The following is a 211,629-nucleotide window of genomic DNA, read 5'->3' on the forward strand; positions in this document are numbered from 1 at the left end:
GAGATTTGAGTGTCCCCTTGGTATCTTTCGCTTCATTTCCCTTATTTGATGAAAGAAAAACGTGGCGATTTTTTTCTATATTTGTAATGCCTCTCTCCAAATTAACCTTTATTACACACGTTTATGTCTGTACAAAGTCGGGAATATGGCAGTTGTTTATCACTTGTTCCGTTGATTGATAGAGTTTGATTTTATCAGTTTCTATGGACTTCTCCTTTTTCTGATTTACCTTAGAGTTCGGTACTTTTGTTATACAGTTACAAATTAAGGTGGTACCCAACACCTTGACTAATATTAATTTGGCTCGTTTAATTTTCCTAAAATTTTGACAAAATGTTTATTTTGACCCTTTGACAAAAATATAAAAATTTCGAATAATTTGAATCAACCACTTTAACAGAAAAATTTCACTGGTTATATAGCAGTTTGACAAACACTAATTTTGATCATTGAGAAGCTTAATATTTCTTTAACAATACAACGTGATTAAAACGTTTAGTTGATTTTTACAGAGTTATCTCCCTGTAGTGTTAGGTACCACCTTAAAAGTATGAAAAGCCTTATTTAAAAAAAACCACAACAGACAATAGAATCATAGGGCATTAGAGGTTTTTCTATAAATATACTATTGATTGACTATTGTTAATTCAAAATATTATTAGCTCTTACCAAAAATCATCTTAAGGTGGCACATAACACTACACGGAGATAACTCTGTAAAAATCAGCTAAACGTATTGTTAAGGAAGTATTAAGCTTCTCAATTTTTTAAAATTTTTATATTATTGTCAAAAGGTCAAAGTAAATATTTTGTTAAAATTTTATGAAAATTAAACGAGCCAAACTAATTTTAGTCAAGGTGTTTGGTACCACCTTAATTTAAAAAAAACAATCGACAATCAATGGGAAACAATCGATTGTCTCCCAATATTTTGTCTTTTATTAATGATATCAAAATTATTTGATTACAATATGTGCTGTTTTGTTTAGAGACTTTTTTATGTAGATAATGAAAAATAAGAACGCCAAGAATCTTGTAAATGTTATATTTCATTTTGTCACATTAGATCTGTTCTATGTGGTCATGTCCATTTTGAATAGTTTATGTGGACACGAATATAATTATTGTCTCATAAAAATAAAAGCTTCTACTTTAACAAGATATATATTGTATTTAGCTTTAGGTGGATTATAAAATATATAGTGAAAGATATTAATTTTACTACTAATTTGTCATTTGTAACAACTTTGGAATGTTTTGTAATTATTACACTGTTGTATATTTAGAGAATGCTGATCTCCGAATATTTGCTTCTTTTAAATGGACTACCAATTTAATAATAATAAATTCAAATTACGTTTTGTTATTCAATGATCTTTTCATATTGCTAATTAATATTATTGTTTGAAATGACCTCGTCATAAAGATAAAATACATGAAAATATTGATGGCCAGTATTCTGCTTTGTATATATATTTAAATATGGAAATATTCATATATATATAAATACAGAATAAAATACTAACACAATCTAACCAAGGAGGTTATATCTCATACAACCTCCTTGATCTAGCCATTTGGTTATACGAAGACGAAAATAAATGTACTGAAACATCAAAGGAATGAAGCGTTTTGCATGATATTATACTTTGTAAATCTGTTTAAATTCGGAATATTTAAAAAGAAAAAAAAGGTAAATGAGTGCAGTACTACCCTTGAAGATCATGAAATTAGTTATACGGCGATGTGAACTAAATCTGATAATGATACCCTGGAACATCACTGGGGTATACAAAGTTAGCAGAGCCTTCTAGGGTTTCATTTTAATTATTTAATTACATCATATATAATAGTATGGTATAATTACGTGGTTATTTTAAAATTAGCTCCATCTTAAATAAATCTTCACACAAAGCAATGCATTGCACTAGTTTGTTCATAAGTGTTAAAAAAAGCGTGTCTGGATGGTGGTTCCAGAATAGAGAATAATAGACCAAAAAATAGAAAATAAAAAAAAATTGGCCGAAAATAAAGAATAGAAAATAAAGAGTGCTAAATAATAGAGAATAGAGAATGAAGGGGAAGGAAAATAAAGAATAGAGAATAGAGAAAAATAAGCTACAAATTAGGGAAACAGAAATTAAAGCCTCCCCCATCCCCCAGACCATCCGTCTCATCCTCCTACAGGCGTCTTTAGAGGAATCCCCCTAATCCAGACCCTCCGTCTCAGCCTCCTACATTCGTCTTTAGAGGAATTCCCCATTCCCCTAATCCAGCACCTCCGTCTCACCCTCATACATTCGTCTTTAGAGGAATCCCCCATCCCCCTAATCCAGACCCCTGTCTCACCCTCCTACATTCGTCTTTAGAGGAATTCCCCATTCCCCTAATCCAGACCCCCCCCCCCGTCTCACCCTCCTACATTCGTCTTTAGGGGAATCCCCTACCCCCTAATCCAGACCCCCCGTCTCACCCTCCTACATTCGTCTTTAGGGGAATCCCCCATCCCCCTAATCCAGACCCCCCGTCTCACCCTCCTACATTCGTCTTTAGGGGAATCCCCCATCCCCCTACTCCAGACCCCCCGTCTCACCCTCCTACATTCGTCTTTAGGGGAATCCCCCATCCCCCTAATCCAGACCCCCCGTCTCACCCTCCTACATTCGTCTTTAGGGGAATCCCCCATCCCCCTACTCCAAACCCCCCGTCTCACCCTCCTACATTCGTCTTTAGGGGAATCCCCTATCCCCCTAATCCAGACCCCCCGTCTCACCCTCCTACATTCGTCTTTAGGGGAATCCCCCATCACCCTACTCCAGACCCCCCCCCCCCCCCCCCCCCCCCCCCCGTCTCATCCTCCTACATTCGTCTTTAGGGGAAGATACAAACATGTAATTTTTTACATTATTTGACTTTAAAATCTTACCCGATAAACGGACATAGCAAACTCATAGTACAATAGGACATTTGTCCGTCATAGATAATACCTCAGTTCCTGTCCTTTTTTCTTTCGTTTTATTTATTTAGTTTTTTTTGGGGGGAGGGGTGTCTGTTTCTTTTTATTTTATTTTTCTGGCTCGAGCATTAGATTATTTCCATTTCATAACAGTATTTCAGTTTTATTTATTAAGTTCCAAGTATGGTAAAAAAATCCTACCGAATATGCTTTAGGCTTGTGTTTATTTAAAAATAAAATAAAACACACTTTAAAATAATCAGGCGTGTAATATAAATGTATAAAATCATTACATAAGACATGCGTTACTGGGATAATTTCATAAACGTGCTTATGTCGTGATTTAGACAGTAAAAAACAATATGACTCCGCAAAGACGCCCAATAATTATTTCATACCCAAACTTGTGATATGTTTACTTGTATCAGCGTATTAAAACATATATGCGTTGTAAACAAAATTGCCATGTATAATTACATTTGATACCCTGAAATTTTTTTTAAACTTAATTTCTTGAAAAAAATAATTTGTTTCAGATAGGAAGGGGAGAAATAGTTCGTTTCCTTTGAAAATTAAAGAAAAAAGTAAATACACAATATTGAGTTTTAAAATAATACAATCTTATTCATCTACTTGTTTATCTAGTTTACCATTCATGTAAAAGTTTTTAAAAGTCGTGTTTAGAGGTCCTTATATTCATAATTATATGCCTTTTTCTTTAATCAATTTATTTCTTCAATAGTGTCACATACTCATGGAGGTTTTATAGTCATTTAGGATGAAGGATTCCATGTAAAATGTTTCTGTGATTTGTGGTAAAGAATTTCCCTTGAATGAATCCTTTTCTAGTTCTAGTTGTTTACGATTTAACTGCAGTAAATTATCAGTTTGAATTTGATTAACTTAAAATATGTATTTTATAGAAATATGACAAGACAAAGTGTTTCAGTCAGATAATCAAGTAAATTTACAGAAACAATATATCTACAAAATTGCAGATGCCATATTTCATTAAAATTTACAAGCATGATGGATACTGATAATAGTCATGAAAAATTATTAAAAATACTAGATAAGTAGTGCATATCATCATTTAAACAGGTATGCGGGAAATTAATCATACCTCAGTCAACACCTGTAGAAAATACAAAATATATTACAATAATAAATATTTAGTACTCAATTTTTCACTCTATAATGGTAATTTCCTTCCGTGAAATATTGTTATAGCTATATTTAATTTCTCTAATTCAACTTCTTTTAAGTATTGTTGTTTTTGTAAGATGGATTGCAGATGATTTTATCAAATTTTTAAATGAGAAGTTAACAACTTTAAGACATTTGATATAACTGTCTTTTATGTTATACAAATAATAAAAATATTTTATTGTCATATAAAACTTAGAGATTTGTTACGAAATGAACATGGTACACATTAAACAGAGAATTAAAATCACCCCAAAACATAGGGAATTATATCCCTAAAAAGAAGGAAAGCAAAACATATATTCAGGTATAATATCACTGGGCTCATTTCTAATACCTGTTTAACAAATCACCCTTGCCTTCTACTTCTTTAGAGGTTGATGGGCGCGGTAGATAAATAAATTCATTTTCTCATTTTCTTGCCAAGTATAAAATCTGTTATATGTTATATTTCTATAATATTTTCCCCAAAAAATCAACTCCAAAATAAAACGAGTTTCATCACCCACTGTACAACAGGACGAACGTTTTCGGGTTTCTCTATGAAAAATATGTGTATTCTATTCACCATGATATCTTATGTCAATGCTACTACAAACGTATGATATGCCGCTTGTTTTAACGATGGATGGATGGTTAGATGGATGGATGGTGGATGGATGGATGGTGGATGGATGAACGTCCAGTTGCAAATTGAATGCATATTCAGAACGAGAACATGTTAATGTGATATGAGTTTGATCCCTGCTTCGTACTAGACAGACACCCTGCGCCGGATTTTTATTGTGCTTGTTCAAGAGATACCAGTCTGCATGAAGACATGTCACCTTACCCGGACACATTATTCTGACTCCGGGCCTACCAATCTTTGCTAAATGCCGCGTGCAAGCGGAGAAGAAGCAAATACCAATTTTAAATTATTTGATTTGACCTGGCCGGGGTTGGAACCCACGACCTCCCGCACTTGAGGCGAGCACGCTACCAAAATACCATCGAGGCGGTTACTTCTTGTTTTAACGATGATAATTGTATAAATGAAACCAATTCCCAACATTGATTGTCTAATAAAATTTATCTATACAGATATTACATAGAGATCTTTTATAACTTTCTAGGGCACCCTATTTAGTGGTGTATCCATTATTTTCAAAAAGGGATGCGGAATGAAAAAAAGGACAGGGCGGCAGTCAAAAATATTAGAAAAGTACATAAATTCACCAATTTACAACCATAAGAAGGGGCCCCTGTCCTCCCCCGATCAACTCCCCCTGTGATTTTACTTCCTAAGCGTTCTTTACAAGCACATCTATGTTATTTAGAATGTCCTAATACCGAGAATGAAAAGAAATATAGAGCATATGTCAATGAGACAACGACACAATGACAAAAAAAAATCTTGACAGTAAGATAAAGTCTTTCTCAATCGATAGGTGTATCTTCAGTTTTTCAGAAGCGTTATAAAAATGGTAATAAAAGTTGTGAATTACTTCTCCATCATTAAAAAAATTACAATATGACATATAAAAGAGAGGCGAAAGATACTAAAAAGGGACATTCAAACTCATAAGTCGAAAATAAACTGGCAACCCATTTACAAGAAAACCAAACGATAAACAATTGTATACAAAACACAACATAAAAAACTAAAGACAAGACTGAGCAGCACGAACCCCAACAAAAACCGGGGATGATGTCAGGTGGTCCGGAAGGGTAAGCAGGCCCTGCTCTTCATGTGGCACCCGTCGTGTTGCTCATGTAAGTACAAACCGGGTGATACGTCTAATTCGGTAGGTCACTTTACGGGGAATAGGAGACCAGGATTGTGGTTACGACGATTGGAACATATCCGTCGTCATCTGTAAAAAAGGATTTCAAAACGGTAAACCAACTCGTGATGGCGTACGTAAAATTTCCGAAGGGATGGTTTCAACTTCACCACTTCGAACTCTTGGTTTAATAGCTTTATAATGAGCAGCAACCCTATATCAAGGAAATCACGACAGGAAAAGCAAGCCCTGGCATATCGTATCAACTGGGAAAAATATACTCAATATGCAAGGCGCTGCTAGTATGTTGCTACATAGACATGGAAAGTTCACAATTGGAAATATGAAATCGTCTCTTTTGTCGTTGAGTTTTGTTCTGAATCGACCCTCATTATCAATTTCTAGATGTAAGTCAAGATAAGGGGCAGATTTAACTGTATCTGTTGTATCCTTTATTTCAAGTTCGATGGGATAGATTTGTTCAACATTGTCACCAAACTTTGATTTATTTAGTCGTACGATAACACCATCTCTGAAGCAACGATATAATAGAAATCAAAGTACAAACAAATGCAATTAAAAATCGTATATTGTACAAACCACCAACTCTAAAACAACGATATAATAGTGATAAAAAGTAGTTAACAATTGTAAACTTGTTCGATTCGCTCGTGTATGTAACAACGTATTTGATTTTAACGAAAGAAATCTCTGTTACTGAAAAATTATTGCACCAGGGTTTTCGATATCACAAACTAGTCAAAACATTTACTACATTTTATCATCGGTACAAGGACATCATTCGTAAATATAAATCAACATGCAGACATCTTATACGTTCAGGTAATTCACATCCAATCTTTCATGGTAATAATCTATACAAAGCACAAAAATGTCGTCATTCACCTCAAAAGCTAACCAAACCTTTAAACAGACTTATTCGGAAAGGATATAGTTACGATACTGTTGTCAAGTCATTATAAGGATTGTATATTTTGGTATTAATATTGATTCACTCATAGGGTTTTTGCATCGGAAATAAACACATTTATTCTAAAACCACTTGTTGGTATGATACGGGTTATGTTCTTCTCATATATTTTATGATGGTATGATACTAAACCCCTAACGGGAGATTGTCATATGATGAAGACATAATCTTTCTATCAGTTTTATTGAGGTCTGGAGCTGGCATGTCAGTAACTGCTAGTAGTCATTTGTTAATTTATGTATCATTGTCATTTTGCTTAGTTTCTTCTGTTACTTATTCTGACATTGGACTCGGACACTACGTATTGCTGTGTGTTTGTTTATTCTACATTGACTATAGGTAAATGGGGAGGGTTGAGATCTCACAAAACATGTTTAACCCCGCCGGAATTTTGCGCCTGTCCCAAGTCAGGAGCCTCTGGCCTTTGTTAGTCATGTATGTTTTTTTTTTAAATTTTAGTTCATTTATATGTTTCGGAGTTTAGTGGGACGTCCATTTTCAATAAACTAGTACACTTTTTTGTTTAGGGGCCAGCTGAAGCCCTCCTCCGGGTGCAGGATTTTCTAGATGTGTTGAAGACCCATTGGTGGCCTTAGGCTGTTTTCTGCTCTTTGGTCGGGTTGTTGTCTCTTTGACACATTCCCCATTTCCATTCTCAATTTCATATCGTACGAAAACACAGCTATCTTTTTAGATTGTACTTCGAAATGAAAACAATGCTTTTCTGGATTAACCATTGTTTTTTATATCTGTTCCTTCATCAGGAACGCTTAATCCTAAATACTTGAAAACATCAAGAGCTATATGACCAAATGGCAAAAGAGCCACAAAACAATAGCCAAATTCATCTGAGGTCAAATTTAAACAACAAAAAAGTTGCGTCCGCTTAGTTATACGAAGTATGAGGAAATGAAAACAATGTGAATCTGGCATTGATTAACTAGGTAAATATTACTCTTGTGCCTTCGCAGTTAGGATAGAGTCACTTGTAAGAGAGCATTGATTAACTAGGTAAATATTACTCTTGTGCCTTCACAGTTAGGATACAGTCACTTGTAAGAGAGCATTTATTTTATGTTATTGGTGTTCCCATCAATTGTTTATCGATTCTATAAAAGACAGCTTAATTTGTCGTCTTAAGCATTCTGTGAAATGATTTATCTGCAGTATATATTATAAATATTCAATAATAGTACTCACATCGTTTTAGTCAGTTAATAGATATTGCGGTTAGCCACAAAAGTATAAATTATTATGAAATATGATAATGTGGTCAAAGAAACAGAAGTATGTCTCAAGGCTCGAATGTTTACAAAATGTCCCCCAAATAAACAAATTATTTTCTTACTGATAAAATTATTCGAATTTCTTCTCTGTTGTGGTTTCTATAATATGTATTATGTTTATTTATGTTTTACTGTGCATTGCTATTGATATGACACGACTCAAAAATTGGCTGTTAGCATTAGGAAAGACACATTGACGTGTTTGTAAAATTTTGAATGATTGTTGGTTGCTAAACCTCCAGTGGCAAATATTTCATGCATGTTCAGGACGAGTGTTTGTTATAGATCTTAGTTTTGATTATAGTCAATCTGTGCAACTTTTTATAGAAGATATATCATAGTAGCATTAAACATATAAAAAAAATCGTAAAGTCCGCGGGACCCTGTGTCTCGACTGAAAATATTGCTGCTGTTAGTGTAATAATGTAATGTTGACTTAAAGAGTGAGTTCATTTATCAGTAAAATACAGAATTTAAAAACAATCAAATCTTTTTTTTAGATCTTTTTTCGTGGTCTTGAAAATTAGCTTCTGTCCAAGCTTCATAACAATTCATGAAGGTTAACAAATTTATCATGTCGAAACGTTTAATCCTAGACTGTCTGTAAATGTTAACTGTAAAATACTAAGTCCATCCATCAGAAAAATCTAACTTTAACCCCAGACTGTATCTACTTGTTAAATGAAAAAAAAACTAAGTCCATTTATCTTAAATACGGAAAAATGAAAATATATATTTTCAAAATTTTGCTCTTGATACTGTATTTTGATCATAAACAAGCTTCTGTCTATGATGGTTTTACACCGCCGACGCCGACGACGAAATCTAGGATCGCTATGTCTCATAAATGTCGTCATATCCAGAAATCAACGCCACTTTGGTTATTTTAATATTATACTAAAGAAATCGGATACGGGTTACGGAAATTATATTGAAATGATAGGGAATTTTGAAAAAAAATGTCTGTTTTAACTTTAAATTAAGTGATAGACAGGTTGCGGGGACAGAAAATAAATAGACACAACAATATACACCATTTGGATGAAAAATTTTGTCCTGCCTTTTTCTTTTTCACTCTATTCGGTCCTGCCTTTTTCTTTTTCACTCTATTCGGTCCTGCCTTTTTTTTTTATTAGTTTATCCTGACTTTTTTTTACATAAATTGTCATCCTGCCTCTTTTTTTTTGCCAAGTTGCTCATCCCCCCCCCCCACCCCCCCCCCCCAGAAAAATCAAATGGTAGCTCCCTTACAAAAACAGGTTGCGTGGATGAAACTTGAAACTTGAATGTCCAAAAAATAAGAAAGTCCAAACCTTGTATGTGTAGTCGTTGAACTCTAGGTTCCCACGTAAAGTTAAAATGCCCCTATTTCAAATAAAATAAACTCACGAAAACACGAAAAATTCACTAAATTCGCGTTCATTGTTTTGATTTTGACCGCCTGACAACTTTACGAAAATATCAGAGTGATTATAAACAAGGACTCTGTGGCGGGCACAATTCTCATTTACATATTATGAATATTAATTACTAGTAGCAAAAGTACTACTAATTTCTGGCTATGTAAATGTCGCAGGCTCGACAAAAAGGAGACGTTGTTTGATCGAATTGAGACAACTGTTCACCAGAAATCAAATTTTGTTTTCCTCTTCAAGTATGATTTATGAGTAAACACTGATTTAGAATTTAAAGAACATCATCAATACATTTGGAAATGAGGAAAGAAGTTTCCTATATGTTTAATAAAAGGATTTCGCTATTCTATGTTTTCTTCTTGCTTTTGGACATTTTCGTTAAAAAAAAATCACCAAGGAGAGTAACTCAAATCTTTAGTTCTGGAAAGTCGATAAGGTGAGTCGTTTATTACTTATGGAAAAGTGGGCATTGTGAGTCGCTCCATCATTACTTATGGAAAAGTCGACAAGGTAAGTCGCTCAATCATTACTTATGGAAAAGTCGACAAGGTGAGTCACTCAATCATTACTTTTGGAAAAGTCGACAAGGTGAGTCGCTCAATCATTACTTATGGAAAAGTCGACAAGGTGAGTCACTCAATCATTACTTATGGAAACGTCGACAAGGTGAGCCGCTCAATCATTACTAATGGAAAAGTCGAAAAGGTGAGTCGCTCCATCATTACGTATGGAAAAGTCGACAAGGTGAGTCACTCAAGCATTACTTATGGAAAAGTCGACAAGGTGAGTCACTCAATCATTACTTATGGAAACGTCGACAAGGTGAGTCGCTCCATCATTACGTATGGAAAAGTCGACGAGGTGAGTCGCTCCATCATTAATTATGGGAAAGTCGATAAGGTGAGTCATTCCATCATTACTTTCGGAAAAGCCGACAAGGTGAGTCGCTCCATCATCACGTATGGAAAAGTCGACAAGGTGAGTCACTCAATCATTACTTATGGAAAGGTCGACAAGGTGAGTCACTCAATCATTACTTATGGAAAAGTCGACAAGGTGAGTCACTCAATCATTACTTATAGAAAATTCGATAAGGTGAGTCACTCCATCATTACTTATAGAAAATCGACAATATTTGTTGGTTATATAAAAGATCAAAACTGAACAAATATCTTGGGTCCAAAAACCTCAAAGTTGGTATATATATTATTAGATTGTGTCTGTAAGTTAGCATGTTTTGACAATCTTTTTTTTATTTTCATATGTTCATGAATAAAATTGAGACAAGGACTATAATAAACTTATATAATGAAATCATAAGATATTTTACAGGTGCCAAATAAAACCTCAATTTTACAAAATATGTTAAAATATGGTAATTTTCCTTCAAAACTTCAGAAGTCATTAAATCGCATTTGTAGTACAAATTGAAGGTTTCAGTTTCACACAGAACAATTTAAACCTGTTATCTGACAATAAAATTACGTAGATGCATAAACGTTTTACTGACAACGAATTAAAACCATAAAGAGGCAAAAATAAATCTTCCCGTTACAAAAGGTGGTACAAACACTCGACATAGATTGTTGTAGTTAGTATCAGTTTTCAATAATTATCTATAATTAGATCAGAAATAAGATTAGACATTTTTTTGAGAAATGTGATACAACAATAAGTTTATTGATTGTTAAACATGCAACACAGGATATGGTATTACATACTGTGAAACCAATCAAAAGTTACGAAAGCATATAAAATATTGTATCTGACGTTCACTTTGGTATGCAGGGGCGGATCCAGCCATTTTTAAAAGGAGGATCCCAACCCAGGATAAAGAGAGGGGGGGGGGGGGTTCCAACTATATGTTCCCATTCAAATGCATTGATCGTCAAAAAAGGGGGGTTCCAACCCCCGGAAACGCCCCCCACCCCCCCTGGATCCGCCACTGGGTATGTGGTAAATTATTACCGATCTGGCCATCAGATTGGGTGCATTAATTAATGGTTAACTTCAGATTGGATGCATTAATTAATGGTTAACTTCAGATTGGGTGCATTAATTAATGGTTAACTTCAGATTGGGTGCATTAATTAATGGTTAACTTCAGATTGGGTGCATTAATTAATGGTTAACTTCAGATTGGATGCATTAATTAAAGGCTAACTTTAGCCTAAGATATTTATGTTAAAGCTTATAAACTGTGGACACAGAGATATGTCTCGCTGTTTGGTAATTTTGATAGTAAAATATGTATATGTTGAAATTGAAATGGCAATATTTAACCATGTAAACTATGCAAAACATACAAAGAACATTAACCATGACGGAAGGTGCAGAGCCAAATTGCCTCCATGGAAACAAGAAATGTCAATGCTTATAAAACTGAATACCAAATACCATTGACTTATCATAAGTGGTTTCCTTTAAACTAACACAAACTTTTTAAAACTTGTAAACTATGCAAAACATTCAAATTCAATAGACCATGACTAAGGGGCGGAGTCAAATAATCTCTATGGAAATGAGATCTGCCAATGCTAATACATCTACATACCAAATATCAATCTGATTAAAATTCAGATCTATCAAACCTCGCGTGCTCGTATAAAATTTAGTTATAGATTGAGTACACCCATGAGTCAAATGCACCCTGAATTTCACTATTCGAGATTTACGACAATTTACGGCTCGTATAATTTGCCAAGGTTAGCAATCTTTGTGAAATGCAGGCCTGACAAACAATCAATCTAGAACAGGCGTAATACAAACAAGTATAAGAAAACACGTATACAAACAAGAATAAACTTAAATCTACTACTTAGGGTAACTATAATATATTACTTGGGTGTTATCAGGTGCTCCGGAAGGTGAAACATATCCTGCTGTAGATTCTACACACATGATTTGAAAGTTGTTTTTCTAAATAAATAATAAACTCATGTTTACTTAGAAGTAACACTTTTAAAATTTAAATTCAAATAAACTTATTGAAACAGAGTATCTCAATTAATGCCTTGTTTAATATTCTAGTTCATATTTGACCTTTTTATCTTTTCTCTACTCTATATCTTCTTACCGTAATTCTAAATTTGTTTCACCAACCTTGCCTTCGCGGTATATAGATTTAAGAGATTTAAGAGAATGTATTTATGATCTGAAACTCGTGCTGCTTCCTACCATGGAAGTGTTATATTTCATTTTACTTCCATGTTCCTACCAACACGCGAGTCAACATGGTCAAAGGGTACCAGGTAACTTCAACCTTAACCCCTTTCTATTAACTTCACAAAGTTTATACATCAAAATATGACTACATATCCTATGTATATCATGATCAGATATTATTTATTGTATGTGACCCTGTTCAAAGATCCTACATATCCTATGTATATCAGATATCATTTATTGTATGTGACCCTGTTCAAAGATCCAACATATCCTATGTATATCATGATCAGATATTATTTATTGTATACGACCCTGTTCAAAGATCCAAATTTAAAAGTTAGATTGATTGATAGTTGCTTGCTTAACGTTTTGTGGCCAATCGCTGGAAAGACACATGGTTGTTCTTCTGGATATCAGGGCCTCGGTGGAAAGACACATGGTTGTTCTTCTGGGTATCAGGGCCTCGGTGGAAAGACACATGGTAGTTCTTCTAGGTATCAAGGCCTCGGTGGAAAGACACATGTTTGTTCTTTTGGGTATCAGGGCCTCGGTGGAAAGACACATGGTTGTTCTTCTGGGTATCAGGGCCTCGTTGGCAAGACACATGGTTGTTCTTCTGGGCATCAGGGCCTTGGTGGACGAGTGGTCTAAGTAGTCTAAACTACTGTATCACTAGCCAGTCAACACTGAGGTTGTGAGTTCGAATCCCGCACACGGCAGGTGCACTCGACTCTAATCTTAATTGACTAGGATTGTCAGTTTTCATTCCGAAGGTCGGTGGTTCTCTCCGGGCACTCCGGCTTCCTCCACCAATAAAAACTGACGACTACGAAATAGCAGAATAGTGTTGAAAGTGGCGTTAAACACCAATCAATCGTTTATCTGTATTGGATGTTTTACTTCCTCTTTTTTATTTTAAACTCCACAATGGCTTTCATAGTACTTATAAAACTCTTGATCAGCAGGTAAAGAAAGATAATTTTGATTTGATCTCTCTCTACCTGGTCTGTTAAATTACGTGTCCGACACAGAAGATGGATTAAATCTTGACAATTTTTTTTTATATATATATGTGTACAATTTGGAGATATATAATAATAGTTGAGTGAGCCTGGGTTAGTATAATAGTAGCTGATTGGGTCTGGGTTAGTATAATAGTAGTTGATAGGGTGTTGGCTAGTATAATAGTAGTTGATTGGGCCTGGGTTAGTATAATAGTAATTGATATGGTCTGGGCTAGTAAAATAGTAGTTGATTGGGCCTGCGTTAGTATAATAGTAGTTGATTGGGCCTGGGTTAGTATAATAGTAGTTTATTGGGTCTGGGTTAGTATAATAGTAGCTGATTGGGTCTAGGTTAGTATAATAGTAGTTGATTGGGCCTGGGTTAGTATAATAGTAGTTGATTGGGCCTGAGTTAGTATAATAGTCCCAGATTGAGCCAGTCATTCAAAAACATTAAATAAAAATGAAATCAATTTTCCGAGATCCTGTTTCCGATTTGTCGCATTTAAAGCACATTTTGAATGCTCAAAGCTTGGTATCTTCAAACGTGTCGATAGCTGACTTCTATACCTACTGGGTAGGATTGACATATCGAAGGTAATAACTGATATCTATACCTACTGGGTAGGATTGACATATCGAAGGTAATAGCTGACTTCTACAACTACTGGGTAGGATTGACATATCGAGGTAATAGCTGACTTCTATAACTACTGGGTAGGATTGACATATCGAGGTAATAGCTGACTTCTATAACTACTGGGTAGGATTGACATATCGAGGTAATAGCTGACTTCTATAACTACTGGATAGGATTGACATATCGAAGGTAGTAACTGATATCAATACCTACTGGATAGGATTGACATATCGAAGGTAATAACTGATATCTATACCTACTGGGTAGGATTGACATATCGAAGGTAATAGCCGACTTCTATAATTACTGGGTAGGATTGACATATCGAGGTAATAGATATTTGACCATGGTATAAATCTAGACCTTATACAAGAAATATGTAAGTGATCCAAAGAAGATGTGTATCACATGTAGTCTCTAAAAATGATGAAAGCAGAAGAGGCGAAGTCTGTATTTTGGTATAGGAACACCACAGGGACTCGGTGAGAAGATTAAACTATTGTTAATCAATGGTTTTCAATTTTTTTCGTATTTCCTATCTATTTGTATTACATTATTAACATATTTTACGTTGGCATCACTATTTATGTGCCTTCTAGCAATGTGCAGTTGACTATCCATATCCATATACAAAAATCCTAAGGAAAATTTAAATCTGCTAACCAAGTTTTTGTGAACGAAGCAAATGGCCTACACGTTAAAATTCTAGTCTCATATCTTCATTGTCTTGTACATTAAAAGAAAAGGTTTTTTTTTTTTTTATTTTTTACGATAATTACATAGCAACTACACAGCAATTTTGACAATGTTCTCTTAGTTGTTTTTTTTCTGCGTTCCCCCTTTTAAAGTCCAAAATAAGAACACCTTATTTTATCAAAACTTACATAGTTTTCCTCCGTCTAAACTTTAAAAGAGCTTGAAAGAATTAGTATAATTTATTTCATAAACTATAATGTAATTTAGCAAATTAAGATATGATCCATGTAAACTTTGGCTAATTGATCCTTAGAATAAACTTATTTCTGAATGTCACCAATTTAACACAGTAGTGAAATTTTTAAATATCGTTTTTATTTGTATTAACATTGATTTTGTTAAAGAACTAAACAAGCATTCTGAGAGTATTGCATGGCAATACATAGTCCCCTACCGGATAAAAATTCATTATACTGGAACAAAATTCTAACTTGTTCTATAACTTGTCATGGTGTTAACAAAAAAGAAAATATCAAGTCAATATCTTTAAGCATGACTAAAAACAGTGTGGAAAACTGATTATATGAGTGAATTTTTCAAGTCCAAGGACCATAACTCTGCACAAAATTATCAGACCGAAACAAAAATTTGAAAAGAGGGACGAAAGATACCAGAGGGACAGTCAAACTCATAGATCGAAAACAAACTGACAACGACATGGCCAAAAACAAAAAGACAAACAATAGTACAGATGACACAACACAGAAAACCAAAGACTAAGCAACACGAACCCCACCAAAAACCGGGGGTGATCTCAGGTGCTCCGGAAGGGTAAGCAGAATAAGTCTGATCCTGCTCCACATGTGGCACCCGTCGTGTTGCTTATGTTATTACAAATCCGGTAAATAGTCTAATTCGGTAGGTCACATTCGTGAAAAGGGAAGGGTATTGTAGTTACGACTTGAACTTGATCTGTAACTTGTCATGATAAAACTACAATGTATATACCAATTATCAATCAATATCTTCAAGCATGATGAAAAAAAAGTGTGGAAACACTCTAACATTAGATATGATTAATAGTTCTCTAAAATTAGATATGATGTAATACTATGTATATTTATTTTCAAGTTATAATCAAATATAATTAATAGTTCCAAATATTTCTTCTTTCATTTGTCACAAACTAATATAGATTTGTAACTTATCTATAAAATGTCAACAACTTTTATCTATTCACAATGTAATGTAATGAAATATATACCTTAATAAAAATAGATTGTTATCTTTCACTTCATATTTTTTTTTTATGTATATAGCATTCAGAAAATTAGTTTATACAAAATAAAAAACACTTCAAACAATTAACCAAAGAATGTCTTTAAATAAATGTGGATAGTGTCCACATGTGGACACAGATGATGCCCCCGCTTGCATATCATATAGTTATAAAGGGACATAACTGAAGAACGGTAAAAGTGACGCTACCCAAATTTGAACTTGATCTGAGTTTTGTGGTAATAAGCATTGTGTGTAAGTCTCATAACATTTGGTTGAGGCTAACTTAAGTAGAGAACAGACACTAAAAATTCAGCAATTTTTCTATTTGTAAACACGCATAACTCTAGAACGGTTGTGTATAAGTTTTACAACATTTGGTTGAGACAAACTAAAAAATTCAGCAATTTTTATGTTTATAAAGGGACATAGCTCTAGAATGGTAAAAGTGTTGCCACCTAATTTCATACTTAATCTGTATTATGTAGTAATAAGCATTGTGTATAAGTTTCATAACATTTGGTTGAGGCAAACTCAAGTTAGAGAACTGAAACAAAAAAAATGTACTTGATCCTTACTGAGTTTTGTGGTAATGAATATTGTGTATAGGTTTCATAATGTTTGGCTGGGGAAAACTTCAGTTACAGAATGGAAACTAAAAATTTTTGCAATCTTTCGATTTATAAAGGGGCATAACTCAATAATGGTTAAAGTGACACTACCCAAATTCAACTTGATCTGTGTTTTATCAGTGGAAGTCAAAATTAAACATTGCATTGTGTAAAGCATTGATTGTAGTTGATTCAACTATAATCATGGTCAAAGGAAGATAACTCCAATTTTAAAAATATATTATATAAACTTGATATTTAGAAGAAAATAAAAATTTTGCAATTTTTCCTTTCATAAAGGGGCATAACTCTAGATCGGTTAAAGTGACACCACCAAAATTCAAACTTGATCTGTGTTTTGTGGTAATAAGCATTGTGTATAAGTTTCATAACATTTGGTTGAGGCAAACTTAAGTTAGAGAACGGAAACTAAAAATTTTGCAATATTTCCTTTTATAAAGGGGCATAACTCTAGATCGGTTAAAGTGACGCCACCAAAATTCAAACTTGATCTGTGTTTTGTGGTAATAAGCATTGTGTTTAAGTTTCATAACATTTGGTTGAGGCAAACTCAAGTTAGAGAACGGAAACCAATTTCGGGACGTACGGACGGATGTACGTACGTACGTACGTACGTACAGACGGAATAGGGTAAAACTTAATGCCCCCTCCGCTACGGCGGGGGCATAAAAAATGAGTTATCTCTCTTTATATAGAAATATGGTTTAACATACAAAATGTAGTACTCTAACATTAGATATGGACCATGATAACTCTGGACTAAATCATCAGACCGGAACAAAATTTGAACTTGATCTACAACTTATCATGATAAAACTATATACCAAATATCAAATCAATATCTTCAAAAATGAAGAAAAAAAGTGTGGAAAGCTGATTTGCCAGACTGACGGATGGACAGACGGACGGACAGACAGACGGACGTAGTGCAAACCTAAAGTCCCCTTCGACTTCGTCGGTAGGGGACTAATTAATGATCCTACATCCTGTCCATACTGTTTACTTATATTTTGGCATTGCACAGGGTCATGTTTCTGTCCTTACACATCCTTGGCTTTCAACTATTCAGCTTTGAGCGTTCTTGATGAAGGTAAATCCAGAAAAGGGCTTTGGACGCCTGAAATTTAGAACGTGTTGTTTTCATTTTTTTCTCAGACTGTTTATGATGTCTTTACACTAAATTCCTTAGATGTGTAATGATTGATACTTAGTCTGGGAGAACATGATTTATTTATTTGTTGTAATTGGCTTTGAACAAGCTTTCAGTAAATGTGAGTACTATTTTGGTGCTTTGTGTCTATAGTTTTAAGGTTAGTTCTGTTTGTGCCTCATACCAATTTTTTATGTTATGCCCATTGCAAGTGATTTTTACAGTTTGTTTTTATGTTGTGCTGTAACACAACTGTCCCAGGTTAGGTGGAGGGTTGAGCAGTAACAAAAATGTTTAAACCCCACCACATCCTTTATGTCCCAAGTCAGAAGCCTGTAGTTCAGAAATTGTTGTTGGTTCATGTCTGTCATATGTTTTTGAAAATTGTTTTGTTATAAATTAGGCCATTAGTTTTCTCAATTGAATTGTTTCACATTTTTCATGTCTGTGTCATTTTTAACCGACTATACGGTTTGGGTTTTTCTCAGTGTTGAAGGCAGTACGGTTGCTTGTAATTGCTTACATCCACTTCATTTGAACTTTGGTGGATATTTGTTTCATTGGCAGTCATATCACATCTTATTTTTTATTTATTTCACTCCATAAATAACATGACTTTGTCTTCAACTAATTAAGACAACAATGGTAAAGAATAGGTAAAGAAGACCATTCACTGTCATAAGTTACAAAATAAATAAGTATAACATTTATATACATTTTAACAAATAATTGTCAATAGCTCCATCTTGAACTTCATTTACAGGTAAAGACAAAAGGAAGTATTCCTTGATCAATATGGTACAGTTACAGTATGAAAACACGAATTTCCTCTTAAGCAGTCAGGGGCGTTACTTAAACAAGTTATTTTTTTTAGTTACTTGTATAGGTAATTTTTGTTTTTAAAAATGATTAAATTACTCAATAAAGTTATTTTAAATTTCAATCGAAGCATCAACTAAATGTAGTTTTATGAATTTATTAAATCTGAGATGAGTATAGAGATAAAATGTTACTTTAAAGATAATGACAAAAATATTATTCAATGACTCCACTCAAGCATAACTGGAAAATCCTCTCACGGTTGTGTAGATTATCAGCCGTGTTACTTGTATAAGTTATTTTATACATCTTTAAAACAAGAATGTGTCCATAGTACACGGATGCCCCACTCGCACTATCATTTTCTATGTTCAGTGGACCGTGAAATTGGGGTCAAAACTCTAATTTGGCATTAAAATTAGAAAGATCATATCATAGGGAACATGTGTACTAAGTTTCAAGTTGATTGGACTTCAACTTCATCAAAAACTACCTTGACCAAAATCTTTAACCAAAAACTTTAACCCGAAGCGGGACAGAAGGACGAACGGACGAACGGACAGACAAAACGAACGAACGGACGCACAGACCGAAAAACATAATGCCCATAAATTGGGCATAAAAATTAGTAATTACAATTTTTTAAGGAACATATGTAATTGTTTTTGGTTACAAATTATAAACAATTTTAAGTCTTACTGAATCACAAGTTTCCAGCTATCCATATCTGTCTGCCTTTAAGATTTTCAAGGAAAATAGTATTTTAATAGTCCCAAGAGACCAATCTTTGACCCAGAAGCGTGGATATGAAATATAAGTGAGTCAGAAAGGAAATTAGTGCTTCAGGAGGATTAGTTTTTATATTTCATGGGAAAAATAACCAGATGTCTGCAAAAATTTGTTAAAGCTAGTAAAATCTGTATGAATAGACACCTATAAAAATAATATTTACAAAAGTTACTTATATAAGTAAGATTTAAAATAGCCTCGTTTTCAACATAACTTGTATAGATAATTTTGAAAGTTACTTGTTTAAGTAATACCCCTGACTGTTAAACGAAAATTTGATCAAAAGTATTCGACCATACATTTCCCTTGTATGGAAAGAGGCATTGGTTAATATTTTAAGTTAAGAACAATGGTGACAAAAATAAATATATAGGTACATATTTATTTATAGATTTGCTTACAGTGTTCTTTTAACACTTTTTAGTATAAATATTTACAATGCTATAAATAGTAAACACAATATTTTGCTAGCCAAACTTAGCTTCATTGGGTTTGCATCTATCCAGGTAAAATTTGGATGCAGATAAGAAGCTTTTGCAGCCCATTGTACAGATTGATCAATCAGATCTAATTTTGCTGCATAAAAATATTGTATGAAGTCAAGTTTTTTAGATTGACATATGAAATCCATTGTTGTAGTAAGGTTAGTTTGCAAAATTCATTGGCCAATATTACAAGGATATTAAGGATGATGTCAGGAAATGAACTTTATCTTTAACCTTGTGGTACCTTTTTCATGTTTTTTATTCAAACCATCTGGTTCTAAAGTTTGAAACTAATGTGAACCCAAAAGTTTTTCTTCTCCTTCTTGCTGCAGTGCCATTTCATTGTAAACCTAGCTTAACGCTTAAGGGACATAACTTTTACAAATCACAGGTTCTTTATCTCAATCATTTACAGAAGTATATTATAAGCTTCTAAGCAACACAAAATATTTAATTCTATTTCACATGAGTGCTTAAAGAGCATTGATGAAACTGATTATCACAAACACATCACTGATGAAAGGAGTAAGCTCCAAAAACCTGGACTTCTGCTTAATATCTCAAAAAAGTCACATTTGTAATAAGCGTCACATTTGTAATAATAAGCGTCACATCCTCCTCTGAAGAATGAGATTTGATGATTGTGTAATTGCTGTTAACTGTTTTTATTAAAAATTAAAATTAAGGATGGATATGTCCTGTACAATCTCAATAAGCTATTATACCAATACATATCATAAAGTCATTGTAATATTACACAGATAATTCCACCATGTCCGTCTCTCATGTAGAGCCTCATTCCTGCCTTCCCATGATCAGAATCACTGAAGTCATGTCCACTGTTGTCAGGTAAATAAACTGTAAGAAATGACCGTGGTCCATGTCCTAAACACAGGAGAACCTGTTTAAGCTGACCATCATGGAGGTAGTGATACAAGTTTTCTCTGTAATTGTGGTTTGTTTGAAAGTGTTGGGTTACTGTCAGTAAAAATCCAACTACAAATAAAGAGAGAAAGTAATTATATTGTGAGACTTATTTTGAGACAAACGAAAGCAACAAAGGAAATAAATACATATAGAAATTTACTCTCAATACTATTCCATTTTTTTATGATTCTTAAGGAATTCTTCTCATATTTCTTTCAAGCTTTCTTTACTCCCAGTCAATCAGTAATATTGCATTATTTGAACAAATTTTAAAATATTTCTTGTTGTACAATATCTCACTAGAAGTAAGACCTATATATACCTGTTTCATTGAAAAAGTGTATTTCTTTAGGATATCCCGCCAGTAGTTAAGACTTGTATGTGTTCCTCTTATAGTTGATGTGTTTCCCTCGGTTTTAGTTTGTGACCCGGATTTGTTTTCTCTCAATCGATTTATGACTTTTGAACACCGGTATACTACTGTTGCCTTTATTTATATATACCTGTTTCATTGACAAAGTGTATTTCTTTAGGAAATCCTGCCAGTGTTATTGACTGTGTTATAGTGACTACTGCATCAGAATCTATTGTCTCCCTGTAAATAAGATAGCATCTTCATGCATTGTTACTGAACATGCAGAAAATAGTGCATACTGGATGTTAAGCAAGCAGCAATCAATCATTCAATCATCTTGATGCATTTAATATTAAATCATAAACAGTTATTTAATAAAAAAACTCCCATGTAATCTATTTTATATCTTTTGCCATTTATCATAATATAATTATTTTCAAAATCAAATTCATATTGTTTGACAATATTGCTGTTTAAGAGTCAAAATATGAATTTTAAAAATGAAATGTAGAGAATACGTCAATGAGACAGAAACTCAAGGACACATAAAACTGACCAAAGGCTTATTTCAATATGATTGCATGTAGCCATTCTTTTTTTAATTTCATATTTTACAAAAGTAGAGAAAAATGGTGGAGTGATAAGATTGTGGATGTATCACTAATATTGGTGGAATCCAAGGTTCTTGAAAAGAATCATATTTGTAAGTCATGACTGATTGTACAAATGTCTGTAATAAAAGCTATGTTTGTTTTCAGTAACAACTGATGTATCTAAGTGCAATAATAATCCTCAAAAAGTTGATTGAAACCACATGGAATAATTTCCTGACCCTTTGGCAAAATTATTTGCTTTTGACTGTATCATAAAATGTATATAGGTGGAATCACAAGATTTGAAAGTATCACAAAGATTGGTGGAACTGGAGCATTTTGTATATATCATAAATCTATGTATTGACCTTTGGCGAACCTGAAGAAAAAATAGTACAACTTTGAAACTGGAATAATAATGTACCTGTGAATCATTAAAATAAGCAGAAGATTATCCACAGCAATGGCAGCTCTCGTAAATGTCTTGCCAATGTCATCAGTGAAACTCGCTTCCCCAACAACTTTGAATGTTGTGAATTTTATTTTGTCTTTAACTTTTAAGTCGTCTTTCTCCCAAAAGTTACTATCAAGAGGCCTAAAATGTAAAGTAAGATATTTTAAAAATAAGAATTTTTTGAGGCTACTAACTAATATTTCGAAAAAAGATTTAAGATTATCCATCTGAAGACCAGTCTTGTCCTCTGACAGAGAGGTCAAATATCAGTCCTTTGAAGAAAACAAATCTGCCTTTTCCCCCTCTTTCATCAATATGCAGCTGTTTAAACTATTAACTATAGCTCATCACATTAAACTGCACCAGATACACAATTTTATATGAGAATTTTCGATAAAATTGATTTATTTTATTCGTCATACCATTGACATTAAAACTTTTAAAGTGACTTATAGACTCAAAGGGTCGGGTGTTCTAATTATTGTTTTTATATTTCACTGTATTATATACTATTTTGTGAAAAACACATGTCACTATAATAAATAATTTACTTACTTACTGTACAATTAATGTCTCTTTAGTGATGCCCAAGGTCAGATTTTATTGGTGGAGGAAGCCGGAGTGCCCGTAAAAAAACCACTGACCTTCGGTAGGAAAACTGACAATCCCAATCAATTAAGATTGGAGTGGAGTGCACCTGCTCCGTGCGGGATTGGAACTCACAACCTCAAGGTTGACTGGATAGTGATACAGTAGTTCGACTACTTAGACCACTTGGCCACCGAGGCCTCTACAGAATGTAGGAATCTTTTAAAATGTGTGAGTCTCCCAAGAAAGACATGTGTCCCCTTCTTTCTCCACATACAGTAGTACAGAATGTAGGAATCTTTTAAAATTAAAGAATTTTCTAAGGAATTTGTGTGTCCCCGGTTATCTCTAAATAATATACATTGTAAGCAGTAATGATGAAATCTTTTTATCATTTAAATATCTCAGTGAGGTCTTCAAAACAGAATTCAAATAGGAAAATACTTATTTGTTGCATTCAGGATCTAATGGTTAAATCATCCTATAAAATACTCACTTGTTCAGTATAGGACTTAATGGTAGTAACGAGGGAAGATCAACAAATTTAACCTCTCCTGAGGTTGTAAGGAGAACCAATATATCTGCCACAGATCCCATGCTGAACATTTCTCCTAAGTAATCTGCTTCATTTCGGACACCATTGCAAGAACTTAACAACCTATGAATAAATCACAACACTTAAAATATATGCTGTTGTGTAGTATATAAGTCAGGGCCTCAATTTTTTGTGTGTTGTGTAGTATATAAGTCAGGGTCTCAATGTTTTTGTGTGTTGTGAAGTATAGAAGTCAGGGCCTCAACGTTTTTGTGTGTTGTGCAGTATAGAAGTCAGGGCCTCAACGTTTTTGTGTGTTGTGTAGTATAGAAGTCAGGGCCTCAATGTTTTTGTGTGTTGTGTAGTATAGAAGTCAGGGCCTCAATGTTTTTGTGTGTTGTGTAGTATATAAGTCAGGGCCTCAATGTTTTTGTGTGTTGTGTAGTATATAAGTAAGGGTCTCAATATTTTTGTGTGTTGTGTAGTATAGAAGTCAGGGCCTCAATGTTTTTGTGTGTTGTGTAGTATATAAGTCAGAGGGCCTCAATGTTTTTTGTGTGTTGTGTAGTATAGAAGTCCGGGCCTCAATGTTTTTGTGTGTTGTGTAGTATATAAGTCAGGGTCTCAATGTTTTTGTGTGTTGTGTAGTATATAAGTCAGGGCCTCAATGTTTTTGTGTGTTGTGTAGTATAGAAGTCAGGGCCTCAATGTTTTTTGTGTGTTTTGTAGTAAATAAGTCAGAGGGCCTCAATGTTTTTGTGTTGTGTAGTATAGAAGTCAGGGCCTCAATGTTTTTGTGTGTTGTGTAGTATATAAGTCAGGGCCTCAATGTTTTTGTGTGTTGTGTAGTATATAAGTCAGGGCCTCAATGTTTTTGTGTGTTGTGTAGTATATAAGTCAGGGCCTCAATGTTTTTGTGTGTTGTGTAGTATATAAGTCAGGGCCTCAATGTTTTTGTGTGTTGTGTAGTACATAAGTCAGGGCCTCAATGTTTTTGTGTGTTGTGTGGTATATAAGTCAGGGCCTCAATGTTTTTGTGTGTTGTGTAGTATATAAGTCAGGGTCTCAATGTTTTTGTGTGTTGTCTAGTATATAAGTCAGGGCCTTTTGTGTGTTGTGTAGTATATAAGTCAGGGTCTCAATGTTTATGTGTGTTGTCTAGTATATAAGTCAGGGCCTTTTGTGTGTTGTGTAGTATATAAGTCAGGGCCTCAATGTTTTTGTGTGTTGTGTAGTATATAAGCCAACCAGTATTCGTTTCACAACTGATAAACTGATAACATGCAGACTCTTTGTTTTCTTTATATGTAAATCAATGGAGTTTTGGAGATAGAATTTCTACTTGTGGGTACAGTTTTTTGGATTGAATTTATGTGGGACTTGATTTGTAATTTTACAAGCTAAAAAGAAATTAACCAGTACATTGATGAAAATAAATCTTCTACAAATAATCCAAAGTAGTATCTCTCATTGACCATGTGACTGTACATTGTAATAGTACACAATGTACGTCTGTTAATTGATAAGATTAAAATTCTCTATCAAAAACAAAGTACTGGCATACTGTTGACGACGCCAACGTCATACCAATATACGACCACAAAAATCTTTTTGCGGTCGTATAAAAAAAGTACTTTTTTTTTCTTTTAAAACTATTTATAAATATCTTAGAGAAATGAAGGCTTCAGAGCAAATGCAAAGTGATTTCCGTTATAATTAATTTTTCCAAGGAGCATAACTCGTTAAAATATTTGATCAGCACTTATTTCGAAATTGTCAGACATTACTGATATAAACCTATGATATAAGTTTCATAAAAATTCTGACAAGAATTTAACACATGAGAGCGCTAACAATGCAATTTTCCATATAATCGATATTTCCAAGGAACATAACTCTTTAAAAAATAATTGATCAGCACCAATTTTCAATTTTGTCTGAGACATTGATGATATAAACCTATAATATTAATTTCATAAAAATCTGGCAAGAATTGTACAAATGAGAGTGCTAACAATGCAATTTTCCATATAATCAATATTTCCAAGGTGCATAACTCTTTTAAAAATTATTGATCTGCACTGATTTTCGAACTCATCAAAAACATTGATGATATAAACCTATAATATAAATTTCATAAAAATCTGGCAAGAATTGTACACATGAGAGCACTAACAATGCAATTTTCCATATAATCAAAATTTCCAAGGGGCATAACTTTTTTAAAAATAATTGCGCGTTTATGGGGGGGGGGGGGGGGTGGGGGGGGGGGGGGGGGGTGGGGTGGTGGGGGGAGGGGGGACAACAAATTAACAATGAGATTTGTATTAACTGATTAGATCAGTATTCTAATATGACGTGCTTCTTTCGCTTTGTAAACAGTGTGATAAAATTCTTGATATATCTATACTTAGCGCAGACTCAGAGATGTATATATGAATGGCTGTTACTATTCACCTCCCACGTAAATCCACATGTATCATAAAATTGAGAATGGAAATGGGGAATGTGTCAAAGAGACAACAACTCGACCATATAGCAGATAACAGCCGAAGGCCACCAATGGGTCTTCAATGCAGCGAGAAACTCCCGCACCCAGAGTCGTCCTTCAGCTGGCCCCTAAACAAATATGTATACTAGTTCAGTGATAATGGACGTCATACTAAACTCCAAATTATACACAAGAAACTAAAATTAAAAATGATACAAGACTAACAAAGGCCAGAGGCTCCTGACTTGGGACAGGCGCAAAAATGCGGAGGGGTTAATCATGTTTTTTGAGATCTCAACCCTCCCCCTATACCTCTAGCCAATGTAGAAAAAACAAACGTACAACAGTATGCACAGTAAAACTCAGTTTAAGAGAAGTCCGAGTCTGATGTCAGAATAGGAAACAAAAGAAAATAAACAAAATGACAATAATACATAAATGAACAAAGGACTACTAGCAGTTACTGACATGCCAGCATCATAACCTTTGTCCAAACACTAAGTGGATTTTGTTGTGTTTGAATTGAAATTAAAAAAGAAACTACAGAACTGTTATTCTAATGCATAACAAAAAGAATTAATGCATAAGATTTAAAAAAATGTATAAACTGTTGACACAGAGATATGTCTCGTCTATCCGCATAAAATTCAGAAAAATACAATCTGATGGACAGCAACATTGCTTATTAATTCAGCCACTGGACCATGATCTAGTGTGCAGGGCCTGAAAATAGTCTTCAAACTGATATGTACTGATAGTAACTCAACTTCATACAAAATATCATTGATCTATCACAAGTAGATCCTATCAAACTAACTTAAGCAGAAAATTTAACATTGAAAATTGCTAATTAATTCAAAGTCACTGGACCATATCCTAGGGGGCAGGGCCTCAAAACAGTCGTTAAACTGATATGTACTGATAGTAATGCAACTATATATTGAATATCAATGACCTATCACAAGTAGTTCCTATCAAACTAACTTAAGCAGAAAACTTAACAATTGTTGACGCCGTCACCGTCACCATCAGCATCGCCGGAAAGGCTATCCCTATGCCTCGCTTTCTGCCACTTTCGTTGCAGGCGAGACAATAAAAATAAAATTAAATTCCGTGAAATTTCATGAATGATCTTGGCACATTAACGTCTTGTCAAAACATGACGTCATACGAATGAAAACTCTCAAGCTGAAGATTGTTCCGTTACGTGTATGCTCTAAATTCAGATAATATTGCATTTAAATGGAGTTTTGAGGTAGGTTTCTATTTCATCATTTGCAAATTCATGGATTTCAGCAAGTCAACATGGCGGCTCACTCCTTAGTTAAGACATGTCAACTGTGGATTTGACAGTAAATAGTAGCCAACGAAAAAAAATATTTGGGTTAAGAATTATAAGGATTGAACACATTTTTTCTAGTGGTTATTTAAGAAATAATTCATGCAAGCCTTCGATTTATTTGAAATTTGTAGCTTTTATCTTACAGGGGTAAAATAGAACAGCCATACACTCGGCAATCTTACCTTCGCTTCGGTTTTTCAAATTACTGTATTTGTCCTATTAGAATCGAAATAATTCATGCAAGCCATAGATTTGTTATCATTTTCACATGGATAATGCCCGAGATAAATTCAAATATAACGGCCCAGGCCATGTGAAAATTTCCAACAAATCTATGGCTTGCATGAATTATTTCTTAACTAATATTCTGTTTACTCTGATGATCAGTAGACAGTGAGATTTGTATTTTATTCATTTCAAAGAAATCACATACTGCTTAATCAGACGACCAGTAGACAGAAAGATTTGTGTGTATTTGGGATCTAAATTAAAGTACTGACACACTGTTTACTCAGTAGACAGTGAGGTTTGTGTGTATTTGTGATCTAAATTAAAGTACTGACACACTGTTTACTCAGTAGACAGTGAGATTTTCTTTTCAAAGAAACCAAACTTACATATTACTCATGGTCAGACTATACACTTTACTCTCGTGAGTTATAGGGTCCATCTGAAGGATATCAGTAAGAAGTTTAGTACGTAACCGATCATTTATCATTTCACCGTGTCTGTCATATGTCAGGAAATCCCTGTAAATAATATCAAGCTTGCAATACAATTAACAATTATACATTTTAAAAGAACAGTACAAAAGATTTCCTAGTTTTAAGAATAAGCAGACTTTTTCAGAAATTAACTCAATTCCAAAATTATCAGCCAATCTTTCAATGACTCATTACAATAAATATATACATAGAAATTTTATGCCATACTTTGACAACAGCCAAAGAGTGGATTTAAAGTCTTATAGGACTGTAAGTATGCTTTATTTTATCACTTTGCACTTTGATGACTTGACTTATGAGTTTGACTGTCCCTCTTTTACACTTTGATGACTTTACTTTGCAGTTGGTTAAAATTTCTGACCAGTTTAACAGTTTGATTTGATTTTGGTCAAAATTTTGAATGGAATTTTGAATGAACTGCAACAGGAATAAAATGCTCCGCTGGGTGCAGCTTGATACGACCACAGAGGTCGAACCCTGAACAGTTGGGGCAAGTATGGACACAACATTCAAGCTTGGTACAGCACTGAATTTGGATTGTGATTAAATATTTGACACAGCATAGGTTTCTCACACAGAATGTATGTGGTCTAAGAACTTAAAATTTTTTAATTTACCTATTCAAACCATATCATTATTATTTGCTTTTATATATAAATCAGAAATAACCAATTTAAAATGGAAAATTTTAAAGAAAAAAAAAGGAAAAAAAGGAAAAAAAAATCCCCCCCCCCCCAATTTTTTGAACCCCCTTATGATTCATCACCCCAAAACTCAATCCCAGCCTTCCCTTTGTGGTATGGTACCTTGCAGTACAATTTCAGAGAGATCCATACACTTAAACACAAGTTATTGTCTGGAAACTAGAAAAATGCTTGTTTTTTGGCCCCGAATTCCTAAATGTTTAGGGCAATTACCCCCAAACTCAAACCCAGCTTTCCCTTTGTGATATGGAACCTTGTAGTATAATTTCATAAAGATCCATACACTTACACACAAGTTATTGTCATGAAACTAGAAAAATGCTTGTTTTTTGCCCCTTTTTGGCCCCTAATTCCTATAATTTTGAGGCAATTACCCCGAAAATCAATCCCAGCCTTCCCTTTGTGGTATGGTACCTTGCAGTACAATTTCAGAGAGATCCATACACTTGAACACAAGTTACTGTCTGGAAACTAGAAAAATGCTTATTTTTGGCCCCTTATTCCTAAACGTTTTGAGTAATTACCCCTAAACTCAATTCCAGCTTTTCCTTTGTGACATGGAACCTTGTAGTACAATTTCAGAAAGATCCATACACTTACACACAAGTTATTGTCATGAAACTAGAAAAATGCTTGTTTTTGCCCCCTTTTTGGCCCCTAATTCCTTAAATTTTGAGGCAATTACCCCCAAAATCAATCCCAGCATTCCCTTTGTGATATGGAACCTTGTAGTACAATGTCAGAGAGATCCATACACTAACACACAAGTTATGTCTGGAAGTTACAAAAATGCTTACTTTTGGCCCCTAATTCCTTAACTTTTGGTACCATAACCCCCAAAATCAATCCCAACCTTCCTTTTGTGGTATTGAACCTTATGGTAAAATTTCATAGAGATCCATTCACTTAAACTCAAGTTAGAGTGCGAAAACCAATGCGTCTTCGGACGACGACGACGACGCCGCCAACGTCATACCAATATACGATTTTTGCGGTCGTATTAAAACTCGTAATAAATGTCCTGCGGCTCTTTTCACAAAAAATCGTAAGAGTAAAAATACTCATAAGTCATACACATTTCAGTATAACTTACGATCAATTTTAATCGTAAGATTTTTTGTGAAAAGAGTCGCTGAACGGTAGGTTTAACATAAATTTCAATCATTTTTTATAAATAAACACCTAATTGGCAAAAACAATAATGTTAAAAAAAAAATCTAATAAGATACTTAATAAATAAAAGAACAGAGTTCCAATGTCCCCCGCCACATATTTTATCTATCCAAGGTACAAGGGCAATAACTAAAAAAACGCACTCTTTTTTTTTGTTCTTTAGAACTTTTATTAATATCTTAGAGAAATAAAGGCTTAAGACAGATGCAATATGATTTCCATTTTAATTAATATTTCCAAGGGGCATAACTCTTTAAAAATATTTGATCAGAACTTATTTTTGAAATTGTCAAAGACATTGCTGATATAAACCTATGATATAAGTTTCATAAAATTCTGACAAGAATTGAACACATGAGAGTGCTAACAATGCAATTTTCCATATAAATCAATATTTCCAAGGGGCATAACTCTTTAAAAAATAATTGATCGGCACTGATTTTTGAACTCGTCAGAGACATTGATAGTATAGACCTATAATATAAATTTCATAAAAATCTGGGAATAATGGTACACATTAGAGCGCTCATAAGGCAATTTTCCATATAATTAATATTTCCAAGGGGCATAACTCTTTTAAAAATTTTTAATCGGCACTGATTTTCGAACTCGTCAAAGACATTACTGATATAAACCTATCATCAAAGTTTCATAAAAATCTGGCAAGAATTGTACACATGAGAGCACTAACAAGATCAGACGGACGGACGCCCGGTATTTCTATGTATTGTGCGGGGGACAATAAAGTGTTATACAGAATACATCATGATATGACTGCAACAAGATAAAACAGAAGTATGATCTGACTGTAACAAGATAAAACAGAAGTATGATCTGACTGTAACAAGATAAAACAGAAGTATGATCTAACTGTAACAAGATAAAACAGAAGTATGATATGACTGTAACAAGATAAAACAGAAGTATGATCTGACTGTAACAAGATAAAACAGAAGTATGATCTGACTGTAACAAGATAAAACAGAAGTATGATCTGACTGTAACAAGATAAAACAGAAGTATGATCTGACTGTAACAAGATAAAACAGAAGTATGATCTGACTGTAACAAGATAAAACAGAAGTATGATCTGACTGTAACAAGATAAAACAGAAGTATGATCTGACTGTAACAAGATAAAACAGAAGTATGATCTGACTGTAACAAGATAAAACAGAAGTATGATCTGACTGTAACAAGATAAAACAGAAGTATGATCTGACTGTAACAAGATAAAACAGAAGTATGATCTGACTGTAACAAGATAAAACAGAAGTATGATATGACTGTAACAAGATAAAACAGAAGTATGATCTGACTGTAACAAGATAAAACAGAAGTATGATCTGACTGTAACAAGATAAAACAGAAGTATGATATGACTGTAACAAGATAAAACAGAAGTATGATCTGACTGTAACAAGATAAAACAGAATCATGCTCATTGCAATAATAAAAGTGATTATAATTCTGGTAAAACATATTTTTCAGTAAATGTGAGTACTCTTGTCTGTAAATTTGTCCTTTCATTTGTTGTTTGTGCTTAGTACAGATCTGATAAGTCCAGCTCCTTTTCAAATGATTTTTACAGTTTCCTTCTATTTTTGTATTGTAACACTACTGTCCTAGGCTTAGAAGAGGGATAAGTGTTCACAGACATGTGGTGATCCCCCCATATTCATTCTAATCATGGAGTCTATAATCCTCTGGTTGTTGTTGTTTGCTGTCTGTCATTATTGTTAAAAGCATAGTTTTTAATGTTTTTCTGCACTGGGTAGATACCTCTGCTGGTGGACTATCGGTTCCCGAGGGTATCATCAGCTCAGTAGTCAGTACTTCTGAACGACATGATTTATAACAAACTTTACTAAAATTGTCTGTTTATAAATTTTGAAATTATAAAGAAACTAAGGTTTCAACTCCCTCAGGCAAAGTTGACCTTAGATGGATTTGGCTATTTTTTTAAAGTCTTTTTTGGTTATATAGCTCTTCAACTGTTTTGGTTCTTATACATCCTTGGCTTTTAAATATTCCGCTGTGAGCATTCCTGATATAGGTAAATCCAGAAAAGCGCTTCGGACACATGAAATGAATAAAATGTTGTTTTCTTTTTTTAAGTTATAAGTGTTCTCTTTTGAATTGCTTTAAATTCATTCATCCAGTGACGTTTTATAGCTTTCTTTGCAAGATAGGTTTTGCTTATTGCCACAACTGGTGATACTATAGACACAAAAACTTACTTAACCATTGATAGCTCCAGCACAGGAGGTACTATAGACACAAAAACTAACTTAACCATCGATAGCCCCAGCACTGGAGGTACTATAGACACAAAAACTTACTTAACCAATGATAGCCCCAGCACCAGAGGTACTATAGACACAAAACTTACTTAACCATCGATAGCCCCAGCACCAGATATACTATATATATATACAGAAACATACTAACCCATTTGCAGACAAAGCACCGTTGGCACTATAGATACAGACACATACTAACCCATCTGTAGACAAAGCACCGTTGGCACTATAGATACAGAAACATACTAACCCATCTGTAGACAAAGCACCGTTGGCACTATAGATACAGAAACATACTAACCCATCTGTAGACCGAGCACCGTTGGCACTATAGATACAGAAACATACTAACCCATCTGTAGACCCAGCACCGTTGGCACTATAGATACAGAAACATACTAACCCATCTGTAGACCCAGCACCGTTGGCACTATAGATACAGAAACATACTAACCCATCTGTAGACCCAGCACCGTTGGCACTATAGATACAGAAACATACTAACCCATCTGTAGACCCAGCACCGTTGGCACTATAGATACAGAAACATACTAACCCATCTGTAGACCCAGCACCGTTGGCACTATAGATACAGAAACATACTAACCCATCTGTAGACCCAGCACCGTTGGCACTATAGATACAGAAACATACTAACCCATCTGTAGACCCAGCACCGTTGGCACTATAGATACAGAAACATACTCACCCATCTGTAGACCCAGCACCGTTGGCACTATAGATACAGAAACATACTAACCCATCTGTAGACCCAGCACTGTTGGCACTATAGATACAGAAACATACTAACCCATCTGTAGACCCAGCACCGTTGGCACTATAGATACAGAAACATACTAACCCATCTGTAGACCCAGCACCGTTGGCACTATAGATACAGAAACATTCTGACCCCTCTGCAGACCCAGCACCGTTGGCACTATAGATACAGAAACATACTCACCCATCTGTAGACCCAGCACCGTTGGCACTATAGATACAGAAACATACTAACCCATCTGTAGACCCAGCACCGTTGGCACTATAGATACAGAAACATACTAACCCATCTGTAGACCCAGCACCGTTGGCACTATAGATACAGAAACATACTCACCCATCTGTAGACCCAGCACTGTTGGCACTATAGATACAGAAACATACTAACCCATCTGTAGACCCAGCACCGTTGGCACTATAGATACAGAAACATACTAACCCATCTGTAGACAAAGCACCGTTGGCACTATAGATACAGAAACATACTAACCCATCTGTAGACCCAGCACCGTTGGCACTATAGATACAGAAACATACTAACCCATCTGTAGACCCAGCACCGTTGGCACTATAGATACAGAAACATACTAACCCATCTGTAGACCCAGCACTGTTGGCACTATAGATACAGAAACATACTAACCCATCTGTAGACCCAGCACCGTTGGCACTATAGATACAGAAACATACTAACCCATCTGTAGACCCAGCACTGTTGGCACTATAGATACAGAAACATACTAACCCATCTGTAGACCCAGCACCGTTGGCACTATAGATACAGAAACATACTAACCCATCTGTAGACCCAGCACCGTTGGCACTCTAGATACAGAAACATACTAACCCATCTGTAGACCCAGCACCGTTGGCACTATAGATACAGAAACATACTGACCCATCTGTCGACCCAGCACTGTTGGCACTATAGATACAGAAACATACTGACCCATCTGTCGACCCAGCACCGTTGGCACTATAGATACAGAAACATACTGACCCATCTGTAGACCCAGCACCGTTGGCACTATAGATACAAGACCCAGCACCGTTGGCACTATAGATACAGACACATACTAACCCATCTGTAGACCCAGCACCGTTGGCACTATAGATACAGACACATACTAACCCATCTGTAGACCCAGCACCGTTGGCACTATAGATACAGAAACATACTCACCCATCTGTGGACCCAGCACTGTTGGCACTATAGATACAGAAACATACTAACCCATCTGTAGACCCAGCACCGTTGGCACTATAGATACAGAAACATACTAACCCATCTGTGGACCCAGCACCGTTGGCACTATAGATACAGAAACATACTAACCAATCTGTAGACCCAGCACTGTTGGCACTATAGATACAGAAACATACTAACCCATCTGTAGACCCAGCACCGTTGGCACTATAGATACAGAAACATACTAACCCACCTGTAGACCCAGCACCGTTGGCACTATAGATACAGAAACATACTAACCCATCTGTAGACCCAGCACCGTTGGCACTATAGATACAGAAACATACTAACCCATCTGTAGACAAAGCACTGTTGGCACTATAGATACCCCATCTGTAGACCCAGCACCGTTGGCACTATAGATACAGAAACATACTAACCCATCTGTAGACCCAGCACTGTTGGCACTATAGATACAGAAACATACTAACCGATCTGTAGACCCAGCACCGTTGGCACTATAGATACAGAAACATACTAACCCATCTGTAGACCCAGCACCGTTGGCACTATAGATACAGAAACATACTAACCCATCTGTAGACAAAGCACTGTTGGCACTATAGATACCCCATCTGTAGACCCAGCACCGTTGGCACTATAGATACAGAAACATACTAACCCATCTGTAGACCCAGCACCGTTGGCACTATAGATACAGAAACATACTCACCCATCTGTAGACAAAGCACCGTTGGCACTATAGATACAGAAACATACTAACCCATCTGTAGACCCAGCACTGTTGGCACTATAGATACAGAAACATACTAACCTATCTGTAGACCCAGCACTGTTGGCACTATAGATACAGAAACATACTAACCCATCTGTAGACCAAGCACCGTTGGCACTATAGATACAGAAACATACTAACCCATCTGTAGACCCAGCACCGTTGGAACTATAGATACAGAAACATACTAACCCATCTGTAGACCCAGCACCGTTGGCACTATAGATACAGAAACATACTAACCCATCTGTAGACCCAGCACCGTTGGCACTATAGATACAGAAACATACTAACCCATCTGTAGACAAAGCACTGTTGGCACTATAGATACAGAAACATACTAACCCATCTGTAGACAAAGCACTGTTGGCACTATAGATACAGAAACATACTAACCCATCTGTAGACCCAGCACCGTTGGCACTATAGATACAGAAACATACTAACCCATCTGTAGACAAAGCACTGTTGGCACTATAGATACAGAAACATACTAACCCATCTGTAGACCCAGCACCGTTGGCACTATAGATACAGAAACATACTAACCCATCTGTAGACAAAGCACCGTTGGCACTATAGATACAGAAACATACTAACCCATCTGTAGACAAAGCACCGTTGGCACTATAGATACAGAAACATACTAACCCATCTGTAGACCCAGCACTGTTGGCACTATAGATACCCCATCTGTAGACCCAGCACCGTTGGCACTATAGATACAGAAACATACTAACCCATCTGTAGACCCAGCACCGTTGGCACTATAGATACAGAAACATACTAACCCATCTGTAGACCCAGCACCGTTGGCACTATAGATACAGAAACATACTAACCCATCTGTAGACCCAGCACTGTTGGCACTATAGATACCCCATCTGTAGACCCAGCACCGTTGGCACTATAGATACAGAAACATACTAACCCATCTGTAGACCCAGCACCGTTGGCACTATAGATACAGAAACATACTAACCCATCTGTGGACCCAGCACCGTTGGCACTATAGATACAGAAACATACTAACCCATCTGTAGACCCAGCACTGTTGGCACTATAGATACAGAAACATACTGACCCATCTGTAGACAAAGCACTGTTGGCACTATAGATACAGAAACATAATGACCCATCTGTAGACCCAGCACCGTTGGCACTATAGATACAGAAACATACTAACCCATCTGTAGACCCAGCACCGTTGGCACTATAGATACAGAAACATACTGACCCATCTGTAGACAAAGCACCGTTGGCACTATAGATACAGAAACATACTAACCCATCTGTAGACCCAGCACCGTTGGCACTATAGATACAGAAACATACTAACCCATCTGTAGACCCAGCACCGTTGGCACTATAGATACAGAAACATACTAACCCATCTGTAGACCCAGCACCGTTGGCACTATAGATACAGAAACATACTGACCCATCTATAGACCCAGCACCGTTGGCACTATAGATACAGAAACATACTCACCCATCTGTAGACCCAGCACCGTTGGCACTATAGATACAGAAACATACTAACCCATCTGTGGACCCAGCACCGTTGGCACTATAGATACAGAAACATACTAACCCATCTGTAGACACAGCACCGTTGGCACTATAGATACAGAAACATACTAACCCATCTGTAGACCCAGCACCGTTGGCACTATAGATACAGAAACATACTCACCCATCTGTAGACCCAGCACTGTTGGCACTATAGATACAGAAACATACTCACCCATCTGTAGACCCAGCACCGTTGGCACTATAGATACAGAAACATACTCACCCATCTGTAGACCCAGCACCGTTGGCACTATAGATACAGAAACATACTCACCCATCTGTAGACCCAGCACCGTTGGCACTATAGATACAGAAACATACTAACCCATCTGCAGACAAAGCACCGTTGGCACTATAGATACAGAAACATACTAACCCATCTGTGGACCCAGCACCGTCGGCACTATAGATACAGAAACATACTTACCCATCTGTGGACCCAGCACCGTTAGCACTATAGATACAGAAACATACTAACCCATCTGTAGACCCAGCACCGTTAGCACTATAGATACAGAAACATACTAACCCATCTGTGGACCCAGCACCGTTGGCACTATAGATACAGAAACATACTAACCCATCTGTAGACCCAGCACCGTTAGCACTATAGATACAGAAACATACTAACCCATCTGTGGACCCAGCACCGTTAGCACTATAGATACAGAAACATACTAACCCATCTGTGGACCCAGCACCGTTAGCACTATAGATACAGAAACATACTGACCCATCTGTGGACCCAGCACCGTTGGCACTATAGATACAGAAACATACTCACCCATCTGTAGACCCAGCACCGTTGGCACTATAGATACAGACACATACTAACCCATCTGTAGACCCAGCACCGTTGGCACTATAGATACAGAAACATACTAACCCATCTGTAGACCCAGCACCGTTGGCACTATAGATACAGAAACATACTAACCCATCTGTAGACCCAGCACCGTTGGCACTATAGATACAGAAACATACTAACCCATCTGTAGACCCAGCACCGTTGGCACTATAGATACAGAAACATACTAACCCATCTGTAGACCCAGCACTGTTGGCACTATAGATACAGAAACAATCTGATCTCTTCATCATCATTGGTGTTTGTTTGGCAAAATGTACAAATTTATAGGTCAGATGTACAAAGGATGGTTTCATAAACAACTCTCTTGTTGTTGTATTTAATATCTGAAATATAAAACTTAATTTTAGATTGTTCTGCAACAAACCGTCTGAGAATATTGTACAGAGTATCTACACAGAAAGGTCTAAAGAATCATTTGAACACTATAACTGATGGTTACCACAAAGAAATATTTGTTTCAGAAATATTCTGAGTGTATTGCAGAGAGAGGTCACACATACATGCAGCTCTAAAAGAAACATTCCAAGAGTTTTGCTGAGAGCTACTACACAGAGAGCTCAAAACAATACATCTGAAAGTATTGCTAAGTGTATTTTCATAGACAGCACTAAATAAACTGCTTCGCCGAGCGCAGCTGGATACGACCACAGAGGTCCAACCCTGAACAGGTGGGGCAAAAATGGACACAATATTCAAGCTTGATACAGGTCTGAATTTGGATTGTAATTAAATATTTGACACATTATAGGTTTCTGACACAGAATAAATGTAGTCAAAGAACTTGAAATTGGTTATATGATTTGAATTTATATTCAATTGAAGATTTCTTGCTGTTGTGCAATACACTGTGCTGTTGAGCAATACTTACTGTTTTCAGACTATATACAAAGAATTAGCAAAATAAATTGTGACCCCCAATTTTTTTTTTGGAAAATTGATAATTTCTTAAATCTTGACGAAAAAAATTGACAACCCCCTCCAAAAAAAAAATATTTGAAGAAATTTTCTTTTTGTAAAATGTGGTACAATTTAAGAGACATCCATACACTTAAACACAAGTTAATGTCTGAAAACTAGAAAAGTGCTTGTTTTGGCCTTTTTTTGGCCCCTAAAATATTTGAAGAAATTTTCTTTTTGTAAAATGTGGTACAATTTAAGAGACATCCATACACTTAAACACAAGTTAATGTCTGAAAACTAGAAAAGTGCTTGTTTTGGCCTTTTTTTGGCCCCTAATTCCTGAACGGTTTGAGCAATTACCCCCAAAATGAATCCCAACCTTCTACTTGTGGTATTGAACCTTGTGGAACAATTTCAGAGCAATCAAAATACTTATACACAAGTTTTTGTCCTGAAACTATAAAAATGCTTGTTTTGGGCCCCTTTTTGGCCCCTAATTCCTAAACGGTTGGGACCATCACCGCCAAAAACAAACCCAACCTTCCTTTTGTGGTATTGAACCTTTTGTTTAAATTTCATAGAGATCCATACACTTAAACTAAAGTTATTGTCTGGAAACCAAATGTCTTCGGACGACGACGACGTGATAGCATTATACGAACACAAGTTTTTTGCGGTCGTATAAAAACAATATAAGAATATTACCAAGAGTAGTCACAGAGACAGCTCTAAAAGAAATATTCAGAGTGTATTGCCAACAATATGGTATGATATCTTGTACATCATTACAAATCTTGTGTACATCATTACCAATCTTGTGTGTAGCCTACGTTCTGCTAGTGATGGTAATTTTATTTTGGTAAACATATTTGTAACACTACTTGTATTATGGTATTCGTTGCAGATATAGTGAGAAGCTAATCATTAGACCATCTCAATGTTGGATACCGATTGGGTTGTGTGGGGGTCCCAAACAGAACAAGAATATTCAAGTTTGAGCCCAGTCTTGTTTCTGGTATATATTGATGACCTGCCAGACTACTTGACCCACAATAAGCTCAGGCTATTCACAGATGTTAGTATTATATACAGACCAATCAGATCCGATAGTGACTGTGATAAATTCCAAGTGGATCAGTGTTATCATCTGAGATTAGCCTGAGCTTACTGTGTGTTAAGTAGACTGGCTGGTCAATAATATATACCAGAAACAAGACTGGGCCCAAGAAAATACCTTGAGGAACACCAGATGTGACAGGGAATGTTGATGATGACTTTCCATCTATAACTATGGTTTCTTTTAAGTCTCACCACTTCTCCCTTTCAAAAAAGGAAGACACTACTTCCTATTATTCTGAAGTAGTGTGAGCCCTGTTCACTAGACTTCAAGTTAACACCAATAATCTTCTCTTTTTTCTGAGGAAATGCTGATACCCATAATGCATCATTGAAGCAGCAGATTTATATTACTACCATTAAAAGATGTTGACTAACATAACATATCTATATCTATTTACCATGAGTAAACACTGATTGTTGTACCTCAAAGTAAATGAAGTAAATGTATCTATTTACCATGAGTAAACACTGATTGTTGTACCTCAAAGTAAATGAAGTAAATGTATCTATTTACCATGAGTAAACACTGATTGTTGTATCTCAAAGTAAATGAAGTAAATGTATCTATTTACCATGAGTAAACACTGATTGTTGTACCTCAAAGTAAATGAAGTAAATGTATCTATTTACCATGAGTAAACACTGATTCTTGTATCTCAAAGTAAATGAAGTAAATGTATCTATTTACCATGAGTAAACACTGATTGTTGTACCTCAAAGTAAATGAAGTAAATGTATCTATTTACCATGAGTAAACACTGATTGTTGTATCTCAAAGTAAATGAAGTAAATGTATCTATTTACCATGAGTAAACACTGATTGTTGTACCTCAAAGTTAATCTATTTACCATGAGAAAACACTGATTGTTGTACCTCAAAGTTAATCTATTTTCCATGAGTAAACACTGATTGTTGTACCTCAAAGTTAATCTATTTTCCATGAGTAAACACTGATTGTTGTACCTCAAAGTAAATGAAGCAAATGTATCTATTTACCATGAGTAAACACTGATTGTTGTACCTCAAAGTAAATGAAGTAAATGTATCTATTTACCATGAGTAAACACTGATTGTTGTATCTCAAAGTAAATGAAGTAAATGTATCTATTTACCATGAGTAAACACTGATTGTTGTACCTCAAAGTTAATCCATTTACCATGAGAAAACACTGATTGTTGTACCTCAAAGTTAATCTATTTTCCATGAGTAAACACTGATTGTTGTACCTCAAAGTTAATCTATTTACCATGAGTAAACACTGATTTCTGTTACTCGAGACTGACAAAATAAATGTTTATATTTACCATGAGTAGATGTTGATCGTCATAACTCAAAGCTAACACAAGTCCTCTATCAAATACACAGACATCAATGACAGAGAACACATCAAATGATCGCTGAGGTTTGTTAACTGTCTTTACTTGTTTCTTCCTGCCTTTTTTATCATTCTGCTTTTTGTTCTTTTGCTTTTTCTGGAGGTTACATTTAATATACTGCTCTAGGTCACCAGAAGATGTTAGGTCACCAGTCTGTAAACATATAAAACAATGAGTAAACTGGCTGATCTGGATATTCTTGAAAGCAGAAGGGAGCTACCATTTGATTTATATGAGGGGGGGGGGGGGGGGGTAGGGGGGGGGGTAGGATGAAATTTGAAATAAAAAGGCAGGACAGGAGTTTGAGTAAAAAAAAAAGGCAGGATGACAATTTATGTAAAAAAAGTCAGGATAAACTAATAAAAAGAAAGGCAGGACCGAATAGAGTGAAAAATAAAAAGGCAGGACAGAGATTATAACTAAATAAAATGCTCCGCAGGGCGCAGCTTGATACGACCGCAGAGGTCGAACCCTGAACAGTTGGGGGAAGTATGGACACAACATTCAAGCTTGATACAGCTTTGGATTTGGATTGTGATTAAATATTTGACACAGCATAGGTTTCTAACACAGATTGAATGTGGTCTAAGAACTTAAAAATTTTAAATTGGACATTCACCTATTATGGTCCAATATCCAAAATCTAAATACATGGTTAGATTCAGCATATCAAAGAACCCCAAGAATTCAATTTTTGATGAAATCAAACAAAGTTTAATTTTGGACCCTTTTGACCTCAATGTGGACAAAGTAGATAACGGGGCCCAAAAATCAAAAATCTAAATACATGGTTAGATTCAGCATATCAAAGAACCCCATATATTCAATTTTTGTTGAAATCAAACAAAGTTTAATTTTGGACCCCGATTTGGACCAACTTGAAAACTGGGCCCATAATCAAAAATCTAAATACATGTTTAGATTCAGCATATCAAAGAACCCTAAGAATTCAATTTTTGTTAAAATCAAACTAAGTTTAATTTTGGACCCTTTGGACCTTAATGTAGCCTAATTTGAAAACGGAACCAAAAATTAAGAATCTAAATACACGGTTAGATTCGGCATATCAAAGAACCCCAATAATTCAATTTTTGATGAAATCAAACAAAGTTTAATTTTGGACCCTTTTGACCTCAATGTGGACAAAGTTGATAACGGGGCCCAAAAATCAAAAATCTAAATACATGGTTAGATTCAGCATATCAAAGAACCCCATATATTCAATTTTTGTTGAAATCAAACAAAGTTTAATTTTGGACCCCGATTTGGACCAACTTGAAAACTGGGCCCATATTCAAAAATCTAAATACATGTTTAGATTCAGCATATCAAAGAACCCTAAGAATTCAATTTTTGTTAAAATCAAACTAAGTTTAATTTTGGACCCTTTGGACCTTAATGTAGACCAATTTGAAAACGGAACCAAAATTTAAGAATCTAAATACACAGTTAGATTCGGCATATCAAAGAACCCCAATAATTCAATTTTTGATGAAATCAAACAAAGTTTAATTTTGGACCCTTTGGACCTCAATGTGGACCAATTTAAAAACGGGGCCCAAAATCCAAAAACTAAATACACGGTTAGATTCAGCATATTAAAGAACCCCATGAAATCAAGAATAAAACCCCATTGAAATTGGTCAAGAAATAAGCAATTTATAGGAAGTATCTTCTTTTGCACAATCCTGTGCTATTAAATATTTCTTGCTATTGCGCAATACTGTACAATTGACAATTTCTTGCTATTGCGCAATATTGTGCTATTGGATATTTCTTGCTATTGCGCAATACTGTGCAATTGAAGATTTCTTGCTATTGCGCAATACTGTGCAATTGAAGATTTCTTGCTATTGTGCAATACTGTGCAATTGAAAATTTCTTGCTATTGCACAATACTTATTATATAATAATTTACACATCCTGTTTGGTGTGTATCTCCTACCATATCATTATTATTTGATTTTAAATATAAATCAGAAATAACCAACTTAAAATGGAAAATTTTAAAAGAAACAAAAAAGGAAAAAAAGAAAAAAAAGGAAAAAAAAATAAATCCCCCCCCAAAATTTTTTGAACCCCCATTATGATTCATCACCCCCAAACTCAATCCCAGCCTTCCCTTTGTGGTATGGTACCTTGCAGTACAATTTCAGAGAGATCCATACACTTGAACACAAGTTATTGTCTGGAAACTAGAAAAAAATGTGTTTTTTGGCCCCTTTTTGGCCCCAAATTCCTAAACGTTTAGGGCAATTACCCCCAAACTCAAACCCAGCTTTCCCTTTGTGATATGGAACCTTGTAGTACAATTTCAGAAAGATCCATACACTTACACACAAGTTATTGTCATGAAACTAGAAAAATGCTTGTTTTTTGCCCCTTTTTTGGCCCCTAATTCCTAAAATCTGGAGGCAATTACCCCCAAAATCAATCCCAGCATTCCTTTAGTGATATGGAACCTTGTGGTACAATGTCAGAGAGATCCATACACTAACACACAAGTTATGTCTGGAAGTTACAAAAATGCTTATTTTTGGCCCCTTTTTGGCCCCTAATTCCTTTACTGTTATTACCATAACCCCCAAAATCAATCCCAACCTTCCTTTTGTGGTATTGAACCTTGTGGTAAAATTTCATAAAGATCCATTCACTTAAACTAAAGTTAGAGTGCGAAAACCAATGTGTCTTCGGACGACGCCAGACGACGCCGGACGACGACGACGACGACGACGCCGGACGACGACGACGCCAACGTCATACCAATATACGACCACAAAAATTTTTTTGCGGTCGTATAAAAATGTGGATAGTGTCCACATGTGGACACAGATGATGCCCCTGCTTGCATATCATATAGTTATAAAGGGACATAACTGAAGAACGGTAAAAGTGATTCTACCCAAATTTGTACTTGATCTGAGTTTTGTGGTAATAAGTATTTTGTATAAGTTTCATAACATTTGGTTGAGGCAAAGTAAAGTTAGAGAAGGGAAACGAAAAATTCAGCAATTTTTCCATTTGTAAAGGGGCATAAAATTCAGCAATTTTTCCATTTGTAAAGGGGCATAACTCTAGAACAGTAAAAGTGATGCCACCAAAATTCGTACTTAATCTGTGTTTTGTGGTAATAAGCATTGTCTATAAGTTGCATAACATTTGGTTGAGGCAAAGTAAAGTTAGAGAAGGGAAACGAAAAATTCAGCAATTTTTCCATTTGTAAAGGGGCATAAAATTCAGCAATTTTTCCATTTGTAAAGGGGCATAACTCTAGAACAGTAAAAGTGACGCCACCAAAATTCGTTCTTAATCTGTGTTTTGTGGTAATAAGCATTGTGTATAAGTTGCATAACATTTGGTTGAGGCAAACTAAAGTTAGAGAACGGAAACGAAAAAATTCAGCAATTTTTCCATTTGTAAAGGGGCATAACTCTAGAACAGAAAAAGTGACGCCACCCAAATTAATTCCTTGATCTGTGTTTTGTGGTATTAAGCATTGTGTATAAGTTTCATAACATTTGGTTGAGGCAAACTTAAGTTAGAGAACGGAAACCAATTTTGGGACGTACGAACGTACGAAAGGAAGTACGGATGGACGTACGTACAGACGGACAAGGGTAAAACTTAATGCCCCCTCCGCTACGGCGGAGGCATAAAAAAAAAATGCAGGACAAAATTTTTCATCCAAGCCCCGCCATAAAAATCAAATACTAGCTCCCTAAGGACCCAGAATAACAGTCAGTATTGAAAAACTCAATGGTAACATCATACTACTACTACTCTCTGAAGACCTCGCTGATATAAAGTTTGAGAGTGCTGACAAGCAAGGTTCGTTATATAATTTACATTTCAAAGGGACATAATTCCTGTTAAAATAGTTGATAGGCACTGATTTTGGAACTCTTCCAAAATATTACTGATATGAATTTCATAAAATTCTGACAAGAAAAGTAGGCTTAAGTGCTCCTACCATGCAATATCCTAAAGAATTTATATTTCCAAGGGACATCACTCCTGTAAAAGTAATTGATCAGGGCCGACTATTGAACTCATCAAAGACATTGCCAATATAAATCTTGATATAAATTTCATAGCAATCCTACAAAAAAAATTTGTGCTTCGGAGTGCTAACAATGCAATTTTTAATTAAAGAACCTTTGTGAGCATGCTCACATCCCCCAGGCCCCCACATTGCCAATGGGCAAACAAAATATCACCAGATTCCTAAGTTCAAAGACTCATGACCCCTAAAAAAGTCAACAGAAAATAAATTCTTATGGATATGCACATCTTCATCAGGGGCGTAAAATCAAATCTGTTTTTTTTGGACCTTTTTTTTGTTAAAAAACATAAAATAATTGTGAAATGCACTAATGTAACAATATTAGCAGATTACGATAGTTTTTTTTTTTTGTTTTGGAAAAGGGGGGGCGTACGCCCATTACGCCCTCACCTGGACCCGCCCCTATTCATATTATGTCCTCATAAAGTTTCGATGACAAACTGTTGCAGTAGTATATTTAGGCCACAATTCTAGGTTCAAAGGGGCATAACTTCTAAAAAAAAAAATCGAATCATAATTTCCTGTTGATATGCATATCTACATAGTATGTCCTTATTATCTACAAAGTTTCATGAAATTCTGTTGTGTGGTTTCAGAGGAGTCCTTTAAAAATAGTTGATAGTCACAGATTTTCAAACTTGTCTGAGACATTCTGATATAAATCTGATTCAAATTCCATAAAAATCTGGCAAGAATAGCAGACTTACGAGCTCTTACAAGACTGGACAGACAGACTGGTACTTCTATGTCCCCCTTCTCTTAGAATGGGAAGAAATTTATGAAATCATAATTCAATTTCAATTTATGGGCTGAAAACATGGCTAACACCAAGGCTTCCAAAACGGTCATATATTCCGGACATTTGTATAATGTCCGGAAAAAGTCCGGCTGGGAAAAGCATGAAATGGACATCTACTTTTTAGTTTTCAAGGCTTAAGAGACGGTCATTTTAACATAATTCGCGATCTTTTTGACCCAACCTTTTGCCTTTAACAGCCACACATTTCCGGTCATAAAAGTGACATGATCATTAAGTACTATCAAAATAACCCCTACTTTAATACCTTCTCATTTTAATCAAGGCTAATTAGTTGTCGAACATCTGAAATTTACCTGTTCAGGTGACAGGTAAACTATTTTGAGCCGGACATTGATTCGTCTATTCAGTTAACGTTATTTTCTTACATTTCAGCGGTTTGCATCTAATTAATTTAGTTAAAAAGATTTAAATTATCAGAAATACGTTTACAAATATGATTTGATGAAAAATTAAAAAGGTGAAAATGAAAAATGGTCATAACCGACACGTTGTTTGAACCAGAGACATGGCTCTGTTTGAACTGGTACACATGTGCGCACGTGCGCAGGTGTGAAATTTAATTATGCATCCTAATTTCTTAAAAAAATGCTTAAATTGTCATTGATACCTTTATCTCACGTTTATTTCGAATATTTTCTTGAAGAAATAACGTAGAAAGAGCTACTTACACTCATTCATGCTTTGCAAACGTACACGGAATTTACGTATCCGTCTCTGGTCCATGTTTTACCATTGTCAAGATAACATCCGGTTTAGATTGAAAAACCAAAGTAAAGTTTTTGACAACGTTATTTTGCACAAATAAAGAGTCTAAGCAGATATAAGTACGCTGATGTTGCACACTTCGAATGATGCACTGCCAATTTAACAGTTTACGTCAGAACTTCGAATTTGAATCAAAGAAAGTTTAATATCTTTTTTTTTAATGTCAATCATTGGGATGGCCAACACGGCAACTGATTACCATAATTGCCTTTTATTTATTTAGTCTTAAGGGATTAAAATCGGGATAATATATAAAATGTCCGGCTGGCTAAAAATAATTTTGGAAGCCCTGGGCCTAACACATTAGTGATTGTTAAGTAAATATAAAACCAGTCAGCCAAAGTAAAACAGGGTAAAAATCAAAGAAAATCATATCACAGCACTATAAACAAATGTCATACAAGAGGGAGGATTAGCTAGCTATAAAACCAGGTTTAACCTACCATTTTCTTAGGAAAATGCCTGTACCAAGTCAGGAATATGGCAGTTGTTTTTCATTTGTTTTGTTGATTGATAGCCTTTGATTTTGTCAGTTTTTATGGACTTCCCCTTTTTGAATTTTCCTTGGAATTCGGTATTTTTGTTATACTTGTATATTGAACAGATTCTTACCAGAGGATGAAAAGATGGTGCATCAAACGACCATCCTTTGTTGATAAATTTTTCCATTGCTCTCAGTATCTCAGCTTTCTGCTCCTTATTCATACTGGTGAACTCTTTTATCTTGGATTGTATATTCTGTAACAGTAAACAGAAGTCAGCCAGTGGAAATAACCAAGTGGTTTTAATATATCTTCATAATTCTATGGTGGTATAACATATGTACATCATTCTATGGTGATATAACATATGTACATCATTCTATGGTGGTATAACATATGTACATCATTCTATGGTTATATAACATATGTACATCATTCTATGGTGGTATAACATATGTACATCATTCTATGGTGATATAACATATGTACATCATTCTATGGTGATATAACATATGTACATCATTCTATGGTGATATAACATATGTACTTTATTCTATGGTGATATATCATATGTACTTCATTCTATGGTGATATAACATATGTACATCATTCTATGGTGATATATCATATGTACATAATTCTATGGTGATATAACATGTGTACATCATCCTTTGGCAATATAACATATGTACATAATTCTATGGTTATATAACATGTGTACATCATTCTATGGTTATATAACATATGTACATAATTCTATGGTTATATAACATGTGTACATCATTCTATGGTTATATAACATGTGTACATCATTCTATGGTGATATAACATATGTACATCATTCTATGGTTATATAACATATGTACTTCATTCTATGGTGATATAACATATGTACATCATTCTATGGTGATATAACATATGTACATCATTCTATGGTAATATAACATATGTACATCATTCTATGGTGATATAACATATGTACTTCATTCTATGGTGATATATCATATGTACTTCATTCTATGGTGATATAACATGTGTACATCATTCTTTGGCAATATAACATATGTACATAATTCTATGGTTATATAACATGTGTACATCATTCTATGGTTATATAACATATGCACATAATTCTATGGTTATATAACATGTGTACATCATTCTATGGTTATATAACATATGTACATAATTCTATGGTTATATAACATGTGTACATCATTCTATGGTTATATAGAATACCTTCAAAATTCTATGGTCAAATGATGGTATCATAACATATGTACATAATTCTATGGTTATATAACATGTGTACTTCATTCTTTGGTAATATAACATATGCACATAATTCTATGGTAATATAATATATGTACATAATTGTATGGCGATTTAACATATAAACATAAGTCTATGGTTATTTGCTTAACATATGTTCATAATTCTATGTTAATATAGCACATGTTCAAAATTCTATGTTTTTTTAAGGCCAGACTTTTTTTTTATCTGTTTAATGAGAAAATTTGTAAAAAATTAGGGTCGAGGGGACGAAATACAAAAAAAAAATTAAAGTGCAAAGTTGGTCCAGTCGACACTAAAAATAAAACCATTATAAGTGACCTTTTTTTTTTTTTTTTAAGAATTTATCAAAATACAAGAACAATGAAATGAAAACAGACCAGTATATTAACCCTTCTATTGATATGAACATAAAAAATATCTTTTGATTCTGTATGTCCTCTAATTTAGATCCATGCATATGCACCAGGCAAATATATCAACCTCCCTGCATATACACTATATATATGTATATTACCAGTCAGGAACCTCTTAGTGTATGTTACATGTTTATACTGTATATACAATTCAATTAAAAAAAACTACTCTGTTATCATGTTCATGAAGTTAATTATTTTTCATTAAAAAGACATATTCATTTAACCGTTAAGCTTGGAAATAATATAATTATTTTATATTAGTGTAATAGACATGGTTGAGCAACATTAACTTATAAATTGAAGCAATGCATTAATAAAATGCTCCGCAGGGCGCAGCTTGATACGACCGCAGAGGTCGAACCCTGAACAGTTGGGGCAAGTATGGACACAACATTCAAGCTTGATACAGCTCTGAATTTGGATTGTGATTAAATATTTGACACAGCATAGGTTTCTGACACAGAATGAATGTGGTCTAAGAACTTAAAAATTTTAAATTGGACATTCACCTATTATGGTCCAATATCCAAAATCTAAATACATGGTTAGATTCAGCATATCAAAGAACCCCAAGAATTCAATTTTTGATGAAATCAAACAAAGTTTAATTTTGGACCCCGATTTGGACCAACTTGAAAACTGGGCCCATAATCAAAAATCTAAATACATGTTTAGATTCAGCATATCAAAGAACCCTAAAAATTCAATTTTTGTTAAAATCAAACTAAGTTTAATTTTGGACCCTTTGGACCTTAATGTAGACCAATTTGAAAACGGAACCAAAAATTAAGAATTTAAATACACGGTTAGATTCGGCATATCAAAGAACCCCAATAATTCAATTTTTGATGAAATTAAACAAAGTTAAATTTTGGACCCTTTTGACCTCAATGTGGACAAAGTTGATAACGGGGCCCAAAAATCAAAAATCTAAATACATGGTTAGATTCAGCATATCAAAGAACCCCATATATTCAATTTTTGTTGAAATCAAACAAAGTTTAATTTTGGACTCGATTTGGACCAACTTGAAAACTGGGCCCATAATCAAAAATCTAAATACATGTTTAGATTCAGCATATCAAAGAACCCTAAAAATTCAATTTTTGTTAAAATCAAACTAAGTTTAATTTTGGACCCTTTGGACCTTAATGTAGACCAATTTGAAAACGGAACCAAAAATTAAGAATCTAAATACACGGTTAGATTCAGCATATCAAAGAACCCCAATAATTCAATTTTTGATGAAATCAAACAAAGTTAAATTTTGGACCCTTTGGACCTCAATGTGGACCAATTTAAAAACGGGGCCCAAAATCCAAAAACTTAATACATGGTTAGATTCAGCATATTAAAGAACCCCAAGAATTCAAGAATAAAACCCCATTGAAATTGATCAAGAAATAAGCAATTTATACGAAGTATCTTCTTTTGCACAATACTGTGCAATTGAATATTTCTTGCTATTGCGCAATACTGTACAATTGACAATTTCTTGCTATTGCGCAATATTGTGCTATTGGATATTTCTTGCTATTGCGCAATACTGTGCAATTGAAGATTTCTTGCTATTGCGCAATACTGTGCAATTGAAGATTTCTTGCTATTGTGCAATACTGTGCAATTGAAAATTTCTTGCTATTGCACAATACTTATTAGATAATAATTTACACATCCTGTTTGGTGTGTATCTCCTACCATATCATTATTATTTGCTTTTAAATATTAATCAGAAATAACCAACTTAAAATGGAAAATTTTAAAAGAAAAAAAAAAGGAAAAAAAGAAAAAAAAAACAGAAAAAAAAAAAAAATCCCCCCCCAAATTTTTTGAACCCCCTTATGATTCATCACCCCCAAACTCAATCCCAGCCTTCCCTTTGTGGTATGGTACCTTGCAGTACAATTTCAGAGAGATCCATACACTTGAACACAAGTTATTGTCTGGAAACTAGAAAAATGCTTATTTTTGGCCCATTTTTGGCCCCCAATTCCTAAACGTTTCGGGCAATTATCCCCAAACTCAATTCCAGCTTTCCCTTTGTGATATGGAACCTTGTAGTACAATTTCAGAAATATCCAAACACTAACACACAAGTTATTGTCATGAAACTAAAAAAATGCTTGTTTTTGGCCCCTTTTTTGGCCCCTAATTCCTAAAATTTTGAGGCAATTACCCCCAAAATCAATTACAGCCTTTCCTTTGTGATATGGAACCTTGTGGTACAATGTCAGAGAGATCCATACACTTACACACAAGTTATTGTCTGGAAGTTACAAAATGCTTATTTTTGGCCCCTTTTTGGCCCCTAATTCCTTAACTGTTAGTACCATAACCCCCAAAATCAATCCCAACCTTCCTTTCGTGGTATTGAACCTTATGGTAAAATTTCATGGAGATCCATTCACTTAAACTAAAGTTAGAGTGCGAAAACCAATGTGTCTTCGGACGACGCCGGACGACGCCAGACGACAACGACGACGACGACGACGACGACGCCGGACGACGACGACGCCAACGTCATACCAATATACGACCAAAAAATTTTTAATTTTTACGGTCGTATAAAAAGGAAATATAAACATTAATAAAAAATATCTAACCAAAAGAACGTTAATGCGTGTGGAATGCGTAATTTTTCCTTTTGGGATCAATTTTTGTCTGTCAGCAGTGCCATTCATGCGTCCGTAGTCATTATCGCAAGAATCCGGATTTCGGTCATAGCAGGTCCGCTTCCGATGAAATCCCGACTCCGATCCGTAGTTTTTCAAAAACATACCCAATAATTTAAATGTCGGAGAAAACTTTACAAAAATAAACGATGTTTGAAATGCTTTTTGGAAAGGAATATGACGTTTTTAATGCAATACATGGATTACAAATTTACTTCAGGCTAATTTCATCAAGTTCAAATGAAGTAATAAATTATTTAGCCGAAAGTTAGAATGATTTGATGTACTCTCTCGTGTAACAAGTACCGGCGAAAGTGGTTTTAAACAAATTGTTTTTATGAAAAAAACATGCCACCAGCTTAAATAAAATGCTCCGCAGGGCGCAGCTTGATACGACCGCAGAGGTCGAACCCTGAACAGTTGGGGCAAGTATGGACACAACATTCAAGCTTGATACAGCTCTGAATTTGGATTGTGATTAAATATTTGACACAGCATAGGTTTCTGACACAGAATGAATGTGGTCTAAGAACTAAAAAATTTTGGACATTCACCTATTATGGTCCAATATCCAAAATCTAAATACATGTTTAGATTCAGCATATCAAAGAACCCCAAGAATTCAATTTTTGATGAAATCAAACAAAGTTTAATTTTGGACCTTTTTGACCTCAATGTGGACAAAGTTGATAATGGGGCCCAAAAATCAAAAATCTAAATACATGGTTAGATTCAGCATATCAAAGAACCCCATATATTCAATTTTTGTTGAAATCAAACAAGGTTTAATTTTGGACCCTGATTTGGACCAACTTGAAAACTGGGCCCATAATCAAAAATCTAAATACATGTTTAGATTCAGCATATCAAAGAACCCTAAGAATTCAATTTTTGTTAAAATCAAACTAAGTTTAATTTTGGACCCTTTGGACCTTAATGTAGACCAATTTGAAAACGGAACCAAAAATTAAGAATCTAAATACACGGTTAGATTCGGCATATCAAAGAACCCCAATAATTCAATTTTTGATGAAATCAAACAAAGTTTAATTTTGGACCCTTTGGACCTCAATGTGGACCAATTTAAAAACGGGGCCCAAAATCCAAAAACTAAATACACGGTTAGATTCAGCATATTAAAGAAACCCAAGAATTCAAGAATAAAACCCCATTGAAATTGGTCAAGAAATAAGCAATTTATACGAAGTATCTTCTTTTGCACAATACTGTGCAATTAAATATTTCTTGCTATTGCGCAATACTGTACAATTGACAATTTCTTGCTATTGCGCAATATTGTGCTATTGGATATTTCTTGCTATTGCGCAATACTGTGCAATTGAAGATTTCTTGCTATTGCGCAATACTGTGCAATTGAAGATTTCTTGCTATTGTGCAATACTGTGCAATTGAAAATTTCTTGCTATTGCACAATACTTATTAAATAATAATTTACACATCCTGTTTGGTGTGTATCTCCTACCATATCATTATTATTTGATTTTAAATATAAATCAGAAATAACCAACTTAAAATGGAAAATTTTAAAAGAAAAAAAAAAGGAAAAAAAGAAAAAAAAGGAAAAAAAAAAAAAAAATCCCCCCCTCAATTTTTTGAACCCCCTTATGATTCATCAACCCCAAACTCAATCCCAGCCTTCCCTTTGTGGTATGGTACCTTGCAGTACAATTTCAGAGAGATCCATACACTTGAACACAAGTTATTGTCTGGAAACTAGAAAAATGTGTTTTTTGGCCCCTTTTTGGCCCCCAATTCCTAAACGTTTCGGGCAATTACCCCCAAACTCAATTCCAGCTTTCCCTTTGTGATATGGAATCTTGTAGTACAATTTCAGAAATATCCAAACACTTACACACAAGTTATTGTCATGAAACTAGAAAAATGCTTGTTTTTTGCCCCTTTTTTGGCCCCTAATTCCTAAAATTTTGAGGCAATTACCCCCAAAATCAATCCCAGCATTCCCTGTGTGATATGGAACCTTGTGGTACAATTTCAGAGAGATCCATACACTTGAACACAAGTTATTGTCTGGAAACTAGAAAAATGCTTATTTTTTGCCCCTTTTTGGCCCCTTATTCCTAAACGTTTCAGGCAATTACCCCCAAACTCAATCACAGCCTTCCCTTTGTGATATGGAACCTTGTAGTACAATTTCAGAAAGATCCATACACTTACACACAAGTTATTGTCATGAAACTAGAAAAATGCTTGTTTTTTGCCCCTTTTTTGGCCCCTAATTCCTAATATTTTGAGGCAATTACCCCGAAAATCAATCCCAGCATTCCCTTTGTGATATGGAACCTTGTGGTACAATGTCAGAGAGATCCATACACTAACACACAAGTTATGTCTGGAAGTTACAAAAATGCTTATTTTTGGCCCCTTTTTGGCCCCTAATTCCTTAACTGTTGGTACCATAACCCCCAAAATCAATCCCAACCTTCCTTTTGTGGTATTGAACCTCATGGTAAAATTTCATAGAGATCCATTCACTTAAACTAAAGTTAGAGTGCGAAAACCAATGTGTCTTCGGACAACGACGACGACAACGTCATACCAATATACGACCGCAATCGTATAAAAATCAATGCTTTAACCTCTTTTTGAAATCATAAATCATTTATGCCTTTAATTTCTTTACTTTGAAATTGCTGTTTCATCGACTTGGTAAAATTAAATATTACCGATGACGAAAGCGGGTATCGTAAACCACAGATTTTAGTTTTGTTCTGAGGATTTTGTAGCAGTCGGCAGGAAAAATAAAAATAAAAAGTAAAAAGCACTTCTTTTATTTTTTTTCTGAAATCAGGAAATTGGAGTCGGTGGATCTCGTTAAACAGATAATAAAAAAAGTCTGGCCTAACATATATAGATATCTATCCTGAAGTCTACCTTTCTACTATACAAATACAGGTGTACATATAACACGAAGCTTTTAGTACCTGAGAAATGGGCAAGACAACAAACCTTAACATTCATTAATGAACCATGAAAATTAGGTTAATGTCAGATGAAACCTGTCAGACTGAAAAGTACACCTTAAGTCCTTACAATCATTCTATACATCAAATATAGCTGACCAATTGCTTATAATATCTGAACAAGAGCAATTGCAGGTCTGACATGCAATTGATTGAGGTAACATGTATACTGAATCATAACTTATCATTTTCTTTCTTTGAATTCAAGAAAACTTTGATGACAAAGTTTCCTAGTACAATGAGTGTTGTAAAATTTCAAACTATCCGAACACAGGAAATGGTTGCACAGCATAATATGATGTGATGAAAAATAACCTGCAAAAATTGAAACTTTTAAAAGTCAAAGGTCAAATGATAATACCTCACATCGAAACCACCTAAGTCGATGGTAAACATTGATTTTAGTTTTTTGTCCATCTGCTCCTGTCCACATCAGATGACAAAGGTTTGGGTTACTGGTAAAATCATCTGGTATCGTTCCCACACATCCATACATGTTGGTATGAATCAGGTGAACAATTTCACCAAAAGGCCCTCTGTAGACTTCAGTCATGGTTGGTACGATTGATGTTGTACCTGCAAGTAAAATAAATCTTGAACTGTATACAGTATTACTCTATCATGGTCAGTAGGATTGATGTTGTAAGTAAATTAAATCTTGAACTGTATACAGTATTACTCTATCATGGTCAGTAGGATTGATGTTATAAGTAAATTAAATCTTGAACTGTATACAGTATAACTCTATCATGGTCAGTAGGATTGATGTTGTACCTGCAAATAAATTAAATCTTGAACTGTATACAGTATTACTCTATCATGGTCAGTAGGAATGATGTTGTACCTGTAAGTAAATTAAATCCTGAACTGTATACAGTATACCTCTATCATGGTCAGTAGGAATGATGTTGTACCTGTAAGTAAATTAAATCATGAACTATATACAGTTTACCTCTATCATGGTCAGTAGGAATGATGTTGTACCTGAAAGTAAATTAAATCTTGAACTGCATACAGTATTACTTGATCATGGTCAGTAGGAATGATATTGTACCTGCAAGTAAACTAAATCTTGAACTCTATACAGTATACTTGCAAGTTATGGAATCTTGTCCTTTTATCTGCCAACAAATGAAATCTTAAACTGTCTATTTCAAACATTTTATCTCCTGAAAACTTCCATATTTATCTTAATAAGCCCTGAGATTAATTACTTTGAAATTACAATTACAATTAAAAACCAATAATAGTTCAGAGACCAATTAAAGGTTTTTCTGCTACAAATTCACATTTGTTGATGATTTAAGTTGAAATGAACTTGAATAAAGTTTTAATAAAAGAACAGAGTTCCAATGTCCCCCATGTTGCACATATTTTATCTGTTCTGTCCAAGGGCAATACTGGGAACTATAAAATTTTTTTTTTTTTTTTTTTAAACTTTTTAAAATTATCTTACTAGAGAGTTGAAGACTTGAGAGCAATTTCTGATATATTTAATATTTCCAAGGTAAACTCATTTAAAATATTTGATCGGCAGTTTTTGAAATTGTCTGAGACATTGCTGTTATATACCGTTGATGAAAATCTGGCAAAAATTGTTCATGTGAGAGCACTTACAATGCAATTTTCCATATGAACAATGTTTCCAAGGAGCATAACTCTTTTAATAATAATTGATCGTCACTGATTTTCGAACTTGTTAAAGACATTGCTGATATAAACCTATGATATAAGTTTCATAAAAATCTAACAAGAACTGTACAAATGAGAGCACTAACAATGCAATTTTCCATATAATTAATGTTTCCAAGGGGTATAACTCTTTTAAAAAAAATTGATCTGCACTGATTTTCAAACTCGTCACAGACATCACTGATATAAACCAATAATATAAGTCATAAAAATCTAGCAAAACACGCTGCACGGGGAACAAACAAGAGGCTCTCAAGAGCCTGAATCGCTCAACTGTATTTCAGAGGAGAAGATTTTTAAATGTTAGCAAACTTGATGAACAAATTGTGTAAAATTGTATTTAAAGGGCAATAACTCCTTAAGGGGTCAATTGACAATTTTGGTCATATTAACTTTTTTGTAGATCTTACTTTGCTGAACATTATTGCTGCTTACAGTTTACATATATCTATAGTAATATTCAAAATAATAACAAATAAAATGCTTCGCTATGCGCAGCTTGATACGTCCGCAGAGGTCGAACCCTGAACATTTGGGGCAAGTATTGACACAACATTCAAGCTTGATACAGCTCTGAATTTGGATTGTGATTAAATACTTGACACAGCATAGGTTTCTGACACAGAAAGAATGTGGTCTAAGAACTTGAATTTTTTTAATTTACCTATTATGGTCCAATGTCCAAAATCAAAATAAAATGGTTAGATTCAGCATATCAAAGAACCCCATATATTCAATTTTTGTTGAAATCAAACAAATTTTAATTTTGGACCCCAACTTGGACCAACTTGAAAACTGGGCCCATAATCAAAAATCTTAACACATGTTTAGATTCAGCATATCAAAGAACCCCAAGAATTAAATTTTTGTTAAAATCAAACTAAGTTTAATTTTGGACCCTTTGGACCTTAATGTAGACCAATTTAAAAAACGTGAAACCCAAAATTAAAAATCTAAATACACTGTCAGATTTGGCATATCAAAGAACCCCAATAATTCAATTTTTGATGATTTCAAACGAAGTTTAATTTTGGACCCTTTTGACCTCAATATGAACTAATTTGATAGCGGGGTCCACAAATAAAAAATCTAAATACATGGTTAGATTCAGCATATCAAAGAACCCCATATATTCAATTTTTGTTGAAATCAAACAAAGTTTTATTTTGGACCCCAACTTGGACAAGCTTGAAAACTGGGCCCATAATAAAAAATCTCAATACATGTTTAGATTCAGCATATCAAAGAACCCCAAGAATTAAATTTTTGTTAAAATCAAACTAAGTTTAATTTTGGACCCTTTGGACCTTAATGTAGACCAATTTAAAAAACGGGACCCAAAATTAATAAAATGCTCCGCTGGGGCGCAGCTTGATATGACCGCAGAGGTCGAACCCTGAACAGTTGGGGCAAGTATGTACACAACATTCAAGCTTGATACAGCACTGAATTTTGATTGTAATTAAATATTTGACACAGCATAGGTTTCTCACACAGAATGAAAGTGGTCTAAGAACTTAAAAATTTTTAATTTACCTATTCAAACCATATCATAATTATTTGCTTTTATATATAAATCAGAAATAACCAATTTAAAATGGAAAATTTTAAAGAAAAAAAAGGGAAACCCCCCCCCCCCCCAATTTTTTGAATCCCCCTTATGATTCATCACCCCCAAACTCAATCCCAGCTTTCCCTTTGTGATATGGAACCTTGCAGTACAATTTCATAAAGATCCATACACTTACACACAAGTTATTGTCCTGAAACTAGAAAAATGCTTGTTTTTTTGCCCTTTTATGGCCCCTAATTACTAAAATTTTGAGGGAATGACCCCAAAACTCAATCACAGCCTTCCCTTTGTGGTATGGTACCTTGCAGTGCAATTTCAGAGAGATCCATACATTTGAACACAAGTTATTGTCTGGAAACTAGAAAAATGCTTATTTTTGGCCCCTTTTTGGCCCCTTATTCCTAAAATTTTTGGGCAATTACCCCCAAACTCAATTCCAGTTTTCCCTTTGTGATATAAAACCTTGTAGTACAATTTCATAAAGATCCATACACTTACACACAAGTTATTGTCATGAAACTAGAAAAATGCTTGTTTTTTGCCCCTTTTTGGCCCCTAATTCCAAAAATTTGGAGGCAATTACCCCCAAAATGAATCCCAGCATTCCCTTTGTGATATGGAACCTTGCAGTACAATTTCATAAAGATCCATACACTTACACACAAGTTATTGTCCTGAAACTAGAAAAATGCTTGTTTTTTTGCCCTTTTATGGCCCCCTAATTACTAAAATTTTGAGGGAATGACCCCAAAACTCAATCACAGCCTTCCCTTTGTGGTATGGTACCTTGCAGTGCAATTTCAGAGAGATCCATACATTTGAACACAAGTTATTGTCTGGAAACTAGAAAAATGCTTATTTTTGGCCCCTTTTTGGCCCCTTATTCCTAAACTTTTTGGGCAATTACCCCCAAACTCAATTCCAGTTTTCCCTTTGTGATATGGAACCTTGTAGTACAATTTCATAAAGATCCATACACTTACACACAAGTTATTGTCATGAAACTAGAAAAATGCTTGTTTTTTTACCCTTTTTGGCCCCTAAGTCCTAAAATTTGGAGGCAATTACCCCCAAAATCAATCCCAGCATTCCCTTTGTGATATGGAACCTTGTAGTACTGTAGTACAATTTCATAAAGATCCATACACTTACACACAAGTTATTGTCATGAAACTAGAAAACGCTTGTTTTTTTCCTCTTTTTGGCCCCTAATTCCTAAAATTTGGAGGCAATTCCCCCCAAAATCATTACCAGCATTCCCTTTGTGATATGGAACCTTGTGATACAATGTCAGAGAGATCCATACATTTACACACAAGTTATGTCTGCAAGTTACAAAAATGCTTATTTTTTGCCCCTTTTTGGCCCCTAATTCCTTAACTGTAGGTACCATAACCCCCAAAATCAATCCCCACCTTCCTTTTGTGGTATTGAACCTTATGGTAAAATTTCATTGAGATCCATTTACTTAAACTAAAGTTAGAGTGCGAAAACTAATGTGTCTTCGGACGACGACGATGACGCCAACGTCATACCAATATACGACCACAAAAATTTTTTTGCGGTCGTATAAAAATCTAAAAACACAGTTAGATTTGGCATATCAAAGAACCCAAGAATTCAATTTTTGATGAAATCAAACAAAGTTTAATTTTGGACCCTTTTGACCTCAATATGAAACAATTTGATAGCGGGATCCACAAATAAAAAATCTAAATACATGGTTAAATTCAGCATATCAAAGAACCCAATATATTCAATTTTTGTTGAAATCAAACAAAGTTTAATTTTGGACCCCAATTTGGAACAACTTGAAAACTGGGCCAAAAATCTAAAATCTAAATACATGTTTAGATTCAGCATATCAAAGAACCCCATATATTCAATTTTTGTTGAAATCAAACAAAGTTTAATTTTGGACCCCCACTTGGACCAACTTGAAAACTGGGCCCATAATCAAAAATCTTAACACATGTTTAGATTCAGCATATCAAAGAACCCCAAGAATTCAATTTTTGTTAAAATCAAACTAAGTTTCATTTTGGACCCTTTGGACCTTAATGTAGACCAATTTAAAAAACGTGAAACCCAAAATTAAAAATCTAAATACACGGTTAGATTTGGCATATCAAAGAATCCCAATAATTCAATTTTTGATGAAATCAAACGAAGTTTAATTTTGGACCCTTTTGACCTCAATATGAACCAATTTGATAGCATGGTCCACAAATAAAAAATCTAAATACACGGTTAGATTCAGCATATCAAAGAACCCCATATATTCAATTTTTGTTGAAATCAAACAAAGTTTAATTTTGGACCCCAATTTGGACCAACTTGAAAACTGGGCCAAAAATCAAAAATCTAAATACATGTTTAGATTCAGCATATCAAAGAACCCCATATAGTCAATTTTTGTTAAAATCAAACAAAGTTTAATTTTGGACCCTTTGGGCCTTAATGTAGACCAATTTGAAAACTGGACCCAAAATTACAAATCTAAATACACGGTTAGATTTGGCATAACAAATAAATAAATGTGATCAAAGATTTTACAAATCTCATGCGCCATACTGTGCAATTAAAGATTAGTTGTTGAAATTTTTCAATATTTGAAATTTGAAAAAAAAAATTTTTGAAGAATAATTCTGTTAATTTCTGAAATCTGAAATGAGAAAAAATTGACCCCCCACAATTTCTTTTTACCCCCCCCCCCCCCCCCCCCTTTTTTCCCCCAAAAAGTTCTTTCCTTCAAGATATGGTCATAATCTCAATTCAAATTTCCAATGGAGTTTGCAACCATAATTACCCATTTAAATTTACCATAGTGCTAACTTAATCTATTTTATAATAGAATTTAAAATATAGTGTCAAATCTTTCATATGGATTTTTTTATAAAAAAAAAAAAGATGCAACATTTGCAGATATTTTACTGGTCTTCCTTTATAAATATGCATTTCTTTAAACATAATTTAAAAGCAGTGTAAGGGAAGTAACCAAAACGTTGTATTTGGATTACCTCCCTTACACTGTTTTAAATTATATTAATTGTTCATTAACCATACTTTATACATAATTTAAAAGAAGTGTAAGGGAGGTAATTTCAATGATGTATTTGATTTATCTCCCTTACACTGCTTTAAATTATGTTTTGTACTAAAGTATTTGTCCATTAACCAGGACAACCTTGTTTTTTCCCCCTTTTTGCCCCTAATTCCTAAACGGTTTGAGCCATAACCCCCCAAAGCAAATCCTAACCATCCCTTTGTGGTATGGAAACTTGTAGTATAATTTCAGAGAGATCCATACACCGTTCCACAGTTATTGTCTGGAAACTAGAAAATGCTTATTTTTGGCCCCTTTTTGGCCCATAATTCCTTAACTGTTGGTACCATAACCCCCAAAATCAATCCCAACCTTCCTTTTGTGGTATTTAACCTTATGGTAAAATTTCAAAGAGATCCATTCACTGAAACTAAAGTTAGAGTGCGAAAACCAATGTGTCTTTTTTTGCGGTTGTATAAAAACTGCAAAATTTTGTTAAAACTACCAATTTGGTGGCAGCAACCCAACAATGGGTTATTCGATTCGTCTGATAATTTCAGGGCTGATACATCTTGACCAATTAAACAATTTTACCCCATGTCACATTTGCTCTAAAAGATTTAGTTTTTGAGATATAAGCCAAAAACTGCATTTGACCCTTATGTTCTATTTTTAGCCATGGCGGCAATGTTTGTCAATGGATAGAAACTTTGGATATAATTTATAAACAAGATACCCTAAGGAACATTTATTTAAGTTTGAAGGTAATTGGCCCAGTAGTTTCAGAGGAGAAGATTTTTAAATGTTAGCAAACTTGAACAAATTGTGTAAAATTGTCTTTAAAGGGCAATAACTCCTTAAGGGGTCAATTGACAATTATGGTCATATTAACTTTTTTGTAGATCTTACTTTGCTGAACATTATTGCTGCTTACAGTTTATATATATCTACAATAATATTCAAAATAATAACAAAAAAATGCAAAATTTTTTAAAACTATCAATTCGGTGGCAGCAACCCAACAATGGGTTGTTCGATTCGTCTAAAAATTTCAGAGCTGATAGATGTTGACCAATTGAACAATTTTACCCCATGTCAGATTTGACTTCGGATACAATTTATAAACTAGATACCCTAAGAAACATTTAGTTAAAGTTTGAAGGTATTTAGCCCAGTAGTTTCAGAGGAGAAGATTTTTTATATAGTTTACGATAACAGACGACAGACGACGACGACGGACGCCAAGTGATGGCATAAGCTCACATGGGGCCCTTTTGGCCCCGGTGAGCTAAAAAGTGTATTTTTCATAAAAAAAATGTAACTTGTGGTTCAAGAGTCAGGTATAAGGAGAAATCTTAGCCTACACTAAGTTCAAATATATATAGGTAATTGAATCTCTCTTTGAATAAGGTAGATAATCAACTACTGATTTAATCAAATGATTATAAAACTCACTTAACACTGTTTAAAATAAATGTGGATAGTGTCCACATGTGGACACAGATGATGCCCTCGCTTGCATATCATATAGTTATAAAGGGACATAACTGAAGAACAGTAAAAGTGACGCTACCCAAATTTGAACTTGATCTGAGTTTTGTGTGTAAGTCTCATAACATTTGGTTGAGGCTAACTTAAGTAGAGAACAGAAACTAAAAATTCAGCAATTTTTCTATTTATAAAGGGGCATAACTCAATAATGGTTAAAGTGACACTACCCAAATTCAACTTGATCTGTATTTTATCAGTGGAAGTCAAAATTAAACATTGCATTGTATAAAGCATTCATTGTAGTTGATTCAACTATAATCATGGACAAAGGAAAATAACTCCAATTTTAAAAATAACTTGATATTTAGAAGAAAATAAAAATTTTGCAATTTTTTCCATTTATAAAGGGGCATAACTCTAGAACAGTTAAAGTGACGCCACCAAAATTCAAACTTGATCTGTGTTTTGTGGTAATAAGCATTGTGTATAAGTTTCATAACATTTGGTTGAAGCAAACTTAAGTTAGAGAACAGAAACTAAAAATTTAGCAATTTTTCCATTTATAAAGGGGCATAACTCTAGAACGGTTAAAGTAACGCCACCAAAATTCATACTTGATCTGTGTTTTGTGGTAATAAGCCTTGTGTATAAGTTTCATAACATTTGGTTGAGGCAAACTTAAGTTAGAGGACGGAAACTAAAAATTTTGCAATTTTTCCATTTATAAAGGGGCATAACTCTAGAACGGTTAAAGTGACGCCACCAAAATTCATACTTGATCTGTGTTTTGTAGGTAATAAGCCTTGTGTATAAGTTTCATAACATTTGGTTGAGGCAAACCTAAGTTAGAGAACGGAAACTAAAAATTTTGCAATTTTTCCATTTATAAAGGGGCATAACTCTAGAACGGTTAAAGTGACGCCACCAAAATTCAAACTTGATCTGTGTTTTGTGAAAATAAGCATTGTGTATAAGTTTTATAACATTTGGTTGAGGCAAACTCAAGTTAGAGAACGGAAACCAATTTTGGACGTACAGACGGACGTACAAATGTACATACGTACGTACAGACGGACAAGGGTAAAACTTAATGCCCCCACCGCTACGACGGGGGCATAAAAATATATGGATTTATGACATTTTGCTTGAAATATGGGAGATAAGTTGCTACTTTTGGTTTACGCAATGTTACTCTCAGTGCCTTATTGATTTACTTTATGATGATTCCAAGAATATATGCTTTCTATGTATTTTTGCATGAAATAAGTGCATGAACTTTTGACAAAGAGATTTGTGCATCTACATACCAAATATCATTGACCTACCACTAGTGGTTTCCTTTCAACTGACCTAATCACAAACTAATACATGTAAACTATGAAAAGTTTCAAAGTAAATAGATCATGACTGAGGTAGTGGTGTCAAACAAGCCCCATGGAAATGAACTGTGCCAATGCTTATACAACTGCATACCAAATACCACTAGTGGTAGCGGTGTCAAACAAGCCCCATGGACATGAACTGTGCCAATGCTTATACAACTGCATACCAAATACCACTAGTGGTAGCGGTGTCAAACAAGCCCCATGGACATGAACTGTGCCAATGCTTATACAACTGCATACCAAATACCACTAGTGGTAGCGGTGTCAAACAAGCCCCATGGACATGAACTGTGCCAATGCTTATACAACTGCATACCAAATACCACTAGTGGTAGCGGTGTCAAACAAGCCCCATGGACATGAACTGTGCCAATGCTTATACAACTGCATACCAAATACCACTAGTGGTAGCGGTGTCAAACAAGCCCCATGGACATGAACTGTGCCAATGCTTATACAACTGCATACCAAATACCACTAGTGGTAGCGGTGTCAAACAAGCCCCATGGACATGAACTGTGCCAATGCTTATACAACTGCATACCAAATACCACTAGTGGTAGCGGTGTCAAACAAGCCCCATGGACATGAACTGTGCCAATGCTTATACAACTGCATACCAAATACCACTAGTGGTAGCGGTGTCAAACAAGCCCCATGGACATGAACTGTGCCAATGCTTATACAACTGCATACCAAATACCACTAGTGGTAGCGGTGTCAAACAAGCCCCATGGACATGAACTGTGCCAATGCTTATACAACTGCATACCAAATACCACTAGTGGTAGCGGTGTCAAACAAGCCCCATGGACATGAACTGTGCCAATGCTTATACAACTGCATACCAAATACCACTAGTGGTAGCGGTGTCAAACAAGCCCCATGGACATGAACTGTGCCAATGCTTATACAACTGCATACCAAATACCACTAGTGGTAGCGGTGTCAAACAAGCCCCATGGACATGAACTGTGCCAATGCTTATACAACTGCATACCAAATACCACTAGTGGTAGCGGTGTCAAACAAGCCCCATGGACATGAACTGTGCCAATGCTTATACAACTGCATACCAAATACCACTAGTGGTAGCGGTGTCAAACTGACCTAATCACAAACTAATACATTGTTGACGCCACTGCCGCACGCCGCCACTCGAAACAGCATACCTACCGGTAAGTCTCGTTTTTTGACTCTGTCTTTTAACTTTATCATATCTATATATATATAACACATATCTAACCTTGTATTAACCGAGTATCATTATAACACATATCAAACGTCTGGTATCCTCTCCAAGCTTCTGTTGAGGATGGAATTTTAGTCAGATGTATATTTCTACAAAATAAAAAAACATTTTAACCAAATACATAATAAATCACACATTTGTTCTCTCTGTATAACATCTTACCAATTTTTAAAGGTAAATGGTACCTAAACATAAATTATGCAAAAGATTCAAAGTCTATGAACCATGATGAGGGGGCATGGTCATAATATTCCTAAACAGTTAGGACAATAACCCCCTAAATGAATCCCATCCTAGTGCTTTACACTAGAAATAGTTAAAGACTTTTGTTGGCTTCAAGTTATTCAGGTATTTGTTAAACAGGAAAGAAACATGTGTTTATTTATTTTTTTTTAATGATGTCTCATACAGTCATGCATGGCTTTACAGCTATGACAAGCTTAAATAAAATGCTCCGCAGGGCACAGCTTGATACGACCGTAGAGGTCGAACCCTGTTGGGGCAAGTATGGACACAACATTAAAGCTTGATACAGCTCTGAATTTGGATTGTGATTAAATATTTGACACAGCATAGGTTTCTGACACAGAATGAATGTGGTCTAAGAACTTAAAAATTTTAAATTGGACATTCACCTATTATGGTCAAATATCCAAAATCTAAATACATGGTTAAATTCAGCATATCAAAGAACCCCAAGAATTCAATTTTTGATGAAATCAAACAAAGTTTAATTTTGGACCCTTTTGACCTCAATGTGGACAAAGTTGATAACAGGGCCCAAAAATCAAAAATCTAAATACATGGTTAGATTCAGCATATCAAAGAACCCCAAATATTCAATTTTTGTTGAAATCAAACAAAGTTTAATTTTGGGACCCCAATTTGGACCAACTTGAAAACTGGGCCCATAATCAAAAATCTAAATACATGTTTAGATTCAGCATATCAAAGAACCCTAAGAATTCAATTTTTGTTAAAATCAAACTTAGTTTTATTTTGGACCCTTTGGACCTTAATGTAGACCAATTTGAAAACGGAACCAAAAATTAAGAATCTAAATACACGGTTAGATTCGGCATATCAAAGAATCCCAATAATTCAATTTTTGATGAAATCAAACAAAGTTTAATTTTGGACCCTTTGGACCGCAATGTGGACCAATTTAAAAACGGGGCCCAAAATCCAAAAACTTAATACACGGTTAGATTCAGCATATTAAAGAACCCCAAGAATTCAAGAATAAAACCCCATTGAAATTGGTCAAGAAATAAGCAATTTATACGAAGTATCTTCTTTTGCACAATACTGCACAATTGACAATTTCTTGCTATTGTGCAATACTGTGCTATTGAAGATTTCTTGCTATTGCGCAATACTGTGCAATTGAAGATTTCTTGCTATTGTGCAATACTGTGCAATTGAAAATTTCTTGCTATTGCACAATACTTATTATATGATAATTTACACATCCTGTTTGGTGTGTATCTCCTACCATATCATTATTATTTGCTTTTAAATATAAATCAGAAATAACCAACTTAAAATGGAAATTTTTAAAAGAAAAAAAAAAGGAAAAAAAAGAAAAAAAAGGAAAAAAAGAAAAAAAAGGAAAAAAAAAAAAAATCCCCCCCCCCCCCAAATTTTTAGAATCCCCTTATGATTCATCACCCCCAAACTCAATCCCAGCCTTCCCTTTGTGGTATGGTACCTTGCAGTACAATTTCAGAGAGATCCATACACTTGAACACAAGTTATTGTCTGGAAACTAGAATAAAATGCTCCGCTGGGGCGCAGCTTGATACGACCGCAGAGGTCGAACCCTGAACAGTTGGGGCAAGTATGGACACAACATTCAAGCTTGATACAGCACTGAATTTGGATTGTAATTAAATATTTGACACAGCATAGGTTTCTCACACAGAATGAAAGTGGTCTAAGAACTTAAAAATTTTTAATTTACCTATTCAAATCATATCATTATTATTTGCTTTTATATATAAATCAGAAATAACCAATTTAAAATGGAAAATTTTAAAGAAAAAAACATACATGTGATGGACTGTGAAACTCAGATCAGGAGATTGGGAAATTTTGGTCAGGAGATTAGGACTCAGATCAGGAGGTTTTTAATCGACATAAATTTTGTCGTAAATGTAACTGTGTGCTGTAAAAATTGTCTTTTAAAGTGTGTTTTCTTCAACTTTCAATCCGAATGTATTATGTATTATGTATTATGTTTATAGTACCCTTGTACTTATAAAGTTTCTTTATCTTTATATTCTACATGTTCAATCTGACATTCTTTTTTTTTAGTATGTTCTTTAAATTTTTCAATTCATATCTTTTATATCATTATTCTATAGAACAGACATTGCTATCAGATCATTTGTTTACCTATCTGCATTTGCATTTGAATAATCAGAAACTCATTTGCATTTGTGACAAGGGTCATAGTTATTATATTAATTCAATTTAAGCCTTGAAAGAAAGTATAGAACCCTCAAATAATTTTCAAATTATTATTTTTTTATTTGTCCTAAGACATTTAAAATCATTTAATTACCATCCTTTTATGATTATTTGTTCAATTTATATTTTATTTATATTCTTTTAAAAATTTACATTATTTAAAGGAAAGTAACTTAAAACAGGATAAATCAAGGGAAGTAACCCAATAAATACACAAAGTTTTTATTACACAACAGCAGTTAGCCTGAGGTAAAAAATCGTTGATTACCAGTATGTTTGACACCCAAGCTGACAAGTGAAGCCATATAATTATGCATGTTAATTGATTTACAGGTAAAATATAACTTCAGGTGATGTCAGTTACACCAGATGTCTGAGATAATATGTTGGGCAGAAATATTTCATACACTGGATTTTTTTCTCTTCAACGCGAGGTCGAGAGGAGACCCCTGAAAACGGGATTATTGTACTCCCGTCGGGAGGTTCACATGTATGAAAAAAGGAAAAAAAAATCCCCCCCAATTTTTTTGAACCCCCTTATGATTCATCACCCCAAACTCAATCCCAGCTTTCCCTTTGTGGTATGGTACCTTGCAGTACAATTTCAGAGAGATCCATACACTTGAACACAAGTTATTGTCTGGAAACTAGAAAAATGCTTGTTTTTTGGCCCCTTATTCCTAAACTTTTTGGGCAATTACCCCCAAACTCAAACCCAGCTTTCCCTTTGTGATATGGAACCTTGTAGTACAATTTCATAAAGATCCATACACTTACACACAAGTTATTGTCCTGAAACTAGAAAAATGCTTGTTTTTTGCCCTTTTATGGCCCCTAATTACTAAAATTTTGAGGGAATTACCCCCAAAATCAATCCCAGCCTTCCCTTCGTGGTATGGTACCTTGCAGTACAATTTCAGAGAGATCCATACATTTGAACACAAGTTATTGTCTGGAAACTAGAAAAATGCTTATTTTTGGCCCCTTATTCCTAAACTTTTTGGGCAATTACCCCCAAACTCAATTCCAGCTTTCCCTTTGTGATATGAAACCTTGTAGTACAATTTCATAAAGATCCATACACTTGCACACAAGTTATTGTCATGAAACTAGAAAAATGCTTGTTTTTCGCCCCTAATTCCTAAAATTTGGAGGCAATTACCCCCAAAATCAATCCCAGCATTCCTTTTGTGATATGGAACCTTGTGATACAATGTCAGAGAGATCCATACACTTACACACAAGTTATTGTCATGAAACTAAAATAAAATGCTCCGCAGGGCGCAGCTTGATACGACCGCAGAGGTCGAATCCTGAACAGTTGGGGCAAGTATGGACACAACATTCAAGCTTGATACAGCTTTGCATTTGGATTGTGATTAAATATTTGACACAGCATAGGTTTCTGACACAGAATGAATGTGGTCTAAGAACTTAAAAATTTTAAATTGGACATTCACCTATTATGGTCCAATATCCAAAATCTAAATACATGGTTAGATTCAGCATATCAAAGAACCCAAAGAATTCAATTTTTGATGAAATCAAACAAAGTTTAATTTTGGACCCTTTTGACCTCAATGTGGACAAAGTTGAAAACGCGGCCCAAAAATCAAAAATCTAAATACATGGTTAGATTCAGCATATCAAAGAACCCCAAATATTCAATTTTTGTTGAAATCAAACAAAGTTTAATTTTGGACCCCGATTTGGACCAACTTGAAAACTGGGCCCATAATCAAAAATCTAAATACATGTTTAGATTCAGCATATCAAAGAACCCTAAGAATTCAATTTTTGTTAAAATCAAACTAAGTTTAATTTTGGACCCTTTGGACCTTAATGTAGACCAATTTGAAAACGGAACCAAAAATTAAGAATCTAAATACATGGTTAGATTCGGCATATCAAAGAACCCCAATAATTCAATTTTTGATGAAATCAAACAAAGTTTAATTTTGGACCCTTTGGACCTCAATTTGGACCAATTAAAAAAAACGGGGCCCAAAATCCAAAAACTAAATACACGGTTAGATTCAGCATATTAAAGAAACCCAAGAATTCAAGAATAAAACCCCATTGAAATTGGTCAAGAAATAAGCAATTTATACGAAGTATCTTCTTTTGCACAATACTGTGCAATTAAATATTTCTTGCTATTGCGCAATACTGTACAATTGACAATTTCTTGCTATTGCGCAATATTGTGCTATTGGATATTTCTTGCTATTGCGCAATACTGTGCAATTGAAGATTTCTTGCTATTGCGCAATACTGTGCAATTGAAGATTTCTTGCTATTGTGCAATACTGCGCAATTGAAAATTTCTTGCTATTGCACAATACTTATTATATAATAATTTACACATCCTGTTTGGTGTGTATCTCCTACCATATCATTATTATTTGCTTTTAAATATAAATCAGAAATAACCAACTTAAAATGGAAAATTTTAAAAGAAAAAAAAAATGAAAAAAAAAAAAATCCCCCCCCCCACAAATATTTTGAACCCCCTTATGATTCATCACCCCCAAACTCAATCCCAGCCTTCCCTTTGTGGAATGGTACCTTGCAGTACAATTTCAAAGAGATCCATACACTTGAACACAAGTTATTGTCTGGAAATTAGAAAAATGTGTTTTTTGGCCCCTTTTTGTCCCCAAATTCCTAAACGTTTAGGGCACTTACCCCCAAACTCAAACCCAGCTTTCCCTTTGTGATATGGAACCTTGTAGTACAATTTCAGAAAGATCCATACACTTACACACAAGTTATTGTCCTGAAACTAGAAAAATGCTTGTTTTTTGCCCCTTTTTGGCCCTTAATTCCTAAAATATTGAGGCAATTACCCCCATCATCAATCCCAGCCTTCCCTTTGTGGTATGGTACCTCGCAGTACAATTTCAGAGAGATCCATACACTTGAACACAAGTTATTGTCTGGAAACTAGAAAAATGCTTATTTTTGGCCCCTTTTTGGCCCCCCAATTCCTAAATGTTTCGGCAATTACCCCCAAACTCAATTCCAGCTTTCCCTTTGTGATATGGAACCTTGTAGTACAATTTCAGAAAGATCCATACACTTACACACAAGTTATTGTTATGAAACTAGAAAAATGCTTGTTTTTTGCCCCTTTTTTGGCCCCTAATTCCTAAAATTTTGAGGCAATTACCCCCAAAATCAATCCCAGCATTCCTTTTGTGATATGGAACCTTGTGGTACAATGTCAGAGAGATCCATACACTAACACACAAGTTATGTCTGGAAGTTACAAAAATGCTTATTTTTGGCCCCTTTTTGGCCCCTAATTCCTTTACTGTTGGTACCATAACCCCCAAAAACAATCCCAACCTTCCTTTTGTGGTATTGAACCTTGTGGTAAAATTTCATAGAGATCCATTCACTTAAACTAAAGTTAGAGTGCGAAAACCAATGTGTCTTCGGACGACGCCGGACGACGCCAGACGACGACGACGACGACGACGCCGGACGACGACGACGCCAACGTCATACCAATATACGACCACAAAAATTTTTTTGCGGTCGTATAAAAATGCTTGTTTTTTGCCCCTTTTTTTGGCCCCTAATTCCTAAAATTTGGAGGCAATTACCCCCAAAATCAATCCCAGCATTCCTTTTGTGATATGGAACCTTGTGGTACAATGTCAGAGAGATCCATACACTTACACACAAGTTATGTCTGGAAGTTACAAAAATGCTTATTTTTGGCCCCTAATTCCTTAACTGTGGGTACCATAACCCCCAAAATCAATCCCCTCCTTCCTTTTGTGGTATTGAACCTTATGGTAAAATTTCATAGAGATCCATTCACTTAAACTAAAGTTAGAGTGCGAAAACTAATGTGTCTTCCGACGACGACGCCAACGTCATACCAATATACAACCACAATAATTTTTTTGCAGTCGTATAAAAATGTGTTTTTTGGCCCCTAATTCCTAAACGTTCGGGCAATTACCCCCAAACTCAATTCCAGCTTTCCCTTTGTGATATGGAACCTTGTAGTACAATTTCAGAAATATCCAAACACTTACACACAAGTTATTGTCATGAAACTAGAAAAATGCTAGTTTTTTGGCCCCTTATTCCTAAAATTTGAGGCAATTACCCCCGAAATCAATCCCAGCATTCCCTGTGTGATATGGAACCTTGTGGTACAATTTCAGAGAGATCCATACACTTGAACACAAGTTATTGTCTGGAAACTAGAAAAATGCTTATTTTTGGCCCCTTTTTCCTAAACGTTTCAGGCAATTACCCCCAAACTCAATTCCAGCTTTCCCTTTGTGATATGGAACCTTGTAGTACAATTTCAGAAAGATCCATACACTTACACACAAGTTATTGTCATGAAACTAGAAAAATGCTTGTTTTTTGCCCCTTTTTTGGCCCCTAATTCCTAATATTTTGAGGCAATTACCCCCAAAATCAATCCCAGCATTCCCTTTGTGATATGGAACCTTGTGGTACAATGTCAGAGAGATCCATACACTAACACACAAGTTATGTCTGGAAGTTACAAAAATGCTTATTTTTGGCCCCTTTTTGGCCCCTAATTCCTTAACTGTTGGTACCATAACCCCCAAAATCAATCCCAACCTTCCTTTTGTGGTATTGAACCTTATGGTAAAATTTCATAGAGATCTATTCACTTAAACTAAAGTTAGAGTGCGAAAACCAATGTGTCTTCGGACGACGACGACAACGACGACGATGACGCCACCGTCATACCAATATACGACCGCAAAATTTTTTGCGGTCGTATAAAAATGATATATACCCTGTATACAAATCAAGATAAATTCCCCTCATAGGTGGCAGCACCATCTGTAAATCACCTGTCAAATAACCATCTACACTGATCCGTAAGTTCAGGTCACTGCTTCTTCTATCAGCTTCATGTGGATATCTAAGAATAAATAGTACAAAATGCATCATCCAGCCTAACTCTTGGGATATCTAAGTAGAAATAATACAAACTGAATCATTTCACCAAACTCTTGGGATATCTAAGTATAATAAATTGCTTCGCCGAGCGCAGCTGGATATGACTGCAGAGGTCCAACCCTGAACAGTTGGGGCAAAAATGGACACAATATTCGCGCTTGATACAGGTCTGAATTTGGATTGTAATTCAATATTTGACACATAATAGGTTTCTGAAACAGAATAACTGTAGTCAAAGAACTTAGAATTGGTTATATGATTTGAATTTATATTCAATTTTTTGCTTTTGTGCAATACACTATGCTGTTGCGAATTGACCTCCCCCCCCCCCCTCCCAAAAAAAAGTAAAAATGTACCCCCCCCCCCCTTCTTTTTAAAAAAAAACTTTTTTTACCCCCCCCCCCCTTTACAAAATATTTGAAGAAATTTTTCTTTTTGATATCTGAAATCTTGAGGAGAAAAAATTGTCCCACCCCCACCCCATATGTATCTTCACCTCAAGACAATACAACATTTCTTTATACATAATTTAAAAGCAGTGTAAGGGAGGTTATTCAAACACAACATTGTCCTTAAGTAATGGTCCATTAACCAAGACAGTGAGGACACCCTTGTTTTTTCTCACTTTTTTGCCCCTAATTCCTAAATGGTTTGAGCCATAACACCCCACAGCCAATCCTTACCATCCCTTTGTGGTATGGAAACCTGTGGTATAATTTCAGAGAGATCCATACACCATTCCACAAGTTATTGTCGGGAAACTAGAAAAATGCTTATTTGAGCCCCTTTTTGGCCCCTAATTCCTAAACTGTTGGGACCATAACCCCTAAAATCAATCACAACCTTCCTTTTGTGGTTATAAACCTTGTGTTGAAATTTCATAGATTTCTATTTACATTTACTAAAGTTATTGTCTGGAAACCAAATGTCTTCGGACGACGACAATGAAGTGATACCAATATACCACCGCAAAATTTTTTATAAAAAGGGAAGAGAAAGTATCATATAGCTATACAATTTCAATTAAAAAACTTTTTTCTTTATCATTTCTATAAAATTCATTGTTTCATGGTACTCAATGAATTAATCCCAGATGCTTCTTCATATCAAAATGATATATATTTTTTTTTAACAAAGCTAAGCTACTTTAATCAGTATATTGAAACAATGCATTTTCAAAAAGAATACATTTAGCAAGGAGATTACCCAATAAGGGGTGATCCATTTGTGCATCTGTAGTTAATATCGAAAATATGTGGATTTCTGTCATATCTGGTCCGGTTCTGATCCGTAGTTTACACAAATATTTCAATGGAGGCTGAAGGAAAATTTACGAAAATAAACAATGTTTGACAAGAGATTGGGAATGAATAAGACGCTTTTAATGCATTAAATGGATGAAACATTAACTAAAGCCAATAATGATCACTTTTTAAAGAAGGATCAAACTTATTTAGCTCAAAATCAAAAATTTTCTCGATTAACAAGACTAGTACCGGAAGGGAAAGAAAGTAATTTTTTGAAAGTTGTAAAAAATATACGACCAAACCTCTTTTCTTAAGAGATAAATCGTTTGTATCTTTGAATTTCCATTATGCAAACGTAGATTTCGAATTGTTTTATGATTTACTGATTACATTTTCTCCATTTCGAAATTTGCAATTGGACCACGTGGTATTAGTCATGTCACAAGTGTCAGCTTGGGGTATTTGTATCCCAACATTTATCACCCAAAGGGCAATTAACACCTATTTAATCACTCTAATTGCCTCATTGTCCGACTTGAAGGGATTACAATTAAAGGTGATATAATTTTTATGATCATCACAAGCGGTATTTAGATGAAAGTTCAAAATTTAGGACATGCCATGATGGTTTTGCGATATAGACAAGAAAAATAGCATTCTCAAAATAATTATAGCATCGCAGAAATTATTATAGCATCACGGAAAAAAAATATAGCGTCTTGGTGCCACTACGCTAAAACGGCCTGGGGAGAACACTGTAAGATGTTTCTCAATATTTGGAACAATTATTCTAAACAATTATGTGTAAGAAAATTTAAGTATTCTGTAAACAGGAAGTGGATGAGTGATGAATCTGAAAATGCATCTCACAGCAAAGCATGCTCACATGAAGCTCGATACCAAATTTCAGGAAGCTCTGATCTGTAGTTCCTGGGGAAAATATGTATTTTATTTTGATTGGATTAAAATTTGTAGTCAATGAATCTGTGAAAATAAAATAACTTCATTCAAAGGTAAGGTCTTAAATCATATATCTGCCTTACAGTAGATCATTCAAAGGTCAAGCCTTACTTTCACATCATATATCTGCCTAACAGTAGAAAGTATAGTATCTGTACTTACTTATCATACATATGTCCATGCTCCTTGTGGGGATCAGAAAATTTAGGTGGTAACAGCTGTGTCCTCCAGACGACCTTCATTGGTGTAGGTGGTGAACCCTGGTCTATGACCTTATCTATCAGTGGTTGCCATGGTTTTTTAATGTTTTGTCTAAAACTGGTTAATCCTGCGTGTGGAGTCTTCGATAATACACTATAAATTCAATGTAAGAACTATTAAAATCAACATTTTATATCAGAATGACATGAATGCTCCTCCTGTAGCATTGTCATAAAATGTTGCCCAACCTGAAGGAACTTGCAAACTCAATCTGTATTAAAGTCATACTAAAACCCTTAAAAACACTTTATGTCCTGGCTACTAACAATAAAATGCTTGCTGAGCGTAGCTGGATACGACCGAAGAGGTCCAACCCTGAACAGTTGGAGCAAAAATGGACACAATATTCCCACTTGATACAGGTCTGAATTTGGATTGTAATTAAATATTTGACACAGAATAGCTGTAGTCAAAGAACTTAGAATTGGTTATATGATTTGAATTTATATTCAATTTTTTCATTTTGTGCAATACACTATGCTGTTACGAATTGACCCCCCCCCCCCCACCTTTTTTTTTGCAAAAAAAAAAAATTTTGAAGAAATTTTCTTTATAATTTCCGAAATCTGAAATGAGAAAAGATGGACAATTTAAAAGCAGTGTAAGGGAGGTAATCCAAACACATTTAAAGTACAATGTTGTGCATGTTTGGATTTACCTCCCTTACACTGTTTTTAAATTATGTATAAAGAAATGTTGTATTGTCTTGAGGTGATTAGCTGTCAATTTATTTTTAGAAGTTACTATGAAAGGAATATTAATTTTAGCCATGATTATGTATGTCATTTTCTATTTATGACTTTTATGATGTATTTAAATTGGTAATTATGGTTGCAAACTCCATTGGAGATTTGAATTGAGATTATGCCCATATCTTGAGTTAAAGAATTTTTTTTGGGAAAAAGGGTGGGGGGGGGGGGGAATTGGGGGGTGGGTGGTAAAAAAGAAACTGTTGGGGGGGGGGGGCAATCTTTTCTCATTTCAGATTTCAGAAATAATAAAGAAAATTTCTTCAAATATGTTTTTTTTGCAAAAAAAAGGGGGGGGGGGGGATTTTTTTTTTGGGGGGGGGGGAAAGGGGGGGGGGGGGTCAATTCGCAACAGCATAGTGTATTGCACAAAACCAAACAATTAAATATAAATTCAAATTATAATTTCAGAGAGATCCATACACCGTTCCACAAGTTATTGTCTGGAAACTAGAAAAATGCTTATTTGGGCCCCTTTTTGGCCCCTAATTCCTAAACTGTTAGAACTATAACCCCCAAAATCAATCCCAACCTTCCTTTTGTAGTTATAAACCTTGTGTATAAATTTTATAGATTTCTATTTACATTTACTAAAGTTATTGTCTGGAAACCAAATGTCTTCAAACGACGACGACGACATGATACCAATATACGATAGCAAAATTTTTTGCGGTTGTATAAAAATGGGGTGGATTAATCATTAACATTTATTCAATGTTCTCTTTCCTACCTCCTTAAAAAAAGAAGTGTTTATTAACCAACTATTATACAATAATAAACTATTGACACAGAGATATGTCTCGCCTGTCGGCATAAAATTCAGAAAAAGACATCTGATGGACAGCAACATTGCTTATTAATTCAAAGTCTCTGGACCATGATCTAGTGGGCAGGGGCCTCAAAAGAGTCGTCAAACTGATATGCACTGATAGTAATGCAACTTCATACAAAATATCATTGATCTATCACAAGTAGATCCTATCAAACTAACTAAAGCAGAAAACTTAACATTGAAAATTGCTTATTAATTCAATCACTGGACCATGTCCTAGGTTGCAGGGCCTCAAAATAGTCATCAAACTGATATGTACTAAATTGCTTATTAATTAGACAATAAACACAATGGTAAACCTGTAATAATTTCTGTTTCTTTATCAAATTACAGATAACTTTTTATTCATACTTCAGAAATAATGTATTCTAAGTTCAGTGGTTGTCACTGGTTGCTGTCTGTTATATCTGTTTTTTTGTTAATTGTTTTGTCATAAATCAGGTTGTTTGTTTTTTTGCTTTAATTGTTTCACATTTTGTAATGTTGGGACCTTTTATAGACGCCTATACCTTATGGGTTTTGCTCATTGTTGAAGGCTGTATGGTTGCCTATAATCATTATTGCCTATTTATCATACACATGCCATCGCCATTGCCTTATTAGCATACATATGTCTAAATCAATTCTGTGTTGTTAAAAGGTATGACATGTATCATGATTACCAAATTCAAATATTCTGAATCTTAATTAAATATGCACATTATGGACAAAAGACTAAATTTTCTATGAATATTATTTCCCCTTAGGGTGAAAAGAGTTTACAATTAATTTTGTGTATACTTGATAATTAACAGTATAATGTATGAAACATTTAAACAACAAACCAGCTTGGGGAGTATGCAGGGAAATTTATGCTAGGTAAAATTTGTGTTTTATTAGCTGCTGTAAAAAAAAGAGAAAAATTAAACACAAGCGAAAAAACTTGATATAGGGTATAGATAATTTTTTTAAATCAAATTCTATTCCCTTAGCAATTAATCTATATATTTTTATTTTAACAAATGTTCGACTCACTTAGCAGTAAATCTTCGATACATTTTAAATGACTCATCCGTTTTACCCTGTAATGCATAAACCATGGATAGATAATAGTACAGATATTTTTCTTTCTCTGCCAGAGTCTGTAAACGTTTAATAGCCTCATCATACAGGGAACCAGTCTTCTCTGAAATGAATACAAAAAAATATTTATTGTTAACTCAAAATTTGTACTTATCCTAGTACAAATGTGTAAAAAGTTTCATGTTCATATTTCATAGGTCAATAAATCACAAAATGTTTTGATATCCTATAAACAAGGTTTTAAATGACATGACAGTATTCTGATAAGGTTTTAAATCACATGACTGTATTCTAATAAGGTTTAAATCACATGACAGTATACTGATAAGGTTTTAAATCACATGACTGTATTCTGATAAGGTTTTAAATCACATGACAGTATATACTGATAAGGATTTAAATCACATGACTGTATTCTGATAAGGTTAAAATCTCATGACAGTATACTGATAAGGTTTTAAATCACATGACAGTATTCTGATAAGGTTTTAAATCACATGACTGTATTCTAACAAGGTTTTAAATCACATGACAGTATACTGATAAGGTTTTAAATCACATGACATTATTCTGATAAGGTTTAATTTAAATCACATTACAGTATTTTGATAGGGTTTTAAATCACATGACTATATTTGGACAAGGTTTTAAATCACATGACTTTATTCGGACAAGGTTTTAAATCATATGACTGTATTCTAACAAGGTTATAAAGAAGTCTATTAATACAAACCATGCCAATAACTTCCAAAATAACACAAGAATGCATCAAAAGCAGACAGGGGTCCAGCACACTCTATAGAATCTGGTAATTTAACAGAAATTGCTGACATCCAAGCTGCCAATGATCGATCTGCTTTCTGGTAACTCAATAACCTAAAATTCAGAGGAGTATAAAAATAGTTTCTGGTCACTCAATAACCTACAATTCAGAGGAGTACAAAATGACTTAGGTATAAAGAAATTACATTCTGGGAGTTGATAGAAAGGGCTAACATCCTGGTTAAAGAGAGATAAATTTTACAATAATAAAGTGTTTGTAATGTATACATTCCTCAATTCTGTGTAAGCAGTCACATGAAACAGAATTATATATAACTGTGATACATTTGTACCTAAAAGCTGACAATATAGTTTTTAAATTGTAGACATAATTGTACCAGTGATAATCCTTTAAGTTATTCAATAATCTACAATACAGCACATAGCATCCTAGATCTACAGTATCTTACCCTACATCATTATCCGCAGCACATAGCATCCTAGATTAACAGTATCTTACCCTACATCATTATCCTGCAGCACATACCATCCTAGATCTACAGTATCTTACCCTACATCATTATCCGCAGCACATAGCATCCTAGATCTACAGTATCTTACCCTACATCATTATCCTGCAGCACATACCATCCTAGATCTACAGTATCTTACCCTACATCATTATCCGCAGCACATAGCATCCTAGATCTACAGTATCTTACCCTACATCATTATCCTGCAGCACATACCATCCTAGATCTACAGTATCTTACCCTACATCATTATCCGCAGCACATAGCATCCTAGATCTACAGTATCTTACCCTACATCATTATCCGCAGCACATAGCATCCTAGATTAACAGTATCTTACCCTACATCATTAGACGCAGCACATAGCATCCTAGATCTACAGTATCTTACCCTACATCATTAGACGCAGCACATAGCATCCTAGATCTACAGTATCTTACCCTACATCATTAGATACAACACATAGCAGCCTATATCTACAGTATCTTATCCTACATCAGCAGAGGCAGCCCATAGCATCCTAAATCTACAGTATCTTACCCTACATCATTAGACGCAGCACATAGTAGCCTATATCTACAATATCTTACCCTACATCATAAGATGCAGCCCATAGCATCCAAGATCTTCATTATCTTACCCTAGACATCATTAGAGGCAGTACATAGCATCCTAGATCTACAGTATTTTACCTTACATCATTAGAGGCAGTACATAGCATCCTATATCTACAGTATCTTACCCTACATCATAAGACGCAGCACACAGCATCCTATATCTACAGTATCTTACCCTACATCATTAGACGCAGTACATGGCAGTCTCTATCTACAGTATCTTACCCTACATCATTAGATGCAGCACATAGCAGCCTAGATCTACATTATCTTACCCTACAACATTAGATACATCACATAGCAGTCTCTATCTACAGTATCTTACCCTACATCATTAGATGCAGCACATAGCAGCCTAGATCTACATTATCTTACCTTACATCATTAGACGCAGTACATGGCATCCCATATCTACAGTATCTTACCCTACATCATTAGACACAGCACATAGCATCCTATATCTACAGTATCTTACCCTACATCATTAGATGCAGCACATAGCAGCCTAGATCTACATTATCTTACCTTACATCATTAGACGCAGTACATGGCATCCCATATCTACAGTATCTTACCCTACATCATTAGACACAGCACATAGCATCCTATATCTACAGTATCTTACCCTACATCATTATACACAGCATATAGCATCCTAGATCTACAGTATCTTACCCTACATCATTAGACGCAGCACATAGCATCCTAGATCTACAGTATCTTACCCTACATCATTAGACGCAGCACATAGCATCCTATATCTACAGTATCTTACCCTACATCATTAGATACAACACATAGCAGCCTATATCTACAGTATCTTACCCTACATCATCAGAGGCAGTACATAGCATCCTAGATCTACAGTATCTTACCCTACTTCATTAGAGGCAGTACATAGCATCCTAGATCTACAGTATCTTACCCTACATCATTAGACGCAGCACATATCATCCTAGATCTACAGTATCTTACCCTTCATCATTAGACACAGAAAATAGCATCCTATATCTACAGTATCTTACCCTACATCATTAGATACAACACATAGCAGCCTATATCTACAGTATCTTACCCTACATCATTAGATACAACACATAGCAGCCTATATCTACAGTATCTTATCCTACATCAGCAGAGGCAGCCCATAGCATCCTAAATCTACAGTATCTTACCCTACATCATTAGACGCAGCACATAGTAGCCTATATCTACAATATCTTACCCTACATCATAAGATGCAGCCCATAGCATCCAAGATCTTCATTATCTTACCCTAGACATCATTAGAGGCAGTACATAGCATCCTAGATCTACAGTATCTTACCTTACATCATAAGAGGCAGTACATAGCATCCTATATCTACAGTATCTTACCCTACATCATTAGATGCAGCACATAGCATCCTATATCTACAGTATCTTACCCTACATCATTAGACACAGCACAGAGCATCCTATATCTACAGTGACTTACCCTACATCATTATATACAGCACATAGAATTCTATATCTACAGTGACTTACCAGACATGATTAGATGCAGCACATAGCATCCTACATGTATATCTACAGTGACTTACCACACATGATTAGACGCAGCACATAGCATCCTACATGTATATCTACAGTATCTTACCCTACATCATTAGACACAGCCCATATCATCCTATATCTACAGTATCTTACCCTACATCATTAGACACAGCCCATAGCATCCTAGATCTACAGTATCTTAACCTACATCATTAGACGCAGCACATAGCATCCTAGTTCTACAGTATCTTACCCTACATCATTAAAAGCAGCACATAGCATCCTAGATCTACAGTATCTTACCCTACATCATTAGACGCAGTACATAGCATCCTAGTTCTACAGTATCTTACCCTACATCATTAGACGCAGCACATAGCATCCTAGATCTACAGTATCTTAACCTACATCATTAGACGCAGCACATAGCATCCTAGTTCTACAGTATCTTACCCTACATCATTAGACGCAGCACATAGCATCCTAGTTTGTCTGTCAATTTCAGCCACCAAATCTTCTTTGTTGTGTTTTTGTTTTGTTGCTAAGGCATCTTTGGCTAAATGGAAATATCTTACAGCAGAATCACTGTCTCCGAACTGTAAAGACATCCTTCCTGCATCATATAGATACATAGCTTTCACCCTCACTGAAATATAATAACATAAGGATAGAGTCATGGTGTGATGACTGGCTATCATGTTTATTAGATCTGTGTCTATTCTTAATTATCTTTAAAAAAAATTATCACCATACATGGGATCAACTACGTGATGATGATGATGGATGGCTGCTTAACGTCTAGTGGCAAATTAATATGCATATTCAGCACGAGAACATGTTAATGTAATTTGAATATTTACCCTGCTTTGTACTAGACCGACACACTGAGCCTGATTTTTAACGTGCTAGCTCACAAGGTAACAGTCCAAAAGGAAGACATGTCACCTTAACTGGGTCAACTACATGAACTTCAGACTAAAATACATAACTTTAAACTGAATCTTAACCTTTCATTAAGGGCCAGACATGGGGTCAACTATATGAACTTCAGACTTAAATATCTACCTTTCGACTGAATCTTAACCTTTCATTAAGGGCCAGACATGGGGTCAAAAACATGAACTTCAGACTTAAATATCTACCTTTCGACTGAATCAACTTTTTATTAAGGGCCATACATGGGGTCAACTACATGAGGGCCAGACATGGGGTCAACTACATGAACTTCAGCTAAAGTAAGTAACTTTCAGCTGAATCTTAACCTTTCATTAAGGGCCAGACATGGGGTCAACTACATGAACTTCAGCTAAGGTAACTTACTTTCAGCTTAATCTTAACCTTTCATTAAGGGCAAGTCATGGGGTCAACTACATGAACTTCAGCTAAAGTAACTAACTTTCAGCTGAATCTTAACCTTTCATTAAGGGCCAGAAATGGGGTCAACTACATGAACTTCAGCTTAAGTAACTAACTTTCAGCTGAATCTTAACCTTTCATTAAGGGCCAGACATGGAGTCAACTACATGAACTTCAGCTAAAGTAACTAACTTTCAGCTGAATCTTAACCTTTCATTAAGGGCCAGACATGGGGTCAACTACATGAACTTCAGCTAAAGTAACTAACTTTCAGCTTAATCTTAACCTTTCATTAAGGGCCAGACATGGAGTCAACTACATGAACTTCAGCTAAAGTAACTAACTTTCAGCTGAATCTTAACCTTTCATTAAGGGCCAGACATGGGGTCAACTACATGAACTTCAGCTAAAGTAACTAACTTTCAGCTGAATCTTAACCTTTCATTAAGGGCCAGACATGGGGTCAACTACATGAACTTCAGCTAATGTAACTAACTTTCAGCTGAATCTTAACCTTTCATTAAGGGCCAGACATTAAGTCAACTATATGAAACAGAAACTTAAGTAATCAACTTTCAACTGAATATTAAACAGTCAGCAATGGTAGCATAGCAGGCAAAACAATCAAGACATTTGGGGTATTAATTTTCAAACTAATTACTGGTAACGTAAACTGCTATATGGTTATATATATAATTAGCAATGGTAGCATAGCAGGCAAAACAGTCATGACACTATATTAGCACAGATATAATTATTACAACAGAAAATGAGAGATAACAAGATTTGATTTTTGCTTCATGTTGAAGGTCTCACTGTTATTTTGAGATGAAGAACATCAAAAAATCGCTGTTCCTTTGGTTTTGCTTTTTTAATGAGTAAAAACAGATTTTTTTGTTTTGAATTGACATGATTGATATAACATATCTTTCGTTTTCATTATCAGGATTATCTTGAATAACAATATGAAAGAGGGGCGATTGATAACAGAGGGACAGTCAAACTCATAGATCGAAAACAAACTGACAATGCCATGGCCAAAAATAAAAAGACAAATAGACAAATAATAGTACAAATACTATAATGCAACCCCACCAAAACCTGGGGGTGATCTCAGGTGCTCCTGAAAAGTAAGCAGATCCTGCTCCACATGTGGCACCCGTCATGTTGCTTATGTTATTACAAATCCGGTAAATAGTCTAATTCGGTAGGTCACATTCGTGAAAAGGGAAGGGTATTGTAGTTACGACATAAGGAACATATCCGATATCATCTGTGAAACGGTTATTCCATAACGGTCAACCAACTCGTGATGGTGATGAAGATATAATGTTAGGGATATACCAAAGGGAATGGATAACAAAAAAAATTCACTACAAGTAATATGCATTATAGTATTTTAAAACATTTGCCCTTATTTTTCAATGTTTAGTCTGTGTCATTGTACAAATATAGCATAAGATGGGACACGTTGTGAAAGTTTGTATTAACAACTCCTTTACTCATTGAAAAAAAAGAAATTGCTGTAAATATTTATGACCTGAAATAATTACACACACATAAAATAAAATGCTTCGCTGGGGCGCAGCTTGATACGACCGCAGAGGTCGAACCCTGAACAGTTGGGGCAAGTATGGACACAACATTCAAGCTTAATACAGCTCTGAATTTGGATTGTTATTAAATATTTGACACAGCATAGGTTTCTGACACAGAAAGAATGTGGTCTAAGAACTTGAATTTTTTTAATTTACCTATTATGGTCCAATGTCCAAGATCAAAATACATGGTTAGATTCAGCATATCAAATTAAAGAACCCCATATATTCAATTTTTGTTAAAATCAAACAAAGTTTAATTTTGGACCCCAACTTGGACCAACTTGAAAACTGGGCCCATAATCAAAAATCTAAACACATGTTTAGATTCAGCATATCAATTAACCCCAAGAATTCAATTTTTGCTAAAATCAAACTAAGTTTAATTTTGGACCCTTTGGACCTTAATGTAGACCAATTTAAAAAACGGGACTTAAAATTAAAAATCTAAATACACGGTTAGGTTTGGAATATCAAAGAACCCCAATAATTCAATTTTTGATGAAATCAAACAAAAATTAATTTTGGACCCTTTTGACCTCAATATGAACCAATTTGATAGCGGGGCCCACAAATAAAAAATCTAAATTCATGGTAAGATTCAGCATATCAAAGAACCCCATATATTCAATTTTTGTTGAAATCAAAAAAAGTTTAATTTTGGACCCCAACTTGGACCAACTTGAAAACTGGGCCCATAATCAAAAATCTAAACACATGTTTAGATACAGCATATCAAAGAACCCCAAGAATTCAATTTTTGTTAAAATCAAACTTAGTTTAATTTTGGACCCTTTGGACCTCAATGAAGACCAATTTAAAAAACGGGACCCAAATTAAAAATCTAAAAACACGGTTAGACTTGGCATATCAAAGAACCCCAATAATTCAATTTTTGATGAAATTAAACAAAGTTTAATTTTGGATCCTTTTGACCTCAATATGAACCAATTTGATAGCGGGGGCTACAAATAAAAAATCTAAATACATGGTTAGATTCAGCATATCAAAGAACCTCATATATTTAATTTTTGTTGAAATCAAACAAAGTTTAATTTTGGACCCCAATTTGGACCAACTCGAAAACAGGGCCCATAATCAAAAATCTAAATACATGTTTAGATTCAGCATATCAAAGAACCCCATATATTCAATTTTTGTTGAAATCAAACAAAGTTTAAATACTGGACCCTATCTTGGACCAACTTGAAAACTGGGCCCATAATCAAAAATCTAAACACATGTTTAGATTCAGCATATCAAAGAACCCCAAGAATTCAATTTTTGTTAAAATCAAACTAAGTTTAATTTTGGACCCTTTGGACCTTAATGTAGACCAATTTAAAAAACAGGACCCAAAATTAAAAATCTAAATACACGGTTAGATTTGGAATATCAAAGAACCCCAATAATTCAATTTTAGATGAAATCAAACAAAGTTTAATTTTGGACCCTTTTGACCTCAATATGAACCAATTTGATAAAGGGGTCCACAAATAAAAAATCTAAATACATGGTTAGATTCAGCATATCAAGGAACCCCATATATTCAATTTTTGTTGAAATCAAACAAAGTTTAATTTTGGACCCCAATTTGGACCAACTTGAAAACTGGGCCAAAAATCAAAAATCTAAATACATGTTTAGATTCAGCATATCAAAGAACCTCATATATTTAATTTTTGCTAAAATCAAACAAAGTTTAATTTTGGACCCTTTGGACCTTAATGTAGACCAATTTGAAAACTGGACCCAAAATTAAAAATCTAAATACACTGTTGGATTCGGCATAACAAATAAATAAATGTGATCAAAGATTTTACAAATCTAATGCGCCATACTGTGCAATTAAAGATTTCTTCTTGAAATTTTTCAATATTTGAAATTTGAAAAAAAAATAATATTTGAAGAATAATTTTTTTAATTTCTGAAATCTGAAATGAGAAAAATTGACCCCCCTCAATTTCTTTTTATCCCCCCTTTTTTCCCCCGAAAAATTCTTTCCCTCAAGATATGGTCATAATCTCAATTCAAATTTCCAATGGAGTTGGCAACCATAATTACCCATTTAAATTTACCATAGTGCTAACTTAATCTATTTTATAATAGAATTAAAAATATAGTGTCAAATCTTTCATATGGATTTTTTTGTAAAAAAAAAAGATGCAACATTTGCAGATATTTTTACTGGTCTTCCTTTATAAATATGCATTTCTTTAAACATAATTTAAAAGCAGTGTAAGGGAAGTAACCAAAACGTTGTATTTGGATTACCTCCCTTACACTGTTTTAAATTATCTTTATTGTTCATTAACCATTACTTTATACATAATTTAAAAGCAGTGTAAGGGAGATAATTTCAATGATGTATTTGATTTATCTCTCTTACACTGCTTTAAATTATGTTTTGTACTAAAGTATTTGTCCATTAACCAGGACAACCTTGTTTTTCCCCCTTTTTTGCCCCTAATTCCTAAACGGTTTGAGCCATAACACCCCAAAGCAAATCCTAACCATCCCTTTGTGGTATGGAAACTTGTAGTATAATTTCAGAGAGATCCATACACCGTTCCACAGTTATTGTCTGGAAACTAGAAAATGCTTATTTTTGGCCCCTTTTTGGCCCCTAATTCCTTAACTGTTGGTACCATAACCCCCAAAATCAATCCCAACCTTCCTTTTGTGGTATTTAACCTTATGGTCAAATTTCAAAAAGATCCATTTACTTAAAGTTAGAGTGCGAAAACCAATGTGTCTTCGGACGACGACGACGACGACACCAACGTCATACCAATATACGACCACAAAATTTTTTTGCAGTCGTATAAAAAGAACAATAAAGTTTGTGTTAATGTTTTTTCAGCTACATTATATTGTTAACTGTACAATTATATTATAAGTTATCTACGTTCATATCCATATCTACGGATATGAACGTAGATAACGAATTTATCCCCGGTCTTAGTCTAAATCTGGCGATTTTTAGAGAAATTCGACCACAAAGTTAAACGTGAAAGCAACGTTTTTTTCATTTTTTAAATATCTTTTATTGAAATTTGGGAATTTGACATATTTTTAACGGGGTGTAGGGTACTACCTTTGGTAGAACCCTACAGGTAGACAAATATAAGACGTTTTTAAACTAGAGACAGAGAAACTGAAATGGGTCGAATTTGGCGCGCAATGTTGTGAGAGTTACATCATAAACGGTGTGACGTCAACGTGGGTCATTTGCATAGCTAGGTCAGTAGTACCATTCATTGACAATGTGGCTGCATAGTGACGATTTACTAAAATGTGTGCAAATAATTGATATAATAAGATAAAATCGTTAGTGGATTAAATATTTAATTATACAGACATCATGGAAAATCTACAGAATTCGATATTTCATAAGGAACAACCATGGAACTAAGGAAAACGCGCGTGAAATTCCCCGATGTAATGGGTAGCAACGTCCGGGGATATGGGTTAGCAACACCCAGGGGCTATGGGTTTTGTAACGACGTGCGTTAACCAATCAGAATCCTAGAAATATACTAAGCCGGGGATAAGTTAAAGTTGATATTGCTATTTTGCCTGTACAGGCAAATTAGAATTGGAGCTAATTTAATTTGTTAGGTAAGATTGTGCTAAGACTGCCTGCAATTTATATTTTTGCCTGAATGTTTAAGTTTCTATTAATGTCAAAGTTTGTTTTAATGATTGTTTTTATCATGCTGGATCTCAGATAAACTTACCTTTAGACTCACTATCAACTAATTTTAGGAAGGCTTGGGAGGCCTGCTTAAGATCACCTCTTGCCCACAGCACATAAGGAAAAACTAGGTCAAAAACTCTGTCATCAAATAAAATGTCATATTCTTTTGAATCCCTTGAACTTGTACATCTGAATAATAAACACAGATAACATGCTATTAATTTAATTTAATTTTTTGGTGTTTAACGCCACTTTTTATTGGTGGAGGAAGCCGGAGTGCCCGGAGAAAACCACTGACTTCGATAAGAAAACTGACAATCCTAGTCAAATAAGATTGGACTCCAGTGCACCCGCACGAGTGGGGTTCGAACTCACAACCTCAGTGTTGACTGGCTAGTGATTACAGTAGTAACTACTTAGACCACTCGGCCACCGAGGCCCCTAACATGCTATTACAAATGTTGCTTCCCCACAAATCGCCTTAACTGGTTTTAAAAATCAGGAGATGTGATATGATGGCCTATGAGATAACTATCCATGAAGACCAAAGGACAAAGATGTTAACAATTACAGGTTACTGTACAGCTTTCAACAATGAGCAAAACCTTACCCTTGAAGTAAGATATTAAAGGCTCAGGCATGGTGAAATGTGAAACAATTAAAATAAAATGCTCCGCAGGGCGCAGCTTGATACGACCGCAGAGGTCGAACCCTGAACAGTTGGGGCAAGTATGGACACAACATTCAAGCTTGATACAGCTCTTGAATTTGGATTGTGATTAAATATTTGACACAGCATAGGTTTCTGACACAGAATGAATGTGGTCTAAGAACTTAAAAATTTTAAATTGGACATTCACCTATTATGGTCCAATATCCAAAATCTAAATACATGGTTAGATTCAGCATATCAAAGAACCCCAAGAATTCAATTTTTGATGAAATCAAACAAAGTTTAATTTTGGACCCTTTTGACCTCAATGTGGACAAAGTTGATAATGGGGCCCAAAAATCAAAAATCTAAATACATGGTTAGATTCAGCATATCAAAGAACCCCATATATTCAATTTTTGTTGAAATCAAACAAGTTTAATTTTGGACCCCGATTTGGACCAACTTGAAAACTGGGCCCATAATCAAAAATCTAAATACATGGTTAGATTCAGCATATCAAAGAACCCTAAGAATTCAATTTTTGTTAAAATCAAACTAAGTTTAATTTTGGACCCTTTGGACCTTAATGTACACCAATTTGAAAACGGAACCAAACATTAAGAATCTAAATACATGGTTAGATTCGGCATATCAAAGAACCCCAATAATTCAATTTTTGATGAAATCAAACAAAGTTTAATTTTGGACCCTTTGGACCTCAATGTGGACCAATTTAAAAACGGGGCCCAAAATCCAAAAACTTATTACACGGTTAGAATCAGCATATTAAAGAACCCCAAGAATTCAAGAATAATTGGTCAAGAAATAAGCAATTTATACGAAGTATCTTCTTTTGCGCAATATTGTGCTATTGGATATTTCTTGCTATTGCACAATACTGTGCAATTGAAGATTTCTTGCTATTGCGCAATACTGTGCAATTGAAGATTTCTTGCCATTGTGCAATACTGTGCAATTGAAAATTTCTTGCTATTGCACAATACTTATTATATAATAATCTACACATCCTGTTTGGTGTGTATCTCCTATCATATCATTATTATTTGCTTTTAAATATAAAACAGAAATAACCAACTTAAAATGGAAAATTTTAAAAGAAAAAAAAAAGGAAAAAAAGAAAAAAAAGGAAAACCCCCCCCCCCAATTTTTTGAACCCCCTTATGATTCATCACCCCCAAACTCAATCCCAGCCTCCCCTTTGTGGTATGGTACCTTGTAGTACAATTTCAGAGAGATCCATACACTTGAACACAAGTTATTGTCTGGAAACTAGAAAAATGCTTATTTTTGGCCCCTTTTTGGCCCCTTATTCCTAAACATTTTGGGCAATTACCCCCAAACTCAATTCCAGCTTTCCCTTTGTGATATGGAACCTTGTAGTACAATTTCAGAAAGATCCATACACTTACATACAAGTTATTGTCATGAAACAAGAAAAATGCTTGTTTTTTGCCCCTTTTTTGGCCCCTAATTCCTAATATTTTGAGGCAATTACCCCCAAAATCAATCCCAGCATTCCCTGTGTGATATGGAACCTTGTGGTACAATGTCAGAGAGATCCATACACTAACACACAAGTTATGTCTGAAAGTTACAAAAATGCTTTTTTTTGGCCCCTTTTTGGCCCCTAAATCCTTAACTGTTGGTACCATAACCCCCAAAATCAATCCCAACCTTCCTTTTGTGGTATTGAACCTTATGGTAAAATTTCATAGAGATCCATTCACTTAAACTGAAGTTAGAGTGCGAAAACCAATGTGTCTTCGGACGACACCGGATGATGACGACGACGCCAACGTCATACTAATATAAAATTTTTTGCGGTCGTATAAAAACAAACTCAAAATAACATTAAAATGTGGTGTTACTACACAACATAAAACATAATTGTGAGTAAAAATCCATTTTACTTGGCTTGAGTGCTTGAAACTAACTATATCCCAGTGAACTTCAGGTTAAGGACACTACTGAAACTGAAACTAAAATAGAATTAAACTAGAGGTTCTAAAGATCCTGTGTCTCTCACCAGCATGTTGAACTATTCATGCCGTTAAAATATTTCCTAAACAACTTACAATATCATACCTGCCAACTTTTCATAATCTAAGAAGACAGAGACCCATTGGTGGCCTAGGGCTGTTTTCTGCTCTTTGGTCGTGTTGTTGTCTCTTTGACACATTCCCTGTTTCCATTCTCAATTTTATTTTAAATACATCTCTTATTTATATGTCATATGTGCTTTAAAATATTTTTCAACTCAATTGCGTGCCTGTTTGATGAATTTAGTTTATAATTAATGATTGCAGGTGTCCAACATCATTCCTCAGAGAAATCCACCATTAATCAAGAGAGTTGGCAGGTCTGCTTATGCAGTTTATCTACCTACAGATTCCCTGGAAGTTTGTTATTAATTAAACAGGGACATCCGCTGTCAGATATAGCTCTGCCAGTGAGATAATTAGTAACAACAAATCCAATATTGTTGTCAGAAAAAATAATGTTATATCCGTGTTCTGTGATTATCCAAAATTTTATTTGAAAATTGTTAAGTTTTTAACTTAATGTGCTGTTTTCTTCAAGGCTTTTATATTTTAATCCATAAAAAATATGAATATATATGCAATAATACTAAGAGGTCAACTGATCACTGGATGACAATCAATTAGTTTGATTTACAGACTATTAAAATATTTAGGACTGTTCCATTAAAACATACACTTACTACATTATCCTCCGAGACCTACAAAACATAAAATAGACAAGTGCAAAAGGTTTTACACCAAATAAAGTGACCCTATTGCTAAATACTGGTAGTATCTGAGAAATAGACCAAACAGGAAAAAATTATTTATTCCTTCCTAAAACAATATATTTGTATCTACGTTGGCCATTCTTTTTCTTCAAACAAAGTTTGACTTATTCTTTCAATCTTTCTTTAAGCTTAGATCATGTAGAATGGAACATACAAGTATTAAAAATGTTTTAAACTATTGAAAGAAGAAAGAGACTTAGATTGTAAGTGTGGTAAGAGTATATGTTGAGTTTCCAAGTGAATTGTCAATACATTGTATCTGTAATATGATTAAATTACACACAAAAACGATGGTGTTCAGGGTTTTATCTGCTAGCACAACAACATATTTGTCATGGACATAGGACAGGTGCTTAGCAACATTTGAAGATAGATGTAGATTAAGATTTTCTAGGTCTCTGTTATGGTAAGTCTCTGTTATGGGACACAATATAAGGACATACTTGTTCCTGATATACTGCTGGATTCTTTTCATATTTTGCTCCATTTCAGCAGACTGACAGTTTGTGTCTGATTTGTGACGTCTCTTTATTTGTTTACTCCCTGCTAATCTGGCTGGTAACATCAGATCAATGGTATGGGCCAATGCTAAGAAGAAATAATAAACTGTTAACACAGACATGACAGAGATATGTATAGCGTTTAGTCAGTTTTTATAGTATAATGCAAATGTTGAAAATAGAAAGGCAATATATATATATATATCATATACTTGTAGAAAGTAATGGAATAATTGTACCCCTTGATAAAACTAATTTATACATATATTTATTCAATAAATTTGAAGAATTGTCTTAGCCGTGTGATATGACTTTTGTTATCAACTGCTTCCGGTATATATCAACTGTTGCCGGTTTATATCAACTGCTTCCGGTTATTATCGCATGCCTTTCTTTAACGTAATCGCAAAGCATTTCGACATCATTCTGCAAATTCCGGAAAATAAACCTCAGTGGTACATTTAAGTGAAAAAGATAGCCAAGTAGAATAACAAAAGGAATATTAGGAAACAGGAAAGTATATTATTAAAAAACGCAAAACAAATAATACAATAAAGGAATTTTATAGAGTTTTAAAAAAGTTTTCATGTCTGTATGGCTTCTGCTGAAGTATATGATAAAAAGAACATAACATGTCATTTTTCATATCAGACCCCTTATCAACCCATGGTCAAAATCATCCCTCGAGCCTGTCGGCTCTGAAGGTGATAACATGACCTAGGGCTGATAAGGGGTCTGATATGAAAAATGCCATGTTATAATCTATATATATATAACTCGTCTCAAATTTAGCCCAACAATGTTAGATCTTCCCTCAGCGGTATTCGAACCCTTGCTTCTGTGACATTGTGGCAACACCGCCTGCACCGTGTCCAGCGCCCTAGACCATTCGACCACCTAGGCTACATAAAAATATAGCTTTCGGTGGTCGATGTTATGCCTTTCCTCGTCTGCTTTATCTAGGGTTGTAACACAGTACATGATGTATAGTGTCAAGTAGATGGTGTACCTTTCAGATCAGCTATTTTGTCTGTCGTAAAGGATGATAATGTTAATTACCATGCCGCCACATCAAATTTTAATTTTATTATACACGTCTAAACATGTGACAACTTTATGACAGATATTCTCCATCGGATAACACGTGGTTATACATATATATAATTCATCTCAAATTTTGGGAGCTACCATTTGATTTTTATGGGGGGCTAGGATGAAAAATTTTGTCCTGCCTATTTATTTTTCCCTCTATTCGGTCCTGCCTTTTTATTTTTCACTCTATTCGGTCCTGCATTCTTTTTTTTTTAGTTTATCCTGACTTTTTTTTACATAAATTGTCATCCTGCTTTTTTTTTTGGCAAATAATTGCATCCTGCCTTTTTTTTACTCAAAACTCCTGTCCTGCCTATTTTTTTCAAATTTCATCTTAGCCCCCATAAAAATCAAATGGTAGCTCCCTTAGCCCAACAATGTTAGATCTGCAAATTTGCGTTAGCAAATTTATGTTCTTCCCTCAGCGGGATTCGAACCCTTGATATATATAAATATATATAAACAAGTCTAAATTGAAAACAACGTTCAAACCTTTGATTGCGTTGGATAAAAACCGCAATTTTTATACGTGTGCATGCAAAACAAATTTCTTGTTAGAGGGGTCTAAATACAGCACAAACAACATTTTCCAAAAGACCAAAAAAGTATATTTTAACAAAACGCATTTGACTAACAGGTGGAACAACAAATGTTCTTAAACTCTGCTGACTGCCATTGGCGATTGCCAAATAAACAGATCACCGATGTAATAAATGGATCATAATTATAAATTTAATACTAAACAGAAAACAATAAACTCGCAGAAAAGATGGTATCCCGCAAACAAAAGGTGCAAAGGTTTTTGTACACCATATCCGGATTTCGACAATTAATATCTCTTCAGTGATGTTAGGAATCGAAACGGTATTTGGAAAGCCATACAATTTACCTCAATTTAGGATAGACTCTTGAATTTTGAGGAGTCAAAATAGGATGAACGGATCATATAAACCCGAAGGCAAATATAATACAAGCCCAAACGAAAAAATATAAACAAGTCTAAATTGAAAACAACGTTCAAACCTATTTTTATACGTGTGCATAAATATATATATATATACTTCAACATGTAAGCTATGCAAAATATTCAAAGTCAATGAACCATGACTGAAAGTGCAGGGCCAAATAACCTTCCTGAAAATGGGAAACAATTGCATACCAAATATCATTGACTTATCATAAGTCAGGTTCCCTTTAAATTGACCTAAACACAAACCACAAACTTGTGTAAACTAATTACTATGATGAGGGGGGACGGGGGCATATAACTTCCATGGAAATGAGATGTGTAAATGCTGATATTAGTGCACACCAAATGTCATTGACTAACAATTAGTGCATGTAGTGGTTCATCTTAAACTGACTTTTGAAGTTTACATGTCAAAAGTGATGATTTTCTAAAATTTGTTTGACATTTCACAGTAATATCATACTTTAACTTTGTTTAAACCTGTTTATTTACTTTTGACTTTAATTATTTATCCCTTGTAATTTTTTATTAACTGTGTATTTGCATTCAGGTGTCACAGGTCAAATTTATTCGTTCATAGTGTGTTAATTTACGTTTTTTGATTGAGTTAAGCCTTCCAATTGATATTTTATAGTGTGTTTTTCTATGTTGTGATGTTATACTATTGTTTCAGAAAAGGGAGAAGGTTTGGTACCATTAAAACGTTTAATCCCGCTGCAAATGTTTGCACCTGTCCTAAGTCAGGAATCTGATTACAGTAGTTGTCGTCTGTTTATATAGTTCATATGTGTTTCTCGTTTCTCGTTTTTATATAGATTAGACCATTGGTTTTTCCGTTTGAATGGTTTTACACTAGTAATTTTTTGGGGCCCTTTATAGCTTGCTGTTCGGTGTGAGCCAATGCTCCGTGTTGAAGGCCGTACCTTGACCTATAATGGTTTACTTTTATAAATTGTACTTGGATTGAGAGTTGTCTCATTGGCACTCATACCACATCTTCCTATATCTATGTCAATAGACCATGACTGAGGGAGAGGGTCAAATAATGTCCATGGAAATGAGATATGCCAATGCTAATACAACTGTATACCAAATATCACTAGTGTTTCCCCCTTAAATTGACCTAATCACAAAAAATAACATATTGATTGATTGGTCATGTTGGTGTTTAATGCCACTTTCAGCACTATTTCGTGGCAGTCAGTTTTTATTGGTGGAGGAAGCCAGAGTGCCCGAAGAGAAACACCAACCTTCAAAAATTAACATATAAACTAAGCAAAAGTTTCAAAGTCAATAGACCATGACTGAGGGGGCTGGCCAAATTATCTTGATGAATATATATATGAGATGTGCCACTGCAAATACAATTGCAATAACCCCATATCATTGCCCTACCACTAGTGGTTCCCCTTAAACTGACCTTATCAAAAACGGTACGCTGAAATCTTGATTTTTCTACTCCGATAAGGAAAGACATACATTTACATGACATAAATGCAAACTGTTCTGCATTTCACATACATTAAAGGCTGGATGGAGCATATATACATGTATAGTCACAATTTTAAGGATCAATATATTTTCCTATGTGTGCATCCATCCATCCTGTATCAGATTAAATTTTGGTATCAACATCAATGTATTAAGCCATAGATTTCATTGTTCACCGAACATGGACCTGCGAAAGTGTAAGCTGGGCACGTTGTCCTATGAACTTATTCTTGTATTTTTTAATTTGTCATGGCTATCCTCTAATTTGGTGACCTCAGTGGCCAAGTGGTCCAAGTAGTTCGTGTACCATCTACAGGAAACACTAGTCTGTCAACAATGAGGTTAAGAGTTCAAACCTCTCTTGTTGCAAGGTGCGTTTGACACTGATCTTACTCATGGACTATTATTGTCAGTTTTCCTAGCAAAGGTCATCAGTTTTCTCCAGATACTCTGGCTTCCTCCACTTATAAAAACTGACCATCATGAATAAATCCAAGTGTACTAAAAGTGGCATTAAATATCAACAATCAATCAACCATTTAATTTTTCAGTCTAAGATTAGGATATTATTAAATGCATATAATAAAACAAGAACTTGCTTAAATATGACTTCCAAACTTATGACCAAAATGTCAATAAATGAACATGTACAATGTACATGCATTAAAGAGGGTCTGGATGGGGATCCTTAATTTCTGTATTCTTTAAATCTTAGGGCATTTTTCTTTATCTTAAAAAATAATGCTTATTCATTAAAATTCTCATAAAAATGATTTTACTATTAAATTTTTCTGAAATTAGATAATTTCTTTACTCTGTACATCATTAATTTTTATTTTCCAGTTATTCTTTATTCTTTTGCACCAAATTATTCTCATTTTAAATTTTTTGCCTTATTTTTCTCTATTCATTACTCGTGTTACTTTGCTTGGCCGTTATTCTATATTCTGTAAACTCCATCTTAACCCTTATTAGAGGTAAAAAAGTGGATTTTTTTTATTGGTTAAAGTAATGATTCAAATCTCATGATCCTTTTCTTTCAATCATTTCTTATTTAATTCATTTGCAATTATTGATACACACCTGAAATCTGTTTCAATCGATTATATCGATTTAGATGAACCCTGCTCACTGAAATCCAGCTTTGGTAGTCATAGCAACACAGGAAGTATGATGAAGATTTACTGCCTTGAACAATATCATTGAAAAGAGAATCATCGATACCACAGCCACTACACCAAATGTTACGATGTGGCAATAGGTTTACAGACGTTTCTTTATCATAGTCTTGATTGATATGTGATACTTCTAATACATTAAATAAATAATCTAACTGAAGCTGCCGAAAGGAATGAGAAGAGTTGCCAATTTGTAATATTCTCTTTATTGACTTTGGTACGTTTATGAAAGAATGTGTTTTTGCCAGGCGTTTTGAAGCTGATATAGAAAGTTCTACAAGTGAAGGAACTGCTTTTTGAATATTTGTTTCAAGGTCAACTATTTCCTCTCTTAACTCACTTAGTTCTATGTCAAAGCTTTCAATATTACAAAAAGGTAAATAACCAAAACCAGTGACATTTCCAGATTTTTTTCTCTTTCGTTTTTGTTTCTTGCTTGGAGCTCTTTGTCTTTCTTGAGTTGTTTTTATTTGAGATGATAAATGTGGAGTATCTGCTTGAGAAAAGTTTGAACTACAACTTGATTGTAATGAGTCAAAAACAGAATCACTACTTTGATCTAAAGGGCCGGTCTCCACTGATTCATCATCTGTAGAGATACTGGACGAGGACGATGTAAACAAGAACTCTTCTTCTGCTGAATAATATTCACTACCATCTGAATCTTCATCAGGATTCACTTCCATCTGGTTTGAATGAGCTCCAGTTCTATGTTTCTTTCTCGAATCAGAAGTTTGATGGAGTTCATTCTTACTGAACTCCATTGAAATGATACGAGCATATTTTGGTCGACATTTTTTCTGCTTAATTAAACGGTCTAGTCCTTCTGCATCTTCTTCCATATTTTATACCTAAATATGAAATAATTGTAAAAACCACCATGTTCAACTTATTTCTGAGATTCTTTTATGGTATATTTTAAAATTATTATTTATACAATCTGACTAAAATACAAATCTTCTTGCTTTTATTTCTGTTATTCGCATTAAAGCCACAGTGACGCCTTCAACATGGATCAAAAAGAATCCTGCATTTTTTTAAACAAAATTCCTTAATTCAATGAGAATACATTTATAATTGCAAACATGGTAAATGGAGAAAAAATATTTATGGATCTATTGAATTCCAATCCAGCTGTAAAAATAATAATCTCCTTCACAACTTTTTAAAATAAGATTTCTATTAACACTAAGTACTTAATGAAAAATCATAATAAAAGTTAAAATTTTGTACACAGAAACAATGCATATAAAGTTTTAGACCATGCACTTACACATTGTTCCAGGTCATCATATTTTTTTTAGTTTTTTGGGTTTTGTTTAATATGCTTTTCTATTATTAAAGGGCCTCAGGGAAGATTAGTTATATATTAACTAACCATGCTTACTGTTTAACCCTAATAAAATTAAGTATTGTTGTTGTTGTTAAATGTAGGATGTATATAATATGCAAAACAAATTGAAATGTGACATTTAATTCAGTGCCTCATATAGAAAGAAATAGAAATTCTTTATTTGACCAATCATGGACCCTTGCTGGTTTTAAATTTCATACAATGATCCCAAAGATTTTTTAAATGACAATAAAATATAACAAAATAGACCAAAGCAGTCTGCACCATAAGCCACTAGTCATGCCCCAGACTAGTAAAATTTTACATGTTTGTCACTTATTTGGACTAGTAAGTATTTGCAAAAATTTGTTTAGACACATAAGAAAAATGTTGGAATATTAGTCTTCGGACTAGTTGTTGAAAAATATTTTGGTGCAGACTGCGACAATGAGTAGTCAGTGTATACACATGAGAGAGAAATGTTTATAGGGGAGACAATCAATTAATATTGTAAGGATTATTTCCCTTTGGCTTTGAACAGTATCTATTATAAACTTTCAAGAATTCAGAGCTGGAAAAAAAAAGCCCCAGCTTATTAAATGTGAGGGTAACTTCCTGGCCGTAACTTCCTCCCATGTACATGTAGCAACCACATTACAAAATATTTCTGTTTAAGAAAAAAAAACTTTAAGAAGAGATATGACACTATTTCAAAGTAAAAATCTTCTTTCTGTTTTGTTTTATTGTTTTGCCTATTCATTTTTTGGAACGTTTTTGTTTTTGCATGCAAGAGAACGTCTTTGAGTCAAAGGAATCTACCTCATTGCGACCCTAGCAATCATACCACATCTCATTATTTGTATGTTTTGCTGCTAAAGATGGACATGACTCCCCTTTTTCACAACTGATATTTCGAACATTTTACATGTTTGTCACTTAAGGAAATGTTTATTACCTTCTGAAAGACCGGCTTACCTAGCACTACACTTATAGTTTGACGGTCAAATATTGATTTTATGTAGAAACAGTAAATCTAGCAAAGTTGTTGCACAACAATTCTGAAAAAGTCTTTATGACGCTTTTTCCGGGAACCGTAATTGTTTTCGATTTTTCAAACTTATGTAAACTTCCGTCATAAACATAACATTATTTCGCACAATGCCAAGACGGCGTGACTTTTTACCCCAATATACCCCAATATACCCCAACATACCCCAATATACCCCAATATACCCCAACATACCCCAATATACCTCAAAAAGCAGTTTAAACATAATTTGATTGAATAACAATGTTACACTAGGCATTTAAATGTTATTTTAACGACATTAATACTTTATTTTATGAATATATTTAATTTTAAATCACTTTTTCCTTCGTAACTTGTTCTGTTCATGTCAGCCGCTTACGATCACAAAATGACTTTTTACCCCAATATACCCAAATATACTCGAATAAACAGTTTCAACACAGTTTCCACGATAAGGAATGATATAACAAGCAGAAATATTAAAATTGAACACAACTGTTTACATTTTTTGTGCATTTAGAGGCTTTTTAAAACACGGGTTCTTTATTCATGTATTGACGAAGGTTACACTAAAAACCCGAACGAACGAACCTAAAAATATACCGGTAAATTTTTGCAATTACTTTTATCTCCCTTAAAATTTTGAGATTGTAAATGCATTTTGTGTTTTGTTTTCTATATGATGTTTTTTTTTCTAAAATAAAACTCGAAATTTTTTCTCAAATTTGGAAATATTTTCTCAAATGTTTGTTTTCTTTGAAAATAATATATAATCCTTATATGTTAAACATTTAAAGTTTTCTGTTTATGTTTATAAAATTTTTGTATCTTTCACTCAGTTAGGACATTGGTCAGCGGAAATTCTATGTTGGTCAGGTCGGTGTGTTCACGCTTCTCGGACCAACATCTGGAATTGTTTGTCATGCCAAGAAATCCTTGCTCAAAACTCCGATGGACCTCCTACGGCATCCATTACTAGTTAAAGATTAAATAGAAAAATATAAACCTTTCAAATGTAGCGTTTATAAAATAAAAATATTTCCTGTGGAACACCCCCAACCCCCTTTTTTGCGCTCTCTATTTTCAACCCTCGAATTAAGCTTTCCAATCTAATTAATTTAAAAATTAAAACCTAGCTTTCTAACTGATCTATTCATGTACCGGACCGGCAACTCTCGTTATTTTATAAGAAAATCTACAATGCCGTTATACACATGCGTGTTGTCTGCTTGGAGTCTCCGCACAGGCACTTGACTCAGAATAAATACCGAATATGGAAAGTGGAACTACAATTCAAAACATAAAGTCCGAAGGCACATAGAAGAAAATTTATTTTTTTTTGCAAAGGATGCCGGGGTAACCCTCCATGTGTTCAAAATATACATGAAATATCATAACCCCGAGTTTTCGATCTGTTACATGCCAAGAAATCCTTGCTCAAAACTCCAGTGGTCCTCCTACGGCACCCATTTGTAGATTTGATTTTATTCAACAAAATAATGTATGTCCTGCATGTACGTATCGCTTTGAAAACGGACATATGCCTATACCAAATGGTCAATATTAATCATCCATGTAATTTGCTCTATGGTAATTTTTTAGCTTTTAAAGGTAAAAAATCCATGTCGGAGAAAGGTGGTTTTTTTTTTGTCAAAGAGATTAATGAAATTTACCGGTAAATGGAGTTACAGTGAATCCAATTCAATTTAACAATGGTGGGTTGAACCTGGTTTTATGGCAAGCCAAATCTCTCTCTTATAGGCAATGTTAGAAATACCGCTAAATTGACAATAAAATTTGTATTTATGGCGAAATAATACACTATAAAATCTTGAAATTACTGAGGCAAAGGGTTTTTTTTTTAATTGCGAACATATCAAAAGTATTATGCAGAAAAAAATCGGCACTTTACAATCTTTAATTAAGCACAAAAAAATTTATCAATAAAAAAAAAAGTGCACTCAAATATCTTGGCTGCTTTATTTATCATGATTGAAGAATGTTGAAAATCTGTAATATATCTTGATTGCTGTTTCATTGAATATCTCACATCTACTTTATTAATATTCAGAATGCTTTAAAATTGTTTTTAAAATTAGGAAAAGAAACTTGAATTGTGTCTTGTGTCTTACTAATCGTTGACTGAAGAAGAAAAAAATGAAGACACATATTTGCTAATTCAATCTTTATGTTTCTGTGCTCTATGACGGGTACGTCATAAGTAGGAGATATCGATATGGCGAGGAGTGAAATTAATCGGGTTATAAAAAATTGGTGTTTTTTTTTTCGAATGATTTTGATTTTTTTTCTAAAATAAAATTTTCTATACAAATTCGCATTTTTGCTATTACAAAGGTATATATAGCTATTCTATAAGAACTAAACAACTTGAATGATACAATTGTCCGAGGAAAATGCTTTTGATGTTCTGTTAAAAGAGGAGAAAGTTTAAGATATCCAGGGGACTCCACAAGATTTGAGAAAGAAAATCGTTTTTCCAATTTTTAATCATATAAATTTACATACTCTTAAATAACTAGTTTCTAATTGAAACAGTGTACTTGTCGGATTTCCTATCAGAGAACAGAATTAATCATCATTCTATAGAGAAACACTAAAGGAGGTTAACTTCACTATCTATTTGTATGTAAAAAATATTTGTACTTAGAAATAATTTCATTCCGATATATAAAACAGCAGAAAACCAAACGAAACAAAACTAAGTACATGGCATTGCATAGATGTATAATCTATGGTACATGATATCAGCATGTGATTTACAGCTATATTTCAATGTTTTTTAAAGAAAAAAGCAATTTATTGTAGTCTCATTATAATAGTGTTTACCTGCTACTGATGCATTATGATAATTGTTATGTTATCTGTTTTATTTGTTGCTGTTGTTATTCGTATAGTATGTTTCTTTTTGTCAGAATTGCAATATGGTATTTTATGTTCTTGCATACTATAGAGACGTTAATCAAGTGTCTTGTTTTAAATTCTGATAGGTCGAGTAATCATCAAACTTCAAAATGTTGAATTAGTTGAATTGTACTGCTAATTGTAATTTTAAACTTAGTGATGTGCAATTTGATAAGTTATTCAATAGATTACACTCGTGTCACAGGATATCGATGTATACCCTAGGTGGTCATTCAGGTTCAATAAACAATGACAGGATGTTGTTGATTAATTCATCTGTTGAAACAACAGACCAATCCGCATTATTTTCCAGGACTCACACGCAGTACTAGTTATCTCTCATACCTCAAAATACAGAACGCATCAGCTCAATCAACATTGTGAGGGTCTTGATGGGGTTTATAGAATCAATGAATAGTATATTTCAATGTGAAAATAAATTTTGAAAAAGAATTTGACTCTGTTTTCCTCTTTGTTTCTATCATTTATCATATATTTTGTTCTCCATAATCACAAAAACGCACTACCCTTAAAGTATTAATAACATGGAACAATTCAGAAACAACTCAAAAACATCGTTGTACATGTATAAATAATTCTATTTTATTCAAAACACTGTTCTCATAACATTATAGTCATAAGCAATAAGGATAATCCAATCAATTTTGTTGATTGTATAATTCACGGCTGAGTAGTTGTGTAATCGTTGACACGTGCCCGCATTATTTTATGAAAATAACGAATATCTCTCTAAGAGCGCATTTCTTTCTTACACAAACGATACAAACGGTTCAGCGAGCACACGTTTAGATCATTTGTTTCTAACATACGTTTGCAAAGTTTGCATAAACTTTGACAAACTATACACTCGCTGCAAATGCGTCTATAGTTTGTCGTTCGTCGTTTGTTAGTACAAACGATGAATTTCTTTCTAACTTAAACATTTAATCAATACCTAAACATATTTTTCGCACTAAAAAAGATGTATGTTCTTGCTTGTCATAACTCAAAACAATGTCTAAAATTACTAAAATTTAGGTATTACCATCCTTTCTTTCATTTCTGTTATCTTCAATAAAAAGGCTTATCATCACTATCTTCATACATTTATATATCTGATGAAGATGAAGAACTGCCAAAAAAATTAAATATGCATAGAGGAGCGATGTCCTCTGTGTCTATAACATCTTATACGGAGGCTATTTTCCCCGCGTAATAAGTTCAAATACCAACAACATGTGCATGCGTTTTCACAGTTCAAACAGGGTCAGTAACCACTGATTAAACGATGCATTTGTTTCTACTTTTGTAACGTTTAACAAACTATAACAAACGGCACACAACGTTTACCAAACTTTGGTTAGAAAGAAATGCACACTAAGTTCGTTTTTAAAATCTAAAAAATTACCTCAGGGACTCGGTTTGCAGATTAAAATTTTGTTAATTTTTGTTTTTTAAATCTTTTTTTCGTATTTCCTGTCTATTTGAATTACATTACTCACGTTTTTAACGTTGGCATCAATATTTCTTTGTTTTCTAGCAATGTGCAGTTTACTATCCATATCCGTATACTGAAAAATCCTGGGAATTTGTAAGATCTTTCTCTTATATATTCGAACAATTGTCAACACATTATTTGTGACTTTTTGTCCTGTTACTTTTTGTCCTATCAAATTTGTGACTTTATGTCCTGTGACTTTCTGTCCGTTTACCAATGAGCATATGTCATTTTTGATGGAAACATATTGGCTATCAAAATAATTGTGTTTTTACTAAGTATTAAATCAATTTAAAAATACTGCTTGTCCACTAAATACTGTAGCCCATATTAAGGAGTATTCTATGAAATTTAAAAAATACTATTGCTTATCTGGTATTAAGCAGTATTCTTGTCTGTTTAGAGTAGGAATAATGTCCCCTGCTGAAGAATATGAATGACAAGTCTTGCAAAGGAATAAGATATAAAGCACATAGAAAACCTGATTCTTCCAGTCTGTCTTAAACAATTCACAAACGTTTTCTTGCACTAAATACTAATATAAAGGAGCATGTTTCAGCCGAACTATGTATTTTTCGGTTCCATGTTATACAATTATAGCCTTTGTATGAGGTCGATACAATGATATATTGACCTAAAAAAAGTATATGGACTGAGGACGATATACTTCTTTGGGTCGATGTCTCCTCTATTGACCTCATGCATAGGCTATAATTGTTATATTATTAATTTACTACCATATTTGTATCAAAATCGTCAGTGCAAGTATATTCTCTTTTTTCGATCATTTAGTTGTGTTTTAGGCAAACGTACGACCTTCAATATGGAAAAATATGGAAACCGTACAGTTGGTTATAAAAGGGCCCGCCTCGACATGAAAAATATGAAACAATTCCCTGAGAAAAGTAACGGCCTAATTTATAACAAAGCATTTACAAAAAAAAAATATCAGACTTGAAGTAACAACAACCACTGAAGTACATGCTCCTGACTTTGAATAGACACACAAAGAAGGTGGCGATGTGTATGTCCTTTTTTGGTCATAAACCTCTTCACTCCTATCTTTTTTATGCATTCTTTGGCTTTCAAATATTTTGCTTTGAGCGTTCCTGGAGAAAATTGCTGCACGGGATTTTTTTATCTTCATAGATGCATACGAAACTTCAATGAATTATTGAATTTATCAAAATAACGACTATAACTTATAAAAATTTATCGGATAAAACTACCATTTATTAATATGAGACAAAATATATCATATTGGAGTCAAATTTCTCCTATGGGTTCATAAAGGACAAAAATATCCTCAGTAACGGAACAAAAATACACCCATGGTAAAAAAAAATCAGACATTTTTTAATAATCCTAGAGGGTTAACAAAGTTATCATGAACACGATGAAAAGTTAATCCGAGAAAGTGTTAAATGTTTATTTTAAATAAATTAAAGAATTATTATGATAATACCACAAATTTAACTATTTAATCAGAAAATCAATAATTGTAAAATAACTTAAAACCCGTAAACACAATTTCAAGTAAAAAAAAATCATATATAAAAACTTTCTAAAACGGAATACTTGATATATTTGCCTGATCCTTTACTTTATTTACAAAATGCCTTCAAATACATCTGATGTTTATTTTTTTATTTTATATGCCTTAAAATGTATTAACCTAGTTTAAATGAAAATAAAGATCAGAGAATTAAAATATTGTTGAAGAGAAAATACATATCCGTGTTAAATTCGCCTCAGTTTGTTAATTCAAGTTTGATATCCAACTTCTTAATCCGCAATCTACATTTACCCGACAACCTTGTATATTGTATATTCTTGATGGAATACCCTCATGTTCATGTGACCATCAGGTACTGAGACAAATATGTTATGGTATAAACTCTGTCAAAAACCAAAATGATTGAATATATCTAATTTATTAATTAATTCATGCAGTAAAACAAATCTTGAATGAGTGAAATTATGAAATAATTATTTTTTAAGCTTTTATCTTTATTGCGTTTAGCCTATATGTGAAAAAAAAACGGGAAACGGACTTGTGATAGACAAATAGACAACTAAAAAAACATATTTATTGTTATTTTCTTTAGTTAAGAAATGTAGAAAATACCCGATTTAGATAACCTCATTACACATAATCTGTGTTGAAAAGCGTTGAATGCATGGGAGTTTGTATTTTTTCTCCTATATCTGTCTGTCTTAAACAATTCACAAACGTTTTCTTGCACTAAATACTAATATAAAGGAGCATGTTTCAGTCGAACTATGTATTTTTTCGGTTCCATTCTATCTACATAGGCAAAGTAGTCTTGATGTTTTACCAAATGATACGAAAATTTTAACATTTGTAATAATTATTACTCCATAAATCAATTTCTGAAATGACATTTCGTTCATAATATGCATGAAATGTTTGCCACTGGACGTTAAGCAATCAACAATCAATCAATCAAATTTTGCACTAAAATATGAATTCAACAATTTAAAACACAATCGTATCCATCACTTGGTGCATGTCTGTTGTCTGTTAAACAGTTAACTTTCTGAATTCGTTTTTGTGCAGAAATAAATTCCTTAGAATAGTTTAAGTATGTAAATATATTCAAAGGGTATCTTGTGGTCTTGCGGTAGTTGACATTATCAAATGTTGGATCCATTATTTGCTGTTCGTCGTCTGTTTATATTTTAACCCCCACTTACATTTTTCTTTACTTAAATAAACACTAAACAATTTCCGATGTTTTATCATTTATTAAACAAACTTTATTTGTATGTGTTTCTACTGAGATTTAAAAAAAAAAAATGCGAATCACGATTGTTGTGTTTTCGCGTCTATATTATGTTATACAATTATATCCTTTGTATGAGGTCGATACAATGATATATTGACCTAAAAAAGTATATGGACTGAGGACGATATACTTCTTTGGGTCGATGTCTCCTCTATTGACCTCATGCATAGGCTATAATTGTTATATTATTAATTTACTACCATATTTGTATCAAAATCGTCAGTGCAAGTATATTCTCTTTTTTCGATCATTTAGTTGTGTTTTAGGCAACCGTACGACCTTCAATATGGAAAAATATGGAAACCGTAAAGTTGGTTATAAAAGGGCCCGCCTCGACATGACAAATATGAAACAATTCCTTGAGAAAAGTAACGGCCTAATTTATAACAAAGCATTTACAAAAAAAAATTATCAGACTTGAAGTAACAACAACCACTGAAGTACATGCTCCTGACTTTGAACAGACACACAAAGAAGGTGGCGATGTGTATGTCCTTTTTTGGTCATAAACCTCTTCACTCCTATCTTTTTTATGCATTCTTTGGCTTTCAAATATTTTTGCCACCCACTTCCAAACCCATTGTCTCGGTAGTTCTTTATGGCTAGGGATCATAGACCCTGCCCTAATGAATAGCTATTGGATAGTACTACAACGTGAGGGTAAAGAATTTCTGGGGACAGTATTCTTAACGGCCGAAAATTTCGTCCGTAACACGGAAAAATGGTCAAAATTGATAAAATACACATTGGGGTCACCCATTTGTTAAATCAATTGCCTCGGCAGTTCTGTATGGCTAGGGATTATAGACTCTGCTACTTACCCCAGAAAATCTTTACCCTCACGTTGTAGTACTATTCAATAGCTATTCATAAGGGCAGGGTCTATAATCCCTAGCCATAAAGAACTACCGAGATAATGGGTTTGACAGTGGGTTGCCCCAATGCGTATTTGATCGAATTTGGCTTTATTTCCATGTTTCGCACGAAATTTTCGACCTTTAGGAATGCTTACCCTAGAAATTCTTTGCCGTCTCGTTGTAGTTCTATCCAATAGCTATTTATTAGAGCAGAGTCTATAATCCCTAGCCATACAGAACTGCCGAGACATTTCGTACAGGAACCTTTTCATTTGCTGTATTTCTAGTTTTCATATTTTAGAACACATTTTTATATAAAACTGGTCTTGTACAAAATTTTAATACAATAAAGAGAAAAATACTTTATTTGTAGGTGTTTCTACTGAGATTTTAAAAGAAAACAAAATGTGATTCACGTTTGGTGTGTTTTCGCCAGCACCTGACCGTCAAAAATGCATCCTTTTGTGCACCAACTCATTGGCGTCATTATATTTCAGAATACATATAGTATCATTGGCGCCAAAGAAAAAGTATATACGATTTAAAATAAACAGCTGCGCCATGAGCGCATGATACGCCCGTCGTCTTGTGTGTGAATTTTTATGCAATAAGCATAAATAGTTTCTGACATACGGCATGACATGCGAAAACCCCCTTTTTTTTAACAAAAAACTCATTATCTCTAAAATAAAATTTTGAATCAAAATCAAAAAGTATACAGATCTTTAGATTGATATAACTAAGAAGTGTGTAAAATTTTAAGCAATAATCATAAATCTTTTTTGAGATACGGCGCGACATGTGAAAAACCCCTCCCCCTTTTTTTTTACAAAATACTCAATAACTCAAAAATTAAATTTTGAATCATCACCAAAAAGTATACAGATCTTAAGGTTAATATAACTAAGAAGTGTGTAAAGTTTTAAGCAATAATCATAAACTGTTTTTGAGATATGGTGCGATATGTGAAAAACCCCTCCCCTTTTTTTAACAAAATACTCAATATCTCTAAAATAAAATTTTGAATCATCACCAAAAAGTATACAGATCTTAAGATTAATATAACTAAGAAGTGTGTAAAGTTTTAAGCAATAATCATAAATTGTTTTTGAGATACGGCGCGACATGTGAAAAAAAACATGCACCTGTTTTAGTTACTAAGTCCCGTAACTCAAAAAGTTTTAATCTTATTTTCACCAAAAAGTATACAGATCGTTTGACCATCATAAGAAACAACTATGTTAAGTTTCATGAAATTTGGATAAGTCATTCTCAAGTTACGGTGCGACATGTTTACGCCGGACAGACAGACGGACAGACGGACAGACAGACGGACGGACGGACAGACAGACGGACGGACGGACAGACAGACGGACGGACACCGGACATTTGTATACCATAATACGTCCCGTCAAAAATTGACGGGCGTATAAAAAAGGAAATGACTTCCCAGCTACATGCCAGGGCCTTTTATAGCTTGCTACATACGGAATGATTTTTGCTTGCTGTACGGTGACCATTATAATTGCAAACTTCTACCTGGAACTATTACACTTACATTATTGTAATAGTCCCAGCTTCTATTCTGGTGAAAAATTTCTCATTGACAATCATACCACATCTTCTTATTTGTATGTATATATTTTTCAATTTTCTGAGCCATTCAGATCTTTTCATTTTATAAAACGACAGTCTCTTTCATTAATATAATCCAATTTTGCAGAAGATCCATTGAAAATATGTGAGTTTTACAAGTTTCTATAAATCTACCTGTATATTTTTAGAAACAGTTAGGCCGTTTCCTTTTCCCAGTTTACTTCCGAGAACAGTAATAGCCTGGAATACATTACCGAAATCGACAGTGAAAGCTCCAACTATATGGAAGCTTTCAAGACTGATTACATAGATGAAGGAATGTTTTTATCCTGCTCCAACTGTACAGCATGCACCATATTTTTTTTTATCTTTGGTCTTTTATTGTAAATAGACATTACCAGCACCTACGTAACGCACAAGTATTGAGTACTCATTACTGAGTTTTTTTAACTACTATATCAAAGAAGAAGAAGAAGAGTGTTGGCTTAAAAGACTTCTTTCTTCTTCGAATAAATATTAAATATGCTATCTGCAGAATGGTAGGAACAATTCGGGAACATTCAGACTTTTTTTAGATATACCTCCTTCTATCATCTAAAAATATTTTTTTCTCGTTTTCAGTCCTAACTATAAAGGTTGGAATTAGTGATTACTTATGAAGATAAATAAATCAAAAAAAATATACAGAATTTCTTGTCTTGATGTCTTTCAATGTTAACGTTTAGGTCCAAGTTTTTTTTATTTATTACAAACATATAATTCTTTAAAACTTGGTTGATTTTAAATAAATGACTAGCCTCGACTTTAAAATAAGAAGGAAATCCAAAGAATAAATAATTCTTAAGTTTAAATGAATCCAACCGTAAGATAGATGTCCATTTAAGTCTTTAAATCTCCCCATTCAGTCCTGAGTTGTGGCATCAGAAAAATTATTTTCCCGTCTAGATGAATGGAATTTGTTAATTTGAAGTTTATCTATTGAAAAGTGAAAAATATAAATAAAACTACCATCTTTGTAGTTTCTGGTCCGTCCAAGTTTACGTAAATTTTAAGCATGTGATGATTAAACATAATTTGTTCAATGAAAATTCGAAAATCTTATTTCATGTAGGAGAAAATTTTTCAAATTTTATTTGAGACAATTATTTTAAAAATATGAGAAAAAAAATCAAAATTGAAAAAAAATATTTCAAAACATGAGTAAAATATTTCTAATTTTATCTACATGTATGAAAAAACATTTCAAATTTAATTCAGAAAACACAAATGTTATTGAATAAAACTTAAATTTGAAGGAGTGAAAAAGAAATTGCAATTTAAAAATTGCCCTGTATATTTTCAGGTCCATTCTGGTCTTTAGTGCTACCATTATCAGTATTCGATTTAACTATAGTTTAAAAAGCTTCTAAATGCACACAAACGTGCATAGGATTTTTTTTTAAAATAAATATGGTTAAAATATCATTCCAGAACATGAATGTTGCACTGAAACGTTTTATTGGAGTATATTTGGGTATATTGGGGTAAAAAGTCATTTTGTGATCGTAAGCGGCTGACAAGAAAGGAACAAGTTTCAATGAAAAAAGTGATTTAAAATTAAATATATTTATAAAATAAAGTATTGTTGGTGTTAAAATAACATGGAAATGCCTAAAATGCTATTATTATTCAATAATATTTTGTTGAAACTGTTTTTTGATGTATATTGGGGTATATTGGGGTATGTTGGGGTATATTGGGGTAAAAAGTCGCACCCCCTGCCAAGACGTTATTACTGCGATTTTTGCGATAAATCGTTTGCTGATAACCCGGTAGCAAGGAAAAATCACATGAATGGAACCACCCATCAAAGAAACAGAAAGCAGCATTACGATTCATTCCGGGATCCCGAAATACTCTTGTTTGAAGAAATCAACAAGAAGCCATGTAAACATTTCTTGCAAAGTGGGACATGCACTTTCTTTGATAGTTGTAGATTTTCTCATCTACGTGAAGATGAAAAGGAACAACTGAGAACTCAAGCAACAGAAATGAAAACAAAAAAATACAAGAGACAAGACATAAAGAAGGATGAAAATGATGAGGATCTCAAAACTTTTTTACAGAAGATTGAGAGTGGTCAAAAGTTTGATCAGAAAGAAGGAAAAAATATACATTCAGGAGTAGTGATTCCAAAATATAGCATTCCAACATTTTTACAAACTGTTGCAAACTTGCCACCATCGCTTGTACCGCCTCCACCAGATAGTTTCTTAGACCTTGAGCTCAAAGAATGGGGATAATCATGTACACTATACATGTATAATATGTTTTTTTTTTATTACAATAAAATTGAGAATAATCCTTTTTTATGTATCGCTTATGAGCATTCTGATATTTAATTTTTCCTAGGTGATGCAACAATACATGTACATGATTTAATATAATCATTAGAAGTTAGAACCATACATTGTACATTTAGTATTTGGTGTACATGTACAGGATTGTAATGCCACAGTACCCAAATTGCACCAAGCACCCAATGTGTACCCATCATGTATACATTAATTGGCTTAAAGAGTGACGGATCTAGATCTCTTTCTAAGAGAGTCAGACTGAATAATTCGTAACTTTTATCATTAAGTAAATTGATTTAAGTCTTTCAAAATAGCTAAATATTCTTAAAGATACACAAAACGGCCACATTACATATCAACAGATGAAATTTCCAATAAAAAAATGTTATTTAGGGAAACAGTGCATGAGACCTTCCACATCCAAAAAAGGAGAAATTAAAATATGTTGCAGACTTCCATTTTATACAAAATCATAAAAAGCATAGACTATTTTTTTTAGATTGTAATAAAATGCTCCGCTGGGCGCAGCTTGATACGACCGCAGAGGTCAAACCCTGAACAGTTGGGGCAAGTATGGACACAACTTTCAAGCTTGCTACAGCTCTGAATTTGGATTGTGATTAAATATTTGACACAGCATAGGTTTCTGACACAGAATGAATGTGGTCTAAGAACTTAAATTTTTTTAATTTACCTATTATGGTCCAATATCCAAAATCTAAATACATGGTTACATTCAGCATATCAAAGAATCCAAAGAATTCACAATTTTTGATGAAATCAAACAAAGTTTAATTTTGGACCCTTTTGACCTCAATGTGGACCAATTTGATAACGGGGCCCAAAAATCAAAATACATGGTTAGATTCAGCATATCAAAGAACCCCATATATTCAATTTTTGTTGAAATCAAACAAAGGTTAATTTTGGACATCAACTTGGACCAACTTGAAAACTGGGCCCATAATAAAAAATCTAAACACATGTTTAGATTCAGCATATCAAAGAACCCCAAGAATTCAATTTTTGTTAAAATCAAACTAAGTTTAATTTTGGACCCTTTGGACCTTAATGTAGACCAATTAAAAAACGGGACCCAAATTTAAAAATCTAAATACACGGTTAGATTTGGCATATCAAAGAACCCCAATAATTCAATTTTTGATGAAATAAAACAAAGTTTAATTTTGGACCCTTTTGACCTCAATATGAACCAATTTGATAGCGGGGCCCAAAAATCAAAAATCTAAATACATGGTTAGATTCAGCATATCAAAGAACCCCATATATTCAATTTTTGTTGAAATCATACAAAGTTTAATTTTGGACCAACTTGAAAACTGGGCCAAAAATCAAAAATCTAAATACATGTTTAGATTCAGCATATCAAAGAACCCCATATATTCAATTTTTGTTAAAATCAAACTAAGTTTAATTTTGGACCCTTTGGACCTTAATGTAGACCAATTTGAAAACTGGACCCAAAATTAAAAATCTAAATACACGGTCAGATTTGGCATAACAAATAAATAAATGTGGTCAAAGATTTTACAAATCTAATGTGCCATACTGTGCAATTAAAGATTACGTCTTGAAATTTTTCAATATTTGAAATTTGAAAAAAAAAAAATATTGTAGGAATAATTCTTTTTAATTTCTGAAATCTGAAATGAGAAAAAATTGACCCCCCACAATTTCTTTTTACCCTCCATAAAAAAGATTTTTTAAAATAATTACCCATAGTGCTAACTTAATCTATTTTATAATAGAATTTAAAATATGGTGTCAAATCTTTCATATGGATTTTTTTGTAAAAAAAAAAAGATGCAACATTTGCAGATATTTTTACTGGTCTTCCTTTATAAATATGCATTTCTTTAAACATAATTTAAAAGCAGTGTAAGGGAAGTAATCAAAACGTTGTATGTGGATTACCTCCCTTACACTGTTTTAAATTGTCTTAATTGTTCATTAACCATTACTTTATACATAATTTAAAAGCAGTGTAAGGGAGGTAATTCAAATGATGTATTTGATTTATCTCCCTTAGACTGCTTTAAATTATGTTTTGTACTAAAGTATTTGTCCATATAAAAATGCTTGTTTTTTGCCCCTTTTTTGGCCCCTTATTCTTAAAATTTTGAGGTAATTACCCCCAAAATCAATCCCAGCATTCCCTTTGTGATATGGAACCTTGTGGTACAATGTCAGAGAGAGCCATACACTAACACACAAGTTATGTCTGGAAGTTACAAAAATGCTTATTTTTGGCCCCTATTTGGCCCCTAATTCCTTAACTGTTGGTACCATAACCCCTTAAATCAATCCCAACCTTCCTTTTGTGGTACTGAACCTTATAGTAAAATTTCATAGAGATCCATTCACTTAAACTAAAGTTAGAGTGCGAAAACCAATGTGTCTTCGGACGACGATGACGACGACGACGCCAACGTCATACCAATATACGATCACAAAATTTTTTTGCGGTCGTATAAAAAAAACAAGAGTGCACACACTGAAATGTCTAGCCTACCATACTGACTATTGATTTTATGTTGATAGTCCTAAATATAATGTTTTACTACAAGTATCACATTATAAAATTGAGAATGGAAATGGGGAATGTGTCAAAGAGACAACAACCCGACCATAAAACAGACATTAACATTCATGATCCTAGAAAATGAGGTCAAAGTCAGATAAACCAAGCCAGAAATACATGTACACCTTTAATACAATCATTCCATACACCAAATATAGATGACCTATTGCTTATGATATTAAAATAAAATGCTCCGCAGGGCGCAGCTTGATACGACCGCAGAGGTCGAACCCTGAACAGTTGGGGCAAGTATGGACACAACATTCAAGCTTGATACAGCTTTGCATTTGGATTGTGATTAAATATTTGACACAGCATAGGTTTCTGACACAGAATGAATGTGGTCTAAGAACTTAAAAATTTTAAATTGGACATTCACCTATTATGGTCCAATATCCAAAATCTATATACATGGTTAGATTCAGCATATCAAAGAACCCCATGTATTCAATTTTTGTTGAAATCAAACAAAGTTTAATTTTGGACCCCGATTTGGACCAACTTGAAAACTGGGCTCATAATCAAAAATCTAAATACATGTTTAGATTCAGCATATCAAAGAACCCTAAGAATTCAATTTTTGTTAAAATCAAACTAAGTTTAATTTTGGACCCTTTGGACCTTAATGTAGACCAATTTGAAAACGGAACCAAAAATTAAGAATCTAAATACACGGTTAGATTCGGCATATCAAAGAACCCCAATAATTCAATTTTTGATGAAATCAAACAAAGTTTAATTTTGGACCCTTTGGACCTCAATGTGGACCAATTTAAAAACGGGGCCCAAAATCCAAAAACTAAATACACGGTTAGATTCAGCATATTAAAAAACCCCAAGAATTCAAGAGTAAAACCCCATTGAAATTGGTCAAGAAATAAGCAATTTAAACGAAGTATCTTCTTTTGCACAATACTGTGTATTAAATATTTCTTGCTATTGCGCAATACTGTACAATTGACAATTTCTTGCTATTGCGCAATATTGTGCTATTGGATATTTCTTGCTATTGAGTAATACTGTGCAATTGAAGATTTCTTGCTATTGCGCAATACTGTGCAATTGAAGATTTCTTGCTATTGTGCAATACTGTGCAATTGAAAATTTCTTGCTATTGCACAATACTTATTATATAATTTACACATCCTGTTTCATGTGTATCTCCTACCATATCATTATTATTTGCTTTTAAATATAAATCAGAAATAACCAACTTAAAATGGAAAATTTTAAAAGAAAAAAAAAATTAAAAAAAGAAAAAAAATTAAAAAAAAAAAAATCTCCCCCCCCCAAATTTTTTGAACCCCTTTATGATTCATCACCCCCAAACTCAATCCCAGCCTTCCCTTTGTGGTATGATACCTTGCAGTAAAATTTCAGAGAGATCCATACACTTGAACACAAGTTATTGTCTGGAAACTAGAAAAATGTGTTTTTTGGCCCCTTTTTGGCCCCAAATTCCTAAACATTTAGGGCAATTACCCCAAAACTCAAACCCAGCTTTCCCTTTGTGATATGGAACCTTGTAGTACAATTTAAGAAAGATCCATACACTTACACACAAGTTATTGTCCTGAAACTAGAAAAATGCTTGTTTTTTTGCCCCTTTTTGGCCCCTAATTCCTAAAATATTGAGGCAATTACCCCCATCATCAATCCCAGCCTTCCCTTTGTGGTATGGTACCTTGCAGTACAATTTCAGAGAGATCCATACACTTGAACACAAGTTATTGTCTGGAAACTAGAAAAATGCTTATTTTTGGCCCCTTTTTGGCCCCCAATTCCTAAACGTTTCGGCAATTACCCCCAAACTCAATTCCAGCTTTCCCTTTCTGATATGGAACCTTGTAGTACAATTTCAGAAAGATCCATACACTTACACACAAGTTATTGTCATGAAACTAGAAAAATGCTTGTTTTTGCCCCTTTTTTGGCCCCTAATTCCTAAAATTTTGAGGCAATTACCCCCAAAATCAATCCCAGCATTCCTTTTGAGATATGAAACCTTGTGGTACAATGTCAGAGAGATCCATACACTAACACACAAGTTATGTCTGGAAGTTACAAAAATGCTTATTTTTGGCCCCTAATTCCTTTACTGTTGGTACCATAACCCCCAAAATCAATCCCAACCTTCCTTTTGTGGTATTGAATCTTGTGGTAAAATTTCATAGAGATCCATTCACTTAAACTAAAGTTAGAGTGCGAAAACCAATGTGTCTTCGGACGACGACGACGCCAACGTCATACCAATATACGACCACAAAAATTTTTTTGCGGTCATATAAAAACAGACCAAACCATGGAAATTTTTATATTGACCAATGAACCATGAAAATAAGGTCAAGGTCAGATGAGCGCTGCCAGACAGACATGTACACCTTAAAATCATTCCATGCATGATACAGGTTATGTTCTTCTCATATATTTTATGATGGTATGATACTAAACCCCTAACGGGAGGGATTGTGTTTGATTTTCATATGATGAAGACATAATCTTTCTATCAGTTTAATTGAACTCTGGAACTGGCATGTCAGTATCTGCTAGTAGTCCTTTGTTAATTTATGTTGATTATTGTCATTTTGCTTAGTTTCTTCTGTTACCTATTCTAACATTGGACTCAAGACTTCTTTTAAACCGAATTTTACTGTGCGTATTGCTGTGTGTTTGTTTATTCCATATTGGCTAGAGGTATAGGGGAAGGGTTGAGATCTCACATAACATGTTTAACCCAGCCACATTTTTGTGCCTGTCACAAGTCAGGAACCTCTGGCCTTTGTTAGTCTTGTATGTTTTATAAAAATTTTGGTTCATTTATATGTTTCAGAATTTAGTGTGACGTTTATTTTCACTGAACTAGTAAACATTATTGTTTAGGGGCCAACTGAAGCCCACATCTAGATGCAGGATTTTCTACTGTGTTGAAGACCCATTGGTGGCCTTGCGCTGTTTTCTGCTCTTTGGTCAGATTGTTGTCTCTTTGACACATTCCCCATTTCCATTCTCAATTTAATTTGTGACCATGAAATCACCAATTGATGCCGTCGGAGCTTAAAATACAATACATGCAGTTATCTCCTAATTTGCTCTTAAGTGAACATTTGATAAAAGGTATTTGACCATACATTTCCCTTGTATGGAAAGAGTCATTGATTAATATTTAAATTAAGAACAATGATGAGAAAAATAAATATACAGATATGTATTTATTTATAGCTTTGCCTACATTGTTATTTTAATACACTTTTTAGTATGTGAATATTTACAATGCTATAAATAGTAAACACAATATTTCGCTAGACAAACTAGTTTCATTGGGTTTGCATCTATCCAGGTAAAATTTGGATGCAGATAAGAAGCTTTTGCAGCCAATTGTACAGATTAGTCAATCAGATCTATAATTGTGCTGCATAAAAATATTGTATGCAGTAAAGATTTTTTGTATGATATATGAAATCAATTGTAGTAAGGTTAGTTTGCAACATTCATTGGCCAATATTATAAGGATATTAAGGATGATGTCATGAAATGAACTTAATCTTTATCCTTGCTGTATTTTTAATGTTTTTATTCATCAGATTCCAAAGTGTGAAACTTGATAAACCAAAAGTTTTTCTTCTCCTTCTTGCTGCAGTGCCATACTCAGTGTTCACTTCTATAATTTGGAAAGTGACGTTATCAAAAGGATGTATGTTTAAGGGAAGATGTCTTGTGAGGGGACAGTCTTTCATTAGTTTTGTACCCATGATCGATGGTTAAATAGATTTGTATGTTATGTATCTTAGGCATTTATGTTTATTTATATATATATATATTATATGATCCGTTCATCCTATTTCGACTCTTCAAAATTCAAGAGTCTATCCTAAATTGAAGTAAATTATATGGCCTCCCAAATACTGTTTCGATTCCTAACATCACTGAAGAGACATTAATAGTTGAAATCTGGATATGGTGTACAAATTTTTGCACCTCATGTTTGCGGTATACCATCTTTTCCGCAAGTCTATTGTTTTCTGTTTGGTATTAAATTAATAATTAAGATCCATTTTGTTACATCTTGTGATCTGTTTATTTCGCAATTGCCAATGGCAGTCTGCAGGGGTTAAGAACATCCATTGTTCGACCTGTTAGTCAAATGCGTTTTGTTTAAATATATTTTTTCACTTTTTTGGTCTTTTGGAAAATGTTGTTTATGCTGTATTTAGACCCCTCTACCAAGAAATTTGTTTTGCATGCACACGTATAATAAAATGCTCCGCAGGGCGCAGCTTGATACGACCGCAGAGGTCGAATCCTGAACAGTTGGGGCAAGTATGGACACAACATTCAAGCTTGATACAGCTTTGCATTTGGATTGTGATTAAATATTTGACACAGCATAGGTTTCTGACACAGAATGAATGTGGTCTAAGAACTTAAAAATTTTAAATTGGACATTCACCTATTATGGTCCAATATCCAAAATCTAAATACATGGTTAGATTCAGCATATCAAAGAACCCCAAGAATTCAATTTTTGATGAAATCAAACAAAGTTTAATTTTGGACCCTTTTGACCTCAATGTGGACAAAGTTGAAAACGCGGCCCAAAAATCAAAAATCTAAATACATGGTTAGATTCAGCATATCAAAGAACCCCATATATTCAATTTTTGTTGAAATCAAACAAAGTTTAATTTTGGACCCCGATTTGGACCAACTTGAAAACTGGGCCCATAATCAAAAATCTAAATACATGTTTAGATTCAGCATATCAAAGAACCTTAAGAATTCAATTTTTGTTAAAATCAAACTAAGTTTAATTTTGGACCCTTTGGACCTTAATGTAGACCAATTTGAAAACGGAACCAAAAATTAAGAATCTAAATACATGGTTAGATTCGGCATATCAAAGAACCCCAATAATTCAATTTTTGATGAAATCAAACAAAGTTTAATTTTGGACCCTTTGGACCTCAATTTGGACCAATTAAAAAAACGGGGCCCAAAATCCAAAAACTAAATACACGGTTAGATTCAGCATATTAAAGAAACCCAAGAATTCAAGAATAAAACCCCATTGAAATTGGTCAAGAAATAAGCAATTTATACGAAGTATCTTCTTTTGCACAATACTGTGCAATTAAATATTTCTTGCTATTGCGCAATACTGTACAATTGACAATTTCTTGCTATTGCGCAATATTGTGCTATTGGATATTTCTTGCTATTGCGCAATACTGTGCAATTGAAGATTTCTTGCTATTGCGCAATACTGTGTAATTGAAGATTTCTTGCTATTGTGCAATACTGCGCAATTGAAAATTTCTTGCTATTGCACAATACTTATTATATAATAATTTACACATCCTGTTTGGTGTGTATCTCCAACCATATCATTATTATTTGCTTTTAAATATAAATCAGAAATAACCAACTTAAAATGGAAAATTTTAAAAGAAAAAAAAAATGAAAAAAAAAAAAATCCCCCCCCCCCACAAATATTTTGAACCCCCTTATGATTCATCACCCCCAAACTCAATCCCAGCCTTCCCTTTGTGGAATGGTACCTTGCAGTACAATTTCAGAGAGATCCATACACTTGAACACAAGTTATTGTCTGGAAACTAGAAAAATGTGTTTTTTGGCCCCTTTTTGGCCCCAAATTCCTAAACGTTTAGGGCAATTACCCCCAAACTCAAACCCAGCTTTCCCTTTGTGATATGGAACCTTGTAGTACAATTTCAGAAAGATCCATACACTTACACACCAGTTATTGTCCTGAAACTAGAAAAATGCTTGTTTTTTGCCCCTTTTTGGCCCCTAATTCCTAAAATATTGAGGCAATTACCCCCATCATCAATCCCAGCCTTCCCTTTGTGGTATGGTACCTCGCAGTACAATTTCAGAGAGATCCATACACTTGAACACAAGTTATTGTCTGGAAACTAGAAAAATGCTTATTTTTGGCCCCTTTTTGGCCCCCAATTCCTAAATGTTTCGGCAATTACCCCCAAACTCAATTCCAGCTTTCCCTTTGTGATATGGAACCTTGTAGTACAATTTCAGAAAGATCCATACACTTACACACAAGTTATTGTTATGAAACTAGAAAAATGCTTGTTTTTTGCCCCTTTTTTGGCCCCTAATTCCTAAAATTTTGAGGCAATTACCCCAAAAATCAATCCCAGCATTCCTTTTGTGATATGGAACCTTGTGGTACAATGTCAGAGAGATCCATACACTAACACACAAGTTATGTCTGGAAGTTACAAAAATGCTTATTTTTGGCCCCTTTTTGGCCCCTAATTCCTTTACTGTTGGTACCATAACCCCCAAAAACAATCCCAACCTTCCTTTTGTGGTATTGAACCTTGTGGTAAAATTTCATAGAGATCCATTCACTTAAACTAAAGTTAGAGTGCGAAAACCAATGTGTCTTCGGACGACGCTGGACGACGCCAGACGACGACGACGACGACGACGACGACGACGACGACGACGACGACGCCAACGTCATACCAATATACGACCACAAAATTTTTTTTGCGGTCGTATAAAAATTGCAGATTTTATCCAACGCAATCATAGGTTTGAACGTTGTTCTCAATTTAGACATATTTATATATAAAATTGATTATTGCTTTAATAGAATATAAAATGTTCTTACCATTATAATTAAGTTTGGTTAGTCAAGATAAAACACCTTATTTAATCCAACCCATATCCCCTTTCTCAATTAGGTCAAGATGAATTCTTTATGAGCAAAATATTACATTTGAATGATATTAATTAAAAGATTTCTGAGCCATTATCTGCCAAATTATAATAAAATGCTCCGCAGGGCGCAGCTTGATACGACCGCAGAGGTCGAACCCTGAACAGTTAGGGCAAGTATGGACACAACATTTAAGCTTGATACAGCTTTGCATTTGGATAGTGATTAAATATTTGACACAGCATAGGTTTCTGACACAGAATGAATGTGGTCTAAGAACTTAAAAATTTTAAATTGGACATTCACCTATTATGGTCCAATATCCAAAATCTAAATACATGGTTAGATTCAGCATATCAAAGAACCCCAAGAATTCAATTTTTGATGAAATCAAAAAAAGTTTAATTTTGGACCCTTTTGACCTCAATGTGGACAAAGTTGATAACGGGGCCCAAAAATCAAAAATCTAAATACATGGTTAGAATCAGCATATCGAAGAACCCCATATATTCAATTTTTGTTGAAATCAAACAAAGTTTAATTTTGGACCCCGATTTGGACCAACTTGAACACTGGGCCCATAATCAAAAATCTAAATACATGTTTAGATTCAGCATATCAAAGAACCCTTAGAATTCAATTTTTGTTAAAATCAAACTAAGTTTAATTTTGGACCCTTTGGGCCTTAATGTAGACCAATTTGAAAACGGAACCAAAAATTAAGAATCTAAATACACGGTTAGATTCGGCATATCAAAGAACCCCAATAATTCAATTTTTGATGAAATCAAACAAAGTTTAATTTTGGACCCTTTGGACCTCAATGTGGACCAATTTAAAAACAGGGCCCAAAATCCAAAAACTAAATACATGGTTAGATTCAGCATATTAAAGAACCCCAAGAATTCAAGAATAAAACCCCATTGAAATTGGTCAAGAAATAAGCAATTTATATGAAGTATCTTCTTTTGCACAATACTGTGCAATTAAATATTTCTTGCTATTTTGCAATACTGTACAATTGACAATTTCTTGCTATTGCGCAATATTGTGCTATTGGATATTTCTTGCTATTGCGCAATATTGTGCTATTGGATATTTCTTGCTATTGCGCAATACTGTGCAATTGAAGATTTCTTGCTATTGCGCAATACTGTGCAATTGAAGATTTCTTGCTATTGTGCAATACTGTGCAATTGAAAATTTCTTGCTATTGCACAATACTTATCATATAATAATTTACACATCCTGTTTGGTGTGTATCTCCTACCATATCATTATTATTTGCTTTTAAATATAAATCAGAAATAACCAACTTAAAATGGAAAATTTTAAAAGAAAAAAAAAAGGAAAAAAAGAAAAAAAATTAAAAAAAAAAATCCCCCCCCAAATTTTTTGAACCCCCTTATGATTCATCACCCCCATCATCAATCCCAGCCTTCCCTTTGTGGTATGGTACCTTGCAGTACAATTTCAGAGAGATCCATACACTTCAACACAAGTTATTGTCTGGAAACTAAAAAAATGCTTATTTTTGGCCCCTTTTTGGCCCCCAATTCCTAAACGTTTTGGCAATTACCCCCAAACTCAATTCCAGCTTTCCCTTTGTGATATGGAACCTTGTAGTACAATTTCAGAAAGATCCATACACTTACACACAAGTTATTGTCATGAAACTAGAAAAATGCTTTTTTTTTGCTTCTTTTTTGGCCCCTAATTCCTAAAATTTTGAGGCAATTACCCCCAAAATCAATCCCAGCATTCCTTTTGTGATATGGAACCTTGTGGTACAATGTCAGAGAGATCCATACACTAACACACAAGTTATGTCTGGAAGTTACAAAAATGCTTATTTTTGGCCCCTTTTTGGCCCCTAATTCCTTTACTGTTGGTACCATAACCCCCAAAATCAATCCCAACCTTCCTTTTGTGGTATTGAACCTTGTGGTAAAATTTCATAGAGATCCATTCACTTAAACTAAAGTTAGAGTGCGAAAACCAATGAGTCTTCGGACGACACCGGACGACGACGACGCCAACGTCATACCAATATACGACCACAAAAATTTTTTTGCGGTCGTATAAAAATCAGACTGAATTCTTTAAAGTTTTTTTATAAATTCTCCTAGAATCCAAATCTAGGGTTTATTCAAATATATGTGTCTTAAAAGTGCTCTACAAATAAAGCAGAATTTGAATAAAGAGGCCTCTCTCAGAAGGACATTTCAACAAAATTTCATTGTAAATTAAGAAGATAAACCTAGCGTAAGGGACATAACTTTTACAAATCACTGGTTCTTTATCTCAATCATTTACAGAAGTATATTATAAGCTTCTAAGCAACACAAAATATTTAATTCTATTTCACATGAGTGCTTAAAGAGCATTGATGAAACTGATTATCACAAACACATCACTGATGAAAGGAGTAAGTTCCAAAAGCTGTTAACTGTTTTTATTAAAAATTAAAATTAAGGATGGATATGTCCTGTACAATCTCAATAAGCTATTATACCAATACATATCATAAAGTCATTGTAATATTACACAGATAATTCCACCATGTCCGTCTCTCATGTAGAGCCTCCATCCTGCCTTCCCATGATCAGGATCACTGAAGTCATGTTCACTGTTGTTCGGTAAATAAACTGTAAGAAATGACCGTGGTCCATGTCCTAAACACAGGAGAACCTGTTTAAGCTGACCATCATGGAGGTAGTGATACAAGTTTTCTCTGTAATTGTGGTTTGTTTGAAAGTGTTGGGTTACTGTCAGTAAAAATCCAACTACAAATAAAAAGAGAAAACAATTATATTGAGAGACTTGTTTTGAGACAAACAAAATAAAAGAAATAAATACATATTGAAATTTACTCTCAGTACTATTCCATTTTCTTATGATTCTTAATGAATTCTTCTGATATTTCTTTCAAGCTATCTTTACTCTGAATCAATTAGTAATATTGCATTTATATTTGAACAAATTTTAAAATCTTTCTTGTTGTACAATATGCCTCCAGTAGTTAGACCTATATATATATACCTGTTTCATTGACAAAGTGAATTTCTTTAGGAAATCCTGCCAGTGTTATTGACTGTGTTATAGTGACTACTGCATCAGAATCTATTGTCTCCCTGTAATAATAGTATTTGTATAATCTTGATGCATGGTTCTGAATTTTTAGAAAAAATTTCACACTGAAAGTTAACCAAGCAACAATCAGTCAATCAATCAATCAATCATCATGATACATTTCATATTAAATCATAAACAATAAGCTCTCATGTAATCTACTGTGGATTCATTTATTTTCGTGGGTACCAATTTTCGTGGATTAAGGAAAACTTACATGTTCGTGGATATTTACTTCGTGGTTTTGCCATATTGTGTATACACGCCTATAGGAAATTTGTAATTCGTTGAATATTTAATTTCGTGGTTCATCTGTACCCACGAAATCCATGAAAATTGGTATCCAACGAATAATAATGAATCCACAGTATTTTATTTCTTTTGCCAGTTTATTATAATATACTAGTAATTATTTTCATAATCAAATTTATACTGTTACAGAACTTTTGCTGTTCAAAAGTCAAAATATGAATAAAACAAGAGGCTGTCAGATTGACAACAAACCAGATTTTCCTGCAGAGGTCGAACCCTGAACAGTAGAGCAAGTAAATAATGCAAATAAATACAGGTTTAGATTCAGCATTCCTGATTTGGACCAACTTGAAAACTGGGCCCAAAATTGTAACCACATTGAATAATTTCCTGACCCTTTGGCAAAATTATTTGCTTTTGACTGTATCATAAAATGTATATAGGTGACATAGGTGGAATCACAAGATTTGAAAGTATCACAAAGATTGGTGGAACTGGAGCATTTTGTATATATCATAAATCTATGGCGAACTTGAAGAAAAAATAGTACAACTTTGAAACTGGAATAATAATGTACCTGTGAATCTTTAAAATAAGCAGAAGATTATCCACAGCAATGGCAGCTCTCGTATATGTCTTGCCAATGTCATCAGTGAAACTCACTTCCCCAACAACTTTGAATGTTGTGAATTTGATTTTGTCTTTAACTTTTAAGTCGTCTTTCTCCCAAAAGTTGCTATCAAGAGGCCTAAAATGTAAAGTAAGATTTTTTAAAAATAAGAATTTTTTGAGGCTACTAACTAATATTTCGAAAAAAGATTTAAGATTCTCCATCTGAAGACCAGTCTTGTCCTCTGACAGAGAGGTCAAATATCAGTCCTTTGAAGAAAAAAAATCTGCCTTTTCCCCCTCTTTCATAAATAAGCAGCTGTTTAAACTATAAACTATAGCTCATCAGATTAAACTGCACCAGATACACAATTTTATATGAGAATTTTCGATAAAATTGATTTATTTTATTCGTCGTACCATTGATATTAAAACTGTGACTTATTGACTCAAAGGATTGGGTGTTCTAATTATTGTTTTTATATTTCACTGTATTATATACGTACTGTTGTACGTTTGTTTTTTCTACATTGGCTAGAGGTATAGGGGGAGAGTTGAGATCTCAAAAAACATGTTTAACCCCGCTGCATTTTTGCGCCTGTCCCAAGTCAGGAGCCTCTGGCCTTTGTTAGTCTTGTATCATTTTTAATTTTAGTTTCTTGTGTATAATTTGGAGTTTAGTATGACGTCCATTATCACTGAACTAGTATACATATTTGTTTAGGGGCCAGCTGAAGGAGGCCTCCGGGTGCGGGAGTTTCTCGCTGCATTGAAGACCCATTGTATGACGTCCATTATCACTGAACTAGTATACATATTTGTTTAGGGGCCAGCTGAAGGAGGCCTCTGGGTGCAGGAGTTTCTCGCTGCATTGAAGACCCATTGGTTGCCTTCGGCTGTTGTCTGCTCTATGGTCGGGTTGTTGTCTCTTTGACACATTCCCCATTTCCATTCTCAATTTTATACTTTGTGAATAACATATGTCACTATAATAAACAATTTACTTACTTACTTACTGTAAAATTAATGTCTCTTTAGTGATGCCCAAGGCCAAAATACAAAAATGTATTTGATAACCAAAACCTAATTGAAATTTTGAAGAGCTAATTTAATTGAAAAGGATAGTTTTAAATCCTCAATTAAGGGCAATCACTCCTACAAAGAGTGACAATCTACTAACTGTATCAGCGAAATTTGACTTGTCAGTAGATCTTGCCTTGCTGATCATTTTTGTGATTTAATATGTATATTTATCTATTATAATTTTTATCATAAAAGGCAAAACGCAAAAAAAAATGGTAAAAATTGTCATTAAAGGGCAATAACTCCAATAAGGAATCATCTGAGGACTTCTTCCATATTGTCTTAATTGTAGATCTTGTCTTGCTGATCATTTTTGCTTACTTAACTTTCTATCAATCTGTTATAAATTTTATGATATAAGGCAAAATCCTCATCAAAGGGCAATAACTCTAATAAGGAGTTGCCTGACTTTTTTGACCATGTTTGACTTATTTGTAGAACTTGTTTTGCTGATCATTTTTGCAATTTAAATTTTCTCCCTACCTATTATAATTTTCAAAATAATAGGCAACAATGTAAAAAAATAGTTAAATTTGTCATTTAAGGGCAATAACTACTATAAGAAGTTGTCTGACAGTTTTGACATAAATGAACAATTGGTAGAGTTCAACATTCTGAACATTTTTGCCCTTGTCAGATTTTTCTCTATTTATAACAGTTTTCAAAATAATAGACAAAACTTGCATTTTCTCTATGTTCTATTTTAAGCCATGTCGGCCATCTTGGTTGGCAGGTGTGGTCATCAAACACTTTTTTTAACTAGATACTTCAATGATGATTGTGGCAAAGTTTGGTTAAATTTGGCCCAGTAGTTTCAGAGAAGATTTTAAATTTGTAAAAGTTAACAGACAACGATGGACGACAAGTAATGAGAAAAGCTCACTTGGCCCTCGTGGCCAGGTGAGCTCAAAAGTACTATTGTAAACAAAATCAAATACATTTTACAACAAATGTCAAAAAAAATTTCCTGAAGTGAGATCTCAATCTTTCTACTAGGTTTTGGATTTGAAAATGTTTTGGCCTCAAGTATCACTGAAGAGACATTTATCAATGTTTATTGTCGAAATGCACATCTGGTGCAGTAAAATTTGTACCGTTAACATTATTACTAACACTTCGAATAAATTCATCTGTTATTAAATAGTATACATAGTACAAGTTACTGTAGTAAATGTTGCAGTATTGCCAACACTCAGAGGCCAGGCATCACAGAGGCCAATATAGCAGAGTTAAGCAAAGTTGTAACATGTTTAAGAAAGGTAATAATTCTGACACATTTGAGTAAGGAAAATAATGGGACGTGCTTGATAAAATATTTGCATAAAAGGTCATCTTAACATGACCCCTTATGGGAAGTCTTCAAATTTTAAACACCACGAAACAAATCTCACTGAGTAAAGTGAAAGAAAGATTTTATTTTATTCTAATTGTTCTAATCCAGTCTGAATATTTTTTACTGTTAGTACATGTAGTACAGAATCTAGGAATCATTCAAAATGTGTTAGTCTCCCAAGAAAGACATGTGTCCCCTGCCTTCTCCACATACAGTGGTACAGAATCTAGGAATCATTTAAAATGTGTGAGTCTCCCAAGAAAGACATGTGTCCCCTTCCTTCTCCACATACAGTAGTACAGAATCTAGGAATCATTCAAAATGTGTTAGTCTCCCAAGAAAGACATGTGTCCCCTGCCTTCTCCACATACAGTAGTACAGAATCTAGGAATCATTTAAAATGTGTGAGTTTCCCAAGAAAGACATGTGTCCCCTGCCTTCTCCACATACAGTGGTACAGAATCTAGAAATCATTCAAAATGTGTGTTTCTCAAGAAAGACATGTGTCCCCTTCCTTCTCCACATACAGTAGTACAGAATCTAAGAATCATTTAAAATGTGTGAGTTTCCCAAGAAAGACATGTGTCCCCTGCCTTCTCCACATACAGTGGTACAGAATCTAGGAATCATTCAAAATATGTGAGTTTCCCATGAAAGACATGTGTCCCGTATGAAATTATTAGGCGTATTACGCCTGGAAATAAGGCGTAAACCAGGCGTAAGTGGTAGTTACGTGTTAGTAGATCCAGGCGTAAGGGAGCAGGAAACGTAAATTTGTAGTCCTTACGGGCGTAGAAAAAAGTGGTAAACCTGGCGTAAATTGAAATAAGCAAGACGTAAATTTTCTTACGGGCGTAAAACTGTTGGTATGGCGTAAATCATAATACCCATAATGCTTTGTTTAAAGGATCATGGGAATTTTTTTCAAAATTTGGCTCTTTGGTTTTAGTTTGCAAGATTGGACTTATGGCAGCTTCATATGTTCAGGGATAATCAGCTTGTTTTGTGCTTTTTGGAAGAATTTGAAATTGAAAATATGGAATCAAACTGATTAATAAAAATTGTGAAAAAAATGGAAAGTAAAACATGGTAAATAATAATTATGTGAGTAGATTAACTAAGTTATTAAGTTTTAAGTTCCAACAGTAATTTTGAAATCCCAAAACCTTTATCCTTGGATAATAACATTAAAATCTTTTACATGAAGTTAAATTGCAGTATTATCATTATATTTTAAAGGGCATTAATTTATAAAAAACTTAGTTAATTAAAATGCTTAAGTTTTATTTCAAGAAAAATTAATTGTCATAATTCTTATTTAAACTTTAAACTTATTTGAGCCAGTGTCTGTCTAAAATGTATTTATTGATATATTAGCTTCTTCAATAGTTAATATTTCCAGTTTTATGTCAAACAATGAGAAATTAAAGCAACAGTACAGAAGTTTGTATTAAATACACAAAAATACACAGCTAGGGTAATACACTGATTTGAAATAAGTGTAGTATTATGTAAGGATATTACACCTGGTTCATTTATTGACCAGGCGTACTCATTTGCATATTACGCCTGGTTTTCTCTGGACCAGGCCTACTCATTTAAATATTACGCCTAATTTTACGCCTGGTTTCCGCCTCAGTTACGCTTGGTTTCCGCCTGGTTGACGCCTGGGCATGCATTCCTTAAACACTGCAATGACGCCAGGATAAAGTATGATTTTTACGCCTGGTTTCCGTGTCATATACGGGCGTCACAGTTCGTACAGGGACTCCCCTGCCTTCTCCACATACAGTGGTACAGAATCTAGGAATCATTCAAAATGTGTGAGTTTCCCAAGAAAGACATGTGTCCCCTGCCTTCTCCACATATGTTAGTACAGAATCTAGGAATCTTTTAAAATGTGTGAATTTTCTAAGGAATATGTGTGTCCCTATCATCTCTAAATGATATACATTGTATTAAAGCAGTAATGATGAAATCTTTGTATCATTTAAATATCCCAGTGAGGTCTTCAAAACAGAATTAAAATAGGAAAATACTTATTTGTTCTGTTCAGAATCTAATGGTTAAATCATGCTATAAAATACTCACTTGTTCAGTATAGGACTTAATGGTAGTAACGAGGGAAGATCAACAAATTTAACCTCTCCTGAGGTTGTAAGGAGAACCAATATATCTGCCACAGATCCCATGCTGAACATTTCTCCTAAGTAATCTACTTCATTTTTGAAACCATTGCAAGAACTTAACAACCTGCGTAATAAATCATAACACTTAAAATATATGCTGGTTTTAGGGTTTCCGTGTGATATCAAAAAGACTATGGCCTCAATGTTTTTTTGTGTTGTGTATTATATAAATCAGGGCCTCAATGTTTTTGTGTGTTGTGTAGTATATAAGTCAGGGCCTCAATGTATTTGTGTGTTGTGTAGTATATAAGTCAGGGACTCAAATTTTTTGTGTGTTGTGAAGTAAAGAAGTCAGGGCCTCAATGTTTTTTTTGTGTTGTCTAGGATATAAGTCAAAGCCTCAATGCCTTTGTGTGTTGTCTAGTAAAGAAGTCAGGGCCTCAATGTTTTTGTGTGTTGTCTAATTTATAAGCCAGGGCCTCAATGTTTTTTGTGTGTTGTCTAGTTGATAAGTCAGGGCCTCAATGTTTTATGTGTGTTGTCTAGTTTATAAGTCTGGGCCTCAATGTTTTTGTGTGTTGTCTAGTTTATAAGTCAATCAGTATTTGTTTCACAACTGATAAACTGATAACATGCAAAAGCTTTGTTTTTTTTATATGTAAATCAAAGTTCTGGAGAAAGGATTTCTACTTGTGGGTACAGTTTTTGGGATTGTATTTATGTGGGACTTGATTTGTAGTTTTACAAGGTAAAACGAAATTACCCACTACATTGATGAAAACTAATATCTACAAATAATCCAAAGTAGTATCTCTCATTGACCATGTTGACTGTATATTGTAATAGTACACAATGTACGTCTGTTAAATAATTCTATCACAACCAAAGTACTGACATTCTGTTTACTCAGTGTGCCAGTATCTTATAAAAAAAAGTCCTGACATGCTGTTTACTCAAATAGCCCGAAGACCTTGTGATTTGGGTCAATATCCCTAATGCGCCTCAAAATGAGGAACTCAAAAGTTGTGTGTAAACAAAAAATCTCTGTGTAGTGATATTTGAAATGTTTCTATGATAAACAAGTGACTGAGCTTAACCATTTGTGTTGATTTAGAAAGTAGGGGAACATAGAATAAATGTGTAAAAAGTATGGAGCTATTAAATGTGTTCAAAGTATTAAATTTTCAAAGAACTTATTGTGTTAAAAAAGGGATTTTTTACCATGAGGAGCCGCATCACGAAAGGATTTTCGGGGTTTGCTAATTTACAGAAAAAGTAATCTCACTTCATAGCCTGAAAATTTAACCACATATGTGAAAATGTCTAAGCTTCGAAACGAGCCATCATACATATCCAAGTTAACGATATGGACTGAGCAACAGAAGAAAACATTACCATTACCGCCTATGGAGAAACAATTGCGAACATTGACCCATTTGTATTCTTTTAAATAAAAGAACTGCCATACTGTTTACTAAGATAACCAGTAGACAGTTATATTTGTGGGCTGTTTTCTGATCTTTGGTCGGTTTGGTGTCTCTTTCCACACATTCCACATTTCCATTCTCAATTTTATGTATAATAGAAAAACAAAGGATATGGATACACCATGACACAAAATCAGTACATGCACAGCAAAAAACACACAAAAAGCAACGGTACAGCGCTATAGTCTTATTTAAATCAAAGAAGTAACATACTGTTTCCCCAAATGAACAAATTGACAATGAGATTTGTATTCACTGATTAAATCAGTATGCTAATATGACGTGCTTCTTTCGCATTGTAAACAGCATGATAAAATTCTTGATATAGCTATACTTAGCGCAGACTCAGAGATGCACATATTAATGGCTGTTACTATTTACCTCCCATGTAAATCCACATGTATTGTAACCTATGTGCAAACACTATGAGGATTTCTTTGTGTTCAAATTGAAATTGAAAAAGAAACTACGGAACCGTTATTCCTATTAATAGGCATAACAAAAGGAATATATGCATAAGATCATAAAATAAAATGCTCCGCTGGGGCGCAGCTTGATACGACCGCAGAGGTCGAACCCTGAACAGTTGGGGCAAGTATGGACACAACATTCAAGCTTGATACAGCACTGAATTCGGATTGTAATTAAATATTTGACACAGCATAGGTTTCTGACCCAGAATGAATGTGGTCTAAGAACTCAAAAATTTTTAATTTACCATATCATTATTATTTGCTTTTATATATTATTCAGAAATAACCAATTTAAAATGGAAAATTTTAAAGAAAAAAAAATCCCTCCCCCAATTTTTTGAACCCCCTTATGATTCATCACCCCAAAACTCAATCCCAGCCTTCCCTTTGTGGTATGGTACCTTGCAGTACAATTTCAGAGAGATCCATACACTTGAACACAAGTTATTGTCTGGAAACTAGAAAAATGCTTGTTTTTTGGCCCCAAATTCCAAAACGTTCAGGGCAATCACCCCCAAACTAAAACCCAGCTTTCCCTTTGTGATATGGAACCTTGTATTACAATTTCATAAAGATCCATACACTTACACACAAGTTATAGTCCTGAAACTAGAAAAATGCTTGTTTTTTGCCCCTTTATGGCCCCTAATTCCTAACATTTTGTGGCAATTACCCCCAAAATCAATCCCAGCCTTCCCTTTGTGGTATTGTACCTTGCAGTACAATTTCAGAGAGATCCATACACTTGAACACAAGTTACTGTCTGGAAACTAGAAAAATGCTTATTTTTGGTCCCTTTTTGGCCCCTTATTCCTAAACATTTTGGGCAATTACCCCCAAACTCAATTCCAGCTTTCCCTTTGTGATTTCGAACCTTGTAGTACAATTTCAAAAAGATCCATACACTTACACACAAGTTATTGTCATGAAACTAGAAAACTGCTTGTTTTTTGCCCCTTTTTTGCCCCTTATTCCTAAAATTTGAAGGCAATTACCCCCAAAATCAATCCCAGAATTCCCTTTGTGATATGGAACCTTGTAGTACAATTTCAAAAAGATCCATACACTTACACACAAGTTATTGTCATGAAACTAGAAAACTGCTTGTTTTTTGCCCCTTTTTTGCCCCTAATTCCTAAAATTTGGAGGCAATTACCTCCAAAATCAATCCCAGCATTCCCTTTGTGATATGGAACCTTGTGGTACAATGTCAGAGAGATCCATACACTAACACACAAATTATTGTCATGAAACTAGAAAAATGCTTGTTTTTGGCCCCTTTTTGGCCCCTAATTCCTAAAATTTGGAGGCAATTACCCCCAAAATCAATCCCAACATTCCATTAGTGATATGGAACCTTGTGGTACAATGTCAGAGAGATCCATACACTAACACACAAGTTATGTCTGGAAGTTACAAAAATGCTTATTTTTGGCCCCTTTTTGGCCCCTTATTCCTTAACAGTTGGTAACCCCCAAAATCAATCCCCACCTTCCTTTTGAGGTATTGAACCTTATTGTAAAATTTCATAAAGATCCATTCACTTAAACTAAAGTTAGAGTGCGAAAACCAATGTGTCTTCGGACGACGACGACGCCAACGTCATACCAATATACGATCGCAAAATTTTTTTGCGGTCGTATAAAAATTTATAAAATAATAAAATGCTTCGCTGGGGCGCAGCTTGATACGACCGCAGAGGTCGAACCCTGAACAGTTGGGGCAAGTATGGACACAACATTCAAGCTTGATACAGCTCTGAATTTGGATTGTTATTAAATATTTGACACAGCATAGGTTTCTGACACAGAAAGAATGTGGTCTAAGAACTTGAATTTTTTTAATTTACCTATTATGGTCCAATGTCCAAAATCAAAATACATGGTTAGATTCAGCATATCAAAGAACCCCATATATTCAATTTTTGTTAAAATCAAACAAAGTTTAATTTTGGACCCTAACTTGGACAAACTTGAAAACTGGGCCCATAATCAAAAATCTAAACACATGTTTAGATTCAACATATCAAAGAACCCCAAGAATTCAATTTTTGCTAAAATCAAACTAAGTTTAATTTTGGACCCTTTGGACCTGAATGTAGACCAATTTAAAAAACGGGACTTAAAATTAAAAATCTAAATACACGGTTAGATTTGGAATATCAAAGAACCCCAATAATTCAATTTTTGATGAAATCAAACAAAGTTTAATTTTGGACCCTTTTGACCTCAATATGAACCAATTTGATAGCGGGGCCCACAAATAAAAAATCTAAATACATGGTTAGATTCAGCATATCAAAGAACCTCATATATTCAATTTTTGTTGAAATCAAACAAAGTTTAATTTTGGACCCCAATTTGGACCAACTTGAAAACTGGGCCCATAATCAAAAATCTAAATACATGTTTAGATTCAGCATATCAAAGAACCCCATATATTCAATTTTTGTTGAAATCAAACAAAGTTTAAATACTGGACCCTATCTTGGACCAACTTGAAAACTGGGCCCATAATCAAAAATCTAAACACATGTTTAGATTCAGCATATCAAAGAACCCCAAGAATTCAATTTTTGCTGAAATCAAACTAAGTTTAATTTTGGACCTTTTGGACCTTAATGTAGACCAATTTAAAAAACGGGACTTAAAATTAAAAATCTAAATACACGGTTAGATTTGGAATATCAAAGAACCCCAATAATTCAATTTTTGATGAAATCAAACAAAGTTTAATTTTGGACCCTTTTGACCTCAATATGAACCAATTTGATAGCGGGGCCCACAAATAAAAAATCTAAATTCATGGTTAGATTCAGCATATCAAAGAACCCCATATATTCAATTTTTGTTGAAATCAAAAAAAGTTTAATTTTGGACCCCAACTTGGACCAACTTGAAAACTGGGCCCATAATCAAAAATCTAAACACATGTTTAGATTCAGCATATCAAAGAACCCCGAGAATTCATTCTTTGTTAAAATCAAACTAAGTTTAATTTTGGACCCTTTGGACCTCAATGAAGACCAATTTAAAAACCGGGACCCAAATTAAACATCTAACAACACGGTTAGATTTGGCATATCAAAGAACCCCAATAATTCAATTTTTGATGAAATCAAACAAAGTTTAATTTTGGACCCTTTTGACCTCAATATGAACCAATTTGATAGCGGGGCCTACAAATAAAAAATCTAAATACATGGTTAGATTCAGCATATCAAAGAACCTCATATATTCAATTTTTGTTGAAATCAAACAAAGTTTAATTTTGGACCCCAATTTGGACCAACTTGAAAACTGGGCCCATAATCAAAAATCTAAATACATGTTTTGATTCAGCATATCAAAGAACCCCATATATTCAATTTTTGTTGAAATCAAACAAAGTTTAAATACTGGACCCTATCTTGGACCAACTTGAAAACTGGGCCCATAATCAAAAATCTAAACACATGTTTAGATTCAGCATATCAAAGAACCCCAAGAATTCAATTTTTGTTAAAATCAAACTAAGTTTAATTTTGGACCCTTTGGACCTTAATGTAGACCAATTTAAAAAACAGGACCCAAAATTAAAAATCTAAATACACGGTTAGATTTGGAATATCAAAGAGCCCCAATAATTCAATTTTAGATGAAACCAAACAAAGTTTAATTTTGGACCCTTTTGACCTCAATATGAACCAATTTGATAACAGGGTCCACAAATAAAAATCTAAATACATGGTTAGATTCAGCATATCAAAGAACCCCATATATTCAATTTTTGTTGAAATCAAACAAAGTTTAATTTTGGACCCCAATTTGGACCAACTTGAAAACTGGGCCAAAAATCAAAAATCTAAATACATGTTTAGATTCAGCATATCAAAGAACCTCATATATTCAATTTTTGCTAAAATCAAACAAAGTTTAATTTTGGACCCTTTGGACCTTAATGTAGACTATTTTTTAGAATTGGACCCAAAATTAAAAATCTAAATACACTGTTAGATTTGGCATAACAAATAAATAAATGTGATCAAAGATTTTACAAATCTAATGCGCCATACTGTGCAATTAAAGATTACTTCTTGAAATTTTTCAATATTTGAAATTGAAAAAAAAATAATATTTGAAGAATAATTCTTTTTAATTTCTGAAATCTGAAATGAGAAAAAATTGACCCCCCACAATTTCTTTTTATCCCCCCCCCCTTTTTTCCCCAAAAAAATTCTTTCCCTCAAGATATGGTCATAATCTCAATTCAAATTTCCAATGGAGTTGGCAACCATAATTACCCATTTAAATTTACCATAGTGCTAACTTAATCTATTTTATAATAGAATTAAAAATATAGTGTCAAATCTTTCATATGGATTTTTTTGTAAAAAAAAATGATGCAACATTTGCAGATATTTTTACTGGTCTTCCTTTATAAATATGCATTTCTTTAAACATAATTTAAAAGCAGTGTAAGGGAAGTAACCAAAACGTTGTATTTGGATTACCTCCCTTACACTGTTTTAAATTATCTTTATTGTTCATTAACCATTACTTTATACATAATTTAAAAGCAGTGTAAGGGAGATAATTTCAATGATGTATTTGATTTATCTCCCTTACACTGCTTTAAATTATGTTTTGTACTAAAGTATTTGTCCATTAACCAGGACAACCTTGTTTTCCCCCCTTTTTTGGCCCTAATTCCTAAACGGTTTGAGCCATAACCCCCCAAAGCAAATCCTAACCATCCCTTTGTGGTATGGAAACTTGTAGTATAATTTCAGAGAGATCCATACACCGTTCCACAGTTATTGTCTGGAAACTAGAAAGTGCTTATTTTTGGCCCCTTTTTGGCCCCTAATTCCTTAACTGTTGGTACCATAACTCCCAAAATCAATCCCAACCTTCCTTTTGTGGTATTTAACCTTATGGTAAAATTTCAAAAAGATCCATTCACTTAAACTAAAGTTAGAGTGCGAAAACCAATGTGTCTTCGGACGACGACGCCGGACGATGACGACGACGACGACAACGTCATACCAATATACGACCACAAAATTTTTTTGCGGTCGTATAAAAATAAAATAAAATTCCGTGAAATTTCATGAATGATCTTGGCGCATTAACGTCATGTCAAAACATGACTTCATACCAATAGAAACTCTCAAGCTGAAGATTATTCCGTTACGTGTATGCTCTGAATGCAGATTATATCGCATAAAAATGGAGTTTGGAGGTAGTTGTTGTTTCATTTTCTATTCTATTACATCATTTGCAAATTCATGGCTAAAGCTCGAGATAAAATTTGAATATGAAGTCCCAGCCCATGTGAAAATTTCCAACAAATCTATGGCTTGCATGAATTATTTCTGAACTAATATTCTGTTTACTCTGATGATGAGTAGACAGAGATATTTGTATTGTATTCATTTCAAAGAAATCACATACTGCTTAATCAGACGACCAGTAAACAGTGATATTTGTGTGTATTTGGGATCTAAATTAAAGTACTGACACACTGTTTACTCAGTAGACAGTGAGATTTGTGTGTATTTGTGATCTAAACTAAAGTACTGACACACTGTTTACTCAGTAGACAGTAGAGATTCTCTATTCAAAGAAACCAAACTTACATATTACTCATGGTCAGACTATACACTTTACTCTCGTGAGTTATAGGATCCATCTGAAGGGTATCAGTAAGAAGTTTAGTACGTAACCGATCATTTATCATTTCACCGTGTCTGTCATATGTCAGGAAATCCCTATAAAGAATATTAGGCATGCAATAAAATTAACAATTATACATCTTAAAAGAACAGTACAAAAGATTTCCTAGTTTTAAGAATAAGCAAACTTTTTCAAAGATTTACTCAATTCCAAAATCATTAGCTCACCTTTCAAGGACTCATTACAACAAATATATACATAGAAATTTTAAGCCATATTTAGACAGCAGCCAAAGAGTGGATTTAAAGTCTTATAGGACTGTAAGTATGATTTATTTTTTCCCTTTGCACTTTGATTACTTGACTTGACTTATGAGTTTGACTGTCCCTTTGGTATCTTCTGTCTCTCTTCTGCACTTTGATGACTTGACTTGACTTATGAGTTTGACTGTCTCTTTGGTATCTTCTGTCTCTCTTCTGCACTCTGATGACTTGACTTGACTTATGAGTTTGACTGTCCCTTTCGTATCTTCCGTCTCTCTTCTACACTTTGATGGCTTGACTTGACTTATGAGTTTGACTGTCCCTTTGGTATCTTCCGTCTCTCTTCTGCACTTTGATGACTTGACTTGACTTATGAGTTTGACTGTCCCTTTCATATCTTCCGTCTCTCTTCTGCACTTCGATGACTTGACTTGACTTATGAGTTTGACTGTCCCTTTGGTATCTTCCGTCTCTCTTCTGAACTTCGATGACTTGACTTGACTTATGAGTTTGACTGTCCCTTTCGTATCTTCCGTCTCTCTTCTGCACTTTGATGACTTGACTTGACTTATGAGTTTAACTGTCCCTTTGGTATCTTCCTTCTCTCTTCTGCACTTTGATGACTTGACTTGACTTATGAGTTTGACTGTCCCTTTCGTATCTTCTGTCTCTCTTCTGCACTTCGATGACTTGACTTGACTTATGAGTTTGACTGTCCCTTTCGTATCTTCCGTCTCTCTTCTGCACTTTGATGACTTGACTTGACTTATGAGTTTGACTGTCCCTTTCGTATCTTCCGCCTTTCTTCTGCACTTTGAAACCTTGCAGTTGGTTGAAATTTCTGACCAGGTTAACAAACTGATTTGATAAAACAAATTGCAATTGGGTCAGAATTTTGAATGGAATTTTGAATGAACTGCAATGGGTGGAGAGAAAAACTTATAATCAAGTCACAGTAATAAATGTAATCTAATAAGATACTAAATAATTAAAGTGTTATCCAGAATACATCATGATCTGACTGTAACAAGATAGAACAGAATCATGCTCATTGCAATAACAAACTGTTATCACAGAGATATGTCTCGCCTTTTTGTAATTTTGATAATGCAAATGTTGAAATTAAAATAGCAATACTTTAACATGTAAGTTATGCAAATATTCAAAGTCGATGAACCATGACTGAAGGTACATGGCTAAACAATCTCCATGGAATGAGATGTGCCAATGCTAATACAACTGCATACCAAATACCATTGACTTATTATAAGTCTTTCCCTTTAAACAAACTTAAACACAAACATTAACTTGTAAACTATGTAAAAGTTTCAAAGTCAATGAACCATGATCAGGGGTGGGGCTATATAATCTTCATGGAAACGATACTTGCAAATGCCAATAAATTTGCATACCGAATATCATTGACTTAACATTAGCAGTTCATCTTAAACTGATCTAATCACAAACTAATACATGTAAACTAAGCAAAAGTTTCAAAGTAAATAGACCATGACTGAGGGGGTGGGGCCAAATATTCTCCATGGAAATGAGATGTGCTAATGCTTATACAACTGAACACCAATTAACATTGGCCTACCACTAATGGTTCCCCTTGAACTGACCTAATCACAAACTAATACATGTCAACTTAGCAAAATTTTCAAAGTCTATAGACCATGACTAAGGGGGAGGAGCCAAATAATCTCCATGGAAATGAGATATGCCAATGCTTATACAACTGCATACCAAATATCATTGACCTATCACTAGTGGTTCCCCATAAATTAACCTAATCACAAACTAATACATGTAAACCATGAAAAGTTTCAAAGTCAATAGACCTTGACTGAGGGGGCGGGGCCAAATAATCTCCATGGCAATGAGATGTGCCAATGCTAATACAACTGCATACCAAATATCATTGACCTACCACTAGTGGTTCACCATGAACTAGACCTAATCACAAACTAATACATTGTTGACGCCGTCGCCGACACCGGAAACAGCATACCTATGGCTCCGCTTTTTGACTCTGTCAAAGCAAGACAATAAAAGTGACAATAATTCTGGTAAAACATATTTTTCAGTAAATGTGAGTACTCATGTCTGTAAATTTGTCCTTACGTTAGTTGTTTCGTTAGTACAGATCTGATAAGTCCAGCTCCTTTTCAAATGATTTTTACAGTTTCCTTTTATTTTTGTACTTTAACACTACTGTCCTAGGCTTGGAAGAGGAATTAGTGTTCACAGACATGTGGTGATCCCTATAAGCATAGTTTTCATTTTTTACAGCACTGGGTGGATACCTCTGCTGGTGGACTATCAGACCCTGAAGGTATTATCAGCTCAGTAGTCAGTTCTTTAGTACTACATGATTTATAACAAACCTTTCTAAATTTGCCCGTTTATACATTTTGAAATTATAGAGAAACTAAGGTTTCAACTCCCTCAGGTAAAGTTGACCTTAGATGGATTTGGCTATTTTTTGGGGTCCTTTTTGGTTATATAGCTGTTCAATCAGTTTGGTTCTTATACATCCTTGGCTTTCAAATATTGGGCTGTGAGCGTTCCAGATGAAGGTAAATCCAGAAAAGCACTTCGGACGCATCAAATTAATAAAGTGCTGTTTTCATTTTTTATGCTATATGTGTTCTCTTTTGAATTGCTTTAAATTCATTCATCCAGCGACGTTTTATAGCTGTCTTAGAAAGATAGGTTTAGGTTATTGTCACTACTGGTGATACGATAGACACAAAAATGTGCTTTGCCGAGCGCAGCTGGAGACGACCGCAGAGGTTCAACCCTGAACAGTAGGGGCAAAAATGGACACAATATTCAAGCTTGATACAGTTCTGAATTTGGATTGTAATTAAATATTTGACACATTATAGGTTTCTGACACAATAAATGTAGTCAAAGAACTTAAAATTGGTTATATGATTTGAATTTATATTCAATTTTGCTTTTGTGCAATACACTATGCTGTTGCAAATTAACCCCCCCCCCCCAAAAAAAAAAAAAAAATTTTTTACCACCCCCTTTTTTTGGGAAAAAAAAAAATATTTGAAGAAATTTTCTTTTTAATTTCTGAAATCTGAAATGAGAAAAAAAAATTTCCCCCCCCCCCCCCCTTCCCCTTTTTCCCCAAAAAAAATTCTTTCCCTCAAGATATGGTCTTTATCTCAATTCAAATTTCCAATGGAGTTTGAAACCATAATTACCCATTTAAATACATCATAAAAGTCTTAAAATAGAAAATGACATACATAATCATGTCTAAAATTAATATTCCTTAATCAGCATTTTTAATAGTAACTTCTAATAAAATGCTCCGCAGGGCGCAGCTTGATACGACCGCAGAGGTCGAACCCTGAACAGTTGGGGCAAGTATGGACACAACATTCAAGCTTGATACAGCTCTGAATTTGGATTGTGATTAAATATTTGACACAGCATAGGTTTCTGACACTGAATGAATGTGGTCTAAGAACTTAAAAATTTTAAATTGGACATTCACCTATTATGGTCCAATATCCAAAATCTAAATACATGGTTAGATTCAGCATATCAAAGAACCCCAAGAATTCAAATTTTGATGAAATCAAACAAAGTTTAATTTTGGACTCTTTTGACCTCAATGTGGACAAAGTTGATAACGGGGCCCAAAAATCAAAAATCTAAATACATGGTTAGATTCAGCATATCAAAGAACCCCAAGAATTCAATTTTTGATGAAATCAAACAAAGTTTAATTTTGGACCCTTTTGACCTCAATGTGGACAAAGTTGATAACGGGGCCCAAAAATCTAAATACATGGTTAGATTCAGCATATCAAAGAACCCCATATATTCAATTTTTGTTGAAATCAAACAAAGTTTAATTTTGGACCCCGATTTGGACCAACTTGAAAACTGGGCCCATAATCAAAAATCTAAATACATGTTTAGATTCAGCATATCAAAGAACACTAAAAATTCAATTTTTGTTAAAATCAAACTAAGTTTAATTTTGGACCCTTTGGACCTTAATGTAGACCAATTTGAAAACGGAACCAAAAATTAAGAATCTAAATACAGGGTTAGATTCGGCATATCAAAGAACCCCAATAATTCAATTTTTGATGAAATCAAACAAAGTTAAATTTTGGACCCTTTGGACCTCAATGTGGACCAATTTAAAAACGGGGCCCAAAATCAAAAAACTTAATACAGGGTTAGGTTCAGCATATTAAAGAACCCCAAGAATTCAAGAATAAAACCCCATTGAAATTGATCAAGAAATAAGCAATTTATACGAAGTATCTTCTTTTGCACAATACTGTGCAATTGAATATTTCTTGCTATAGCGCAATACTGTACAATTGACAATTTCTTGCTATTGCGCAATATTGTGCTATTGGATATTTCTTGCTATTGCGCAATACTGTGCAATTGAAGATTTCTTGCTATTGCGCAATACTGTGCAATTGTAGATTTCTGGCTATTGTGCAATACTTATTATATAATAATTTACACATCCTGTTTGGTGTGTATCTCCTATATATCATTATTAATTGCTTTTGAATATAAATCAGAAATAACCAACTTAAAATGGAAAATTTTAAATGAAAAAAAAAGGAAAAAAAGAAAAAAAAAATCCCCCCCCCCAATTTTTTGAACCCCCTTATGATTCATCACCCCCAAACTCAATCCCAGCCTTCCCTTTGTGGTATGGTACCTTGCAGTACAATTTCAGAGAGATCCATACACTTCAACACAAGTTATTGTCTGGAAACTAGAAAAATGCTTATTTTTGGCCCCTTTTGGGCCCCCAATTCCTAAACGTTTCGGGCAATTACCCCAAAACTCAATTCCAGCTTTCCCTTTGTGATATGGAACCTTGTAGTACAATTTCAGAAATATCCAAACACTTACACACAAGTTATTGTCATGAAACTAGAAAAATGCTTGTTTTTTGCCCCTTTTTTGGCCCCTAATTCCTAAAATTTTGAGGCAATTACCCCAAAAATCAATTACAGCCTTCCCTTTGTGATATGGAACCTTGTGGTACAATTTCAGAGAGATCCATACACTTACACACAAGTTATTGTCTGGAAGTTACAAAAATGCTTATTTTTGGCCCCTAATTCCTTAACTGTTGGTACCATAACCCCCAAAATCAATCCCAACCTTCCTTTCGTGGTATTGAACCTTATGGTAAAATTTCATGGAGATCCATTGATTTAAACTTAAGTTAGAGTATGAAAACCAATGTGTCTTCGGACGACACTGGACAACGACGATGACGACAACGACGACGCCAACGTCATACCAATATACGACCAAAAAATTTTTAATTTTTGCGGTCGTATAAAAATAAATTGACAACTTATCACCTCAAGACAATACAGCATTTCTTAATACATAATTTAAAAGCAGTGTAGGGGAGGTAATCCAAACTTAACATTGTACTTAAAAGTAATTGTCCATTAACAATGAAACCCTTGTTTTTCCCCTTTTTTGCACCTAATTCCTAAATGGTTTGAGCCATTACCCCCAAAGCCAATCCTAACCATCCCTATGTGGTATGGAAACTTGTGGTATAAATTCAGAGAGATCCATACACCGTTCTACAAGTTATTGTCTGGAAACTAGAAAAATGATTATTTGGGCCCCTTTTTGGCCCCTAATTCCTAAACTGTTAACTCTAACTTAAGACCATAACCCCCAAAATCAATCCCAACCTTCCTTTTGTGGTTATAAACCTTGTGTTTAAATTTCATAGATTTCTATTTACTTACCGGTATTCTAAAGTTATTGTCAGGAAACCAAATGTCTTCGGACGACGCTGACGACGATGTGATACCAATATACGACCGCAAAATTTTGTGCGGTCGTATAAAAACTAAACTATTACCACTGAACTATGAAAATGAGGTCAAGGTCAGATGACACATGCCAGTTGGACATGTACACCTTACAATCATAACATACACCAAATATAGTAGACCTATTGCTTATAGTATCTGAGATATGGACTTACCCTTGTCCACTGATCCATGAAATGAGGTGGAGGTCAAGTGAAAACTGTCTGACAGACACGAGGACCTTACAAGGTACGCACATACCAAATATAGTTATCCTATTACTCATAACAAGAGAGAAATTAACATTACAAAAAATCTTAACTTTTTTTTCAAGTAGTCACTTAACCATGAAAATGAGGTCAAGGACAATGGACATATGACAGACGGAGACTTCATATCATAAGGCATCTATATACAAAGTATGAAGCATTCAGGTCTTCTACCTTCTGAAATATTAAGCTTTTAAGAAGTTAGTTAACGCCGCTGCCGCCGCTGCCTGATCACTATCCCTATGTCAAGCTTTCTGCGACACAGGCTTGACGAAATATTGACCGCCCCAAAAAAAATAATATTTGAAGAAATTGTCTTATTGTAAATGGGGCCTCGGTGGCCGAGTGGTCTAAGTTGTTACTACTGTAATCACTAGCCAGTCAACACTGAGGTTGTGAGTTCGAACCCTGCTCGTGCTTATGCACTCGACTCCAATCTTAATTGACTAGGATTGTCAGTTTTCCTATCGAAGGTTGGTGGTTTTCTCCGGCTTCCTCCACCAATAAAAACTGGCCGCCATGAAATAGCCCAAAAGCGGTGCTTAAAAGTGGTGTTAAAACACCAAAAATCAAAAATCAAATCTTATTGTAAAATGTGGTATAATTTAAGAGACATCCATACACTTAAACACAAGTTATTGTCTGGAAACTCGAAAAATGCTTGTTTTGGCGACTTTTTGGCCCCTAATTCCTGAATGGTTTGGGCAATTACCCCAAAATGAATCCCAACCTTCTAATTAATTGTGGTATTGAACCTTGTGGTACAATTTCAGAGCAATCAAAATACTTATACACAAGTTATTGTCATGAAACTAGAAAAATGCTTGTTTTGGCCCCTTTTTGGTCCCTTATTCCTAAACAGTTGGGACCATCACCCCCAAAAACAATCCCAACCTTCCTTTTGTGGTATTGAACTTTTTGATTAAATTTCATAGAGATCCATACACTTAAACTAAAGTGATTGTCCGGAAACCAAATGTCTTCGGAAGACGCTGAAGCTGTTGCCAACGCCGACGTGATACCAATAAACGAACGCAAAAATTTGGCACTATAGATACAGAAACATACTAACCCATCTGTAGACCCAGCACTGTTGGCACTATAGATACAGAAACATACTAACCCATCTGTAGACAAAGCACCGTTGGCACTATAGATACAGAAACATACTAACCCATCTGTAGACCCAGCACCACTGGCACTATAGATACAGAAACATACTAACCCATCTGTAGACAAAGCACCGTTGGCACTATAGATACAGAAACATACTAACCCATCTGTAGACAAAGCACTGTTGGCACTATAGATACAGAAACATACTAACCCATCTGTAGACCCAGCACCGTTGGCACTATAGATACAGAAACATACTAACCCATCTGTAGACCCAGCACCGTTGGCACTATAGATACAGAAACATACTAACCCATCTGTGGACCCAGCACCGTTGGCACTAAAGATACAGAAACATACTAACCCATCTGTAGACCCAGCACCGTTGGCACTATAGATACAGAAACATACTAACCCATCTGTAGACCCAGCACCGTTGGCACTATAGATACAGAAACATACTAACCCATCTGTAGACCCAGCACCGTTGGCACTATAGATACAGACACATACTAACCCATCTGTAGACAAAGCACCGTTGGCACTATAGATACAGAAACATACTTACCCATCTGTAGACCCAGCACCGTTGGCACTATAGATACAGAAACATACTAACCCATCTGTAGACCCAGCACCGTTGGCACTATAGATACAGAAACATACTAACCCATCTGTAGACCCAGCACCGTTGGCACTATAGATACAGAAACATACTTACCCATCTGTAGACCCAGCACCGTTGGCACTATAGATACAGAAACATACTAACCCATCTGTAGACCCAGCACCGTTGGCACTATAGATACAGAAACATACTAACCCATCTGTAGACCCAGCACCGTTGGCACTATAGATACAGAAACATACTAACCCATCTGTAGACCCAGCACCGTTGGCACTATAGATACAGAAACATACTAACCCATCTGTAGACAAAGCACCGTTGGCACTATAGATACAGAAACATACTAACCCATCTGTAGACAAAGCACGGTTGGCACTATAGATACAGAAACATACTAACCCATCTGTAGACCCAGCACCGTTGGCACTATAGATACAGAAACATACTAACCTATCTGTAGACCCAGCACCGTTGGCACTATAGATACAGAAACATACTAACCCATCTGTAGACCCAGCACCGTTGGCACTATAGATACAGAAACATACTAACCCATCTGTAGACCCAGCACCGTTGGCACTATAGATACAGAAACATACTAACCCATCTGTAGACCCAGCACCGTTGGCACTATAGATACAGAAACATACTAACCCATCTGTAGACCCAGCACCGTTGGCACTATAGATACAGAAACATACTAACCTATCTGTAGACCCAGCACCGTTGGCACTATAGATACAGAAACATACTAACCCATCTGTAGACCCAGCACCGTTGGCACTATAGATACAGAAACATACTAACCCATCTGTAGACCCAGCACCGTTGGCACTATAGATACAGAAACATACTAACCCATCTGTAGACCCAGCACCGTTGGCACTATAGATACAGAAACATACTAACCCATCTGTAGACCCAGCACCGTTGGCACTATAGATACAGAAACATACTAACCCATCTGTAGACAAAGCACGGTTGGCACTATAGATACAGAAACATACTAACCCATCTGTAGACCCAGCACCGTTGGCACTATAGATACAGAAACATACTAACCTATCTGTAGACAAAGCACCGTTGGCACTATAGATACAGAAACATACTAACCCATCTGTAGACCCAGCACCGTTGGCACTATAGATACAGAAACATACTAACCTATCTGTAGACAAAGCACCGTTGGCACTATAGATACAGAAACATACTAACCCATCTGTAGACAAAGCACCGTTGGCACTATAGATACAGAAACATACTAACCCATCTGTAGACAAAGCACGGTTGGCACTATAGATACAGAAACATACTAACCCATCTGTAGACCCAGCACCGTTGGCACTATAGATACAGAAACATACTAACCCATCTGTAGACCCAGCACCGTTGGCACTATAGATACAGAAACATACCGGTACTAACCCATCTGTAGACCCAGCACCGTTGGCACTATAGATACAGAAACATACTAACCCATCTGTAGACCCAGCACCGTTGGCACTATAGATATAGAAACATACTAACCCATCTGTAGACCCAGCACTGTTGGCACTATAGATACAGAAACATACTAACCCATCTGTAGACCCAGCACCGTTGGCACTATAGATATAGAAACATACTAACCCATCTGTAGACCCAGCACCGTTGGCACTATAGATACAGAAACATACCAACCCATCTGTAGACCCAGCACCGTTGGCACTATAGATATAGAAACATACTAACCCATCTGTAGACCCAGCACTGTTGGCACTATAGATACAGAAACATACTAACCCATCTGTAGACCCAGCACTGTTGGCACTATAGATACAGAAACATACTAACCCATCTGTAGACCCAGCACCGTTGGCACTATAGATACAGAAACATACCAACCCATCTGTAGACCCAGCACCGTTGGCACTATAGATATAGAAACATACTAACCCATCTGTAGACCCAGCACCGTTGGCACTATAGATACAGAAACATACTAACCCATCTGTAGACCCAGCACTGTTGGCACTATAGATACAGAAACATACTAACCCATCTGTAGACCCAGCACCGTTGGCACTATAGATACAGAAACATACTAACCCATCTGTAGACAAAGCACTGTTGGCACTATAGAACCCAGCACCGTTGGCACTATAGATACAGAAACATACTAACCCATCTGTAGACCCAGCACTGTTGGCACTATAGATACAGAAACATACTAACCCATCTGTAGACCCAGCACCGTTGGCACTATAGATATAGAAACATACTAACCCATCTGTAGACCCAGCACTGTTGGCACTATAGATACAGAAACATACTAACCCATCTGTAGACCCAGCACCGTTGGCACTATAGATACAGAAACATACTAACCCATCTGTAGACCCAGCACTGTTGGCACTATAGATACAGAAACATACTAACCCATCTGTAGACAAAGCACTGTCGGCACTATAGATATAGAAACATACTAACCCATCTGTAGACCCAGCACCGTTGGCACTATAGATACAGAAACATACTAACCCATCTGTAGACCCAGCACCGTTGGCACTATAGATACAGAAACATACTAACCCATCTGTAGACCCAGCACCGTTGGCACTATAGATACAGAAACATACTAACCCATCTGTAGACCCAGCACCGTTGGCACTATAGATACAGAAACATACTAACCTATCTGTAGACAAAGCACCGTTGGCACTATAGATACAGAAACATACTAACCCATCTGTAGACAAAGCACCGTTGGCACTATAGATACAGAAACATACTAACCCATCTGTAGACAAAGCACCGTTGGCACTATAGATACAGAAACATACTAACCCATCTGTAGACAAAGCACCGTTGGCACTATAGATACAGAAACATACTTACCCATCTGTAGACCCAGCACCGTTGGCACTATAGATACAGAAACATACTAACCCATCTGTGGACCCAGCACCGTTGGCACTATAGATACAGAAACATACTAACCCATCTGTAGACAAAGCACCGTTGGCACTATAGATACAGAAACATACTAACCCATCTGTAGACCCAGCACCGTTGGCACTATAGATACAGAAACATACTAACCCATCTGTAGACCCAGCACCGTTGGCACTATAGATACAGAAACAATCTGATCTCTTCATCATCATTGGTGTTTGTTTGACAAAATGTACAAATTTATTGGTCAGATGTACAAAGGATGGTTTCATAAATAACTCTCTTGTTGTTGTATTTAATATCTAAAATATAAAACTTAATTTCAGATTGTTCTGCAACAAACCGGCTGAGAATATTGTACAGAGTACATGTATCAACACAGAAAGGTCTTAAAGAATCATTTAAACACTACAACTGATAGTTACCACACAGACAAAAGAACATAATTCCAATGTCCCCCACTTTGCACATATTTTATCTATCCAAGGTACAAGGGCAATAACTAAAAAAAGCACTTTTTTTTGTTCTTTACAACTTTTTATTAATATCTTAGAGAAATGAAGGCTTCAGAGAAAATGCAATGTGATTTCCATTATAATCAATATTTCCAAGGGGCATAACTCATTAAAAATATTTGATCAGAACTTATTTTCGAAAGTGTCAATGATATTGCTGATATAAACCTATGATATAAGTTTCATAAAATTCTGGCATGAGTTGAACATATGAGAGCGCTAACAATGCAATTTTCCATATAATCAATATTTCCAAGGGGCATTACTCTTTTAAAAAAAATTGATCAGCACTGATTTTTGAACTTGTCAAAGACATTGATGATATAAACCTATAATATAAATTTCATAAATATCTGGCAAGAATTGTACACATTAGCGTGCTCATAGGGCAATTTTCCATATAATTAATATTTCCAAGGGGCATAACACTTTTAAAAATTATTGATCGGCACTGATTTTCGAACTCGTCGAAGAAATAGCTAACATAAACCTATGTTATAAGTTTCATAAAAATCTGTCAAGAATTAAACACATGAGAGCGCTAACGATGCAAATTTCCATACAATTAATGTTTCCAAGGGGCATAACTTTTGTAATAAAATGCTTCGCTGGGGCGCAGCTTGATACGACCGCAGAGGTCGAACCCTGAACAGTTGGGGCAAGTATGGACACAAAATTCAAGCTTGATACAGCTATGACTTTGGATTGTCATTAAATATTTGACACAGCATAGGTTTCTGACACAGGATGAATGTGGTGTAAGAACTGGAAAAAATTTAATTTACCTATTATGGTGGAATATCCATAAACTAAATTGTTTGTTAATTTCAATATATCAAAGAATATGTAGAATTCAATGTTTGATGTAATGTAATAAAGTTGAAATTTGGACCGTTTTTGTTCAATGTGGACCAATTTGGTAACATGTATAAATAATCAAAAATCTAAATACATGGGAGCCCATTTAAATACATCATAAAGGTATTAAAATAGAAAGTGACATCATAGTCATGGCTAAAAATAAACAAAAATCCTTAATCAGCAACATTTAAAGTAATATCTAATAAACTGCTTCGCTGAGTGCAGCTGGATACGCCCGCCGAGGTCCAACCCTGAACAGTTGGGGCAAAAATGGACACAATATTCAAGCTTGATACAGGTCTGAATTTGGATTGTATCAAATATTTGACATATTATAGGTTTCTGAATAAATGTAGTCAAAGAACTTGAAATTGGTTATATGAATTGAATTTACATGTATATTCAATTAAAGATTTCTTGCTGTTGTGCAATACACTGTGCTGTTGCGCAATACTTAGTAAATCTGTTGTCAGACTATAAACAATTAAAGTACAATTATTTCTCAACAGTAATAATAGTCATATTAGAAATTTATGAAAATGTAAAGGGAGCTTACATCAATAGATATAAACAATTCACCAAAGTTTCATGAGAATTGCTGACAGCATTTTTGAGTTATTGTCCGAAAACTGGAAAATCCCCCCTTTTTTAATGAATAAAACCCCATAACTCAGAAATGTAAAATGTAAAATGTATAAAATTCTAAACGGAGCTTACATCAATAGATATAAACAATTCACCAAAGTTTCATAAGAACTGCTGAAAGCATTTTTGATTTTTTGTCCGAAAACTGGAAAATCCCCCTTTTTTTATGAATAAAACCCTGTAACTTGGAAACGTAAAATCTAAAATATATAAAAATCGAAAGGGAGCTCATGTCAATAGATATAAACAATTCACCACTATTTCTTGCAAGTTGGTGAAAGCATTCTTGAGTTATTGTCCGAAAACTGGAAAATCCCCTTTTTTAATGAATTAAACCCCAGAACTCGGAAATGTAAAATCTAAAACTTATAAAAAACGAAAGGGAGCTCACGTCAATAGATATAAACAATTCACCAAAGTTTTATGCATATTGGTTAAAGCATTTTTGAGTTAATGTCCGACATGTTGACGACGGATGGACAGACGGACGGACGGACAGACGGACAGAGGTATACCATAATACGTTCCGTAAACGGGCGTATAAAAATAAAATTCCTTTGTAACCATAAAAGCCCATTTAAATACATCATAAAGATATTAAAATAGAAAATGACATCATAGTCATGGCTAAACATAGCTAAAAACCCTTAATCAGCATCATTTAACAGAAATATCTAAAAATGGAAATTACATCATAAAGGTATTAAAATAGAAAATGACATCATAGTCATGGCTAAAAATAAACAAAATCCTTAATCAGCATCAGCAACATTTTATAGTAATATCTAAAAATAAAATTCCTTTGTAACCATAAAAGCCCATTTAAATACATCATAACAGATATTAAAATAGAAAATGACATCATAGTCATGGCTAAACATAGCAAAAACCTTAATCAGCATCATTTAACAGTAATATCTAAAAATAAAAATTTCTTTGCAACCATAAAAGTAAAATAGAAAATGACATCATAATCATAGCTAAAAATAAACAAAAATTTTTTTTATTGGCAAATTTTAAATGGAGTTTATTATACTAAAACAATAAATTTGCAACCATAAACATGATAAAACCCCATTTAAACACATCATAAAAGTATTAAATAATTCAACTACATCATAAGGCTATAAAAATAGAAAATGACTTCATAGTCAAGGCTAAAGGTAAACAAAAAACCTTCATCAGCAAAATTTTATATTGGCAAATTTCCAATGAAGTTTATTACACTAAAATTGTTGGCAAATTTCCAATGCATTTATTAACAATAAAGTTATTGGCAAATTTCCAATTTGAATAATTTAAAAGCAGTGTAGATGAGATATTTAAATGAGTTTGAATTACCAACCTTACACTGCTTTTAAATAATGTTCTTTACTCAATTATTTGTCTATTAAAATGGAAACCCTTGTTTTTTAACCTTTTTTCCCCTTATTCCTTAAACATTAGAGCCATAACCCCCCCCCCCCCCCCCCCCCCCCAAGCCAATTATTACTTTCCAATGTAACTTAAATTTCCAATATACATAATTTTAAATTTCAATTCCTCATGATATATAACCGTATCATTATTATTTTCTTTCATATATAAATCTGAAACAACCATCTTTAAATGGAAAATTTTAAAGAAAAAAAAAGGAAAAAAAAAAAATCCTACCTCCCACACATTTTTTCAACCCCCTTTTGATTCATCATCCCCCACCTCAATCACAACCTTCAATTTGTGGTATGGTACATTGCAATACAATTTCACAGAGATCCATACACTTGAACACAAGTTTTTGTTGCAAACTAAAAAAATCCTTATTTTTGACCAATATTTGGCCCCTTATTCATAAATGTTTGAGCAATTAACCCCAAAACTCAATTCCTACTTTCTCTTCGTGATAAAAAATAACTAACTTAAAATGTAAATTTTAAACAAAGAAAAAAGGAAAAAAAAAAATTACCCCTTTTTTGACCCCCGCCCCCCCTTATGATTCATCACCCCCACCCCCCTTTCCCCCCAAACCAAGCTCAATAACAGCCTTGCTTTTGTGGTATGGTACCTTGTAATACAATTTTAGAGAGATCCATACACTTGAACACAAGTTATTGTCTAGAAACTAAAAAATGCTTATTTTAAACCCCTTTTTAGGCCCCTTATTACTAAACGTTTTGGGCAATTACCACAACACTCAATTCCAGCTTTCCCTTTGTGAAATGGAACCTTGTAGTAAAATTTCAGAAAGATCCATACACTTACACACAAGTTATTGTCATGAAACTAGAAAAATGCTTGTTTTTTGCCCCCTTTTGGCCCCTTATTCCTAAAATTTTGAGGCAATTAACCCCAAAATCAATCCCAGCATTGACCCTTTGTGATATGGAATCTTGTGGTACAATGTCAAAGAGATCCATATGCTAACACACAAGTTATGTCAGGAAGTTACAAAAATGCTTATTTTCGGCCCCTTTTTGGCCCCTAATTCCTTAACTGTTGGTACCATAACCCCCAAAATCAATCCCCACCTTCCTATTGTGGTATTGAACCTTATGGTAAAATTTCATAGAGATCCATTCACTTAAACTAAAGTTAGAGTGCGAAAACCATTGTGTATTCGGACGACGGTGCCGGACGACGACGACGACGCCAACGTCATACCAATATACGACCTCAAAAATTTTTTGCGGTCGTATAAAAATGATTGATTTGCACTGACTTTCGAATGTGTCCAAGACATTGCTAATATTAACCTATGATATAAGTTTAATAAATATCTGGCAAGAATTGAACAAATGAGAGCGCTAACCATGCAATTTTCCATATAATTAATGTATCCAAGGGGCATAACTCTTTAAAAATAATTGAATGGCACTGATTTTCGAACTCATCCAAGACATTGCTGATATAAACCTATGATATAAGTTTCATAAAAATCTGGCAAGAATTGTTTACGTGAGAGCGCTCAAAAGACAGGCCAGACAGACGAACAGAAGGTATTTCTATGTCCCCTGTAACGCATTGCGCGGGTACAAAAAATGTTTAAGAAATATTATGAATGTAAATTGCAGAGAGAGGTCACACTGACATGCAGCCCTAAAAGAAACATTCCAAGAGTTTTGCTGAGAGCCACTTCACAGAGAGCTCAAAAAGATACATTCTGAAAGTATTGCTAAGAGTATTTTCAGAGCACTAAAAAATAATCTTATAATATTGCCAAGAGTAGTCACACATTAGACAGCTCTAAAAGCAATATTTTGAGAGTTTTGGAGAGAGCAGTCACACAGAGAGCTCTAAAAGACACATTCTGAGTGTATTGGGAAGAGTAGTTTCACAGACAGCTCTAAAAAAATATTCTTAGAATAAAGCCAAGAGTAGTCACATCTAAAAGCTGAAAAAATAAATGTTTATATTTACCATGAGTACATGTTGATCACCATAACTCAAAGCTAACACAAGTCCTCTATCAAATACACAGACATCAATGACAGAGAACGCATCAAATGATGGCAGAGGTTTCTTATCTTTCTTTACTTGTTTCTTCCTGCCTTTTTTATCAGTCTGCTTTTTGTCCTTTTGTTTTTTCTGGAGGTTATATTTAATATACTGCTCTAAGTTACCAGAAGATGTTAGGTCTCCAGTCTGTAAACATATAAAACAATGAGCAAACTGGCTGATTTCGGAGTTCTTGACAAGGACCCAGAATAACAAACAGTATTGAAAAATTCAAGGCAACTTCATACAACTACTACTCTCTGAAGACCTCGCTGATATAAATACATTTGATAAAAACTTCATATAAGTTTGAGAGTGCTGACAAGCAAAGTTCGATATATAATTTACATTTCAAAGGGACATAATTCCTGTAAAAATAGTTGATAGGCAATTGGAACTCTTCCAAAATATAACTGATATGAATTTCATAAAATCTGACAAGAAATGTAGGCTTGAGAGCTCTTACCATGCATGTAAGTTCCTATAGAATTTACATTTCCAAGGGCATCACTCCGGTTAAAATAACTGATCAGGGTTGCCTTTCAAACTCATCAGACATTGCTGATATAAACCAGTTAACCTTCATATAAATTTCATATCAATCCTACAAGAAATGAGTGCCTCAGGGCCTTCAATGCAATTTTTAATCATTTATATTTCTAAGGGCATAACTCCTTAAAAAACAGTTGATCGGCACTGATTTTTTAACTCATCTGAGACATTCTGATATAAATCTTTGATACAAATTTCATCAAAATCTTGCAAGAATTGCAGACTAATGAACACGTACAAGACTGGACGAACAGACTGGTATTACTATATCTCCCTTCTCTTAGAATGGGAAGAAATTAAGAAATCCTTATTCAATTTCAATTTATGGGCTGAAACAAATTAGTGATTGTTAAGTAAATATATAAACTGTTAACACAGAGATGTGTCTCGCCTTTTTGTAATTTTGATAATGCAAATGTTGAAATTAAAATAGCAATACTTTAACATGTAAGTTATGCAAATATTCAAAGTCAATGAACAATGACTGAATGTATATGTCTAAACAGTCTCCATGGAAATGAGATACCATTGACTTATCATTAGTTGTTCCCTTTAAACAAACCTAAACACAAACATTAACTTGTAAACCATGTAAAAGTTTCAAAGTCAACAAACCATGATGAGGGGGTGGGTCTATATAATCTCCATGGAAACAAGACTTGCAAATGCCAATACTTATGCATGCAAAATATCATTGACTTAACATTAGTGGTTTATCTTAAACTGATCTAATCACAAACTAATGCATGTAAACTAAGTAAAAGTTTCAAAGTCAATAGACCATGACTGAGGGGAGGGGACATATATTCTCCATGGGAATGAAATGTGCTAATGCTTATACAGCTGCATACCAATTAACAATGGCCTACCACTAATGGTTCTCTTTAAACTGACCTAATCACAAACTAATACATGTAAACAAAGCAAAATTTTCATGACTGAGAGAGAGGGGGGGGGGGGGCAAATTATCTCCATGGAAATGAGATATGCCAATGCTTATACAACTGCATACCAAATATCATTGACCTACCACTAGTGGTTCCCCATAAACTGACCTAATCACAAAGGAGTAGGGGCAATAAGACCCTTATTTAGCCCAAATATTACTGCAAATTTAAAAGCTGTCATACATATTCTTAAATTTGTACAAACTAGACTAAGGTACAAGGTATTCAGAAAATAAAAACCAGTTTCACATTGAACGAGTTACCATGGCAACAAACCATGACTAAATTTGCATATTTTGTAAAATTTCTTGATTTTCCTTGTTTTTCATCAAATTTTAAGTATAATTTAGATTGGAAAAGTATGTGCGCACCCAAGAAACAACTTTATATTTGGTGAGATTATGTCAATAGTTATAATTTAACTTCTCATAAATTATTTTTATGTTTCTTGGCTGCGCACGATGTTTCCACAATGGAAATAACGATGGAAAACTGCATAAATTCTGTATTTTTCATCGTTTTTGTGAAAACGGTATATATTAGGACGTAATTGTGACGTCATCAGATAATAAAATGCTCCGCTGGGGCGCAGCTTGATACGACCGCAGAGGTCGAACCCTGAACAGTTGGGGCAAGTATGGACACAACATTCAAGCTTGATACAGCACTGAATTTGGATTGTAATTAAATATTTGAAACAGCATAGGTTTCTCACACAGAATGAAAGTAGTCTAAGAACTTAAAATTTTTTAATTTACCTATTCAAACCATATCATTATTATTTGCTTTTATATATAAATCAGAAATAACCAATTTAAAATGGAAAATTTTAAAGAAAAAAAAGGAAAAAAAAATCCCCCCCCCCCAAATTTTTTGAAACCCCCTTATGATTCATCACCCCCAAACTCAATCCCAGCCTTCCCTTTGTGGTATGGTACCTTGCAGTACAATTTCAGAGAGATCCATACACTTGAACACAAGTTATTGTCTGGAAACTAGAAAAATGCTTGGGTTTTTTGCACCTTTTTGGCCCCAAATTGCTAAAAGTTTAGGGCAATTACCCCCAAACTCAAACCAAGCTTTCCCTTTGTGATATGGAACCTTGCAGTACAATGTCATAAAGATCCATACACTTACACACAAGTTATTGTCCTGAAACTAGAAAAATGCTTGTTTTTTTGCCCCTTTATGGCCCCTAATTCCTAACATTTTGAGACAATTACCCCCAAAAACAATCCCAGCCTTCCCTTTGTGGTATGGTACCTTGCAGTACAATTTCAGAGAGATCCATACACTTGAACACAAGTTATTGTCTGGAAACTAGAAAAATGCTTATTTTTGGCCCCTTATTCCTAAACGTTTTGGGCAAGTACCCCCAAACTCAATTCCAGCTTTCCCTTTGTGATATGGAACCTTGTAGTACAATTTCATAAATATCCATACACTTACACACAAGTTATTGTCATGAAACTAGAAAAATGCTTGTTTTTTGCCCCCTTATTCCTAAAATTTGGAGGCAATTACCCCCAAAATCAATCCCAGCATTCAAACCCTCAATCAGCATCATTTAACAGTAATATCTAAAAATGGAAATTACATAATAAAGGTATTAAAATAGAAAATGACATCATAGTCATGGCTAAAAATAAACAAAATCCTTAATCAGCAACATTTTACAGTAATATCTAAAATTAAATTCTTTGTTACCATAAAAGCCCATTTAAATACATCATGACAGATATTAAAATAGAAAATGACATCATAGTCATGGCTAAACATAGCAAAAACCTTAATCAGCATCATTTAACAGTAATATCTAAAAATAAAAATTTCTTTGCAACCATAAAAGTAAAATAGAAAATGACATCATAATCATAGCTAAAAATAAACAAAATTTTTTTTTATTACCAAATTTTAAATGGAGTTTATTAAACTAAAACAATAAATTTGCAACCATAAAACCCCATTTAAACACATCATAAAAGTATTAAATAATTCAGCTACATCATAAGGCTATAAAAATAGAAAATGACTTCATAGTCAAGGCTAAAGGTAAACAAAAAACCTTCATCAGCAAAATTTTATATTGGCAAATTTCCAATGAAGTTTATTATACTAAAATTGTTGGCAAATTTCCAATGCATTTATTAACAATAAAGTTATTGGCAAATTTCCAATTTACATAATTTAAAAGCAGTGTAAGTGAGATATTTAAATGAGTTTGAATTACCAACCTTACACTGCTTTTAAATAATGTTTTGTACTTATTTGTCTATTAACCTGGAAACCCTTGTTTTTTCACCTTTTTTCCCCTTATTATTTAAAGGTTTGAGCCATAACCCTACCCCAAAGCCAATTCTTAAATTCCAATGTAACCTAAATTTACAATATACATAACTTCAATTTAAGTTTTTGATAAAATCAAACCACATCATTATTATTTGCTTTTATATCTAAATCAGAAATAATTAACCAACTTTAAGTGGAAAATTTTCACACATCACGCCCCCCCAAACTCAATCCCAGCCTTCAGTTTGTGGTATGGTACCTTGCAGTACAATTTCACAGAGATCCAATTACTTAAACACAATTAATTGTTGGAAACTAAAAAAAAATGCTTATTTTTAACCCCTTTTTTAGCCCCTTATTCCTAAACATTTGAGCAATTATCCCCCAAACTCAATTCCAACTTTCTCTTTGTGATCAGAATTAACCAACTTAAAATGGAAAATTTTAAAGAAAAAAAAAAGGAAAAAAAATCCCCCCCCCCCCCCCAAAATTTTTTGACCCACTTCCCTTTGTGGTATGGTACCTTTAAGTACAATTTCAGAGAAATCCATACACTTGAACACAAGTTAATGTCTGGAAACTAAAAAAATACTTATTTTTGCCCCCTTTTTTGGCCACTTATTAATAAATGTTTTGGGCAAACATTTTACAATAATATTTAAAACTGAAATTAATTTGTAACCTTAAAATTAAATAGAAAATGACATCATAGTCATTGCTAAAAATAAACAAACTATTGGTAAATTTCCAATGGAGTTTATTATATTAAAACAATAAATTTGCAACCATAAAAGCGCATTAAAATACATCATAAAAGTATTAAAAAAAATTTAACTACATCATAAGGCTATTAAAATAGAAAATGACATCATAGTCAGACTAAAGGTAAACAAAAAACCTTCATCAGCAAAATTTTATATTGGCAAATTTCCAATGAAGTTTATTATACTAAAATAATTGGCAACTTTCCAATTTACATAATACAAACATAGTGCAGGTGAGATATTTAAATGAGTTTGAATTACCAACCTTACACTGCTTTTAAATAATGTTCTTTACTCAATTATTTGTCTATTAAAATGGAAACCCTAGTTTTTTAACCTTTTTTCCCCTTATTCCTTAAACGAAAAAAAATAATTACCCCTTTTTTGACCCCCCCCCCTATGATTCATCACCCCCCCCTTCCCCCCCAAACCAAGCTCAATAACAGCCTTGCCTTTGTGGTATGGTACCTTGTAATACAATTTTAGAGAGATCCATACACTTGAACACAAGTTATTGTCTAGAAACTAAAAAATGCTTATTTTTCACCCCTTTTTAGGCCCCTTATTACTAAACGTTTTGGGCAATTACCACAAAACTCAATTCCAGCTTTCCCTTTGCGAAATGGAACCTTGCAGTAAAATTTCAGAAAGATCCATACACTTACACACAAGTTATTGTCATGAAACTAGAAAAATGCTTGTTTTTTGCCCCCTTTTGGCCCCTTATTCCTAAAATTTCGAGGAAATTAACCCCAAAATCAATCCCATCATCGACCCTTTGTGATATGGAATCTTGTAGTACAATGTCAAAGAGATCCATACAATAACACACAAGTTATGTCTGGAAGTTACAAAAATGCTTATTTTCGGCCCCTTTTTGGCCCCTAATTATTTAACTGTTGGTACCATAACCCCCAAAATCAATCCCCACCTTCCTATTGTGGTATTGAACCTTATGGTAAAATTTCATAGAGATCCATTCACTTAAACTAAAGTTAGAGTGCGAAAACCATTGTGTATTCGGACGACGACGCCGGACGACGACGACGACGACGACGACGACGACGACGACGACAACGTCATACCAATATACGACCACAAAATTTTTTTGCGGTCGTATAAAAATCTAAACACATGTTTAGATTCAGCATATCAAAGTACCCCAAGAATTCAATTTTTGTTAAAATCAAACTAAGTTTAATTTTGGACCCTTTGGACCTTAATGTAGACCAATTTAAAAAACGGGACCCAAAATTAAAAATCTAAAAACACGGTTAGATTTGGCATATCAAAGAACCCCAATAATTCAATTTTTGATGAAATCAAACAAAGTTTAATTTTGGATCCTTTTGACCTCAATATGAACCAATTTGATAGCGGGCCCACAAATCTAAAATCTAAATACATGGTAAGATTCAGCATATCAAAGAACCCCATATATTCAATTTTTGTTGAAATCAAACAAAGTTTAATTTTGGACCCCAATTTGGACCAACTTGAAAACTGGGCCAAAAATCTAAAATCTAAAAACATGTTTAGATTCAGCATATCAAAGAACCCCATATATTCAATTTTTGTTGAAATCAAACAAAGTTTAATTTTGGACCCCAACTTGGACCAACTTGAAAACTGGTCCCATAATCAAAAATCTAAATACATGTTTAGATTCAGCATATCAAAGAACCCCAAAAATTCAATTTTTGTTAAAATCAAACTAAGTTTAATTTTGGACCCTTTGGACCTTAATGTAGACCAATTTAAAAAACGGGACCCAAAATTAAAAATCTAAATACACAGTTAGATTTGGCATATCAAAGAACCCCAATAATTAAATTTTTGATGAAATCAAACAAAGTTTAATTTTAGACCCTTTTGACCTCAATATGAACCAATTTGATAGCGGGCCCACAAATCTAAAATCTAAATACATGGTAAGATTCAGCATATCAAAGAACCCCATATATTCAATTTTTGTTGAAATCAAACAAAGTTTAATTTTGGACCCCAATTTGGACCAACTTGAAAACTGGGCCAAAAATCTAAAATCTAAATACATGTTTAGATTCAGCATATCAAAGAACCCCATATATTCAATTTTTGTTGAAATCAAACAAAGTTTAATTTTGGACCCCAACTTGGACCAACTTGAAAACTGGGCCCATAATCAAAAATCTAAACACATGTTTAGATTCAGCATATCAAAGAACCCCAAGAATTCAATTTTTGTTAAAATCAAACTAAGTTTAATTTTGGACCCTTTGGACCTTAATGTAGACCAATTTAAAAACGGGACCCAAAATTAAAAATCTAAATACACGGTTAGATTCGGCATATCAAAGAACCCCAATAATTCAATTTTTGATGAAATCAAACAAAGTTTAATTTTGGACCCTTTTGACCTCAATATGAACCAATTTGATAGCGGGTCCACAAATAAAAAATCTAAATACATGGTTAGATTCAGCATATCAAAGAACCCCAAGAATTCAATTTTTGATGAAATCAAACAAAGTTTAATTTTGGACCCTTTTGACCTCAATGTGGACAAAGTTGATAACGGGGCCCAAAAATCAAAAATCTAAATACATGGTTAGATTCAGCATATCAAAGAACCCCAATAATTCAATTTTTGATGAAATCAAACAAAGTTTAATTTTGGACCCTTTTGACCTCAATATGAACCAATTTGATAGCGGGTCCACAAATAAAAAATCTAAATACATGGTTAGATTCAGCATATCAAAGAACCCCAAGAATTCAATTTTTGATGAAATCAAACAAAGTTTAATTTTGGACCCTTTTGACCTCAATGTGGACAAAGTTGATAACAGGGCCCAAAAATAAAAAATCTAAATACATGGTTAGATTCAGCATATCAAAGAACCCCATATATTCAATTTTTGTTGAAATCAAACAAAGTTTAATTTTGGACCCCGATTTGGACCAACTTGAAAACTGGGCCCATAATCAAAAATCTAAATACATGTTTAGATTCAGCAAATCAAAGAACCCTAAAAATTCAATTTTTGTTAAAATCAAACTAAGTTTAATTTTGGACCCTTTTGACCTTAATGTAGACCAATTTGAAAACGGAACCAAAAATTAAGAATCTAAATACACGGTTAGATTCGGCATATCAAAGAACCCCAATAATTCAATTTTTGATGAAATCAAACAAAGTTAAATTTTGGACCCTTTGGACCTCAATGTGGACCAATTTAAAAACGGGGCCCAAAATCCAAAAACTTAATACACGGTTAGATTCAGCATATCAAAGAACCCCAAGAATTCAAGAATAAAACCCCATTGAAATTGATCAAGAAATAAGCAATTTATACGAAGTAGCTTCTTTTGCACAATACTGTGCAATTGAATATTTCTTGCTATTGTGCAATACTGTACAATTGACAATTTCTTGCTATTGCGCAATATTGTGCTATTGGATATTTCTTGCTATTGCGCAATACTGTGCAATTGAAGATTTCTTGCTATTGCGCAATACTGTGCAATTGAAGATTTCTTGCAATTGTGCAATACTGTGCAATTGAAAATTTCTTGCTATTGCACAATACTTATTATATAATAATTTACACATCCTGTTTGGTGTGTATCTCCTACCATATCATTATTATTTGCTTTTAAATATTAATCAGAAATAACCAACTTAAAATGGAAAATTTTAAAAGAAAAAAAAAAGGAAAAAAAGAAAAAAAAAGAATCCCCCCCCAAATTTTTTGAACCCCCTTATGATTCATCACCCCCAAACTCAATCCCAGCCTTCCCTTTGTGGTATGGTACCTTGCAGTACAATTTCAGAGAGATCCATACACTTGAACACAAGTTATTGTCTGGAAACTAGAAAAATGCTTATTTTTGGCCCCCAATTCCTAAACGTTTCGGGCAATTACCTCCAAACTCAATTCCAGCTTTCCCTTTGTGCTATTGAACCTTGTAGTACAATTTCAGATATATCCAAACACTTACACACAAGTTATTGTCATGAAACTAGAAAAATGCTTGTTTTTTGCCCCTTTTTTGGCCCCTAATTCCTAAAATTTTGAGGCAATTACCCCCAAAATCAATTACAGCCTTCCCTTTGTGATATGGAACCTTGTGGTACAATGTCAGAGAGATCCATACACTTACACACAAGTTATTGTCTGGAAGTTACAAAAATGCTTATTTTTGGCCCCTTTTTGGCCCCTAATTCCTTAACTGTTGGTACCATAACCCCCAAAATCAATCCCAACCTTCCTTTCGTGGTATTGAACCTTATGGTAAAATTTCATGGAGATCCATTCACTTAAACTAAAGTTAGAGTGCGAAAACCAATGTGTCTTCGGACGACGCCGGACGACGCCAGACGACGACGACGACGACGACGACGACGACGCCAACGTCATACCAATATACGACCAAAAAATTTTCAATTTTTGCGGTCGTATAAAAAGCTTTATGTTTTTCATTTATGTTGCTTGACCCTATGCAATTTTAAACATTATGTGCCAATTCAAAATAGCTGTCAAACATTTCATTTTCTTGGGCCAAAACCGGGCCTTAATGCCCCTACTCCTTTATACTTGTAAACTAAGCAAAAGTTTCAAAGTCAATAGACCATGATTGAGGGGGCAGGACCAAACAATCTCCATGGAAATGAGATATGCCAATGCTAATACAACTGCATACCAAATATCATTGACCTACCACTAGATGTTTCACCATAAACTAGACCTAATCACAAACTAATACATTGTTGACGCCGCCGCCGCTGCTGACACCAGAACAGCATACACATGTCTCGCTTTTTGACAGGGTAAAAATCAACGAAAATCATATTACGGCACTATAAACAACTGTCATACAAGAGGGAGGATTAGCTAGCTATAAAACCAGGTTAAACCTACAATTTTCTTAGGAAAATGCCTGTACCAAGTCAGGAATATGGCAGTTGTTTTTCACTTGTTCCGTCGATTGATAGCATTTGATTTTGTCAGTTTTTATGGACTTCTCCTTTTTGAATTTGCCTTGGAATTGGGTATTTTTGTTATACTTTTTAGCTCACCGAGGCCTGAAGGGCCCCATGTGAGCTTATTCCATCACTTGGCGTCTGTCGTCGTCTGTCGTCGTCGTTGTCTGTCGTCGTAAACTATTTCAAGAATCTTCTACTCTGAAACTACTGGGCCAAATACCTTCAAACTTTAACTGAATATTTCTTAGTGTATCTAGTTAATAAATTGTATCCGAAGTTTTGATCCATCAACAAACATGGCCGCCATGGCTAAAATAGAACATAGGGGTAAAATGCAGTTGTTGGCTTATATCTCAAAAACTAAAGCATTTAGAGCAAATCTGACCGGGGTAAAAATGTTCAATAGGTCAAGATCTATCAGCCCTGAAATTTTCAGACGAATCAAAACAACCCATTGTTGGGTTGCTGCCACTAAATTGGTTATTTTAAGGAAATTTGCAGTTTTTGGTTATTATCTTGAATATTATTGAAGATAAAGATAAACTGTAAGCAGCAAAAAAGTTTATATGACTAAAATTGTCAATTGACCCTTTAAGGAGTTATTGCCCTTTAAGGACAATTTTACACAATTTGTTCATCATGTTTGCTAACATTTAAAAATCTTCTCCTCTGAAACTACTGGGCCTAATACATACATGTGATTCTTCCGGCGGGAGTCAAAATCTCCCGCTTTTCAGACCCTCTTCCGTCCCTCCCGTTAAAATTTGAAATCTTCCGCTTTTTGAAAATGTCAACCTCGTAAAATTTTCATTAGACATTTTTGTTTACAAAATCGATACGGACAGAGAAAAAGTCCGAGAAACTCGAAATTGATATGGGAAAAGTCCGAAAAAACGGAAGTTTCCTGCAATGGATTTTGTGTCAAAAATTAAATAGGCGAAATTAGCCTGAGGTGTTTAGGATTAAACTGTATATACAACAATAAATAAAAGATAATAGGCAATTACCTAGTGATCAACTAGCTAGTTTAAGACACAAGCCAGGTTGATTAAAAGTGAAATACTGACAAAGGATTAAATTGTACAAGTTGTATAAACAACGATTTAATTTGATGCTGTTGAAACTTGAAAACATGGAACATTTACTGAACCTCAAAGACAAATGAAATCAACTCAAATATGATATTTATGGCTTGTTTTCTATCCAAGCCAATGGAATACCTATATAAGTACTGTTGTCTTGGACTATTCTAAAATTTTAGAATTTGACAAAATGCAAACCGTATTTTTATATCACCAAATACCCCAGCAGCAAATAAAAGAAGACCAAGTATCTAGCCAAATTCAACTCTGCCTGGAGATCTGATTTCAAATGATGCAGATCCAGTACCAAGGGTCAAGACCATGCTTACTACACTTCATGCAAAGCTGACTGTGGTGGCCCTAATGATTTGACCAAACTTATGGGGACAGCTACCCACCAGCAAGCCTACAACACTTTCAATTTAACACCTTCTGTTACAAGCATGTTCAGTAGTGGTACCAAAGTTGACAATGTAGCTATATCAGGGGTACTTTCTGCCAACTATGTATGATGGCTGATCGCTTTATCTTGAATTATATATAATGAATAAATATTTGAAAACCCCTTATCTTCTATTTTTATCAAGTAAAAATGGATATGGAGTTGTTGAAAGGTATCGAATTATTGTTCTTTTAACAAACAAAAAAAAAGAAGATATGCAGTTTAAACACACAAAAAAACCATTGCGTACGTCAATAAATAGGTCGATAAAAAATCTCCAGTTATGAAGCCCAAACTCCAGCTGAAAATTTCCAAATCTCCAGTTGTGGCTTGACAACTCTGTCACATGTCTGCTAATACTTCTAAACTTTAACTGAATGTTCCTTAGGGTAGCTGGTTTATAAATTGTATCAGAAGTTTTGATCCATTAACAAACATGGCTGCCATGGCTAAAAATAGAACATAGGGGTTAAATGCAGTTTTTGGCTTTTATCTCAAAACTATAGCAGTTAGAGCAAAAGTGACATGGAGTTAAAGTGATGAATAAGTCAAGATCTATTTGCTATGAAATTTTCAGATCAATTGGACCACCCAATGTAGGGAAACTGTCCGAAATAGTTTATTTTTATGAAATTTTACTGTTTTTGGTTATTATCTTTAATATTATAATAGATAGTGAGAAAGTGTAAATAGCAAAAATGTTCAGCTCATTAAGATCTACAAATAAGTAAAATGATCAAAATAGTCAATTGACTCCTTAAGGAGTTATTGCCCTTGAAACGTTTATTTTTTACATTTTTTTGTGCAAGTCTTCTCTGAAACTACTGGGCCAAATACTTCCAAACTTTAACTGAATGCTCCTTAGGGTATCTAGTTTATAAATTGTATCCGAAGTTTTGATCTGTCAACAAACATGGCCACCATGGCTAAAAATAGAACATAGGGGACAAAAACTACAGCAGTTAGATCAAAAGTGAAAGAGAATTAAAGTGATAAATGGGTTATGATCTTTCTGTTATGAAATTTTCAGACGAGTTCAACAACACATTGTTGGGTTACTGTTGGAAATAGTTTATTTTTATTAAATTTTACTGTTTTTGGTTACTTTCTTTAATATTATAATAGATGGAGAGAAAGTATAAATGATAATAAATGTTCAGCTAAGTAAGATCTACAAATAAGTCAACATGATCAAAATAGTCAATTGACCCCTTGAGGAGTTATTGACCTTTTAAAAAACTTTTTTTTTAACATTTTTTGTGAAAGTCCCATTACTTTTTCAAAAATCTTCTTCTCTGAAACTACTTTGCCAAATACTTAAAAACTTTAATTGAATGTTCCTTAGGGTATCTAGTTTATAGATTGTATTCAGGGATTTGATCCATTCAAAAACATGCGGCAGTTTCTAAAAATAGAACATAGGGGTCAAATGAAGTTTTTGGCTTTCATCTCAAAAACTAAAGCAGTAAGAGCAAAACTGACATAGATGAAAGTGTTAAACAGGTTTAGATCTACCTGTCAAGTATTCTTCAGACCAATAGGACAACTTATTGTTGGGTTACTGTCCAGAAAAAGTTAATTTTTAGGAAATTTTACAGTTTTGGGCTATGTATTATCTTTAATATTATTATAGAAAGAGAGAAAGTGTAAATGACAAAATTGTTCAGCAAAGTAAGATCTACAAATAAGTCAAATGCCTGAAACTGAAATTACAGCCAGGTGAGCGATATCAGGCTCTCATGAGCCCCTTTTTTATTGAACAGATTCTTACCAGAGGATGAAAAGTTGGTTCAGTAAACGACCATCCTTTGTTGATAAATTTTCCCATTGCTCTCAGTATCTCAGCTTTCAGCTCCTTATTCATACTGGTGAACTTTTTTATCTTGGATTGTGTATTCTGTAACAGTAAACACAAGTCAGCCAGTGGAAATAACCAATAATTTATTATCTTCATAATTCTATTGTCATATAACAAATGTACATAATTCTATGGTAATATAGAATATGTTCATAATTCTATGGTCAAATCATGGTATCATAACATATGTACATAATTCTATGGTAATCTAACATATGTACATAATTCTATGGCGATTTAACATATGTACATAATTATATGGCGATTTAACATATGTACATAATTCTATGGTTATTTGGTTAACATATGTTCATAAATCTATGTTAATCATGTTAATATAGCACATGTTCAAGATTCTATGGTTATTTAACATATGTACATATTTATCCAGCAGTCTACCTTTCTACTATACAGGTGTACATATAACACAAAGAGATATACAAATAGTATCCTACTTCTGTAGAGAGTGAGCAGTTATATCTAAATTATTGTTAGCATTACAGTTCAATTTGGGGTCCTCATAGAATCTGTGTTTAAGTGGTATCAATTTAATTAAAAAAATAATCAACTTTTGGGAAGTAAGAAATAAGTTTAAGTGTAATTGCTAAATTGCAGGATAAAAAAAATATTAAATTTATTTGTACTCCCTACAAAACAGGAGAAAAGCATGTAAGCCTTGCTTTTCTCTCTGTTTCTTAAGCTCCTACAATATTTTCCTACAATGTACAAATATTGTATACATCTATGGAATGTTTGGGAAGCCTCAAATCACAGGCAAACAAGAAGGAACATGGAATGTTCTGCAAATTATATCCCACTCATTATTATACATTTAGGAAAAATTCAATGTTTAATGGGTATAATCAAAATTTCCACTGTCATAAAAAGGAATTGACTTCGGGTAGGTTTGAAAATAGTTTACATTGTACAACTCAAAATTATAAAGTTTCAAATAAAAATACATAAACTTAACATTATCAAGATCCATGAAAATAACAAAAAGGTAACCATGAATATGCACATCTTTAAATAATTCCATTCACCAAACATACTTGACCTATTGCTTTTAGTACCTGAGAAATGGGCAAGACAACAAACCTTAACATTCATTACTGTGACTTGACTGTAAGTGTTGCTCTCCACCTATTGCAACTTATTCAAAATTCTGACCAAATTGCAATTTGTTTTATAAAACCAAACTGTTCAACTGGTCAGAAATTTGAACAAACTGCTGTAGAAAACCACAGTCAAGTCGTGAAACTGCAAGGTGATAAAATAAAGCATACTTACAATCCTATAAGATTTTAAATCCACTTCAATGTTATTATGAAAAATTAGTCTAACAGTTTGTATAGAAATTTTATTGTTATTGTCATGCTACAGGTGATAGTTAGTAATTTTGAATTGCTATAAAAATGTCCAAACTAAGTTTTCATACAATTTTTCTTTCGAAAAGTCTTCTATATTCATAAGAATCAGACATCATTTGAATTAAAACATTTTATATTCAGTAAAATATGTGTGAAATTACAATACGTTGTTAGGAAGTTTCCATGGTAGATAATCAGTTTATCTTTCGAAAAGTCTTCTATATTCAAAAGAATAATGTTTTAGGTTATCTCCCATGGAAACTTATTAACAACGTATCAATTGCTTTTGATATCTGAACAAGAGCAATTCCAGGTCTTGCATGCAATTGATTGAGGTAACATGTATACTGAATCATAATTTATCATTTTCTTTCTTTGAATTCAAGAAAACTTTGACGACAAAGTTGCGTAGTACATGTACAATGAGTGTTGTAAAATTTCAAACTATCCGAAACAGGAAATGGTTGCACAGCATAATATGATGTGATGAAAAATAACCTGCAATAAAATGCTTCGCTGGGGCGCAGCTTGATACGACCGCAGAGGTCGAACCCTGAACAGTTGGGGCAAGTATGGACACAAAATTCAAGCTTGATACAGCTATGACTTTGGATTGTCATTAAATATTTGACACAGCATAGGTTTCTGACACAGGATGAATGTGGTGTAAGAACTGGAAAAAATTTAATTTACCTATTATGGTGGAATATCCATAAACTAAATTGTTTGTTAATTTCAATATATCAAAGAATATGTAGAATTCAATGTTTGATGTAATGTAATAAAGTTGAAATTTGGACCGTTTTTGTTCAATGTGGACCAATTTGGTAACATGTATAAATAATCAAAAATCTAAATACATGGGAGCCCATTTAAATACATCATAAAGGTATTAAAATAGAAAGTGACATCATAGTCATGGCTAAAAATAAACAAAAATCCTTAATCAGCAACATTTAAAGTAATATCTAAAAATAAAATTCCTTTGTAACCATAAAAGCCCATTTAAATACATCATAAAGATATTAAAATAGAAAATGACATCATAGTCATGGCTAAACATAGCAAAAACCTTAATCAGCATCATTTAACAGTAATATCTAAAAATAAAAATTTCTTTGCAACCATAAAAGTAAAATAGAAAATGACATCATAATCATAGCTAAAAATAAACAAAAATTTTTTTTATTGGCAAATTTTAAATGGAGTTTATTATACTAAAACAATAAATTTGCAACCATAAACATGATAAAACCCCATTTAAACACATCATAAAAGTATTAAATAATTCATCTACATCATAAGCTATAAAAATAGAAAATGACTTCATAGTCAAGGCTAAAGGTAAACAAATAACCTTCATCAGCAAAATTTTATATTGGCAAATTTCCAATGAAGTTTATTACACTAAAATTGTTGGCAAATTTCCAATGCATTTATTAACAATAAAGTTATTGGCAAATTTCCAATTTACATAATTTAAAAGCAGTGTAGATGAGATATTTAAATGAGTTTGAATTACCAACCTTACACTGCTTTTAAATAATGTTCTTTACTCAATTATTTGTCTATTAAAATGGAAACCCTTGTTTTTTAACCTTTTTTCCCCTTATTCCTTAAACATTAGAGCCATAACCCCCCCCCCCCCCAAAGCCAATTATTACTTTCCAATGTAACTTAAATTTCCAATATACATAATTTTAAATTTCAATTCCTCATGATATATAACCGTATCATTATTATTTTCTTTCATATATAAATCTGAAACAACCATCTTTAAATGGAAAATTTTAAAGAAAAAAAAAGAAAAAAAAAAAATCCTTCCTCCCACACATTTTTCAACCCCCTTTTGATTCATCATCCCCCACCTCAATCACAACCTTCAATTTGTGGTATGGTACATTGCAATACAATTTCACAGAGATCCATACACTTGAACACAAGTTTTTGTTGCAAACTAAAAAAATCCTTATTTTTGACCAATATTTGGCCCCTTATTCATAAATGTTTGAGCAATTAACCCCAAAACTCAATTCCTACTTTCTCTTCGTGATAAAAAATAACTAACTTAAAATGTAAATTTTAAACAAAAAAAAAAGGAAAAAAAAAAATTACCCCTTTTTTGACCCCCGCCCCCCTTATGATTCATCACCCCCACCCCCCTTTCCCCCCAAACCAAGCTCAATAACAGCCTTGCCTTTGTGGTATGGTACCTTGTAATACAATTTTAGAGAGATCCATACACTTGAACACAAGTTATTGTCTAGAAACTAAAAAATGCTTATTTTAAACCCCTTTTTAGGCCCCTTATTACTAAACGTTTTGGGCAATTACCACAACACTCAATTCCAGCTTTCCCTTTGTGAAATGGAACCTTGTAGTAAAATTTCAGAAAGATCCATACACTTACACACAAGTTATTGTCATGAAACTAGAAAAATGCTTGTTTTTTGCCCCCTTTTGGCCCCTTATTCCTAAAATTTTGAGGCAATTAACCCCAAAATCAATCCCAGCATTGACCCTTTGTGATATGGAATCTTGTGGTACAATGTCAAAGAGATCCATATGCTAACACACAAGTTATGTCTGGAAGTTACAAAAATGCTTATTTTCGGCCCCTTTTTGGCCCCTAATTCCTTAACTGTTGGTATCATAACCCCCAAAATCAATCCCCACCTTCCTATTGTGGTATTGAACCTTATGGTGAAATTTCATAGAGATCCATTCACTTAAACTAAAGTTAGAGTGCGAAAACCATTGTGTATTCGGACGACGACGCCGGACGACGACGACGCCGGACGACGACGACGACGCCAACGTCATACCAATATACGACCTCAAAATTTTTTTGCGGTCGTATAAAAATTGAAACTTTCAAAGTCAAAGGTCAAATGATAATACCTCACATCGAAACCACCTAAGTCGATGGTAAACATTCATTTTAGTTTTTTGTCCATCTGCTCCTGTCCACACCAGATGACAAAGGTTTGGGTTACTGCTAAAATCACTTGGTATCCTTGATACACATCCATACAGGTTGGTATGAATCAGGTGAACCTTTTCACCAAAAGGCCCTCTGTAGACTTCTGTCATGGTTGGTAGGATTGATGTTGTACCTGCAAGTAAAATAAATCTTGAACTGTATACAGTACGACTCTTTAATGGTCAGTAGGGATGATGTTGTACCTGCAAAGTAAATTAAATATTGAACTGTATACAGTATGACTCTTTAATGGTCAGTAGGATTGATGTTGTACCTGCAAGTAAATTAAATCTTGAACTGTATACAGTATTACTCTATCAGGGTCAGTAGGATTGATGCTGTACCTGCAAGTAAATTAAATCTTGAACTGTATACAGTATTACTCTATCACGGTCAGTAGGATTTATGTTGTACCTGCAAGTAAATTAAATCTTGAACTGTATACAGTATTACTCTATCAGGGTCAGTAGGATTGATGCTGTACCTGCAAGTAAATTAAATCTTGAACTGTATACAGTATTACTCTATCACGGTCAGTAGGATTTATGTTGTACCTGCAAGTAAATTAAATCTTGAACTGTATACAGCATTATTCTATCACGGTCAGTAGGATTGATGTTGTACCTGCAAGTAAATTAAATCTTGAACTGTATACAGCATTATTCTATCACGGTCAGTAGGATTGATGTTGTACCTGCAAGTAAATTAAATCTTGAACTGTATACAGCATTATTCTATCACGGTCAGTAGGATTGATGTTGTACCTGCAAGTAAATTAAATCTTAAACTGTGTACAGTATAACTCTATAATGGTCAGTAGGGATGATGTTGTACCTGCAAGTAAATTAAATCTTGAACTCTATACAGTATACTTGCAAGTTATGGAATCTTGTTCTTTTATTTGCCAACAAATGAAATCTTAAACTATCTATTTCAAACATTTTATCTCCTGAAAACTTCCATATTTATCTTAATAAGCCCTGAGATTAATTACTTTGAAATTACAATTAAAATTAAAAACCAATTGTTCCTAGACCAATTAAAGGTCTTTCTGCTACAAATTCACATTTGTTGATGATTAAAGTTGAAATGAACTTGAATAAAGATATAAACAAGAGACTGCCAGAGTGACAGCAAACCAGATTTTCCTGCAGAGGTCGAATCCTGAACAGTTGAGCAAGTATGGACACAACATTTAAGCTTAAAACAGCTCTGAATTTGGATTGTGATTGAATATTTGACACAGCATAGGTTTGTGAAACAAAATGAATGTGGTCAAAGAACTGAAAAATTTGAAATCGGACATTTACCTATTATGGTCCAATATCCAAAATCTAAGCACATTGTTAGAATCAGCATATCAAAGAACCCCAAGAATTCAATTTTTGATGAAATCAAACAAAAGTTTAATTTAGGACCCTTTTGACCTCAATGTGGTATTATCTAATTAATAATGAAAATAAATACAGGTTTAGATTCAGCATTTCAAAGAACCCTATATATATTCAACTTATGTTGAAATCAAACACAGTATTATTTTGGACCCCGATTTGGACCAACTTGAAAACTGGGACCAAAATCAGAAATCTAAATATATGTGTATTAATAGACAAACTAAGCTTAGTTTTTAAAGGAGTTCTCTTCATCAAAAAAAATATATAGCATTCAGAAAATAAGTTTATACAGAATAACAAAACAAAACTACCACAAAACTTATCTGTAATTATCTTCAAAATGTCTAATAATGAACAGTGAACTTTAATTATACTGTCCTACAGATCTTATCATCATCAACACTTAGGAAACAGAAAATTTTCAAATAAATCTGTCACTCCAATTATAATTGTGTGATAAGATATTTACCAGATGCTTTGTTATCTGATAACAGGTGAAAATTATTTAAAAACACTTAGTGTAATCAAAAACTTTATATATATAATTAATAGTTCCCAATTTTTTTTTATTCAATTGTCACAAACTAATATAGATCTGCAACTCATCTATCAATGTCAACAATTTTATCTACACAATGTAATGTAATGAAATATATCCTTTAATAAAAATAGATTATTATCTAATGAAAATGATATTTGCAAATCACAATTTCTGTTCAAAGGGAAATAACTCAATCATATAATAAGTATAACTTTTGGCTACTAAAAGGTCAACAACTCAACAATGAGAAAAGCTAAAATCGTGAAAATTGAACTTGACTGTCATTTAGTCACAGGAAACAACATATCTAAATTTGAAAAATTTCGTCAAAGAGTTTGCATGTTAATGAACAGACACTGTTTTGCAGCAGCACAACCGCCCGCCCACCGTTCATCCCCAAATCAATAACTGATTTTTCCTTCAAAAATCCAGTTAAAAAGTGTTTTTTTTTATAAAATAGCGGGAAAACATGTAAATTGTGGTTCAAAAGTCTTGGATTAGGAGAAATCTTAGCCTACACTAAGTTCAAATATATATAGGTAATTGAGTCTTTCTTTGAATAAGGTATTAAAATGATCAACTACTGATTTAACTAAATGATAGCTTACTTAATACTGTTTTAAAAAATATATGGTTGAATGACATTTTGCTTGAAATAAGGAAGATAAGTTGCTACTTTTGGTTTACACAACTCAGTATCTTTATTGATTTACTTTGTGATGATTCCAAAAATATATGCTTTCTATGTACTTTTGCATTAAATAAGTGACACAGAGATATGTGCATCTACATACCAAATATCATTGACCTACCACTAGTGGTTCCCTTTAAATTGACCTAATTACAAGCTTATACTTGTTAAGTAATCAAAAATTTCAAAGTTAATAGACCATGACTGAGGTAGCGGGGTCAAACAATCTCCACGGAAATGAAATGTGCCAATGCTTATACATATCATTGACCTACCACTCATGGTTCCCCACAAACTGATTTAATCACAAACTAATACATTATTGACGCCACTGCCGCCACTGGAAACAGCATACCTAACTCCCTCTTTTTGACTCTGTCAAGGCGGAACAAAAAATGGCTACTTCTGGTTTACTCTAATGCAAAAAGATCTCATGGCTTTATAACCAATAAAAAAAACAGATTTGCAGTGTGCCCTGTGTAGCACATAATTTACCCATCCAAGGGCAATAACTAAAAAAAAATGTTGTCTTTTAACTTTATCTTTTCTATCTATATAACACATATCTAACCTTGTAATAACTGAGGATTATCATGTTTATTTAAATAACACATATCAAACGTCTGGTACCCTCTCCAAGCTTCTGTTGAGGATGGAATTTTAGTCAGATGTATATTTCTACAAAATAAATAACATATTAACCAAATACATAATAAATCACACATTTGTTCTCTCTGTATAACATCTTACCCATTTTCAAAGGTAAATGGTATCTAAACATAAATTATGCAAAAGATTCAAAGTCTATGAACCATGATGAGGGGGCAGGGTCATAATATTCCTAAACAGTTAGGACAATAACCCCCAAAATGAATCCCATCCTAGTGCTTTACACTAGAAATACTTAAAAGACTTTTGTTGGCTTCAAGTTATTCAGGTATTTGTTAAACAGGAAAGAAATATGTGTTTATTTTTATTTTCTTTATAATCACAGTTGATAATGATGTCTCATACAGTCATGATTTAACTATGAATACAAGCTTAAAATGATAAATACCCAGTGTACAAATCAAGGTAAATTCCCCTCATAGGTGGCAGCACCATCTGTAAATCACCTGTCAAATAACCATCTACACTGATCCGTAAGTTCAGGTCACTGCTTCTTCTATCAGCTTCATGTGGATATCTAAGAATAAATAGTACAAAATGCATCATCCAGCCTAACTCTTGGGATATCTAAGTATAAATATCACAAACTGTATCATTTCACCAAACTCATGGGATATCTAAGTATAAATAACACAAACTGCATCATTTCACCAAACTCTTGGGATATCTAAGTATAAATAACACAAACTGTATCATTTCACCAATCTCTTGGGATATCTAAGTATAAATAACACAAACTGCATCATTTCACCAAACTCATGGGATATCTAGATATAAATAATACAAACTGCATCATTTCACCAACCTCTTGGGATATCTAGGTATAAATAACACAAACTGCATCATTTCACCTAACTCATGGGATATCTAGATATAAATAATACAAACTGCATCATTTCACCAAACTCTTGGGATATCTAGGTATAAATAACACAAACTGCATCATTTCACCAAACTCTTGGGATATCTAGATATAAATAACACAAACTGCATCATTTCACATACCTCATGGGATATCTAGGTATAAATAACACAAACTGCATCATTTTACCAAACTCAATGGATATCTAGGTATAAATAACACAAACTGCATCATTTCACCAAACTCATGGGATATCTAAGTATAAATAACACAAACTGCATCATTTCACCAAACTCATGGGATATAGAAGTATAAATAACACAAACTGCATCATTTTGATGAGCTCTTTGTTAGGAAGGTCTGGTGTGCAGATTATTATGTGAAGTACAGGAACAAATAATTAATGCTGAAGTAATCAAAGCAATACATGTTCATGCGTATCAATTTTTTTTTTTAATTTGTCACCAAGAATAAAATCAGGATATGTTATACCTAAATATCAAGTATCATTAATATCCAACCACTATGAAGTTTCCATGTATTTTGGCTGCCATTTCAAAAATTGGTTGTGGATAATATTTGACACTAAGATGTTTCTCAATATTTGCAACAATTATTATAAACAATTATGTGTAAGAAAATATAATTATTCTGTAAACAGGAAGTGGATGAGTGATGAATCTGAAAATGCATCTCACAGCAAAGCATGCTCACATGAAGCTCGATACCAAATTTCAGGAAGCTCTGATCTGTAGTTCCTGGGGAAAATATGTATTTTGTTTTGATTGGATTAAATTTTGTAGTCAATGAATCTGTGAAAATAAAATAACTCCATTCAAAGGTAAGGTCTTACATCATACATCTGCCTTACTGTAGTTCATTCAAAGGTAAGGTCTTACATCATATATTTGCCTAACAGTAGATCATTCAAAGGTAAGGTCTTACATCATATATCTGCCTTACAGTAGATCATTCAAAGGTAAGGTCTTACATCATCAGGGGTTCAAATTAAGATTTGGTACTGGAAGGTCCAGGACCTTTGACACTCCAAACTAAAAGGTCCACAACCTAAATCCCAGGTCCTACTTTTACATGAAATATTTCATAACTCAATAAGATACAAAATTAATGTGCTTTTGGAGTAAGGTTAGTTTGTTTCATCATATTTGAACTGCATGTGATGTTTCGTTTCTCATATAATGGGCTATTCAGCTAATAAACAGTTTACAACCTTCAATATTGAAGTACTGCTTACACATCAACACCATTTTTGCACTGGATTTCAAGAATAAATTCATAGTCACTGAAGGGTTTCCTTTTTTTGCAATACTGTATGCAGTGTTGAAAAGAACCTTATATCTATTTAACTGATCAGACCTACATTTCTGCTTGAGAAGACATTGTCCAAGTTTAGTGTCTGACAATAAATCTTTAGACTTAAAATTTGGGTCACTTTCATGGATCCACTGCTTTAAACAAGATAAATGCTGGGGTATCACTTCGTATATTTTAATTGGGTCTATTTTAAGATTTTGTGTTCCCCCTTAGAAGTGCACTTTCTTTTTCTGAATGGGTGGGGAACTTCTGGCAGTATGTGCATGACATTAGACCAGTTGATTCATCAAAATATAGCCACTGTTCGATCGATTTTCCAGTGGGGCTTAAATGTCCGTTCCCATTTTTCACGATCACATTTTTGGTCTTTAGTGAGATCTTCATTTGATTTCTTTTGAAGACGTTGAAGACACAGGCACTTTGTTTCTATCCATGGGAAGGTTGAATATCCTTCTATATTTATGGATAGTCGACCTTCCCATGGATAGAAACAAGTGCCTGTGATTGAAGACCGTTCATAATCTTCAGGCTTTCTCTTGGAAGACGTGACCTCAAAGTGAAACGGACTCATTTTGTTCGAAAATGCCTAAATGATTAAATGATTTGTCACGTGACTTCTTGCAACTATTTATAACCTTGTGTTTCCAAGAAATACAAGGTTAAAACTAACTTTTATCACTCGTCGGCAAGGTCAGAGATGAAACATTTTTACATCTCAATTTCAATAATAATATGGCTTAATAAATTGCTTTGCCGAGCGCAGCTGGAATAGACTGTAGAGGTCCAACCCTGAACAGTTGGGGCAAAAATAGACGCAAAATTTGCGCTTGATACAGGTCTGAATTTGGTTTGTAATTAAATATTTGACACAGAAGAACTGTAGTCAAAGAACTTAGAATTGGTTATATGATTTGAATTTATATTAAATTTTAGCTTTTGTGCAATACACTTTGCTTTTGTGAATTGACTCCCCTCCCCCCACAAAAAAAATAAAAAATTTACCCCCCCTTTTTTTTTGTTGCTTTTGTGCAATACACTATGCTGTTGTGTATTAACCATTGACCCCCACAATTTCTTTTTATCCCCCCTCCCCTTTTTCTCCCCAAAAAATTCTTTCCTTCAAGATATGATCATAATCTCAATGCAAATTTCCAATAGAGTTTGCAACCATAATTACCCATTTAATTTACCATAGTGCTACTTAATCTATTTTATAATAAAATTTAAAATATGGTGTCAAATCTTTCATATGGATTTTTTTCTAAAAAAAAAAAAGATGCAAAATATGCAGATATTTTTACTGGTCTTCCTTTATAAATATGCATTTCTTTAAACATAATTTAAAAGCAGTGTATTTGGATTACCTCCCTTACACTGCTTTTAAATTGTCTTAATTGTTCATTAACCATTACTCTATACATAATTTAAAAGCAGTGTAAGGGAGGTAATTCAAATGATGTATTTGAATTACCTCCCTTACACTGCGTTAAATTATGTTTTGTACTAAAGTATTTGTCCATTAACCAGAACACCCTTGTTTTTCCCCCTTTTTTGCCCCTGATTCCTAAACAGTTTGAGCCATAACCCCCCAAAGCAAATCCTAACCATCCCTTTGTGGTATGGAAACTTGTGGTATAATTTCAGAGAGATCCATACACTGTTCCACAAGTTATTGTCTGGAAACTAGAAAAATGCTTATTTTTGGCCCCTAATTCCTTAACTGTTGGTACCATAACCCCCAACCTTTCTTTTGTGGTATTGAACCTTATGGTAAAATTTCATAGAGATCCATTCACTTAAACTAAAGTTATTGTGCGAAAACCAATGTGTCTTCGGACGACGACGACAAAGACGACGCCAACGTCATACCAATATACGACCGCAAAAAAATAAAAATGACAATACAGATGGTTAAAAAGGTCAGCAAAGATCATTTTCATTTTCTTTAAAATCAAAGGTCTGTTGGGCGTAGCTAGTAACCAAAACGAAAGTCCGATTGCAACAGTGGAAGGTCACGCACCTCGGACCACCGCTAATTTGAACCCGTCATCACATATCTGCCAAACAGTAGATCATTCAAAGGTTAGGTCCTACATCATATATCTGCCTTACAGTAGATCATTCAAAGGTCAAGTCTTACTTTCACATCATATATCTGCCTTACAGTAGATCATTCAAAGGTCAAGTCTTACTTTCACATCATATATCTGCCTTACAGTAGATCATTCAAAGGTCAAGTCTTACTTTCACATCATATATCTGCCTTACATTAGATCATTCAAAGGTCAAGCCTTACTTTCACATCATATATCTGACTAACAGTAGAAAGTATAGTATCTGTACTCACTTGTCAAACATATGTCCATGCTCCTTGTGGGGATCAGAAAATTTAGGTGGTAACAGCTGTGTCCTCCAGACGACCTTCATTGGTAAAGGTGGTGAACCCTGGTCTATGACCTTATCTATCAGTGGTTGCCATGGTTTTTTAATGTTTTGTCTAAAACTGGTTAATCCTGGGTGTGGAGTCTTTGATAATACACTATAAATTTAATGTAAGAACTATTAAAATCAACATTTTATATCAGAATGAAATGAATGCTCCTCCTGTAGCATTGTCATAAAATGTTGCCCAACCTGAACGAACTTGCAAACTTAATCTGTATTAAAGTCATACTAAAACCCTTAAAAACACTTTATGTCCTGGTTACTAACAAAAATGGGGTGGATTAATCCTTAACATTTATTCAATGTTCTCTTTCCTACCTCCTTAAAAAAAGAAGTGTTTATCAACCAACTATTATACAATAATAAACTATTGACACAGAGATATGTCTCGCCTATCAGCATATAATTCAGAAAAAGACATCTGATGGACAGCAACATTGCTTATTAATTCAAAGTCTCTGGATCATTATCTAGTGGGGAGGGGCCTCAAAAGAGTCGTCAAACTGATATGCACTAAATTACTTATTAATTAGCCTATAAACACAATGGTAAACCTGTAATAATTTCTGTTTCTTTATCAAATTACAGATAACTTTTTATTCATACTTCAGAAATAATGTATTCTAAGTTCAGTGGTTGTCATTGGTTACTGTCTGTTATATATGTTGTTTTGTCATAAATCAGGCTGTTGGTTTTTTCGTTTTAATTGATTCACATTTTGTAATGTTGGGACCTTTTAAAGATGCCTATACTGTTAGGGTTTTGCTCTCATTGTTGAAGGCTGTTCCATAGGATATAATCATTTTTGCCAATTTATCATACATATGTAATCACCATTGCCTTATTAGCAACCATATCTGTGTTGTTAAAAGGTATGACATGTATCATGATTGCCCAATTCAAATATTCTGAATCTTGATTAAATATGCACATTATGGACAAAAGACTAATTTTTTTATGAATATTATTTCCCCTTAGGGTGAAAAGAGTTTACAATGAATTTTGTGTATAATTAACAGTATAATGCATGAAACGTTTAAACAAAACGATACATCTTTTGGAAATTTATGCTAGGTCAAATTTTCCTGTTTTTTTAAATGCTGTAAAAAAAAGCAATAAAATGCTCCAGGGCGCAGCTTGATACGACCGCAGAGGTCGAACCCTGAACAGTTGGGGCAAGTATGGACACAACATTCAAGCTTGATACAGCTCTGAATTTGGATTGTGATTAAATATTTGACACAGCATAGGTTTCTGACACTGAATGAATGTGGTCTAAGAACTTAAAAATTTTAAATTGGACATTCACCTATTATGGTCCAATATCCAAAATCTAAATACATGGTTAGATTCAGCATATCAAAGAACCCCAAGAATTCAATTTTTGATGAAATCAAACAAAGTTTAATTTTGGACCCTTTTGACCTCAATGTGGACAAAGTTGATAACGGGGCCAAAAAATCAAAAATCTAAATACATGGTTAGATTCAGCATATCAAAGAACCCCATATATTCAATTTTTGTTGAAATCAAACAAAGTTTAATTTTGGACCCCGATTTGGACCAACTTGAAAACTGGGCCCATAATCAAAAATCTAAATACATGTTTAGATTCAGCATATCAAAGAACCCTAAAAATTCAATTTTTGTTAAAATCAAACTAAGTTAAATTTTGGACCCTTTGGACCTTAATGTAGACCAATTTGAAAACGGAACCAAAAATAAAGAATCTAAATACACGGTTAGATTCGGCATATCAAAGAACCCCAATAATTCAATTTTTGATGAAATCAAACAAAGTTAAATTTTGGACCCTTTGGACCTCAATGTGGACCAATTTAAAAACGGGGCCCATAATCCAAAAACTTAATACACGGTTAGATTCAGCATATTAAAGAACCCCAAGAATTCAAGAATAAAACCCCATTGAAATTGATCAAGAAATAAGCAATTTATACGAAGTATCTTCTTTTGCACAATACTGTGCAATTGAATATTTCTTGCTATTGCGCAATACTGTACAATTGACAATTTCTTGCTATTGCGCAATATTGTGCTATTGGATATTTCTTGCTATTGCGCAATACTGTGCAATTGAATATTTCTTGCTATTGCGCAATACTGTGCAATTGAAGATTTCTTGCTATTGTGCAATACTGTGCAATTGAAAATTTCTTGCTATTGCACAATACTTATTATATAATACTTTACACATCCTGTTTGGTGTGTATCTCCTACCATTTCATTATTATTTGCTTTTAAATATAAATCAGAAATAACCAACTTAAAATGGAAAATTTTAAAAGAAAAAAAAAAGGAAAAAAAGAAAAAAAAAGAAAAAAAAAAAATCCCCCCCCAAAATTTTTTGAACCCCCTTATGATTCATCACCCCCAAACTCAATCCCAGCCTTCCCTTTGTGGTATGGTACCTTGCAGTACAATTTCAGAGAGATCCATACACTTGAACACAAGTTATTGTCTGGAAACTAGAAAAATGCTTATTTTTGGCCCCTTTTTGGCCCCGAATTCCTAAACGTTTCGGGCGATTACCCCCAAACTCAATTCCAGCTTTCCCTTTGTGATATGGAACCTCGTAGTACAATTTCAGAAATATCCAAACACTTACACACAAGTTATTGTCATGAAACTAGAAAAATGCTTGTTTTTTGCCCCTTTTTTGGCCCCTAATTCCTAAAATTTTGAGGCAATTACCCCCAAAATCAATTACAGCCTTCCCTTTGTGATATGGAACCTTGTGGTACAATGTCAGAGAGATCCATACACTTACACACAAGTTATTGTCTGGAAGTTACAAAAATGCTTATTTTTGGCCCCTTTTTGGCCCCTAATTCCTTAACTGTTGGTACCATAAGCCCCAAAATCAATCCCAACCTTCCTTTCGTGGTATTGAACCTTATGGTAAAATTTCATGGAGATCCATTCACTTAAACTAAAGTTAGAGTGCGAAAACCAATATGTCTTCGGACGACGCAGGACGACGACGACAACGACGACGACGACGACGCCAACGTCATGCCAATATACGACCAAAAAATTTTTAATTTTTGCGGTCGTATAAAAATTAAACACAAGGAAAAACCTGATATAGGGTAAAGATATTTTTTTAAATACAATTCTGACTCCATTAGCAATTAATCTAAATATTTTTCTTTTAACAAATGTTTGACTCACTTAGCAATAAATCTTCGATACATTTTAGATGACTCCTCCGTTTTACCCTGTAATGCATAAACCATGGATAGGTAATAGTACAGATATTTTTCTTTCTCTGCCAGAGTCTGTAAACGTTTAATAGCCTCATCATACAGGGAACCAGTCTTCCCTGAAATGAATACAAAAAAATATTTATTGTTAACTCAGAATTTGTACTTATCCTAGTACAAAGTTGTAAAAAGTTTCATGTTCATATTTCACAGGTCAATAAATCACAAAATGTTTTGATATCCTATAAACAAGGTTTTAAATGACATGACAGTATACTGATAAGGTTTTCAATCACATGACTGTATTCTGATAAGGTTTAAATCACATGACAGTATACTGATAAGGTTTTAAATCACATGATCGTATTCTGATAAGGTTTAAATCACATGACAGTATACTGATAAGGTTTTAAATCACATGACTGTATTCTGATAAGGTTTAAATCACATGACAGTATTCTGATAAGGTTTTAAATCACATGACCGTATTCTGATAAGGTTTAAATCACATGACAGTATACTGACAAGGTTTTAAATCACATTACAGTATTCTGATAGGGTTTTAAATCACATCACTGTATTCTAACAAGGTTTTCAATCACATGACTATATTTAGACAAGGTATTAAATCACATGACTTTATTCGGACAAGGTTTTAAATCATTTGACTGTATTCTAACAAGGTTATAAAGAAGTTTATTAATACAAACCATGCCAATAACTTCCAAAATAACACAAGAATGCATCAAAAGCAGACAGGGGTCCAGCACACTCTATAGATTCTGGTAATTTAACAGAAATTGCTGACATCCAAGCTGCCAATGATCGATCTGCTTTCTGAAAACTCAATAATCTACAAATCAGAGGAGTACAAAATGAGTTTCTGGTCACTCAATAACCTACAATATGGAGGAGTACAAAAAGAGTTTCTGTTAACTCAATAACCTAAAATTCAGAGGAGTATAAAATGACTTAGGTATAAAGAAAGTAAATTCTGGGAGTTGATAGAAAGGGCTGACATCCTGGTTAAAGAGAAATAAATTTTATAATTACTAAAAGTGTTTGTAATAGATATTGGCCGTACGGTGACCTATAGTTGTTAATTTCTGTGTCATTTGGTCTCTTGTGGAGAGCTGTCTCATTGGCAATCATACCACATCTTCTTTTTTACATTCCTCAATTCTGTGCAAGCAGTCACATGAAACAGAACTATATATAACTGTGATACCTAAAAGCTAATTACAATATAGTTTTTAAATTGTAGACATAATTGTACCAGTGATAATTCCTTAAGTTATTCAATAATCTACAATACAGCCCATAGCATCCTAGATCTACAGTATCTTACCCTACATCATTAGACACAGCCCATAGCATCCTAGATCTACAGTATCTTACCCTACATCATTAGACACAGCACATAGCATCCTATATCTACAGTATCTTACCCTACATCATTAGACACAGCACATAGCATCCTATATCTTCAGTATCTTACCCTACATCATTAGACGCAGCACATAGCATCCTATATCTACAGTATCTTACCCTACATCATTAGACACAGCACATAGCATCCTATATCTACAGTATCTTACCCTACATCATTAGACGTAGCACATAGCATCCTATATCTACAGTATCTTAACCTACATCATTAGACCCAGCACATAGCATCCTATATCTACAGTATCTTACCCTACATCATTAGATACATCACATAGCATCCTATATCTACAGTATCTTACCCTACATCATTAGATACAGCACATAGCATCCTAGATCTACAGTATCTTACCCTACATCATTAGACGTAGCACATAGCATCCTATATCTACAGTATCTTAACCTACATCATTAGACCCAGCACATAGCATCCTATATCTACAGTATCTTAACCTACATCATTAGACCCAGCACATAGCATCCTATATCTACAGTATCTTAACCTACATCATTAGACCCAGCACATAGCATCCTATATCTACAGTATCTTAACCTACATCATTAGACGTAGCACATAGTATCTTATATCTACAGTATCTTACCCTACATCATTAGACGCAGCACATAGCATCCTAGTCTGTCTGTCAATTTCAGCCACTAAATCTTCTTTGTTGTGTTTTTGTTTTGTTGCTAATGCATCTTTGGCTAAATGGAAATATCTAACAGCAGAATCACTGTCTCCGAAATGTAGAAACATCCTTCCTGCTTCAGATAGATACATAGCTTTCACTCTCACTGAAATATAATAAATAATAAACTAAGCTAATGACACCCTTCCTGCTTCAGATAGATACATAGCTTTCACCCTGACTGAAATATAATAAATAATAAACTTAGCTAGAGACACCCTTCCTGCTTCAGATAGATACATAGCTTTCACCCTGACTGAAATATAATAAATAATAAACTTAGCTAGAGACACCCTTCCTGCTTCAGATAGATACATAGCTTTCACCCTGACTGAAATATAATAAATAATAAACTTAGCTAGAGACACCCTTCCTGCTTCAGATAGATACATTGCTTTCACCCTCACTGAAAATATAATAAATAATAAAATTAGCTACAAAAATAAACAAGATTTCCACTATGTAGTGTGGAATTCAATCACAAAATGTGAATTTGCTGCAAAAGGTCAAGAGAGTTTATGTCCAATTACTCCAGCAACCCACTTCCAAAAGAAAGTCCAGACATTATTAGGATGGAGTCATGGTGTGATGACTGGCTATCACATTTGTCATTTAGGAGCCTTTTATAGCTGCATATATATATGTGGTATGATGTTTCCTCATTGTTGAAGGCTGTAAGATGACCTATAGTTGTTAACTTCTATGTCATTTGGTCTCTGGTGGAGAGTTGTCTCATTGGCAATATACCGCATCTTCTTATTAATGTGTAAATAGATATAAGAAGATGTGGTATGAGTGCCAATGAGACAACTCTCCATCCAAGTCAAAATTTGTAAAAGTAAACCAGTATAGGTCAAAGTATGGCCTTCAACACAGTGCCTTGGCTCACACTGAACAGCAAGCTATAAAGGGCCCCAACAATGACTAGTGTAAAACCATTCAAACAAGATTTTGTTTTAATGATTTTTTTATCATGCTGGATCTCAGATAAACTTACCTTTAGACTCACGGTCAACTAATTTCAGGAAGGCTTGGGAGGCCTGCCTAAGATCACCTCTTGCCCACAGAACATAAGGAAAAACTAGGTCAAAAACTCTGTCATCAAATACAATGTCATATTCTTTGGAATCCCTTGAACTTGAACATCTGAAAAATAAACATAGATAAAATGCTATTACAAATGTTGCTTCCCCACAAATTTCCAAGAAGGCCAAAGTCAGGCTATGTGATATGATGGCCTATGAGACAACTATACATGAAGACCAAAGTCAGGCTATGTGATATGATGGCCTATGAGACAACTATACATGAAGACCAAAGTCAGGCTATGTGATATGATGGCCTATGAGACAACTATACATGAAGACCAAAGTCAGGCTATGTGATATGATGGCCTATGAGACAACTATCTATGAAGGCCAAAGTCAGGCGATGTGATATGATGGCCTATGAGACTATACATGAAGACCAAAGTCAGGCTATGTGATATGATGGCCTATGAGACAACTATACATGAAGACCAAAGTCAGGCGATGTGATATGATGGCCTATGAGACAACTATACATGAAGACCAAAGTCAGGCTATGTGATATGATGGCCTATGAGACAACTATACATGAAGACCAAAGTCAGGCGATGTGATATGATGGCCTATGAGACAACTATACATGAAGACCAAAGTCAGGCTATGTGATATGATGGCCTATGAGACAACTATACATGAAGACCAAAGTCAGGCGATGTGATATGATAGCCTATGAGACGAATATACATGAAGACCAAAGTCAGGCTATGTGATATGATGGCCCATGAGACAACTATACATGAAGACCAAAGTCAGGCGATGTGATATGATGGCCTATGAGACAACTATACATGAAGACCAAAGTCAGGCTATGTGATATGATGGCCTATGAGACAACTATACATGAAGACCAAAGTCAGGCTATGTGATATGATGGCCTATGAGACAACTATACATGAAGACCAAAGTCAGGCGATGTGATATGATGGCCTATGAGACAACTATCTATGAAGGCCAAAGTCAGACTATGTGATATGATGCATGGCCTATGAGACAACTACTGTAAATTTAGAAATTATTGCGTGCATTTATTATTGCGAATGTTAAAAAATGGACATAAATGTGAGTTTAATTATTGCGATTTCAGTAAAATCTGCATACAAATATATGTTTCAGATATCAAAATGCGAGTTCATATTATTGCGATACTCACCCAGTCGCATTATTCGCATTAATAAAAACTTCGCAATAATTTCTGAATTTACAGTATCTAGGAAGGCCAAAGTCAGGCTATGTGATATGATGGCCTATGAGACAAATATCTATGAAGGCCAAAGTCAGGAGATGTGATATTATGGCCTATGAGACAATTTTCCATGAAAACCAAAGGGCAAGGATGTGAACATTTTGTGTGTTTAACCCTGCCATATTCTGTATGTATGTGCCTATCCCAAGTCAGGAGCCTGTAATTCAGTGGTTGATGCTGTGTTACATATTTGTTTTTCCTTAATTTTTTGGTACATTAATTAGGCCGTTAGTTTTCTCGTTTGAATTGTTTTACATTTGTCATTTAGGGGCCTTTTATAGTTGACTGTGGTATGGGCTTTGCTCATTGTTGAAGGTCGTACGGTGACCTATAGCTGTTAATTTCTGTGTCATTTGGTCTCTTGTGAAGAGTTGTCTCATTGGCAATCATACCACATTTATATTTACAGGTCATTGTACAGCTCTCAACAATGAGCAAAAGATTTAATATATAGTAAGCTATAAAAGGCCCAGGCATGGCAAAATGTGAAACGATTTAAACAAAAACCTTCAAAATTACATTCAAATGTGGTAAAACTACACAACATAAAACATAATTCATAAATTGTATGTAAAAATTCATTTTACAGGGCTTGAGTGCTTGAAACTAACGATATCCTAGTGAACTTGATGTTAAGGACACTACAGAAATTGACACTAAAATAGAATTAAACTACAGGCTCTAAAGATTCTGTGTCGCTCACCAGCATGTTTAACTATTCAAAAAGTTAAAATATTTCCTTAACAACTTACAATATCAAAACTGCCAACTTTTTATAATCTAAGAAGACAGAGACTAAACATGCTAAAGACATCTCTTATATATATGTCATATGTGCTTTCAAATATTTTCAACTCATTTGCATGCCTGTTTGATAAATTTAGTTTAAAATTAAGGACTGCAGGTGTCAAACATGATTCCTCAGAGAAATCCACCATTAATCAAGAGAGTTGGCAGGTCTGCTATGTACTTTATCTACCTACAGATTCCCTGGACGTTTGTCATTCATAAAACAGGGACTTTCCCTGGTATAGATCTGCCAGTGAGATGATTACTGGTATTTCTGTTATCTATGTGATGTGATTAAATTACATACAATACCAATGTTGTTCAGGGCTTTATCTGCTAGCACAACAACATATTTGTCTTGGACATAGGACCAAGGGTCCGGAAACAGTCATGTTTGCCAGTGTTGACCTAAGGTAGCAATACACAATTAGAAGTTTAGTTTCACATTTTGGCCATGGTGAATATTTTAAATATGCAAGTTTTTGTACAATAAAACTGATTTTTAGATAGCTAACATATATTCTATGGGCCATTTTTTTGTTTGACAGTCCGTATTTTCACATCCTTATCACCCATAGGTCCAGAAATTATTGTAGTGTTTTTCAACAAAGATTTGACCCTTGAACTTTTCAATTCAATTTTATGGCAAAATGAGCTGAAATGCATATGATTTTTTTTGGACCTCTTGATAGATAAATGTCTATGGTTTCAGGAAAGGCATCACTCTAATGAATTGAAATTCTCCTTTGAACCAAATTTTGGGGACTTTTTCAAACCCTTTTTGTAGCACAACAAAACTGTTCACAAAAAACAACAGCTTAACACCTTCATCACTGTTTATAAATAAAATGCTTCGCTGGGCGCAGCTTGATACGACCGCAGAGGTCGAACCCTGAACAGTTGGGGCAAGTATGGACACAACATTCAAGCTTGATACAGCTCTGAATTTGGATTGTGATTAAATATTTGACACAGCATAGGTTTCTGACACAGAAAGAATGTGGTCTAAGAACTTCAATTTTTTTAATTTACCTATTATGGTCCAATGTCCAAAATCAAAATACATGGTTAGATTCAGCATATCAAAGAACCCCATATATTCAATTTTTGTTGAAATCAAACAAAGTTTAATTTTGGACCCCAACTTGGACAAACTTGAAAACTGGTCCCATAATCAAAAATCTAAACACATGTTTAGATTCAGCATATCAAAGTACCCAAAGAATTCAATTTTTGTTAAAATCAAACTAAGTTTAATTTTGGACCCTTTGGACCTTAATGTAGACAAATTTAAAAAACGGGACCCAAAATTAAAAATCTTAAAACACGGTTAGATTTGGCATATCATAGAACCCCAATTATTCAATTTTTGATGAAATCAAACAAAGTTTAATTTTGGACCCTTTTGACCTCAATATGAACCAATTTGATAGCGGGCCCACAAATAAAAAATCTAAATACATGGTAAGATTCAGCATATCAAAGAACCCCATATATTCAATTTTTGTTGAAATCAAACAAAGTTTAATTTTGGACCCCAATTTGGACCAACTTGAAAACTGGGCCAAAAATCTAAAAACATGTTTAGATTCAGCATATCAAAGAACCCCATATATTCAATTTTTGTTGAAATCAAACAAAGTTTAATTTTGGACCCCAACTTGGACAAACTTGAAAACTGGTCCCATAATCAAAAATCTAAACACATGTTTAGATTCAGCATATCAAAGAACCCCAAAAATTCAATTTTTGTTAAAATCAAACTAAGTTTAATTTTGGACCCTTTGGACCTTAATGTAGACCAATTTAAAAAACAGGACCCAAAATTAAAAATCTAAATACACGGTTAGATTTGGCATATCAAAGAACCCCAATAATTCAATTTTTGATGAAATCAAACAAAGTTTAATTTTGGACCCTTTTGACCTCAATATGAACCAATTTGATAGCGGGCCCACAAATAAAAAATCTAAATACATGGTAAGATTCAGCATATCAAAGAACCCCATATATTCAATTTTTGTTGAAATCAAACAAAGTTTAATTTTGGACCCCAATTTGGACCAACTTGAAAACTGGGCCAAAAATCTAAAATCTAAATACATGTTAAGATTCAGCATATCAAAGAACCCCATATATTCATTTTTTGTTGAAATCAAACAAAGTTTAATTTTGGACCCCAACTTGGACCAACTTGAAAACTGGGCTCATAATCAAAAATCTAAACACATGTTTAGATTCAGCATATCAAAGAACCCCAAGAATTCATTTTTTGTTAAAATCAAACTAAGTTTAATTTTGGACCCTTTGGACCTTAATGTAGACCAATTTAAAAAACGGGACCCAAAATTAAAAATCTATATACACGGTTAGATTCGGCATATCAAAGAACCCCAATAATTCAATTTTTGATGAAATCAAACAAAGTTAAATTTTGGACCCTTTGGACCTCAATGTGGACCAATTTAAAAACGAGGCCCAAAATCCAAAAACTTAATACACGGTTAGATTCAGCATATTAAAGAACCCCAAGAATTCAAGAATAAAACCCCATTGAAATTGATCAAGAAATAAGCAATTTATACGAAGTATCTTCTTTTGCACAATACTGTGCAATTGAATATTTCTTGCTATTGCGCAATACTGTACAATTGACAATTTCTTGCTATTGCGCAATACTGTACAATTGACAATTTCTTGCTATTGGGCAATATTGTGCTATTGGATATTTCTTGCTATTGCGCAATACTGTGCAATTGAAGATTTCTTGCTATTGCGCAATACTGCGCAATTGAAGATTTCTTGCTATTGTGCAATACTGTGCAATTGAAAATTTCTTGCTATTGCACAATACTTATTATATAATAATTTACACATCCTGTTTGGTGTATATCTCCTACCATATCATTATTATTTGCTTTTAAATATAAATCAGAAATAACCAACTTAAAATGGAAAATTTTAAAAGAAAAAAAAAAGGAAAAAAAGAAAAAAAAAAAAATCCCCCCCCCCCCAAATTTTTTGTACCCCCTTATGATTCATCACCCCCAAACTCAATCCCAGCCTTCCCTTTGTGGTATGGTACCTTGCAGTACAATTTCAGAGAGATCCATACACTTGAACACAAGTTATTGTCTGGAAACTAGAAAAATGCTTATTTTTGGCCCCTTTTTGGCCCCCAATTCCTAAACGTTTCGGGCAATTACCCCCAAACTCAATTCCAGCTTTCCCTTTGTGATATGGAACCTTGTAGTACAATTTCAGAAATATCCAAACACTTACACACAAGTTATTGTCATGAAACTAGAAAAATGCTTGTTTTTTGCCCCTTTTTTGGCCCCTAATTCCTAAAATTTTGAGGCAATTACCCCCAAAATCAATTACAGCCTTCCCTTTGTGATATGGAACCTTGTGGTACAATGTCAGAGAGATCCATACACTTACACACAAGTTATTGTCTGAAAGTTACAAAAATGCTTATTTTTGGCCCCTTTTTGGCCCCTAATTCCTTAACTGTTGGTACCATAACCCCCAAAATCAATCCCAACCTTCCTTTAGTGGTATTGAACCTTATGGTGAAATTTCATGGAGATCCATTCACTTAAACTAAAGTTAGAGTGCGAAAACCAATGTGTCTTCGGACGACGCCAGACGACGCCGGACGACGACGACGACGACGACGACGACGACGACGACGACGACGACGCCAACGTCATACCAATATACGACCAAAAAATTTTTAATTTTTGCGGTCGTATAAAAACAAAGATTTAAAACCAATTGAAAACGAGTCACGAAAAATGCACTTATCACGAGTCACGGATAATAAATCCATGAAAAAACAAATAACGGAAAGCAAATTTCCACGATCACGAAGGAAGAAAATAACCCACCAGCCCGCTCTTTAATTACTTTTCAGCAAAGACAATCATCAATTCTGATTTAAAAATTAAAACTTAATTTAATTTACGTAGAAAAAAGTATTTTTTCATGAGTAACACATATGCTATATTTACTATGTAATTAACGCATGTCTAAAATTGTCTTCAGTAAATTAGACACTTAATAAAATAAAATTCTTCGCTGGGGCGCAGCTTGATACGACCGCAGAGGTCGAACCCTGAACAGTTGGGGCAAGTATGGACACAACATTCAAGCTTGATACAGCTCTGAATTTGGATTGTTATTAAAAATTTGACACAGCATAGGTTTCTGACACAGAAAGAATGTGTACTAAGAACTTGGATTTTTTTAATTTACCTGGTCCAATGTCCAAAATCAAAATACATGGTTAGATTCAGCATATCAAAGAACCCCATATATTCAATTTTTATTAAAATCAAACAAAGTTTAATTTTGGACCCCAACTTGGACAAACTTGAAAACTGGGCCCATAATCAAAAATCTAAACACATGTTTAGATTCAGCATATCAAAGAACCCCAAGAATTCAATTTTTGCTAAAATCAAACTAAGTTTAATTTTGGACCCTTTGGACCTTAATGTAGACCAATTTAAAAAAAGGGACTTTAAATTAAAAATCTAAATACACGGTTAGATTTGGAATATCAAAGAACCCCAATAATTCAATTTTTGATGAAATCAAACAAAGTTTAATTTGGACCCTTTTGACCTCAATATGAACCAATTTGATAGCGGGGCCCACAAATAAAAAATCTAAATTCATGGTTAGATTCAGCATATCAAAGAACCTCATATATTCAATTTTTGTTGAAATCAAAAAAAGTTTAATTTTGGACCCTTTTGACCTCAATATGAACCAATTTGATAGTGGGACCCACAAATAAAAAATCTAAATACATGGTTAGATTCAGCATATCAAAGAACCTCATATATTCAATTTTTTGTTAAAATCAAACAAAGTTTAATTTTGGACCCCAATTTGGACCAACTTGAAAACTGGGCCCATAATCAAAAATCTAAATACATGTTTAGATTCAGCATATCAAAGAACCCCATATATTCAATTTTTGTTGAAATCAAACAAAGTTTAAATACTGGACCCTATCTTGGACCAACTTGAAAACTGGGCCCATAATCAAAAATCTAAACACATGTTTAGATTCAGCATATCAAAGAACCCCAGGAATTCAATTTTTGCTAAAATCAAACTAAGTTTAATTTTGGACCCTTTGGACCTTAATGTAGACCAATTTAAAAAACAGGACCCAAAATTAAAAATCTAAATACACGGTTAGATTTGGAATATCAAAGAACCCCAATAATTCAATTTTAGATGAAATCAAACAAAGTTTAATTTTGGACCCTTTTGACCTCAATATGAACCAATTTGATAACGGGGTCCACAAATAAAAATTCTAATTACATGGTTAGATTCAGCATATCAAAGAACCCCATATATTCAATTTTTGTTGAAATCAGACAAAGTTTAATTTTGGACCCCAATTTGGACCAAATTGAAAATTGGACCAAAAATCAAAAATCTAAATTCTTGTTTAGATTCAGCATACCAAAGAACCTCATATATTCAATTTTTGCTAAAATCAAACAAAGTTTAATTTTGGACCCTTTGGACCTTAATGTAGACCAATTTGAAAACTGGACCCAAAATTAAAAATCTAAATACACTGTTAGATTCGGCATAACAAATAAATAAATGTGATCAAAGATTTTACAAATCTAATGCGCCATACTGTGCAATTAAAGATTACTTCTTGAAATTTTTCAATATTTGAAATTTGAAAAAAAAAAAATATTTGAAGAATAATTCTTTTTAATTTCTGAAATCTGAATTGAGAAAAAATTGACCCCCCACAATTTCTTTTTATCCCCCCCCCTTTTTTCCCCAAAAAAATTCTTTCCCTCAAGATATGGTCATAATCTCAATTCAAATTTCCAATGGAGTTGGCAACCATAATTACCCATTTAAATTTACCATAGTGCTAACTTTATCTATTTTATAATAGAATTAATAAAATGCTCCGCAGGGCGCAGCTTGATACGACCGCAGAGGTCGAAACCCTGAACAGTTGGGGCAAGTATGGACACAACATTCAAGCTTGATACAGCTCTGAATTTGGATTTTGATTAAATATTTGACACAGCATAGGTTTCTGACACAGAATGAATGTGGTCTAAGAACTTAAAAATTTGAAATTGGACATTCACCTATTATGGTCCAATATCCAAAATCTAAATACATGGTTAGATTCAGTATATCAAAGAACCCCAAGAATTCAATTTTTGATGACATCAAACAAAGTTTAATTTTGGACCCTTTTGACCTCAATGTGGACAAAGTTGATAACGGGGCCCAAAAATCAAAAATCTAAAAACATGGTTAGATTCAGCATATCAAAGAACCCCATATATTCAATTTTTGTTGAAATCAAACAAAGTTTAATTTTGGACCCTTTGGACCTCAATGTGGACCAATTTAAAAACGGGGCCCAAAATCCAAAAACTTAATACATGGTAAGATTCAGCATATTAAAGAACCCCAAGAATTCAAGAATAAAACCCCATTGAAATTGAACAAGAAATAAGCAATTTATACGAAGTATCTTCTTTTGCACAATACTGTGCAATTGAATATTTCTTGCTATTGCGCAATACTGTACAATTGACAATTTCTTGCTATTGCGCAATATTGTGCTATTGGATATTTCTTGCTATTGCACAATACTGTGCAATTGAATATTTCTTGCTATTGCGCAATACTGTACAATTGACAATTTCTTGCTATTGTGCAATACTGTGCAATTGAAAATTTCTTGCTATTGCACAATACTTATTATATAATAATTTACACATCCTGTTTGGTGTGTATCTCCTACCATATCATTATTATTTGCTTTTAAATATAAAACAGAAATAACCAACTTTAAATGGAAAATTTTAAAAGAAAAAAAAAAAAAAAAAAAAAAAAAAAGTGGAAAAAAAAAAATCCCCCCCCCAAATTTTTTGAACCCCCATATGATTCATCACCCCCAAACTCAATCCCAGCCTTCCCTTTGTGGTATGGTACCTTGCAGTACAATTTCAGAGAGATCCATACACTTGAACACAAGTTATTGTCTGGAAACTAGAAAAATGCTTATTTTTGGCCCCTTTTTGGCCCCTTATTCCTAAACATTTTGGGCAATTACCCCTAAACTCAATTCAAGCTTTCCCTTTGTGATATGAAACCTTGTAGTACAATTTCAGAAAGATCCATACACTTACACACAAGTTATTATCATGAAACTAGAAAAATGCTTGTTTTTTTCCCCTTTTTTGGCCCCTAATTCCTTATATTTTGAGGCAATTACCCCCAAAATCAATCCCAGCATTCCCTGTGTGATATGGAACCTTGTGGTACAATTTCAAAGAGATCCATACACTTGAACACAAGTTATTGTCTGGAAACTAGAAAAATGCTTATTTTTGGCCCCTTTTTGGCCCCTTATTCCTAAACGTTTTGGGCAATTACCCCCAAACTCAATTCCAGCTTTCCCTTTGTGAAATGGAACCTTGTAGTACAATTTCAGAAAGATCCATACACTTACACACAAGTTATTGTCATGAAACTAGAAAAATGCTTGTTTTTTGCCCCTTTTTTGGCCCCTAATTCCTAATATTTTGAGGCAATTACCCCCCAAAATCAATCCCAGCATTCCCTGTGTGATATGGAACCTTGTGGTACAATGTCAAAGAGATCCATACACTAACACACAAGTTATGTCTGGAAGTTACAAACATGCTTATTTTTGGCCCCTTTTTGGCCCCTAATTCCTTAACTGTTGGTACCATAACCTCCAAAATCAATCCCAACCTTCCTTTTGTGGTATTGAACCTTTTAGTAAAATTTCATAGAGATCCATTCACTTAAACTAAAGTTAGAGTGCGAAAACCAATGTGTCTTCGGACGACGCCAACGTCATACCAATATACGACCGCAAAATTTTTTTTCGGTCGAATAAAAATATAGTGTCAAATCTTTCATATGGATTTTTTTGTAAAAAAAAAAGATGCAACATTTGCAGATATTTTTACTGGTCTTCCTTTATAAATATGCATTTCTTTACACATAATTTAAAAGCAGTGTAAGGGAAGTAACCAAAACGTTGTATTTGGATTACCTCCCTTACACTGTTTTAAATTATCTTTATTGTTCATTAACCATTACTTTATACATAATTTAAAAGCAGTGTAAGGGAGATAATTTCAATGATGTATTTGATTTATCTCCCTTATACTGCTTTAAATTATGTTTTGTACTAAAGTATTTGTCCATTAACCAGGACAACCTTGTTTTTCCCCCTTTTTTGCCCCTAATTCCTAAACAGTTTGAGCCATAACCCCCCAAAGCAAATCCTAACCATCCCTTTGTGGTATGGAAACTTGTAGTATAATTTCAGAGAGATCCATACACCGTTCCACAGTTATTGTCTGGAAACTAGAAAATGCTTATTTTTGGCCCCTTTTTGGCCCCTAATTCCTTAACTGTTGGTACCATAACCCCCAAAATCAATCCCAACCTTCCTTTTGTGGTATTTAACCTTATGGTCAAATTTCAAAAAGATCCATTCACTTAAACTAAAGTTAGAGTGCGAAAACCAATGTGTCTTCGGACGATGACGCCGGACGACGACAACGCCAACGTCATACCAATATACGACCACAAAATTTTTTTGCGGTCGTATAAAAACGGGACCCAAAATTAAAAATCTAAAAACACGGTTAGATTTGGCATATCAAAGAACCCCAAGAATTCAATTTTTGATGAAATCAAACAAAGTTTAATTTTGGACCCTTTTGACCTCAATATGAACCAATTTGATAGCGGGCCCACAAATAAAAAATCTAAATACATGGTAAGATTCAGCATATCAAAGAACCCCATATATTCAATTTTTGTTGAAATCAAACAAAGTTTAATTTTGGACCCCAATTTGGACCAACTTGAAAACTGGGCCAAAAATCTAAAATCTTAATACATGTTTAGATTCAGCATATCAAAGAACCCCATATATTCAATTTTTGTTGAAATCAAACAAAGTTTAATTTTGGACCCCAATTTGGACCAACTTGAAAACTGGGCCCAAAATCAAAAATCTAAACACATGTTTAGATTCAGCATATCAAAGAACCCCAATAATTAAATTTTTGATGAAATCAAACAAAGTTTAATTTTGGACCCCAACTTTGACCTCAATATGAACCAATTTGATAGCGGGGTCCACAAATAAAAATCTAAATACATGGTTAGATTCAGCATATCAAAGAACCCCATATATTCAATTTTTGTTGAAATCAAACAAAGTTTAATTTTGGACCCCGATTTGGACCAACTTGAAAACTGGGCCAAAAATCAAAAATCTAAATACATGTATAGATTCAACATATCAAAGAACCCCAAATATTCAATTTTTGTTAAAATCAAACAAAAGTTTAATTTTGGACCCTTTGGACCTTAATGTAGACCAATTTGAAAACTGGACCCAAAATTAAAAATCTAAATACACCGTTAGATTCGGCATAACAAATAAATAAATGTGGTCAAAGATTTTACAAATCTAATGCGCCATACTGTGCAATTAAAGATTACTTCTTGAAATTTTTCAATATTTGAAATTTGAAAAAAAAATAATATTTGAAGAATAATTCTTTTTAATTTCTGAAATCTGAAATGAGAAAAAATTGACCCCCCACAATTTCTTTTTACCCCCCCCCCCCCCCCCCCCTTTTTTTCCAAAAAAAAATCTTTCCCTCAAGATATGGTCATAATCTCAATTCAAATTTCCAATGGAGTTTGCAACCATAATTACCCATTTAAATTTACCATAGTGCTAACTTAATCTATTTTATAATAGAATTTAAAATATAGTGTCAAATCTTTCATATGGATTTTTTTGTAAAAAAAAAAGATGCAACATTTGCAGATATTTTTACTGGTCTTCCTTTATAAATATGCACTTCTTTAATCATAATTTTAAAGCAGTGTAAGGGAAGTAACCAAAATGTTGTATTTGGATTACCTCCCTTACACTGTTTTAAATTATCTTAATTGTTCATTTACCATTACTTTATACATAATTTAAAAGCAGTGTAAGGGAGATAATTTCAATGATGTATTTGATTTTATCTCCCTTACACAGCGTTAAATTATGTTTTGTACTAAAGTATTTGTCCATTAACCAGGACAACCTTGTTTTTCCCCCTTTTTTGCCCCTAATTCTTAAACGGTTTGAGCCATAACCCCCCAAAGCAAATCCTAACCATCCCTTTGTGGTATGGAAACTTGTAGTATAATTTCAGAAAGATCCATACACCGTTCCACAGTTATTGTCTGGAAACTAGAAAATGCTTATTTTTTGCCCCTTTTTGACCCCTAATTCCTTAACTGTTGGTACCATAACCCCCAAAATCAATCCCAACCTTCCTTTTGTGGTATTAAAACTAATGTGTCTTCGGACGACGACGACGACGACGCCACATCATACCAATATACGACCACAAAAATTTGTTTGCGGTCGTATAAAAATGAAAATGATTTCATGACAAAATAAACAAGTGCATCTATCATATGTTATATTCAAACACTTTTGAAAGTAATAAAATTAAAAAGCCTGTGATTTCCTGTCAATTTGATAAACAAAACTAATCCCAGAAATGAATCAGTTTTACTTGCACTATAGTTGCAGAGGTCCAACCCTGAACAGTTGGGGCAAAAATGGACACAATATTCAAGCTTGATACAGGTCTGAATTTGGATTGTATTAAATATTTGACATATTATAGGTTTCTGAATAAATGTAGTGAAAGAACTTGAAATTGGTTATATGAATTGAATTTAGATTCAATTAAAGATTTCTTGCTGTTGTGCAATACACTGTGCTGTTGTGCAATACTTCGTAAATCTGTTGTCAGACTATAAACAAATAAAGTTCAATTAATTCTCAATGTCATATTAGAAATTTATGAAAATGTAAAGGGAGCTTACATCAATAGATATAAACAATTCACCAAAGTTTCATGAGAATTGCTGACAGCATTTTTGAGTTATTGTCCGAAAACTGGAAAATCCCCCCTTTTTTACTGAATAAAACCCCATAACTCAGAAATGTAAAATGTAAAATTTATAAAATTCTAAAAGGAGCTTACATCAATAGATATATACAATTCACCAAAGTTTCATATGAATTGCTGAAAGCATTTTTGATTTTTTGTCCGAAAAAGGGAAAATCACCCTTTTTTTATGAATAAAACCCTGTAACTCGGAAACGTAAAATCTAAAATATATAAAAATCAAAAGGGAGCTCTTGTCAATAGATATAAACAATTCACCACAATTTCTTGCAAGTTGGTGAAAGCATTCTTGAGTTATTGTCTGAAAACTGGAAAATCCCCCTTTTTTTTATGAATAAAACCCCACAACTCGGAAACGTAAAATCTAAAATTTATAAAAAATGAAAGGGAGCTCACGTCAATAGATATAAACAATTCACCAAAGTTTTATGCAAATTGGTTAAAGCGTTTTTGAGTTAATGTCCGACATGTTGACGACGGAGGGACAAACGGACAACGGTATACCATAATACGTCATATAAAAAGGACACCAACTTTTATGTCATCTTAAAATGACAGAAATTGTGTGAAAAAATTTCTGGATCCTTGCATAGGACAGCTGCTTAGCAACATTTAAAGATAGATATAGATTATGGTTTTGAACGTCTCTGTCCCTTAAAAGCATGTATATGACCTGGACACAATAAAATGGACATACTTATTCCTGATATACTGCTGGATTCTTTTCATATTTTGCTCCATTTCTGCAGACTGACAGTTTGTGTCTGATTTGTGACGTCTCCTTATTTGTTTATTCCCTGCTAATCTAGCTGGTAACATCAGATCAATTGTATGGGCCAATGCTAAGAAGAAATGATAAAATGTTAACACAGACATGACAGAGATATGTCTAGCCTATATGCATTTTTTAAAGTGTATTGCAAATGGTGAAAATAAAACGGCAATACATGTATATATATATATATACTTCAACATGTAAACTATGCAAAATATTCAAATTCAATAAACCATGACTGAAAGTGGACATGGTACAGGACCAAATAACCTTCGTGAAAATGAGGAATTCCAATGCAAATAGAATTGAATACCAAATGTCATTGAATTATCACAAGTCAGGTTCCCATTAAATTGACATAAACACAAACTTGTGTAAACTATGCAAAAAGTCTGAAGTCAATGAGACGTACAAATGCTGATACAAGTGCATACCAAATATCATTGGCTAACAACATACCAAATATCATTTACTAACAACATACCAAATATCACTGACTAACAACATACCAAATATCACTGACTAACAACATACCAAATATCATTGACTAACAACATACCAGATATCACTGACTAACAACATACCAGATATCACTGACTAACAACATACCAGATATCACTGACTAACAACATACCAGATATCACTGACTAACAACATACCAAGTATCACTAACTCACAACATACCAAATAACATACCAAATATCATTGACTAACAACATACCAGATATCACTGACTAACAACATACCAAATATCATTGACTAACAACATACCAGATATCATTGACTAACAACATACCAGATATCATTGACTAACAACATACCAAATATCATTGACTAACATCATACCAAATATCACTAACTAACAACATACCAAATATCATTGATTAACAACTAACCAGATATCATTGACTAACAACATACCAAATATCATTGACTAACAACATACCAGATATCATTGACTAACAACATACCAGATATCATTGACTAACAACATACCAAATATCATTGACTAACAACATATCAAATATCACTAACTAACAACATACCAAATATCATTGATTAACAACTAACCAGATATCATTGACTAACAACATACATAATATCATACCAAATATCATTGACTAACAACATACCAGATAACATACCAAATATCATTGACTAACAACATACCAGATATCATTGATTAACAACTAACCAGATATCATTGTCTAACAATATACCAAATATCATTGACTAACAACATACCAAATAACATAACAAATATCATTGACTAACAACATACCAGATATCATTGATTAACAACTAACCAGATATCATTGTCTAACAATATACCAAATATTATTGAATAACAACATACCAAATATCATTGACTAACAACATACCAAATATCATTGATTAACAACTAACCAGATATCATTGACTAACATCATAGCAGATATCATTGACTAACAACATACATAATATCATTGACTAACAACTAACCAGATATCATTGACTAACAACATACAAAATATCACTAACTAACAACTAACCAGATATCATTGACTAACAACATACCAAATATCACTAACTAACAACATACCAAATATCATTGATTAACAACATACCAGATATCATTGTCTAAACAATATACCAAATATCATTGACTAACAACAAACCATATATCACTGACTAACAATATACCAGATATCATTGATTAACAACATACCAAATATTATTGACTAACAACATACCAGATATCACTGACTAACAACATACCAGATATCATTGATTAACAACATACTAAATATCATTGACTAACAACTTACCAGATATCATTGACTAACAACATACCAGATATCATTGATTAACATCATACCAGATATCATTGACTAACAACATACCAGATATCATTGACTAACAACATACCAGATATCACTAACTAACAAGATACCAGATATCATTGATTGACATCATACCAGATATCATTGACTAACAACATACAAGATATCATTGACTTACAACATACCAGATATAATTAACTAACAACAAACTAAATATCATTGATTAACAGCATACCAGATATCACTGACTAACAACATACCAGATATCACTGACTAACAACAAACCAGATATCATTGATAAATAACATACCAGATATCATTGTTTAACAACATACAAGATATCATTGATTAACAAAATACCAGATATCATTGAATAACAACATACAAAATATCATTGATAAACAACATACCAGATATCATTGACTAACAACATACCAAATATCATTGACTAACAACCTACCCGATATCATTGACTAACAATATACCAAATAGCATTGACTAACAACATACCAAATAGCATTGACTAACAACATACCAAATATCATTGACTAACATCTTGCCAGATATCATTGACTAACAACATACCAAATATCATTAATTAACAACATCATTGGCTAACAACTTATCAGATATCACTGACTGACAACATACCAGATATCATTGACTAACAACATACCAGATATCATTGACTAACAACATACCAGATATCATTGACTAACAACATACCAGATATCATTGACTTACAACTTACCAGATATCATTGACTAACAACATACCAGATATCACTGACTAACAACATACCAAATACCACTGACTAACAACATATCAGATATCACTGACTAACAACATACCAAATATCATTGACTAACAACATACCAGATATCATTGACTAACAACATACCAAATATCATTGACTAACATCTTGCCAGATATCATTGACTAACAACATACCAAATATCATTGACTAATAACTTACCAGATATCATTGACTAACACAACATACCAGATATCATTGACTAACAACAAACCAGGTATCATTGACTAACAACTTACCAGATATCATTGATTAACACAACATACCAGATATCATTGACTAACAACATACCAAATATCATTGACTAACACAACATACCAAATATCATTGATAAACAACATACCAAATATCATTGACTAACACAACATACCAAATATCATTGATAAACAACATAACAAATATCACTGACTAACAACATACCAGATATCACTGACTTACAACATACCAGATATCACTGACTAACAACATACCAAATATCATTGACTAACACAACATACCAAATATCATTGATAAACAACATACCAGATATCACTGACTTACAACATAACAAATATCACTGACTTACAACATACCAGATATCACTGACTTACAACATACCAGATATCACTGACTAACAACATACCAGATATCATTGACTAACAACATACCAGAAATCAATGACTAACAACATACCAGATAATACTGACTTACAACATACCAGATATCACTGACTAACAACATACCAAATATCATTGACTAACAATTAGTGGTTTATCTTAAAGTCACTTAATCAAAAACTTCAGCATGTTAGTTATTCAAAAGTATACATGTCAATAGACCATGACTGAGGAAGAGGGCCAAATAATCTTTATTAAAATTAGATGTGCCAAATATCACTTATGTTTCTCCTAAAATTGATCTAATCACAAAATTTAACATATGGATTGATTGATTGAAAGATGTTAATGCTACTTTTATCCCTATTGTGCTATTTGGTGGCACTCCGTCTTTATTGGTGGAGGAAGCCAGAGTGCACAAAGAGAACCACCACCTTCAAAAATTAACATATAAACCATGTAAACTAAGTTAAAGTTTCAAAATCAATAGACCATAACTGAGTAAGGAGGACAAATTTTCCCAATGGATATGAGATGTGCCACTGCTAATACAATTACATACTCCATATCATTGCTGTGCCACTGCTAATACAATTACATACCCCATATCATTGTCTTACCACTAGTGGCTCCCTGACCTTCTCAGAGACAGTATTCTCAAATCTTCATTTTTCTACTTTTTTCAGACAAGACATAGATGCAAACTGTTCTGCATTTCATGCATTTTATAAACATGAAAGGCTGGAGGGAGCATATATAGTCATGATTTTAGGGATCACTATGTTTTCCTATCTGTGCATCTATCCAAATGTATCCAATTAAATTTTGGTATCAACATCAATGTATTAAGCCATAGAATTCATGGTTCACTGAACATGGACCTGCGAAAGTGTAAGCTGGGCATGGCGTCCTATGAACTTATTCTCATATTGTTTATTTTGTAATGAGTATCCTTTAATTTGGTGACCTCAGTGGCCAAGTGGTCCAAGTAGTTCATCTATAGTAAGTACCATCTACAGGAAACACTAGTCTGACAACAATGAGGTTTATAGTCCAAACCTCTCTTGCAGCAAGGTACGTTTGACACCTTACTCATGGACTAGGATTGCCAGTTTTCCTACCGAAGGCCACCAGTTTTCTCCAGGTACTCTGGCTTCCTCCATCAATGAAAACTGACCATCATGAATAAAGCCAAGTGTACTAAAAGTGGCATTGAATACCAACAATCAATAAATCATTTCTTTTTTCAGTCTATTAGATTAGGATATTTAGTATAAGCAATCTTATTAAATGCATATAATAAAACAAGAACTTGCTTAAATATGACTTCCAAACTTCTGACCAAATTGTCAATCAATGTTCATGTACAATATACATGCAGTTAAAGAGGGTCTGGATGGGATCCTTAATTTGTTGGATTTTTTTTAAATCTTCATGATCTTAGAGCATTTTTCTTTAGCTTTAAAAATAACACTTGTTCATTAAACTTCTCATGAAATTGATTTTACTACTAAATTTCTAGATAATTTCTTTACTCTGTACATCATTCATTTTTGTATTCAGTATCTTATTATCTAAATGCTAATCTATTTAATTTTCCACAGTTATTCTTTAATTTTTTGCACCAAATCCTTCTCATTTTTCTCTGTTTGTTACTTTGCTTGACGATTATTCTCTATTCTGTAAACTGCATCCAAACCCTCATTAGACATGTCAGAGGAAAAAAGTGAATTTTTTTTTTTTATTGGTTCAAGTAAGGATTCAAATCTTATGATTCTTTGCTATCGATCATTTCTTATTCAATTATTGATACACACCTGAAATCTGTTTGCATCGATTATATCGATTTAGATGAACCTTGTTCACTGTAATCCAGCTTTGGTAGTCATAGCTATAGCAACACAGGAAGTATGATGAAGATTTACTGCCTTGAACAATATCATCGACAAGAGAATCATCGATACCACAGCCACTACTCCAAATGTTACGATGTGGCAATAGGTTTACAGACTTGCCTTTATCATAGACATGATTGATACATGTATGTGTCGCTTCTAATACATTAAATAAATAATCTAACTGAAGCTGACGAAAGGAATGAGAAGAGTTGCCAATTTGTAATATTCTCTTTATTGACTTTGGAACGTTTATAAAAGAATGTGTTTTTGCCAGGCGTTTTGAAGCTGATATAGAAAGTTCTACAAGTGAAGGAACTGCTTTTAGAATACTTGTTTCAAGGTCAACTATTTCCTCTCTTAATTCACTTAGTTCTATGTCAAAGCTTTCAATATTACAAAAAGGTAAATAACCAAAACCACCAGTAACATTTCCAGATTTTTTTCTCTTTCGTTTTTGCTTCTTACTTGGAGCTCTTTGTCTATCTTGAGTTGATTTGATTTGAGATGATAAATGTGGAGTATCTGCTTGAGAAAAGTTTGAACTACAACTTGATTGTAATGAGTCAAAGACAGAATCACTACTTTGATCTAAAGGGCCAGTCTCCGCTGATTCATCATCTGTTGAGATACTGGAGGTGGACGATGTAAACAAGAACTCTTCTTCTGCTGAATAATATTCACTACCATCTGAATCTTCATCAGGATTCATTTCCATCTGGTTTGTATGAGATCCAGTTCTATGTTTCTTTCTCGACTCAGAAGTTTGATGGGGTTCATTCTTGCTGAACTCCATTGAAATGATACGAGCATATTTTGGTCGACATTTTTTCTGCTTAATTAAACGTTCTAGTCCTTCTGTATCTTCTTCCATATTTTATACCTAAATACATGAAATATGAAATAATTGTAAAAATTTAAACCACCATCATTGACATGGTTAAACTTATTTCTGAGATTCTTTTATGATATATTAGTAACGTTTTTTATATGTTACGTCAGTGGGTTTCATTATTATTGTATAAGATTACTTATTCTCATTTATAGTTGTAAAGTCATTAATTACAATCTATTTTTATTGCATTGGATAAGAGTTTATTAGTTTAATGTCAAATTAATCATGTTAATCTGGTGCCTCATTGCTCCGGTTATACAGGTGCTTCGGTAGCCCTAGTGCTCCAGGCTCCTGTTGACCAATCAAGCTGTAATAATTGTCTCCTTCACAACTTTTAAAATAAGATTTCTATTTACACTAAGTATTTAATGAAAAATCATAATAAAAGTTGAAATTCTGTACATGGAAACATTCAATTATGTTTCTAATTTATGTAAAAATTTTAGACCATGCACTTACACATTGTTCAGACTCATATTTTTTTAGTTTTGTTTATGCTTTTTTATTATAAGGGCCTCAGGGAAGATTAGTTTACTAACTATTTAACCCAAATAAAATTAAGTATCGTTGTTGTTGTTATTGTTAAATGTACATGATGTAGGATGTATAAAATATGCACACAAAAAAAATAGAAATGGGACATTTAATTCAGTACCTCATATGGATAGAAAGAGAAATAGAAATTCTTTATTTGAATAATTATAAACCCTTGCTGGTTTTTGATTACATACAATGATCACAATGATTTTTTAAAAGACAAATAAATATAATAATTATAACATTACATGTATAGACCAATAAGGGGTGTGGAAATGCTATGCCCGACTCGTACATTTGACCGATCGGACAAGCAATTTTTTTTATTATACTTCATGTCAAAATGCCAGATTTTGATTGGTTAATACGAGGGAGACAATTTACTCTATCTCATGGCAAATACTCTACTACCCTGGTCCCTTCAGGGAGACCCTTGCTCCATTGTGCACTTTAATAAATTATACGGATGATTGTTATGTACAAGACGACATAGTTTATTACTTTGAATTTAAAATTTAATAGACAGTAATAACAGTATAATAAATTAAATAACACATATCTGAGAGGGTGATAGAGCAAATTGTTACCCCTCGAAAAGACATTGTCAACCTTGGCTTCGCCTCAGTTGACAATGTTTTCTCGGGGTAACAATCTGCTCCATCACCCTCTCAACTATGTGTTATTTATATAGTATCTTTGTTGCCCGTGGACAAGTAAAAAAATGTTGCTTGACAATGATAATTTTATAATCATATAGAAAAGTCCTCAAAATTTATTCATCGAAGTAGAAAAATATCAAATAACAGGATGAATGCAACATGCTCAAGTAAAACAACATCAATGATCAAGAAATAGATCGATTATCAAACAACAAAAAATAAGCTACAGACCTGGTTTTCAATAATATTCTGCGATTTTTTCACAGTGATCCGGGATTGTTGATCAGGTTATAGCATTAGGATACACTGGAAGCGGTCATTATTAATTTTAAGTTCTAAATGACAGGTCGAGTTGGATAAACATCTTTAGCATGTTTAGATAGGTCATCACACGGAAGTTGACAGCGGTGGATCCAGAAATTTTCATAAGGGGTGGGCCTACTGACTGTCTAAGAGGGGGCCCGCTCCAGTCATGCTTCAGTGATTCCCTAAATAATCAAGCAAATTTTTCCCACAAAAGGGGGGGGGCCCGGGCCCCCTGGAAAACCCTCTAAATCCGCCTCTGGTTGACAGACGGAAAGAGGCAAACAACTATTCAAGAATTTATCAATTATTTGGTTTTCATCTCTTCCATGTCTTCATTAACTTATTGACTTTAAAACTTTTCACAGGCTCACAGTGAAGAAAATAGAAGTCATGATATAATCTCCCACTTTCATGTACATTGTACATGTAAGTTAGCATAGAAAAATAATTTGCAAAATTGGTCTCCTAAGATTCTTTAGTTTAAAGTTATTTTTTTCTTGGTTGGTTCAATCTACAAATGTATCTCACTGGTGTATACTCTACTTATATTTTTAACATTCTAACATACAAACAAAGACCATGAATACAATTTTCATTGTGTTTCAAAACTGTTTTAGAAACATACAATTTTACAGTAAAATACATCTTCATTCCAAAATTCTTTAAGAAATCAGGGTAAGTAACTTTTCTTCCGGACAAGTAAAATTTATAATTTCACTTGCCTGGGGACAAGTGGTCAACAAATATTTCCACAACCCTGCCAATGAGTAGTCAGTGTATACACATGAGAGAGAAATGTTTATAGGAGAGACAATCAATTAATATTGTAAGGATTATTTCCCTTTGAACAGTATCTAATAAACTTTCAAGAATAAGTATGTTGTTCAGAGCATGAAAAACTCATTAAATACGAGGGTTCCTCCCATGTACAGGCAGCAACCACATTACAAAATATTTCTGTTTAAGAAAAAAGAAGAGACATGACACTATTTAAGAGTAAAAATCTTCTTTCTGTTATGACAGGATTGCTTCCCTTCATTAGTAGATACTTAGTCAGCCGTAAGAGGTTGAGCTAAGGAAGTACTTCTTTAGCTCAGTTGGTTCGTGCGCTGCCTTGTAACACAGAGGTACCGGGTTCGAGTCCCGGGGGAAACAAAGATGATTTTGTATGTAGAATCATGCTCTCCGGTTACACAGTCTTGGTTTTTTTTTTTTCGCCTATTAATTCATTTTTTCGAGCGTTTTTTGTTTTTGCATGCAAGTACGTCTTTGTGTCAAAAAAATCTACTTCATTGCGACCCTAGCAATCATACCACATCTCATTATTTTTATATATATATATATATATATATATGTTTTGCTGCTATTAGTGTTAAAGATAGACTTGGAGTACTCCCCTTTTTCACAACTAATATTTCGAACATTTTACATGTTTGTCACTTAAGGAAGTGTTTATTACCTTCTGAAAGATCAGCTTACCTAGCACTACACTTATAGTTTGACGGTCAAATATTGATTTTATGTAGAAACAGTAAATTTAGCAAAGTTGTTGCACAACATCTCTATGACGCTTTTTCCGGGAACCGTAATTGTTTTCGATTTTTCAAACTTATCTAAACTTCCGTCAGAAACATAAAATTATTTCGCACAATGCCAAGACGTTATTATTGCGATTTTTGCGATAAATCGTTTGCTGATAACCCGGTAGCAAGGAAAAATCATATGAATGGAACCACGCATCAAAGAAACAGAAAGCAGCATTACGATTCATTCCGGGATCCCGAAATACTCTTATTTGAAGAAATCAACAAGAAGCCATGTAAACATTTCTTGCAAAGTGGGACATGCACTTTCTTTGATAGTTGCAGATTTTCTCATCTACGTGAAGATGAAAAGGAACAACTGAGAACTCAAGCAACAGAAATGAAAACAAAAAAATACAAGAGACAAGACATAAAGAAGGATAAAAATGATGAGGATCTCAAAACTTTTTTACAGAAGATTGAGAGTGGTCAAAAGTTTGATCAGAAAGAAGGAAAAAATATACATTCAGGAGTAGTGATTCCAAAATATAGTATACCAACATTCTTACAAACTGTTGCAAACTTGCCACCATCGCTTGTACCGCCTCCACCAGATAGTTTCTTAGACCTTGAGCTCAAAGAATGGGGATAATCATGTATACTATACATGTATAATATTTTTTTTTATTATAATAAAATTGAGAATAATTCTTTTTTATGTATTGCTTATGAGCATTCTGATATTTAAGTTTTCCTAGGTGATCATGGTGATGCAACAATACATGTACAGAATAAGAATAAGAATAAGAATTTTATTAGTTTAAAATCCAAACAATAGGATTGTTACTAAATAAACAAACCAATACAAAACCAAAACAAAACAAACAAACAGACAGACAGACAGACAGGCATATTAATGACAAAACGATAGACATTAAACAATATAAACATGTAGCATTGAAGAAAAAAAAATTAAGATTATTAATATTAAGTATTATACTATTTTTGACAGTGTACAAGAACATGATTTAATATAATCATTAGAAGTTTCTCTTGTCATGCATTGTTTAATTTGCATAATTTGTTATGTTGTATATGTCATGTATGTTGTACACTTGGATTATGCAATTTATCATATTTGCTTTATCCAATAAAATATTTGAATTTAGAAGTTAGAACTATACATTGTACATGTACATGATGTGTATTTTGTATTTGGTGTACATGTACAGGATTGTAATGTCACAGTACCCAAATTGCTCCAAGCACCCAATGTGTATAGATTGGCTTAAAGAGTGACAGATCTCTTTATAAGAGACTACACAGTTCATATCTTTTATCATTATGCAAGTCTTTCAAAATAGCTAAATATTCTTAAAGATACACAAAATGGCAACATTATATACCATGTATACCAACAGATGAATTGCCAGTGAAAAAATTGTAATTTAGGGAAACATTGCATGAGGCCTGCCTTGACGTCCACAAAAAGTCAACTTTTAAAAATGAGAAACTACAGACATCCATTTTGTACAAAATGCATAAAGCACATAGACTATTGTCAAATTGTTAAAAAAAAAAAATAAAAACATCAGTTATTTGATTTTTATGGATGCGAAATTAAGCATGGTGCAATTTTGGTATCCCTCATTAGAGAATCTTGGATCATTTGTGGGTTATGTAGAAATAAATGCAAAATGTAGTAAATAAGGATACATTTACAAAATAAACACAGAATGGAATCTTTTGTCTGTTTCTGAAATAAATGAAGGTGTCAAAATAGATGCAATTTGGGAACACTCAAGTTAAGCTGTAAATGTCTGCAGCCGACCTTGACCTCAACTTCATGGTACAGTGATCAACTATTGTGTTGACTTATAGTATTCATGATTAGTATAAAAATAAGATATTATTGCCTATGAGACAACTGTCCACCAGAGACAAAAGGTAATGATGTAGATAACCATTAGACTGTCAAAACCTTGTAGCTACAAATGTAGCATGAGAAAATGTGAAACAATTCAAAAAGAAAATCAAAAGCCTGAATTGCGAATTAAAAAATTATGCATAATCCAAAAAAAAAAAATCAGTATGTACATCCAAATACATACCTTCAGGTCATTTGTTTTCTTGTTTGAATTGTTTTACATTTGTCATTTTTGGGGCCTTTTAAAGCTGACCATGCTGTGTGGGTTTTGCTCATTGTTGAAGGCCATGATGTGCTAGCATATTTTTGGATGAGAAATAAAGAATAAAATGTTGGAATAAGATGCACTTCATTATCAAGCAACTTTCTAACAAGACTAATACATAGTAAGGACCAGGATTATCTCCCTTCACTCACATCATTGGGTAGGTTTCATCAAAATCAGTACAGCCTTTGAGGTGGAGTTGCAAGTTATTACCACAAAGTGCAATATTGAAGTAAGTATATTTGATTATCTTTAACAACATAGGACAGGGATAATTCTCTTTATGCACATCCTTTGGTAGTTTTCTACACCTGTGTAAAATTTCATCAACAGCCATTAAGTCTTTTCAGACTTGGGATTTCGAGAGACTATTACCACATATTGGCATATATGGAAGTATAAATATTCAATTATCTCTCCTTTCAGATATAAGACAGAAATTATATGTCTTTATGCACATCTTCAGGTAGTCTTCATGACAGTGTAAAGTTTCATAAATATCTGTCTAGCTGTTTATGGGAAGAGTTGTGCTTACATAGTTTCACACATTAAAGGGGAGATAATTTCACATATTGCAATACAGAAGTAAGTGAATTTGATTATCTCCCCTTTAATATGTGGAACTATGTTTACAAATCACCATGTATATCAATTATACAGAATTGTACACCCACAGATAGAGTTCTACAAATGTGTAAAATTCCTCATTACCCATTTGGCTTTGGAGGAGGTATTGCACTTAACAGTCACATGTAAGAGTGATCGCTATGTACCCTCTTGAAACTCTGTTTGTAGGGGTTATAAAAAAAAATCTTTGAGTCATCATCCCTGAACCCCTTTTCTACACCAATGTGTGTCAGTTTAAAGTATCTGTGACCATGATGTTTTAACAACTTGACCTCAAACTTGATAGAGATCTTTTTTTTGATAAGAAATATTTGACCATAAATCCAAGTCTGATTCTAATCCCAAATAAGTATCTAAAGTTACTATTCACAAACCAAAATTGACTGACCTATCAAGACAGACAAACATGTCAAAAGTTATATAACCCCGCTACTTCAAAGTACAAGGTATACATACCATTAAACTATTGACTTATACCACACATCTCTTGTGTGGTTTCATTTTTGTAAAAAAAATAATATTTCATTAGAGAATAGCATATTTGGCTACATTTTTTTGTCAAACATTCCCTTTGTTTGATCAAACAGCCTGTATTTCTATCTGTGCATGTCTAAAGCAAGGTGCCTGTATTTCTGTACGTGCCTGTCCCAAGTATAAGGAATATGTATTTCTGTATGTGTCCGTCTCAACCCAGGAGCCTGTATTTTTGTATTTGCCTATCCCAAGCCAAGAACCTGTATGTCTGTCCCAAGCCAGGAGCCTGTATTTTTGTATTTGCCTATCCCAAGCCAAGAACCTGGATGTGTGTTCCAAGCCAGTAGCCTGTATTTTTGAATTTGCTTATATTATCCCAAGCCAAGAACCTGTATGTGTGTTCCAAGCCAGGAGCCTGTATTTTTGTATTTGCCTATCCCAAGCCAAGAATCTGTATGTGTGTTCCAAGCCAGGAGCCTGTATTTTTGTATTTGCCTATCCCAAGCCAAGAATCTGTATGTGTGTTCCAAGCCAGGAGCCTGTATTTTTGTATTTGCCTATCCCAAGCCAAGAATCTATGTGTGTTCCAAGCGAGGAGCCTGTATGTGTGTTCAAAGCCAGGAGCCTGTATTTTGGGTAACTGTCTCGATCAACATATACTCCACATCTCCTTTTATTCATTTTTATTGAGCTTGGCCAAAATACTCGGGGTCATTCGAGCTGTGAGAACGAGTGGCTGATTTCAAATCATAAATTGAACTTCCAATGGTATTTTTACACTTGATGTACAAATAAATATTATAAAAATGCACATGTTGTCACCTATCAAGAAGCAGGCAGTAGAGTCTGTCAGATCTGTAAAGGGCTCACAGGTTATAACTCATCACTGCTAAGCTACTGACCAAATATGAAGTCATTGTGTTTAGTACAGTAGTACAATGTACTGGAGAAACTCCCTCTCGTTTGAAGAACCATTAATTATCTATAAAGATTT

General features: G+C 34.0%; 3 protein-coding genes and 4 long non-coding RNA genes across 11 annotated transcripts; 2 read left to right on the plus strand and 5 right to left on the minus strand.

The window, feature by feature from the left end:
• Positions 1 to 20,164: 20,164 nt before the first annotated feature.
• Positions 20,165 to 122,776, minus strand: LOC127716403 (uncharacterized). Of its 3 annotated transcripts, none has more exons than XM_052222595.1 (19): positions 122,638 to 122,776; positions 96,309 to 97,254; positions 91,616 to 91,760; positions 87,725 to 87,873; positions 81,484 to 81,676; positions 78,316 to 78,458; positions 77,535 to 77,685; positions 74,841 to 75,032; positions 72,305 to 72,433; positions 65,029 to 65,123; positions 54,957 to 55,171; positions 47,340 to 47,465; positions 41,008 to 41,232; positions 37,851 to 38,005; positions 28,184 to 28,315; positions 23,695 to 23,856; positions 22,581 to 22,751; positions 21,712 to 21,803; positions 20,165 to 21,277 (listed from the first exon to the last, which is right to left on the minus strand). In XM_052222595.1, exons 2-19 carry the CDS (start codon positions 97,243 to 97,245, stop codon positions 21,024 to 21,026), a joined length of 3,666 nt encoding a protein of 1,221 aa, XP_052078555.1. In that variant the 5' UTR covers positions 97,246 to 97,254; positions 122,638 to 122,776; the 3' UTR covers positions 20,165 to 21,023. The 3 variants fall into 3 exon arrangements, with proteins under 3 accessions (XP_052078555.1, XP_052078553.1, XP_052078554.1); XM_052222593.1 differs by lacking the exon at positions 122,638 to 122,776 and adding an exon at positions 98,712 to 98,818; XM_052222594.1 differs by lacking the exon at positions 122,638 to 122,776 and adding an exon at positions 98,692 to 98,818.
• LOC127716415 (uncharacterized) lies at positions 50,726 to 59,444 on the plus strand. Its single transcript, XR_007988909.1, has 2 exons — positions 50,726 to 51,247; positions 59,247 to 59,444. It is a non-coding gene; the product is annotated as an uncharacterized LOC127716415 (long non-coding RNA).
• LOC127716413 (uncharacterized) lies at positions 67,937 to 72,298 on the minus strand. The gene is made up of 3 exons (XR_007988906.1): positions 71,985 to 72,298; positions 70,235 to 71,157; positions 67,937 to 68,558 (listed from the first exon to the last, which is right to left on the minus strand). It is a non-coding gene; the product is annotated as an uncharacterized LOC127716413 (long non-coding RNA).
• On the minus strand, positions 83,944 to 85,934 carry LOC127716419 (uncharacterized). The gene is made up of 2 exons (XR_007988912.1): positions 85,310 to 85,934; positions 83,944 to 84,387 (listed from the first exon to the last, which is right to left on the minus strand). It is a non-coding gene; the product is annotated as an uncharacterized LOC127716419 (long non-coding RNA).
• Positions 110,279 to 110,731, plus strand: LOC127714035 (zinc finger matrin-type protein 5-like). The gene has a single exon (XM_052219981.1). The coding sequence runs from the start codon at positions 110,279 to 110,281 to the stop codon at positions 110,729 to 110,731; it is 453 nt and encodes a 150-aa protein (XP_052075941.1).
• On the minus strand, positions 122,531 to 207,395 carry LOC127716401 (uncharacterized). 2 transcript variants are annotated; one of them, XM_052222591.1, is made up of 19 exons: positions 207,299 to 207,395; positions 203,345 to 204,305; positions 198,217 to 198,361; positions 184,346 to 184,494; positions 183,262 to 183,454; positions 181,924 to 182,066; positions 181,182 to 181,332; positions 177,892 to 178,083; positions 173,736 to 173,864; positions 173,250 to 173,356; positions 169,971 to 170,185; positions 165,613 to 165,738; positions 152,719 to 152,943; positions 147,449 to 147,603; positions 136,209 to 136,340; positions 128,591 to 128,752; positions 124,052 to 124,222; positions 123,133 to 123,224; positions 122,531 to 122,876 (listed from the first exon to the last, which is right to left on the minus strand). In XM_052222591.1, exons 2-19 carry the CDS (start codon positions 204,294 to 204,296, stop codon positions 122,623 to 122,625), a joined length of 3,693 nt encoding a protein of 1,230 aa, XP_052078551.1. In that variant the 5' UTR covers positions 204,297 to 204,305; positions 207,299 to 207,395; the 3' UTR covers positions 122,531 to 122,622. The 2 variants fall into 2 exon arrangements, with proteins under 2 accessions (XP_052078551.1, XP_052078552.1); XM_052222592.1 differs by having other exon boundaries at positions 207,279 to 207,395.
• Positions 187,299 to 196,152, minus strand: LOC127716414 (uncharacterized). 2 transcript variants are annotated; one of them, XR_007988908.1, is made up of 4 exons: positions 194,969 to 196,152; positions 193,638 to 194,262; positions 188,782 to 189,876; positions 187,299 to 188,258 (listed from the first exon to the last, which is right to left on the minus strand). It is a non-coding gene; the product is annotated as an uncharacterized LOC127716414 (long non-coding RNA). The 2 variants fall into 2 exon arrangements; XR_007988907.1 differs by having other exon boundaries at positions 187,299 to 189,876.
• Positions 207,396 to 211,629: the final 4,234 nt, after the last annotated feature.

The sequence above is a fragment of the Mytilus californianus genome, unplaced genomic scaffold, assembly GCF_021869535.1.
Source record: "Mytilus californianus isolate M0D057914Y unplaced genomic scaffold, xbMytCali1.0.p SCAF_9, whole genome shotgun sequence".
Classification (NCBI taxonomy): Eukaryota; Metazoa; Mollusca; class Bivalvia; order Mytilida; family Mytilidae; genus Mytilus; species Mytilus californianus.

What these genes read in the sequence shown, in the direction of transcription:
- LOC127716403 (XM_052222595.1), bottom strand. Translation starts at nt 97,245, where the DNA reads ATGGAAGAAGATGCAGAAGGACTAGACCGTTTAATTAAGCAGAAAAAA. An exon ending in CACCATCTTTTCATCCTCTG is followed by an intron (nt 41,233 to 47,339) that starts GTAAGAATCTGT and finishes ATATGTTTACAG; the next exon opens with ACTGGTGACCTAACATCTTC. An exon ending in ACGATCAACATCTACTCATG is followed by an intron (nt 38,006 to 41,007) that starts GTAAATATAAAC and finishes TTTATATTTCAG; the next exon opens with ATATTAAATACAACAACAAG.
- LOC127714035 (XM_052219981.1), top strand. Translation starts at nt 110,279, where the DNA reads ATGAATGGAACCACCCATCAAAGAAACAGAAAGCAGCATTACGATTCA.
- LOC127716401 (XM_052222591.1), bottom strand. Translation starts at nt 204,296, where the DNA reads ATGGAAGAAGATACAGAAGGACTAGAACGTTTAATTAAGCAGAAAAAA. An exon ending in AGTTGACCGTGAGTCTAAAG is followed by an intron (nt 183,455 to 184,345) that starts GTAAGTTTATCT and finishes ATTATATTTCAG; the next exon opens with TGAGAGTGAAAGCTATGTAT. An exon ending in AACCAACTTTTCATCCTCTG is followed by an intron (nt 152,944 to 165,612) that starts GTAAGAATCTGT and finishes ATATGTTTACAG; the next exon opens with ACTGGAGACCTAACATCTTC.